The 229,654-nt window shown below is 43.1% G+C and overlaps 4 protein-coding genes and 1 non-coding gene across 5 annotated transcripts; 4 read left to right on the top strand and 1 right to left on the bottom strand.

Moving 5' to 3' along the window:
• Positions 1-14,858: 14,858 nt before the first annotated feature.
• Positions 14,859-23,944, bottom strand: GGPS1 (geranylgeranyl diphosphate synthase 1). Its single transcript, XM_056852366.1, has 3 exons — positions 23,845-23,944; positions 19,871-19,941; positions 14,859-15,644 (listed from the first exon to the last, which is right to left on the bottom strand). Exons 1-3 carry the CDS (start codon positions 23,912-23,914, stop codon positions 14,883-14,885), a joined length of 903 nt encoding a protein of 300 aa, XP_056708344.1. The 5' UTR covers positions 23,915-23,944; the 3' UTR covers positions 14,859-14,882.
• A 6,589-nt stretch (positions 23,945-30,533) lies between these two features.
• Positions 30,534-141,428, top strand: ARID4B (AT-rich interaction domain 4B). Its single transcript, XM_056853331.1, has 23 exons — positions 30,534-30,539; positions 58,768-58,878; positions 61,044-61,109; positions 68,646-68,736; positions 70,090-70,169; positions 72,080-72,171; positions 73,465-73,603; positions 77,965-78,044; positions 80,063-80,136; positions 83,009-83,158; positions 85,265-85,333; positions 85,897-85,991; positions 88,894-88,991; positions 89,383-89,638; positions 92,185-92,348; positions 104,379-104,627; positions 111,582-111,666; positions 113,814-114,006; positions 125,874-127,067; positions 130,474-130,584; positions 131,134-131,349; positions 131,717-131,863; positions 140,265-141,428. Exons 1-23 carry the CDS (start codon positions 30,534-30,536, stop codon positions 140,393-140,395), a joined length of 3,897 nt encoding a protein of 1,298 aa, XP_056709309.1. The 3' UTR covers positions 140,396-141,428.
• Positions 141,429-149,034: 7,606 nt separating this feature from the next.
• RBM34 (RNA binding motif protein 34) lies at positions 149,035-166,417 on the top strand. The gene is made up of 11 exons (XM_056853330.1): positions 149,035-149,075; positions 151,875-152,046; positions 156,602-156,738; positions 158,043-158,247; positions 160,027-160,086; positions 161,024-161,067; positions 162,553-162,636; positions 162,832-162,895; positions 162,987-163,029; positions 163,397-163,515; positions 166,133-166,417. Exons 1-11 carry the CDS (start codon positions 149,035-149,037, stop codon positions 166,415-166,417), a joined length of 1,254 nt encoding a protein of 417 aa, XP_056709308.1.
• A 5,727-nt stretch (positions 166,418-172,144) lies between these two features.
• TOMM20 (translocase of outer mitochondrial membrane 20) lies at positions 172,145-188,222 on the top strand. The gene is made up of 5 exons (XM_056852365.1): positions 172,145-172,283; positions 176,795-176,841; positions 178,207-178,288; positions 182,162-182,304; positions 187,822-188,222. Exons 1-5 carry the CDS (start codon positions 172,160-172,162, stop codon positions 187,864-187,866), a joined length of 441 nt encoding a protein of 146 aa, XP_056708343.1. The 5' UTR covers positions 172,145-172,159; the 3' UTR covers positions 187,867-188,222.
• Positions 174,497-174,636, top strand: LOC130481282 (small nucleolar RNA SNORA14). The gene has a single exon (XR_008933467.1). It is a non-coding gene; the product is annotated as a small nucleolar RNA SNORA14 (small nucleolar RNA).
• Positions 188,223-229,654: the final 41,432 nt, after the last annotated feature.

Here is a 229,654-nt window from a genome sequence, read left to right as displayed (position 1 = left end):
AGAGGGAAAGATCGTCAGTTTTTGAGTGATGGATGAGCCAGGAAACAGGATGTACTGGGAATCCAAAATGCCATTTTGGCCAAAACCGTCCAAGAGACAAGATGGATGGGTTGTAATTTTCAGCTCAGACATCCTTAAAAAATCCTTAACAGAACTTGAGATGACTGGTCAGTAGTGGCTTGGTGGGAAGTATTTAGCCAACCCCACAAAAGACTGTGTGGGTCCACAAAGACACCACAAACTGGAGATGAAGGATTAAAATTGTCAAGTTGGTTTGGCAACATGCACCAAGAGAAACGAATTGGTGGGGGGGGGGGATAGACAAAAACTGAAGCATGTGCCAAGGCTAGAGAACAGGGAAAGAGGAAATAATGGGTGGGGGCCCTGAGATGCTACAGGTCCCCTGCTTGTCAATATGTAGTTCTTATTCCCACAATGTACAAACAATATGAGTTCCCAATTTGAGGTCTGAGAACAAATGATATACCAAGGATATCAATTTTTCACTGTCCCAAACCAGTTGGGGGAACACACTCCTAGTTTTCAGATGTTCCCTGTTTGGAGAACATATTAGATCTCTCTGGTTAAAACATTTGGGGAATAGGCACCAATGGCTAAAGTGTAATTATGAAAAGTTAGACATTGCTAAGGAAACAGATGTCAAAGAACAGCTGACAGCTCACAAGCTGACTACATTGCATAATGACGACCACTTAAAATAGCTGTCAGAAGGATGTAGGTAACAGCAGAAACGGCACAGCAATCTTGCAACTGCCTATATAGCAGCATGGCCTACCCAGATTTTGTACTGGTTAGGTTTTCTGCATATTGTAGTTCAATTATTCGTTGTCATTACCATTTTGGTGTCCATTCTATTATTTGGGCTAGGAGGACTGTTGACCAACAAGGCCTGTTTTTACCTTCCTAAATGAGCAGCTTCCAGTTTCAGGAGATGTTACAGTTTATTCTGGTAGAACAGATTAAGTCATGCTTGAACGAACATATAAAATAATTGTATTATTAATAAATATCCTATATCTGAAAAGTATTCATAGTTGCTAAAGCCACAGATAACCACTTCATGCTTTACACATTATATTTCAGTATTATATAAAATCTGCAATACTTACAGGAATTTAGAATTTTTTTCAAATAAGATGCAGTTTATGCATTGCCTAATAAATATAAAGTTTGGTGTGATACCCACCCCCCAACACATAATTTTTATTCCACCCTTTCCCAAGAAGTTCAGAGTGACGTGCGTTGCTCTTCCTCCCTCATTTCACCCTCATAACCCCCCCCCAGTAGCAGATCTACATTTTTGGGGCCCCGAAGCTTGAACTGTTATGGGGGCCCCTTCGGAACCAGCAACAATAGGGCAACACCCAACAAGGCCCTGGCCCCAGCCTGATGGAATGTTCTTCCAAGTAACATCAGGGCCCTATGGGACCTTCAGAAGTTCTGCACGGCCTGTAAAACAGAGCTATTCCACCAGGCCTACAATTGAGGACAACCACAGGTTGTCATCGTTACTGGCCTCCCTCTCCTCTCCCTCGGGGCTTCTAATATGAGGATTTGGCTGCTTGGCCAGGCCTCCAATGGCCCTGTAATTATATGAATACCATCTTGTTAATTGTATTGAATGGTTTTATGAATTTTATTGATTACTTATGAATTTTAGATATATATGATTTTATTATGATTGTTGTTACCTGCTGTCAGGTAAGAGAGAGGAATGGGGATCTTCAGTAGCTGCCACCACTCTGGTGTGAGCCTAACTCAAGAAGGCCCAGAGCACCCTGCCTGCTTCTTCTCCCAACAGGGTATACTTTCTAGGTGACCAAATGAGGCATGAGGAGCCAGGGCAGAGTAATAAACAGTTTATTAAAAAGGTCTAATAATAATGATAACTCAAGCCACAATAGGATGACAAAACCAGTAAAGGCAGGCAATCAAACAAATTAAAACCCCAACACATCTACCTTTACTAGGCCTCAGGCTAACTCACCCCTTCCTGGATGAGGGATCCCTCCGTCTGCAGCAGCCTGTCCCCAGCCCTGCTCCCTTTTCAGGCAAGGCATTTTATTCCTTCTCCCCAGGCAGCACTCCCTTACCCCTGATTGGCCCTAGCCTTCCCTCCAAATCCTCTTCCACCAATCACAAGGCCCAGAGGGTACCTGGGAGTTGTAGGCCTGGTAACTACTTTAATATAGGCCTCCCTAGGGCCTGTAGGCTGCACTTGAGGCCTAGGATCATGACACCCACCCTGAGCCCGGCTTTGACCAGGAATGAGGGTGGGCTACAAATTTAACTAATTAATAATAATAATAATAATAATAATAGGGAGGGGTCATCAGAGGGATAAAGAGGTGAAAATCTGATCTTTTGGTGTTAAAATGCACAAGCGAGACGAATGCAGCCTGAATTGAGAATTCAGATGTCTTTTTATGGTTCTGATTGGCTCTAGCCTAAGGGCTGAGCTATAGAACTATTAAGCCGTGCACCAACGAAGGATTTGAGGATCCAGCTGCCAAAAATGTAGGCTATGAATAGATTCTGGTGAGCTCAGTGAGCCCTTACAGCTGGGGGTTCGAGCACTGCAAGCCCCCAATAAAATTTTGAAATTTGACCAATTACAGGGACATTTTGAGGCCATGTGAAATGGGTATTAGATAGGCTGACCATATTTCCTTGAGACAAAAACGGGACATTGGGATGGCAAAAAGGGGACAGGGGTTATGTAATATTCTGTAATCATGAAAAAGCAAGATGATAAAAAAAAAGTTTTATTACCCAAACTTATTGAGCTTCTTCAGTGACAGAACCCATACAAAAATTTAGGTGGACGTAGAGGAGGACTGGCTAAAATTGTTGTGCCTGAGTAATCATACCTGCACTCACATTCAGATATACACGCAAGCTACACGTGTCAGCTGCTTACGAGCAAAACCACAGAAGCCTCCTTTTCCTTTAGCACCAAGCAGGTACGCACACACACATTCCAAAGGCTAGAAACTTTCCCCTCGCATAAGGAAACGCTCCAACAGCCTCCCTCCCACCTATTCCTCCTTTTTGATACTTTCGCTTCACCCTGCAAGGGAACACGCTGAACTGCTCAATAAGATAGGCTCCATTCATTAATGCAGCGAGGCTTGGGCACGCGCTGTAGCAACTAATGACGTTGCATTGACAAGCTAAAATCGGATGTTAAGAAAATGTTCTCATTGTTGTATTGGAATGTCAAACGCCTATAAAACCTCTTGCATTTGCCCTGCCTCGGGGTGACCGGATTGCAGAGCTGTTTGTCTGTATCCTGGCTCACCCAGTTATGACTTCTTGGCCAATGAAGCAAGCTGCAATCAAACCAACCTCCTGCCCTCATTGCTCATTGGACTCTACGGGAATGGGGGGAGCACATCATTGGCGCCCCGGAACAGGGACCACAAGCTTGAGAGCTGTGTTCTAAAATCAAATTGAGAAATTTAAAAATAATACTGTTATTTTATACTACATACAACATTTCACTATATTTTAGTTGTTTTAGCTAATCACTATATTTCTCAAACCAAGAGCTTAAATGAAAATATTTTTTATGCTCCTGGAGCCATGTTTTCTCAATATGTCCTACCTATACAGCAATAGGAACACGAGTACATGGATGCCATATTCAGAAAAATAATGTGCAATAGGAAAATATAGGAAATATCCACTCTAGTAAATAAAAGTATTGTAATAATTTTATATAATTTTACAGCAACATGATAAATATTAATGCACTGCTGATATCATACTGTCCTTGTACAAATCTATGGTGAGACCACACTTGGAATCCTGTGTACAGTTCTGGTCACCACACCTAAGAAAAGATATTGCAGAGCTTGAGAAAGTGCAGAAAAGAGCAGCTGAAATGATCAGGGGACTAGAGCAACTGCCCTATGAGGAGAAGTTAAACGCTTAGGGCTGTTTGGCTTGGAAAGAAGGCAGTTAAGGGGGAGACAGGATAGAGGTCTACAAAATTGTCCATGGTACAGGGAGAGTGGACAGGGAGAAGCTTTTCTCCCTCTCTCATAATACTAGGATGTGGGGTCATCTGCTGAAGCTGGAGGGTGAGAGATTCAAAACTGATAAAAGGAAGTATTTCTTCACACAATGCACAGTTAAATTGTGGAACTCCCTGCCCCAGGATGTGGCGATGGCTGCCAACTTGGAAGGCTTTAAGAGGGGAGTGGACATGTTCCTGGAGGAGAGGGGTATTCATGGCTATTAGTTAAAATGGATACTGGTCATGATGCATACCTATTCTCTCCAGGATCAGATGAGCATGCCTATTATATTAGATGCATTGGAATACAGGCAAGAGAATGCTGCTGCATCACTTGTTTGTGGGTTTCCTAGAGGCACCCAGTTGGCCACTGTGTGAACAGACTGCTGGACTTGATGGGCCTTGGTCTGATCCAGCATAGCTTTTCTAATGTTCTTATGTCCAATAAGGAATTTGAAGCAGAACATGGAACATGATCAACTGTATTCTGAATGTTCAAGTAATAGTAGAATTAGGCACCTTAACATGGAAAACCACAACTAAAACTGCTGGTGTAGCTGAGGAATTTTGTGTCCCATGTATTCCACCCCTGGGGCTGCCAATCCAGTCCCAGAACACTTGTGCTAGTCCCAGGGGCTGTCATTCCACTCGGGGGGGGGGGAGGGCTGGCATTCCAGTCCCAGAACACTTGTGCTAGTCCCAGGGGCTGTCATTCCACTCGGGGGGGGGGGGAGGGCTGGCATTCCAGTCCCAGAACACTTGTGCTAGTCCCGGGGGGCTGTCATTCTATCTTGGGAGATGTCATTCCAGTCCAAGAACACTTCTGTTTGTCCCAGGGGCTGTCATTCCACCCCCTGGGGCTGTCAATCCAGTTCCACAACACTTCTGCTCATCCCAGGGGCTGTCATTCCACACTGGGGGCTGTCATTCTGGTCCCAGAATGCTTGTGCTAGTCCCATGGGCTGTCATTCCAGTCCCAGAGTAGTGTATCCAGGTTTAAGGACCTTACTGGAAAATCCATTCCACATTTTCTTTGCAACTCTTTTTGTGCTGTAATGTATTTCAATGGTGCTCATGAAAGCCAATTGGTAGTCCAGGCTCCCATTATCTTCAATGGGCTGTGCAGCATCTCCCATTGTTTCTAATTGGCTAGCCTGTCATTCGTTTTAGTTCGTCCTCTGAGGGTCCCAGGGGCTGTCACCCCCACCTCAGAACACTTCTGGGGATCCCTGGGGCTTTCAATCCCCTTGGGAGGCTGTCATCCCCACCCTAGAACACTTCTTGGGGTCCCAGGGGCTGTCATCCCCACCCCAGACCACTTCTTGGGGTCCCAGGGGCTGTCATCCCCACCCCAGACCACTTCTTGGGGTCCCAGGGGCTGTCATCCCCCCTTCAGAAGACTTCTCGGGGTCCCAGGGGCTGTCACCCCCCTCGGGGGGCTGTCATCCCCTTTTCAGAACACTTCTGGGGATCCCTGGGGCTTTCAATCCCCATGGGAGCCTGTCATCCCCACCCTAGAACACTTCTGGGGGTCCCAGGGGCTGTCATCCCCACCCCAGACCACTTCTTGGGGTCCCAGGGGCTGTCATCCCCCCTTCAAAAGACTTCTCGGGGTCCCAGGGGCTGTCACCCCCCTCGGGGGGCTGTCATCCCCTTTTCAGAACACTTCTGAGGGTCCCAGGGGCTGTCATCCCCCTCGGGGGGCTGTCATCCCCCTTTCAGAACACTTTTGATCATCCCAGGGGCTGTCATCCCCCCTTCAGAACACTTCTTGGGGTCCCAGGGGCTGTCATCGCCCTTTCAGAACACTTCTGAGAGTTCCAGAGGCTGTCATCCCCCCTTCAGAACACTTCTTGGGGTCCCAGGGGCTGTCATCCCTCTTGGGTGGCTGTCATCCCTCTTTCAGATCACTTCTCAGGGTCCCAGGGGCTGTCATCCCCCCTTCGGAACACTTCTTGGGGTCCAAGGGGCTGTCATCCCCCCTTCAGAACACTTCTTGGGGTCCCAGGGGCTGTCATCGCCCTTTCAGAACACTTCTGAGGGTCCCAGAGGCTGTCATCCCCCCTTCAGAATACTTCTTGGGGTCCCAGGGGCTGTCATCCCCCTTGGGTGGCTGTCATCCCTCTTTCAGATCACTTCTGAGGGTCCCAGGGGCTGTCATCCCCACTTCAGAACACTTCTTGGGGTCCAAGGGGCTGTCATCCCCCCCTTCAGAACACTTCTTGGGGTCCCGGGGGCTATCATCTCCCTTTCAAATCACTTCTGAGGGTCCCAGGGGCTGTCATCCCCCCTTCAGAACACTTCTTGGGGTCCAAGGGGCTGTCATCCCCCCTTCAGAACACTTCTTGGGGTCCCAGGGGTTGTCATCCCCCCTTTAGAACTTCTTGGGATCACAGGGGCTGTCATCCCCCCTTCAGAACACTTCTGGGGGTCCCAGGGGCTGTCATCCCCCTCAGGGGACTGTCATCCCCCTTTCAGAATACTTCTTGGGGTCCCAGGGGCTGTCATCTCCCCTTCAGAACACTTCTTGGGGTCCCAGGGGCTTTCATCCCCCCTTTAGAGCACTTCTTGGGGTCCCAGGGGCTGTCATCTCCCCTTCAGAACACTTCTGGGGGTCCCAGGGGCTTTCAATCCCCTTGGGGGGCTGTCATCCACACTTCAGAATGGTTTAAAAACCTTACTGGGAAATCCATTCCACATTTTCTTGGCAACTCTTTTCGTGCTGTAATGTATTTCAATGGAGTCAATGCAAGTCAACCAACATTTCCCGCTCCCATTATCTTCAATGGGCTGGGCAGCCTCTCCCCTTGCTTCCAATGGGCTGTCTTGTCATTCGTTTTAGTACATCCCTCCCCAACAAAAGATGATACGTGGCCCTCTTGTCCACAGGGAGTACCCATGCAGAAACTTCATCATAGGAGGATGCTTGGCTCCAAACCTCTAACATTTTGTGGGACCTCCCAATGTTTTATGACTGGCCTGGCCCCCATGTCGTCCATTCTATGATTGGTCTCACCTCCCCCAGGGCAGCCATTTACTGCAGCAACCACTACCAGTTCTCAGAGTGCCCACAACTTGAAAAAAGGTTGAGGAACCGCTATCCTAAGCTAGCCTGATCTCGTCAGATCTCAGAAGCTCAGCAGGGTCAGCCCTGGTTAGTATTTGGATGGGAGACCACCAAGGAATACCAGGGTTGCTGTGCAGAGGAAGGCACTGGCAAACCACCTCTGTTAGTCTCTTGCCATGAAAACCCCAAAAAGGGGTCGCCGTAAGTCGGCTGCGACTTGAAGGCATACACACACACACATCCTAAGCAGCTCTTTGGATCCCGCAAAGGCCTGTACATACATGTGCTTGAATTTTTATTCAGATGCAACAGGTAAAGTTGAGCAGCACCTTTGTTGTCCTATGTCTTAACTATACATTACATGAAAGTAGAAATTGAACAGTTAATCCAAAAATTCTGGGAAAAAATACATAAGAACTTAGAAGCTATCATCGGTCAATCTATAACATATGATCCCAAACTATTCCTCTTGAGTAAAATACCAGACAAATACAGCAACGATCAACAGGTCATACTAAAATACCTAATCACAGCGGCGAGAACAGTTCTAGCGTCGGTGTGGAAAACGGATAAAACACCAAAAATCGAAACTTGGATAGATAAAACCTACGAATATGTAACAATGGCACATTTAACAGAAACTCTACAAAAAGATATTCAAAGGCCAAACAAAGATAAATGGAACGGCTTTTATGAATACATTAAAACTAAAAAATAACAAAAAAAATTAGGAGATAGGTGAAAGTTAAGTTGATGATCAAATGTATCATGTTTTTGTTTCTTCTTTATGAATGTGATATTGAGCTTTACAAGGGGGAGGACTATGCATTTTGTTTTTTACTAATACTTTTTTTTTACTTCTGTTAATGCAAAATATTGTTTAATCGAAGGGTTTTTCCCCCCTTTTCCTTTTTCTTGTATCCCCACTTAATATTGAAAACCAATAAAAATATTTATTAAAAAAAAAAAGAACAGTTATTTATTACATTTCTAGCCTGTACTTTCTGGCTGAAACCAGGCTCAGGGTGGGGGGATCCTTCACCTGGTGAACTTCTGCCTAGAAAAGACGCTTGCCAGTCAAACGGTAGCAGTTTTAAGGGGAGATAATTGGCTAGATGGCTACACAGCGCTAGAAGAGTGCACAGTCGCAATGGGATAGGACACTCCTGGGCTCCAAAAGGCACGTGCAAAAACAAGCAGCAAGGAAACGGAACCTAGAGTCTGCTGCTGCATCGCCACCATCGCGACCGAAATGGACAGCAGAACAGAAGACTCCCCAAAGGCCCGCCAGTTCGAGAGCCCAGGAAGCAGGGTGTCAGACTATTCAACACTGCGCACAAGCGAGTTAAGGCGGTCGCCGCCGTATAAAAACAAACCTATTAAAAAAGGATTGCCTTCCATCTTACGTTTAACCAAGATTTTTACACGCCCGCCCCGCAGAAACAAGCCACTTACTCTTTTCTCCCCCTGACCGTAAAGGACAATATAAGAAACCAGCAACGACGCCGTTCAAAACGAGGAACGTGACAGCGTCATATCCCTCCTCGGCCAGGGAGAGGCGCTAGAGCAGCACACCCGGCAACAGGGCGGGGCTCTACTATGATTATTCCCGCCCCCCAGTCCTTGGACCCTCCCCATCCCCGTCTGTCCGCACAGCCCCACAGGAGCTCTATGGGTGCTCCCCCACCCCAGCAGCGATTACCTCCGTTCTGTGCAGAAGGCTCCTGTAGCATTAAAAATGACGTCACCGTCTATTGTTCTTGGGGCATCCGCGCATGCGCGGAAAGGGGCGCCTCCACCGGCTCTCCCTTCCTACAGAGGCCTCTTGGAGCCCCGCCCCCTTTCCTCCATGGGCCAGTTCCAGCCGGCCTCGTCTCGAGCCCGGATGCGCTCCGCCTTCCTCTCGCGCCGGAAGCGCGGCAGTTGTTGTCATCATAATAGCTCTATAGAAACGAGACACTGAGGGCCGCAGAGGCTCATGGGTAGCGTGTTTGCGGAGGTTGGAGGGGAGAGGATGGAGCAGCACACGCCCCCAAGCTTCCGGTGTTGTTTAGGCTGGACGTCGCCGTCTGAGGAGGGCGGCTGCAGATTCAGCAAAGCAGCTGGTCATCTAATTAGACGCATTTTTCCTGCATTTTTTTGGAAACTGAAAACGCTACAGGCTACCTCGCATTTTAACTATGGTTGGCCAATGTATATTAGGATTTCCTAATTAATTGCATAATTTTCCTTCATTTATTGTGAGGCAGCAGACCTGTAAAGAGTTAAAAATTGAAAATTATTTTTATTAAACTCTAAAATCAGAGGGCCTCTGGAGAAATATATTTAGAAGTTAGAAACAGACAGAAAAGAATTAAAAAAGATAGCTATACAATATTGCTTGTTGGTTCTTGTAGGTTATCCGGGCTGTGTGACCGTGGTCTTGGTATTTTCTTTCCTGACGTTTCGCCAGCAGCTGTGGCAGGCATCTTCAGAGGAGTAACACTGAAGGACAGTGTCTCACTGAAGGACACTGTCCTTCAGTGTTACTCCTCTGAAGATGCCTGCCACAGCTGCTGGCGAAACGTCAGGAAAGAAAATACCAAGACCACGGTCACACAGCCCGGATAACCTACAAGAACCAATGAACTCTGACCGTGAAAGCCTTCGACAATATTGCTTGTCTTTCCAAGGTTGGCCAGGGTTGTGAAGCAGACAATATGTCTGAAAACCGTTAGGGAGGGAAAGATTAATTGTAACTAAATAGAAATACCAGGTGCACTAACAATAGCATAAAACAAGTATTATCTAAGCCAATGGAATTATTCTTATGTTTCTGTAAACCAATGATTTTCCTTATTTTTGTAACCAATGAAAGTTATTCTGATTTCCATGGATCATCCCCTAGACCTCTGAGCCCAATGAAAAGCTACAATGTAATATGCATAGTTAAAATATTATAATGAGCTAATTAAAAGGTTATAAAAGTTTAAACCTACTTCTGTCCGGGGCACCGGGCTCCATTTTGAAAAGCTTTTAAGGGCTAGAGTCTGGAAAACAGCTGTTTGAAATAAAAGAAACCTGACTTCAAAAAACTGGCTTTGAGTCTTTGTGTTTGAAATTCAACTTCCTAAATTCTTCTATAACAATTGCGTTGTTCGCTTCACATAATAAAGCAAATAACCCAAACGACTATAGCATTGGTTCTTGTAGGTTATCCGGGCTGTGTGACCGTGGTCTTGGTATTTTCTTTCCTGACGTTTCGCCAGCAGCTGTGGCAGGCATCTTCAGAGGAGTAACACAGCCTGGATAACCTACAAGAACCAATGAACTCTGACCGTGAAAGCCTTCGGCAAGACTATAGCATTGTGTAGAATTTTTTTTAATGTTCCCATTTCTTCCATTATTTGATACTGCCCAGATTATTGATCTGTAACTATGTATTAAGCACAGTCAAAAGCAAACTAACTTTGAATGTCTCATGCCTTGAAAACCTTACGGGGTCACCCTAAAACAGATGCAACTTCACAGCCAACACCCCCCCCCAACTCCCTCATCCCCCAAAAACAAGCTTTTGGACTACTTGTAGGTTTTCATAAACATGTTTCTACTTTCAGAACTTCCTCAAAAGGTGTTTAGTAGATGGGCACGACAGTGTAGAGCGGGGTGGGGAACCTTTTTTCCGCCTAGGGCCGTGAGGATATTTATAACATCATTCGCGGGCCGTCCAAAATGATCAACTTAAAAAGTAGCCTGCTACATTTGGGCCAAGTGTCTTCCACGTCGAGCTAGATCTGCCAGGACTCATGAAGGGCCAGACCGAATAGTTTCGCGGGCCTTACGCGGCCCCCGGGCCTGACGCTCCCCACCCCTGGTGTAGAGTAAGAGGAGCACCCCCAGAACCCTCTCCCTACTGGAGTGGACAGGGAGAAGTTTTTCTCCCTCTCCCATAATACTAGAACACGGGGTCATCTGCTAAAGCTGGAGGGTGAGAGATCCAAACCAGATAAAAGTATTTTTTCACACAACACATAGTTAAATTGTGGAACTCCCTGCCCCAGGATGTGGTGATGGCTGCCAGCTTGGACGGCTTTAAGAGGGGAGTGGACATATTCATGGAGGAAAGGGGTATTCATGGCTATTAGTTAGAATGGATACTAGTCATGCTGCATACCTATTCTCTAGTTTCAGAGGAGCATGCCTATTATTTTGGGTGAGGTGGAGCATGGGCAGGGTGGTGCTGCTGCAGTCGTCTTGTTTGTGGCTTCCTAGAGGCACCTGGTTGGCCATTGTGTGAACAGACTGCTGGACTTGATGGGCCTTGGTCTGTCAGATCCAGCAAGGCCTTTCTTATGTTCTCCTCCAAAACAATAAATTCTTTAGCACTGTTCCAACCCCCTCCTTCAAGGCTAACAGGGTTACTTTGACACCTAATAATTTGGAGTTTGCCACAGGATGCCCTGACCCAGATGGCCTAGGCTAGCTAGATCTCATAAAATCTCAAGCTAAGCAGGGCCAGCCCTGGTTAGTACTTGGATGGGAGACCACCAAGGATACCTCCCGATTGCTATTCAGCGGCAGCTACATTCCCTTACCCTGAAAACTCTATGGGGTCACCACACATTAGCTGTGACTGGATGGCACTCTCCACATTATAGGATCAGCACACAAAAACGGAAAGGTCAACAAATTTAGCAACAGCAATCGGTACCGTATACACCCAGAAAAGTATTCTGACTACTGCAATAATCCATTCTATTCGTCAGAAATAAAATTTTGATCCAGATCACTTAAATAAATCAACATGAGTAAAGGGCTGAGTATTATTGCATTTCATTTTGTTCTCCCATTTCTGCAGAGACTGCTTATGACAGATGCAACATTTATTTCCCCCTCCCCAAATACAAGATGCTTGTACATTTTTTGCATCACAAAAGCTTATGGTGAAATAAATGTTGTTCATCTGAAGGGGATACTTGATTCCTAGGTAACCAATTGTAATTCATTCCTGTGGGCATCTGTGCAGACACTGGATCACAAACTGAAATTATGAATTTAAAAAGTGCTTATTTGCACATGAACCCACTAGGACCCCCACCCCTTTTGGTAAAAGCACCTGATTTTTACCTTGCAAATCATATCACCAGTGTTATACTGGTGTCTGGACCCATATGTCTGTTTTTGTAAATCCAGCTAATAAATACTGGGTGATGCATAGAAATAAAATGAACAGGTCCATATCTTCAAGCTCACAAACTAAAACACACGTCTAGCCAGTAATTTCTGGTGGCCAGGCTGCTCCAATGGTTCTACTGGTTCCTGGGAAGCAGGTCGAGGGGGTGGGAGAGTTTGCTTCTGATTTCCACCTACTATTCAATATGCCTGAAAGTATTTGTCAAAATTATATAAAACCCAAACTGAGATGATTTAAGGTTAAAAAAAAGAGCATTTTATCCCCAAGCTTAAAGCCACTCTTCCGCTATCAAAACCATCCTGAATGACTCAGCCTATGCTTACCTTACTCATCCCCAATACTTTTGTGTCCTATAATCCTTAAATAAAACAACACAGTGAAGTGTTCTGGAATTCATCTAGCCTGAAAGATGATGTTCTGGATTCCTTACTTAAAGTAAGACTCAGGAATATTGAACTTCAGTATTGTTTCATTTCAGTAAGATCACCATTAGCTTGAAACGCATTTCAATAAACCACCTTAAGACTTACACAGCGTTCTAACTTGCCTTTCATCCTGGACTTGGATCCAAAAATCATACTGCATAAGGGGGGGTACACATCACTGGCTTCCCCCCTTCACCAATCCCCCATGCACCCTAAAAAAATCACCGTGGAGGGGTTGATTAAAAGCTCTTTTCAGCAAGTTACAGATAGGGAGAAAAACAGCAAACCCCCACCCCCTCCATGGAATCGTTGCATCAAAGCCAAGGCATTTAGACCTTTACAGTTTATGCCCTGGACCGGTTTACCTGCTTCCCACCACAATCTTGATAAACGTTACAGTTTTAAAGCACACATTACCGTATATACTCGGGTATAAGCCGACCCGAGTATAAGCCGACCCCCCCAAACTTGAGGCCAGAAAAGGGAATTTCTTATTGACCCGCGTATAAGCCGAGGGTCAATAAGAAATTCCCTTTTCTGGTAAAGCTGCGCTCTAAAATGGCGGCCGCCATTTTAGAGCACAGGGAAGATCTTGCCCCTGCCCCAGGTCGCCCTCCCACCGGCCTCCCGGGACCTCCCAACCCACCCCAACCCACCCCGACCCCAGTGCCATTCAAGGGGGGGAGGGGGAAGAGCCCCTGAACCCCCTACTCACCAGGAGAGTCGGCGGCGGCAGCAGTGGCGCAGCCTTCCCGGCCCTGCAGGAGGCCGCTGCCAGCCGGAAGAACCCTCGCGGGGGCGGGGCGGCCTTGCCGGCCCTGCAGAGGCCCCTGCCGGCCAGAGGAACACTCGCGGGGGCGGGGCGGCCTTGCCGGCCCTGCAGAAGGCCCCTGCCGGCCGGAGGAACCCTCGCGGGGGCGGCGGGGGCGGCGGCGCAGCCTTGCCGGCCCTGCAGAGGCCCGTCGGCCGCTGCCGGCCAGAGGAACCCTCGCGGGGGCGGGGCGGCCTTGCCGGCCCTGCAGAAGGCCCCTGCCGGCCGGAGGAACCCTCGCGGGGCCGGCGGGGGCAACGGCGCAGCCTTGCCGGCCCTGCAGAGGCCCCTGCCGGCCAGTGGAACCCTTGCGGGCCGGAGCGGGGCGGCCTTGCCGGCCCTGCAGAAGGCCCCTGCCAGCCAGAGGAACCCTCGCGGGGCCGGGGCGGCCTTGCTGGCCCTGCAGAAGGCCCCTGCCGGCCGCTGCCGGCCAGAGGAACCCTCGCGGGGCCGGCGGCAGGGGCGGGGCGGCCTTGCTGGCCCTGCAGAAGGCCCCTGCCGGCCGCTGCCGGCCAGAGGAACCCTCACGGGGCCGGCGGCGGGGGCGGGCCGCCTTGCCGGCCCTGCAGAAGGCCCCTGCCGGCCGGAGGAACCCTCGCAGGGCCGGGCGGCGGTGGCAGCGGTGAGAATGGCAAGTTCCCCCCTCCCTCCTCTCCCTCCCCTCCCCTACCGTATTGACCCGCGTATAAGCCGAGTTCGGCTTTTTCAGCCCTTTTTTTGGGCTGAAAAACTCGGCTTATACGCGAGTATATACGGTAATCCAATGCCTAAAGCTAAGGGGAAAAGAAATGAGAACATTCAAGACTCCGTATCTGGACAACCCAGAACTAGATAAATGCAAATTTAATAAAACGTTGAAGGTGAAACTTCCATGTCCTCTTGTATTCAGAAACTGATTACATGTCTTGATCAGAATGAAAATAAATCCCCAATAAAAAGAAATTAGGAATGAAGTTCTAGAGCAGTGGTTCCCAAACTTTTCAGCCCACCGCCCCCTTGGTTCTACAAACTCAACCCCAGCACCTCCTACCCTATCTAACAACACAGTTGGGGGCCCACCTCTAAGGCCTCCCTGCTGCCCCCAACCTCTTAGTGCCCCCTAGGTAATCCCCCCGCCTCCTAAGGGGTGGTACTGCCCACTTTGGAAACCACTGTTCTAGAGTAAGACTTGATAGCTATATTTACATCTTCAGTTCTATACAGTATTACATGAGCAGCTGAAATTAAGTCAAAGACAATCCAAGATATACCCAAACCCCCATTATCCCATAAAATGTTTGAGATACATTCCTATGCATCAATGGCAGAAATTATAAAACAAAATTTAGTTTTTTTGAGTCCAGCAACATGCTTGACAACTGGTGTCAGTTTTCATTCTCCTTGAACATTTTGCTTAAATGTTCAACTAACGCTACAAGCTCAGGGTTTCCCCCAAGAGATTCAATCTGTCTATAAGCTTCAGACTCAAGTTCTTTCAAGGTTTTCCGTGTATATTCAAAGGAACCCACGTTCTCGAGATAATGTACACAGTATTTTTTTACATCTACGTTTTCAGTCCTCTGTCGCAGAATATTCTGAACCTGAGTGCTTTCTGGCCTGGACCATATGGCATGGATAGTTGGGAATGAGAATTTCCCTTCTGTTAAGTCTTCACAAAAGCTTTTATTCTCACTATATTCTTTGGAGTGCAGGTTTGCGTAGTCATCCCTAATTTGAAAGAAGAGCCCAAGAGTGTTAAGAAGTGGTTTTAAATCTTTTTTGTAGTCAGAGAACAACTGCATGAGTCCCACAGCTAGTCCAAAAAGGCCGCCCGTCTTCTGCAGAACCATGGCTTTATATTCTGCTTCTGTTGGACAGGTGTAAGTATCTCTCCAGTAAATATCCAGGCCTTGGCCTTTATGGAGTTCCAACAGCTGGCGAGTAAATACTGTTACAGCATCTACATGATCAAGTGTTAAAACCTTCTCCAAGCCAAGGAAATACACAAAGTTCGCACAATTTATTACAGATGGTATTCCATAGATACTGTGAGCCACTGGAAAACCTCGTCGCAGCTTTGAATTATCTTCTATGTCATCTATAAGTAAGCTGGCATTGTGCAACATTTCCGTCACTTCAATGATAACCTAAAGGGAGAGGGGAAAAAAGTAAGTCCAATATTTCACTTTTACACAGACTGTTCACACTTGACAAAGAGATTTTTTATTTTGCTCTTTAAATTAAAAAATAGGTAAAGTGAGAATAAGCCCTTTAGTTAGATCTGATTTCCTGGATATCTGTTCCCTGCTTCAACCTATATCAGGCCCAGGCTGCTTACCACTCAATCCTTCTTGCATTTCCTTTGATACTCATGTAAATATTAATCCTTGGGTCTATAAACATTGTCTTGGCCTAGTAGCTAGCCTCTACCTGTGCAGAAAGATTTATCATATGTGCCACAGCAGGGGTCCTAATGTGGTACCAACCAATACCTTTCCTGGCACCCACCATCAAGTGTTTTTAGAAAGTGGATGGGGCTAGGTTTTGCCTAGCAGGGCTTCTAATATGTTGTAAAGGTAGTCCCCTGTGCAAGCACCGGGTCATTCCTGACCCATGGGGTGACGTCACATCCTGACGGTTACTAGGCAGACTTTGTTTACAGGGTGGTTTCCAGTGCCTTCCCCAGTCATCTTCCCTTTACCCTCAGCAAGCTGGGTAATCATTTTACCGACCTCGTAAGGAAGAAAAGCTGAATCAACCTTGAGCTGGCTACCTGAAACCAACTTCCGTTGGGATCAAACTCAGGTCGTAAGCAGAGCTTGGACTGCAGAACTGCAGCTTACCACTGTGCCATGGGGCTCTTAATATGTTGTACAAATTCAAAAAAACATGTGTTGGCATCAGCTGGCACCACAGCATGAAGATCTTTACTGCATGACTGAAAGTAAGTTGTGTATATGTAGGAAAATATTTTTAAACAATGATCATTTAAAAAGGCATCCTGTTAAGCAGAACTTCTACTCGAAATGTTGAAGAATTACTGTTAGAATTATGCATAACCTCAATCCCTGCCATTTTGCAGTTGGCTGTGACTCCTATGACAGCCATTTTGTAGTTGTGCCCACCACCCTTGTCTCGGAATTCCAAAGGAGCCTGAACACTCAAAAACGTTGGGGATCTCCGTGCCACAACACCACCCCTATGCGGTGCCCCTCGGCACCCGCTGATGCGTTTGCTGGCATCCACTCACTTCTTCACTGTCATTAATACATAACAGTATTGAAGAAACAAATGTTTTCAGTTAAATTTACCTTGATATCCACATTGTTGCTACTCCTATTGTGACTAAATTAGACTGCCTCTGTTTAAATAAGACACTTTTGTTCACTACAAAATTAATGTTTTCTATTTTCAACATTTAGTTTTTCCCACCTGTTGCACAGCAAAAACTAAAACATGTGCTAAGACATTGTTATAAAATGCTGATGTATTTACAATTTTGCTTGTAGAAAAATCAGGCATTTATACTTATACATCTCATAAATATGCAAAGTAGTGCACTTTTATAGGCTATGATGCATTTAAAGTGGTAAAACAAGTTTAAGCTTGTTAAGTACAGCATACATCTCAATTTTCCAAACATTTGTAACCCCTCCCTTTTCTTCTATGGCTTCAACATTTCTGAAAATTTTACACCTCTTAGGTATCTGTGCCAAGAAACTGATATCCTTAATGCAGTTTCTTGATTCTTTTAAACATTGGTCCAGGCTGTGGCCTAGCTAAAAGGGGAGTTTCCTGATTGAAACTCAGCAAGTTACTGACTTCTAGAAACTTAGATAAGAGAGCCAGGTGCAAGGAGTGCATCACTGCCCATAATAGCTCCCAAGGACACCAGGGATGAGAAAACGCATTCCCTCTAATTAGCAGACTGAGACCATAGTGGGGGGAAAGCCTTTGTAGATGGGTCCGGTCATGTTGACAAATTCCTCTGACCCCTTGATCACATGGCTAGCAATAAGCTTCCATGATTAACTGACAATCAACCATACATTTGATTGGCTAACCAAGATCCGGCCAACACAGGTCTCTGGGCATACAGTTCAGACCCTTCATTCTAGTTTTGTTCCCGGTTCCCTGCTCCCTATTCTGGGTTCTTGCTTTGAATCTATCTTGTGGATGAGTCCTGATGCCTGGAAACCTGAACTTAACCTCAACTAGATTGGACTTTGACTGCGTAAAGAACTCAGCCTTTGTGGTAACATCTTGTATTAGAACTGATGCTTTTAACTTTGTAGTTAGTCCTTTGAATTAGTCTTTATTTTCTGCCCTCACTGTTCACTGTTCATTTATTTATATTCCTTGCACAATCACTTTAATTATACTTTGCTGTGTCTTTGAATTCTAGAGGCTTCATTCTGAATCCGGTACTTTGTCCTCGCCTTGCAAGGGTGACTTTCATGGTTTTAGTCCCAGGAAAGCCAGAAGACTGTCCCTTGGTTTCTGGCTCTTGGGTAGGCAAAAGAGACTGGTGGCAGTAAACTAGTATTCACCCTTCAGGGTTTTGTAATTTGTTTTGCTAACTGCCCACCCCAGGACAGTTCTTGGACAAGGCACTCTTGACAATGCGTGTTGCTGGCTTGCTCTTGACCTAAGGTTGCACTTGAACCTTGTTGCACTTGAACCTGGCAAATGGATTTATAGACACCTGCAGTAAATGTTTCCTTGTCTAGAAAGCATGCAGAAGCCCTCACATTGCTCTCCAAATAATTTCAAAAGTTGTACAGCACCATTTGAAAACTTGAAATATTCCATTGTTTCGGAAACCAGTTTGAAACAGAAGTATTCTGTACTCTGCCATACACCTGCACTGTTGTAACATACTCCTGTATTTACATATGTATGGCGTCCAAGACCAAACAGAAGTATAAGGAAATGAAGTATAGGAAGAACCAAATGGAGCTACTTGTAACATAACAGATGGCCACGGGAGGGGGGGGAGGAGGAGAAGCATTCCAGGGAAGGGACACAGTGAGTGGTAGTACTGAACCCAGAAGAGTGTATGTGTGACGTCAAGTTGCACCCGACTTATGGCAACACGACAGGGTTTTCAAGGCAAGGAGGTTTCGATAAATGGTGGTGATTTGAGCATGTTATGACATCTGGGAAGTGCTGGCAAAGAAGAATCTTATTGTTGTGCTCAGCTTCCCAGATTAATCAAAGCCATCTCACTCAATGAAATGTGATATGCTTCTGCACTGGTAGGCAATACTCAGGTAAGCACAGACCATAATAGCTTGGGGCTGGCTACAAGGGTGTCATACCACTTACTCTAACACAGAAAGAACATGCTCCTCTATTGCAAATGGTATAGTACAATTTAATGGAGTTCCTGCTTTCTACTTATCCCATCTTAAGTCTCCTCAAGTCTGCAAAACTTTTATGCTCGCCAGGTTCAACATTCTGCCTTCAGCAATCCTTTATGGCAGATTTTTGAGAACCCAAGAGATATTGTCCATGTAGGGCTGGCATTCGGGGTTTTATCTCATGTCTTCCTATATTCCAGCTTTTATACTGAGTTGAGGAATTCCTTTCCTTTTATCCCTTAGAAGCTCCTTGATCAATTGATCTTGAGCAGCATATATCTTAGTGTTGGAGGGATATAAGGACTGAAACAAATCTTGCCACTGACAATGTAGCCTTGGGGTCCCTATCGCTTATTAAAAAAAGGCATTATGTCAGTCACAGAGGCATTGGATTTGTATATTAAAAGGGGGGAAATATAGTGCGATCGAAGTTCCTCATAAAAGCGGCATTCCAAAAGGGCATGGGCTAATGAGTCAACAGAGCCAGAAGAGCAAGGGCAGATCCTGTCAAGAGTATGGTATATTCAGAATTCTGCCCTGCATTACCATAGAAGGGTTAGCATTCAATCTGGCCAAGCAAAAAGCTCTACAGAGATGTTTGAGGAATTCCATAAGTAGTCCCCTCCTTCACAAATATCAGGGTTATCCAGATGTGTGGCTGGTCTTGCTCTTCGGTAATATAAGGATTCCAGTCAGATACAATCAAGTTGCTAGGTGTCTCCTAGTCTCTATGATAATGCATGGGTTGCTTATGAATGATCATGAATAATTTTATCTTTATTCTGTTTAAGTTTATGATAATTTATTAGTGCGTCTTCTGATGTGCATATTTGTGTTAACCTATGTAATATTTCAGACTGTTTAATGTCTGTACCAAATGTTTAATAAAGGTTCTGTACTGAGCAGTACCAATAAAGAAAAAGTTGAAGAGTCAATATTCATGTAAAACATTTATAAAGGAATATAAATGCTATTAAACAGACACATAGTAAGTGAAGATTATGAGTTACCTGAAGTTTATCTTCAGGAACATTCAACCAGTGATTAAACGCTTGAGAGAGTTTGGTTCTGACTTGTTTACCTGTAATTAAAACAATTACATCAAAGTTTAATGTACCTTTGGAATTTCAAATTTTTAACTGATGGTAATATTTCACTAAGGTCAGCAGGTTAGAAATAAGCTCCAAAAACAAGAGTTTGCAGAAGCAGACCATCCTCCCCGGGCTGCACTCCATACCTCCTCTTGAAGCTGCTATCAAAGGTGGGGAGACCCTGCTGAGCAATATGAAGCAGCACAGGGCACTACAGTAAGGCAGGTAAAACTGAGTGAAATTTCCCTTTTTCTTGCACAACCTAACACCAAGGAAGGAGTAGGGAATTTGGCAGAATTTTGCTGTCCTCCTGTGCCGCTTGGCATACACGAACGCATGAAGTTGTCTTATACTGAATCAGACCCTTGGTCCATCAAAGTCAGTATTGTCTACTCAGACTAGCAGCAACTATCCAGGGTCTCAGGTAGAGGTCTTTTACATCACCTACTTGCCTAGTCCCTTTAACTGGAGATGCTGGGGATTGAACCTGGGACCTTCTGCATGCCAAGCAGATGCTCTACCACTGAGCCACAACCCCTCCCAGGCTTAGGGGGTTCCCCAATCCTCAGTAAAGATCAGCTTCCATGAACTCGAACTTTCAACAGGGGATCTGAGGATCCATTCCAGTGTCTTTTTAATAACTTGTTCAAATGTATGGAAGACCAAGTCATGTAGATTAACAACTGAAATTTCCAACGTATAGAAGTGCTTCCACAGTATGGGATGGAGTAGCCAATACATGCTATCTGGCATGTATTTTGTGGTAAGTCTCCTCAGACACTTCAGTACTTCTGAAGAGATGTTTACCAGGCCTCTAAGACAGGAAGTATTAGACTGAGACACACACCCTGAAATTTGCTGCACCCAACCCCATTTTGTTCCTGAAAGCTGAAGGATCTTCCAGCACACTAACAGAACAAGGAGCTGCAGTGTCTATAGGAGAAATGCAGAGGCACTTATATGGGTTTCCTGAGAGCCTAGTTCTCGGAAATTTACAAGAATATTGATAGAGAAACTTATATGATGTTTATTGACCTAGAAAAGCCTTTGACTGCCTTGGCGAGAATAAAATGTTCTCTACTGCAAAAGACATGGACAGAAAAATACTGCATGTAAAATCCAGGAAGAATTACATTAAGAGCCAAAATTGGTTTTAAGAGTCTGTCAAGGACAGTTGCTGCTCCCTGTAGTTTTTAACGTTCACAAAGGATACAATCAATAAAACAGTAGACTTGGAGAATTAAAGTTACTGGGAAGGAAACAAACTCATTATTTTTGCTGATAATACAATGTTAATACCAAATATGGAAAGAGAACAGAACATACAGGAGTGGATCCTCTGCCAACAGAAAGGGCAACTTTTACCAGTTCACTCCTCCCACTACAGACCATGCCATTTTGCCTCCATACAATTACAGGGAAAAATAGCAGCCCCCAAGGACATGACAGCTGACTTCCAAGAGTGCTGTTCCACTCATGCTAGATAGGATCCACCCCATTAAAACAATGTATTTGCTTTTAGCAAGTAAAATAAATATTAGTGACAAGAAAGCCCCTTTAAAAAGTATAGAAAGGAAGCTAACTGGGCAAGTTTAAGAAGCTGGAATGAATGGAAATAGGATAGATCTAGGTAAAGGTCCCCTGTGCAAGCACTGGGTCACTCCAGACCCATGGGGTGACGTCACATCCCAACGTTTACTAGGCAGACTTTATTTACGGGGTGGTTTGCCAGTGCCTTCCCCAGTCATCTTCCCTTTACCCCCAGCAAGCTGGGTACTCATTTTATCGACTTCGGAAGGATGGAAGGCTGAGTCAATCTTGAGCTGGCTACCTGAAACCAACTTCCATTGGGATCGAACTCAGGTCGTGAGCAGAGCTTGGACTGCAGTACTTCAGCTTTACCACTCTATGCCACGGGGCTCCTAGAAGATCTAGAGCACGAGTTAAACAGCAGACTAGGTATGGAAAGAACAGACTTTATACGAAACATCTGCTGACAATAATTCATTTATCTCCCAAAAATGTATAGGGATCTGCAGAGCGCATTTTTATATGATCATGAAGCATGATCAGTAAAATGGCAAAAAGTGGAAGTGTTTTAACATGGTGCTGCAGAGGAATCAGCAGAAGGATAGAATACAAAGATATTTTGAACAGGCTTGAGGAATGACAGGGAGTGATGCAAGGAGGCAGCAGTCAGATATGACAGAATACATTCTGAAGCAGAGGACCATTCTTGAAACAGCAAAATATTAGAGGAAGACCTCGATAGTTACATAAAGCAAATGAAAACAAAGGTCAGCATTGGAAAAGCTTGGACAAGGTTGACAACTTGCTATTTTCCCCCAGACGGTAGGGTTTTTTTGTGCACAGAAGCCCAACTCATGTGACAGAAGCAGAGTCTTTCACTCTATAGCAAGGTGAACAGCAGCAAGTTGGAGGCTATCATCTTTATACTGGCCCAAAAGGGGCTCCTCCAGACTACCAAAAAAGCTTTGCTAGAAATAATGAGACAACCACCCATGAGATGGGACTGCAGTGAGCATACAATTGAGCAACAATGTCACCCTTGCACCAGCAGAAAAACTGGTAACGTCCAGCCTTCTATCCTAACAGCAGGGCTTTTCCCTGGAAGCATAGAGCCACTTGCCAGACAGGGACATTTGCTGTTGATTACTGAAGGTACACATGTGAGCCTAATGTCATATCAGCAGATTTACTGCTGGCAACCAGGCAGAGTAACAGCAAAGAGACCCCAGCTAGAAAAATACTGCAGATAAACTGTTTCCCTTTCTCCTTTAGGATAAATGAAGGTAATGAGGTTGGTTTTGCTAACACTTTCCCCCTACCCTTGGAGCCATATTCAATTATTTTATTTATATCCTGCTCCTCTCCCCAGCAGGGACCCAGAACAGCTTACAGTACTAAAAAGAGAGAGAATTAGAGGAAGTTTGTGGGTAAAGATCTGGCCTTCCTCTGTCTATCTGTGCCAGATCTTCCAGTTCGAGGCTATAACCCTTACACAAAGAGCTCTTTGGCCGACACCCAGGCATTAGATACCTATGTGCAGTGGAGAGAACACTCAGCCATATCTTATTCAGCTGCTGTTAGCCAGCAGGCACTCCTCCCATTTCTTTCCCTGCCAGTACACTCTAGTGCTTATGGCAGTTAGCCTAAGATCCTAGTCCTGCAGCCATCACTCTACAGCGTACATCACAGGGTAGTTATGGCAGTAGCTGGAACTGAGACAACTGTCTTCTGGTGAGTGTTGAATTACATGAGGTTTCATTAAACTGAAACTTAGTTTGAGAGAATAATGCTTTCGGACCGGTGTGGAAGTTGAAACTCTCCTAAATATTCTGATGACTATGGCAATTATATAAAGGACTCCAGAACATCACAAGTTTCCATGTTCAGCAGCTTCATAGCATGAATGAGCTTTACTACTACGTGTCTGCTAGAAGCCACTGCTTCACTCAACTAGAAGAGGAATGCTTCTGTTTATTGTGTAAGATATCTATTTTAGTAATCCTAAGTACTTCCATGACAATCCAAGTCAAGGCTCATCCTTTTTCAGTAACATGGTTGACAAAGGCACACATCAGTGCACAATAGGGTCTTAAATTGTCTTGACATGCACAGAGAAAAACTGCAGGGTAGGAGCACAAAGTGCAAATCCAGACCAAAGTTTGTCAAACAAATTAACTGAAACAGACAGCAAGCGAGCAAAAGCATGCAACGGCAAAGTAGCAATGGGAAGAAATAAAACAATAGCTTTTGGAGACGAATGAAACCTAGCCTTAGATTTAAAAGAAATCCTGTTAAATTGCAATCAGATTAGAAGGACTGTATGGCAATCAGACGCTGACTGAATTCAACAAATTGAGAATTACCTGGTAGTTGAAGTAGGTAATTATATGGCTCCAACAGAATTCTTTTGGATGTTTCTTCTAGTTGTTCCATTTTAAAGGTTTTTACTTTGAAGGGTGGTCCAGTCTGTTTAGAAAAAAACTTCTAGTATTGTAGTTTACATGTTACTTATAATATGTACAGTTCTCACAATGGATTATATGGGATAGGGTGCAGAAAAACAAAGCAGGGGAACTGTTACAGTCTGCAGGCCAATATGGAGAAAATGTTAACTTAGTGCAAAGCCTAAGTTGATTGAAGGAAACTATCTTTGCATCTTTCCAAGAACAAAGTTAAAAGTAAAAAGACTGCACGACATGTAGACTACCAGATTATCTGTAAAGCGCCAATATGAAAACTCTGAACACAGCCTTATTTATTGCACACCTCCAATGAAAGCTGTATGAATCTTTGAAAGTATAGTACTGTTCAAATTTTATCTACTGTGTCAGAATTCGCATTCTCAAGCATCCCACACTATTTTTGGATTTACAAAATTCATGTTTTCCAGCATAATCCAGGCCTGTGAGCTTTTTCCTCTACTTGTTCTCACCTCTTTTTGCTGCCCTGCACATAAAGCTGCTTCACACTGAAACAATTAATCTCATCCAAGATAAATACAGAAACTGCAATAGTAATATGGTCTCACACCAACTCAGCAAGCACTGCGTGTGCCAGGATACCATTTGCCAGTCAATAGAATACCTAATTGCTTCCCAATAGTTTCATAGATATTATATGTATGTAGAGAAGAGAAGCACAGGAGAGTGTAAAAGTTTAGCTGCAGTGAAGTGAAACAAAGCCTCATTTAGAACTGAGCTGATCAGCACTAACTATTCAGTTTGAAGTCTACAAGTGCCTGGTGACACAGTGCACTTAAATTGGTTTAGGCCTGTGTTGGCGAACCTATGGCACGGGTGCCACTTCCGGCACGCGTAGCCCTCTCTGCCGGCACGCATGGTTCCTCCAAGCCGCTGGCCATTCCGGCTCTGCCCTGCCCCGGATGGGGGAAAATGTGCATCTGGAGAGTGGCAAATCCAAGGCAAAACTTCCCATACTTGAGTGGCCTCTTTCTTTCTCCGTCTCCCTCCGTCCTTTTCTTTCCCTATTTTTCTTTCTCTCCCTCGCTCCATTTCTTTCTCCCTTTCTCTTTTTCTTTCTTTCTCTCCCTCCCTTTCTTCCCTTTCCCCCTCCCTTCCCTTTCTTCCTTCTTTCCTTCCTTCCTTCTTTCCCTCCAGAGGCTTCTCCGGCGCCCTCTGGGTCGGTGCGGGCGGAGGGGCGTGCAGTCCTTTTCCACCTTTGAAGTGCCCACAAGCCATCCTCCAAACACCTTTCCATTTGTCTTGATATGTAGAGAGAAAACACTAAGGAACTAGTTCCCAATCTCCAGATACTAGCTGGAGATCTCCTGCTATTACAAGTGATCTCCAACCAATAGAGATCAGTTCCCCTGGAAAAAATTGCCACTTTGGCAATTGGACTCTATGGCACTGAAGTCCTTCCCCAAACCCCGCCCTTCTCAGGCGCCACCCCAAAAACCTCCCACTCATGACAAAGAGGAACTTGGCAACCGTAGCCTCTCCCTCTGGGCCCCCTCTGGGGGTGGTATTCAGGTTAAATTGCCGCATTGGCACTCGGCGATAAATAAGTGGGTTTTGGGTTGCAGTTTGGGCACTCGGTCTCTGAAAGGTTCGCCATCACTGGTTTAGGCTCATTCAAATCGACTTTAAACTGTGAATGGTTTGTATTCAAACATCACACTTCTGCAAAACTAAACCTGTGATTTTATATTTTGTGTCCAAGTATTCAACAACAACAACGAAACGAACACATGCCTGATAATATACAAGAAAAACACATGCTGCAGTGACAAAACACAAACTGCCCCAGATACTTCTGTTTTACAGATGTTACTAAATCTGAGCTGAACAAGAATCTCCCTCCCAAACACAGTACAGTATGCTGATATTCGCAGAACTGTATGCAAAAGGGTGTGTTTATTAAAGAAAGAAAGGTAGAACAATAAAGACCAACTAATGATGCATTTTTCTTTTATTATCAAGTCACTGACTTATGGCGACGCTGTAGGATTTTTAAGGAAAGACATTCAGGGTTGGTTTACCACTGCCTGCCTCCTGGTATTCCAGCCGAATAGTAGCTAGGGGTGATCCTGCTTAGCTTCTGAGATCTGATGAGATCAGGCTAGCCTGGGGCTATCCAGGTCAGAGATCCATAACACTTCAAATTCTATGCTCAATTCTGAGAATTACATATGCCACCTTAACTATATGGCCAGTAAGCTTTATTTGCGAATTTTAAGGGAGATCATAACCGTCACAGGTAAATAATTAGCTAGGTTTAAGATAGCCAACAATAATCCAAGCCAGTTGGGTGTTTATCATGCTGATTTCTCACTTTAACACATCTTTCAGATAGAAATGCTTCACAGTTGTTACCTCACTTAATTACCACCCATGTAAAAGAAAACAGGTATCCACAAGTACAACATTTTGGTGAGAGCACACTAATCTTATTACTTCACATTTATGTTGAATGTACAATTAACTTGAACCAAAAGTAGTTGCTAAAGAGATAAAACCCAGAACATCCTAATAAATCAGCAGTTACTGCTTTAGCTGTTCAAAAGATCAGGGTATGAACAGCTGAAAGAAGAAGTTGGAACATTTTTAGAACTCAAGGTTTCACTTCCCCCCTTCTACATGGAAACGACTTGTTTGGGAACCTGTAATGGTTCTGCCATTTTCAGACTATTTTTTCCACACTGTGGCAACATAGATTAGTCTGCTGCACAGTGTACTAAATGCCTTATAAATACTTGCGGTACAATTAATGTTTAAGTACACTGCACTAGAATGTGGTTGAGAGGTTCTTATCCCCTGGTTCAAAGCATCCTTTTCAGAGAGACCACAATTACTGTTTTTAATACTGGATTTTTAAGTTAATTTACACTGATACCTAAGTTAGGCTGTTTTAGGAGCTCAACAAATATTAAGCTCACTGACTTTTTGTAAACGATTCACATAGTCACTGGAGACACTGGGCCTCCCGACTGTATAGTTCGATGCATTACTACCAGCACGAAAAAGAAACATAAGGCGAAAACACATGGGAAGGGTTTGCCTTGGATTTGCCGCTTTCTAAATGCACATTTCCCCCAGCCAAATTCTCAAATCTCAAAAATAAGCCCCTATGCAGAGTTTTGAGAACTTAGATGGGGAAAATGTGCATCTAGAGAGCGGCAGATTCAAGGCAAAACCTCCCGTGCATTTTCGCCCATATTGTAATACGCACCCTCCTGCACTTCCTTCTCAAACGCAATAGCCTTATTTGAAATCTTGCACCTTCTGAACTTGACCAAAGTAGAAATATTGCCGTCTCTCAACACAACACTAGAAAACTCCATGATAACATAACACACACACGCACACCCCAAAGCTACACCTCTCGTACTAAAACTCTGCCATAAGCAAGCACCAGAAATGTTTCATGATACGTTCTAGAACTGTAGGACGCCTCTGAAACACAAAGGTAATAAAAGTTACCACCAAGAAAGCAGCAGCAGCAGCAGCCGCCTCCCTGGTTCCACGCGCGCGCGGGGGTGGAAAAGCCACCCCTTTTTAATTGGCAGGCAAAAAGGCAGCACTAAGCTGATAGGAAGAAAATAGATTCCTTTGAAATGTGGTGTTGGAGCAGAGCGTTACGGATTCCGTGGACTGCCAAAAAAACAAATCAGTGGGTTATAGATCAAATCAAGCCTGAACTGACCCTAGAAGCTAAAATGGCTAAACTGAGGCTGTCGTATTTTGGTCACGTCATGAGACGGCAAGAGTCACTGGAAAAGACAGTCATGCTAGGAAAAGTGGAGGGCAGCAGGACAAGAGGAAGACCCAACAAGAGATGGATGGACTCAATAAAGGAAGCCACAGCCTTCAGTTTGCAAGATCCGAGCAAGGCTGTCAAAGACAGGACATTTTGGAGGGCTTTCATTCACGTGTGTGTGAAGTGCGGTCAAGTCGAAAGTCCTCCAAAAATGTCCTATCTTTGACAGCCCTGCTCAGATCCTTTCATTCATAGGGTCGCCAGGAGTCGGAAGCGACTTGACGGCACTTCACACACACGCAACGCACGTTCACACGAGGTACCGACCTGCATTAAAACGGTTCCCAATACCTGGAAAGGGCAGCCACATTCACACACGCGGGCGCCAACGGAGAGCCGCAAGACCCCTCCCCTTCCTTACTGCTGCAGACAGCTCTGCTGGGTTAAGAAGAAGGGGGGGGGGAAACCAAGCAGGCTCTCGAGTCAACAGCAGCCGCTTCTGCTTTCGGAACAGACCGGCAGACGCCAGAAGCAACTATTGTTTGCCCTCAAGCGAAGCAGCCGTCCCTTCTTTATAGAGGTCGTCGGGGGGGGGGGAGGAGGAAGGTGGAGCCTCGTGTTCGCGTGCTCGAGGAGCGTTAGGGGCGGTAACTGGGGGAGGAGACATGAAACCCCACACCCCCTTTCGGGCCCGTTACGGCAGACGGGCGGGGCAGGAAGCCCCCCCCCATTTTCAAAAACAGACGCCTCGACAGCGGCGACTGCCCACCTACCGTCGCCTCCACCGCTTCTTTTGACTGGCCCGGGCCAAGCTCGGCTCCGCCACTCTTTTTGGCCCGTGTCAACCCAACCCCAGCAGGCACAAAGCCCCACCCCCTTCCGCCTCAACCGCCACCTTCGCCTGATGGGGGGAAAATGCGCCACCGGGGCCTTTCGGCGCAGGCGCGAGCTCCGCCCATGCCCGTTTAATAAGCTCTATTTGGCTCTCTTTCCCTCGCTCCCCCCCCGCCCCTATTTTCTCATTCTCCTCGCTCTCTCCTCAGTGCATCCCGGGATCTGTAGTTCCGATCGGAAACAAAGTCCCTTTCCAGCCCGCGGCCGAAGGGCGGGCGGGAAACCTCGCTACCCAGAAGGCCCCGCGACGCCGAGTCTGTGTTTCCATAGAACTGCCGTGAGAATTACATCAGCGTTTCTGAAAGGGAGACTAACGGCGTTAAAAAGCGGGCGGCCCCCTCCCCGTCGCGCGCTCGGGACCAATGGGGGGCGAGCAAGGCGGAGAGGGGGCGGGGCTCGCGCTGTCAGTCACGTTTCGGATCTGAGCGAGGGGGAGGGCGAGCGAACGGCTCGGAGCTGCTGCTGTCGCCGTCGCCGCCGGGGTCCGGACGGGAGGGATCGGCCCCGGCCATTGCAGGGCGGGAGCCGCCGCCGCCGCCTGTCCTTTCAGCCTGGCCGGAGATTGTTGGGCCTATCCGAGATTTCGGCTAGGGGGGGGATCGAGCCCTGCGTTGGGAGGCGGCTCCATCCGCCCCCCCCCTCCGCCCGCAGTTAGAGGGGACCCTCGAGCGGGCGGGCCGCAGCCGCGGAACAAAGGTAACGCAGCCCCGAGGAAGAGCTCCGTGGCCGCCGTGTTTTTCGGGGGGGGGGGGAGGGCCGGGGCTGTGTTTTTTTTCTTTGCAGGGGCAGAGAGAGCGGCCGGGTTTCGTTGTTTTTGTTGTTTTCCTCCTTGTTGAGGCTGCGGCGGGACTCGCGGATGGGCCCCCCCCCGCAGTCCCCTCCCGATCCCCCTCCCGGAGCCTTCGTGTCTCGGGGGAGAGGCGGAAAAGGGGGGGGTCCTAAGGGGAGGGAAGGCTCCCCTCGGTCTCCCCCCCTCCCCGCCCCCCCCCCATCCCCTGCCTTTTCGGTCGCTGGCCAGCTCTGGGCGAGGAGCTGTTGCTGAAACTCCTGCCGCGGAGTCACCTCTTGATTTTTTTTTGGGTGGGGGGGGAGAGAGAGAGAGGTTGCTGAGGAGATCTCCTCACCCGGGATGCAGAAAGGGGGGGGGGACGGCGACGAGGAGAAAGAGAGCTGGCTCGCCCAACCGCCGCCCCCCCCATCTTACGCTCCTTGCCCTAGGGCCTAGTACAATGGAGGGAGAAGCCTCCCCTCCCGCAGGGAAGCGTGTGTGTGTCGTTGTCCGTATGGATGAGGGAAGCGCCTCGGCCCTGGCTGGGGCGGGGGGGCCGTTCCCAGTTATCACCCCCCCTCAACCTGCCCCTCTTTCTCCCCTCCCCCCAACCCCCACTTACTTCAGGGACCGGAGCCGCCGCCGCCGCCCCCCCCCCCCCAAGGAAGGCTCGGTCGCTCTGAGGCGGTACCCGGAGAAGGGGTTGTTGTTGTGTTTTGGGGGTTGTTTTTTTGTTGTGTTTTGGGGGTTTTTTGTGGGTTTTTTTTTTGCAACGGGGGGTGGCAAGAAGCGGTTGTTGTTGTGGCAAGTTTCTCCTCTGACAGAAATGGCGTCAAAGGCGGCAGCGGCGGCAGCAGCAGCGGCGGCGGGGGAGGGGGGGGGAGAAAGCCGCGGCGTGCGAGCCTCGGAGAAGGAAGCGGCTGCCGTCGCCGGAGGGGCGAGGAGGGCAGGAAGGGGGCCCCGCGCGTGGTGGGGTTTGAAGGACATCTGGGGTGGGGGGGGGAAGGGGAGCTCTCCCTCCCCACACAAACATGCAGAGCGCGCCCCGGCGGAAAGGGGGTGGCGGCGGCTCTCAGTGCTTTGTTTTAAATTTCAGGTCCAGCCTCGGCGGCTCAACCTCGGCTCGGGTTTTTTTTGTCCGTCCTCCTGCTGCGAGCCTGAGAGTTCGTCATGAAGGTAAAGAACCGCTCGGCGGCGGAATATGGGGGCGGCGGAATGAGGTTGGGGTGGGGGGGGGAGAAAGAGTTCGGGCTGCCCCAGCTCCACTCCCCCGGGGCGAGGCGGGCGAGCTTTCGTCCAGATTTACACGGCGGGCTGTTGTGCTGAAAGGCTGCTTCGTTGTCTTGGCTTTTTGTAGCAGAAAAGGGCCAGAGTCCAGTAGCGCCTTCAAGACTAACAAAAATATTTTCTGGCGGGGTGTGGGCTTTCGGGAGCCACAGCTCACTTCTTCAGAAGTAGAAAAGGGCGAGAGTCCAGTAGCACCTTAAAGGCTAACAAAAATATTTTCTGGCGGGGTATGAGCTTTCGGGAGCCACAGCTCACTTCTTCAGAAGTAGAAAAGAGCAAGAGTCCAGCAGCACCTTAAAGACTAACAAAAATATTTTCTGGCGGGGTATGAGCTTTCGGGAGCCACAGCTCACTTCTTCAGAAGTAGAAAAGAGCAAGAGTCCAGCAGCACCTTAAAGACTAACAAAAATATTTTCTGGCGGGGTATGGGCTTTCGGGAGCCACAGCTCACTTCTTCAGAAGTAGAAAAGAGCGAGAGTCCAGCAGCACCTTAAAGACTAACAAAAATATTTTCTGGCAGGGTATGAGCTGTGGCTCACGAAAGCTCATACCCTGCCAGAAAATATTTTTTGTTAGTCTTTAAGGTGCTACTGGACTCTTGCTCTTTTCTACTACTGCAGACAGACTAACACGGCTACCCACTGTGAATTGGCTTTTTGTGTGTGTGCGTGCGTGTTGCAAACTCGTAGGTCCGCTGTGCTGGAGGGCGCGTGGTGAATTCGCTTGCTCTGGACTTCTCCTCCTGCAAAAAAAACACCCTTCCAAAAGGGAAAGGACATGGCTGCCTGGCCCAGCCTTAGTAGTTTGGCAGGGGAATCAGGGGGGGCATTTTTGCTCTCCCTTGGAAAGTAGGAAGCCGGAGTGGAAAAGCTCCCTTAAAGCAGTTGAGCTTTTCTCGTTTGAGGTTAAATGGTCGGTTTGGTTTACTTTCCCTTCCTCTGAGTCCTGTTGAGTTAATAATCCTGAGTTTCTAGGAGTGTCTTCAGTATGGGGAAAGAATGCCTGCAGTAAAATACTACTGCAAGTCGCAGAAAGATTTTTTCCCCCCAAATACTTTTCGCTGTTGCACGGAATTCGTATGACATCTTCCTCTTATTTGAAAAGCACTGACAGCTGGTAGTCTGTGTCATATGCAAATATTATCCAAAAAATGTTCATGTTACTTACACATGTGCTGAACTGACCATTAGGAATACTCTGTTCCTGATTTTAAAGCTTGTGATGTCAGTAGAGGATGTTATTATCGAAACGTCCAGACTGACCCCTTAATAAGATTCTGGCACAGTTATAAATCTGACTCCTTGGCTTGAAAAAAAAATCTGCTGGTGGCACTTCTTGAACAACTGAAAAAGGAATATTGTTGAATACTCGAATGGTATGCACTGTCTACCATCTTTGTTATTAAATATTGTAAGCAACTTCCTCTGTCAAGTGAGGTCTTTCTTGAAGGATGTAGATATCTGCAATTATGCATCAGCTGTGCCGGAAACACTAGCAATAATACCAAATCAAATATTTCATACCATTTAATTGGTAGTTTTCAGTAAATATGTTTCATCGTGAGTCTTTTCTCTTGATGAAATAATCACTTGCTGTGAAAGAATACCTAGTGGGTTCTTAAATAATGTATCAAAATGTGTACCTTATATTAAGGTTGTTTTGTGAGGGCAGGTGAAAGCAGTATTCTTAAGACTTTCAGTACAGAAAATAATCATTTAAAATATACAAAGTTCTTGTATATATGCAGATATAGGGGAGTTAGGCTGAAATAGTTGTGACCAGGTACTGTGATTACAGCAGGAATCTGAGGGTGTAGCCATGCAGTTCTTCAAAAGATGTCATAAATCAGAGGAAACATTCTGATACAGCCTTGCTGTGTAACAACTCTCAACCTATGTTTGCATTTTGTGTAGAAAAATCTTTGAATGAAACTGCTATTTTTTTAAAAAAATCTTAGGATATGTGTTTGTAGTAAAGTTATGGTGAGTGTACTAAACAGTTTAACGTTTCAGTACCATAGCAAGCTAGTTTTGATTTAGGTTCTTCTGAAGTGACTTTTCAATTAAAATGTGCAAGATCATTGAATACAGAATGTTACAGAACTCTGATTATGAGAACCTGATACTTGGAAAGTATTTACTTTTCTGGATTGTAAGAGTGGTGACATACTTAGAGCTGGCACTGGCTTTTGCTCTCTTTTGAATGCACGGCCTTGGGCAAAAGGGCACAAACCTTTTGCCACCCCAAAGAAATTTATATCTGACAAAATATATCCTCACTGATGTAAGGCTTATGAGTACAGGAGGAAAAAATAAGTAGCGTGGCTAGTCAGGAGCCCATCTTATAGTGTTGTTCTGGGACTTATCGAGATGTTTCTTTTTTTTTTTTTCTATACAGAGGAAGAAATTACTTTCCAGACCCACTATGTGCCCTCTTGCCATTTTTACTTCTGTCATTATTTAACTGGGTTTCTTTTATTTGTAGACATCTAATCCATTGTTTAAAACTTTGCTTTTAAACTTCCAAAAAAATAACACAGCTGTTTCCTTGATATCTTTTCCTTAAAGAGTGTGATACAGTATTTTCATACTGACATTGTAAGGATAATTCACAGTGGGTAGCCGTGTTCGTCTGTTTGCAGTAGTCAAAAAGGGCAAGAGTCCAGTAGCACCTTAAAGACTAACAAAAATATTTTCTGGTAGGGTATGAGCTTTCGTGAGCCAAAGCTCACTTCTTCAGATACTCATACCCTACCAGAAAATATTTTTGTTAGTCTTTAAGGTGCTACTGGACTCTTGCCCTTTTTGACTATTGTAAGGATAAGACTGACATTGTAAGGGTAAGACTATCTGTCAAAAATAGTAAGATGGTGTTTTTTTTTACCTTGTTAATTTAATGTATTGCTAGAGTGAACATGATATGTAAAGTGATGTGGAAGGTAGTGCTTAAATAGAGGAGAATAAGCAATAAAAAATTTAACTGGGTGAGTGGATTCTATGGACTCATGTATGTTGGGATGAAATTAATTCTAGAACAATACACTGAGCTCTGACTGTTTCCTCAAGCAAAAGGAGGCAGAGTTGATGTTTAAGGCTGTGTCTAGAAACTCCGCTTTTGCTCTCAACTTTCCTTTTGTCTTTTTCCTTCACTTTGTAGCACAGTTTGTTTGTTCTCCCATGAATAGTATTGTAAAAACAAAGATTTGGTTTGCTGATTGTGGTTTAGTGAGTTGCTTTTATTAATAAGGTTAATTGATATCCCGCAGGAGTTTCTATCTGATTTCAATTAATTATTTTGTATGAATGAATATATAGTATAGACTCTAATAAAATATAGCACCGTGTTGAATCTTGAAACAATGGATGTTTAAGTAGGTGTTAAATGTGTCTTGTCTCTTTCTCCTTTAATCTCATGCTCCTCATAACCAGAGATCGATTAGCACAGTATGCCAAGAGACAGCATGAACTACTGCAGTAATTTATGTATGGGGATTCTTAAATAGTTCCTTTGGCCTTTACAGATTGCTAGTTCGCAAGGTTTTAGGAGCATTTCAAAAGAGTCCCATTTCTTGCTGAGGAACAAGCGTAATGCACTTCTCTGATACCGAAGACACTGATTCAGATTTCTCTTCCAGTACAGAAAGAGGCATTTGCTTGTCATTGCCCTTTTAATCAAATTATTATTAGTTTGGGGTATGCAGCTCTGTTGCATAAAACCAACAGAGTATAAGTGGTTTAATGTGTACCTACTTCCTTCATAACTGTCTGCTAACAGTCATATGCACAATGATTAGGAAAAAAATAGGGAAGGACTCCAAATTGACATGCACTTTGCTGCTGACTTGTAATACAGTCTACTCAAAGTATGTGTTTAAAAAATTAAAAGAAGTATTGACTCCTTGATTGTTTCATAAATTATGTTGGGAAATACATTTTTTAAAATCTTCTGAGTATAATGTTTTAATTTTTTTATTTTATGGGTAAAGCTTAGCTGTCACCCAGTCTGAGTGGATTGATTACTCTTTTGATTGGATTGTGTTACAAAGACAGGTCAATTTAAAACATCTCTCCTCTTCTTGCCTTTCGGTTGTTTGCAGCCATTAATATAAATTAATCAGCCTTATGGATTTACACTTCATACATCTGGTGAAGTGAGGTCTGATTTCCGAAAGTGTATGCTGGAATAAATTTTGTTCTCTAAAGTACCACTGGATTCCTGCTTTATTTTGCTGCTTCAGACTAACATGGTTACCCATCTTGAATTAACAATTCTTCAAATTCCTTTAGCATATTTTAAAGTGGACACTCAGGACAAATATGGATTATTTCATATGCAATGAGTTTCCTATATGAGTTTCCATTGCATGTTCACTGTGAGTATTCTGTCATGTGACCAACACAAATGTCTCTGTTTAGCCGTAGGAACACTCCATAGAAAGTCCCAAATAGCAGAGGATTCCAGAATTGTGTGCCATTTGGGAACAGAGATGCATGTCATACAGAAATGAGATCAGTACTGGGAATTTGGTGCGTGAAATGTCTTTAAGCCTCCTTTGGATCAGGGTATATGATAACAGAAGTTATAAAACAAGCCACAACAGTTCTATAGAAGTATTGTTTTATTTTATTGCTGCATAATGATTATGTAAGCATGAAGAAGTTGAAAAAGGGCCAATGGCAGGTTAGAAAGGGTGCAAAAACAAGTGTTTATTTTTTTAAAATATTTTCATAACCCAACAATCAAGCATCCCATAAGTATTTACTTTCTTCCCCCTTTAACTTGTTTTTAGTTGCTTCCACACTCCTGAACACATTCCCCTTCTAGCCAGCTGTGCAGAAGAAATACAGGGTTGGAAAAGTGCAGGGTTACAAAGATCTTAACTAGCTTATGGCACACTGTCTGCAAGAACAATTGAGCTTTCAACTAATGTGTGCTGCAGCCAGAAAGCTAAAGCCACTAAAATAATGTTCAATTTAGGTCATTTGTATTGAAACACCATGAAGAACCTGATAAACTTTTAAAGTGTTCTATTACTAAAGACAACTACAAAACAATTACAGTGGCTCACCACATAAGCAAGTCATATGAGTGCATCAGTAATGGGGGACGTTATTAAGAAAATGGGCAGAAATGTCAAAGCAAGTGTGCTTTCAAAATAACTGTGATCGTATACCCTCTTTCAAAATCATTGTTATCATATACCGTCATCAAAAGGACGATAAACACAAAGGCTGGTGGTGGAGCAGTCATGAAAAGCTGCAGGCTGTTAAAGAGATGAGAGAAACAGTCTACACATTTTGGCTGCCCTGTGGTAGCCATCCACAGTTTGTGGTCTTCATAACTCTCAACTCCAAGAAGGATGAGGGTCTTGTATGAGATCGTACTGATAAGGATTATCCCCTTCCCTACATCCAAGCTCAGGAGGATATTTAATGGTCATCCATAGAATGGGGTACTTCAGATACAGTCAGAACACCTCCAAAGCACAGCACATCTGCAGGAAGAAGGCATTCTCCTCCTTTCAAGCTCCATGAGACTCATGATCGCCAAAAAGGGGGAAAGTATGCTTGAGAAAATGAGAAAAATTGTGGATCCCTAAATCAGAGGTTCTCCATGGGTTAACTAGCAACATACAGGGTTCATTTGCATGAGCTACAGCATATAAAATTTAAATAGTTGCGCCACCCCGATTTAAATGTTTCAAAAATTAGCCAGATTTTTTCCATAAGACAGTTGACTGCCTATCTGTCAGTGCATTAAGAATACTCCTTTCCTCCAGGAAGAGTTTGCAGAGGGAAGTCGCTGTGGTTGCTTTCCCCTCCCCTGGGCCTTTTGCGTAAAGTAATAGCAGCTAGGTGGTGCCTGCACTTTCTGCAAAAATCTAAGCATGAAGCCATGCCTCTTCCATATCCAAATTCTGTGCACACACCACAAGGCTCAGAAAAGAGAAGCATAGGTTGAAGCCACAATAATGTCTTGGCTAGTATGCTGAACCAAAATCTGTAAACCCTTGACAGTGTAGTCCAAATAAGCTAGGCTCTTGGCCTGGCGTGTATCCACGCTGTCTTCTCCTCGAGTTTGACTGCTTTGAAGGTAGTGTGTAGTACCTGGAGTGTGTAGTCCACTCCAGCTTCACATTTCCCCCCAGAAACTCTTTGTATCAGTTTCCTACAGTCTAATCAGATATCTAATCTCTTTATTTGGAGGAAGGCAGGAACAGCTCACTTTCATATCAGCACTCAGGACTGGTGAAATACTTCTGTTGTCACACTTGTTGCCTTAGAACACTAAACCAAGAACTATTTATTTATTTATTTATTTATTTATTTATTAAAACACTTCTATCCCACCTTTCTTCTTGGTTCAAGGTGGCTTGCAATAATAGTTCAAACATCCCCAGATAAAAACAAAGATAAAATAGCAAGCCCCAAATCCCTCTCCCCCTTAAAAGATACCTGCGATTTAAAGCCCTAACAAACAGGCAAGCATTGCAGCGTATCTTGAAGATCTCTAGGGAGGGGGCCTCCTTACCTCTTCAGGAAGTCCATTCCACAGCACTGGAGGCACGAGGGGAAAGGCCACCTTTCAGAGCATCAGAACCAAGACAGATGATTCTGGAGGCTTGAACAGTGAAATATAGAGCTGGGTGTTATCTAGAGTGTTAGACTAGGACCTGGGATGACTGCGTTTGAATCCCTCACAGGACCATGGAAGTCTGCCAGGTGACCTTGGGCCCATCACAATCTCTCAGGCTAATCTACCCTCACGAGGTGGTGGTTTTGAGGATTAAGTGGAGGGGGAGATGATGCTAAAAGCCGCTTTGAGACTGATCAGGTGGAAAAGCGGGGTACAAATAAAAATAAAGAGCATGGGTGAAAGAATAAAAGCCTGTGGCACCCCACAAGATAAATTCCACCCAGATGATTCTGCACCTTTCTTCTCTTCTATATTTTCAATTAAATGTTTTCTGCTTGCTCACGTCTGTGCAAGGTTATCTACCTCTCAGTGCCTGATACTGTTTTCTAACATACAGTCAGAGTTGCTGTTCCTGTAGTTAGGACTCATGTACAACACTGATTAAACAGAATATAAAGAAATCATGCATGTCTTGGAATCATGCAAATATCCTAATTTTTTTCTTTGTGAATGGCTAGTAGCAGAAACAGATATTAGAAAAGTGATCTGTTCATATCCCATTTCTGTTAGTGGGTGTCTTCAGTTAATGAAGAGATAAAGGGATGCCACCACGGTCTGTTTGGAAGTTGGTTCTTAACAAGTTCGTAATTAATAAAAAAAGTAGCAATACAGTTTAGCTATCAGATACATTATTAGATTATTAAATATAAATTTGGAAGTCTAGCTTGTTACTAGGAATAGTTACAAAGCCTTTCCATAATACTTCGTTGGTTTGTAACTCACTGGGGGCATTAAAAGAATGGAATGATTGTGAGACTCTGACTGCTACATGTCCACTTTTCCAAGGAGAGGATATCCTAGAGAGCCAGCGAGGTGTAGTGGTTAAGAGTTGTGGGTTGGAGCGGTGGACTTTGATCTGGAGAACCAGGTTTGATTCTCCACTCCTCCATAATGAGCGGCGAACACTAATCTAGGGAACCGCGTTGGTTTCCCTACTCCTACATATGAAGCCAGTTGGGTGATCTTGAGCTAGTCACAGCTCTCTCAGCCCCACCTACCTCACAGGGTGTCTGTTGTGGGGAGGGGAAGGTAAGGTTATTTTAAGCTGGTTTCATTCTTCCTTAAGTGGTAGAGAGAGTCGGTATATAAAAACCAACTCTTCTTCTTCTAGATAGAGGGGGATGTAGGAGCCAGTGAACATGCTAGGAAAGCATTAGGTCCTGGGTAGTTGGAAAGGAAGTGAGAAATTGTTTCAGACTGTTGAACAAAATCAAGTTTCTGTGCCTGAGAGGTATGAAGACCTAGTTAGTTGTAGAAGATAGATCTAATTACATGAATGTTTACTCACTATTTTAGCTTATACCTGTACTTTTCCTGTATTGCAAGACTCAGACTCAAGCCCATCATGGTAAATTGTCATGTGATATCTCGATAACTGACAGGAAGAGAGACATTTCTTAGGTAGAGCAAGAAACATGTATAAGAAATAAGGGGTTTGATCCCGCACTTCCATTTTTCTGACACCAGTATGTTGCTCCACTATGCAGTACTTTCTAATAGTGTAAAATGGTCTTATCTTACCATCGCCAGTGGAGAAGAAATATAGGATCTAACCCATTATAATCAGGGATTAATGACATATTTTATAGCAAAAGTTGTTTGACATTGGGTTATTTCCCCTCCCTCTGCTTCAAATCAGTAGAAATAGCTAAAGTGACTTCCTTTTGTTACATCTATGGATTATACTTAGATTTTACACATCTGTACAAGTGTATAAATTAAGTACAGAAATACATAATTGGAAATGTTTCTCGGGGGGGATAAATAACAGCTTACTCATACAAATATATTGAAAGCCCGAAGGTAGTAAAACACTGATATTTGACAGCGTTTTTAATTGATCCTTGTTTTAATGGTTTTTACCTATTTCTGTAGTTTTTCCTCTAATAATGAAACATGTTCTGCCTTAACAGCAGTGAAGAGCAAACTGTAGAAGAGTTTGTATAAAACTTCACACAGATTTTTTCAAATGTAACAATGGGGTAGATTTTATATATAAAGTAATTTCTTACTATTCTTTGACATTACCATTATGTATCTACCTAATACTTTAACCCTTGTCTCTTAAAAGAAGATAATTTTGTACTATTCAATTCATTGAATAGGAGTATTGAAGGGTTTTTAGTCAAATTAGTGCATTGCTTCTTATGGGTTCTGAAAGAAATATTATTCTCAATGAACCTTTATAAATGTAGATTCAGGAGATCAGTCACCAGTCATCTTTTGAGATTATATAAATAAATTGTTCTAGTAGTAGCCAGTTATGCTTGTCATTGCTTTGATGGAAGAAATACATTGCATACACTTTATAGGTTTTGTATATTTATATTTAAATGCATCTTAATGACATTGCATGCAGTAGTTTGACAATAACTATGCACAGGGTATGCTGCTTATACTGTGTGCGAGGTTCCCTGTTCAAGACTATTTGAGATGAGTGCTGGGAATGGCACCTCTGAAACTGCAGGAGGGGAGTGGTGGTTGGGAGAAGATATACTTTGCATACAGAAGGCCCCAAACCAGTTTTTGGCATCTCCAGTTAAAGGGTTTCAGAAAGCAATTCTAGGAAAAATCTCTTCTTGTGACATTGGAAAGCTGCTGCCAGTTGGAATATACAGTACAGCACTGGATAGGCCAGTGGTCTACCTCCCCATAAATTTCACATATTCATGTTCCTGGTGGCAGTTTATGTCCATAGACATAAGGTAGAATACATATAGGGACTCTTTGAGATCATACTTAGTGTGCAGCTGGTATATTGAGTGTTGACAACAGGCTTTGCTGCATATTTGTTCATCATTTGTTGCTTATTGTGAAGTTCCCTTCTTGCCCTGTTACATACATAGAGTTCCATAAGTCTTGGAGCAGAAGATGGCGTTTTTTGATGCATGAGCTGTTCTCTTGTTGCAGCTTCTCTATGTGTGGTTTGTGATTAGCTCTTGACTGGGTGCAATCCTATTTTATAACCTATGGTACTAATTTGGGAGGAATGGATTTTTTTTTTTTTTACTGAACTGCTTATTGGGCATAGAGATGTGTTTATAATCATTACTCATATTTTTGAAGTGCAACGTTGCATCAACATAGGGAATGTGTAAAATAACCACTCCCTTGCACCTTCTCAACCTCTTTGAGTTATTTTCAAGTTCTTGCATTGTACAGTTGAGTTGGCCTTGCACATTGTATTTCTGTGTAGAAATAACCTCTGCATATTTTTTGTATTGTGCCAGCATGGTATTTACAGGTGTTAAACCAGTGTAGGATTCTTGCTCAAATGGAAAAAAAAATCTCCCCCAGCTTCTGTCAAGTAGGGGGAATGTCAAGGAGAATCCAGTGACGCTTTGCCTCGAAACATACTCTGGCCTATTAATGTTCTAGTATATATGTCAGATAGGTCATCCCATACTTCTGCCAGCTCTAGTGGTTGCATTCAGATTCAAGACACACAGTCCCAGCCTTTAACCTAAATAATAGGATTGTTTTCTAGAATGGTTTCCTGTAAACAGAAAATGGGAGTTACTTCTGTGTGATGCAATGTATCAAAATTCTCTTCACTTAGCTACATTGATCTTGCCTGTAAAGGTAGTTGTGATATAGAGAGAATGGTTCTCTCTTGTATTTAGTAGAGATATAGCAATTAGTTCTTTAGTTGATATACCAATCTTTAACTTTTCTATTTTGTAGAATTCTGTGTTCAGAATTGTATTTCTTTAAATACTTGGCAGGCCACCTCTTTGTCCTCCTTTTAAGAAATAATTGGAAACAATCTTGCCTTTTCTTCTTGATGGCATTCTATTTTGATTTTTTTTATACTTTTTAATTTATATAGGCCTTTTGGTAAACTTTTTGGCTCCTTTTGGTCTCGCCTAGAAAATGCATATACCCCAATAAACTTATTCCTTGGTTTTATGTTGATATCTAGAATGGTGCTGCTGCAGTCGTCTTGTTTGTGGCTTCCTAGAGGCACCTGGTTGGCCACTGTGTGAGCAGACTGCTGGACTTGATGGGCCTTGGTCTGATCCAGCAGGGCCTTTCTTATGTTCTTAGGTAGCAAGAAAGAAGAGTTTAAATACATGTTATATACAAATTTTGAGCTTTGAAGGGGTAAAAGAGAGAGGGTGCTTAGCCCCACTGTTTGAGTGCTCCATATCACACCCCTTCAAGTGACTTTCTATCCCCTGGGATTCAACAAGCAGGTCAGTGTAAAAATGAATGTTTGGGCCTGGCACTTAAAGGACAGTAAGGGAGGCGCATCAGCCAAACATCAAGGAGCAGGTCATTCCAAAGGAGATGAACCACCACTGAAAAAGCCCTGTCTCATCTCTGCAGGTTGAGGCACAGAATGGAAAGCTTCAGAAGTAGATCTTAACTAGCAGGCTGGACATAAAACTGGAGGCAGGCCTTAAAGTATGCATCAGTGTTTTAATTTGAAAAAAACAAACCAAAAATGTTCATCAGTCTCATAAAGCTCTTAAAATAGTATAAGAATACTTGTGGAAAGAATGAGGACGTGTAATGTGTAACAGTGAGAAAAAAATACAAAATCAAGGAAGTAAAAGCTTAGATTGTAATAGGCAAAAGGATATAATCATTACAAGCTCCTACCTATCTGTGGACTTGTCTGCAACATTCAATGGAAAGATTTAAGGTATCAGATATGTTCACAGGTAGAACATTAAAAACAACAGGTAGGGTTAAAAACCAGAGCCAAGAAGCAATGATTTGTAACCTAAAACACTGACAAACAAAAACCATTAATCCACCTACTCCCACTAAACAAGATTCATCACATCACAGAGCCAGGGGGAGATCATAGCCTACAACCCCAGGTAATCATTCTGCCCAAGGGTGTTGTGGAGCAAGGCCCATCAACAGCCATCCTTAACTAACAAACCCCTATCTGGGAGCTGTATGGTTCAACTAGAAAGGTAACCTTCCAAACACATCAGGTAACATCTGGAGGAAAAACTCCATGTGGACCATAAAATACTTGACTGTCTTGAAGAGGCAGTCTGGGCCTCGGGACATCTCCCTACCAGCAAAGACATCCTACAGGGGTAGGACACATCTGGTTTAGTCCCCAAGTACTCATGACAAGCAAACTTCCACGTCTGATGAACTGGTTGACCAAAATCCATTAGATCATCTCTTAAATCCATCCATGGAAGATGCTGGTGCACACGTCAAGACACTGGTGCCGGCTGGATGGGACACAGTGAACTCATCACTTTCATCAAGGCATCTCTCACCAGTGATAGAACCTGCTAGCCCTTTGTTGGCATAAGTCCTTGCCAATTGCCTTCTGTTAGGGGGAGATAGTGAAATTGAACTTAGCCAGCAGAATAAGATTTTCCTGCCATTGCCCATATGTTACTTTTTCCTTTTCACCAGGTTTTGAAATGTCCACTCTATGTTCTAGTTTGGCATCAAATTAAATAGTATTACTTAAAATGCCTGGGATTATATTCGAGATGTACAAGACCAATATGTTTACATGCAAGTAACAAATGACAGATTTCAATATTAATTTATGTTTGGATAGGTTTGCCATACAAGAACTGAGAAATATTGGTAGGTATAAAAAGCCTGGGCCTGGATGGCCCAGGCTAGCTCAGATCTCAGAAGCTAAGCAGGGCCGGCCCTAGTTAGTACTTGGATGGGAGACCACCAAGGAATACCGGGGTTGTTATGCAGAGGAAGGTAACGGCAAACTGTCTCTGAATGTCTCTTGCCTTGAAAACCCTACTGGGTTGCCGTAAGTTGGCTGCGACTTGATGGTACTTTTTTTTTTTTTTTTTTTTTTGAGAGCCAGTGTGGTGTAGTGGTTAAGGCGTTGGACTAGCATCTGGGAAACCTGGGTTTGAATCCCTACTCTGCCATGGAAACTTGCTGGGTGACCTTGGGCCAGTAACACGCTCTCAGTCTCGACCATGGCAAGTATTTGAATGGGACACCTCCAAGGAATATCAGGGTCATGACGCGGAGGCAGGCAATGGCAAACCACCTCTGGACATCTCTTACCTCGAAAACCCTACAAGGTCACCCTAAATCAGCAATGACTTGACAGCAAACACACACACACACACACACACACACACAAAGCCTGAAAAATATAATATGTAATGTTGTTGTTTGTTATTATTATACCTGTTAATTTTGAATGCCTACAGATCAGAGAGACACTGTCTAATTTCCTGGCTCAGGGAAATCATGCAAGACAGTTAACCAAACATAAAACCCTTGCAGAAGACTTAAGTAACATTAACTGTTATTAAACACTTTGCACAATGAAGGCAGAGGCAACTCTACTATACTCAGAGGTGAAAGAAAGGTTCAGTTGAGGAAATTCATGTGAGAGAGCAGTCCAAAATGTGCAGGTTATCCTAGCAAGGTATCCACTCATGTTATTTGCCTGCTTTAGTTTTTTTATTAGTTATCCTTTATACATTAGTTCCATTCATTGTACTAATCAGAGATGAAAATAAATTTAAACTTCCAATAACGTTAATTTTCAAAAAAATAATGTAATTTTTCCACTCTCCTACAGATTGCTGAGGGTGTATCAGATGTAGAGTATGGTACTTCCATTTGTTTTTGATATATTTAAGCATGCATTAGTAGCTGTACTTTTCTTTCAAAATGACTACGAGTTACAGAACATTCTGTTTGAATGCGCGTTTGTAGAGTACAAATGGATTACACCACAATTGAAGAATAGGAAAATAATTATTATAATGTGCTAGATAGAACACTGTTGTTCTCTGTTGAAAAACCTAGCAGCTCAAACAGCCAAAAGAAGAAAATAAAAAACTTATGTGTACCTCATCTTGTCCTACAAGAAAATTACACTGCAACTGTGCAGTTTAGCAGTCACTATGAAGTGCAGTTAGGGTTGCCTGCTTCGGGTTAGGAAATACCTGGAGATTCTGGAGGTGGAGCCTGAGGAGGGTGTGGTTTGTGGAGGAGGAGGAACTTCTGTTGGGGTATAATGCCATAGAGTCCACCTTCCAAAGTGGCCATTTTCTCCAGGTGAACTGATCTCAGTCGCCTGGAGATCAATTGTAATCCCAGGAGATCTCTAGCCACCACCTGGAAGTTGGCAGCCTTAAGTGCAGTGCAACTAGTCAGAGTGTTTAAGTAGCCTCAGTGCTCTTCTACTCAATTATTGTACCTCCACCCCTCCAATCCTGGTTAAGGAAGCAGCCTTCCTTCCATCTTGCTGTGAGTGTTACATGACAGATCTGTTTGTTGGGTAACGGTTTCCTATTTTGTGTGTAAATTTAACAATTACATGTTTTCTGATCATAACACACTTTGTTCCATGTTGGTACTCAGCCATTTTCCTGTTTTTCTTGCTCCCCTACTAATTTCAGCTGTATGTACTGCTGGTAGCTTGACTTAAGGCTTTTATTGGTTTCTTGCCCTTTGTGCATTTCAACAATAATACATTGATATAATAACCATGAAGAGTGTTAATCTAGCAGTTGGAGTAATATTGTCTCAATCAGGTTACAGTATGGAACATTTTCCACTCCTATTATTTGGCATGTTATTTGGTGGTAGAAGTAAGTTTTAAGGAATGCTCTTTGGATTGGTTTAAATTGTTCCTTAGGGACTGGATTGTAGCTGAAGACTGTGGGGAAACTGGTCTCACAAGCCTTCATTTCTGCCGCATGGGAGTGAGGAATTTATTCTGCCTTTTTGTGTTGTCTGCCCAGCCTGGCCCCTCTTCCTCCATGCTCGGTATATCATTCTCTGTAACTATTCTGCCACCAGCTAGTCAATTACCAGGACACTTTCCTCCTGAGGACTAGCACTCAGGAGCTTTCTGCTAAATTGCCTCTGAAAATATTGTTGTAAATATTTAGAAATCCTCAGTTACCACATTCCAGTGTGTTGGGGCTTTCCCACTGCAGTCTCAGCCACATGTACTCAACGTAGAGTTCAGGTTAACATGGAGACTGCTTGGGGTAGATTGCTGTCAAAATAGCAAAATGAGCAACCCACGCCTTCTCTGGAGTGAGTTCCTCTTCCCTTTCCTTATTTATTCTAACTGTGATTTAGGGTTGCACTTATACTGGTTCTCTATGATCACCTTAAAATCCCCCCCCCCCAGTTACTGTAGTTCTTTAATGGTAGTAAATCAAAGCACAATTTTAGGCTTCTTGGACTTTCATGTCCTTATCCTGCCTCTGTTGCTTCTGCTTTTGATTAAAGAACATTAATTGGTTGTACTATGCAGATACTGCAAATAATAGCTGCGTAAGAGAAATGCAGAACAGTCCTATGATCTCACTATAGTGCACTAGGTTCAGTGCTGATTTAAGAAAGATGAGATTTTATACTCAGCAGTAAAGTCGACACCAGGACAGTAGCTGTGGAAACAAAAGATAACATAATACCAATAGACTCTCCCACAGAATCCCTGGCAGTTCCACAAAATCTGCTGATTACAGCCTTGTGCATTGATGATGTCCTCATGTTACCCATGCACAGAAAACACCACTCAACAAATGGCCATGGCCAAACAACCCATGACATCACCTAGCTCAATGAAACAATCCTTCCACATACTACATATGACCAGGTACTCAGAATTTAGCCACGGTGCCTCCCATTTCGTATGTTTCTCTGACATTACGGTTGGAAACCTTCATGGAAAACCCAGTGACATCCCAAGAGAAGGGTTTGAGCCCCACTGTGGGAACATGGATGCCTCCATCCAGATGAAGTTCATGATACCGTATTTCATTTTCTTCTGCATGCCTATTAGGTGTTAGGTTATGCAACATATGCTTATGAAAGTGCTCTGTTAACACAACTTAAAAAAATTCTGATTCAAATTTGTATTAAGTAATTTAAAACATTTAAATAGCATTGGCAAAACGTAAAGTTAGCAAAAGAAGTCAAATACACCATGCACAAGCCTAGACCATGTAGAGACACTGGGGATTGATTGTCCATGCTTTATATCCCACATTTATACCATCTAAAAAGATTGATTTGTAGTGCAAAAGCCCTGACAATTACTGATATACAGACATAGGTGGGGCAGCAAATTCTCCATGGAGAACTCTAGCATCCACATCACTGCTATTACTCAAGTTCTAGCTTTCTGTGTGTCTAATTTTCTAAACATGGGTGCAGATAGTGATGTGCCAACATACTATGCACCTCGGTATATTGTATTTACTTGTTGAAAATATCAATTCTAGCGCTGCTCCAGGTACCTTATATAAACATTTAAATACCATTACAAAAATAAAGCAAGCTAAATTTACAGACAAATACAGTTCAAGAATCCGCATTAAATAGATTGCGTGATTATTAAATCCCACCAAATTAAAACAATGTTAATGGTGCTTGAAAGATATTAAAAGTGGTGCCAAATGAATGGGTAATCATCTGGGGAGCATGGCACATCTTTTACAGGCATAATTTTGCACTCTGCATATCTGTGGCACCAATCCCCTGAGTAAGCATAGGGTTTTGACCGAGCCCTGCTTTTCCCTCACTATATCTCGTACTCTTCCCAATTTCCCCTTGCACTGGTTGAATCCATTGCTGCCTTGATTGCAAGTGGCTTGCTAAACTGGTACCGGTAGCTTTTTTTTCTGCTAGCAGAGTGTTGTGTACCACCAGCACAAAGAGCAATCCTATCCTGGGGAGCAGGTATAACTTGAGGATAGAATTTTTTGGTAAACAGCTTTATTAGTGTTTAAGATTTTTTTGTTGCTGCTTATTGTTAAATTTTAAAATTGGGGGGACAAATGGGGGACTCATAGGAACTTGTGGGGGTATCTTATTTCCCCCTGTATTCCTGCTATTTCCTCTTTCCCTTTCTTGAGTCTCTTCCCTTTTCCTGCTTTTTTCTGTCTTTCCCACCCACCAGCCAATCTGCGTTTACCTCATTGTCTTCAGCTTTCCTTCCTCCCTCCCTCTGGCAGCTGAAAAACCTCTGGCTAAGTTGCACTGTGCCAGTCACCAGGCCTAGACATGGTTGCACTGTGGGGTACTCACAAGGATTTTCAGGGGACACTTAATTTCCCCCTATATCCCCCTCCCCACATTATTTCCTCTTTTCCCTCCTCCTGGCAGACCCGTTTCCTTTCCCTGCTTCCTTCTCTCCTCACTCACCTGCCAATCTGTCCCCCATCTTCAGCTATATTTATTATTTATTTACTTCATTTATACTCCACCTTTCTCTACAATGGGGACACATCAGATTACATCATTATCAGTTTTAACTTCATAACAAACCTGTGAGGTAAGTTAGGCTCAGATTGTGTGACTGCTTCACGGTCACCCAGTGAGTTTCCACAGCAGAGCAGGGATTTGATTTGACCCTGAGTCTCCCAGATCCTAGTTTGAAGCTCTAACCACTACACCACACTGGCTTTCAGGGAGTGGCAGCTGTTGAACAGTAGCAAGCAGCCAGTCCTCGGTAAATCATGCAAGGTATGTGGCAGCAAGTCACTGGTGGCTGCTGCTGGGCCAGGCCCCAATGAGTTCTCCCTCAAAGCAGCCTTAGAAATGATCCTGCCCTTTCACCTGCATTGGTGGAAGCCAGGGCTTGAATGCAGACAATACTTTTGTCGTTGCCTAGCAATGGCCACAGAGGGCATTTGTAAAGCTACAGGCACTGCTTCTATTATTTGGGGGGTTTAACACCCCCCCAGTGTTTTTATAGTTGTTGCTAATGTTTTTTAGATTTCAGGTTTTTCTGCAAACCTGGGGCTTTTCTTAGGTTTGTATAAAGCTCTGTCTTGTCTGTCCATGGCTCTGATCTCTAATAATGTTGAGAAACAGATATATTGATGTTAAAATGTTAATTTTGCAAATAATAGTTTACTGCCGCCTAAGAGAATAAATAGCTTTATCTACTAATTATTAATCATCTTCAGCTTTTTCTCATATGTTAATCACTTGTCAAACTGTTCTTCTGCACCTTACACTGTAATTCTAAACACAGTTACACACATAAGACAGTAGATTTCATTGGTCTTGGAAGGAGATTGGTTAGGATTGTACAGGTTGAGTATCCCTTATCCAGACTGCTTGGGACCAGAAGTGGTCCGTATTTCAGATCTTTCCGTATTTTGGAATATTTTAGAATTTTTGCATATACATAGTAACATATCTTGGGGATGGGACCCAAGTCTAAACATGAAATTCATTTATGTATTATGTATACTTTATACACATAGCCTGAATGTAATTTTAAACAGTATTTTTAATAATTTTGTGTACATTCCACCCTCAGTGGCACTGCAGAGGGCCTGTGAGTAATGCCTGCAAGCCGGCTCAAAAGGTCTGGTTTTCGGATCAGTACGGATATTGGATGTCCAGATAAGGGATACTCAACCTGTATTGTTAAAGCTTTTAAAAAGACAAACCTTAACTAAAAATGTAAATTTGTAAGAAGTGGATTGTGCTGTTTCTTCGCACTCTGGTTATTTACCGGTAATAAATGCTATGGGATAGTTTGTCATATTAGACAACCTCCAAACACTCACTGAGAATTTTCTCAAACAGGGGTTTTTTTTAATTTGGAAAAGAGAAAATAAATTGTTACTTAAAATTGTTTAGACAACTGTGCTCTAGAACACACATATACAACATGAGGATCTACTACAACAATTTTTTTAACAGATTTTGCTATGTAAGCGTTAGGGGTTGGATCCAAAGCACCACAGACATGAGGAACACAGCTTACCCACTTTCCCCCTCAGTGTCCTCTGAAGCACTGACCCTGAGGGCCAACACAGGATTAGAACTGAATGCAGTGTGCAGGAGGGGCCTGTGGTGGAAGAGGGGTGGGGCTGGAAAAAATCGCTCATTTTTCATTGCCCACAGAGTGTTCTTTCACTGGCAGAAAATAATTCTTTTATTTTACTTTGAGGTTTGCTTAACTAGCATTTATGTTAAAAAGTTTTATTAATGCTACACTATGTTTTATTCCCCATCGGTAAGTAATGACCCAGTGCTTGCACAGGGGACTACATAGTTTTAAGTCTGAAAATCTTACTAAAACCACATTAGTAAAAACATTGGGTTGGAACAGAACCACATTGTCTTTTAGTTCAAAAATATACCATACTCTACAATATTGTAATGTCAAGGTATGCTTGCAAAGTCGCTTATGAGTTTTTACATAAGAACATAAGAAATGCCATGCTGGATCATGACCATGCTGGATCAGACCAAGGCCCATCAAGTCCAGCAGTCTGTTCACATAACTGGCCAACCAGGTGCCTCTAGGAAACTCACAAACAAGATGACTGCAGCAGCATACTGCCTGTTTTTCAAAGCATCTAGTATAATAGGCATGCTCCTCTGATCCTGGAGATAAAAACTTTTCCTTGTCCACTTTCTCCATACCATGCATAGTTTTATAGACCTCTATCATATCTCCCCTTAACCACCACCTTTCTAACCTAAACAGCCCTAAGCGTTTTAACCGCTCCTCATAGGGCAATTATTCAAGTATAAAGTATATTCATTATAGTGAATGAAAAAATGAAATAAAATTATAAGTATAAAGATTAGTATAGATTCTAAACATTGCCAAAAATTATCAGCCGAAATTATCATCTAAATTCATTAACTTAAAATGCAGTTTGTTGCTATTGTAAAATTCCTTTGCAAGCTGGAAAAATAAACTCATTGGAGAAAGCCTGTAAAATCTGTGACAGGATTGACATATGTGGCCAATTTATTTATTTTAGATAGTTATATCTTGCAGTCTTTCAACAAGGAACTGGTTCCTGAGGTGGCTTACAAATAAAGATGCCCAGTGACAGTATCTTAAAGTATGAAAATCTAGGATAAACAGAAAATAGTTTTTTTAAAATAGCATCTATACAGAATCTTTCATATAGTATACAAAGGGACCCCTGCTTACATATTAAAAAATCAGTGGGTATTTAAAAAAAATGCATTTGTATACCGTTCTTCTTCCGAGGAGCTCAGAGTGGCATATATGGCTCCAATTCTCTCCATTGTGTTCTCACAAACATCTTGTGATATATGTTACAATGAAAGAGAAGGTCACCCACTGAGTTTCATGGCATGGCAGACTGGGAATTTGATTCCAGGTCTCCCCAAGTATAGTCAAACACTACTGTATCCACACTGAGTCTGGGGAGTCCAATACATAAATCACTAAAATGTGTGGGGAAATAATTGAGTCTTCACCTGGCACCAAAAGGTTAAACTTTCCAAAGGTTTGGTGCCAAGCAAGCCCATAAGGAGAGGGCTTTCCAAAGATGGGGTGCCAATTTTTTAAAAGGCTGTGCTTTTCTTTACTGCCTGAATCACTTCTGAAAGGTACTAGGTAATCTTCTTACTGCTTAATACGTTTGTAGAGGGTTCTCCCTCCCTCACATGCATCCAGTATTCGAGTGAAATGGCAACCATTTCAGATTTTATGTATTTTATTTCCTCTGAGGAATTTGAATTTTTATATCTAAGTCACAAACATGTGGTCTTTAATGAAGAGTTATCCCTCAGGTCAGATGCTTACGGGTTGTGTTAACTATGTGAAGGCAAGAAACAAAAATGTACATTCTCTCATCCAATGGAGAACCCGTGGTGTCTGCTTCCCCTGCCTTCCCAGCCACATCAGAGGATAGGATCCCAACCGGCTAATCTCTTGTACAGCACCATCAAAATGTGTATGTCTGTCTGTGTACACAGCCTATCAAGTGAACGTAGCTCACACATCATGACACACGTGAGAAGTCTGGCTGTTTCAGTCTGAACCCGTGTTTTTAAATTCCGCCCACGAGTTTGTGTGCTCTTTGTTCTAAAAAACCTTTGAAAGGGAGGAACTGATAGAGGGTACATACTCGGAGCCTAGTTCTCCTGCCCAGCAGAAACCAGCTACTCAAACAGGGCTTCTCTGTTCTAGCAGAGGGGCTGCAGCAGCTAACCCCGGAGTTGCCTCCTTGAAGTCCGATGCCCTAGTTCCAGTTAGGAGATCAATGTGCAGAAGCAGGCTTCCTCATATGTAAGTCAGATGCACATTTATAAGGAGTAAAGACAGAATTGTGAGGATAGACAGCATCTGCACTGTGGGGAGCATTTAGCTGTGCATCCATATTATGCCTGACTCCTAATCCAACAAGTGCTGAGTGCAGAGAAGGCTGCTTTTGCATGTGGATGGTCTTTGTTGGATCAAGTGAGAAATGGTGGTTGGGTAAAAGTATGAAAAAGTGTCCTTTTCATTCTATTCCTTTCCTTCCTCGATTTTTAAAGCTCTGTTTGATTAGAACCTACTTAATTTTTGATAAAGTAGTGAAGTAGCTTTTAAGTTTCCCAGAACTTTTAATCAGGTTGGGTGCCCTTTACAAAAGCACAACTGGGAGGGAGTAGGGAAAATATTTCATGTTATAATGGGAAATCTCCAAAGGCTGCAGTTTGTAAATATTTCAAAATGGAGTACTGAAGGTGTTACAAACTTAGTTCTCAGGGATCTGTATTGGAACCAGTGATTTTCAACTTGTTCATAAATGATGTGGAGTTAGGGATGAATAGTTAGGTAGCCAAGTTTGCAGATGACACCAAATTATTTAGGGTGGTTAAGATAAAAAAGGATTGCAAAGAGCTCCAAAAGGATCTCTTCAAACTGGGGGGAGGGGGCATTAGAATGACTAATGAGATTCAATTTGAGCAAGTGTAAAGTGATACATATTGGGGCAAAAAATCCCAAATCCGCGTATACATTGATGGGATCTGAACTGGCATCAACAGACCAAGAAAGGGCTCTTGGGGTGGTAGTGAATAACTCAATGAAATTGTCGACCCAGTGTGCAGCTGCTGAGAAAAAGGCAGATTCCATGCTGGTCATAATTTGAACAGGAATAGAGAATAAAAGTGCTGCTGTCATACTGCCTTACACAAGTCTATGGTGAGACCATGCTTGGAGTATTGTGTACAGGTCATTGCACCTGAAAAAGGATATTTTAGAGCTTGAAAAGGTACAGAAAAGAGCAACCAAAATGATCAGGGAGCTAGCACAGATGCTCTATGAGGAGCGGTTAAAACTCTTGGGGCTATTTATCCTAGAAAAAAGGCACGTAAGGGGAGACATGAGGCTTATAAAATTACCCATGGCGTGGAAGTATTTCTTCACACAGCATATAGTTAATCTGTGGAACTCACTGCCAAAGGATGGGATCATGGCTGCGAACTTGGAAGTCTTTAAAAGGAGAGTGGACAAATTCATGGAGGACTTGGCTATCAGTGGCTACTGATCATGATGGATGTCTACTTCCTCCAGTACCAGAGTTAGTATGCCTCCCTTAAATCAGTTGCTGAGGAGCACAGGTAGGATGATGCTGTTGCTGGGCTTCTTAGAGGTAGCTGTTGGGCCACTGTGTGTACAGAAAGTTGGGCTAGATGGGCCTTTGGTCTGATCTAGCATGACTCTTCTTATGTCTTTATGATGACAGTATATTGTTTATTTGCTTCCCAGGTTATGTATGTAATTTGTTTAAGTAAAGATGTTTTCTTAGAAATTTACGAGCTTACCCTTCCAAAAAATGTTTATATATTAATATTGTATATAAAATAGAATCTGTTCAAAACTATTCAAAGACTGGCAGGACTTTAGAAAACGATATAGTTCTGTTTTGTCTGTTAGCATTTGTTTTTCTCCTAAGCCACATATCTGTGTCTTTTTGTGGAATTTAATTTGCAGAAATAGTTCCTGGCATTTCGAAATGAGAATGATTCCTCCACACAAGCTGGGCTCACCAAAAATCCTAATGATAGTATTTCCCATTGTTTAAAATCATGTTTTTAAAAAACAATTCTTTACAATCATTAAAGTAATTAGAAAAACATAACTGTGGGTTGGATCCAAAACTTCTGTTCTGTTAACACCAGGGACTTCCTCCAACATAAAAAGAGTCTTCCACTGTTAGAAGCAATCTTAAAGGTCTTTGAAGTGATTTTTTAAAGATACAGTGTTGGAGCTGTGTTGCTCCAAGAAATAAAAGTAGCTGTGCTAATGGCTTTGTTGAAATGATGTAGAGCTCTCCCCACCCACTGCACTTTGCATCCGAAGTAAAGACAACGTGGCAGAGTTTTCCAGGGTAGAAAAGGTTCAGTGAATTACCTTGAAACCATATTGAAGGCCTAACACAGCTGCTTTGTTAAACCATTGCTACGGTAGCCCCATGATGCTCTGTTAACTTGGGAAAGAGCACTTCAACAATTGACTGTAGTGTAACTCCTAAGGGTGGAGGGTGAGACAGGTGCTATTACTTGTAAGCTTTGGGATAATTGCTACTGGCTCCCTGTGTGCAAGTTAACACAGTCATTTCCTAGGGCTGCTTCAAATATAATAATCTCTTTTGCTGTATGAACACATGTTTATAATAGTTTTCCAGCACATATATAGGCACTGAAATAAGGCATATGTGCAAGATTCTCATGTTACTGCCTTGTATTCAAGCTTATAACAGGTTTCTACCCCTCCCAACACAGCCCACTAAGCCCTTTGATGTTCTGCTTCTTGGGAGCTCAGGGGACACGGCGTGGGGGAGGGGGCAAAGCAGGGTGCTACCATGGGAGGAAGAATTGTCATAAAACACCCACCATCACCCTTGATAGAAGGGCACTTCTGTCACTGAAAACCAACTGTGAGATAGAAACCCTTACTTTCATTTATTCTCCATGGGATTTTCTACATGGAAGTGCTGCCTGTATAGGAAACTTTTCATATTTTAAATGTCCCTTTTTGTGTATAAATACCACATGCATACAAATGTGAATGCACCTAGATGAACAAGTAAATTATGTGGAAGGGCGTTTCCAAAAGCCACAGAGGATTTCTGCATTCTGATATTTTGTTCTGCATGCAGAGAACGAACACAGATTGATCTCCACACTCAAGCATGTTGCAATATCAGAAGCTCAGATCCATCTGAGCTTCTGCTTCTTCCTTCAACTCGGCTGCCATTTATGAAAAGGCAAGTCTGCAGCTTTGTTTTGTCAGTTTCCTTAAGAGGACAAAGTTATACTAACTACAATCCCTGTGTAATGTAGCTGTTAGATCAGTCTCTAAACACCCATTGACAATTGAAAGGTTTGATTTTGGCTCTTAGTGAGTTTAACTATGGCCAAGTGCAGATTGCCAGTTACATTACAGCAGCCCAGCTGATATGAATGGATAGTAGATTGGAGCCTTAAAGAAACAACCTACCCCAAACATTAACCATTGTTACAACATCAATTGTGTAATTTTATAACTCCCAAGGCCCACCAAGGTTAGCTTTTACCAAGACAAAAGTTTAAGTACTTCAGAAAAAAAAGTTAGTCTTCCCTTAGGTGTCTACTGTGCTCAGAACCACTATTATGTAGAAGCCTGCAATGTATTTAACATAGATATGTTTTAGTTTCATTTGAAAACTGGTTCTCAGGTGGTGAAGAGTCAAAGTTGATGGTTAAAGAAAGAATAAACTCTTTAGAAATGAACTATGCAGCTGAGCCACCCAATTTTCCACTTTCTTGGTACTAGCTGCAGCTGATCTCCCCTTCTAGTGTTTTGTCCTCTTGCACCAGCCCAGCACAGCCATTAGAACTTCTGGTCCAAAACCAGGTCAGTCAGCAACTGTAGTGCAACACTGTGACAGCTAAGTACATAGCATTCTCCATCTTCTGGTCTTCAAGTGTCATTAGCCTTTTAAATCCAGAGGATAGCTATAGGGGCGTTGATTCCCCAGGCCAGGATTCTTTTCCTTACTAAGGTATTCAAGCCCCAGCCTCAAGAACAACAGTCTAATACCAGGGGAGTTTTGAGTTGATTTTAATGATTGCTAGGTCCCATTAGCTGATTGGGACACCTCTGCAACTTTTAGTTATTATTTATCTGTATGCATCAATTTAGCGTTTTATTATGTATATCTATTATTAATCCAGCATTTTATTAACCTCGTATTTCCTTTTATTACGTATCTGTGGTATCCTGGACATGTTTGTGATGGCCCATGGCTAAATGCAAATAAAGCTATTACTTACTTAATACCAGGGGAGCTGGTCTGATTTTCATTTTTATCCAGTGAAACAGTTTTAACAGAGAACTCCAGGTCTTATCAACCTCATTAAGACCATTTGCCCCACATGCCCACTGCTGCCTTTGCTTGCTTCAGCAAAGGTTCCCCATATATGCACAGGTCCTTGCCCCAGAGTTCTCTAGCTGCTGTCTCCAGCCACTCCACCCTTACAGCAGGTTAAAGCCTTGAGGCTTCTAAGCCTCCAGTGTCATTCGTAACTGGACCTTCTTCTGGTCAGGAATGTCTTCTCCCTTGGCCCAGAGAAGACCTGGTCATCTCTAGATGTGGAATTCCTAGGCCTTGCTGGCTTCTGTTTCCATTTTTGCTTCTATCTGCTTCAGCCTTTTATCCACCTCCTCCCAGCCATGCCTTTTTTCTTGCTCTCAGAACTTACTACCAAGGAAGTCCTTTATTTTGAGGAGGCTTTTACCCCTATGGAGGCCAGTGCAGGCAGCCCTTCCTCCTCCTGCCTCTTGGTACCATGAGGGGTCTGCTATGTCCCTCCCTCTGTTAAGTAGTTGTGTGAAATGCATAAGCACAGCTTCTTTCAGACTAAGGATAAGGATACAAAGGTAATATAGAAGTTACTGTATTACCTTTGTATCCTTATCCTTAGTCTGAAGGAAGCTGTGCTTATGCATTCCATTCACACTTTTAAATTATTTGAAAGGTCTGTATTTTTATTATACTTTTTATTTTCCTACCGTAAAATGGTGTAAAAACTGTTTTCCCCAAGCAAGCTCCCCCCCCAGGGGGGGGGCTTGTAATCAGACTAGTTAATTTCCTTACTTGAAATCTGAGATTTTTTTAAAGGTGGGGAAATCTGTGTATTGGACAGGGTAAATGTTCAGTATTTGTAGAATACTTCGTGTTCAAAAGCTTGCTCAATTTCATCAGTAGCTGTTAGACCAAGTCAAGATACCAGCTTGCTTGTTTTTTCACCTTCTAAATAAGGGTTTCTTGATTACATGCGGAGCAAATCTGGTCATTCAGGAGTTGCATAGGGAAGTACAGTAATGGAAGAACTTATAGCTATTGCAGTATTTCTGTGCTATTGATAAAATAAAGGAACCTGATCCTATGTAAAAAATGGCAAATGTGCTCTTAATTTTAGAAGATTTTTTCTATTTCACATTTTATATACCACATTGTAAAGCCATTCTCCTACTTTGTTGACAAGTTGCTACATTAAACATATAACAAAAGATAAAAGTTCCTTGTGACAAGAGATTAGCTGTCTGAAAAATGGATAACTCTCCTGTTAGCTCAGCCATCTATTACCTATTCCTGGATTGTTGTTGTTGGGAAAGAAAAACTCAATGGATCATCCAGTGCAGGGGTCAGCAAACTCATTAGTCAAAAGAGCCAAATATCAACAATACAACGATTGAGATTTCTTTTGAGAGCCAAATTTCTTAAACTGTATAGGTAGGTACACTGTTTATTAATAAACTTTAATTAAAGTTTTAAGTCTTAATCAAACTATAGGTACACTGAATAAAACTTGATATCATACTTAATAGTGATCTTATTTATTGATAAAAATTAAATTGTAAGTCTATGCCATTTCCCCCTCCTCGTCTGGAGTCCTCGTCTGGAGGCCTGGTCTACCGCCATAAAAGCCTATTGGTAGACCTGGCCTCCGGCTGAGTCCCATTGGGAGGCCAGGTCTACCCATTGGCTTTCTTGGCAGTAGACTGGCCTCCGGAGGCCCATAGAAGCCAATTGGTAGACCTGGCCTCTGAAGGGGGACTTTTTCCCCTCCTCGGAGTCCAGGTCTACCGCCAAGAAAGCCAGTGGGTAGACATGGCCTCCCAATGGGACTCAGCCGGAGGCCAGGTCTACCAAAGGAAGCCTGCCCCGCCCAACAGCTGATAGGCGGGGGGGCAGGAACCGCCAAGCCGCCCGCCCAGCAATTGCGCGGCTAGAGGGAAGGGGAGGCTTTAGCCTCCCAACCATTAAGGGAAAGGGGGACCTGTCCATTCTCCATGGCGGGGTGGGGGGAGAGACAGCGCTCCCGCTCGCCTGCTCTCTCTCGCTTGCTTTCTCTCTCTCAGGCGCTCCGGCTCCGCAGCCCGGCTGCCAGCGCGAGAACCAAGTTCGGAGAGCCGCACTCAACGGGCCAAAGAGCCGTGTGCGGCTCGGGAGCCGCAGTTTGCAGACCCCTGATCTAGTGCAAAGCTACCCGGGGAGATCCCATACCTGTGGCAACCCCAACAGATACTTGGTCAACCTCTTTCAGTACAATTTCTCACACCCTTGAATTTGGGCTGCCTTCTTACTCTATCTCCAGGATCTTCTAACTCAATGAACATCCTTGGCAAGTGAACATAAACTGTCCTCTCTCTTTGAACTAAAAAGGGTCTCTTGAATTTAGAATTCTCAGCCGCCGGGGCCGACTTAAACATGATTCTAACGAGGCAAAATAGCTTCCCCGCAGGCACAGGATATTGTTCAATGCTGCAGCCCATGCAAAGTAGCTATTTATGTTTAGTTGGTCCAGCAGCACAATCTCTGCAAAGGGCTACAGAACTCTGGTGTGCAAAGCAAGCCTCTGTTATCTACTTTGCGCAAGTCCCAGAACAGTTTAAACAAGACATTAAGGCTGTACAAAATAACACAGGGAAGCTCTTTTGTCTTGCCAGTGTTGCATTTAACTCACACTGAAGACCTGGAACATGGCTATGTTTTATATGATAAGTGTAACATGTAACTCATCTGTAAAGCTGAGCAAATCAGCATCTGGCCAATGAGACTATCTGGGACCACCATCTATTGTGCTTTGGATTCCTTGAATAAGGTGATGGATACAGGAAGAGAAGGGCAGAGAATGTGTCAGATTACATGAATAAACAAACTGGATAACCTGAAGAGGCTAAATATTTATAGCTCTTTTTTCTCAGGAGTCCTTATTTGATATAGATTTATTTTAATTGTTGCATGATTTTAATACAAAAAAGAGAAACAGAGCTTAAACCGAAAACAAATAGAGTATGAATTCTTCTTTCACTTACGGTAAGTTCCTAGATAAGATCTCATTGCCTCTGTACTTTCTTAAATCTGATGGATTATACTGCAAAGAGAGAGATAACTATCACTATACAAGAATTTTGTATTGATTATCCCTGTTCATGGATAGTTTTCAGCTTGTTTGATTGTTCAGTATTATAATAGCTGCAAAGCTTATAAGATATCTTGGGCATGGCAATAGTGTATGTTTTTTGAAGTGAGTATTGGATGATGGCTTATTTTTATAAGTGTAATATTACCATTTATAATAAGTTTTTTTCCCTGCTCCTGTGCATATGTAAAGCATCTAGGAAGGCATTTTAAAGCCTATTACGTTCTTTCTCTTTTAGGCCATTGATGAGCCTCCTTACTTGACAGTGGGCACTGATGTGAGTGCTAAATATCGAGGGGCCTTCTGTGAGGCCAAAATTAAAACTGCAAAAAGACTAGTCAAAGTCAAGGTATGTGTGCACATTTTTTTTAATTGTACATGTAGGTCACTGTAATATGTGAGTCTTACATTGGTGCATTTGAAAGGTGTTGAAGCGGGAAATTTTTTCTAGGGGCAGTTCTCTCTACTGTATTTCAGACAAACTTGCCGGGAGGTGGTACTCTAAGGGAGGGAGCTGCCAAAGTAAACAGCACCAGCATTGCATTAGGATTGCTTTTTGTTTTCTTGTAGAATCTCTAAGATGAAAAGTGGTGTAATTATCTGATATCCCTACTAAATTTCATGGTTCATTGTATAATGAAGATTCTCCATGTTAAAAGATTTGGGGAAGCCATTTGCTAAAATTGTAGGTGTCTGCTGTTCCATGTGACAGGAGCCTCTTAATGCATCTTTCTGTAATGTCCTAGTTGTGCCACAGACTTTCAGACCAACAGTACTTTGTGTGACTAACACATATTCTGGCACAAACCCTATTTGTTTGAATGGGGTTTGCCTAACAGATTTTCTGACAACTATTTCCATTGAACCTAATCCCAAGTATTATTATGCAGTTTGTTTGAAACCATTTGTGCTTACTGTTGAGTAACTATCTTCAGAACTGCAGCAGTGATGTGGGGCAGAACAATGTTCTAATGCTATATTCCCCCCCCCCCTGTTTATATATAATTGTCAGGGCTGTTGTGCTGCAAATCAATAATGTTAGATAGGCTAAATGTAAGATATGAAGCACAGACAAAAACTCCAGTGCTTATACATGGTGTATTTGCCTTCTTTTGCTAACATCATTTAAGTTATTTATTTAAATTTGAATTGGATCCCCACCCCCAGAAAACCCACATCACTGGACTTCATTCAGATTTACCAAGGCTAAAAGCATGAAATATTTCATATGATTAGTTCATTAATCACAATTTCAAAATCTATAATTCTTAAAACACACAGACACATACAAATCATCAGTTAGGAGGTTATAAATTAGAATTTTTATAAGTAAAATTAAGGCAACAATATTTGCTTGAGATGATAATTTCCCCCCAATTTACACTGGCATATCACTGCTTAGCTGGGAAGTGTTTCCCTGTAATGAGTTGGCTTTATCTGCTATGCAGCTGCTTCCCATGTGAGTACTAACTACACAGGGCAGAAGCCACTGGTGAATGAAAAAAAAAAGTTTGATTATGGACCTTTTCCAGGTGTTTGCCGCTGTCCAGTTGGGTGGCATCCATAAGTTCTCTCAGAGGTCACACAAGAATTCTTGGAAGGCTGGAAGGGAGCCTGTTGGGCATTAACTGTGTGAGATGCTGGAAAAAGATGCTCAAGATAAGCAACTAGATAACTAGTAATTTTTGTTGCCCATGTGTTAGAAATCACAAGTAATACAGTTTACATTATGTGACATTTCCCTCAAAATATCGTCTGTATTGAGATACAGTATAATTTGTTTAAAATAATTTGTCCAAACCAGTCAGTTTTTATAAAATCTATTTAATTGGTTGCAAAACCTCAGCGTTTTAGTTAGAGAGCAATCCTAGGTGAGTTTACTCAGAATCTACAGTAGCTTAACTGTATTCAGTAGAGCTTATTCTCATGTTAGTAGGTGTTCTTGGGATATCACTGTTATGTAAAACATTCAAAGTCCAGTTTTGATTGTCCCTCACCAGACAATCAAATTCCAGGAAATTTGCTTTCCCACAAAGGAATGGTATATCATCATAATTAAAAGATTCTGTATGTAACTGTAATTTACTGTTAAAATTAATGCATTGGATCATTCATCAGCATGTGATAGTGGTAACAGTTGGTCCATGAAGATTTCTAATCTGCTTTGGGAGCACTGAAGTTTCCATATATTAATCTCAAACATTTTAAAGATATAAATAGGGAAAGGGAACCTTTGTCCTTAGTATTCCATTATTTATTCAGATTTAAATATATTTCTATTGCTTTTAAGGAAAGACCAATTTGAGCTACCTGACTTTTAAAAATAGATGATATATCTGTTTTAGGCTAGTACAAGTGAGTACCTTAGAATAATTTGCAGGTCCTAACAGATTGACATAGGGGAGACATGCTGTATATAGTTCTTTGACTTTTACTGGTATAATTGCTGAACTCCAAGAGCAAAAGTAAGAGAATATAACTTAACATTGACGCTGCACTTTTCTTCAATTCTAGGTAACATTTAGGCATGATTCATCAACTGTGGAAGTTCAGGATGATCATATAAAAGGCCCCTTAAAGGTAATATTTTCCTGTTGCTGTTTTTTTTATTGTGGGTGGCTTTTGTTTTTGTTTGGGGGTTTCTTTTGCTTTTCAAGTTTTAAGGTTGCTTTATGATTAATGTGTTGCTGTAGTGGTTGCAGTCAAGTGGTTGTAGTGGTTTCCTTCTTTTGTAGTCTTCTGTACTTTTTTAATGTTTACCTGTAAGCTGCCTTGTGTTAATAGAAAGCAGGGTTGAAATCCTGCAAATGTAAGAGCAATCAGGTGTGAAAATAGGTGCTTCCTGACACATAGTGAAAGTTAGATAAAATTGTTGAACAATCCTACTTAGAGTTGCCAACTCTGGGTTGGGAAAATCCTGGAGATTTGGGGGTGGAGTCTGGGGAGGGCAGGGACTTCAGCGGGATATAATGCCACAGCATCCTCTATCCAAAGGTACATTTTCTCTGGGGGAACTGATCTCTGTGGTCTGGAGATGTGATTCTGAGAGGTCTCCAGGCCACACCTGGAGGATGGCATCCCTACTACTACCCAGCATAAAAGTTATTATTTAATTAGATAGAACATACATTGCAAAGTGTTAAAGCTGGGTTGAGCTTTCTGATCTATAGAATTTAAGAATTGTTTTTGGCATGGGATATGTGATAACTAGAGTATATTCTAGAAATTTGTGGATTTGGATCTGAAAGGCCACATGAGATGTTCCAGTCAATCACAGGGATTTGCTAACTTCTGTTTCTCTCATGGACCCTCAGGAATGGCATGTCGTGCAGTGTGGGGCCCTTAATATCCCAACCACTGTTTTGAACATTCTAGTGCTTGTGGTGATGCACCAAAAAGCCTAAGGCTTTGTTCTAATGAGCAGCTGGGGTTCACCGAAGGAATTCGTGCCATCCTATTTGAATTTTTATTCCTTCATTGACTAGTTGAATCCCACTCTCTACGATATAACGCTTTTCAAACTGAAGGGGATTTCAAAAGAAGTTTATGAAGCTTTGTAGTATGGAAAGTGCTGCTGTGAAAGGACAAACAGCCCTTTTGGGGATCTGTGGAACTAATTTGTTAGATCTTTGGGTCCTCGTTTAAAACCACTTTCCTGTATATATCTCCCAAGTATTTTTTCCTTTTTAAATAGTATGTAGACATGTGGGTCCCTGAATTGGAGGAAATAGGATTTAATTGTTTTCTCTCCCCAATTTTTCACATCAGAAAAACAGGGCTGAGAAGTGGGGAGAGGCTTAAAACTCTCATCCCCTCATGTCATGAACTTGATCTGAATTGGCATCCCACACACCTGCTATTTAAGAAGAAAGCAAGTGTGGGAGTTCTGTACAGTCTGTTTTAGCCCTGAGCCCCATTAATATCTGTTAGACTTTCTTCTAAATAAACACATTCTGGATCAGGTGCTTGTGTGATGTATCATAGACTGCAAACAGATTCTGTTTCTCCCCCCCCTCCCCCAGAGGAGTGCTTTGAAATAATTCCTTTTAAAGAATAAGAAAATTGTTATATCCAGATGAAAATTGGTTTGAATTTTAGAGTGGGTTTTTTTAACGGGATACCTTGATTTCTGGCAATCCCTCTTCACAGATACTTCTGTTCTTCATTTGTTTAACACAGCATATGCTTCTTAGGTGCAGGCTTCTGTAATGATTGCAAAGGGGTAGCAACGTTAATCACTGTAGCAAGATAAAATGAAAGTCCAGTGGCACCTTATAGATTAACTAAACCAATAAAAGGTTAGGTGTGAATCCACTCTTAAACCTAGCAACCTAATATGTCCCATTCTCTGAAGTATTAGCATTTTCTGTGGGGGTATCTGGCTATATGGACTCCATCCTCAGGTCTTATGTCATCAGTAGCCCTAGTTTTTTTACAAGATGCAATTGACTTCCTGAGGAAACTACAGTCCATTGACTGACTCCTAGAAAATACTATCTTAGCTACCATGAATGTTATCTTTATATACCAACATCCCCACAAAGATGGACTACAAGTCATCAGGAACATTATCCCAGATGATACCACAGCAAACCTGGCTATTGAACTTTGTTTGTCTTCACCCACTACTACTTTGAATTTGATAACAGTTTTTATCAGATTCATGGCACAGCTGTGGGCACCCACATGGCACCACAATATGGGAACAATCATTCCAATGCTTCCTCAGCTCCTGTCCATTAACCTCTGTCTTGGACCTAAGATTTATTGATGATATTTTCATTGTCTGGACACATGGTAAGGAAGCTCTCAAGAGATTCTATCAGAACATCAACAGTTTTCACGCCAGCATTAACCTAACCATGGACCAGTCCACACAAGTACATTTCCTGGATAACATTGCGAAACTATGCAGTGGACACATAAACACCATTTTATATGGAAAACTGCCAAACACACTGCATGCTTTCAGCTACCAACTGGAACGGATAAAGCAATCCATGCTCTACAGTGAAGCACTGCATTACAATTGCAATTGTTCTGACTTATCAGACAGGGACTCCTAGAATTGACAAAAGCCATTTTTTGGATTACAGTACTCACCCAGTAAAGTAAAGGAGAAACTCAACAAAGCCAGACTGGTACTCAGAGCCGGCCTGGTACAAGGCAGACCCAAAGAAGGCAACAACTGAACACCACTGGTTGTCAGGCTACAGCTCCCAACTTAAACCACTTCAGTGCAGCATCAATGATTCTCTCCTGTACAAGGATGTTTATCTGGCCTTGCATGTCAGGCCTTTGCTTACAGGCAGCCCCCTTAATTAAAAATGGCTTCTCACCAACAGCCATGGGCCACCCAACAGAGACACAAACCCAAGAGCCAAACCCTACAACAGACTTAGATGTCAACTTTGTCCCCAAATACACTTGGACAATATTGTTATGGGGTGTAATAACAGCAGCTACACCATCCTGAGCCTTTTAGCTTGCACATCATCCAATTTAATATATGCCATCTTGTGTCAACAATGCCCTTCCACTGTCTATATTGGACAGATGTGTTGGTCTCTGCATGAGAGAATCAATGAGCCAGTATGGTGTAGTGATTAAGGGTGGCAGACTCTAAGCTGGAGAACTGGGTTTGATTCTCCGCTCCTCCACATGAGCGATGGACTCTAATCTGGATAACTAGATTTGATTCCCCACGAAGCCTGCTGGGTCACCTTGAGCTAGTCACAGTTTTCTCTGAACACTCTCATCCCCCACCTACCTCACAAAGTACCTGTTGTGGTAGGGAGGTGATTGTAAACCACTCTGAGATTCCTTATAGTAGATAAAAGTGGGATATTAAAAAATCCAACTCTTCTTCAACTTGAACATAAGAAACCACAAATGCATAAACTATTGGAAGAAAATTTTAATCTCTCTGGACATACTGTTACAGACCTGAAAAGTTCATTACAATTATACACCTTTCACACATGCAGCCGTCTGATGAGTTTTTCACTTTTTTTGCTTGATAGTAGTGAAATAATTAACTTTTTAAAGGATTTATCCTTGTTTGATGTAAATCTTTTTGAAATCTATGCTTGTCAACAAATGTTCCCTGCTGCATTGCAGGATGATTATTATTTCTGTGGGTATTGTAACATTAGTCTCTTTGTGTGTATGTGTCTTGTCCTGCTCAACAGATTTGAATAAAGCAGGTGTGTGTGTGCCCGCATGCATGCATTTGCATATGTGCATTGTTGTCACTGTGTATTGTTATCTTGGGTGCTATTCAAGTGGAAATCCTATTAGTTTTGTTACTGTTCTGTTACTGGTGAGAAGACATGATATAGAATTTAATGCAAGCATCTCTATGCATGTTTCATAGATGCTGCTAAAATTGTTGATACACCTAAGTAACAACAATAACAACATATTTACATGTATGCAACATAAAAAAGCACAAAGAAGTAGTAAATGCTCTGTGAACTAAAACACATCTAAAATACAGTTTAGTTCCAACAGTAAAAGAAACTTTTCCTAAAAGCCTACTTGACCTCAGACAGAGACCATCTAGTTTAGCAACTGGCAACTTCTTTTCCAACTTATTTTCCAACTTAAGGTGTTTTTTGTGTGTGCCATCACCATTTGTATAACACTTTCCATTTTGGGCAGTGATGCAAAACATCTGTGCGCCTTACATTTGCCAAGTGATAAATTCACTGTGTATTACAAAAAAGAAAATTATGGGCATAAATTGCCTCTATACTAAGCAGGTGTGACTGCTTGAATTTATTTGTAATGGGGTGTATCCTACTAGCTGTTCCCTTGTGCTGATGAATAAAGTTTATCAGTGGCCTAGCTAATAACTGAAAATGAATACTGCAAAAATCTATTAAGCATCTCATAGAAGACTATAGTCCTTTATGCATGGGTACTTGGACTCACGTTCGCCCCTGAACTGACTTGGTTGTTCCTTGGAGTTATGCATGAGTTTTCTGTCCCTCTGAGATGAACTTGTGGCCAGCCCTCGCATATCCCAGGTCTTCCCTTTGCTGTTAAATCCCGATTGTTCTATCTCTCCTGAGATCAGCCTGGGTCAAATTGTCCTCCTTACCATGTAAACGCCAAAGTGTGGGACAGGGGAGCGGAGGTGACTTTTTTAAGAGTAAGCACTACAGTCAATTACAAAGCATGGTTTCAAGGAGTGGGGACTCAAATGCTTCCTGATTTTTCATCTCCCAGCTATTCTTTCTGAGTAGATTTGTCACCAAAAATGGGTTTTAAAACAATGCTTGGATTTCCCTCACGCCTCATTTAGTTCCTTTAAAAGAGCTCCTTTTTGTGAAATGCTTTTTAACATGGCACTTGGGTTTCCGTGCGGGGGTGGGGGGAAGAGGGAACTGGATTTTTTTTTTTTTACAGTAAGCGCTACAGCCAATTACTAAGCAGCGTTTTCAAGAGGCTGGGACGCTTCCAGACTTGAGCATGGTGATTGTGCTGATGCATAGCATTTTTAGCATTTGCAACAGAAAATGTGGGGCTCGCCCCAGGTAAAACTCCCATGCATAAACGACCCATGAATGGTAACTAATATCTCCTCCTTACCATTAAAATTTAAAGCAAGTATAGTCTCTGTTTATAAAGAACAAAGCTCTTCTTTTGTTCTCTGCAGTATTAATAATTCTGTGAACTGTGCAGAGCGCATGAGTGCAGAAAGCTGAAGGGGAACATGAAGGTTAATGGAACTAAATGTGTGATTTTTAAAAAGAATTCTTAAAACACAAGAGGCAAAACAAATGTCTTCCTTTGTGGGGAAAATCCAAGTTTTACAGTGGTTAGAGATTTCTCCTTCTTTAATCTTCTTTGAGATAACAGAAGAGTTCAAATGGCGGTGCACTAGTCCAGACATTTGGGACACAAAAGTAAAAAAGTTCACCTGGCTTTTGTTTTAGATCTCTGTTCTGTAGAACAACTTTGGTCATTAGCTCTTGTTCACCATCTGCTGGCAGCCGGGTGTGATACTAGGCAGACCAAAATTTCCTTAATGGCTTTTAGGGATGTCTGGGCTAAAAGTGGGAAACCTGACTTCTTAAAATCATGTGGGCATGCTGACTCCTATAAAAATATTATTTCTATTGAGAAATTTGGTTTTGTAATTATGTAAAAAAATGTAACTGTGTGGCGGTATTTGTGAATTACTAACTTTCAGGCTAAAGTGAGTATGTTCACCTTTCAAATATTCATAATTTTATAGACACGTGCCTTGTAAACTACGTATTATACAGTTTCACTGTGTATAAGGGCAGGTACACTACACACAAGTGTATGGTGGTTTATATGCATATTGAAAAAAAGTACATAGGAGGAGGGGAGTCCAGGTACAAATTTGTTCACTCATTTAAAGCTACAGCTAATCCTAAGAACATAAGAACATAGTCACAGGTGTTTTCTTTGGGAGGAGTTAATGGCATATGCCAGGTTCCATCAACAGCAGTCCTGCTCCTCTGTGTATTGCACATAGCAGGATTTGTGCCATGCAGATGTTCTTACTCTTTTCTTAATAATAATAATAGGAGTTGGTTTTTATATGTCAATTTTCTCTACCACTTAAGGAAGAATCAAACCACTTATAATCCCTGCCCCTCCCCACAACAGATACCCTGTGAGGTAGGTGGGGCTAAGAGAGCTGTGACTAGCCCAAGGTCACCCTGCTGGTTTCATGTGTAGGAACGGGGAAACCAACCCAGTTCACCAGATTAGAGTCTGCTACTCACGTGGAGGAGTGGGGAATCAAACCTGGTTCTCCAGATTAGAGTCCACTGCTCCAAACCACTGCTCTTAACCACTACATCACGCTGGCTCTCTGAACAGTTTCAAGAGAATTAATTATAAAATTTGTATCAGAATTATAGAACTTCAACCTATAAGAACCAGAATTTAAAGAGTCACAGTGTTCTTTTCAGTTCCCACCCATCCTACCCTACTTATTTTTTTAAAAGCAATAATTAAAATCAAGATACCTTTGCACTCACGAGCTGCATTTGATGTAGAATGAGGTTTGGGGGAAAAAGCAGAATTTGCTTCCCATATTCATTTTTCACAGGTAGTTAGCAAATGGGCTTCTTTGGATAGTCATGATAAACATTATTTTACAACTGGATTTTAAAGAAGATACACCGCAAAATCTGAGTGTACGCTTATGTGCAGTGTACCTTCTGTTATATACAGTGTTTTCCCTGAGTGAAACATTTACATTTGTAACATCAGTTAATATTGTTAGTCTAAAAAGACACATTCTCAGCAGAAATAGATACATCATACTAGTGTATGTCAGATTTTACTTTTTGTAAGATGAATGTTATCAATCCAGCATCTTGTGAAAAATGGATGGGGGCTAGTGGACTAGAGTTAAAAATGCCAAAACAACTTTTAGCGTACTTTGCATTAAAAACCCAAAATTTAGTTTGAAAATTATGGATTTGTCTCTAGAAAGTACAAACGATGCTTGTAGAAGTAGATCTTTTCCCACCTTCCCTTTTCCCTCAGGATCTACCCTAAGTCTCCCAGAAAGCCAGCGCGGAGGGGTTGAGTGAGCCCTTGTGGAAAATGCCACAAGACACAGGAGGCTGCAGTAAGGAGAGGGGAATGGGTGAGATCACCCTCACTGCTTTCCTTCTGCTGGCAGAAGTGCAGTGGAGCAGGCTTTCCAGTGGTACAAGGAGAGGGGGCAATTTTACCAGGTCTCTCCCCCCCCCACTGCAGCCTCATGTGCCTGTGTCAGCCCTTAAGGAGCTGCGAGGGAATGGCGAAGGCAGGGAAAGAGCTGTCACCAGAAGCACCTTCCGCTCATGGTTCACCGTACCTCACCCTGTACATTTTAAAAGTCAGCGTTTCTCAATGAAGTTACAGCTAGTGGTCCAACGTTTTCTGCCGAATGCCTTTTGATGTTTTTTTGTTCCAGATCTTTCCCACCCCCCCACCCCCCCAGAAACTCTACTCAGCTAGTTAAATTGGTTTTTGAGAATAGAAATTGAACGATGCATTTAACCGGATGCGAAATGTAGTGTACAATGTTTTTAATTTAATGTTTCCTTGAAAATTCTCTGAGTGGCTTTTATGTTTTAGGTGGGAACTGTGGTGGAGGCGAAGAATCCAGATGGGATTTACCAGGAGGCTGTCATCAACAAATTAACTGATGCTAGTTGGTATACTGTAGGTAAGGAAAACTGACTGCATGATTCACCATTCTAAAAATTAGAGGCCAGAAAAAAATCACACTGCGCAGTTCTAGATATTCTGCATTTTCATACTTCTTTAGAAGCTGTTTTTAAAGTGTTCTGTGTGTTGTGGGCACGTCTTGGTAGTCAATGTGGGAATGTATTTATTTATATTTACTTAATTTATACCCCACCTTTCCCTCCAGTGGGGACTCAGAGCAGCTTACCTTGTTCTCTCCTTCATTTTATCCTCACAACCCTGTGAGGTAGGCTAGGCTGAGTGTGTGTGACCGGCCCAACATCACCCAGCAAGCTTCAATGGCAGAGTGGAGATTTGAACCTGGGTCTCCCAGATCCTAGTCTGACACTCAAACCGCCATACCACACTGACTCTCTCTTCTTCTTGAGTCACTTCTTGAAAGGGAGATACAGAAACCTCACTGTATAGATTGTGTTCACCTTACAGCCCTTGGGATCAGGGTTCAGATTTCTATAATGTTTATTCCACAGGTAATTTTCAGAGTAGCTACAACATTCTTGTATTGTGCATCACGTCTCAGTAGCTGCTGCCATGAATATTTTCCTTAGTTGAAACTTTCCCTTAATAAACTTATTAGTTAATATTAAGCTAGCAATCTAATTTCAGGTAATGTATGTTTTGTTAAAAGAATGCCATCCATTTGGCTTCAAAAACAGGTTTAATGCTTTAGTTTTGGTACACTTATAGTCCAGTTGAAGTCTGTGACTAGCATATATCTAGGCAATTTTTGCATCTGTTATTGCAGCTTTGAAATCTACAAAAAAGAAATGCGATACAGGAACTAACCTGAACATTTTATTGATCTGTTGGGGATAAAAAGTAACTTATAAAATCCCACTGTACTGACATCATTTAGCAAGTCAATCTTCAGTGTGGCGTGAATCCTGTTAAATCTTATTGGCTCAGTTTCAGTGGACACAATAATTGGTTTTAGTAGGCAAATGGGCAGAAGTGAAACACGTATGTCAGTGGGTTTGATTCTGTGAATCCATCCCATTAGTGGGGGACCTGTCCTCTGGGGAAACTAGATTAGAGGACTAGTTGTACTAGAGAACTCTGTGTTAGCATAATAGATTCATAGGATCCAGCGTGTTGTCTTTTAAGCTTATGTATTGTTATGAACATGTTTCCAAAAGATTTTAGATACAATCCTATAAGCAGTTCCATGTGGTTCTGATTTGTTGTAATGATTGTGGTTAGCGTAAATTTGGTTCTGTGCAGAACTGAACCTCCAATAACTGTTAAAGTAATTTGTATCATCAAAGTTAAACTTGCCTTATTAACTTGTGTTTCCTTTCACTTTTGGTAACAGTATTTGATGATGGAGATGAGAAGACTCTTAGACGCTCTTCACTTTGCCTGAAAGGAGAGAGACACTTTGCTGAAAGTGAAGTAAGAGCCATTAATTAATTACAAGTATCTTTTGCAAATCCACAGATTTTTCAAATCTGAATTTTTCTGTAGTCGTGCTGTAGCAACTTGGCATGCCCCCTCAGGTTTATCTAGTTATTATAGGAAGACATTTACATATGGCTAGTTAAATGCTAGTCAGCTGAAAACAATGGAGTATAACATGAATTGTTAGGAAATTCATTATTCTGGTTGAGGAGACCTTAGACTTGCTGTTGAAGTCATTTGATTATATAACCATGGCTTGAGCAACGTAACTTTTACTTCAGGGTAACTTTTTGCAAAATGGGACGCTGGACATCCAATAAGAGAATATTATCTATTTATAAAATATATTATTTAACAAAAGTTGTATTGTTTTTTTCAGCGATGATAACCTGTATGTTAACAAGTATGCAACAATTCATATGTAAATTAGACCAAATATGGTGGTGGAAAGTGCCTTCAAGTCACAGCTGACTTGTGGCGACCCCATAGGATTTTCAGAGCAAGAGATGTTCAGAGGTGGTTTGCCGTTGCCTGCCTCCATGTGGGCTGAGAGAGTTCTGAGAGAACTGTGACTGGCCCAAGGTCACCCAGCAGGCTCCATGTGGAATCGTACCCTGTTCTCCAGATTAGAATCCATCACTCTTGACCACTACTCCATGCTGGCTCTCTAGACCAAACATAAAGTAGCTAATTACAGTTGAATATTATAAGTAGTAGTGCAAGGTAATGACAGCAATAAACAATTGTTTAATTTGCTGTGACCATATTCACTGCAATATCAAGTGAGAAATGAATTTTTGCTTTATTCAAGTGTATGTTGATGGTGGAAAAATTCATGTGCTAAGAGAGATGTAAAATTTCTGGGAATGTTGAACCCATAGGGAAAAAATAGTTTTTTTCCTTGCGTGTATGTATGTGTGTAAAAATGGAAATTTTGAGAAAAATTCAAATATATGCAATACGTACTTTTCTGTCAAACCTAAGCTTGCTTTATTGGTTGAACAACATAAAATGCATCATTTATAGCTTTCCATATAAAAGTGTACTATTTAGCATATTTATGGAATTTAAAAAGTACGTATAAATACAAGTACCTTCATTTTCTATAATTACAATTGCAAATGCCCAATACTTGAGAAAGAATTGCAAATTGCTGTAAGCTGTGCTATCATTCATTTTCACGTAGCTTTAATTTTTGCCATCTGAGATGAAGGAAAAATATAAAAGCTGAAGGCAGAAAACAAAATCTGTAATAAATAAAAAAAGTGTTAATTTGGACAGAAATTATCATAGAATCTTGATAGGTAAGACTACCAGAGTGTTTGGATATTAAGCTAAAGTTTAGAACACTGGAAACACTGAACTCTTTTATATTGTGTTGTTATTAGACACATTATAGCATATTAATTGCTGTTAAAATCATTTACATTAAAAAAAAATATAAGAGGGTTTCCCCTCCAGTACTCCCCAAATTTCCCAGGTTTTCACTGAAAAAATTAAAAGCAATCAGACTTTTCCGTGCTTGTACATTTGGATTGAGTGAAATGCTTTATATGACAAAGCTTTTCATGCAAGAAAAGAGAAAATATTACATAGGAGGGGTTCTTTTCAGTGTGCCTCCACATTTCCCAGCTTTTCTATTAGAAAAATTGAAAGAGGCCTCAAACATCTCATGCTATACATTTGGAGTGTGAAAAACCTTGCCTGAAGAAGCACTTTGCTCATTCTAAAAGAGAAAATATTTCAAATATGTTTCCTTTCATTGCTTTCCCACATCTTTAAAAAATTTCCATCAGAAAAAATGAAAAAAAGACTTGGGGGAAACAGGGGGAAAACATTTTATCCTGCTTTTTCTGCGCCATTATATCTCAATGTGCTAATAATTGTAATGCTTTTACCAATAGACACTAGATCAACTCCCACTTACCAACCCTGAACATTTTGGGACTCCTGTCATAGGAAAGAAAACAAACAGAGGAAGGAGGTCTAATCACATGTAAGTGGTGTTATTAATTGTTCTCTGGTTTATTAGTATCTTGTTATCAGCAAATTAATTTGCATTGGCTAAAAAATAAAATAGATTGAAACTTAAGTAGAAAGTGCCGCTGTGAAGTTCATACATTGAAGGGGAGTAATTTGGACGCAGACATAGTGGGGGGAAGGATTGGGTAGGGACACTACTGGCCTCTCGTTTCCCATCTCAAGGCCTGGTCTGTTGGAGCAGACTGGAAAGCCCACAAGGACAGCATGTCCCCCAGCAACCTGTATTCAGAATCTGGAGATTCCATTTAGCTATTGTGGCAGACACCATACATTGAGTGCAGAAGTACTTGTCATCAACCTTGAACCTATTGCCAGTGGTTTTCATTAGGTGATCTCGATATCTAGTCTCATAAGAAAGGATTGCAGTTATGGCCTTGAACTCCTAATGCCAGTGCAGATTTTCCTTGTGTTTAGCAATAGAGCAGAGAGATTCTGATTTGCTTGGCTTGCACCTTAAGAAGGGTGTTTGTGTTTGCAGCATGTATTGCTGGGGGTGGAATTGGGCTGCCTTGCTTTAAATAGGGGCCATGACTCAGTGATAGAGCATCTGTTTGGCAAGTAGAAAGTCCCAGATTCAATCCCTGGCATCTTCAGTTGAAATGACCAGGTAGTAGGTGATGGGAAAGACGTCTGCCTGGGATCCTGGAGGGCCGCTGCCAGTCTGAATAGACAATACTGACTTTGAATGACTAGTGGTCTAGTACAGTATAAGGCAGGTTCATATGTTCATGTAGGTGTTCCCTTTCCTGCCTCATGGCCAGGCTTGCCCTCATGATATTTCCATGTCTACTTCATGTGACACTCTCCTAGATCAGCTGACCATTTGGCTGAATCATCAGATGCTTAAATAGGATAGTTGTGTGTGTGTAAAATGCCGTCAAGTCACAGCCGACTTATGGCGACCCCTTTTGGGGTTTTCATGGCAAGAGACTAACAGAGGTGGTTTGCCAGTGCCTTCCTCTGCACAGCAATCCTGGTGCTTCTGAGATCTGACGAGATCAGGCTAGCCTGGGCCATCCCAGTAGAGGGCAATAGTTGCCCACATATTATTTCTTAGAAAGGGCGTTATAATTTTTATAGTATATTGAGAATGTGTTTGTGTTAGATTTCTATGTTTTTAGAAAACAGATTAGTCTTGAAGCCTTTAGCTCTTCAGATTATTGTCCATGTTTCTGATTATTTTTAGATTCTTGTAATTTATTTCTGGATTATAAATTATATGGTTAATTTACATTTTCCCTTGTAGCCCAGAAGAAGAATCTTCATCATCCTCAAGTGAAGATGATGAAGACGACAGGAAACAAACTGATGAACTGTTAGGAAAAGTTGTATGTGTAGACTGTGTTAATGTGGATAAAAAGAAAAACCTCTGGTTTCCAGCTTTGGTAAGTGTTTCTGTATTATATTGTTTAATAGCTTTCTTTAAAAAAAATATGGCTCTAGAACTTACAGATCGCACTTCACATCATGTGTTGATCTACTTCTTGTAGAACTTGAAACTGTCACTCTAAGCCAGGGGCCTCCAGCATGTTGCTGTGGGCACCTGTCATGGGCCCTGCCTTGGGAGCTGAGGACTCGGAGGACTCTGAAGCTGAAGTGGAGGAACAGGTTGCCTCTGGGCCTTCAGTACCTCCATTGCAGTCAGTAGCACAGGAGCCTGAAACAACTCAGCAGGAACCACAGCTAAGCAGAGAGATGGAACAAGGGCAGACAGACGCTACTCTTCCCCCAACCCCTGCAGCGGAAGCTGAGAATGGCAGCCCTCCAAGCTCACCTGAACATGCTAGGCATATCAGGACTCGGCAGCGTGTGATTTTGCAGGGTAAAAGGAGAAGTGCTCGCTTGGAGAGGCTAAGCAGACAGAGAACTGGTGCTGAGTCGTTTCAGGATGAAGCCTAGCTTGGAAGTGCACTGACTGATAAAGGCAGTGCAGGCATGCTTTCACTTTGCGGAAGCAACCGTGCAGTTTTTCTGTGTTCCTGCTACCGCTCATGATTGATCTTTCCGGCCGTGGACTCCTGCCTGCTTTGACGACACCTCTGACTTCTGACTTTGGTAGATAGCATAATCTTTGTTGCCTGCTCCGAAAGGGGCTAGATACCTCCCGCACGTCTGAGGACTGCGGACACCGCCCAGCCCTTGGCCTACACCGGCACAGCACCATTGCACCTGCCAGTATCTTTCCTGGCACCCTCGGAATGTTTTTAGAAAATAATGGGGCCAGGCTTTCCTTTCCTTTTTTTCTTTTTTTGATGTTTATGGTATAATGAAGACAGTTATTTTATGTAAAGTACTTTTACCTGTGCAAAAAGTGGAGTGACACTCTAAAAACATAGCGGGACTTGATTCTGACTAAATACAATTGAGCTGCAGGGATAAAATGTTTAATGCACCTAACTGGACCTTCTGTTGAAGACTTTAGAACTTCCCAGTTTTAATGTATTTTTATAATTCAGGTGGAATTTGATAATAACATCACAACATCAAATTTTGTTCATTTTTCAAAAATTGTTTATGCTACTATCAATCTGGCCAGAATCTCTCTTACTGTGCACATCACATATGCAGTGAGCTGTCATCTGCCCTTCAGCACCAACTGTCATTGTTAAAAATAATAGTACAGATTAAAAATGACTGGGCTCATGAGAGAAGAGCTCATGTAAAGGGAACAGACAGGAGAAGAAGAATGTTTTTCCTTTTCCTTTTACATAAATGCATTAGATATCTGCTAAATAAAGAAAGATACTTCCAGATGATGGTTTCTTAACTAGCTCAATATGTGTGTATGCAAGAAAATATTTTAAACAATATATTAATTTAAAAAGGCATTCCATTAAACAGTTCTTCTGCCTAAAATATTGAAGAGCTGCTATCAGAATTATGCATAACCTCACTCCCTGACATTTTGTGGTTGGCTCCACCTCCCATAACAGCCATTTTGTGGTTGGCTCCGCCTCCAGCGGCAGCCACTTTGTGGTTGGCCCCACTTCTTGTGGCAGCCATATTGTGGTTGCACCCACTACCCTGTGTCAATTCCAAAGGTGCCCACAGTCTAAAAAAGGTTGGGTACCCTGCACTAAGCACATATCAAAATACTATCCACAACTTGTCTGTGCATCTTGTGTAGCACAGTGACTGAAAGAATGGGCTGTGAACCAGGTGGTTGAGCCATAAACCCACACGCTGCTCTCTGTCTTAGTCCCCCATCTGTAATATGAGGACAATAACATTAACCGAGCTGCTGTAAGAATTACAGCAAGGGAATGTATGTGACTATTTAAAGCATTTTACAAACAGTGGGGTGGATCCATCCACTCTGCTCAGCAACATTTGAAGGCTTCTTAAGGAGCCTTCCTCTAAACTGGTGGAAAGCTCCTTACATTGGAGGAATGCTTCAAACTTTGCTGAGCAGAGTGGATGGATATACCCTGCTAAGTATTTATTTATCACTTGTATTTATTGTATATGACAATTTTGTAAAAACATTAGTTCATTTGGTCACCAGTTCCAAGTTTAAGCCACCAGAGGCAACCAAATTATAGCTAGTCTCTTTTTAAAAAATTTATCAGATGAGTTGACATGGAGAATGGTTCTATTATTAGCAAAACTCTCCATAGATTGTTGTGTCTGCACTAAAAAGTGTAACTTTTTAAAAATGGCTGTGCTTCATTATTAGAGTTCCATAGTAAAGCTTTACAAACTACTATTTTATTTAAAAAATAAATGATTATTTGGTTGTGTTCTAGAAATAGGCCACATGGCTCAGACTTAATAGATGATTCCATAATTTAACAGAATGACATAATAAGGTCACATGCTTGGAAGGTGAAGATAGGCAAAGCAAGGCCTGGGAACTGAGGCACTAATTTTAAATAAGGAAGGTCAACAAATAATAAAGTGCTGTGGTAGATTATATTTTGCTGAAACAGCTCAGTAAATTAAATTTACTGAGAACAGATATGATCAGGAGTCAGCAAATGATGGCCTGTTTTAACAGCCCACCAGTAGTCAACACCGACCTTGTTCTCCACTGACTCTTCACTCTCAATTATAGAAAAATGTGGGTCAGTGATTTAATTGATGTTGGACTTGGGAGAAGTGAAGACATTGAGAGAGACTTACATTGCTTCTTCCTTCTCTCACTTTACGAGTAGGCATTGAAGAGGGAAGTTGTGTGAAGCCCTTGCACTACTTCTTCCCTTCTCTGAAGCCTAGTATGCAGTAAAAGGGGGATAGAAACTGGGGGACCTTCTCCCACCATTTGAGATAGGCTATGCTAGAAATTTCTGCCCCTGCCCCTTGCGTTGAGTGGGATGGTACCTTCCTCCACCAATGGAGAAAAGCTCTTCCATCTCTTGATTCCTCTTTGCATTGTAAAAGATCCAGTGGAAGGGTCTTTTTTGCTTGCACATTTATTTTAATTTTTTTTATAAAACTGTATTTATTTTATTTATAGCCCACCTTTCTCACTGAGACTCAAGGCAGAATACCCAGTGTGAGTCAGTGCAATCAACAGAATGAGACATCTGATAAGCAATATAATAGGACTAGGATCACAGCAATATGAAGTGCAGAAAATGGTATTACATAAGTATAATAACAATGCAATGAAAGGAGGCTAATACATACAACAAGCAGATAATACATACGATACAGTGGTATAGTTCACAGTCCCATTCCCTTTATAAAAGCACCGTCTTGGGCCATTTTGTTATAGTGTAGCCCTCCTGAACAATTAGGTTTTAAATGGTTTGCAGAATGACAGAAGCATGGAAGCCTTCCTAATCACCTCAGGGAGGCCATTCCAAAAGTGAAGAACACAAGAGAGAATGCATGTGTATGGGAATTTTAATGCCCATTTGTAGGATGGTACCCTCAGAACGTCCTGCTCAAATGAGCAAAGCTGTTAGTTGGGTATAGCAGGAGAGGTGGAGGGGGTCCAAGGCCATGAAGGCTTTGTATGTGATAGCCAGTAACCTCAATTGAACCTGGTAACTGATGGGCAGCCAGTGAAGTGACTCCAGAGTTGGCGTAATATGCATGTTCCAAGTACCGGTACCTCCAAATAATAACCAATCCGCAGAATTCTGTACCAACTGGAGTTTCAGAGTTGACTTCAAGGGCAGACCCGCGTAGAGTGCATTGCAGTAGCCTAGTTTTTATGTTACCGTACCATTGATTCAGGTGGCCAGATCAGCTGAGTCAAGGTGGGGGGACCATCTTCCAGACTAAATGAAGTTGGAAGAAAGTATTTTTTTCCAGCTGCATTAACTTGCTTCTCTAGCAACAAGGCTGGATTACAGTATAATCCCAATACTCTTAACTGAGTCAACTGGACCCCACTGAAAGTGGGAAGCAGAATATCCTTTAAGACTTCTTCCCAACTAGCCTTACCTCCATCTTGCCAGGGTTCAGTTTCAATTCCCCCCACACACAGTGTTCAGACAGTGGCTCAGGACCACCAGGAAATTTTCATAGAGAGATCAGCCTCTCTCCTCTCTTTGGGAGGGATGTTGTCTAGCAAGTATGGCTCAGTAAAACACCCTCTTCCCTCCAGTTCCTTTGCAGTTTTCAGAGAACTCAGAGGAATGGAGTGCATCTTTGCGCTGGGCATCCAAGGCAGAGGTAGTGGTGCCTGACCACACTTGTGAATTCCCAGATATGAACAATTGCCTTCTTATGGGAAATATTTTATATACATCCTTGTATCCCTTCTAAGATATTTCAAATATTTCATTTTTTGCAGGTGGTTTGTCCTGACTGTAGTGATGACATTGCAGTGAAAAAGGATAACATTCTTGTCCGTTCTTTCAAGGATGGCAAATTGTAAGTAGAAAGACGCAAAGAAAAATAAATAAAAAATATAACAATGGTAGCATGTCTACAGATAAGACTCTTTAAAAGCTTTCCAGATATTTAAAAATATGTCAGTGTGCAATTGCTGTCTTTATGCCATATATTCAATTTTGATAAAGTTGTAGGGTCTATAATCCATTGGATCACTGAAGGTGTGCATTTATCTTTCCAATGGGTTTTTAATGTAGTTATTACTATTATAAAATGTAGTAAAAATTTGAAAGTGAACTTAAGAATTGGTAAGCAAAAATTCCTAACATTATAATTACTGGAAATACAAATCTCTAGTATCATTCAGTGGATTGGTTCAGATGTAACAGGAAACCATGAATTACAATAACCAAAGTTAATTTTTCATTCAAACTTATATTGCCACACTATCTATAGTTAGAATATGAACTGATTTATTAACCACAGTTAGTCTTTACTACGGTTTCACATTATGTACAAACACGGTATTCTGGTTTAATCCTGGTTTGTTTTAATGCCAGTGCTTTGTGCCTGCCTTGCCTAGAGTCACCTGGTAAGAGCAGGTTTAAAATGAAATGGCTGTTATCATTATAGGTGGCTGTCCATAGTAGCCAGACTCTACCCACTCTCTCAACCCCACCTCCAGCTCTGCTATCTCTCCAAGACACAGCAACATGGCATTATCCTTCCATACATCTTTAAGGGGGGGGGAGTTTCGTTATTAGAGCTCTACCTGTACTCTAGCAATAAAGTAGCTAACACAAGAATAGTCCACTTACGTGGCATACATGGAGGCAGTGGCCTTGGGGAGGGGGTGGATGAAAGGAAGGCCACCGGCCTGCCCCAGTGTTTCTGTACTTCTCTCTCTTATATAAAGTCTATACAAGCTGGCATTCACAGCTGTTGTGTTGCGTGGTTGTCGCTTTCTCTGTTTCAGAAAAGTGCATTTAACACAGTTTATCTCTGTGTTTGTTGTGTTAAGTAGAAATAGATGATGGGAGTGTTCACACTTCAAGGGGCTACTATGGAATTGGGGACCTTGGTTTGTGGTGGGCAGTAAATGTGTTTGTGTGGAAATGGCAACATAGTGAGGCACATGAGTAAGAGGGGATGGGTGGCAGCATGCAGTGTCTGCTGCAAGCATCTTGTATGCCTTGGAGCAGAGATGAGATGCTTCTGATTGAGTCTGGTTGAGTCTGGTTTCATGTGGAGGTTGCACTGAAATCACAGCATGTGTTTATTTTCCTAGGCTTTTGGTGAGGAAAGAGTTAATGTGAAAGCTTTACTGCCTTTTTGGTGGGGGTGGCAGAAGCCTCCTTATGTAGCATTGATGGTGGCCAATAATAAGCAGGTTGGTGATGCAGCAAGGCTTTGCCTTCAGTTGGGCCCTGTGGTGCAGGCTGGGATAATAGCTGGGTTTCTGGCAGGAAAGTGGGCGAATGAATGACAGCGTGCCAATGTGTGATAGACAGAAGGCTGCCCTGCCCCTGAAAGGTAACAGCCAATCAACTTTCAGCACCTGAGCCTATAGGAGTGCTGGTCTACCTCTACCATCCAATCACCTGTGAGAGAGCTGATTGATGGGGGTGAGAGAGTGCAGCAGCTAGCAGTCTCAGGTCTGCCTCAAGAAAAGAGCAAAGTGTGTGTAGCTCTGCCTGAAATAGAGAGCGGTCCAGAGTAGGGTTAGCGGTACCTCCAAGAGAATATAGAGTACCCAGTTTTCTTCCTTGTCCCCGGTGATGAGTTTGTGTATTACTGTAAGACAGGAGTACACAGCATTATTTAATAGGCTCCAAAATGGTATAACCAGTGTCAGCAAAACTGACATTGGTCATAATTCTGTGGACTGTTGTATCTTCAAAATATTATATTTAATTCTGTTTCTTTTGTTGTTGATTAAGAATAATAGATTAAATTACTTCATTGAAATTAACCCACAATCAGAGCACAAAGTTTTAAAAAATATTCATGTTTGTCATGTTGCTTTCTTAAAACTTGCTTTGTCACTGTTCTTTTAGTTCTTCGGTACCAAGAAAAGACGTCCGGGAAATTAGTGACACTTCACCAAAGCCAGATGCTACATTAAAGCAAGGTTAGAATACCTTTAAAATAAGAAAAGAAAACCTCTTCTAATTATTGTAATCAGTGAAGAGTATTGGTCTGTACTATATTCTGTTTCAAGGTTTTCTTCTGGTAGAATATATGTGGCTATTGTTTTTCATTTAAATTTTTTTAACACACCTTAGTATTTAAATATTATGATTTTAATATTGAGAGCTGCCTTCAGGACTTTACAAAAGGAAATAACAAATTATACCATTATTTAACCAAAGAAATACTATAAATAATAACATATATAAATAATCATTTGGGGTCAAGGCCCAGTGTAAGAGCATCTGCTTTGCATGCAGAAGGTGTCAGGCTCAATCTCTATTTCTAAAAAAGGACCAGATGTGAAAGATCTCTGAATGAGACCCTGAATAGCCACTGCCATCAGAGTAGACAATAATTACTTCAATAGACCAGTGGTCTCACTCTGGATAGGGCATCCTTATGTTGTTTAACAAAAATGGCAGCTGGCGGCTTCAAAGGTCAGGGTGCAAAAAGATCAACCCGCAAGAGTCAGGCTCCGTGTGTGCTCAACTTTTCCCTTTCTTGGAAGTCAGATCCTCTTGATGGAGAGGGTGGTTCTCACAGCTTTGAAAGAGGCTATGGTGAGGCTATCCCCCCTCATGTGATCCTATCAAGTAAGACAAGTTAATTTGTCCCCTATCCAGTACTCCATACTTGGGAGAAGTGCTTGAGCATGGAATAGCACCATGGCTTCAGAAATTCTTGGTTGTCATTCAGTATATGGCTCTGCTTCAGTATGGTTTCTGGCCTAGTCATGGGACAGAGACCGCTTTGGTTGCTCTCAACAATCTGCATCGGGATATGGACATAGAAATTACATTCCTGTTGGTTCTCCAGGATCTCATTGTCTTTAAATACCACCAACTCTGGCGTCCTTTCAGACTGGCTGAGTTTGGGACTAGGAGGGGCTATTTTGTAATGGCTGAAGTTCTTCTTGGAGGGTAGGTCCCAGGGAAAGATGATGGGAAGCTACTGCTGCATCCTGTGGGCTTTGGCATGTGCATGCCGCAAGGTTCCATCTTCTTCCCCCCATGCCATTTAACATTTAAATGGAACAGCTGGGTAGAATTGCCTGGAAATTTGGGCTGCTGTGCCATCCATGTCCAAATGAGACCCAGCTCTGTTTCTCTTTGCCATCAAATCCTGGAGGTACAGTGGAACTCCTGAACCAATACTTAAGATATATAACACAGCAAAACAATCTAGGCAAGACAGAAGTACTGATGGCTGATCTGGGAGAGGGTGTATTATTTATGTTGAATGAGGTTACACTCCTCCTTAAACCCAAGTTATTAATTTAGTGATCTCTTGGATGCAGCTATCTCCTGGATGGTGAGTTGATGGCCAGGTTTTACCACGTTTTCCTGGTATTAATTTTATTTACTTCATTTGTCCCTTCTCCCCGATGGGAACCCAAAGCAGCTTATACCATTCTCTTCTGCTCCATTTTATCCTTACAGCAACCCTGTGAAGTGGGTTCAGTGAGGATTTGAACCTGGGTCTCCTGACACTATAATCGCTACACAACACTGGCTCTCAATGCCAGCAGTTATCCTTTTGTAAAGTTCTGGCCCAGTTACGCCTTGGAATAGTGTAATGCAGTGTACGGGGGTGGGGGCGGGCTTTTGAAGTGTGTTCCAGAACTACAACGGATCCAAAATGCAGTATCAGGGTACTGACGGGATTAGATGTATATAAATCACATAACTCGAATTGTATACCATCCGCACTGCTTCCTAGCAAGTTTCTGGGCTAATTTAAAGTTCTGTTTTTGACTTTTAAGGATCTAAACTGTCTGGGGTCAAAATATCTTCCACAGAAACCTAGGTGGACACTCAGTCATCTTTAGGGACTTTTTTTGTTGTATTTCCCTAGCATTTGAAGTGGGGTGGGTGGCAACATGACAGGCCTCTTCCATAGTGTCACCAACGTCAGGAAACTTTTCTGAGGGAGGGTGTCCACGTCTCCTTGTCATTGCTGCTTCGTGTGTGTTTTGCACTAGGCTAAGGCAGGAGGGATTTTTGAAGGCTGACTTTCAACTGAAGCTTAATCCACAAGGGTAGTTTTTATTTGCTATCTCTTTTGCTTTTGTCATGTGCCGTTCTATATTGTTGTGTTTTCAATTCTGTCATAAGCTGCCTAATAGATTAATAATTATTAAACTGGAGGGTTAGATCCAAAGGTGCTATTCTGCTAGTGGAACAGCACTTCCATTGGTGGAGAAGGCGAGGGTGACATCCGCAGTCCCCTCCTCCAAATGCAGATCACCACTTTGCTCTCCACACTGTTCCTGAGGATCACTTGGCCCCCTCCCCAGCGGAATTTAAGGGAGCTCAGTGGGCTTAAACAGGAAGGGGGAGGGGGCAGTCCCACTGGCAGTGCTTTCGATCCAACCCAGAGCCCTACTGCTTTTTTTGTGTATTTGTGAAACTTTAATATTAACATTATTATTGTGAAATGTAATGAGAGGTGCTCCTGGAAGCTTAAACTGTACTGGAAGAGGAATTTCTAAATTGTTCCTTCCAGTTACTACTCCTTGGTTTTCAAGTTATGCTATATATAACTACAAACATGGGATTCCTAGAGCAGAGATTGGTGAACATGCTAACAGTGATCTGTTGGCTGAAGCCTAAATGGGCTTTAGCACTCAGAGTCAAGGAAATCCTACATTCACATAGATCTAGGATCTCCCTGTACACGTTAACGTCTCCCCACATGGGAAGAGAAACTCATGACTTGCACAGTTGACCTGAGGTAAAATTGATGAGAGCGATTGATGGATTAGTTGGGCAAGCTTGACATTGTTCTAATAAATACAATATCATTTGCAGCTTTTGATCAGGCCTTAGAGTTCCGTAAAAACAGAACTGTTCCCATTAACTGGAAGACTGAGTTGAAAGAAGAAACCTCCAGTAGTGAAGCAGAAGAAGAAGAGGAAGATGAAAAAGAAAAAGAAGATAATAGCAGTGAGGAAGAGGCAAGTATAGCAGTGTAATTTTATGGGTTCATATTAGCACAGTTCCTGTTAGGAGTATATTGACTACTGAATTACACTGGTGACTTGATATCAAAACTTTTATTACATTATGTTGTGTTAGAGGAAGCCAGTTTCCCCACATCCCCCCACTGCAATCTTATGTCATCGTTGTCATCCCCCCCCCCCGAAATTGTGCTTCTCTTGGTCAGTGGATCCAAAGGAACAGTGTGAGAAGCAGATTGGGAGTCTACAGCCAGAGGGAGCAGTCAGCAAAAGTCTTCTTCCTCTCCTCTGCAGACAGAAAAATTGTACAGTCAGAAGAGCTGTGCTGATGGAACAGCACTTTAGGATCAAAGCCTTGTTTAGGATAGGTCTTGCTTGCAGATAGTTTATATTTGTGAACGCTGCTTAGTACATGCAATTAATTTATGTAAGCAAGAAACCACTGCCACTTGGAATGTTGGAACTATGCGTGGTAGGGGCAACTACATGCAGCCATTAGTGAGTAATGTCCTGTCTCTCTCATTTGTGGTTTATAAAACAGAAATATATCCCTGATGCCATAGTCTTTGGAGCTGGGGTATTGATCTAGCAGTGGATTTATAACAGAGGAAGGAGAAGTCACGAAGCACCTTCCTACATCATAGCAACCCTGATCTGAAATGGTCCATTGTGCATTCAGTTCTGATGTACATACAGGCTTTGCAGACTGAAATTACTAGTGACAATCCCCTCTCCTGGCTAAAAATATCACCATGACATTAGATAGTGCATTCCCAAATCCTTTTTCTAGTGAACTTCATGAAGTGCAAAGTTTGGCACCTCCTGTTCCTTCTCTGAATTTACACTTCAAAAAAATTAGATTCTACAAAGGTTGCATCTCCAAAGTAGGGAAGTCTGGTTTTGGACAGCAAAATGCGATTCCTGTTTATTAGACCACTGTATGTGATTAAAAATTGTTAATATTTATATATAAATTATCTACCCCAGATCATAAGCAAAGATCTTTGAACATTTTATAATTTAAAAAATTGGGAAGGTTAGCTTAAACTTGCAGATGGCAAATTGTGCCAAAATATTATTTATCACATTCATCGGAAAGGACCCAGCAGGAAAGCTTGCAAAAGGAGCTGGCAGAGCAGATCTTTCTCTGCCTTCATTTAGCAGCCTGCTGTTTGTCCTGAAATCCTCTGAGGCTTGGGAGAGCCTTGCAGACCAACAGCCCATTCCTGGGGGGTGGGGGGGTGGATCTGCGGCAGCTGGGGGCGGTGCAGCCACGCTATCTCCTCAGAGGCTTCCCATCTGCCATCGAGAAAAAAAGGCTTTTTTAAAAGTAAAAAATGAAAAAAGGGGGGAAATGCCCCATAGCAAACAGTGAGGCTGCACCACTGAAAAAGGTGGCGCAACTCCGCCACTGCTCAAAGAGGTGTTTCCAGGGCGAAAGGGGCTAGGAAGCTGATTAACGTCAGCTCCGCCCCTTGGAATGCCCCCCCCCAACGCCAGCGTGGCCTGCTGTTTCTGGGATTTAGGTCCCGGCTATGGCAGCGGAGGCCTGCGACGCACTGGGGTGCCCAGGCACCAGCGGGTGTGCCACCTGGGACAGCGTAAGTGCCTGTTATCCTGGGCACTTATGCCGGCGCGAGGTGACACTGGCTTCTATGAAACTTTGCCTCCCCCCACCCCCCCAGGAATGCTCTCAAAATGCACCACAGTTCCAGGTGCTGCAGCAACAAGGGAACCAGGGAAAATCACTTCCTCGTCGCTTTTTTGCTGGCGACTTGTGCTGGAGGAGGCAGCAGCAATTTTACCTGAATCCCTTGTGTCACTAGAGTGCTCAGTACAGTATTTTGTTTGCAAAGCAGTATAACCTCTCAGAGAGGATTTACAGGGTAAACAGGAGGCTACTTAACAACGGAAAAGCTGGGAAAGATCTGTTCTGCCACCATCTCTTTCCACAAGCTTTTCTTCCATATCCAGCCCTATGACTATTATTGAACTTTCTTTTAAAATATAAATTTAATGCCCTATAATAAGCTTCTAAGATAAAAGTTTAATGTATAATAGGATGTTATACATATTCTTCCCTTTCTGTGCTATTTAAATTAGGAAGAAATAGAACCCTTTCCTGAAGAAAGAGAGAACTTTCTACAGCAGTTATATAGGTTCATGGAAGACAGAGGTGAGCACTTAATTTTTAAAAATATGTATAAATCGTTATTTTATTTTACAAAAATATAGATTTTTGAATAATATGGAAGTTTGATTAAATCTATCAAATACATGGCTGTTAACTAGGAAAATAAGCTTAAGGCTGCGATCCTGGGCTTTCATATCTGAGAATAAGGCCGTTCGAATATAGCTGAATTTACTTAGGAACAGGATTGGGCTGCATGTATATGCAGTCCAGCCCAGTTCTGATTTGTGTGGTGTTTTTTTTTAATATTACTGCCTTCCCTACTGAGCACGAAAAGGGCAGTGGCTGGATGGAAAGTGGCAGAGATAACAAGGGCTAGTATCCCAATGGCTGTAGCTCTACCTCCGGAACTAATTATCAACAAAGGAACCAGATCACTCTCATCATTCGCCAACGCTCAGTGGGGAAGGTGGTAGTCCTCCAGGAAAAATAAATCTGCTGTATGAAGTGCTGCCATTTAAAAATGCAAATTGATTTATATGCATTGATTTCTGAGTTGATCTTGTTTCAAACTGCAAAGCCACACTTCAAAATACTTTGTTTTACAGGGACTCCTATTAATAAACGACCTGTACTCGGATACAGAAACTTGAACCTGTTCAAATTATTCAGACTTGTACATAAGCTTGGGGGATTTGATAATGTAAGTACTATATGCTATAGAAGAAAATTTAATACTGACGAATTCTACATTTACAGATTTGTAGAAGAACTCCATGCATAATTTTTTCAAGCACAGTAGGGGTGAATCATGATCTCTTGCAATATTCGGACTAAATGGGTTTCATAGTTGCATTATTTAGTGTGATGCGACTTGGAAATAATGCTCTGCAGAATGGAAGAGCCTTACAGGAAATGATGTCATTGGTATGGCTAAAATTAGCCCAAACTAATACTAACATATAAAGCACAAGTTTTCAGGAAGTAGTAGAGTTTTATACTGTCATAGACTGATGGAATTTAGACTTATGGAAACCCTAAAACTTGGCAGGACATATTCTGTAACACTGATGGCAGCAGTAAAAGCATGCATCTTGCCACCATGGCATCCATTAGAGTTGTTTTTGGTGTTTTAAATTGAGGCTCCTCTGAACACGTACAGAGTTCATTGCAGTAACAAGATGTTGGAGGAGTCCTTAACTCCTACCCAACCTCCTGTGGACCCCAGTTTCCACTGAAGACTGGAGACAAGGGAAAATCCCAAATGTCCTGATATTTATGGTCAGTGGAATTAAAAGTAAGCCAGTTTCCTCTCTAAGAGTAACGAGCTGATTTAGCCAATACCAGGCAAAGCTCCATCTCTGATGTCAGAGGCTATTGTTACAAATCAGAAGCATATAAAATATAGTCCCACCACTCTCAGACTCCTAGTAATGGCTCTGAACTTCCATGACAAATAGGCGGCCTGGCCCAAACTGGATTGTCCTTTGCCCTGAAAGGATTAAGTCTGGCAAGATGGTCCAGTGTGGAATGGAAATGAATGGGTTAATCTAGTGTAAACCCCAGGTGTCCAAGAAGAAATTACCCATGTTTCTATGAGGGAGGGAGTAGTCCGCATGACTTAAGAAAATAGTAGAGAGAAAACGTCTTGATTGAACAGCTACCAGCCAGTCTCAAGTCTCTTGAGTTTTTACAGGGTCCTAGAACAGCTGGGGGCATCTCATCTTTAGAGGTTCTTGGATTATACTGATATCTAGATACTTACAACCTGTGTTTGGAACGGAAGCTCCCTTGGTTCTTCTGGGCTTCTCTGTGCCTTTTGTTACCATTGATCTTAGTATGCTGCTGATCCACATAACTAGGATGGGATTGAAGGCACAGTGTTATGGCCTTTCTCAGAGGATAGATTCCAAAAGATAGTCTGGGAGGCTATTGCTCTGTCTCATGGCCTTTGCCCTGGTGAAATGTTGTCTTCTGCTTTATTTAACATATTCACAAAACCACTGAATGAGGCCATTTAGAGACTTTGGTTATGGTGTTATTAGCAGATTATACCCAGTTTCTCTCTCTTTACATCAAATTCCTGGGAGGCAGTTGAGATCCTGAACTAGTACTTAATCTCACTAAGGATGAATAAATTTCTGCTTAGTTTGGATATGATGGAAGCACTATTGATGCTTGGGGATCTGGGGAATAAGGAATCCAACCTATGTTAGATGCATTTCCTCTGAAGACTTGGGTGTGCATCTTGGAGGGGGACAGCTCATGCATCTGTTAATGCTCCTGGATATTCCACAACAGCTATGAGTGCCTTTTACCAATGGGAAATAATTAGGTACAGTAACTTTTGCCCTAGGGACAGCCAGATTAGGTTACTGTAATGCTATCTACATGTGGCCACCTTTGAAAAGTGTTGAACGACTATAGTTGGTTCAAAATGTAACCACCTGTTTATTACCCGGAATGGCTGTAGGAAACATAAAATTACAGTTTTTACCTCATCTTCACTGGCTTTCAGTTGGTTTCCAGATCCAATTCAAAGTGCTGGTGTGGATTCTTCACCCAAGATACATCAAGGACCACTTGCTCCCATATGAAACCTGCCCTTTAAAAACAGAGGAGGGAAAAAAAGAAAGCTTTCTCACCCTTCCTGTTTAATATCGTAGTATGAACATATGATACTGTCACTGACTGAGACCATTGGTGCACATAGCTCAGTACTTAGAAAACAAGAGCTGTCCAGCGTCCCAGGCAGGGAATGCTCTTTTGCAATACCTGCTACCTCAGATTCTTTTACTGGAGATGCTAGGCACTTTTTGCATGCAAAGAATATCCTTCTACCACTGAGCCTATGTTGCAGGGCAAGGAATATATAAGAGGGAACTAATCACTCATATGTTATCATTGCTTTATTTGAGTTTAATCGATTCTATATAATTAGACCAACAAAGTCATTAACAGCTAATTGAAATGAAAGAAAGTAGGAGCTATGTATCTTGATTGGAATAACTGGCTGGGGAATAAGCAGAGCTTGTATAGATAGGATCCACTATATTCAGTTTTGACTGCAGTGGCTTGCTTCTTTGTAAGCACCAACAAATTGACTTTTAAGACTGAGAACTTGTAAATTACTGAAATTCACATATAATTAGGGTAAACTCCATGTGGTGGCAGTGAATTTGTGTGTGGCCAAGACTCAGCTGTTATTTACTCAGATTTACTCAGATCATTGGACATGTTGTATGGCGCCTGTCACATTTATACACACATGCTCCATTGCATAAAGGCCTTTTAATACACAGCCCTTACCTCCCTATTTTGCCAGGTATGGATCACACTTTGTTTGGCCTACATACACCTGATTTACATGGAATAAATGTTGCAAATATACAGCCAAAATATATAATTGAGCTTACCATAGGAACAGGTGGAACAAATAGAAGTGATTTGGCACTTATTCAGCATACACGGGGATAGGGCTTGAAACTACTTGAAAACAGTGGTAGTTCTTATGAAGCAAAGCACTTGTTTGTATTCATTATGGAAGAATCATTAATTTAACCATGATCTTTTTATGGAGACAGTAATATTCCCTCTGTTTATAGATCGAAAGTGGAGCAGTCTGGAAGCAGGTGTATCAGGATCTTGGGATCCCTGTCTTGAACTCAGCTGCTGGATACAATGTTAAATGTGCTTACAAAAAGTAAGTACATCTATTTATGACATTCTGGTAAATGACGTATAAAGTTAGTTAGGTAACTGTAATTTTATTTAAAGAGATTACTGTTACTTGTGGTGGTATTCTCCATTTTTATGACATCATGTTTGAAAATTTAATAAATTTCACTCTAGAAATGTTGCTGACAAGCCTCAATACAGTTGACTTTGGGATGTTTTCTTTATACAATGTTAACCTTTTGGGCAGTTACTGAAAAAAAGAAAAGAAATATTCAGCAAGCACCAAGTTGTTGTTCTTAAAAAAACAAATCCATCTTAAACATATGTTGTCCAGCAGATGTACTTATGTGCCAAAGATGTATTTGTTTGGTAAAACTAATACTAACTGACCTTTCTGTGTTGCTTCCTTCTTTTAGATATCTTTATGGCTTTGAAGATTATTGCACATCAGCAAATATTGAATTTAAAATGGCATTGCCAGAGAAAGTAGCAAGCAAGTCTTGTAAAGATTATGAAAAAGATGTGAAAAAGCATGAAGAGACTGAACAAAAAGTAAAAGAAATAAAGGTGGATATTGAAGAAAGAGATAATGAAACAGCAATTATGAAGCAACAAGTCAAATCAACCGAGAATGATTATGAAAGAAAAGATAATGATAACTCTTCCTCTTTGGTAAGAGTTGTTATGTTCTGTTTTGGTGTTTGATAGAATATATCCTTGCATTCTGTTAAATTCAGCATAAAAGCAGAAATCACCTAGGGAGGGTTTTTTTGGTATGTGAGATAAACAAACAGGCAGATATTAATGGCAGCTGAGCCTGTTGTAGTACACTGATGCCTTCAGAGAATATACTAGAGCAAATGCTTCTGTGGGTTATGCTGAATTCTAAATAAAGCCCTATATTGCATCTGTCCAGGTTCAGGCAGGGACCTGGGGCAACAGGCAGCAAGCGTCCAAGGCACAGTTCAGGGTCAGCACAGAAGTAGTTAGAAGTCCAAGCACCCAAACAGAACGGTGAATCCAGAAAGCTCAAGCCAGGTTGAGACCAAGGTCAGGGGTAAATCCAGGAAACAAAGTCCAAGTCCAGTCCAAGGGCAAACACAGAGCAGCTGCAGGTACACAAGGGTTGCGGGCAAGTTGCTTCCACACTGGTTCACCCTTCTCTGGCTGCCCTGGAGGGGAGGCTGGTGGCTGCAGTGTTTCTGTTTCAGCCTCGGCACCTGGGCTGTGAGACTGAGGGCATGGCGCTCTGACTTCAGCCTGAGACTCTCCTCCTGTACCAGGCAGAGTCTCTTCCTTGTCTAGTGGGTCTTCCTGCGGCCTCCAAGGGCTGGGGCTGGCTTCCTCCATCTCTCCCTCATCCAAGGAGGTGTTGGCAGGTGGACTCATCATTTGGGCATGAAATAAAGTCTGGAGTCTGTACAGTCCAGGTAGAGATTCAAATCTTTTATCTATACCATGCATGCATAATGGCTGCATTCAGGCTTACAATAAATTGCAATTTATTGTAGAGTGCTAAGCAAACCATGTTTAGTCTACCAGATGAACATAACAGATCACCGTTTGTGTGTAAATCCCACTTGTCTGCTGCATGGCTTTTTTCATCTTCAGGCAGAATCCCTGAGCGAATAAGAAAATCCTAGCAGAACCAAAGGCAATAAATCTGACCTCAAATATATCCAGATATATTCAGGAATATTTGGGTATATTCGGAGTCAGCAATTTAAACTTTAAAGCTTGCCTAGGCAGCTCGGTTTTTTCCCTTTTTGCATGTTTCCCAGGCAACAGGAGGGGGCGAGAAGGAGGCAGATATCACAGGCAAGTGGGATAGCACATTAGGGAGAGCTGATGTTAGTGTGTGTGTTTGTGCATGACTGTGTCAGTTTCTTATAGTTCTGCCTGGATTGCTATTGGTTTTGTTGGGCTTGCACTGCCACATTAGCCCTGGGTTCTGCTGGGCTTCTGTGGATTTATATTGGTTCTGTTGGGCTTGCAAAAGCCCCCCCCCCCCCCGGTTTATGTTTGTTCTGCTGTGATTCTCTGGTTGGACATTGTTTCTGTTGGGCTTGCCACATTGGCTTGCAATTCTCTGCTGGGATTCCCTGGTTCTGCATTGGCTCTTTGAGCTTGTTGGTTCTGTCTGCTTTCAGAGGCTTTTAGCCAGTTGTTGCTTTGCTTGTTCTTGAGTGTTTGGTTACTTTTTGCCAGGGAGAAAGGTTGGAGTCTCCTCCATAGGAAACAATGGAGTTGGCTGGACACACCTTGTCAGGGGTACATAGAATTGTACCTTTTGGTCTAATTCACCTGATATTTGGGGGTTAAAGGACAGGCACCAGCAACTCCGCTGTAATTCCAGTTCCATTATCATAAAAACCAGCTCCTTCAGCCTTCTGGAAAGATTCCTCATAGGGAATAATGAAGCCAAATAACATCGGAATCCTCCCCAAAAACAGATTTGAATTTTCAGACTGATATTTGGAACCTGGATAACTGGGAATACTAATATTTTTGGGCTCCCTGATACCCGGATCTGAAAAATATTGATTTTTTTCAAGGTGAACACCTCTAGAGTGAAGAATAAAAACAGCACCATAAGGTAGCCAAATACAGTCGGAGCAGCAAGATTTCCTGTTGGTCTGTTCTTCCCTCTTAGTATGCAGAAGACTAATATGGGCAGCACTACTGAATAAACTAGGATTTCTGCATTCAGGCAACACAATAAAACACAGTTGATTCAGCATCCTGCATGTAGCCATCACTCTAAACTGGAATGTAATGAAACCATATTTATAATATTGAATATATTTTATTTTCCCCCAAAATTCCCATACTTTCTGCCATGGTTTCAAAATGTTTAGCAATTTTATTTCCCTGTTCCTGCAACAGATTGCAGTCATTTTTTCACAAGCAGATAAAGTGGCAGGGGGGGGCATCTTCTTCCTTGCGAGTAGATGCATTTGTGGGTAGGTTCACCAGTTTTCCACTTGAAATGGCAAGCCGGGGTGCCTGCCTGCAAGAAAGTTCCTTTCCATTTCTAGCTCATTTCTACTGGGGAGGGGGTGTTCTTGACAATGTATACATTCACTTCTCAGTAACAGACACAGAAGCAATGCCCTATTTAGGGACACCATCTAGAATGTGGTATGAATTTCAGCAGCTCCTGGTTAGGAACAATAGGTTTTTTTAATGAGTTATAGCAGTGCTTTTCTTTCTCTTAGGAAAACAAAAACTGTTTTCAGGAATCTCACTCTGACCATGAAAATGAATTAAGAATAATTAAAAGAGAAGATGAAGCTAACATGGAATGTAAAGAGGACGAGAAGAATAAAGACTTGGAAAATCAAAACACCAGTCTAGAAGATGAAGAGAAAGAGAAATCAAAGTAAGAATATTTTCTTTTCAATTAAACTGTGTGAAGGAACTGAATCAGGTTTCAGATCTGAGTTGGATCATTAAAAGATTGGATAAAAAGTAAATGTCTTCATGCCAAGTAGGTTCTTAGCCTGACATTTCCAGGCAAGACCTTGTCCATGTTACTCTCTTGGGTACAGTTGTCCTGCTTGTTCAGTCCACTTACAGCTTTGTCCTAAAGCTTGCTGAGCTAGAAATAATAGTGTAAAGGAGGTATTCATTTACAACCTCCAGGAGTGTAGGGAACTGATGGATCCAGTTAGTTTTGGAGAGCTGATTTCAAGAGCAGAGTTGAGAAATGGGTATTCAGTGCACTTTTTGGTGACCAAAATTAAGGGGCTGGCTGATGATACAGGAGATAAGTAGAGAGAAAAGGGGCATGGCAAACTAGACGCAATGAGCTTGAAGTCTTAGAGGACTGAAAAAATGACAAAGAAGGTTTTATTTGGAGTGGATTTCGGAGTATGTGTAATAGGGCATGTAGTTACGAACAGATTCTTGAACTTGAGGGAGCTAGGATATAAGGGGAGTAGAAGTGAAAGCTGGAAGAAGAGTTTATGGTAGGTTAAAAGAAAAGGAATGGAAAAACCTGTGGGCAGGTTGAAGTGTTGTCAAAGCGCAAAAGGCTTGGAGAAGACCATTTTGGATCTAGAAATTCAGCTGTGCAAAACAATCCTTTATGATTTCATTCACTTGAAAGGTGGCAACATCAGCAGAATTGGTATTGCTACATTGTTGAAACATCTGATCACTGGTTGTGTTGATCCTACTGACATTCCCTTGATTTTGTTACCAAGCTTTGACAACAGCTTTGAGTAACCACATGAAATTGTTGTATTGCTTTTGTACCTCTGAAATGAACAGGTGTATATGGAAGGCTGCATGAGTGTAGTTGGCTTTGATCAGGGGACCTATCTGAATAGTTGGCATGCATGGGATGTGGGGAGGAGGTGCTTTCAGGCAGAAATGTTATTTGATTAATTGGTTTTTATGAATAGATCTTTTAATGTATGTTGGCATTGGCCAATGGTACACTCAAGTCTGGCTATCAAATAGAAATGATTATTTCTGATATTGACGCTTGTGGGCTTCCTTATTGTGGATTTGTCTACTAGTCTTTGTTGTTATTGCTTTTTTTGAGAAGGGAGATGCTGGAGCTAAATGTATAACTTTGTCAGTTCCAAGTGGGCAGTCACCAGTGGGACTAGCAAATTATCACTCTTCTCAGTTTAATCCTCTGGTTGTGCCTCCCTTGGATTTGCCTGTTTGCCTATAGTGAGAATTCAGTGCAGGACATGTTTTCTTATGTCTTTGGGGGATTTGAGGTTGGGTAGCCTTGAGGAATGAGGTGAAACTATGTAAAAGAAGGAAATGCTCTCCTTTGTTTATATGCTGCAGATTTAGGTGAGAATATGTTCTATACTATATTGTTCCATTAAAATGTAGCACTCAATATGTTGTTCCTTTCTGCATTCAGTTGGAAGTTCCTCTTTAGTGTTAATAATCTGCTACTTCAGGTATCAACAACCCATGGCCTGAGGCCTGACACACTTTTGTATAGAATATTCTATTACATTAAAATTCTAGGAGCCCCAGCTAATATTTTTAAGTATGTTTCTAGCCCTTGTTGTTTTAGAGAATGTTCACATTGCATGTTTAAATTTTAAATTTGATTTTCATTGAAAAGTTGGTATTTTATTGGTATATAGAAGTTATGTGATTAAAGCTTTGGTTGCCACACTCTTGATTTGGGGCCTGGGAACAGCAGTGTGCCTCTAGAATGCTGCTGTATGCCGTTTTAATGTGACAGAATCATTTGGAGATTTATATGTTCAGATTTGCTACACTGAAGAGTAACTTCTATTTTACCTCTAGGGTTGCCAACCACCAGGTGAGGCCTGGAGTTATCCCAGAATTATAACTGATCTCTGGACTACACAGATCAGTTCCCCTATAACAAATGGCAGCTTTGGAGGGCAGAGTCTAGGGCATCGCATCCCTCGCCATGCTCTGCCCCCAAATATCCAGTTATTTCCTAACCAGGAATTGGCAACCCCATTGACATCTAAAGCAGGGTATGGGTCGTAGCCATGCAATTCCTTTTTTAAATACTTGGAAAGCATCTGTAATTTGTTTCTGGAGATGCAACCTTGTGCAGTTACACCTTTTTTGCCTGGAGCAACACACTCACCATTTCATTGCTTTAATTCCATGGCTAAGATAGTTCTAGTACTGAACATTGTCATGGTATTCTCTCAGGCCTGTTTAGTCTTCTCTGTTATAAAAGTATTCAAACCAAATTATTAAAGGTAACCTTCAGCTTGCTAAACCCTTTTCACACTGTGACAGCTTATGGTATGTTGGGGGATAGTGGTTCATTGAACATCTCCATCTTGATCTCTAAAATAGTCATACAAGTTGAGGTCAGGTCAGTCATCAGCATTTATGGGTACATCTTCTAAACTCACAGGCATGTCACAGGATAGAACACCTCAATTTTTCATGCCCAGGTAACCCCTGGTCAGGCTCAAGATCTTGCACTTTCTTCTGACCTGCCAGACCTTGGGAGGATCTTGGTTTTTCTAGCCCTTTGAGTTACCCTAATTTGCAGGGCTCCTTTGAGGTCTTGGAGTCTTCCTTCTCTGCTCCCTGGTTCTCTTCCTCTTCCCTTTCTTCCTCTTTGTCTTTCAGCTCCTTCCACCTTTCTCGCTTCCCCCCCCCATCCTACTCTCTCTTCCCTAGTCTTGTGCGTGCCATATTGTGGGGCAGTGTCAAAAGGGCAGGGAGGTTTGCAGCACCATCTCCAAGGGGAGGCATATCTTACCTAGTGGAAACCAGTCTGGACCTCTCCTCATGGTGTAGCCACCCCAATCTCCATCTGAAGCTGTGTGGCCCACGTCTTCATTGTTTGCTGTGATCTCCATCTCAGTCTTGGTGGTCTAAGCCTAAACCATGGCCACAAAGAAAACATATAACTATCTGATTTATACCATGTTATAATGAAACAAGGGAAATAAAATAAAGGGTATCTGGGGTCTGCAATGGACTCCTCTGCTAAAAGTATAGATAGGGTTGCCAACTCCAGGTTGGGAATTACCTGCAGATTTTAGGGATGGAGCCTGAGGAGGGCGGGGTTTGGAGGGGGGACTTCAATGCCATATAGTCCAATGGCCAAAGCGGCCATTTTCTCCAGGTGAACTGATCTCTATCACCTGGAGATCAGTTGTAATAGCAGGAGATCTCCAGCCACCACCTGGAGGTTGGCAACCCTAAGTATAGATTCCAGATATCTCCCCAATACCTTGGAGAGGTTCAGGGTTGGGTGAGGGACTTCTTTGGTATCAGGTGGATGAATCCTCAGTTGCACAGGAAGATTCCAAGTCAAATTTGTATTATTATTTGATAAAAGCCAACTTCACATGTTTTTATATGCTGTCTAGCTAATACGGAGCTATGTGTTTGGAAAAATCATGTGAAGTTGGCAAGTGGAACTGCTGCTGTTTGGTTTTAGTTGTAACAAAGGACATTGAACTGAATGGGATGCTTTTAAACGAGTGATTCTACTACTTTTGTTAAAAAACTATAAAGCATAAATATTTATGTTAATGTATTACAGGTTAAAAATAGCATATATATTGTATATCCAGAACTTTCTTGCCACTTTTATTCCATTCAGTAACATATATTTTCTAGCATTCCGAAACGCTTAACTCATTATCCTTAGTTTCTTCCAGTAATAAAATAACACCGGTGGGAGTGGGTGCTGAAAAAGTCTCCTCTTCCTATGTTCTTTGTTTGTGATTTTAGTGAATAAAGCAGTGAGTTTAATAATGCGTAGTGTGGAATAGTTACATTGATGCTTTGTAATCTAAAACGTTTTGCAACATGTGCCTCATTTTCAAAGAGAATAGGCTTCTAAATGAATTACAATATGGCGGACCTTCCTATTGTGATTCGTGGAGTTTGTAATGCTTAGATATAGATTCAGAACTAAAAGCTGAAGCTGGTATTGGAACAAGTCGATGAAAAAAAATTGAAAGCTTTTAAATAGGAATATTTATTTATTTATAATAATAATAATAAGCAGTGACCCTAATCCTTTTCTAAGTCCTTCCTTTTGGAGATTAGTTATGGTATGCTTCCAGCAAAGGATATTATTTCAATGGCAATAGTTAATTGTTAGATAATAAGAACTGCTGCCATTGCTGTCTCTGTTCATCACCACCAAATGTGGGTATTCTGGGCAGTACAACTGCAGAATTAGTTTTTTTAGTCACCCCATAATTCTGTACATACAGTGTGGCCAAGTAACTATGCCTTCTAATTCCAAACACTTTATGAGCTGATGTGTCCATCTTCATTTCATGGGCTGAATTTTGAAGTATAGTCATCATGCATTACTTGATGTTACTTTTATGATATATGCATCCATAATACCGGCTACCTGCAAACTGCAATTGGATCCAATGGTTCCTTTCCCCTAAATGCAGAATCTTCTGTTGGAGGAAGGACTCTGACTTCAACAGGAATTTTCTGACTTAAAAGAAGGAAACCATTGGATTAGAGATGTGAATGCCTGGGGGGGAATTGGAAACATTTGTCAATAACCTGATTTTTTCCGAGGCCTTTTAATCATTTTTTTGGGACGGAAAAATTTGAAAAATGGACTCCTATGAAATATTTTCTCCTTTTTTAATTAGTAAAATTATTTTAAAGAGAAAGTGGGCATGTTGTAGATCAGGGGTGGGGAACCTTTTTCCTGCCAAGGGCCATTCGCACATTTATAACATCTTTCGGGGGCCATACCAGATGTAGTCTCCCGGTGGGGGGGGGGAGAGGCTAGGGTTGCTAGGTCTCCAGCCACCACCTGGAGGTTGGCAACCCCAGGAGAGGCCACACAGAGAAGGCCTGCAGGGCTCCCCCGCTCCCCCCTCCCAGGTGGGAGGGCAGCCAGCGGTGAGCCCCAGAAAACGAGGCACCAGGGGGGCGCAGCCCACAGTCGATTGGCAAGGGAGGAAGGAAAACAGAGAAAGAGGAAAAGGGAGGGAGGAAGAGAGAGAAAGGGAGAAAGAAATGGAGAGAGGGGGAGAAAGAAAGAAAAGGACGGAGGGAAAGAAAAAAAGGACGGAGGGAGACAAAGAAAGAGACAGAAAAAGAGGGAGAGAAAGGAGAAAGAGTGACAGAAAAAGAGGAAGAAAAGAGAGAAAAGCCTCCCCCCACCCACACACACCCACGCATGCCGGCCTGCGCGACCGGGCCCCAGCCTCCCCACCTCCCCTGCCCACACACACACCCGGCGGCGCACAGAGCCCCAAGCAACCGGGCCCCAGTCTCCATGCCCTCCCCCCCCAGAGTCCATTAAAAAAAAAAAGCCCAATCGGCTCCTGCATGCATGCTCTGCCACCGGGAGCCGCCGGCCTCTCCCCCCCCCCCGCTGCTCAACAGTCGACAGGCAGCGAGAGGGGCTTACAATGTGCCGCAGCGTTCCTGCATGCCGCAACTGTAGGGGGCAGCCTTGGGGGAAGCGTCCCTCCCCCTCCCCTCTCGCCGACCAACAACCGACAGTCGGTGAGAGGAGGTCCAAAGGGCGCTACAAGGGCGCTGTAAGCCATGGCCCCAGGAACACCTTCGGGGAGGGCCGCCCTGTGCCCCGCCCCCGCAGCAGGGTTCCCGGAGCTCCCGAGGGCCACAAAAAATGTCCTCGGGGGCCGCATATGGCCCCCGGGCCTGAGGTTCCCCACCCCTGTTGTAGATACATGCAGCTCTTAAATCCAAGATGCTTTTCTGCACCTAGCAAGCATGGAGCTGGAGGAAGGAGGGCCCAGGGCAGAAGGAAGGGAGGGGGTGTGCCATGTGCTCTGGAGCCAGGCGCTGGGGCAGAGACAAATGCGCCGGGTGGGGTGTGTGGTGGCTGCCCCTGCAGAAACAAAAAGAGGGAGAGCAGCAGCTGGGCGGCGCACACACCAGCCAGGCCGCGGTCAGGCAGCTGCGCCTGTGCCACAGTGCGGCGACCTCCTTCTGTTCATGCCCACACTCCCTTTACGTTGAGGGCAACTGCCCGCGCCAGACCTCCCCCCCCCCCCAAGATCCAGCCCTGGCACCTAGAAGGATACTGAATCTTCATGAGGGATGCACGCATGGCTTTCATTGCTTCTCAGCAGTTATGTGCCTTCTGTTGTCATTTTGACCTGATGTAGTTGACCTTTTTACCTGTCCCTCAAACCACTGTGATACATTTACCCAAAGACTGAGTAAAAAGTAGCTTATTGCCCTACCTTGCTGGAGGGAGAAAAAAGATCAGAATGAGGTGGGGCAGACACTGCATGGCGTAAAAGTTTCATTGAGAACTGAGCTCTCTCTAACCAGATAGCAAAATTAAGATACATGTGCTAAGATAGCATAGGGTGCATCAGCTGTCATTTTTCTCTCAACTACTGAGTGTATTTGCAATTTTGCTTGTACAAAACCAAGGCATTTATAACTTTTAAAATCCATAAATATGTCAAATGTTGCATTTTTATAAGCTAAGTAAAAGATGCATTTTATGCTGTGGGCAGCTCAGTTCCAAAAAAGGGGGGTAGATCCACGGTGGGGGGGGAAGGGTATTTAAAAAATTTAAAAGGAAAAATGGGGGAAAATTCTAATTGGAAACAGTGAGGCTGTGCCACCAAAAAAGGTGGTGCAGCCCCTCCGCCGATCAAGGGGGTGTTTCTGGGCCGAATGGGGTTAGGAAACTGCCCAAAGGCAGCTCCGCCCCGGGAATGCCTCCCTCACAAGGGTGCAACCATTCTCTTCCCGGGATTTAGTTCCCGGACCGGCTGCGCTGATGGTGGGGGCCAGCAGAGCAGCATTGCTCCCAGACGCCGCAGTGTTTGCCCCTGTAATAAAGTGGCATCTACGCTGGCACGGGGTCATGCCGGCTCCTATGGAGATCCCCCCCCCCCAGGATTGCAACCTAAAGCAGTAAAATTAGTTTAGGTTTGATAGGGCAGTAAGCATTGCATGTATTTCAATTTTTCCAAAACCTCCATTTTTTTCTGGGAGGAGGAACCAGAAAAAAAAGTTCTGTGGCTTCAGAATTTCCAGAAATTTTACATCTCTACATTGGATCCATGTCATGGTTTGCAAATTGGAAATTAAACTTGGTAATGTACATTTGCTCTTTCTTCCCACTTGGCACAGATCAGTTCCCCTCTTCCCTCATTCATCTTACTCAGGTCTTAGTATTGTATTTGTACCAGCACTTTTATCTGACTCCTGATTTAAAAAATATGATTTTCAAGAAATCTGAGTTTTCTGCACTGGTAATGCAAAATTTTGCATTCCTAATTGTCTGAAGTTTTTAAAGATTAATACATGTCCACAGCAAGGCCTTGCATTCTCTGGGCATTTAAAAACTCCTGCAAAGAAATTTTTGGGAGAGCTTGCCCATTTACTTTCCTGGCTGCTCATCCTTCCAGTTCTAGCAACTATTCTGCTTGCTGCCATAGCACAACACTGCCCACTGTTGCCAGTACAGTCCCTTTCTTTTTGCACAAACTCATTATGGTGCAGTGTTGTCTATTCTGTTGAAACATATTGCTGAACCATGTGTTACCCAAACTGGACCCAGAGAAGGGGAAATTATCTTTATAACGGTTGCAGAAACAAATAACGCGAGACCTTGTAGCCTCTGTATACCGGTGTGGATCTTGGTAGGGGTACCCCAAAATAAAATTGTTAAGAAAGAGGGGGGGGAAGAGAAGGATTATAAGAACAAATAACTTTGTTGTGTACAAAATAAAATAAAAAGATAAAAATGTAAAGAACCTACACTAAGCACCTGAGAACTGATTCCCCTAAGCAATCACACATATGTGCGCATTCACACACACACACCAACAAGAGGGCACATTTATAAAAGGGAGAAGGGAGGAAATTGGGAAGTTTTAGAGAAGGGTCATACAACCTTAAATGCCAGGCTTGACATTTGGAGAGGTCCAGGGGCAGACGCAGCTGAGGTCCAAGAAACCGAGCGAGGAGCCATTAAATCAAGGAGGAAAAGCCTGCAGAGTGACCAGCAGAAATCTGGAGATCTGAGGAGCCATTTGCTGAGTCTGGGGGTCCTTCTTTTATTGACAGAAGGACCCCAGAGTAGGTGGGAGTTTGACCATTCTGATTTTGGATTGTGTCAGGATAAAAAGTTCAAATCTCACTGGCTGGTTTCAAGTTAACTGCTGTCAAACCAAACAAGGAGAACTCCACTTGCACAGAGAAACTTTCCCTCCCACTGCAGCCTCTGAAAAGCCATTCCTGAGGGCCAGTGGATGCTTGGAAGATGCACTGATTGTTGCACAAGGTTCTGTAGGTGGAGGGTAGTATCCATGGAAATCAGGGATAGCTCTTTCAGAAGACGAAGGTCTTTGGATCAAATCTTATGTTGCTAATAAGAGGGCTGAAAAAGTTAACCTTTCCATTGGACTGCTTTCTTGAGGGCAGTTGCTAGCTGTGTCAGATGTCTACAGAATTGTATGGCTGGTTATGATTCATTTCAGTATATCAGTGGTGCATAAATATATTAATTTCAAACCTGGAAATGTATTCTGCTTAATGGTAATACATATTAATATCTAAAAAACCCCAGAGTGAGAGTTAGTGCATTGTCAGCGTTAATGTAACAAATAAAGATCTGTCTACATAGAACTTAGAACCAAGGACATCTGATGTTTTTCCTCTGTGAAATATTCTACATCAAATAGTATTTCTCTTGCTCGCTTTAGCTAATATTTCAATTGTACTTTTAAGCAAGATTTACTTCATGATCTTCAAGTAGGTATCTAAATATTTAATGTAGTGGCCTTCTTTTATTGCTGACTGCTTTCTTCCATTGTCTCTATTAAAATTTTGAAGTTCCTCTTTTTTGGGGACATGAACTACTTGAGATAGTGTACATACGAAACCTGCTTACATCCTCATCTTACCATACCAGTTTAGTGCTCTAGAATGCAAAACACATCAATAATGCTATGGTCATTCAGTTTCTTTTGCAACACTAGCCCAAATCATCTTATTGTCACAGCTTTATGGAAAATATTTGAGATCTCATAGGTTATTGCCTGCTACAACTACCTTTGGTATTTGGCTTATCAACTTTAGAATCCAGAATACAAGAATAGCATTTGCCTTTTGTGTTGACACGAGTCAAGTAAAGTTTTTCCAAGACATACTGATTTACCCTGACGGCTACATATTTCCTAAGGAATTCTGCTTCATGATGTTCACTACTTTGCTTCCTGTCTGTATAACAAGATCTTCATAGTAAAAGATCTACAAAAAAATTGGAAAACATGCAAGCGTGTATTCTTGACAGTTCTGCTTTTCCCTAACATGAACATCCTTGACTTTAGTTGCATCTTTGTATCTTCCATCTGTGGATTGCAAATCACTCTTTACCACTTTTAAATATATATAAAATCCTGATATTTACTTCCAGAAGATTTACAGCCTGTTCTCAGGATATGAGGATTATACTGTATGCTTTTCAGTCAGAATTTTTTGCACTCTCATAATTTCCCCAGACTTCTCTTTACAACCATGAGGGTTAGAAACTCATTGTTTTAAAAAGAGCGGGAGAACTGAAGAAAAATCCATGGGAAACATAAATGGCTGTTTCTGTAATTTTAAACAATGAAGATTTCATACCAGCATGATATACCATTGATATAATTTTGACATCGTAAAAAAAAGTTTAATAGGATTTAATCAGTGTGTTCCCTTATATTTAATAAGATAGTTTTGTAGGAATGGATCACTGACTATATAAACTTGTTAAAATGGGGATAACGGTAATGCAATCGAGAAGCTGTTCATGAAACCTTTTTAGATAAGGGCAGTTTACACAACTCAAAGACAGTGGCTGCAGTACAACTAACTACACAGCTAAAATTTATCATCCAACTGAGCTTTAGTTCTTGCTTTTTTATAATTAGTTTAAATACTTATACCTTACCTTTCCTGTCATTTTCAAGTAGTAGGCCCCTCTGTATTCTGCCCCCCCCTCCAAAATAACCAGTTTGGAAATTTTAGTGTGCCCTACACATTCATTTATTTATTCATTTTTAATTTTTATACTCCACCCTTGATCCTCAGCCAAAGCCGGGCTCAGGGTGGCTATGGGAGTTTAAAACAAAAAAACCTTGGTGAACCCAAATTCCCATCAGTACTACTGAATGGAGCTTTCTGAACTGTAATCAAAGGCCATAATAGACACTATAGTAAGTAATCTCAGTGTCATCTTCAGTGCAGTTGAAAGTTACAGAATGTGACATGTTAAAGATTAGTTCATTGGAAAGTGGAATTATTATTATTATTATTATCCTCATCAATCAAATTGTAACTGGATATTGTGTGTGTGTAAAGTGCCATCAAGTCGCAGCTGACTTATGGCGACCCCTTTTGGGTTTTCATGGCAAGAGACTAACAGAGGTGGTTTGCCAGTGCCTTCCTCTGCACAGCAACCCTGATATTCCTTGGTGGTCTCCCATCCAAATACTAACCAGGGCTTACCCTGCTTAGCTTCTGAGATCTGACGAGATCAGGCTAGCCTGGGCCATCCAGGTCAGAGCCATAACTGGATTACATTTTGTTATATGAGAAATGGGCTTTTGTTTATACTAAATATTTTAACGTATGATGTTATATAGTTAGTAGAGCACCTTGCTCTGTATAGTTGTTACCCTGTTCAAAAATATTTGTTCTAGTTTTAAGATTTTCTCTACAAGGTGCTCAATTATTAAGCATAAATGTTTTTAATATTCATAAAGTACATTCCCAAATCCAGTTTATGATTAGAGGGTAATTGTTAGAGTTGGAAAGCAAAGAAAGGACACACATAATGCAAAAGAAAACTGTGTAAGTAGCTCAAGTCTTGCGGTCTGTTCTTGGCACAACAGTACCCTACCACTTAAGAGACAAACTACCTTCTGTACTGAATTTGCCTTTTTAACAGCAGAAGCAGCTGAGACAAACTGCTAGCAAAGCTTCTTTTCTGCATGTTCTCTGTTTTGTATCCAGACCTAAACATTCAAAAACAGCCGCTAATTTTGGGTGCCTGCCTTGTATTAGATTTAGTAGGAGATGTGACAAACCTCCTGCCCAGTGCTTTGGAGAGAGACAGCCAAAATGAAATCTGTTTTAGAAAAGTCTTAATATATGATGAAAATATTGAATTGAGGTTTTTAATTTAAAGACTTTTGCTGCATCACAAATATTTCCACATGTCATCCAGGATCCAAAAAAACTGCTTTGAACATGAACGAGGGCCTGGGACTTTTGTCTTAGAACACAATACTCTCCCCATACATAGACTGTTTTTAAAACACCTTTTGAAAATAAGTGGTTTAACGAGGAATGGGGCACTACAGTTTTTGAAAAACAAGCACCAAGACACCTCGAGAATGCTGAATTAGGTGCACAGTTCTTTGGATCCCAACCTTAGTCAGAAAAGAGTGTCTGTAAAGCAGTCTGTTTTCAGTCAAGCCACTGTAATTGAATCACAATTAAGTTCCTGAAGAATAATTTATGATGCACGCAGCAAAAAAAAAAAAAGCAAGTATATGTATCTATAGTTATTGATGGACCCAAGATGGGGAAAATAGTCAGATCTAGTAGCATCTGGCTATAGTCAGAACCAGTAGCATCTTGGTCTATGAGGGCATCTTTAGTCTTCATAGATGCAATAAACATTTCTCATTAAACCAAGTCATCTTTTAAAATCTTCTGTGAATTTTAAAGCATCTTTCTGTCACTGATCCTGGTGCTTGATATTCTTGTCAGTTGACAATACTAATTAAAAAAAATCTCATCTTTAAAGGATTTCATATATATATATACATATATATATGGAGCCTGCTGTTCTTCACCCTCTGTGCATCCACAGTATTAATCAGTATACGCCAATTGGCACTGAGCATTTTTTTTCAAGTATTTTTATCATTAACTGACATTTTTTAAACCTTTCAAGCCATGGCCCCATTAAGGAGGAAGATGAAGAGGAAGAAGAAGAAGTAGAAGAGGAGGAGGAAGAAGAGGAAGATGACCACAATGACAACAATGAGGAAGAAGAGTTTGAATGTTATCCACCAGGCATGAAAGTCCAAGTGCGGTATGGACGAGGGAAAAATCTAAAAATGTACGAAGCTAGTATTAAAGATTCTGATATTGAAGGTGGAGAAGTCCTTTACTTGGTGCACTACTGCGGATGGAATGTGAGGTAACTGAGATTTAGCTAGTGATTACTTCCTTAAAATATTTCTAAAACACACTAGTGTATTTCCACTTCTAAAATACACACTAAATATTGATTTTTTTTCAATATTGCTGCTCTATGAAGATTAACTATACTGTATAAAATAATTTATTTTATAGGATATGACTACAGCTACTAGTAGCATACAGGTCAGGAAAAATAATCTTATCCAGACTTCTGATACAGATTTATAAAAATACTTTTAAGCAGTAAATAGCATGGTATAGTCCCCTTCTCCCCCATTAAGTCTTCTCAATCATGTGGTGTTGAGTACAACATAGCTAAATCTCTACACTTTTCTCATAGTCCAATATGGAAAACATGCATGTAGTTTACCAAGAAATTAAAGTGAAGGTGAGATTTCATTTGGAAAAATTGAAGTTCTTTCTGGATGATTGCATGCAAGAATCCATATTTTATTTTCAGCATTAAATTGGGTGACCAGTCTCTCTGAGCATCCTAGTCTTCATGTGCACACTAATGGGCAGTAAACAATGGTTTTTCACTTGGCTGGACCTGGCTTCTTGTTGCCACGTACTTCTGAAGAAGATTCATCTTGGCTTAGTGATGATGTTATTTTTATATCTGAGCATCTTCTTATCGTTATGGCTTGTTGCCATAATTTAGTGCTTTTGGCAAGTGACAAGTTTAATATTTTGCCAAAATGTTCTTGAAGTCTCTTGATGCCTTAATGTTCTACTCTGTGGAGTTTCCATGTTGCTGTATCCTCAGGCTCTCTTTTGAAAGCTTGATTTATGAATATGTTCTTTGCAAAGGTTTTTTTGTGACAAGCCCAACATGTTCTCACTAATATTGATATAGACTCTTTATCATCTTTCCTCTGCCATTTGGATTTGCATTACTTTTCTATCATCTTTATCTAAGAAGGTTGAAGAGAGGCCATGTTAGTCACCCTTGTGCTGGCAAAGGTAGCCAGCATGAGTCACACCTTCTCTGTTTTTATAGTGGAACTATGTGCAATGAAGTCATCCTTAATCAGACAAATCAGAGGCTGATACTGAAGATTCTCTGTTAAGGTTTTAACTGCCTCTTTTTTTAACTTTGCCTAACCAGCCTACAGTTTAATACAGAGTAGTTATTCAGGAAATTATGGTATGAGTTGTAAAAATAATAAACTCTTACGTTTTATGTATAGGTACAGTGATGAAAATACTATATGTGAATTCCGTAGTGCTTCTGAAAACTTGCAAAAGGCATTCCTATCCTTTGATTTTATCCTATTTTGTAACCTTTGTTAAGGCTGTATATTCTAGACTACTACTTCTGCTCAAGGGACAAGACCTTTTATTACAGTAAAGTCTTTATTTCTTCTTAGACTGGGAAGAAGTTGAAAACTAAGGTTGTTTTTGCAGACTTCATTTACTGCTGTATGAAATAAGAGTTCCAGATTTTATCTGTCGGGTTTTCAATGGAATTTTTAGGCTAGTTAAATTTTGAGCTGATATTGGTAAAGGCTGAAATAGAAGATTTGTAAGGACTTTGTGACTGGCACGGCTCAGGTGGTTCTTTTGAACCTTTATTGTATTCCTGGATACAACACTTGCGTCTGAGGCTGTGAAAATATTTCACTATAGTTTCTTCAAAATTCTCTTAGCTTACATAATTGCTGATCAGATAAGGAAATGTACATGGGCTTCTGTTACAAACATTTAGCTGATCCTAAGAGTTTTTTCTCAGTAGTAGATGTATGCCATTAGTTCAAGGGCAGTCTGATTCTAGATTAATTTCCCCTACAAACCTGGGCACTGTCATGAGTAATAAAAATTATAGATAGCTTGGTCTTCTCAGCTCAGCTTCCAAGGACAGGGTATTTCTCACCTTTGATTGTATGCATACAATGCTTGTGGTGTGCGTATAGCATGATGTAACATGGTATACCACTTAAGTGTATTTAGAGGAGAAGTTGCTGGTGTATTGCTGAAAAGGGCATTTTGGGAAGCTTTCCAACTGTGTTTGCTGCCTCCTGTAAATATACCTCCAAGGTTTCATGGTAAAAGCAGACAGAATTAACATGCTGAAAATATCTCTCAGCTGATAGTGAACGAAGTCTGCTTTGACATCAGATAAAAGTATTTGTGTAATAGTTATGAGCTGATGGTGGTTAAAAGCATCATAATTGTAGACTAATTTGCCATTGAGTCTATTTTTTTTAACCCTTGGGCAGAAGCTTATTTTATACAATCAAGGTTTGCATTGTACTGATGCTTTTCGCAAAGGGTCTAAGTTAATTCTAATCCCATTCAAAGCCATATCAGCCTTTTATTAGCAGAGCTACATTTCGACAAACTTTTGACTAAAGGGTGGAGACTCTAGTACATATTCCATAAAATCATGGTCCAGGACAGTCAGAATGTAGTCATTTTTAAGAGGGGCTGGCAACAGCAGGAAATGTCTGCCTGCCTGTCTATTGAACTTTTATCCCACCCTTTCTCCAAAGAGCTCAGGGCTGCATACCTGGTTCAGTCCTCCTCTGCTTTATCCTCACAAGTGCTGTGAGTTCGGTTAAGCTGAGGAAAAAATGACTGGTCCCAGGTCACCCAGTGAGCTTCATGCCTGAGTACAGTAGTATGTGTATTGTTAGTGACTGTAGTAGCTGGGAGGGAAATAATTCTTGCCTGTAAATTCAGCGTACGAGGCTTCAGACTATAAAACAATGGTTTCTGTTCCCCCCTATATGTGTTGTATGTACATATAGGGAGAAGTCAGGATGCATAGAGGAATGTGGGTGCGTGTGGTAGCTCTGTCCCTTTGCTTCAGTGTGCAAGCCCTACCTTTGTGAGTTTGCTGAAGCATGGGCACCACATCCGACATGTCTGAGCTTAGGCACTGTGTCCACCTTGAGACATACAGGAGAGGTTGGGGGGAGGGGAAGCTCATTTAGGAAGGGAAAAGGGTTGAGCCGACATGCTCTTTTCACCTCTACTTGAATTGGCTTGTATCAGTATATGTTGTGTGTACCTAGCTAGATCATCGTGACTTTAGATTAGAAAATTCTTTATGGTGAGGATATTTGCTCCGCTTCTGCCTGATGCAACACAGGTTCTTGAATCTAATCATTGTGAACAAATAAGTGCTCACAGAAGGCACTGGTGGAGGCAGATGTCTCCTGCCTTCCCCAGCTATCCCAAAGATCTCCAAAAAGCTGGTTCTGGAGGTTGTGGGGTTGCATGTGCAAAAACAACAACATCCCCACATTGCCTTAGGGACAACATTGGGGAAAGGGTGTCAGTCATATAAGCCCTACCTCACTGCTACATCAGCAGAGACTAGGGTTGCCAACTGCCAGGTAGTAGCAGGAGATCTCCTGCTAATTCAACTGATCTCCAGCCGATAGAGATCAGATCACCTGGAGAAAAATGGCCGCTTTGGCAATTAAACTCTATGGCATTGAAGTCCCTCCCCTCCCCAAACCCCGCCCTCCTCAGGCGCCGCCCCAAAAATCTCCCGCCGGTGGCGAAGAGGGACCTGGCAACCCTAGCAGAGACTTCCACAACTGAAACCATTGCTGGTAGAAGAGGAAGATCAGGGCAGTTGCACCCATTTTTTCCACCTCACTACAGTTCCCCCAGATCTCATGGCATTTTGTCCATCCAGGTACTGCCATCTCCAGGATTAGTGGGTTTTTGTTGTTGTTTTGTTTTGTTTTGTTGGAGGTTTCAGAATTTTGTTGGAGGAAGAGGGAGGACAGGAAAGATCCATGTCACTTTGTTTCACTGCTCTGGTGTTAATAATGTTTCCTGTTTTTCGTGTGTTTTGAATGCCCAAAGCTACTCTTATTCTGATTTGCGAGTGGGTCAAATGGGACTGACAGCTGGAGGATACACAGTTTGTGCATGCAAATAATGGATTAGATCCAAAGTTTACTTTCCATTAGCAGAAGGTCCTGAAATCAATAGAACAGGATTTTTCTGCCTACCCCTGCTGCTGCCGCCCCCTGAGCTTCCCAAAATGGCCTCCCATCACCTAGAAATAGCATTTTGGGCTGCAGCAGCAGGGAGAAGAAAACCAATTTCATTCTGCTGATGAAGGTGCCTTCCTTTCAAGGAAACTGTAGCCTGAATCCAGACTAAATTTTCTGTGAGCAGAATGGAACTTTCCTGCCTCTAACTCCCCTCCCCCCCGCCCACCGCAGTGTACTGATCTCCACAAAATGCTGCTTCTGGGGGAGAAGGGGACCTTGGGAATGATATCGGGATCTGCAGCAGGAAGGGGGAATTGGTGGAAATTGCCAATTTAGTCTGGATCCCACCCAACATGTTTATATTTTCCCTCAGGCGTAATATTGAAAGCACACGTGAAAGGTATCTCATCAAAGCCATTTACCACCCTATTTTTTTAAAAGTCCAAACCAAAAGTAAACTAAAGAGAGATCATACTGATGAACCTGTGTACCTTTATTTTTATTCCTTTATTCTGTTCTTTATGCTCGTGGACCAACAGGTCATGTGTACCTGTGTACAATGCGTATGTTTAATGGTTGAACTTTATAAATTTAGAATGGAGTTTCATGTATATACCGATGACAGCTTGTGTCCTCTCCTGCATGTAGGCCACTGGCCCTAACATCTGGATTCTTGCATAGTGTCTATTTGTGGTAGTATTTAAAAGCTGGTAAACAGGGTTTAGACAAAATTGGATGGCTGGAGGAGGGTAATAGTTTAGCTTCTCCCAGTTATTCAGATTCACAGCCTTCATATCTTCATTGAATTAAAGTTTGGCAATAGCCATTTATAGAAGAGTTGCTACTGGATGCATCTAATTTCTGGTGAGACCTAGGACAGAAGGATCTCCAAACCTAGCTGCACTGGCCAAGTGACTCATGGAGTCAGAAACTATAGCGGGATTAAGATTATTGCTTTCATTGGCCACCCTTCAGTCTCTCCAAAGGCTGAGAGGAGCAGCAATGGCAGTCATGGGGATTTTAAATGGACAAACCCAGGAGACTGTCAAATTGATCTGCTTAGAAATGGAATAGGCATTGGAGACAAGAGACAGGACAAGAAGGCAGCCTTCACCGTCAGTCCTCCTTGCCTTAAGGAGCCAAGGAGGAGGCTTGCCCTTGTGTAATGTGTGAAATAGTCTTTATTCTGGTTGTGTTCCAAGTCCTGCACACTTCACATAGATTGCAGTGAATCTCTTCAATGTAGTCACCATAAGGAATGCTTGCACAGCGAACTTCACAGTACTTGACTGAACAGTGTCCAACGTTGAATATCAAACCCATAATTTATTTGTGCTTATGAGATTGCTCTTGTATAAGAAGAAGAAGAGTTGGTTTTTATACCCCACTTTTCTCTACCATTAGGAGTCTCAAAACGGGTTACAGCCGCCTTCCCCCCCACCCCCATAGCAGGCACCTTGTGAGGTAGGTGGGGCTGAGAGAGTTCCGAGAGAACTGTGACTAGCTCTAGGTCACCCAGCAGGCTTCATGTGGAGAAATGGGGAAACCAACCCGTTTCTCCAGATGAGAGTCCGCTGCTTTTAATCCCTGCATCACTCTGGCTCTCAAGTATACTTTAACAAGTGTCGAGTAGAAATTAATGCATTTATCTCATAAAAGTTAAAAAATGTTATTTTTTTAAAAGAAGGAATGAAATATGCTCTGAATACACCAGCATGAGGTGCTTTTATAGTAAATGATCTATAGCATAGTTTTATAGGAAATGATCTCCTGAAATGTGTTTCATAAGGGTTTTCTTTTTTAATAAATTCTTTTGGACATATTGATCAGTTTACCATGAATAGAGTAATGTTTGTAAAAAAGGTCTTTCCTGTTTTCTCCTTCCTTCTACACTTACGCTCTCTCTCACATGTGTGTGTGCGCGCGCACACACACACACACACACCAGCTTCTGAGGTGTATGGTGTGCAGTACAGGGGCCTGCAGTTCCTACTGGCAGAAATCTCCTCTGTCACTTTTGCACAATCTGCACAACAGCTCATACAGTTGGAGGGCCCAGTTACACTTTATGCTAGACCATTCCCAAAAGTCCCCCAGGAAAAGATGGGCGAGGGGGCACACAAGGGAAATCAGCAGGAACAGGAAATTGGCAAACTGTTCACAGTTCTTTGCATCCACACTATGAATAATAATGTGAACATTCTTGTCTGTACTTCAGCATAAGGCCTGTCAATTGACCAGTTTACAGTAATAAATGATACTATGTAACTGATAATACTGTGTTTACTGTGATAATATTGTGTTAGGGGAGGGGCTGTGACTTTTCTTATGTTCTTAAGACCTCTGCCTGAGACCCTGGAGAGCTGCTGCCGGTCAGAGTAGACAGTACTGACTTTGATGGACCAAGGGTCTGATTCAGGATAAGGCAGCTTCATGTGTTCATGTGTTTTTATTCTTACTCTTAAGGACTGTTTAGATATGAAAATTTGTACAATTGGTTCTTATACTGTTTTTTCATGGCTTTCCACTAATATTAAGTGACTTTCCTACTGAAGCAGATATGGGGAGAGAGCAAATTCATAACAAAGTTATAGAATGAAAAGAACCTGATTAAAGCTCCTCTCATTCTGTGACTTGTTTAAAAAGTATATATGAATACTAAGTTGCAAGAATGCAAAAGAGATTTAGTGTAGCATAGCGACCAAGGGAGTAAGCTAAACATTAGCAAGTCTTGACGTCCCTAGGGGGCCTTAGGCAGCCCCTCTTTTTCTGCCTTAACTCCTTTGCAATATGGGGATAATAAACACTGACCTCCTGGAATGAGTTTTTGCTCCAGTAAGACCACGTATACAAAATGCTTTGGGTGCTTTATAAATGCTAAGTGTCATTCTTGTGATCCTGAATATTGAAAGAATGCTCATCTGTAGTAGTCTTCCTAAAGTCTGTGCATTGAATATTACCCATAATGTAACCATGTGTGTTTTATTTCTTCATAGGTATGACGAATGGATAAAAGCAGAAAAGATAGTGAGACCAGCTGACAAAAATGTTCCAAAAATAAAACATCGAAAGAAAATAAAGGTAGATCACTATGAACTATTACTAAATTTTATTCTTGTGCAAAGAGGGAGAAGAGAACCCAATACTTCTTTGTGTTAGCAGCTCTTGTTCTTGCTGGGAGATCCAGTAAAATAAGGACATAGAGTTAATATTGACATACTATCTATACACAATGTATCTCTAAGAGTTAAAATTTAAGTTCTATCCGCTGCCTATGAAGTTCAAAGCTATATCAGTTCTATATCAGACCTTCATTAATGTGTGGAATCTTCTGGCTTGTTGAATGCAGAAGTAGGCACAGTAATAGTTTCTATTGGCCCAGTTTTGTTTGTGAACTATTACTAATACTAACCAGTATTATCCATGAAGTAGAACAAGGAAGGCAAATTAAGAATGCGAACAATTAGAGTATATTTAGGCTTACACTGTGACCAAACTCTGTGTCAGGTACATAAAGAAACTCTTCTGCTCCCTATAAGCATTGCCACATTTTGAAGTGATTCTGAATAAGACCTAGAATTTGCCCATCTGTAGTCTAATAGATTAGGTTTTCAGTGAACTCAGCATTCTGTGGTGCAGAATGCTAAGGTATACACAGGATTCTCTTATGGGAGAGAAAGGGTCCTGTATACTACCAGGTAGTTCTGAAGATGTAAAGACACTTACATTTCTTTAAGAAGGAGAAAATTTCCCCCTCCTGCTGCAGCAAACTGAGGTGTCCATAATTTTTTTTCCTGGGGCAAAGTAAGGGTCTGCATTGGGAAGGGAAATTGGTGGGAATTGCCACCACTTTTTAAAGAAAACTAAAGCGACTTTCAGTGCAATCTCAAACCAATTTATATCCTTCTGCGCCCTTTGTGCCTCTTCTCAGAGCTGCACTGCTCAGGTCTTAGGAACGTGTGATTCAATACAGATCAGTGAAAGGACTCTGCATGATGACAAAATTGTAAATATTCTTTTACAGGCATTGTGTAGTGGTTTGGAGCGGTGGACTCTAATCTGGAGAATCGGGTTTGATTCCCCACTCCTCCACATGAGCGGCCGAGGCTAATCTGGTGAACTGGGTTTGTTTCCCCACTCTCGCACACGAGGCCAGCTGGGTGACCTTGGGCAAGTCACAGCTCTGTTAGAGCTAGGGGTTGGAGGGAGGAATTTAGGAGCAGGCAACAGCCAGGAAGGGGTGGGTGAATGCCCTGCCCATAGCTCCAGAACGGCCAGAACAGGTGACAGAATGTGACAGGACTGGGATTGGACCATGGGAAAAGGGGGTGGGGCAGGCATCATAAGAGAAGCTCCAGGGACACATCAGGGAGGAAAGGTATGGACAGGACTTCCTGCTGGAAGGAAGATGGTGTTCCAAGGAAGGGAAGAGGGTGGAAGTACTGCAACCTCCCTCCTGTTCCAAGGCCTGGAGGAGCTTCCCCTGGCATGGGGCCAGTGAGGGAGGAGCCTCACAGTATTCATTTTGCAGAAATGCAGTGTCTAGTAAAGGCAACATTTTATTAGTGGGATTCTAGGAAGAAAAGCTTGGGAACTCCTCCATCAGCCTTCCAAGAACTCTCCCCATATGCCTTTCTTTCCCTCTGTGCTAATGCAGAAGGATAGTATAATTTCTGTGGTGAAGGGTCTAGTTGCTAATGTGATATAAAAATATTCCCTATTTGATTAATATTTTAAGTGTCATATGTTGAAAGAAATACCTTTGAGCAGTTCATAAATTCAATCCTTGATAAAGGGCATTTTGTTTTATGTGAAAATAGCAGGGTGGGTTTTATGCAGTGCAGGCGGAAGGCGCTGGCAGAAATCGATTTTTTCCCACCTCCCGCTGCTCCCAGCAGTTGCCTGTGACCCTCAGAAAGGTGGTGTCAAAGATTATGGGGGCAGCACGAATAAAGACTTTGCGGCACAGGCCACTGCACTGAGGAAAGGAATGCCAGTGAAATGGCCCACTCTTCCTCTTCCATCAGCAGAGCCTCTTTATCTAACAGGCAAGAGTGGCGATTTTGCCACCTCAGTGCAATCCCCTATATTGCATGAGTTTGGATGGGGAAATGCTGAGGCAGGAAGAATCCATCTCTCTGTCACTGCACCGCAAACTCCTACAGGAGACAAATTATATGGATTAATTAACAGAATGCAAACAGTGTCTTATCCCTTCTTTAAACTAGAATAAAGGCGACAAAGAGAAAGATGAGAAATATTCTCCTAAAACGTTTAAACTGCGCCGCTCATCAAAGCCACCTTTTCATGCCAGTATATCACCTGAGATGGTATCCAAACCAGACAGCACTGAAGCCAAAACCTCTGAATCAACTCCAAATAAATCTTTAGAGATTGCTTCCATCTTTAACGGACTGCAAGGTAATGTTAACAGCGTTTCTAATTTATTGTCTGAATGTGTTTTTTCCTTCAAGACTTACGAGAAAAAAGGTCTTTATATTACATGAGCGTGTAAGAAGCTGCTTATCTGGTAGCCTGTATACATCAGCAGCTAGCACAAGTGGGGGCAGGAAGGTCAGCATTTTTGTTGGGTTTTGTTTTGTTTGTTTTCTGTGGGCACGTTTGTGCAGCTTATAGAATAAAGCAACACAACATTGAATGGAGAGTTGCAGAAAAATGAGCATTTATTTTATAAAACTTAGAAAGTTGTTTATAGTGTCTCTATATTTTTGTATATGGGGAAAGGCGGTTTCTGTTTCTTGTTCAGTGCAATGAAATAATCTTTTGTGTAAGGAGTACCTGCAGTACGGTTAGATTTCTTTTTTGGATCAAATGCCTTGTCTCCATGTTCTCTTGCTCGATCCCTTACATTTCATGGGTGGAACTCAAAGGGCAAATTGAGCAAAAGCTTTCTATTTTGCTTCTGTGGTCCAGGTATTACTAATATGCATGCTTATACCACCCTCTCATTTTAAATTTATGTTGAACCCCATCCTCTTCAAAGTTGATCTGTTTCTTTTGGAAGCAACTTCTGGGTTCTAGTCTTTGGTCAGAATCTGAAGAACTGCTTTCTGTGTACGCAAGGGCTTCTGCATACCCAGAAGAATTTCTGACTTTTTGAACTGTTGAATGCCATAAAATTTCCCTTGTTTCCAAAACCATTTCCCGTGTGGTGTCAGGGGATGCTGTTCAGAAAGTCTAAAGGACCCTTGTGCACATGGAACTAACTAGGAGTATTTTTTTTAATCCTGGTTATTGTCCACAACAATATATCAGTTTGTTATTCCTCACAACAGAAGCACTCTTCTGTGCTACTTATGAGGCCTCCCAGGTGTAGATTGTCCATTTAAGGCCACTGGGGAAAGTTCTGGGGGGCCAATAAGCCTGAGGGGCCACCCAGGATCACCTGGCCCCAAGTGAGGGGGAGCCCTCACCCTGTGTGGGGTGGGCATAGGCCACTGCCACAAGCCAGTAGCCCTCACTCTGGGTGGGGCAGGGAAGGAGGCACCTGGCTTAGCCAAAGCCCACACAAGGAAGGAAACACCCAGCCGAGTTCCAGGCAGTGCTGTCTGAGCAGACTCTTTGGTCCTCCCTTGAGTGGGGGGCCTTTTCTGTGGCCGTTTTTTCCTCCCAGTCTGCCCTTGGGCTCTCCTTCTCCATCTTTTCTTTCTTAGTAGCTCTACATTCGGCATTTGTACAGTGTTGTCCTCTGAATGTACATTTCTGCTTTATAGCCCTTCCTCCACTAAACACTTCCAGAATCATTCTCATTACCCTTTGTCTCTATGCATTTTCCTTTCGAGTCTGTCTCATTGTTTGTCTTGCAAGTTATCTACAAGTTATCCTAGAATAATGTTTACTTGTGTGATGTTCATGTAATAATTTTTCATGTTCATGTGGTATTTTTCAAAAGTTGACTTAACATTAACAAAAAGTGACAAGTTGTATTTTTGATACAGAAATGGAAGGGTGATTTGGGAGGTTGCAGAGACTTAAAAGTAACAGAATCCATTTGAATTAGTTTTAAAAACAAAGCTAGAAATATGCCTATTTCATACATGTGGACTGAAGATGAACTGTCAAGACACAAATGCAACCAGCTTAAATAATAATTATATTGATGGAGATTGCATATGTCAGGATATATGTAATTTTTATAATTGTGTGCAGTGACATGCCATGACCTAACTCTTCTTTACACCTATGGATGCTAACCCATTAATTCATTTTCAGTCTTCGGTGAAGCCCCACATGTGGGACTGTGCCTGCGCGCAGGCCTGCCACCGAAACTTTTCATAGCCTCAGGCCTAGACTGGGGATGCCCCTCCCCTTGGAGCAGGCAGGCCCGGCTTCCTGCCGACCTACAGCATGCTTCCTGGGCGGGGCATCCCCTTCCTCCTCAGTTCCTTCTTTGCCGCCGCCGAGAACAGACGTCTCTAACAAACCTCAGTGCGTTTCACTTTCATTTCTGATAGAATCGTGAGTCTTCTTCTCCTTACTCCAGGCTGCCGCTCAGGGCTTCCTGACCAGCCTCTCTCCCCTGTACGGGAGTTTTTTCCTCTGGAAATCTCGGTCCCCTTGGTCAAGTAGCGAGGGCCTGGAAATCTCGGTCCTCTTGGTCAAGTGCTGAGGGCCGTTATGGCCTCCAAGGCCCTCTTTAAGCGATGGCTGCCGCCCGGGGCTGCCCAGCCAGCCAATGGACTTCCGCTTCTGCGGTCTGGGAATGTGTCTGGGCGAACACCCACAGCGCGGCTGCTTGTAAAGTATGCCAATAATTCATTGCTGGAGCTCGCAATGTCCGTGCTACACACCTGAAGGCCGAATCATGGAGAAGAGCCCTACTAGCTCCTACTTGCCCGCTGGATCCGAGATGCCCCAGCGGCCCCCCTCGGTCCAGTCGGTCCCACCGGCTCCGACTCATGGATCCAAAGAGCCATGGATCCTAAGAGCCATGGATCCGATCACCATGGATCCTGTCACCATGGATCCGAAGAGCCATGGATCCGGTCACCATGGATCCAAAGAACCATGGTTCGTCTTCGATCTTCTGTGCAGTCCCACATTGGGACTGTGCATGCGCAGGCCAGCCATCGGAATGATTTCTTATAGCTTCTATATGATAGATAGGGGGCGCTGTTTCCTCCATGCATGCGCCAGCTTTCCCGCCCAAGCGGTGCGACGTTGGAGGGCGACGCCCCCTTTCCCTCAGTTCTTTTTCTGCCGCCTTCGGAAAAGGTTCTTCTCGGCTTTGCTCTCCGTGAGTTTAAAAAAAAAGAAAAGTGGATTATTGTTCGGCCGCAGCAGCGGTTATGGCGCAGCCAGTTCGCACAGCGCCCTTCAAAAAGTGCACGCAATGCGGGAGCAAGATCTCCAAGACTGATGATCATACCCTCTGCGTGATCTGCTTGGGGGAGGCCCACAAGGTTGGCTCCTGTAAGATATGCTTACAATTTACCCCGACTGCCCGCTCGAACAGGGCTGCGCGTCTCCAATCGGCGCTTTATCAAAAAAACTTATCTTGTTCCGATTTGCTGACCTTGTCAAAATCAGTCGCGCGGGAACAAGCCCTCCGTTCTGACCCTATTGGTTCCGGGCGGTCGAAACCGGCATCGGATTCGAAGAGGAAACGCCCTGCATCTCCGGTAGTTAAGGAGAAGAGGGCTACCTCGGAACCGACGCATAAGAAGGTGAAAGCGAAAACGAAGCACCTCGAGGCCCCTGGTGGCAAGAAAACGAAAATAAGCACTTGGTTCCGAAACCCTCAGATCCGAAGGGATCGGATCCGATGGTGAGTGAAAGGTTGTGTACCCCACCTCCTCCACGCACCCCGTCTCCGATCATCGGTTTCGAGTCGGAATCGGAGCTAGGTCTCCCAGATCTTTCGCTGAGTGATTACATCGAGCCGCCCACTGCCGCGGAGACCTCGGTTCCAACGCAATTGGATCCAGCGATGCCTGGGCCTTCGGTTCCGGCGCAACAATACCTAATGCCACAGCAATGGTGGGGACCACATTGGCCACCTCAACCTGCACAGATGCAATGGCCTATTTACCCAGGCTACCCTTGGTATTCTCCTCCACAGCAACCACCTGCAGGGTCAACCCTGCCTCCTCAGCCTGTTAACCAGCCTCCTTCTCGATCTCTTAGAGAACCCTAATTTTTAACTCATGAGACTGACACTGAGTCTGAAGTTGGGGACTGAAGCTGCCTCAGAGGTGTCCCCAGATGATGCTGTGGGTACTTCTGCCTCTTCTTCCCCTTCTGATGATTACAGATCGTTTGCAGAACAGATGTCTAGGATGGCTAAGTCTTTGGACATTTCTAGCCAACCAACTAATCCAAAGCCTAAAGAAAAAATACTATCGGCTCTGTATTCCGATTCACCATCGACTATTGCCTTCCCTGTCCTATCTGACTTTATGGATATGGCAAAGAAGCTGTGGGAAAAGCCTTCATCTATCCCCTGCACTGCGAGAAAGGTGGAGAATCTGTATAGAGTTCATCCTACCAATTGTGAATTTCTTTTCTCGCACCCAGCTCCATCATCGCTGATTGCTTCTGAGGTCCACTCTAAACAACGGCAGGGTGGTCATTCTGCACCTGTGGACAAAGATAGTCTTAAAATTGATTCTCTTAGTAGAAAGTTTTACTCTGCGGATGCCTTAGGCTTTCGCATTGCAAACTATCAGGCTGTTATGGCTGCATATCAGCTTTTCTTATGGAAGAGGATGGCTGACTTTGTGGAGTTGTTGCCTGAGGAAGAAAAGTCACTTGCCAGAGTGGTCATGTCAGAAGGTTCTAAATTGGCTAAACATCAAATGAATGCGGGTCGCCATGCTGCTGACTGTTCGGCCAGGGGAATGGCGGCTGCTATTTCCCTACAATGTTTTTCTTGGCTAAGATTTACAAATCTGGTGCTAGATACCAAACAAAAAATTGAGGACTTGCCATTTGATGGACAGATGCTTTTTGCTGCCTCCACTGATGAGACGCTGGAGCTCCTGAGAAAGCAAAAGCAAACAGCTAGGTACATGGGCGTCACGGCCCCCCCTTCAGTACCTTACTATAGGAATCGTTTTCCTTACGAGGATCGATACCAGCAACCCCGATTCCAGAAGCAAGGCCCCACTGCATCTTATGGGCAGCAGCAGCAACGCCCCTATCAAACCTTTCAATCCTCCAATAGGCGGAGGCCCTATAAAAACCAGTCCACGCAACATCGCTGTCAATCTCCTCAGAAACAGGGCACTAAGCCAGCCTTCTGACTGAGGGACACGGGCCTGGGGGGGAATGTTATATTTGGTGATCGCTTAGTTCCTTTTTTACAAGCTTGGCAAGAGATCACTACTGATACGTGGGTTCTCTCAATTATCCAGTATGGTTATCGGTTAGAGTTCCTACATACCCCTCCTACTGATCCTTCTCTGTTCAGTTTCCCCCCTCCAATACCAAGTTTGTCATGTTCCCTATCTGAGCTAGTTGCTAAAGGTGCAGTGGAGAGGCTTTCTCCAAGTTCACTGATCCCTGGTTTTTATTCAAGGTTATTTGCTATTCCTAAGAAAGATGGAGGTCTTAAGACCATCTTGGATCTTCGCTAATTGAACAAGTTTCTGTATGTTCAAAAGTTTTGAATGGTTACACTGCAGAATGCGTTGAATTTATTAAAACCTGGTTGGTGGTACGTGGTGCTTGATCTTAAGGATGCTTATTTTCATCTATCTATTTCCCAGGAGCATCGGAGATTCCTTCGCTTTGAGGCGGGGGGCATCCTTTATCAGTACTGGGTTCTCCCTTTCGGGTTAGTTACACCCCCTAGAGTCTTTACTAAGTGTTTAGCTGTAGTAGCATCTTACCTACGAACTCAAGGGTGTACGGTGTTCCCGTATCTTGGTGACTGGTTGTTAACCGCTCCCTCTCCAGAGGAATTGTTGAGACATAGAGACCTCACCCTGGCATTGCTGCAGAAGTTGGGTTTTTTGATTAATTTTCAAAAATCAGTGTTGACTCCCTCACCTTCAGTTCAATTCATGGGGATGTCTTTAAATACCACTCTCGGAAAAACCTTTTTACCTGCTGACCGCATGTCTCACATTAAGCAACTAGCAGCTGCAGCCCAAGCTATGTGTTTCCGGTCTGCTAGATTCATTCAGGTCCTATTGGGTCAGATGTCCTCCACTACAGCGGTGGTCCCTTTTGCTAGGCTTAATATGAGACCTTTACAAAATTGGTTTGTTAGAGCGTACAACCCAATAACGGAACACCACTCCAAGAAGTTATCCATACCTAGGTCAGTCTTAAGGTCGCTTTCTCGGTGGAAATCTGACACTAACCTGTCTATGGGGGTACCTTTTGGCATGTTTTCCCACTCTGTGGTAGTGACTACAGATGCCTCCAATATGGGTTGGATGGCACACTGTGAAGGTTATTCTACACAGGGACTGCGGTCTGTGTCTGAATGTTCGTTTCATATTAATTTGTTGGAGCTACGAGCAATTCGTTATGCTCTCATTTCATTTACAGATGTGCTACGCAGCAAGAGTGTTCTGATACAAACACAATACAACTGTGATGCACTACTTAAACAAGCAGGGAGGGACCGTTTCGGTTTCTCTCTGCCGGGAGTCGGCCAGAATTTGGAAATGGGCGATCTGCAACAAGGTGTCTCTGCATGCCATTCACATATCCGGGGTGAAGAACACTCTAGCCGACTCGTTGAGCAGGGTTTTTCTACCAAGACACGAGTGGTTACTCAAATGGGAGTATCTCCTTCTGGTATTTCAGGCTTGGGGTTTTCCTGTGATGGACTTGTTCGCTACATCAACCAATGCAAAGGCCCCCTTCTTTTGCTCCAGAGCAGGTCACGATCCCGACTCTGTAGGGGATGCATTCCTAATCCCGTGGGGCAAGGGCCTGCACTATGCTTTCCCGCCACTACCGTTAATGGCACAGGTCCTCAACAAGATCCTCCTGTCTTGGACTCACTGTATTTTGGTTGCCCCCTTTTGGCCAAGACAGGTGTGGTTTTCCCTCCTTCTGAGGATGGCTGGCAACAGGATTATTCGTTTTCCTGTGGCCCCGGATCTATTGAGGGTGGGCAAGGTATTCCATCAGGAACTGCAGGAACCATCAGGAACCTCTCCGGATACCTTCATACATCATTATGCGGTGGATGCTGCATCTAGACAGGATACAGAAGTTGGGAGAGCGGTCTTACATTTGTTGTTTGACTAAGAGCTCTGTACCCACCACCATGGTGAGTAGCTACTTAATCTCCCAATGTGGGACTGCACAGAAGACCGAAGACGAAAACAGATTTGCACTTACCAGTAACTTCTGTTTGTCGAGTTGTCTTCTGTGCAGGCACACATCCCTCCCTCCTGCCCCGCTACAAGCTCTTTATTGTCTTTGTGTTTTTCAGAAGTTTATAGTGGCTGGCAGACTAAAGAACTGAGGGAAAGGGGGCGTCGCCCTCCAACGTCGCGCCGCTTGGGTGGGAAAGCTGGCGCATGCGTGGAGGAAACGGCGCCCCCTATCTATCATATAGAAGCTATGAGAAGTCATTCCGATGGCTGACCTGTGCATGCACAGTCCCAATGTGTGCCTGCACAGAAGACAACTCGACGAACAGAAGTTACTGGTAAGTGCAACTCTGTTATCCGAGAGCCATGGATCCAAGGAACCATGGATCCAAAGAACCATGGATCCGAGAGCCATGGACCCGAGAGCCATGGACCCAAAGAGCCATGGATCTGATAACCATGGATCCAAAGAACCATGGATCTGATCACCATGGATCCAAAGAGCTGAGGATCCAAAGAGCCCTGGATCCGATCACCATGGATCCAAAGAGCCCTGGATCCGAGAGCCATGGATCCAAGGAACCATGGATCCGAGAGCCATGGATCCAAAGAACCATGGATCTGAGAGCCATGGATCCAAAGAGCCATGGACCCAAAGAGCCATGGATCCGATAACCATGGATCCAAAAAGCCATGGATCCAGCTCACCAACCTAGCCTTCCTCCATTCGAGGCCTCGGCCTCTGTAGCAAGCTCAGAGGGAGTGTCAGAACCTTCTCCGGAGGAGCACGTGAGAGACACTGAAGCCATCTCACCTTCTGAAGACTTCGTCTCCAGAGCGAGCAGATGCTGCGCTTGGCAGAAGCCCTCGAGATTAATATCACAACCTCTGATAATAGGCCCAAGGACAGAATCCTTAGTTGCCTCTACCCAGACGCTCCTGGAATAGTGGCAAGCTAGTGTGGAAAGGATAATAAATAAATAAATAACCAGCCTCCACCCCTGTTTCTGCAAAGAAAATAGAGGATCCTTACAAGCAGGACTCTGTGGAATCCCTGACCATTCATCGCAACAGGAGAGATGCGAGCCCGCCAGGGGCAGGGGCATCACTCTACACTTGCTGACACGGAGAACAGGAGGCTTGACTGCCTGGGCAGAAAATCTCATACCTCATCTGCCCTGAGTTTCAGGATCGCCAACTACCAGACAGTCATGGGGGGCTACCAGCTGTTCCTCTGGGAAAAAGCCGCTCCCCATCTGGAACCCCTCCCTGAGGAGGCCAAGTCAGCAGTTAACCTAATACAGGCCGAGGAGGACCTCCCATTAGAGGGAGACACTGTATTCACTCCTTCCACCACAGAATTTCTGATAAACATAAAGAAGGACAACCAGACAGCCAGATCCCTGGGGGTCCTACCATACAACAACCCTTCCCGTGAGTGTTATCAACCATGACACCAGGGCTTTGCTCCTCCCTTCTTAAAGGGCAAAGGCAACAACGCTTTCAGCAGCTGTGTCCTCAACAGAGGCAATACCAACAGCCATGTCACCAGGGCCAGTCGGGAAAACGTAGGCCAATCAACAGGCAAAGACCTGCCACCAACCCTCTTCTGAAAGACAGCAGCAGTTCAGTTTCAGTCTCAGTTTTCACTCACCTTTAGTGGCATGATGATCAGCAACAACCCACTCAAAGTTTCTGACTGTGTCTGCAGGCCATCCAAGAAAGCTTTCAATTTCTTGACAGACTGGCCAAAATTTGTGATCGTTGGAGATCCATCTACATGGACAGCTGGATCCTGAGAGTTGTCATGGAGGGGTACCATTTAGAGGTAAATTTTCCCCCAGTTGTTCACATCATACGTCTACAAGAGACAACCCCTTTCCCGTGTTTGGCCCACAACTGCAGAAGCTTCTGTAGCAGGGCGATGTTCAAAGGGTCTCTCAAGATCACAAGATCTCAAGGTTGGAAGAGACCACAAAGGCCATCCAGTCCAACCCCTGGTATGCAGGATCCCTCAAAGTGCCCTCGACCGATGGCCATCCAGCCTCTGCTTAAAGGGGACTCCAAGGAAGGGGACTCCACCACCCTCTGTATAGGATGTAGTATGTTCCCTTACCTTGACGATTGGCTTCTCACGGCAGACACCCCAATCGCCCTTTCCAGACAGAGTTGGTGTTAACAACCTGCATTAACCTAGATCTTGTGGTAAACTGGATAAAATCCAAGTTGGTCCCCACCCAAAGAATCCAGTCTGTAGGAGCTGTCTCAGACTCTACTCTTAACAGCATATCTGGCAGGAGTGTTCCAGAGGTGCAGACACCAGCTGGTGGTATGGATTCAGAGACTGTTGGGTTTGAGGGCCTCTACCCCGGCCGTCACTCCCCAGGCCAGACTCCACATGAGAGTCCTGCAGAACTGGTTTTTACATACTTTCAATCAGTTCTGTCACTCACAATCCCATAGGTCGTCTATCCCTAGGACAGTTCTCAGGTCCCTGGATTGGTGGTTATCAGAGTCCAACCTTCTAACCAGTTCCCTCCATACAGGGTCTCTGGGAAGGATCGCAGGGAAACATGCATATCAATGTGCTTGACCTGCGTGCAATCTGTTACTCACCTCCTTCATAGATATTCTCAGGGGCTCGGGAACATTGGTGCAATCGGACTATACTCCTGCGGGCTATTATGCCAACAAGCAGGGGGGTACAGGTTCGTTCCCCTGTGCAGAGAAGCCCAGAGAGTATGACAAGTGACCTTGGAAAACGACATTTCAGTAAGAGCCATCCATATAGCAGGCATTCACAACATCTGGGCAGACAGTCTCAGCTGAGAGTTCCTCACGAGCCATGAGTGGGAGCTCCAGGGCAAGCTCCTGTTTTCCCATTGTTCAGTTATGGGGCTTCCCACAAGTCGATCTTTTCGCCTACCGCAACAGCAGGAAGGCGGACAGGTTCTGTTGCCTAGCGGGTCACGACCCAGAGTCACTATGGGACGCCTTCCAGATACAATGGTCAGGCACCCTCTTCTATGCCTTCCCACCCTTCGCCCTCCTGTCAAGGGTCATAGGGAAAATCAAGACGAAATCACACATCTTGTATCCTGATGGTCCCCTTCTGGCCCCGCCAGATGTGGTTATCAGAGCTGCTCCACCTAGCGAACCACAACTTCAGGGAACTTTCCAGGGCCCCAGATCTGTTCCGCTGGGACACTCTCATGCATCACGATATAAATCGCCTACACCGAACAGCATGAAGGATAAAACCCAGGGCATAGGCTTGTCCCAACCAGTCAGAGTGATTCTCTTACAAATCAGAATACCGTCTGCTAGATACTTGTATGATTTGAAATGGGAAAGGTTGAGCACTGGGTTAGCTCTAACAATTCCTCAGTGTTTAGCTGCCCATTACCACTGATTCTGGTTTACCTTCCAGACTTAACCAGACAGGGTCTGGCAGTCTCATCTGTCAAGGTACACCTGGCTGCTATCTCAGCCTGCCATGACAAGGTTGAGGGGTACACAGTCTCCATATACCCACTAGCTAAACGTTTCATCAACACTTTCCTCCAGCACTGGAGATTGCTCCCCAGTGGTCCCTTTCATTGGTGCTAGCAGGACCAATGCTCTCCCCCTTTGAACCCTTAGCTACCTCTCCAGTCAATCTACTGTCAGCTAAGGTAGCCTTCTTGATAGCAGTGGCATCCACTAGGAGAGTGGGAGGACTAGCTGCCCTCAGGATTGATAAGCCTTCTTAAAGATCTTTGACGAACGGGTGGTCTTACATCCCAGCCCACTATTTAAACCCAAGGTGATTTTCAGTTTTCACCTAACTCGAGAGTTTGTGGTGCCTGTCTTCTTCCCAAACCCGTCTTTGGAAGCAGAGAAAGTGTTACACACCTTAGATGTGAGAAGGCAATCTTATACTATATAGACAGGACAAAGTACTTTAGACATTCCAAGAGCCTGTTCATTTGTCACCAAGCCCCAAGAACGGGGAAAGCAGCTTAGGCCCAGTCCGTTGCATGATGCGTGGCCTCTGCTATCAGGTCTGCTTTCAAATCAGCAGATACTCCATGTCCTTTAGGCGTTAGGGACCACTCTATCAGGGCCCAGGGATCGTCAGCAGTTTTTTTTATAGCAAGGTCCCTCTGACCGACATCTGCAAGGCTGCGACTTGGGCGAGCGAGGAGGTGCTTGTGAGACACTACACCATTGACCTGCTAGCAAGTAGAGATGCAGAAGTTGGCAAAGTGGCCCTTCAAACTCTATTCCAATAGACCGACACCCACCTCCTGGTGTATATAGCTCGCTAAAATCCCACATGTGGGGCTGCACCGAAGACTGAAAATGAAAACAGAGTTTCACTTACTGTAACTGCTGTTCATTGAGGTCTTCGGTGCAGACACACATCCCTCCCATCCTACCCCCTGTCTGCCATAAATAAATAAATAAATAAAAGAAAACTACACCTACATGGGTTGGCGGCGGGCATGAAACTGAGGAGGGAGGGGATGCCCCGCCCAGGAAGCATGCTGTAGGTCGGCAGGAAGCCGGGCCTGCCTGCTCCAAGGGGAGGGGCATCCCCAGTCTAGGCCTGAGGCTATGAAAAGTTTCCGGTGGCAGGCCTGCGCGCAGGCGCAGTCCCACATGTGTGTCTGCACCGAAGACCTCAATGAACAGCAGTAACAGGTAAGTGCAACTCTGTTTTCCTTTTCAGCCTAGATTTCTGACATTAACATTTTTGTAATCTGAATAATGACAGATGAGAGAAATCATTAGTCCTTTGAACACAATAAATGTAAACATTAGACTAAAATTCCTTGGAGTAATTATATACTGATTATCTATTTATAATCTATTTTTAGCTTTAGAAAATACAGGAGGTACGAATGCATTAAACCTTCAGTGCATTAAACCTTATGTTATGGAAGTGTGATCAGAATAATGGCATTTGATGTTTATTTTCTTATCTTTTTGTGTATGTTATAACAGCTTCTGAAAGCTCTGATGAAAGTGAGCAGGATGATGACCAAAGTGTTCCAAGTGTACATAATAACGGTAAGGAGGAACCTCAAGATGAGGATGAGAGCAAAGAAAATAATGAACTCTGTCCAAAAGAGCAGAACAGCTCATCCTTTCCAGAAGAGACGAAGACCCTTGCAAATGCCACAGCATCTAAACCAATATCCAAATCTCCAGAAAAATTGCTGAAAGAACTGGCAGAGCAATCCGATGATACTGATTATGATGGGGAAAACGAAACCACCAAGAAGAGGAAAGAGGTAAAAAAAGAAGCAGTGGATAAAACAAAGCCACAAATAAAACGTGGTAAACGGAGGATCTGTGTCACAGAGGAATGTTTAAAAACTGGGTCACCTAATAGTAAGGACGACAAGTCAAATGGCAAAGACATGCTTAGTTTGGAGAACAGTAGCAACAGCTCCTCAGATGAAGATGAGGGGAAAAAATTAAAAATCACTCCAACGAAGAAGTACAATGGGTTAGAGGAGAAGAGAAAATCCTTACGGACAAATGCTTTTTATTCAGGTTTCTCTGAGGTGGCAGAAAAGAGAGTAAAACTCCTAACTAACTCTGACGAACGGTTGCAGCATACTAGAGCTAAAGACAGGAAAGATGTGTGGTCAAGTATTCAGGGGCAATGGCCTAAAAAAACTCTCAAGGAACTTTTTTCAGACTCCGACACTGAGGCAGCAGCTTCCCCACCACATGCTTCTCCAGAGGATGCCGTACCAGAGGAACATCTGCAAACACTGGTAGAAGAGGAGACCGCTCTGTCCAGCTCTAAAGTTGAAAGGCCTTTGCCACTCAGCACAGATACCAAATCGGTTGAGGAGAAAACAATTGAAATGAACGACAAGAAAGTTGAATTCCCAAGTAGTGGCAGTAACTCAGTGCTAAACACCCCTCCGACCACACCTGAATCTCCACCATCTGTAACTGCAGCCGAGTCAAGCAGACATCAGTCCAGTGTATCTGTCTCTGATGCCTTGCCACCGAATCAAGAAGAGGTACGAAGTATCAAGAGCGAAACGGATAGCACAATCGAGGTGGACAGTGTTGTTGGAGAACTGCAGGATCTTCAGTCAGAAGGAAATATATCTCCTACAGGCTTTGATGCCAGCGTTAGCTCCAGCAGCAGCAATCAACCAGAACACACTGAAAAAGGTATAAAAGTGCTGTTTAGTATATATTCCTGCTCTAAATTGTACTGGCTTGGATTTTGCAGGCTTTCCATGGAAGGCATGTCTTTTCTTATCTTCCCCCTATGACCTCTTGAAAGCTGGTGCTGTGGATTTGAGAGCCTCATAGACAACATGCCATGCAGCACAGTGGGGCTACAGTAAGGGGAAAGTGGCTGAAACTGGCTCCCTCCCTCTTGTGCAAGCAGAAAGTTGATAGGACCCAACCCTTAGTTATTAATATATTGTGTTCAGATCCCTCAATTGATGACTTAAAGTCTATGGAAGTTGGCAAGTTCAGAATATCAAATACAATGTCAAAGTCCTGACCAATATGATTGACAGTTGAATGAATGACTCTGTTTAAAAATAAGTTAGAATGAGAGATTTTTGGAGCTTGAAGCCCGATGCCCTTATCTGCCAGCATAAGTCATTTCTGCCAAAGAGGAGGGGGACAATTTGCACCAGCTCACTACTTCAGAGAGAACAACTCTTCCTGAAGATCTGCTGTCCCTCCAGGAGTAGCATTGCAGGGAGGTAGTGGGCACCAAACAGAAGGAAAAATTGGTAAAAAAAATCCCCCCTGCACACACATTCAGTCATAGAACTGATTCACATCGGTGTAAAATTACCTTTGGTTTTAACCCAGTATTTTTACTTAAACTCCAATTTAAGGGCTAAAATGTTTTCCTCTCATGAAAGTTATAAGCAGGATTCCAAAAATACATCAATAACTGTGCTCTAATAACTTGTAGTTGCTCATAGGACCGAAAGATCACACAAAATTGTTTCAGATAATTTTAACTACAGTAAATGGTAAGGATACCCTTTGTCACTAGATAAGAGAGCAAGTCACTGAAGATGGAATCAGGCAGCCCATTTATTCACTTGTCACTGTCAGCCAGTTTTGGCTTGTGCGACAGTTTACTTCCATTGCTGCTCAGCTCTGTTCATACTATCTTTTGAACAAAATAACAATTGTACATAACTTTGTGAAAGCACGTAACTTAAAGTCCTTGGAAACTAAGAAAAAAATCCCTCAAACATAACATCAGCAGTAAATTGAAAATATCTGGGGTCATCAAAAAAGTACAGCCCTGATTGAGTCCTGTAATGACTTTAATAAAATGCTTTAATGTTGACCTATACTAGTTTTACCCCTAGTACAGTTTTCTTCTTATTACAGCAATATCAAATATTTCAGATAACTTCTAAAGGACTTCGTAAATTGAAAGTTATCAGTAATATGAACAGTTTGATGCTTGGTACATTAAACATTTATTTTTTAAATGTTATAATAATACAAGCAGGGGACTTGCTGGGGGAACTTTATCTCCCCACAGTTGATCATCCTCCCCAACTTATCAACAGTTTCCTCCTTCCCTCCCCAACACAGCCCCCATACCTTCTCTTTTCCCTGTTTTCCCCCCTTCCATTGCCCTTTCTCAACCCATTTGCTGCTTGCCCATTTCCTCTTGCAAAATTTCTGTTTTTCCTGCTTTCTTGATGCTCCCAAACTCATTTGCCCTCTCTTGCTCCATTTGGTTTCCTTCCTCCCACAAACCTTCCATTTTCCTTCTTGTCATGTCTGCCTGCCCACTCATCCTTTCCCAATTCACCTCCAGTGCTGAAGTGGGAATGCAGCAGCCATTTTGGATGACCTGAGTTGCCTAGGCAATCCAAAATGGCTGCCAAGACTTCATGAGGAAATTCTATGAGATCTCAGCATTCTAAAACTCATTTTTTTATTTTCTCCCCCACCACCCTTATTATTTTACAATTTAAGATTTTTCTGCAAGCCTGGGGGTTCCCCCAATTTTATAGGATGACCTGCCTCCTGTACAAGGCCCTAATCTGTGTGTTTAATAATCTGCATCTAGGGCTGGGTCCAGAATTAGACATTATGATATCCCTTGTTTTTCTCTTTGTTTTAATGAATCACCTAATCAATTCCTTGTTTCATTTACAATGCTGTCCTAAGCAGAACCTCATCCTTCTAAGCCCATTAAAGTTAGTGGGTTTAGGATGATGCAGTTCTGCTAAGGAAGACACAGTTAGAGTATCTAAAATGAGGTTGTATCTGTGTTTTTTAATCCAAAAAAGGGATATCAGTACACAATAGCTCACTTCCTGTTTTTGCCTCAATAATATCCACTTGCCAGATGCTTTTTAAATAGAGCAGTAGTTTGTTTTTTCTAGTAGTGATTAATGTGGCAAAAGCAGCAAGTAAAGCTCTTCTTTAGGTCATGGCCTGTTTATTTTAGAGCATTTGCATTGAACCAAGGAGCAGATAGTGGAAACAATCCATTATCTACTCAGGTCTGTTCAGAAGTAAGTTCTATTTCAATCGATGGGGCTTACTCACAGGAAATGTTCTTAGAATTGCAGCCAGTGTCACTGAAGTAGGGTTGCCAGCTCCGGGTTGGGAAATACCTGGAGATCTTGGGGGTGGAGCTTGAGGAGGGCAGGATGTGGGGAGGGGAGGGACTTCAGTGGGGTATAATGCCATAGAGTCCACCTTCCAAATCAGCCATTTTCTCCAGGCAAATTGATCTCTGTCACCTGGAGATCAGTTGTAATAGCAGGAGATCTCCAGCTACCATTTGGAGGTTTAGAATTCAAGGTGCAAGCACCAGCAAAAGTAAACTAAAATAAGGTAACTACAATCCAAAATTGCTCTTAAAATGTATATTAAAGGTAATTACTAACAGGCACAATTTTGGTTGAGCAAACAGGAAATTTACAAAAGGTTCAAAGTGAATTCAAAATAACAGCATACAAGCTTTACACAAAGATAAGTCTTACTTTGCCATCCATGTATACAAGGAAGGCACGGCACACTCCTTCATATATTGAATGAACTTAGCACGGAAGGACTAAGAGCTTGAAAAAGTTTCATATGAAATGGAATTATACCGGATTTCCATTACACCACGTCTTGTCTGTGTTGCTTGAATTTTGCAATCTACATGCATGGACTTGAAATTATGATATGCATTGAGCACTTTTGTCTATATTTATCTTTGTGTAAAGCTTGTATGCTGTTATATTGAATTCACTTTGAACCTTTTGTAAATTTCCTGTTTGCTCAACCAAGGTTGTGCCTGTTAGTAATTACCTTTAATATACATTTTAAGAGCAATTTTGTATTGTAGTTACCTTATTTTAGGTTTACTTTTGCTGGTGCTTGCACCTTGAATTCTAAACTCCCGAGTAGTACTTGCAGCCGAATTTTGATGACTACCATTTGGAGGTTGGCAACCCTACACTGAAGCATTTAAAATAATTTTGTGCCATGCAGTTGCCACATCATATTGAGGGGGGTCAATGCTATGTAAAATGCATAGAGTATAATATCATCTTCCTAAGTGTTCACTGCTTTTTTAATATAGCTTGTACAGGCCAGAAAAGGCTTAAAGATGTCCAGGGAGGTGGGTCCTCAAAAAAGCAGAAAAGAAGTCACAAAACTCCAGTCATGAACAACAAAAAGAAGAGCAAAAGTGGTAAGTGTAGCAACTAGGTGCAGAGCAAAACTTGGTTAATAAAACATGTTAGAATTATATCCATGAAACTTAAAATTACATAGAAGTTCCAGTTGTATGGAGTGGTACATTAAATTTCTTGGGGCACCAATTTGGGCCTTGTTCTGTAAAGCTAAAACCTTAATATTTAGGTTCTTTGCAAGTGAACATTTTACAATATTGTTGAAGTGAAGAATATGATTATATTGGTATGTAACCTCTGCATAGATACTACCATGTCCCTCCCCATGGTTTTGAATAGTTGCCCAGTCTACAGCAGATTATGTGCTTGTTTTCCCTCCGCCCTTCCCAGTCCGTCACATTCCTACTTACCTATGCAGAAGCTATGTAAGATTTCCATTTGTTTAGTTCAAGTTGTCATTCTGTTTTTATTGGATGGTTGCCAGATAAATATTACATTTAATCTTGAAGAGAAAATGCTGCTTATAAAATGAAACAAACACCTGAAGGATTCTGAGGGTTTTAGGAATCAGCTAAAACTATACAGAGTATTTCTGTGTGTTTCTTCAGCAAACAGCAGCGATAGTGAAGAACTTTCTGCTGGGGAAAGTATTGCCAAATCTCAGCCAACAAAATCAGTTTCTTCAGGAATGAAGTCTCAGCAATCCAAATCTCCAGCAAGAACACAGCCTTCTGCAAAATGTGGGAAAAATGGGGAGAAGGAGTCAGACCTTAAAGAGCAGAATAATCGTTTGCCAAAACTTTACAAATGGAGTTTCCAAATGTGTAAGTGTAGATTCCCTGTAGCTTGTTTTACTCTCTTATGTATGTGCCTGTTGCAGCTTCAAGGACAAAGTAACGATCTTGCTAGGGGAAGGGCTGCAAGCCTTAAGAAACAAACTAAATGCTCCTGGCTCATCTAGTCTTGCAGCAGGTGACTCTTGTATTTTTGAAAATATTCTTAATCCTTTGATATTTCAATTAGAAATCCTGTATTTACATAAATTTGACTTCACTGATATTAAATGCTATGCTTCTATATCTGTTTTTGCTTCCCCTATAATCTGGCGGTCCCTTCATTTTTATATTACTCTTCAAAATGAAGAAGGATTAACATTTTAGCTTAGAGTAACATGTGTTATTTTAAATGCAGCTGACTTGGAAAACATGACCAGTGCTGAGCGTATAACAATCCTTCAAGAAAAGTTACAAGAAATCAGGAAACATTACTTGTCTTTAAAATCTGAAGTAGCTTCCATTGACCGAAGAAGAAAGCGGTTGAAGAAAAAAGAGCGGGAAAGTGAGTAGTTATGCCTAAACTTTATTTTGAAGTTGAACAGTATCAGTACGATTAAAATTGGACTCTTGGGCGTCTGTTAAAACATTGGGTCTTGTGAATCTTGGGTTAATCTCATGTACTCCTTTCTGAATCTTAATTATTTGGAATTAAGATTAATCTTCTTCCTTCCAAGAAAATGGACTTAGTATCACTGACTCACACTTTGGTCATAAAATGTTTTTGCATAGGAATAACTTGTTGGACTTAACTGTAGAACTACACTTTCTCGCTCAGAGGGAGAAGGGCATCTTCATTATGGGTGTTTCCTTTTCCTCTTATCTCGGGAGGCAGGAACCAAATATTTAAATTTTTCTGACCTCTGAGGGTAAACGCCCCCTTGTGATCAGTTCTATTTCCTGCCTTGAACGGGAGAGCAGCCTTCTAGCAGCTCTCTGCTACAGAAATAATAGAGAAACCTTAACCTTACTTATTAGACCTAAAAATATTCTTATTTTAACAAACCTAAACTTAACCTAACTAATCTACTACTCAATTCTATTTACTGTCTTAATTTTCTGCCTATTCTCCTCAGAAGGGTCTTTTCCCGCCAAAAAAAAAATAAAAAAAAAAAAATGGCGGATCGGCATCAGGACAGCTATATAGCGCCTGCCAATTTAGACCCTAGCCTGCTAGTGGCCTTACCACTACAATTAGATGAACCCTCGGACAGTCACTCTGGTGACCTGAGGACCAAAACTCAAAAGGGAAAGGCAAAAGCGGCAAGAATGGCGCAGGCAAGTACAAACGGCTTGGCTCGACCGCTAACAAGCGCGCCAAATGCCTGCTGCAAAACGCACGCTGCTCTGCCGCGCCTGAAAGACGCGACTGCCAGATCGCAACAGAAAGCGGCCGGGAGAAAACAGCGGCAGTAGCCGCTCCTCCCACGCAGCACGAACGGGGGAAATGAAGGAGGCTGGCGGCTCGCCTTTTTGCCTCGCCCGCCAAGCTCCGTCCTTAGGCGGCTCGCCTATTGTTATTCAAGGACGGGAAGCAGCGGGAAGCAGCCAGGAGAACACAGCGGCTATAGCCACTTCTCTCACACTGCACAAACGGGGAAAATGAAGGAGGCTGGCGGCTCGCCTTTTTGCCTCGCAATGCTCCGTCCTCAGGCGGCTCGCCTATTATTATTCAAGGACGGGAAGCATCAACGGAGACATCGACTGCCGGTAAGGTGACTTCGCCCCCCCCCCCTCATAGATGCAGCCTGTTTTACTCCTGTAAGAGCAGAGCTCTCCGCCCTGATTAAAAACGCCTTCTCAGATGGCTTAAGGGCAGTACAACCTCCTTATCCTGCCCCATCCATACAGGGATCGTAGGGATCACACCCTCTAGCACCACAAACAGTAGTCTGATTGCTAAAAGGGCAGAATATCAGCCAAAGCAGGGGAACGGCTGTGGCTCAGTGGCAGAGCGTTGGCTTGGCATGCAGAGGGCCAATTCTGGTAGTAGGTGATGTGGAAGACCTCTGCCTGAGATCCTGGTGAACCAATCACCAGTCCAAGTAGTACCAAGAGAGTACGTGCTGGCCAGCCTAAGCAGCGCTGAAAGCTAATTCACGGTCCCAAAATTGCCAATTGGTACCCAGACTGTCTATAGTATTTAACGCAGAAGATTTCCTTCTGCATTGGCATAAAACCCTAGCTACTCTTGATCTCTCAGAGGACTCAGTGGGAGAAAAGACTCCAGATAGGTTTGTGCCAGCGCTAACTCTGTTGAAAGCAGAGCGGGAGAAACCAATGGCACCCATACAATGCTCCACAGCCTCTAGGAAGCCTTTATATTTGGTTTATTGGTGCTTCTAAAATTCTAAAAGTGCCTTCAGTAGAATCACCTGTCACTGCCTTCACTCCTTCAACCTTGTTACATGGCCTTGCCATGATTAGGGACCCTACAGATAGGAAGGCAGAGTTAGCAGGCATAAATGCTCAGAGGCCTTGGCACTCACTATCAAGCGCTTCTATCACATCTGCCCTAGTATACAGAGCGGCAATAATTTGGACTAGGAAGTTATATCAACTTTTTCCACAGGAAGAAAGAAACGCCTTTACAGGAGTACCCATGTTTTTTGAGAGTGGTATTCTTTCTAACTGATTCGAACTTCGATACCATGCCATATGCAGCTAGGACACTAGCCGCAGCATCAGATGCCAGAAGGGCATCCATGTTTTTTTTTTTTTTTTGAGAGTGGTATCCTTCCAGCTGATTCTACCTTAGATACCATGTCATCCATGTTTTCGAGAGTGGTATTCTTTCTAGCTGATTCCTCTTAGATAACATGTCATATGCAGCTAGAACACTAGCCACAGCCTCAGCTGCCAGAAAGGCTCTCTGGGTACGCCCCTGGCAAGCGGAGTATATAGATCAAAATTGGTTATTATGGGCTTCCTGTATCAGGGAAAGACCTTGCTTGGAGACAATTTGGTCCCCATATCAGTGGAGACCAAAGACAAGTTTCTACGCAAGGAATCCAAGGGATCACTCCCTCTATGTCCTTTCGTGCATACCACATACTTCAAAGATACAGACCTGATCAACCTAGAAACCACCGGAACCAGAATCGCAGCTCCTTTAGTAAAGGAGGACGATTCAATAAATCTCCAAAATCCTCCACCTTCCAGGGCAATAAAGGGGATAAACCCGACCGCCCAACCAAACAGTGACGCCAGCCACCAGTCAGTGGAAGGCAGGCTCAGCCTATTACACCGTCAGTGGTCACCTCCCAACCAGGCCTCTGGGTCACAAATATTATCTCACAAGGCTATCAGATAGAGTTTTTCTTACACTCCTTCACATCGACTAGTAATATCTCCAACATTCCCCCCCCCCAAAAAAAAAAAAAAAAAATCCATAGAACTTCAGAGGCCTCTTAGACATCAAGGCGATGGAGCCAGTCTCACCATTAGAGCATACATTGGGAGTCTATTCAGTATTCTTTACTGTTCCCAACAAAGGCGGCGGATGGAAAGCCATCCTAGACCTCACGTTTCTGAACAGATTATCCCATTAAAGCGCTTCAGGATGGAGACACTAAAGTCAGTCACACAGGTCCTCAGGGAAAAGCATTTTCTTACATTCTAATACACCCGGCACATTGTTGTTTCCTTCGGTTCCCGTACAAGGGACACCTCTTCCAATTCAGGGCCTTACGATTCGGGTTATCATCGCCCCTCCTCGAGTATTCACCAAAGTTCTGGACACACCAGTCACATCTCTGCGCAAGGAGGGCGTGAGAATGCACCCTTCTCAGACGACATTCTGATTTGCGCAAGCTCAAACTAGCAGAGCATAGATCATTCAGAGAGAGTTCTGAAGAGGTTAACAGAACACGGGTCATAATCAACTTCAGAAAGACCCACTTAGTTCCATCCCAACGATAGAGAGGGATGGGGGATGGACATAGACTGACAAACTCCTTATACCTTCCAGTGGACAAAAATCCACAACATTTCATCTCTAGCAAAGAAAGCGATTAATTCCCGGTTGCCTTCTCTAATGTCCCTGACCAAACTGAAGGGTCACATGTCTGCATGCATTCCCGCAGTTCAAGGGGCACGCTTACGAGCAAGACCTCTTCAATGGTTCTTAAGGCCGTACCAAAGAGACATACCAAGGAAGAAGTGATAGAAATCTCATCCTGACCGAGGAAGTCAGATCAAGACTAGTATGATGGTTTCAGTCTCAGAATTTGACGAAAGGAAGTTGGTATCTCCGTCCAACACCAATTCAAATCTTCACGGACGCGTGTCTATCAGGTTGGGAAGCCACACTCAAGGGACAATGGCTCAAGCAACATGGACCATCAAGAACAGAATCTTCACATCAGTGCCCTAGAAATCAGGACGATCCTCAGAAGCGACTACATTTTTCCTTGGGCCGAGTCCAACCTCTCATCAAAATCAGCGGAACATATTCAGGGCACAGTCAACATACAAGCAGACTGGCTCAGCAGACAGGACATCAGCGAGGCAGAATGGTCTCTACATCCAGAGGTCTTTCAACTTATTACTCAGAGATTCGGCACGCCACAGATTCATCTGTTTGCATCCAGCATCATCCACCAGCTGCCAAGGTACTATTCCATGTACCGTCAACAGGGGGTGGAACAAATGGACCTCTTAATGTCACCAGGGCCACACGACCTACTGTACGGGTTTCCCCCCTCCCTCCAAGGGTATTGAGAAAGGTACGACTTCAAAAAGCATCAGTCAGATTCATAGCTCCATATTGGCTGCGACGACCGTGGTTCCCATCTATAATTCAGATGTCCATACAGAATCATTGGAGACTTCCAGACAGACAAGATCTCCCTCTACAAGGCCCAATATCCCATCCCAATCCAGGGTGGTACAAACTGACCGCATGGGCACTGAAAGGAGATGACTTATAGCCCTAGGTTATAGCCCGGTGGCCGTCACTACCATATTGACAACAAGGAAGCCATCAGGAGGGACAGAGCTTAGGGCTAGCTACCTGCACTCTACAAAGGCAACTGGCATCTATAGCTACCATAGTACCCAAGGTATCTGGATACCGCTTAACCAAACACCATCACATAAAAGCCTTTTTAAGGGGCGTCAGTTATTTAGCTCCTCCTGTTAGCAACAGGTTCACAACTAGAGCCTGCACACAGCTTTGACAGCACTCACACAACTACCATTCGAACCAATCACTGAGATAGGACAAAATGTAGCTGCAAGTTTCACAGGGAGCAGGACATAGTGCTTACATCTTCTGCACTAACCCCAAGAATCCTAAGGAGAAGGCCTGGCACTAGCTAGACCTAAGAAGGGCACTACCTGTTTACATTTATCTTACTAAAATTATTAGGAACTCTGACTCCTTATTCGTTCATATCTCACCACCTGACAAGGGCAAGCATATGTCCAAGGCATCCATTAGTAGGACCATCACCTTATACATAACACAGGCTTATAGAATAAGTAACCTACCTGCTCCTGCGGGCGTTACTGCCCACTTGGGAAGAAGTGCGGCTACTTCAGCAGCCTTCGACTGCCGTGCTTTATGGAAGAGATATGTAAGGCCGCAACTTGGTCCTCGGTGTCCACATTTGTGAGACACTACAAATTAGATTTATACTTGTCAGCAGATGCCGCCTTAGGCAGACGAGTACTGCAAAGTATACTTCAGGACGTCTAACCCTCCCAAGGGCGGGGGACAGCTCTTGTATGTCCCATAATGAAGATGCCCTTCTCCCTCTGAGCGAGAAAGAGCCTTGGCTACTTACCGTGAAGGCTTCTTCTGCTCAGAGGGACGAAGGGCATCTTGCCCGCCCAGACGTCAGTAAAATATAAATAAAACAAATAAAATAAAATTACAGGTAATCATGGTTACATCTAACTTCCAGTTGACATTCAATTCAAGTTAAACGCTGTTTGTTGGTTCATGACTTATAGTTATCCTAAAGGTTCATCGTTAATGTTTATTAGGAACTTATTTCTTGTATAGAATTATAACTAACATGTTTCTTCAGTCTATCTTAAATATATAAGGCTCGGAAAGTCTTTAACTGATCACAAGGGGGCGTTTACCCTCAGAGGTCAGAAAAATTTAAATATTTGGTTCCTGCCTCCCGAGATAAGAGGAAAAGGAAACACCCATAATGAAGATGCCCTTCGTCCCTCTGAGCAGAAGAAGCCTTCACGGTAAGTAGCCAAGGCTCTGTAGTTTCTAAAGTAATACCTTTAGATGCTCAGAGCATCTATGAAGGAGCATACATTGAAAGTAAGACTTGGATAAAAACGACTACATCTGTTGGACTTAGTTTCCAAACATTTTTTTCTTAGAATTAGGCATGTTGGTTACCCTTTAAATACTGATACATTCATTTCCCCTTTGTGACATGATATTTGTTTTTCTCATACTCACTAGCTGCCAGTATATATAATACTTGTGCAATGTGAAAAATTCAGGAAGGACATTTCCTCCTTACAAAGCTCAGTGTCAAATTAGTTATGATACCAATAGTGGTTGCAGGAGATCCACATACGAAGCCACTTTATACTGAATAAGATCCATGTTCTTCAAGGTCTTTATTATTTACTCTGACTGGCAGAAGCTGTCCAGGGCCTCGGGGTCTTTCACATCAGCTACTGCCTGATCTTTTTCACTAGAGATGCCAGGGATTGACCTGGAACTATCTGCAGGCAAAGCAGCTCTTCCGCTGAGCCACAGTCCCTCCCCATGTTCAGGTAGGGGAGTGGGAGTTAGCCTGTTCTCCTGCATCATTTTCATCATATCGAAAGGATAAAGTGACACACATCCACACACAGCCATAATCTAAACTGCCCCTCCTGCAGTTATTGTTGCTGTTTTAAAAAGCAGTAGCGTATCTGTTCTCAAATCTCCCATTGTTGCATCTAGTTTGATCCACACACTTGTCCCTTCTCTGGAGACAGTATACTAAAAGAAAAGGGCAAGAGTTGTTCTGCATGCTGAGTGGAAGAAAGAACCCAACAGGCCCATAAAAAAGATAGATGCAACCACTTGGTCAAAGTAGTGATGGTACAGGTGTTGCTAAAACAAATATATCTAGTACATATCTAGACAATAATAACAAGTTTCAAGTAACTCTGTTCCTGGAAGACAGATGCCCCCCCCCCAAACACTGTAAATTTTATAGTAATACTTGGGCCATCATACATGGAGAAAGACTTGGATATCATGGAAAACGTTACTTCATCCCTAGCGATAGCACATGCCACCATAGTCTGGTTTGCTTCACAGACCCCCATCAGAGGACGAAAATTGCTACTTCTCAGTGTCTCAGTAGTGTGCTACACTGCAGCCCATCCAATGTGATCCCGGTCCCAAAAGACAACTCTGAATCTCTCGTATGCTGTATGGTTAGAAACGGGGCAGGGTGGCCTTGCCTTCACTCTTACATCTCATTGTACATCAAGCAGTGTTACTGGACTTGGGCTCGAAGCCAAACAGAGAAAGTCCTGTGTGGCTGTTCTTCACACACCCTGAAATACTTTCCCCAAAGGCATATAGGGATCAGTGGGTTTGTAATGTGTCTCCCAGACGTTGTGGCTGTATGGGTTGATTTAACTGTTACTTTAATTATTTTTATTCTTTGTTTTTTTTAATGTATAGGGTTTGTTGTTAACCTACTCTGAACTCAGCAAAGAACAGGATATAAATTTTAAGTAAATAAATGCTTTGTTAAAAAGAGCAAGTTTGCACAAATAGATCTCCACCACCTTCTCTTTTCTCTAGGATTCCAATTAGCCTCCCTCACCCAAGCTACTGCTTAGAGTTGGGGACCTTCCAGAACAGAAGTAAAAGGGGGAAATGGCACAAATATTTTTTCTTCCTGTCGCCAATTCAGTGAGCTCTCTGAATTCAGGGCCTGCTTGCATAAGAGGGAAGAGAACAAATCTTGCTAAGCCTTGCTGCAACCTCCATACTTTTCTGGAAGGTGCCCAGGACCTCAATAGTGGCTTTTCTGGTGGGGAAGCTGGAGAGAGGCCCTAAAAATCAGTTCTGTGAACTCATCCCATTCAAAGAAGCCCTGTCTCCATTCGTGTTGAGTAAGGCAACACTCAGTATCCTTATAATTGCTTTTATAGATTACTATACATGAAGAGACAGTACTTTGAAGCTGATTGCAAAATACTAATTTTGAAGGTGGGAACCCGCAAGAATTGCCCGTGTCCTTCTCGTCCCCGCTGAGTTGGCTGAGCAAAGCCTCCTCAGCCCTGTCGGAGGGCGAGTTGGAACTGCCTTCCCCCTCGGTGGCTGCCAGGTTTCCCGTCCATCCGAGCTCAAGGCAACCAGGAACAATCCACCACGGCCTCCACTCACTGCTGCCTTTATACCCCTGGGCCTCCTTAGCCCCTCCCAGGCTCCTTCCCTGGGAAGCTATGTAGGGACCTGCTGTAGGGAGTCCTTTCTCAGCTCCTCCCTTCCATGTGCCTCCCCCATAAGGGCCTTCTGGCCCGTTGTAGCCCTGCTCTTGCACGGCTGCCTGTCAACCGTTTGGTGGTGCAGGGTGGCATGGAGCAACTCTGGTTGGCATGGCCTTGCTCCCGCGCCCTTTCTGAGTGCCGCTTTGCAAAGCAGTGTTGTTGGCAGTGTCCTTGGATGATGCCTGGCTTTGAGTCTGGTGGCAGTGCTGCCTCCCGCGGTGACCTCTCGGCTCAACCCCTCCCCAACGAGCTTCAGGGAAGGTGTCAGGAAGGAGAGGTAGTCCCTGGTCAGCCCGGGTATGTTGAAAGTGGCCAGAAAGACCCGGGGTGTCACGCTGAAGCGGCAACCTGGGACACAGATAAATGCATGTCCCAGATTTTATTTCATTTCAGTAGCAACTTTGAGTAATTGTGGCTCTTTTATCTTACAGGTGCTGCTACCATATCGTCATCCTCTTCCTCACCTTCCTCCAGTTCCATTACAGCAGCCGTTATGTTAAGTTTAGCAGATCCACCCATGTCCAGTTCATCACAAAACGGAATGTCAGTCGAGTGCAGGTGACAGCAAGACTTGCCCAAGCACTTTGCACTTAATGGCTGCTGAGAGCCACTTTTTATACTGCACAGTGGCACAAACTTCAGACAAGCACTATTTTGTATTTAAAAAAATTTCTTGACAAGCTAACTTTGCACTTAAGTGCACTTTTTAAGAAGAAAAAAAGTACAACAAACTGCTTTTCCTCAAGCAATAATTGTTTCCAACTTGTCTGGGAATTGTATGTTGAGTGAGTTGGAGGCCTTCCATTGTGGCAAAGGGGGGCTGTTCCCTGCCTGTAGAATAAAAACACAGAAAGCATACAGTTGTTGGATAGGCCTAATTGGTGTATTAAAAATGACTTACTGTTCACATAGTCCCTGGTATTTTGTTGAATCTGGAGCATTTGATATTTTTCCATTATTTAGGAAAAATGAACCTATTTTCATTTTTACAACTAATTGTTTTTTAACCAAGTTACCTTACCGTGGCTATAGCTGTACGAGTCAAGCACACGCAATTTAATTCCAAACCTGCCGTTAATAGGATTTTTTTCATCAGACCTGATAACCAAATATAAGGATTCTGTTTAAAAAGCTGACTAATGTTTACAGGTTTGAATTAGGCTAATAGGTTACTGTGGGTTTTAAATAACCCACACATTGGAATGAAACTACTGTACTTTGCCATTTTTCTATGAATCAGTATTTTTTTTAATTTTGATAAAAATGCATTGTGAAAAGTGAAGAAAATGGCTAACAAACTGTATTAAAATCTTAATGTAAAAAGATTGTATCTAGCCAGTTTAAAGTGTATATTTATTCATAATGAATTATAACACTTATATTTTTGTGTTTTTCTTGTAAGTTTCTTTTCTGTTAAAGCAAAAAATGTTTCATTTGTAATGCTTATTTTATTATGAGCTACAACCGAGAGGTCTTCAAGGAGTAAACTGCATTAATATAATTCATGGTTGCTGAGAACATTGCCACAAAGGGATAGTTGTTTATAATATAAATAGCTAACTGAGTGGTAGATATGACTAGGTTTTTTTGTTTTTTGTTTTTTTAAATGCCTTGTACAAAATCCAAAATCAAATCAACTGTTTCCACTTCTATTGATTTTATGTTGTATGAATCCCAAGTCCTCTCTTGTTTGGCACTTGTATTTAATTACACACCTTTGTAAGACATTTGTATATGGCGAAAGTGTTCATTCAAGATATTTAATACCTGGCACTGTTAATACACAGTACTTTATTGTACAGATTGTTTTACTGTTTTAATTGTAGTTCTGTGTACTTCTTTTGGCTGGGGCTTATGGAGGCAGGCATGTTTTTATTTTCTTTTTTCTGGCAATACAACATGTAAGAATTTCAAACCTTCTGTTGGTAGATGCTAGAGTGTCAGAACCTTTACATTTGACTTTTCTAAGAAAAGCATTTTCAGTCTTAGTGGTGTGTGCTTAAGGTAACTGATTTTATTGAAAATGGTTTCAAGCTATTCAGATATGTACAGGACTGTAAAAAAACATTGTTGACAAACATTGAAGGAAAGGCATATAGAGAGAAGCTATAAAATATATATTAGGTTCTGCAGACAATGGAATTATGTAATATATTGTACAAATGTAAGCAAAGGCCTCTGAAATAAAATGCCATAGTTTGTGAATACTGGATTTCGTTTCTAACACTGTAATTAAGATATTTAGAAAGTGCCAGCTATAGATCCAGCATAGCTAATGTAAATGTTATAACAGCAATTGTTACATTTGGACAAATTGCCATATAAATATACTTTCTGAACCACATTCAAGTCAATTTATTCTAGGCATACTTAAGTCTCATTGGCGTCAAAAAGAATGTTCCACTTGGCTTACTAGTCAACCTCTGGTTTATTTAAAAACCAACAACAACCAAAGACCACTAGGTGAACAACAGTTACAGGTAAGTGGGAAAGACTCTTGCTGTTTGTCATCTTCTCCAAACTGAAGTGAGAACTTGAGGGAGGAGATTCATGCCGCTCGGTGTCCTTGCAAGACAGCTAGGGACGCAACTGGTGTGGGTGGGCTTCTTGATGCCAGGGTAACTGACACGCGTTTACCCATTTCGATTGAGCTAGCCGCTTAACATGTTTTAACACTTTAAAAGAAAGTATTAACTGATGCCTAATATTTTACTGGTTGAATCATTGAAATGATTCAAATCAATGAAAACTGAATTTCATTCCAGCACAGGGACATGAGTTGGAGCTGCTCACGTGCTGCCTAAGTGGGCCTTCCCGTGTATGGATTTTTTCCTTACTTTGAAATGCTAATGCGAATACATTTACATTTTATTATCAAAGTTGCTTTGGATCAGTATCAATAGAGAAAAAAGTCATGCAGACCAATGAAGAGGCAGGACAAGAACAGCTTTGAGCATACATTTTATATATCAAAGTTGCTTTGGATCAGTACATCTTGGCTAGTTTCTTCCAAATTGGAGGTATCTGGTGCTTCAGCCATTTGGTTGCTCATGGATCCAGTTGTCTGGTGCTGCATGTCTGTTCCTCATGAGAGCCATTGGGCTTATATCCAGGCCATAAAATAGCAAACGTATCATAAATCTGAGCAGAAAGGCCAGCAGAAAGATAATCAGCACCCAGAAACGTTTAGTTTGCCACTCAGGTGAGCGCACCGGTCTTCTTTCCATGATTGATCTAGAACCCTAATGCGTATACTGTGTTCCCGTCAAGAATCTGCCCTTTCCTTTGATCAAAAAGAGTTGGGCAGAATGGGCCGGAATCTTTCTTACCTCATTGGCTGATATTCCTGAGCTGTTGCCTGTGGGGATGCTGCTCAGAAAGGATGCTTATTGCAGACTTCCTTCATGGCCACTCCTCAGAATGCTCCACAACAGGAACTCAGAAAGCTACATTTGTTTAGTAGCTAACCTTTCCAGTGCAAGTATGCAGGATGGAACAGGACTTTGTGCATGCCAACGTTGCTGCTTTTCATGATAAAATATCCCTTTGCATACTATAAACACGTACAGTGATTGCATAAAAGATACACCTACTGCACCATTATAATTTGTATGATCCTTTTGGGGCTGAGCATAGAAATTAAGATATGCTGTTGAGTTTTAATACATTTTACTTTCTGTCAGTTTAATGAAACACAAGGGCAATTTTCTTTTCAATAATAATTTTCCCAAGAACTGTGTGACTAGAGTACATAAAGCTTTAAAATGTTTGTTAAAAGTGTAAAGGCCATTAAAGAGGTTCATTTCATCATTTACTTCCTTAACAGGAGGGTTGGTACTCCTTGCATTGAAATGGTATAGCAGGAGAATGTTCAATCTCTAAAGAGAAAAATTCACACAATTAAAAGGTATTATACAAACAGTAGAGGGGTGCTTATAACAGCTATCCAATCTCACAAAGTACATACAATGTTCATAATGGCTCTAGTAGCAGGGAGGGAAAGGAAAATGTTGTTTTTCTTGCAGCAAGATACTATTGTTCATTATTGCTGGGAATATGCAGCCCCTCTACAACAGAAGCACTATCGTCAGAAATGATACCTAGGACATGTAACAACATATTCTGCTTCGAAGAAATATGCTTAGATTCTGCACAGAAATTTAGTTATTGGCTGCATATTAAATTAGCATGGTGTAATAGTTAAGAGCGGTGGACTCTAATCTGGAGAACCGGGTTTGATTCCCCACTCCTCCACATGAGCGGCAGACGCTAATCTGATGAGCCGGGTTGGTTTCCCCACTCCTACACATGAAGCCAGCTGGGTGACCTTGGGCTAGTCACCCGCCTTTGAGCTCTCTCAGCCCCGCCTACCTCATAGGGTGTCTGTTGTGGGGAAGGGAAGGGAAGGTGATTGTAAGCCAGTTTGATTCTTCCTTAAGTGGTAGAGAAAGTCAGCATATAAAAACCAACTCTTCTTCTAAAAGAAAGACAACTGAGATAGGTGACACCTTGCGATGCAATATGGGAGTGGTTTGACCAACATTAAGAGGCTTTCCAAAAGATTATTACAACTGCCCCTATTTTGAAGTACTATTACCCCGGAGAACCACACTGAAGTTGCAATGTGATGCATCAAAGACAGGTCTAGGCACTTCCATGTTACAAGGAGGAGGTCAGCTAGTTGCATTTGCAAGCAGAGCCCTGTCAGAAACAGAAAAGGGCTACACCTAAAATGAAAAATATTTGCCATTCTTTTTGGAATGGAGAAATTTCATCAGTTTATTTGTGGGATACAGACTGACCGTATGGAAATATATGGGGAACCAAAACTCTACAGCACATGATGATGCATCTGCAGAAGTATGATCTACACAGGTTAACTGCTGCCCAGGCAGAGACCCAGTGCTGGGAGATACCCTAATAATAGCATAGTTACCAGAAGCAGTCAAAGAGGGCTCAGTAGAAACTGTTAATATGGTACAGTATCTGCCCATTCCAGAGGAAAGGAAGGCTAAGGGAAATTCAACGGCAAATAGAAGATGACAACATACTCCAGAGACTAAAACATGATATTGCAAGGCTGGCCAAAAACAAAAGACAATTTTCCAAAAGGGATAACACCTTTCTTCCAGATACAAGATGAGCTTTGTGTACAGAACAGCATCTTCTTCAGAAGAGAAAGCGCAGTAATACTGGAAGCTCTTGGGAACTGAAGGGTTCTGTGCTGGGCCAGGGAAGCCGTTTATTTGCCACGAATGAATGAGCAATGAAATAAACGTGATGTGTTTATGTCTTGGGAAGACCGTCAACCTCAAGAAACGTTAATACAGCATGACATTCCATAGAGACCTTGGGTAAAAGTGGGAGTAGATTTGTTCAGCTGGGCAGATGAGTATCTGATTATTGAAGATTACTTTTCAAATTTGTGGAAAGTGGCCTGTTTACCAGATATTTCAGCCAAAACAGTTACATGCAAGATAAAAGCACACTGTGTGTGCTATGGGATACCAAATACAGTCTTGCTCCAACAGTGCAGCCTAATTTGTAGGGAAGGAATTCTAGAAGGTCAGTAAGGAGTGGGATTTTGATCACATTACATCACCACCTGGATATTCTCAAAGTAATGGCAAAGCTGAGTCAGCAGTAAAAACCATGAGGAAACTTAAGAGAAGCAAAAGCTGCAGGGTCCCTCCTAGATCATAGAAACACTCCATCTCAAGGCTTAAACTCAAGTCCAGCAAACAGCTAATGAGCAAAAGAACCAAGACCCTTTTACCCTCAAGAAGGTTACTACAGCCAAAGTTTACAGAGATATGCTTTGGTGAACTGAGGAGACAGGGTTGCCAGCCTCTAGGTGGTAGCTGGAGATCTCCCGCTATTACAACTGATCTCCAGGCGATATAAATCAGTTCCCCCTGAGAAAATGGCCACTTTGGCAATAGGACTCTATGGCATTGAAATCCCTCCCCTTGCCAAATCCTGCCCTCCTCAGACTGCACCCCCCAAAATTTCCAGGTATTTCCCAACCCAGATCTGGCAACCCTAGAGACAGCACCAACCTCTAGGTGGTGGCTGGAGATCTCCGCTATTACAACTGATCTCCAGGTGATATAAATCAGTTCCCCTGGAGAAAATGGCCACTTTGGCAATAGGACTCTATGGCATTGAAATCCCTCCCCTCGCCAAATCCCACCCTCCTCAGACTCCACCCCCAAAAATCTCCAGGTATTTCCCAACCCAGAGCTGGCAACCCTAGAGACAGCACCAACCAAGACAGGCCTTGTATTAAAGTTAGCCAGAGATCTTGCTGACCTACAACCAGGAAACAGTGCAAATTCAACCATTAACAAAGCAAAATGGAATCTGGCACAAAGCAGCAGTAATTCAGCCAGGAAACCAACAATCATACCAGGGGCAACTGGATAGTGGCCGAGTACCAAGAAGGGACCAAATACACCTAAGGAAAACAAAAGAAGCAGTTGGTGAGGGCACAGACTATGGTAACAGGCACACCAACAACCACTCGAGAGATCAGCAAGAGAGAATAGGAAGGGACTCTCAGTCACATGAGGACCAAGAGGGAGGACAGTGCAGCTGAGAGGCACAGAGAACAAGAGACTGCACCTAAGACATGCTTTGAGACAGAGGGGGAGAGGATAACAGGAAGACTGTTGATGGCGATCACACCAGAACTTAAATACACTCAACGTGCGTGTGTTATTAAGAGACTAGCACACCTCAGAGATTATGTATAATGACCTTAACATTTTGTTGTTTTAAAAGGGATGTGGCAATAATAATAAAAAAAACTGATTGTGTTGTAGTTCCTGGGAGGAGCCAGGAATTAGACAAACTAACACCCATTTTTTATTTCTCCTCAATTGGGGCCTGAGCAAGAGGAGAAAGGGCCAAGACTGAGAGAGCTCTGTAAATTAGTTATCACCATAAAGTTTAAAGTTCAAAGGCTGAGAATGTTTTAATATAAAGATAGAAATAATGCGCTTAGAAAAAGTAGCTATACATAATGGATGATGAGAGTTCAGAGGTTCCAGCATCTGTCTCATGTGGTGCAGATAAGCAAAATGTGTAATTAAGTAGGATAAACAACAACTAATTTTAGAAGTTGGCTGAAGCATGAGAAAACTGACATCAATAAAGGGACACAGCATAATACAACATGTTAAGGAGAGCCAATTAGAGATTCTAAAAAGTAGGTCCTCAAACCACAAAAATCACACAAGGTTGGAAGAGACCACAAGGGCCATCCAGTCCAACCCCCTGCCATGGCAGGATCCCACAATCAAAGCACTCCCGACAGTCCTGTTGTGCTATTAGAAGTTACAGAGAATAAGGAAACCCAGGTCTCTGTTTAAACAAGCATGAAAGGTCGTATTGAATTTCTTGATGAGTTCTCATTTAGCACTTTCACGTTATATATTATCTTTGAAGGGTTGTTTTTGTTTTTGGGTAGAACAGTGTCTTTCAGATCTGCAACAATATGTCCAGGAAGATTAAAATATTCACCCACCGGTTTCTGAATGTTTTGGATTCTTACATCAGATTAATATTAATTGATTATCTCTCATAGGAACTGACACATTTGTCCAACATGGACAGTCGAAGGGCACTGTTGGCACATGAAGGCATGTATTAAATTGGATGACTCGTAAATAGAGGAGCCCAAGATGGTAAAGGAGGTGTTATTGGTTCCTGTAAACAGGTATTAGGTCTAGCAAGCTTGAGCCATCGGAAACTAGCCAGCCACTTTATTTGCTGCAAATTGATGAAAAAGGTAAAGGTCCCCTGTGCAAGAACTGAGTCATTCCTGAACCATGGGGTGACGTCACATCCCGACGTTTCCTACATAGATTTTGTTTACGGGGTGGTTTGCCAGTGCCTTCCCCAGTCATCTCCCCTTTACCCCCAGCAACCTGGGTCCTTGAACACATGAAGCTGCCTTATACTGAATCAGACCCTTGGTCCATCAAAGTCAGTATTGTCTACCCAGACCAGCAACGGCTCTCCAGGGTCTCAGGCAGGGGTCTTTCACATCACCTACTTGCCTAGTCCCTTTAACTGGAGATGCCCGGGATTGAACCTGGGGCCTTCTGCATGCCAAACAGATGCTCTACCACTGAGCCACAGCCCCTCCCCAGCAGAGCACACAGCCTGCTAATGCTATCATAAACCAACCCGTCCTGCTACTCCCATGACGGAAGCCATGGTCTTCTTTCAACAGATTCAAGATTGCTGCAAAGATGCTGGCAACCGTGGCCCCTCCCAACCCCATAATGTCTTGCTTATAAGGTGGCAGACTGATCTGGGAAGAGCAAAATGCCTTTGCCATATCAATGGGGTTGCCAACCTCCAGGGAGCACCTGGCGTTCCGGCTATTACCGCTAATCTCCAGACAACCAAGATCAGTTCCCATGAAAAAAATGGCTGCTTTGGAGGGTGGAACCTATGGAATTAAACCTCATTCCTCACCAGGCTCCAGACACCCCCCAATTCTCCAGATATTTCCCAGCCCAGAGCTGGCAACTCTACATATCAAGGACTTGCTATGCATAGATAGAAAGAGTCAGTGACAAAATCAGCAGTCCTCATTTTACCGACCTCAGAAGGATGGAAGGCTGAGTCAACCTTGAGCCGGCTACCTAATTCACAGTGGGTCGCCGTGTTAGTCTGTCTGCAGTAGTGGAAAAGGGCCAGAGTCCAGTAGCACCTTAAAGACTAACAAAATTTTTTTTCTGGTAGCTCAGCTGTGGCTCACGAAAGCTCATACCCTACCAGAAAACATTTTTGTTCGTCTTTAAGGCGCTACTGGCCTCTTGCCCTTTTCGGCTACCTAAAACCAACTTCCGTCGGGATCGAACTCAGGTCGTGAGCAGAGATTGGACTGCAGTACCGCGGCTTACCACTCTGCGCCACGGGGTTGATAACGGCAAAAAAAAACCGTCACAGGAATCTCACTCTTCCCCCCCCCCCGTGCGTGCGTGCGTGCGTCACTTTCCTCTGAACCGGGCTAACGTGTCCTCCTCAACTCGGCAGAGGGCGCTCGCGTTCGTCTTCCATAACGGGCATTGAAAGGGATTGCGGAGAGTCGGAAGTAGAAGGGGGGGGGCATTTTGACCGGAAGTGTGCGCTTGATGCGGAAGCGGGTTGGCGACGAGGGACCGCGGGAGCGTTTCCCTCTCGAAGATGAAGCCGTCTAGAGTGAAGAAGCTCCGCCCGGAGAAAAAGTAAGGGACGCAGCTGGTCTTTCACACACACACACACACCCGATCGCCGTCCCGGCCTCTGAACCCGGCTGCTAATGCTTGAGGGTCTGCAATGGTTCCTGGGTTCGGTCCCCTCTTCCCTCCAACGCCTGCTGGGCAAGGCCCGAGGCGTTACGTCTGGTACTGCGCGCCTGGTTGCGTGGGATTCAGGGGCTGCCCTCCAAAAAACCGGGCCCTTTGCTTTGGAAAGCCTTTCGGCTCACTCCAGATGTGGAGTCTTGTGCGTTTGGTGAGAAACATGATGTCTGTCTGCACCTGTGCCAGTTTCTTCACGAGGTTGATGGGTTTCCATTCTGTACGGCTAAATGTGGTGCCTTCCATGAAGATCATTCACAGTGGGTAGAAAAGGGCAAGAGTCCAGTAGCACCTTAAAGACAAACAAAATAATTTCTGGTAGGGTATGAGCTTTCGTGAGCCGCAGGCTCACGAAAGCTCATACCCTACCAGAAAATATTTTGGTTAGTCTTTAAGGTGCTACTGGACTCTTGCCCTTTTCTACTACTGCAGACAGACTTATCCATGTTAGTCTCTGTGCAGTAGTAGAAAAGGGCAAGAGTCCAGTAGCACCTTAAAGACTAACAAGAATTTTTTCTGGTAGGGTATGAGCTTTCTGAAGAGGTATCTGAAGAAGTGAGCTGTGGCTCACGAAAGCTCATACCCTACCAGAAAATATTTTGGTTAGTCTTTAAGGTGCTACTGGACTCTTGCCCTTTTCTACTACTGTAGACAGACTAACACGGCTACCCACTGTGAATGATCTTCACAGTGGGTAGCCGTGTTAGTCTGTCTGCAGTAGTAGAAAAGGGCAGGAGTCCAGTAGCACCGTAAAGACTAACGAGAATTTTTTCTGGTAGGGTATGAGCTTTCGGAAGAGGTATCTGAAGAAGTGAGCTGTGGCTCACGAAAGCTCATACCCTACCAGAAAATATTCTTGTTAGTCTTGAAGGTGCTACTGGACTCTTGCCCTTTTCTACTACTGCAGACAGACTAACACGGCTACCCACTGTGAATTATACAGATGTGGGAGTATGTTTATTGTGCAGCGGGAAAGACACTCTGTGTCTGTTATTTGTTTATTGTTTAGTGCATTAGCGTCCCACGCCCTTTCTCCAAGGAGCTCAGGGTAGCGTGCACGGATCTGCACTCCTCTTTTATTTTCTCAGCAACCTTTTGTCAGGTAAGCTAGGCTGGGGCACAGTGGACTGGCCCAAGGTCACCTAGTAAGTTTCGTGACAAGGTTGTCTGAACAAAGCCTTACCACAAAGCGTGTACCCGAAAACCTCCTACATGGAAGAGTCTAGAGAGGCTGCTTTTCATATTGCTGTTTGTGCTGTCACTTGCAAAGTATTTGTTATGCCATGCGCTTAGAGTTCCAGAAGTTGATACATTCATAAACTTATCTGTGCTTATAATACAAAGTGTGCTTATTTGCAGGCTGGTTTCCCCACCCCCCTTGAGACATTATCTGTGTAGGAAGAACATATATATGTGAGTCTGCCCTCGGATGCTCTGGTGTTTCAAGGGTTTGAATACCAATCCACCAAGTACATATACTTCAGATAACTGGCTCCCTGAAATAGAACCTAAGATTTTCTGTATTTCAGAGTTCCTTTTCTTCAGCACATATGCCTTGTTAGCAGGGTGAATTTGATTTAAATCAAATTGACTTAAATCACAATTTAAATTGTTAGTCAGTAAGACTAGAATTATACCATGGCTTTCTACATGATATAAATCTACATTTTTACTGCTTGCCCCTCCCTCCTCACACTTAGCTCTTTGTGCAAGTCTATCCCACTCCAGTCAATCTTCTATTTATTGAACTTGGCACTTAAGAGGTAAGGGGTTGAGTCTGTGTACATAGATTTGCAAAGGAGCAATGGGATTAAGGTCTTTTTCTCAATTTGTATGTTTATTTTATAACATTTTTGTTGAGAAGAAGAAGCATGTTATCTGTGCAGACACAAATTCACAGTTTGGAGAACTGCAAAACCAAGCATCTGTGATAATATCTTCTAGATAGAAAAATTGCCTAAAATAATCTTAACAGAAAACTCTGGAAGAGCATGACATTGTGAATGGATTAATGTAATTCATTTACCCAAAAAATATAAACATTGCATCTGTATACAGCCTCATGCTACATAATCAAAAACTAATCCTTATTTCTTGATTAATAACCTTTGGACCATAATGTATCTTTGATAGAAAACTATCTTTAGATAGATTTTCCTCAGAAAGCATTTTATTAAAAAAATCAATTTAAATAAAAAAATTTTTTTAAAAATTGCTATTTATCTACCTTGCTTGTTAGGCACTGGCCTCTTTCAGAGGTGGTGAATTTCAGTTATTCTAAATAAAGTGGACAAGTTGGTAATGAATATAACAAAGGCCCAAGTTGAAGACTGGCTAACACTAAAGTGGTTTTAAGATTTTATTGGCCATGACCACACACAGAGGCAGTAATTTTGTAACTTTAACAGAAATGGAACCTTGAAACTGATTGAGTCTATGTTCTTATGTTTCCTTTTTTCTCATGTGACATGCTGGAAAATATGTCTCTTAATGCCGTCTTAAAAATAAGTATGTTATCTTAAAAATAAGCATTTCAGAATGTCTTGATGTCATCTTAAGAAGCAATTCAGAGTCATTTTCAAAAGTTGCATTAAGTCAGCATTCTAAAACATTTAGCATAAAATGTATTTGTGTATGTTTGCTGGTGGTACCAAGTGGCACCTAATGACTGACTTTCTTTAATAGAAAAGTTTGTGAGGGAGATGCTATTGCTGTACCAAATGAAGACTATATCGTAGGGCAAGTGGCCAGCAGTCTGTGTCAGAAAAGCCCTGCAGTATGCAGCACAGATACCTTGGTACGACTTTTCAGTGCTCCAGGGTCGGAAAAGCAACCAGTGTATGTTGCTGTACCAAGAGTAAGTAGAATTCTTTTCTTATATCAGTAGTTCCCAAAATAAGAGTTCAGCATCATGCACTGAGCTATTGGAATGTCATGATCAAATTGCTGGGTTCCCTGTCGTGGGTGTGGGAATAATGAAGCCAAAGGGTTTCATGTCTTGGCCAACATATATAGACCCTCAATGAAGTTCTGTTGGAGAATCCTTTTAGAGAGATTCAGTGAGATGGTGGAGATCTGTGAACAGATCTCCCTTATTTGTTTATTTTTAACTGGCAAGTAGAAATGTGGTGGAGGATTTGGATTAACAAAGGGATGTCATCTCCTTCCATCACCACTCCACGTTTTCACAATATTAGTTCCTCCATCAAAACCCCTTATGGTTGCCTGCACGTTTCTTCTAGTAGAGTAAATAGCAGGGGAGGGGGAGGGGTTTGATCTAATTTGACAGTTTAAAAAAATGAGCAGTTCTTTTAAACTACTCTTAAATTTTAGTGATGCCCTCCCCAATGAGATCTAACAGCCTCTCTCAATTGTTATGTTTGGGGGGTTATTATAAATTTCTTTTTCTTCCAAGCCTGTTGTGGCCAAGTGGCTCGTTTGATCTTGGTGAGTTGTTGCTACCTTTAACTATACAGTTCTTAACGTTATCTTGTTTTATTTTATTCAATTTCTACCCTGCCCTTTCCCGGCATTGTATTTTGATTGAGTTTTTAATGTGTTGTGCTAGTATTGGCTGTTTGTGGGCACTGGTATATTCTTCTGGTAAACTGCATTGAGGCCGAAACAGTATAATATAAACAAACTGTGTATGGTCATGTACTGAATGAATGGATTAATGTTCCATCAAGTCACAACCAGATCATGGTGACTGCATCTACAGGATGTTCAAGGCAAGAGATGAGCTGAGGTGCTTTGCCGTTGCCTTCCTCAATGTAGCATCCCTAGACTTCCTTGGTGGTCTCCCATCCAAATACTAACTGTGGCTGACCCTTCATAGTTTCACAGCTCTGATGAGCTTGAGCTAAATTAGGCTATTCAGGCTGCTGCATACTCTGTACAAATAAGTGGCCTGCCTGAGGTGGTCAGAAAGGTTCCTATTCTGCAGAATGCATACCACAGAATTCTTCAGGCGGGCATTTCTGTAAAGGAAATAGGGTTGTAATAAATGGAACTAGTCAGCATGGGACTTTCATAAAGGTGACCCGGGTGTAGTAAATTAAATTGCTCAGGAGGGTGTTTTCATATAAGGAATAGGTTTGTAGTTTATCCACTGTGTGCTGTATGGATTAGCGTTGTAATTTATTGCGCTGAACTTGAACTTGAAAAACCTTTAATGGCATAAGTAATATTACAATTGTTACAGAAGGTACATAAAATATGCAGTCATTAAGATAAAAACATAGGCCAGTAAATTCCAATAATAGAAATTACAAACTTTGGGCTTTTTGAACTTTCATCACATCCACTAGAACAGGGGTGGGGAACCTTTTTCATGCCAAGGGCCATTTGCACATTTATAACATCATTTGAGCCATACCAGGTGTAGATCTCCCGGTGGGGGTGTGGAGAGGCTAGGGTTGCCAGGTCTCCAGCCACCACCTGGAGGTTGGCAACCCCAGAGAAGGCAGAGAAGGCCTGGAGGGCGCCCCGGTCCTCCCCCCCTCCCAGGTGGGAGGGCAGCCAGCGGTGGGCCCGAGCAAACGAGGCGCCAGGGGGGCGCAGCCTGCAGTCGATCGTCAACGGAGGAAGAAAGGAAAACAGAGAAAGAGGAAAAGGGAGAGAGGGAGAAAGAAATGCAAAGAGGGGGAGAAAGAAAAGGACGGAGGGAGACAGACAAAGAGACAGAAAGAGAGGGAGAGAGAAAAGCCTTCCCCCCCCCACACACACACACACACCCGCCGGCCACCGCGACCTGGCCCCAGGCTCCATGCCCTCCCCCCCCCAGAGTCCACAAAAGGCCCCCCGAAGCCCGATCGGCTCCTCCGTGCATGCTCTGCCTCCGGTAGCTACGGGCCTCTTTCCCCCCCTCCCTCTCACTGCTCAACATCCGACAGGCAGCAAGAGGGTCTTACAGTGTGCCCCGGCGTTCCTGCACGCTGCGGCTATAGGGGGCAGCCTTGGGGAAAGAGTCCCTCCCCCTCCTCTCGCCGACCAACAGCCGTCAGTTGGCAAGAGGGGGTCCAAAGGGTGCCACAGCGCCCCTGCAAGCCGTGGCCCCAGGAACACCCTCAGGGAGGGCTGCCCTATGCTGTGCCTCTGCGGCATGGCCCCAGAGCTCCCGAGGGCCACAAAAAATGTCCTTGGGGGCCGCATACGGCCCCCGGGCCTGAGGTTCCCCATCCCTGCACTAGAAAATTGGCAACATCTACAGTAACCTCTGGATCGGAATCATTTTATCAATTTATTGCACTTCTTGCTCTATGCATTACCCTACAACTAAGATACACCATAATAGGGTAAGATATACTGTAAACAGTGCAGCAACTTGATAACAAAGATCCAGAAACAATGCAGTACAAACAGGGTAACGCATACAACAAGCAATGCAGATGAGTGCAGCTATCACAGAGGAGGATATTGGATATGTGGATCCTGGGCCATAAAGGGTTTGTAGGCAATAACCAGTACCTTGAATTGAACCTGGGAATCTTCTATTTGTGAGGCGTGTTCTGTACCACTTAGCCAATTGGTTGTCGATTATAGAAGTGGTAGAACCCTTAATGTTGAAAAGTTGGCCATCCCAATCTAGATAATGCGTCAATTGGCCCTAATATATCTCCTCTCTGGTATTGTGCATGTAATGGGTGCAGCTTCTAGAAAGGCAGATTTCCTTATGAAGTCAAATTGCTATAGATGGTTAAGTTGTATAGATCATACTATCATTCTGTAGAGCGGTTTAAATTTTGTTTGGCTATGTAAATGTTAAAAAAATGTAGTGGTCAGTTTTCAGAATAGGTCTGTGGAATTTGTAATCCAGCAAACCAAACAGCTCACCAATAATTTATCGAGCAATAGCACGCAGCAGTGAGGGGGGTTTATTGAGTCTTTGATATCTGTGTTTTGCTCAGTTGGTCACAAGTTGTATAGCGTTGTTTTAAAATGAATAGAAATGTGGTGATACTGCTGGACAAACATTCTGTTTTAATTACTTAAAATAACTTTGTAGAAGCTAACTTTGTTATTACTCGAAAGGTGGTAGAGATCTATATTCATGTTGGTTGTGTAATTTTACCATCTCCTGCAGAGTTCAGTGAAATACTGTTTACGTTCCTTAATCCGTTTATGAATTTCCTATAAGGTGTACCTTCTACTGTGTCAATGTCACTGTTGCAATTCAGTAATACCTTTCATTGGCATGACACATTTAAGTAAGACCAGAGTTTGACTGTTGTTTGTTTGTTCATTGCTGTATTTGTTTAGGTATTGCTTACAGACAGGTGATTTTATTACCATAAGAAATGGAATAGTACACATTTTTCACTGTTTTTCAAAATGGTTGATCTATGAGTAAAGTTTATGTCCCTTTGTGGTACAAGTCAAGGGCTACACAGCTAATGCAAAAACGAGGTTTTCAAAAACGTCAGCTGTATCTCTGATAAGTCTTTAGTGCCATAATTTTTTTTACTGATGGCTGCCTCGTTGAAAGCTTGCAGAATAAAAAGGTGCTGTTGCAATGTACTTTTGAGCTGTAATCGGTGATGCTTAGATTTCTTGTGGCAGAGAAGCATTGACACAGAACTTGTCCACCCAACATTGTAGACAGAACCTTCAACAACACTATGCTAATAATCATTGCATGATTCCACCCTCCCCTTTACACCTTCCAACTCGTGAAAGCAAAATTCTGTCCAGAAGTGTTACAGTATGATTCAGACATAATTACACTAATGAGGCTGGTGTATTTTCAGACTCTGACCAGACCTGTCCTTCTTTCTTCTTCTTCTTATGCCATCTAAATCTAGATAAAATAGTATCGCTGACAACAGAACTACCTGAGCATCCAGCAATAAATTTGGATTTAACTGACCTCCTTACTGCACAAATGATCTTTAATAGATGTTACCACTGTGGTCTGGGGCTGTTTCACTTGGAGGCATCTCCCACAGCTCAGTGGCAACCTAAGAATTGGGCCACCATTTTGTATAATGGGAACTGTAGAAGAAGAGTAGAAAGTCTGTGTTGAAACTTATCCTTGTTTAATCCTATTAACTTTTTTGTATTACAAAAAGTACTTTACAGCATAACTAAAACAAAGTTTTGTGCTTGAAGCTGTTCTTTAGTACTGATCTGCAGTTCCAAGTTCATAACCTATTGTAAAAATGATAAGCTTTTTCTCAAAGGTACATGATAATTACGCTGGTACCACAGATTCTTTTTGCCTAATAGGACCATGTGTGGGAAGTCTGACAATAGAAGTTTTTTTAAAATATATATTTTTATTCAAGTATTTAAACAAAAGGGGACTTTGGTGGAAGGTTAAGCATGAGTTGTCCTATTTTTCTGATTATTTTATTGTAACCTGATAGTCTTGTCTACTCTAACCTGTTAAACCCAGTTTTCTTTTCTAAAAGGAAACTAAGAAGCGCAAGCATACAGAAGAAGAAATTGCCACAGAAATGCAGAACTCTATTGAAAGAGCGCCTTTGAAAAACATGAAGAAAGCTAAAAAGAAAGTACTATCTCCAGCAGAGGCAAGATTAGCTAGCAGGTAACTGAAACATTTTATACTCAGAAGGTCAAGTCTCATCATTTTAAAGCCAGGGAGGGGAAAAAAGTATTTTGTCTTAAAGATTAGAGCTAGACTGGCATGTGTTCATGGCAGAATATATTACTCATATTTTCAGAAGATTACTTCACTGATTTTATTAGTTGGTTGTGTCATCTTCACTAAGCCTTAAAGTCAGAGTAAGCTAGAAGCTTAACAACTAACAATGTTTTATGGCATGTAAGGGCACTTTTCTGTATGTTTGGCTTCCTTTATGGTTATTGTCAGTGGTGACCTTGGGCCAGTCATTCTTTTGTGGTTCGACATACCTCGTAGTGTTGTGACAGTAAAAATGTGGAAAGCCATGTATATCATCCTCAGCTCCTTGGAGGAAGGCCAGGATAAAAATCTAATAGAATAAATTAACAAATGGTGGATGTGTACTTATCTCTTAGCTCCAGTTAACACAGTGCATTGATGAGGGGTTGATGTATAAGCCAATGGTATAAGCTCTGATGTGGGTAATCTTCTCTTTAAAAAAGCCTGGCCAGTAGCAACTTCTTCTCAGTAAAATAAAATTTTATTTATTTAAGTCATTTATACCCCTCCTCTCTCAACAATGAGGCCCCAAAGTGGCTTATATCATTTTCCCCTCCTCCCTTTTATCCTCACAATAACCCTGTGAAGTAGGTTAGGCTGAGAGAGTGTGACTGGACCAAGTTCACCCAGCAAGTTTCCATGCGGGGGCACAAGTGGGGATTCAAACCTGGATCTCGCAGATACTAGTCCAACACTCTTAACCACTACAGCACACCGAAATCTGTCCCTTTATGGGCAAATATGAAACGCCAATGGTCCACAAATGTGCTCACTGCGGCAAGGCCTCCTCCTCCGTTTAGAAACAAGGAAGGGAAAGATGGTGCCTGAGAAGTGCTAAACGCTGAGGCTGGAGGAAGGCAGTAGATAGACGAGCGCTTCATTCCTGTCCAGCCCAACCCAATTAACAGGATCTTGAAAGGTTTCAAACCAGTGTATAAGGATCTGGTTTCATGTGATCACTCCTTAAGTGTGAAATGTGTGAACTGGTTCTTAATGTGTTTATGCATCCTTTTGCAAAGATATTCCGGCTGTGCATTAGCATGAGGGTCACACATTGCTTTCTTTTAATGTAACTGTCACCTCTAGTTTCTCCAACAATTGATCTTTTATTACTTCTGTGTCTGGGTAGATTAAAAAAACAGATTTTTTCCAGGAGTATAGCGAATGGATGTTAACAGCTTGGCTTCAATTTTTCACTGCTTGTCAAGGGAGTATGCGTTGGATAAAACAGATGAAGATGAGATGGAAAAAGAGAGACAAATCAAACAAAAGTTGGCTGCTAAGCATCTCTCAGCTTCAGATGCTGATGCTGGAATAAAACAAAAGAAAATGCAAATCAACGTGGCTAAGGAAATGCTAAAGAATAAGAGGACCATCTTTGTGGGGAATTTACCTGTTGGTTGTACAGCACAGGTAAGTGAGTAATGCTGGGGAGCAAAAATCAGACATCACTTCTGATATTTAAGGAAATAGACAGTGATCCCTGAAGCACACAAATGATGAAATGAGTTCCATTAATATAATTGGGGCTTGTTTGAAGGAAATGTGCTTAAAAGCTGTGACCTTTCCTGGTCAAAAACGATCTGGCCATTTTGGTGCATGCCCTAGTTACATCTAGATTAGATTAGTGCAGTGCTCTCTACACAGGGCTGTTCTTGAAAATTGTTCAGAAACTTCAACTGGTGCAGAATGTTGCAGCCAGGCTGCTGAATGGAGTAGATTGTAGGCGCCATATTCTACAGTGGCTCCCAGTTTGTTTCCCAACACAATTCTAGGTGCTACTGTTGACCTTTAAACCTTATATGGCTTGGGACCTGCAAACCAGAAGGATTGTCTGTTCCCTTATGAATGTACTCGACCACTACAGTCATCTTCAGAGACCCTACTTTAGGTGCCCCTTCCTTCTGAGATTAGATGGATGGCAACTTGGGAAAGGGCCTTCTGGGTTGTGGCACCACAACCCTGGAATTCTCTCCCCAGAGAGATTCACCTGTCCTCTTCTGTTGCCACCTTCTGCCAGTGAGTGAAGACTTCTTTGCTTCATCTGGTGTTCCCTCAGTGATCCCTCCCTCCCTGTGTTATAATTGTTGGGTTTTTTGCTTTATATGTGTATTTTAGCTTTGGCTTTAATTATTTTTATGATATATTTTGATTTTATTTTAATATATAATGTTTTTAATATATAATGTTTAATATATAAAAGTTGTTTGGTTTTAATATATAATCTTATTATATATATATTTGCTCTGTTAGCTGCCATGGGGGTCCTGATGAGGGTAGAAAGGTGGGGTGTAACTTATGTAGGTATAACCTTAGGCAGATGATGAGAGGGAAGGCACTGGGGGTCACTGGGGGTGTGGGGGGGAGGTAGTTGTGAATGTCCTGCATTGTGCAGGGGGGTTGGACTAGATGACCCTGGTGGTCCTTTCCAACTCTATAATTCTATGATTCTATTCTATGTGAATAAATATTAAACTTAAGATCAGGGGACAAGTATTCTTGCTTGAGCCACAAGAAAAGGCAGGATATAAATATTTTAATAAATAAAATTATGGTGAACAGTACTTAAATATGAATTTTATACTGCTAATCAGCTTAAACAGCACAGATTTTTCATTCAGTGATGGAGAAGACATGTTCTCCAGTTGCTTTTTTTATTTTTCCTATATTTCAGCCTCTATGCCCTATTGCTGGACCTCTAGAGGAACTGGTTGGCCACTGTGTGAGACAGGATGCTGGACTAGATGGACCACTGGTTTGATCCAGCAAGGCTTTTCTTATGTTTTCACTAGCCTATCATGTCTTGGATCAATCAGAGCATTTCCATGGATGGAAGGGTTTTCATCTCTGGAGTGCAACTTTCTTGTGTCTCTCCTGCAGCAGCCTACTCTCCCCCTCCCCATGCTGCTCCTAGGAAACGGTACACTCTCAAGTACAGCATTTGGGGTATATTCTGGGCTGGAGAGGGGAAGTTATAAAGTTCTATCCACACTCTCTGGATAGAAATCCTTCTGTCTGCATAAATGTTCTAGTGGATCCAACCCATGGAAGTTACTGGGCATTCTTGTATTTGGTTATAATAAGAATAGAAAAAAAACAGATTGTACCCTGAAGATGACCTCATTCTGTGAGGGGGTTAAATTGCTGTTCTTATTTGTTTTGACCAAGTGAATCAAATGTGCTTGAGTTTAGATGCTGAAGGTGTTTTTCAAAGAATATGGACAAATTGAATCAGTTCGCTTCCGCTGTTTGGTAAGCATACAGTATAACTGTCATTGTGATTTTATATGGCTGCGTGAGTGTTCACACACAGAGAGCCTGCCGTCTTTAGGCCAGGGTTCCCTAGCGTGGCACCTGCAGGCACTTCCCTAGGCATGCATCATGTGCTTCAGGAAAGTAGGCAGGACCATTGGGAATGCAGAACCAGTGGACAGGCTGCCTTCATACAGATACAGGCTGCCTTCATGTGGATGCTCCCCACTTCGGACTGGAGAGCGATCTATGATCCTTGTAAGCAGGAACATTTGGACCCCCTGTGAGGTGGTGGGGTGTAGGGAGCAGTGCAACACCCTTTCCTTCTCTTGGATGTCTTCTCTCTGTGTGTGTTATCCTCCTTCTCTACGTTTGTGTGTGTGTGTGTGTGTGAGAGAGAGAGAGCTTGGCTCCACCTCCTGTGGCAGCCATTTTGTAGCGACGGATGCCACCCTACCTCAGAATTCCAAGAGTGCCCACAGGCTCAGATGTTAGGGAACCCAGCTCTAGGCAGTGATAGAAGGGATAGCTGCTTTGAACAGTCTAAGGGATTGGTTTCATGAATACCTTAGTTTTCTCATGTTTTCAAATAATTATTTTGCTCAGTACATTGCATATTAGCATATAACTGGAACCATCACTGATGCAGTGATCCCATTTGTAATAGTGTTCTACTCCATCCACATCTAAAACGTACACCAGAATATGTGTATTTTAAAATATTTATATTCCGTTTTTCTGAAAAAACAGTAAACAGAAACAAGTATTCTTAAGGCCAATAAACAACTGGGACTGCTGTTGAGAGAGCCCAGGTTTGGGCGGAAGCCGTCTTCACCTTCCCTGCTGCAATGAGCATAGTGTTCTCAGATGTTCATAATGTGACATCCTGAAGCTGAAGAATGCCTATCAATTAATGCTCTTATGTTTTTCTTTTAAGATTCCAGCAGAGGACACGTTATCCAAAAAATTGGCAGCCATAAAGTAGGTCTTACAAACTTCTGTTTCATTTTTCAGTATTTTCAAAATAACAGGTTTATAATATGCAGTCTCTCCAAAAAGCTTGTGACCAGTTAAAGGAATGCTTATGGTAAAGATCAAGTGGCCTCTCATTTATTCCAGACCTTGATTTACAAGTTACTCTGCAGTTTACAATTTTGTAGGACAGTGTAACTTATACAACACTAAGTAGTTCATAGAATCATAGTTGGAAGGGACCACCAGGGTCATCTAGTCCAACCCCCTGCACAATGCAAGAAATTCACAACTACCTCCCCCACCCCCGTGACTCCTACTCCATGCCCAGAAGATGGCCAAGATGCCCTCCCTCTCATGATCTGCCTAAGGACATAGAATCAGCATTGCTGACAGATGGCCATCCAGCCTCGGCTTAAAAACCTCAAGGGAAGGAGCGCTTACCACCTCCCGAGGAAGCCTGTTCCACTGAGGAACCGCTCTGTTAGGAAGTTCTTCCTAATGTCTAGACGGAAACTCTTTTGATTTAATTTCATGCCGTTGGTTCTGGTCCGACCTTCTGGGGCAACAGAAAACAACTCTGCACCATCCTCTGTATGACAGCCCTTCAAGTACTTGAAGATGGTTATCATATCGCCTCCCAGTCTTCTCCTCTTCAGGCTATTTGTTGATTTGTGAAAAATCTCTTGAAGCACCACAAATGGGTTCTGGCTCCCTGCCTTGAAAAGGTTGAAAGTACTTTCTGTCCCATTCTCACTTTGTGATTTCATGTGGCAAATAGAGGCTCCTTTTGGATTCTTTACCAAGGACAGGGTTCTCACCTCTTTGTGCTGGGACTGGTTGAGGGTTTTGATGCAGAAACAGCTGGACACACTGATCCTATATGGTCTGAACTCAGCTGGATTAGAAGAGCTTAGGATTGAACAGTTTGAAAACAAAAATAGAGTTTTTGCTATACATTCCAGGAAGCATTTTAAAAATTAGATTTTTATCCTACCTGTCCCCAAAGAAGTTTAGGGTGGTATTCATGGCCCTTGGGATATGCTGTGGCTCTGCCAGAGCATCTCCTTTACATTGATGCAGTTCCAGGTTCAGACCCTGGCACTTCCAGTTAGAAGGATCCACGTGAAAGACCTCTACTCGGGACCCTGGAGAGTTGCTGCCAGTCAAAGTAAATACTGATCTTGATTGACCAGAAGTCTGATTACAACACAGTTTCATGTAACTGTGTCATACCACAACAGTCCTGTGTGGTAGGTTAGGCTGAAAGTTAGTGACTGCTGTGTGAGCTACAGAAAAGTATGGATTTGAACCTAGGTTCCCTTTTCCTAGTCTTAACAATTAGACAACATAAGTCCCATTGAATTGATAGGACATGGCCAGATAAGCATGTTGAAGATGATAATGAGAGTTCTGTAGCCTTTTGTGTCTTGCTTAAAAAAATTGTAAATGTAACACTTTTCAGTTAAAAACAAATTAATGTGTTTTTTTCAGGCAAAAGGTGCATCCTAATAGGAAGTATGTGAATGCTTATGTTGTCTTCAAAGAAGAATGTGCAGCTGTTAATGCCTTAAGACGGTAATCTTTTTTAAATTAGCTGTCTTTTCATAAAACCTAGAACAACAGAATACATATGACAATCGTATTATATATATCTTAACAACTGAAAGCACATAAATCTTAAAAAGTCTACTGAAATATTTCAGTGCGTGACCTGTACATGATACCAATTAATTATTTTTGATCATGTTTTTCCTTTTGTGGCTTCAATAGTAATGGAACAGAATTTGCTAATGGATTCCACATCAGAGTTGACCTTGCTTCACAATCCACTTCTGTGAGTAGTTTAAATGTTGTGGGGAAATGTTTTTTGGGGAGCTGCTGCTTTAGGCTTCTGACACCATTCTTCTTGTTTACTTGCTTTGTAGCATGATAATAAGAGGTCTATATTTGTGGGAAATCTCCCTTATGGTAAGTAAAAAGTGGATATTCAACACTGTCTCTAGACTAATCTATCATAAAAGTTGCTATTCCATTTGTGGTTTGCAGATGAGTAGATTCAGTTTCTGCAATGTTGATAGTTGTGTACTTTTAATAAGCTGAACAGCCACATTTGTCAAGAAATACTAGCGTTGCTACAAACCGTTAGATAATAGTAATTACATATTGTGATAATTTACCAAGAAATATATACCCTTGCAAAAAGTGAAGTACTCATTGCAAGTAAATGGAAATTTCTTACATTTAAGGGGCAAATGAACATTTTTAGGATTTTGATCATACGCATAAAAGAACTACATTTTAGTACCTGCACCCTTTTTCAACTGTTTGCTTACAGACATTGATGATGATACTATGAGAGACCATTTCTCTGAGTGTGGAACTGTGATGGGTGTGCGCATTGTGAGAGACCGAAACACTGGCATTGGCAAAGGATTTGGCTATGTTCTGTTTGAGGTACGTTGACGTCTGTTGCATAACTGTGATAAAAGATTCAATATCCAGTATTTAACATACAAAATCTAGAGATGTATTTGCTTTTCACTTCATGTAGTACAGTCATAACAGACAGAGCCTTATAGGTGCACAAAAAGCCCTGTTTGTTTTGTCCCAATATACTGAGTATCAAAGGCGGTTTTGCAAGAATAACTGAACGTCCTCCATAGAAGAAATTGAACAGAAATAGTAACACGCTATACTAAAATAACTTAGAAAACAGTACCCTTTTGGCTGTTTTAGAAATTATTTTAGTATGCAGAGTTTGTACGTATGTTAGGTATTCCCTGCGGCAGATCTTTCTCCATCTTCCTTGTCTCACAGCAGTCCTCTGCAGCCCCTGAAATTGTATTGCCAGCTTCCCTTTCTTGTGCCAAAGAAAATCTTGGCAGAAGAAATAAAGCAAGAGCTCTGTTAGTGCAAGAGCAAAGTCTGGGCAATTCCACCCAATTTTCGTCTCTGCTTACTGCTTACTGCTTACTGAAGCTCCCTGCGCCTGGTAGCTTTTCTTCTATGTGGGGGGTGGGGGGGGTCCCACAATTTCCACCAATACCTTTTGATAAGTCAGAGAGGCTGCTGTGGAAAGGGGAAGATGGGGGGGGGGGAATAACCACTGTGAACACCTTCTGCCCCCGCAACTGTTAGGTGTATGTTCCCATGTGATTCCTTTTAAGAAACATTTGTTTGCCTATGTGTCCTTGACACACAATGCATTGGACCATAATAAACAGCAGATTTTTGCACATCTTTTGAGACTGTTAGTTGCCTGATTGGTGCCTCTTCCTCATTGTTGGGTTGTATCAGGTAGCACAAGACCTGATTTTATTCAAATTCAAAGTTCATTTGAAATGGGTTTGGAGGGCTGGAGACCTGAGTGGAACATTCATTCATGTATAGACTTTATCTTTTTTTACTACAAGGTACTATTAAAGTATATTTAACTCTCATACATCAAACTAGATTTATGCTAGTGTCGTAAGCCTTTGTGCCAGCCTGTCTGTCTCCAGCACCAATATACTGGTCACACTTGTGACACCGGGCTGATATGTTGGTAGCCAAGTCTTGTTGTAACTTGTTGGTTCAGTAAGTATTTGGCAGTTAACCACACATAAGAGATGATATGTCAGAGTTTCCTACAAAATAGGTAGCACACTGCTGTGAGCCCTTAAATGTTGTAGACTGATTGTGGGGTCTGCCTAAAATGGCTGTCACTGCCCTCCTATTTGTTCTAGCGCAAGGTAGCTGCTGTTTAGTCAATAGCTACCATATTAAACAGTTAGAGTGATGCAGCCATTTAAAGATGAATAGAAACTGCACCCGTCTCTTCCACCGACATTGACATCTCATTCAGATCATCTCTAACTCCTTGCAGTAGCATGCAGGATTCAAAAGGCTTAGCTCATTCCTCAAGTAGGCAGTCTTCCTTAACACAGTTTCTCAGCTTTCTTCTCTGTAGCCGTGAACCTGAGGCCTACTAAGTAGTATTGCCCCTATAAAAATGGAATTAAGTACCCAGAGGTCAAGAAAAAAACCAACATCCAAGACCAACGGTTACAGAGTGTAAAGGTTATATCAATACAAAATATGTGTGTATTTATTACAGGCTAAAATCTATAACATAAGGCCCTGGAATAACCTAAAAAGGTAAAGGTCCCCTGTGCAAGCACCTGGTCATTCCTGACCCATGGGGTGACGTCACATCCCGACGTTTACTAGGCAGACTGTTTACGGGGTGGTTTTCTAGTGCCTTCCCCAGTCATCTTCCCTTTACCCCCAGCAAGCTCGGTCCTCATTTTACCGACCTCAGAAGGATGGAAGGCTGAGTCAACCTTGAGATGGCTACCTGAAACCAGCTTCCGTTGGGATCGAACTAAGGTCGTGAGCAGAGCTTTTGACTGCAGTACTGCAGCTTACCACTCTGCTTTTCAGCCAGATGGCCTTCTTCAGTGGTCAAAACAATCACAGTTCCAGACTAAAAATGTACATGACTTTCTAAAAATCTTTATGACTGTAGGTATGTTGTGTTCCCCTCAGGTCTCCAGCTCTTCAGTGTGACCACTGAAGAAGGCCATTTGGCCAAAACCTGTTTGGTCAAAGTCTAGTTCTATGATTGTATGTCTATTTGTGTTGTATATTTACATGAACATGTTGGTTTGGTGGGCTATTGCAAGGCCTTATATGTTATTGATTTTAGCCTGTAATAAATTATTTATACCCCACTGAAGTCCCTCCCCAAACCCTGCCCTCCTCCGCCTCCAAAATCTGCAGGTATTTCCCAGCCCGGAGCTGGCAACCCTAGAGCCGTCCCATCAGTGGCCTTAGAAGCATGTAACTCTGCTTAAGATTGTACTGTAAAGCTAGTTTCACCTTTGGGTATTTGTCTCGTATAGAAACAGTACATTATGGGTTAAGGTTGCTATAATATTTTTGGATAAAACACAAGTTAGATATTGGTTGCAGAATATTGCAATGTCAAGTGGTGCAATTTGAGAAACAAAAATGGCTAAAATGGAAATTGAGCATTCTTTTGTATATTATGTCCTTTATATTTAATCTTTTAAAATCTTTTTCCTTAAAGGGTACAGATGCTGTACACCTTGCTCTGAAGCTAAACAACTCTGAGCTAAAAGGAAGAAAACTCAGAGTGAAGCGCTGTATGGAAAGAGAAAAAGCGCAACAGAAAAGCTCAGAAAAGAATGTAAAGAATTTGGTCAGCTTTAAAAATAAAAAAGCTGCCTCAATGAACAATGCAAAACGGTATTCCAGTGATACCTTCGTTGGTGAAAAAGCAGATCCAGTGAAAAAGAGCAAAAAACCAAGATCAACTAACACTGCAAAGAAAAAATTTAAAAAGCACAAATGAAATCGTGCACAAAGTGCGCATTTTAAATAAATTTATTTCATAGGCATTCTGTGTTGGAATTCTTAAAAATTGTGTCAGTTGTAATTTATAGGCTCGGATAGATTGATGCATGTGACTACAGTATAAACTACAGTATAATTTAATTTAATTTAACTACAGTATAAATTGTAGTTAAATTAAGAGAGCTGAACTAACCCACAAAAATGTTACTAGCCCATTTTCCCCACATAAGTTAGTCATTTTTTTTTTTAGGAGCACAAATAAATCTTAATTCCTGTACATTAGCCCATCTTGGATCTCTGTAGGAGATCAGCTAACCACAAGTAATCTGCTTTTTATAAGGCTTGTTCCTGCTAATTAAAAATATTCTTTCATCTTTCCCATTTCTGGCAGGAATGAATGTATTTCCAGATATACAGTAGAGCACTATAAATTGAAACCACTGTGGCCTGTATCTAACCACACGTTCCAAAGACTTAAATGTACTTCAGTTTCTCAAAAGGTGATGGCAATTTCTGCCCTGTCCCACTGCGGACTACCCCCTTTACCCTGTACGCTGTTTCTGAGAAGCCACCGACTCCCAGGAACAAAAGTTGGGGAGGGGGGGTTCAGTGGGCTGCAGCAGAAGGGAGGAATTGGTGGAAATCACTGGACTCGTCTACTGCCTTAATTTTGTGTTTTCTGCTTTGCGCACATGTAACTGCTCCTATTATGTACATTCCTGTTACCAAGACCCACTTCCCAGATGTGTGCTGTCTGGTCTGACTCCATCTTGGCCAAATTTGCTTTGGCAACCATTTTAGGGGTTAGCAATGCCAAACTTTGGAGAAGGTAAGGCCAAGGCTCCCTTCAGGCTGTGTTAATGAGTGGCCGAAACTTGGGGTGGGAGACTGATTCTCTGATGGGACATTATTTATTTATTGATATTATTTATAGCCCCCCTTTCTCAATGGGGCTCAAGGGGCATTACACAGATTGAGTCAATACAATTAACAGGATGGGATCTTTAATAATGAAATAGGATTTGGGTTGTAGAACCAACCAGAAAAAAACACAAAATTGAAGCAAAGCAAATTGCTAACATGACATATTAAATGATGCAAAATTACATAGTAGGATCCAACTTCACAGCAAACTATACACTGTAGTATAGACCACAGTCCCTAATAATTTATCCAAGCAACTTTGTGAATAATTTTGTACTTTGCTATCCTATTATCTACAAAGAAAGGCCCTCTTGAATACTTCAGTTTTGCATAAATTGAGGAAAGCCAGGAAAGTGGGAACCTTCCTGAGTTGCTCAGGTAGGCCATTCCTCAAGGTGGGGGCCATAACAAAGAAGGCATATGTATAGGCAGTTGTTGATCTGCCCATTTGCGGGTTGTCACCTGCAGAAGGCCCTGCTCAGATGAGAGAAGATGATGTGGTGGAGCATAGGAAGAGAGACGGCCTCGCAGATATGAGGGTCCAAGCACATGAAGGGCTTTGTATATGATAGCCAATACTTTAAATTGAGCCCGTTAACAGATGGGCAGCCAGTGGAGCAACTACAGAATAGGAGTAATGCACGTGCACCATCTAAGCTCCCGATAACAGCCCTGCTGCAGCATTCTGCACCAACTGGAGACCAATATACAGTGCATCACAGTTGTCTAGTCTCAGTGTCACCATGGCATGGATCCAAGGTAAGAGGCCATTTTTTCAATCTAGGCTGAGTTGGAAGAATCCTTTTTTTTGCAACTGCATTAACTTGCATGCCTACCCATTGCCTCGGGCTTGCAAAGCCAGGCACCCATCTAGATCTATCAATGTAATTTCATCAGCAAAGGCAAGTCTTCCTGAGTGTATGTGTTAAGTGCCAATGGTCTCGTTCAGCTTTTAAAAGCATACATTATGTGTATCTTTTTAAAAAGATATACATAAAGACAAAAATATAACAAATGTGGTGGATCTACACACAAGGTTGGTATTGTTTACTCTGAGTGGCAACAGCCACTCAGTCTAGGGCCGTGTTGGCGAACCTATGGCACGGGTGCCACTTCCGGCACGCGTAGCCCTTTCTGCCGGCACGCACGGTTCCTCCAAGCCGCTGGTCTTTCCGGCTCTGCCCCACCCCGGATGGGGGAGGCTGTAGCCCAGGGGTGGAGAACCTCCGACATGATTGGCGGTGGCCCCCGGACTCTCCCACAGAAGCTGCCGCCATTGCCGCCGCTGGAGCGTGCGCGGCCAGCCAGGCGGGTGGGAGAGCGGGGAACAGAAGCCAAGCGCTCACACTCGGCATGGCCGGCGGCTTCTCCGGCACCCTCTGGGCCTGTGCGGGTGGAGGGGCATGGCTGGTCGGTGGGTGCGAAGGAGGCGCCCTCTGCCCCACCCTGCTCGCCTCTCACAAGCCTGCTGCCGCGCCCCACCGAGTGGCAAATCCAAGGCAAAACCTCCCATGCATAAATGGCCTCTTTCTTTTTCTGTCTCCCTCTGTCCTTTTCTTTCTCTCCCTTGCTCCATTTCTTTCTCCCTTTCTGTCTCTTTTTCTTTCTTTCTCTCCCTCCCTTCCTTCCCTTTCCCCCTCCCTTCCCTTCTTTCCTTCCTTCCTTCTTTCCCTCCAGCGGCTTCTCCGGCACCCTCTGGGTCTGTGCGGGCAGAGGGGCGTGCAGTCCTATTCCACCTTTGAAGTGCCCACAAGCTATCCTCCAAACACCTTTCCATTTGTCTTGATATGTAGAGAGAAAACTGCCAATCTCCAGGTACTAGCTGGAGATCTGCTATTACAGGTGATCTCCAACCAATAGAGATCAGTTCCCCTGGAAAAAATTGCCACTTTGGCAATTGGACTCTATGGCACTGAAGTCCTTCCCCAAACCCCGCCCTCCTCAGGCGCCACCCCAAAAACCTCCCACTCATGGCGAAGAGGAACTTGGCAACCCTAGCCTCTCCCTCTGGGCCCCCTCTGGGGGTGGTATTCAGGTTAAATTGCCTCATTGGCACTCGGCGATAAATAAGTGGGTTTTTGGTTGCAGTTTGGGCACTCGGTCTCTAAAAGGTTCGCCATCACTGGTCTAGGGAAAGGATTGGAAAGGATTCCAATAGTGAGATGTGGATCTTTGTCGCTCAACTATTTTTAAGATGGTATTTACTATGCAATTGCTATATTCTTGCCTGGCATACATAGTAAGATAAGTAACTTTATTTCTTGTGATCATAGATCAGTGAAGATTGATACACAGTCATCAGCCCATCTATACAGAATAAAATTTCAATGCCACATAATAGGCTTATTTCAATAGTACAGGCATAACTAATAAAAAACCCTTAACCAGCTGCTTTCTTGTTAAACACAACGAGGTGCAAAATTTGGCCACCTTAAAGGTGGTCTTGTTAGAACAACACAAGAAGAGGAGGGTAATAAAAATTTTGATAAGAATGGAGTTATGTGCCTATACAGTAACACATGGTGAACTGTTTCGGCCATGCCCATTTGGCAGGGACAAACATGTTGCAAGTAACACATCTTAAACAGGAACAGATGGAAATCTTGCATAGCCACATCAGTCTACCAAAGAAAAATCCAAAGCAATGGTACCTTAATACCTTATTTATGCACATATTTTTGAAGAAGTCTCCCAAAGTGGCCAATAACTGAAAGTACAGTGCTACTGGAAGCTACTGTACATAAATGGCTTATTAAGTGTGGAAAAGATTGCATTCTCAGTTGAATGTATCCAAATACTGCCATCTCAGTTGAATGTATCCAAATACTGCCATCTCATCTCCTGACTAGGAAGAGAGGGTATTGGACAGAGGTTTGGAATGAGATTCATTTACGGTACAAAATCCTTTACAATGAGCTGCATAGATGCGTCATATTAATCCATGCTACAAGGTAAATTTGCAGAACGTGGTAGTCTCAGAAAAGCCATGGTTTTCCAAGAGTGAACTTTTTAAAAGAGCTCTAAACTTCCTGTGCTGGTTTATAGGGTTGCCAGCTCTGGGCTGGAAAATACCTAGAAATTTTGGGTGTGGAGCCTGTGGAAGTCGGGGCAGGACCTTAGTGGGGTATAATGACGGAAGCCACCCTCCAAAGCAGCCATTTTCTCCTGGGGAATTTCTGGAGAAAAGTTCTAATTCCAGATGTCCAGGTCCCACCTGGAGGCTGGCAACCCTAGGCTACTTCCTCAAGACAGTATATCTTAAGCTGCTCAGTTTGTATTTATGGACCCGTTATAGTGGCCTGTTCTTGATGAAGCTGAGGCCATAACTCTGGCTCCTCCTATTCTGATTTTGACGCCACTTTCACGTATTTACAATTTGTTCAAACACCAGCCTGGGGAAGAGTCTTAACAGACTTCTTCGCGACTTTCAGCTGGTCCTGATTAAGGTGCGTTCTGCTATTATTTGACATTTACGCATGGGAAGTTTTGCCTTGGATTTGCCGCTCTCTAGATGTACATTTCCCAATCCGAAATCTCAAAACTCTGCATTGGGGCTTATTTTTTGAGTCCTGATAATTTGGATGGGGAAAACATGCCTCTAGACTAGAGAGTGCCCTGACCTGGATGGCCCAGGCTAGCCTGATCTCGTCAGATCTCGGAAGCCAAGCAGGGTCGGCCCTGGTTAGTATTTGGATGGGAGACCACCAAGGAATACCAGGTGGGTTGCTGTGCAGAGGAAGGCACTGGCAAACCACCTCTGTTAGTCTCTTGCCTTGAAAAGGGGTCGCCCTAAGTCGGCTGCGACTTGACGGCACTTTACACACAGAGACACACACAGACAGACTACAGAGTGGCAAATTCAAGGTAAAGCATCCCATGCATAAATGGCCATTATTTCCAGTGCTGACGTAACTCCTTCTGCATTCGTGAAGGGAGGAGGCGAAGGGTGATATATTTTTTTTATTGTATATATATTTTTTATTTTTTCATTAATAAGGAGATATACAGAGGGAAAAATAGGGAAAGGGAAGATAATATTATTTACATATCATTTTGTTGGTATCTGACATTCTTTATCCCTCTTTATGAAACCGTCTTCCTTATTTTCTTAACATAATAGTAATTTGATTTGACTAGATCTTTTATCTGGTGCTTTTAATATATTCATAAAAGGATTTCCATCTCTCATGATTCAGTTCTCGTGTATTATCTTTCATATATTCCATCAATTGTGCCATAGTAATATATTCTAGGGACTTACCTAACCATGTTTGAAGTTTTGGGATCTTATTTGTTTTCCAAAGTGATGCCAGGACTACTCTCGCCGCTGTTACAAGGTATTTTAATACGAGCTGTTGGTCCTCATTCATGGTATCTGGTGATTTATTCAGAAGAAAGAGTTTGGGATCATATTTTACGCTCTGTCCTACAATGCCTTTGAGGTTCTTATGATTCCCCCCCCCCCCCAATTTTTCTGCATGACTTTACATGTCCACCAACAGTGGAAAAAGGTGCCTCTGATTTTATGACATTTCCAACAGAGGGTGATATTGACGCATGCGCGATGAAGATAAAGCGAGGCAACGGGCTGGCACGGCGACGCATGCGCATTATTGTCGCACGCTGTTCCGGTTTGATTTCTCCTCCCCCCCATTAGGCGCTCGCTTCGGGCCAAAGAAAACCACAGTTCTCTTCGTTGTCGCGGGCGGATGACGTCACAAGCGGCGCCCGCTCCGAGGCGCCTGTGAAGCGCGAGGCGGGCCGGAGAGCGGCGGTTGGCCCCCCCCTCCGCGCGCGCGGGCGGACTGGAGGCAGGATGATGGTGGGCAAGACGAGCGCCCTCGCCGCGGGCCTCTGCGGGGCCCTTTTCATCGGCTACTGCATCTACTTCGACCGCAAGAGGAGGAGCGACCCCGATTTCAAGAACCGTCTGCGGGAACGTGAGTCGCTCGGTGGCTCTCCTCGTGGTCGAGCTTCGGGCCTCCCCTTCTGGCTCGACCCGCGCCGCTCTGGGACCCGTAGCGGGATTTCCCCTCCCCCCACCCCCAGCACGTGGCGGCCGCCCTCGCCTTCCCCGCGGCTACTGGGGTGGGGATTGAGGGTCGTAGCGCAGGGAAGCCCCCGCCTGTGCTTCCCCGCTCCTTCGTAAGCCTTTACGAGACCCAAGTGAGGCGCCTGCTCCATAGGATCCTACAAACGGGCTGTGTCCTTCCCCCCCGCCCCAGGAATGATAATTAGGTCAAGCCTAAAGCTGTGCATTTTCTGTGTTTCTTTTATGTCGTTCAGTATGGGTATGCTCTCCCAAAGTAGCTTGTGACACCGTTCTGCTGCTAGCCTATTTTATTCTCTCCGCAGCAAACCTGCGGAGTAGGTTAGGATGAGACTGGTCCAAGGTCACCCACACAGTGACCTTCCATGGCGGCGTTGAGATTGGAACCCAGGTCATAGCCCAACTTTTTTCTTTAAATTTTTTTTTATATATAGATATGTGTGTGTGTGTGTGTGTGTGTGTGTATATATATATATATACATACATACATATATATATATTTGTTTTTATAGCATAACTCAACAAAAACAAATCAAACAATTACAACAATAAAAAGAAAAATAACAAAAAGATACAAAAGAGTATCAATTATACAATCTACTTAATATGATCTACTTAATAAGATTATAGATTTCAAAATACTCTTTTGACCCGCCACCCACCCCAAAAAAGTGACCCATCGCCAGACTTCCGGAGAAGTGTCTAAACAGTTTAAAAATTACTCTGTTAACAATAATATAAAAAAAGTAAAAACTAATTTCTATAATTCACTAACTAAATTAGTAATATCCATTTTTGCCAGTTTATCCCATAGTCTAGCTTTCTAAACACTCAGTTGTCTGTCTGTTTCAGAGTTAACCTGTTCCCCCCTCCTTTCATCTGTCATCAAGGATCCCCTTTCTCATCTTAGATGTCCAGCAAACCCCAGTTTCTTTTGGTTATCTTTTGGTTAATGGGTGTGTGAGTGAGGGTCACTTGGCTTGCAGAGTGTTTATTACTGCACGAATCGAACCTGTGTCTGTCGCCTACTTTTTACATGTGGTGGTAAAAACTGCATGTGGAAGTTTGAGACTTTATATTATATGAACTTGAGATGCATGTATGAAAATATATGACGCTCTTAAAGTGTAAGGATATAAAAAATGTCCACCCCCAACTTCCAGGGGCTTAATGGAAGAGAGGCTACATTACCCTGTTTACCTCAGCTGCATACAGACACTAGGAATAAACTAGAGTTTGTGACAAGAATAAACCTGATTAGTCCGCCTTGCACGGACCTGTCTCTCCTCTTGAGGGGCCTGATTTGAAGAATTCTTGCTTACAGAAGTCTTCGTTCTAATGCACAAGCACAAACTTGGTTTATCTCCTCTCGCCTCCTCTTACACGCGCAATGTTTGTTCCAGTATCTGAATCTGAGCAACAGACTGAAATTTGCTTCTTTCCCAGCACTCAGAACAGACTAACATTAAACTGTGGTTTAGAACCTCAATTCCTGTGTTTGTGCTTGTCACAAACTTAGTGATTTTTGAATAGAGGTTTAGTTTATGCTTATGGAATACGAATCTGTGTCAGAGTTCAGCCTTTGCAAAGAGTGGCCTGATAGGTCTTCTACTGTGGCCAGTAGAGTGGTTCCTCAGTGGAACAGGCCTCCTTGGCAGGTGGGGGGCTCTCCTTTGGAGGTTTTTAAGCAGAGGCTAAATGGCCATCTTTCAGCAATGCTGATTCTGTGACCTTAGGCAGGTCATGAGAGGGAGGACAGGAAGGGTTGCGTCAGTGCCTGGCTCACATGGCCCTTTCTTGCATGCCACTTTGAGGTCAGGAAGCAATTTTCCTCCAGGCCAGATTGGCCAGGGATCCTGGAGAGGTTTTTTTGCCATCTTCTGGGCATGGAGCAGGGGTCACTGTGGGTATGGGGGAGGTAGTTGTGAATTTCCTGCATTGTAAAGGGGTTAGGATAGATGACCCTGGAGGTACCTTCCAACTTTATGATTCTGTGATTCTATATGTGTAGTACTAGTAGCAGCAGAAATAGTGTGTGGTTTGCAGTTTGAAGTTTATAAAATTAGAGGGGCAGGAAGTGTAGCTGCTTACTCACTTCACCTAACGCATTCTCAAACCCCCCTGGTATTGTTGCCGTTACAACTTCCAGGATAAGGACGAATGCAAAAGAAAAATGTAGAACTATCCAAAATGCAGAACATTCTTTTATTGCTCTGCATTATTTCACATCTGCAACAGGAACATAAATGCACTTTCATATAATCTGTTTTTAAGAGGAAATTTCTGTGAGCATATATTTGTAATTATTTGTAAGCCAGTCCTAAGATCTGAGGTAGTAGCCTTTTACTGGTAAAGATTTTCAGAGACTTACCTGAGCAGTATAAACAACAAAATTGTCAGTATTCTAAACCTTTCATTAGTAATAATTTGTAAATTGCTTCTTGTCCAGATGTAAGACAAATTCACAGATAGTTTATCTTCCACCTTTATTTTATGATTCCCACTGCTATACCTGGATGCATCTGACCCAGATGTAGGAGCCAAAATTCCAAAATTTGCTAACCATTGTATCAGCCTGATACTTAGAATGCAGTGATAAAAGGTCTCAAGAACCCAAAATGATTTATGCTGATTGTTTTCTTTTTGAAATGAAATACTCTCTGACATTTCACAGATAAAACCCGGGGCATATTCCTCTGATTTCTTAAAGACCACTCCTGTGCCCCCTACATTATTACATTTCGCTGAAAGCTCTACTGTACCGACAGTATAATATATTAATTTGCTCTGCAGTAGATTGCTGTACTCTGACTTAAAAGCCAAGTGTGAGGTTATTCTCTTGTTTAAAGGTATTCTAGTTCAAAATATACCAACTACAGTTAAGCACCAGGGCATGCATGTATACTGAGATAGTATTTATGTGTCTGCATTTATATGCATAAAGTCCAAACACTAAAGTGCAAATTTAACTTCTGTAGACTCTAGAGAAGAGTTAAACTTTGAAGAATAGCATCTTTAAAGATGTTAACGCAAAGATAGGAATAGCTAGTTAAAGAGTGTGACTTGTAAAAAAAAGATTTTAGGCAAGGAAATAAAAGGGAAGAAAATCTGCCTTTAATTACATTGCTTTCTTTTGACTTAGTGGAAAGGACTCCAAGCACAAGCAGCCTCATGCTGCTGGGAAGAAACGGTGTGTGGTAAAGTGACATAGGGAGAGGCAGGCTTGGGCTTCCTGGCTTCACCCCGAAGGACTGTCTCCATATGTCCCTATGCACCAGCTATGGCCATCAGGCAGCCATCTGTTGGGTACCTCACCACTTAGGGTGGCCCATCTGGCTTTGACCAGAGCCAGGGCCCTTTCCATCAGGCCTCTGTGGAATTGGCTCCCTGAAGAGGTGAGGGGCCCCCTTCTTGGAGATCTTCAGGAGGCGCTATAAGACCAGCCTGTTTGCCAGGGCTTTTGGGGGAGGTCGAATGGCAGGCATCTTTTGAGAGTGTGTGGGTGAAGATTTGGGGTTTGTTATTTTATTTATGGTTTTAACTGATAACATTTTAACTATCATTGCAAGCTGCCGTGAACCAGAAGGAAAGGCTGGATATAAATGTTTTAATAAATAAATGATGTTTCATTGCTGTTCAGGAGGGCTCTGATTGGTGTCGAGGTGGGTTGGTCACAGCAGCAGCTATTGCCTGTAGTTGGAACAAATCATCTCCTTTCTCAATTTTGCCTCCAGGTAACTCCAACCTGGACACTGTGCACCAAGACTGGGGCAATATCCATTCTGCCCTCCAAACTCCCACCTGACCCTGTACTACTATGAAAGTGTCAGCCCTTCACTGCTCTCCAGTTCCTATTTGGAGGTTTGCCAGCCATGCCCGTACTCCTGTGGATCAAAGGAGGAAGCAGTGGTGCAGCAGCTGGCATAATTGGGAAGAACAGTAGCACTTCTAGAGGCGCCATTGCTGTTTGAGTTTTGCCCCTGTTTGGTGGCCTCTTGCAGCTACGGCTTGGGGCTAGTGATCGTGTTTATTGACTTGGGTGGGTGGGAACTTCTTCAGCACCATCTGTAGATGGTAACTCAATTGTTACGAGGGCCGGATATGACATAAATGCCACTTGGTCAGGCCGGACCATGCCTCACCAGCCCAGATCAAGAGTGGAGGCTGGTTTGTGGGCCAGATAAGAGCTCTCAAGGGGCCAGATCCGGTTCACGGGCCTTATGTTTGACAATCCTGATCTATAGCACATTTCGCTGTGTATACCCTGTGGTTTTCTCCCCCCCCCCATCAACTTTGGATGCAAATAGAATTATGATTTTAAAATCAGTGTGTCCTTATCAAGTGCAGATATGTGGATTATTATAAAATACATATTGAAAGTATATGGTGTGTTACCCACAGGAAGGAAGAAGCAGAAGCTTGCCAAAGAAAGAGCAGGACTTTCAAAGGTATTACTATCCTGTCATACTTAGTTTAATTTTTACAGTGCTGTATAATAAATGGAGTGCGGAATTCTCTTCAGAATGGAGTTTGGTTGAATGTACTGTATTTTCTGGCGTATAAGACTACTTTTTAACCCAGGAAAATCTTCTCAAAAGTCGGGGGTCGTCTTATACGCCGGATGCTGAATTCCGAGCCAGACTGGAGAATCTGCCTGGGGAGCCGCCTCCGCTCTGTCCATGTCCACCAGAGGAGGGAGGGGAGGCGAGCCCGGCGAGGGCACTCACTGCCCGGCTCGGAGTCGGAGCCAGGCGCGCCGGGGTGCACGGAGGGAAGTGCTCGGCTGCACTCCAGCGGCAGCGCAAGGCAGGCAGGCGGCTGGCTGGCTGGCCAGGGCTGGGGTGGCCACTCTCTTCTCCCGGCACAGGGTGTTTTGGCTGCTGCCTAGCACACCCAACATGTCCCCTTTCCTCCCCGGCCTCCGCTTCAGCTTCTGTCTTTATGGGTTTCCCTCCCCTCCAAACCCTCCTTTAGCCCCGCCTTCCACGGGCCGTTGGCTCAGTCCTCCCCTCGCCCTTCTCGAGGGCCCTTACTCTCGCCCCCGTCCCCCTCTTCTTCTCCGCTCCCTTCTCCCCTCGCCGACTCCCCCCAAGAGCCACGTCCCGCCGCTTTGGGCTCCCACCCTCCCACCGGAGCCCGGGGCTGAGCCTTGGCTACAGCTGGCGTCTCTGGCTGTGGGGCTCCCACTGCCCGGGGAGTCTCCCTCCCCGCCTCGCCTCCAGGATTTGCTCCGGCCGGGCTGGGTTGGCACACACTCTTCCACTGTTCCTCCCGCCAGCCCAGCCTCCCGGCGCGCTGCCAGCTCATCCGGCCGCCCACGCCCCCTCTTTCTCCCGCCCCGGTAAGTGGTGTTGTTTCCCCGGGGGTTGAGCCGCCCCAGGAGGACCGGGGGTGGCCGCGGGGTTGGGGCGCAGTCCTGAGGGCCGGCCCCAGGCCGCGGACTCTGGTTGGGCCGCTCCAGGAGGTCTGGGGGCGGCCGCAGGTTGGGGCGCAGTCCCGAGGGCCGGCCCTAGGCCGCGGACTCGGGACAATCCCAAACTCTATATTTTAACTGTAAAAATGGGGGGTCATCTTATACGCCGGAAAATACGGTACTATGTTTGCAGCTTTTCCAGTTAGTACTTTGAGTTATTTCCATAGTGGGTTTTGTGGGGAGGGGAGATAGTCTTGCCAGCTGTAGTTCATTTCTCTGGCAATTTTGAGTACTTATAAGCTGATCAAAATGATCTGGAACCTTTCGACTCTTACCATAAAATATTTTTTTCTAATTAACATTTTTTTCCTTGTCTTATAAATGTCTTTTTTTTTTACAGTTACCTGATCTAAAAGATGCTGAAGCAGTTCAGAAGTTTTTCCTTGAAGAGATACAACTCGGAGAGGAATTACTAGCACAAGGTTGTTGCAAATCTCCCTAAAATATGGGAATAATAAAATGTGCTGAAATATAAACCATATTAATTCTTGAAGTGATTGCCTTGGGAACTGCCATTTTAATGAAGTTTTAAAAAAATCTACTTTAAATCAGCTTCCAAGTTTCTACAAGCAGTATTTAGAACAATTCATAGCACTGTGGGGCGAGGAAGCAATTTTCCTCCAGATTGGCCAGGGATCCTGGAAGGGTCCCCCCCCCCAATCTTTTGGGCATAGAGTAGGGGTCACTGGGGGTGTGAGGGGAAGGTAGTTGTGAATTTCCTGCATTGTTCAGGGGGTTGGACTAGATGACCCTGGTGGTTCCTTCCAACTCTTATGATTCTATGTATCCAGCCACTCTGCTCATCAAAGTGGAAGAGCCACTTAAGTTGGAGAAAGGATTCAGACTTCACTGAGAAGCATGTAAGGATACACGTGTCTACTCTTTCTGGACTATTAAAATCTTACAGCTTGTAAATTGTTCCTGTTGGAGCAAACAACGTGTGAGAACTATGTGGTAATGATGCCATTTTACTGAATAAAGTTGCTTTATTGGCATATGTCTTTTAAAGGAACAGGATTTGCTGTTCCAATTTCAACTATAGTAATGTATTAAAATATGTATACCCCTTCTTACCCCTGTTAAATGGTGACTCAAAGTAAATGACAAGTGCAGGTGGTAAACAAACCGGACAAACACATTAAAACATAAATACAAAGAGCAGAAATACATAAAATGGCCCTAAAATCTCTGTCGCATGAACCTATGTGCACAAGCCTATATTTAATTCAGTTCAGATGCCCCCAAACACTTCTTTGAATTGCTAAAACTGTTCCAGGCTAGGAATACTGGCATTCTCCGGGAGGCTGTTCCAAAGACCAGGTGCTGTGCCCAAGAAGAAATGTTCTTGTGTCAAGGCAGATCTGACTTAGCTTGGGCACACAAGTGAAAGCCCTGGGAAGATCTAAGTTGGTACATGGGATCATGCTGGGAGAGGCAGTCCTTCACATACGTGAGACCCAGGCTCCCTAGGGCTTTAAAGGTAAAAACCTTCATCTTGAATTTGACCTGGAAACAGATAGGCACCGAAAACCATAGGACAGCTAAGGTAGTATAATCATTACTCCAAGTATGTAAATGAATGGCTACACACTGTACCAATCTGCTTTTAGATCTACAAGGAAAACTTTCTGTAGAACACATTGTAACAGCATACTCCTGAAGTTATGGAGGTATGGCTCAACATGATAAAATCTACTTAGGAAGGCCCTTTCTGCACAAATTGTAACTGGGGGGAAATGCACTTATCACAGCTGTGTTAGCCTGATCCTTCAACAAATCAGAATCTCAGCTCTTTCCTAAAATTATCAGCTTCAGCACTGCCCAGCATGGGATAGAAAAGGCATTGCCTTCCAGAAACCTTCATCTTGATGGCCAATATCATCTCTCTCTTGCCTGGGTTTGGCTTTAGCCTGTTACCCTCAGTTGCTTGGCCACTGGCCTAGGCCAGATACTGCAACTTCTGATAGCTTGTTAAAAAAATACAGACAACCCCAAAGCTCTGGACTATCTAATTTAAAAAAATCTAATGTATAAATTAAACATTGAGCTAATTAACCCCATAGGATTTCACAGGATTGATCCCACGCCACCGAGTTGTCTACAGAGGCTTTTTGAGCCCAGATAAGACACTGGAATCACATTAACTTGGTAGCTTTCAAACACATGCTTGTCTCAAGGCAGCTTAATAGAAGTGGGTGATCAACTATGTAAAAGGCAGCAGACAAACTGAGCAAGACCAGAAAAGGTGCATTTTCCTTATCTTGCTGTAAGCAAAGATTGTCCACCACTACTCATACAGCCTCTGTCAAATCAAGGGCAAATGTGTCATCCAAGAAACCCTGGAGTTGTGCTGCCACTGCTCTTTAAATCACTTTGCCTAGAAATGGTAAAGTTTGATAGGTGCTTATATATAATAAGGCTCTACTTACGTCCCGAGCAATTATGAAATATTTTCTAACTTCTGGTAGACAGTACCTTCCAGCCGCCATTACAATTTTTGACAGCAAGGTTGCCTCCCGGTTGTTATATGGCATTCCTGTGTGGATAGAGGCATGCCACGAAGCTCTAGATCATATATTGTTATCCTTTCTTTGAAAGATTACTGGGACACCACTATATGTTGTGGGAATTGTTTTGAGGCTAGATTTGGGTTTACATTCACTTGAGGCCTGAGCATGGAGGACCACCTTTAGGCGTTGGCTGAAAATATTGTTCGCCAATGATAGATACTTATCCCTCTGAAAAGATGATCCTCACTTAAGCCCTGGGAGGGAGTTAATTGAACCAAGACTCTCACTATTAGGATATCAGCCTACGGATCTAATAGCTTTAGGGCTGACTTCTGCCAATACTGTAATGCTCAAACATCTTTTTGAATTAGATCTATCTAGCTCAGGTATGCGAGCTTGAAGTGGGTGTTCCCCTTTTTACTTGGGTCTTTTGTACCTTGAAGGCCCTCCTGCTAATATATACTTTTAATCTGTGTCACACTACAGAAGAGCTTTCATGCTGTCTTGGCTAAATGCAATTCCATCTCAGTTGTTAAAAGATTGTTATAGTAATAGGCCTTACTCTGATAGGACGTGCTTTTGCACATCAGGGCAGGTAGACACAATGGAGCATGGTCTTTTAGAATGTAGCCTATTCACACACATAAGACATTTATTTCTCCCTGCTTGCAAAGAGTTGCTGATGCACCTATAGGCGACAAATTGAAATTTTTGCTTGCTGGGTCAGATCCTAATATAACCTTATCAGTTGCAAAATTATTCTCTAGGGTAACGATATGAATGACTAATTTTATCTCAGGGGATTTTATTGTGATTTAGCTCATGGTCTGTAGGCCAATAGAGCTGTATCATTAAAGATATGTGCTTATAATTAGTCATTTTTCTCTGGGTTTTTTTTTTAAAGGTTGAATAACCTCTTTCCGAGGCTTTGGGAAATCCCCTGCTCAAAACGAAAAGCTAATATTAGCCAGAGAATTCACCTTATCCCCACATGACTTTGGCTGTTACCGCACTAGGTATTCCCAGCGATGTATTAAGAGTTTGAAAATGTTATAAAAAACATCGCTTTAAAAGGGTTTTTGGATGCCATGGCTAAAAAATGGTTGGAAGACATCTTCACAGCTAAAGGGGCCAAACAAAGTGCGAACACTATTTTTTATAACAGTTTCAAACTCTTAATACATCGCTGGGAATACATAGAAAGTGCGAACAGTATTTTTTATAACATTTTCAAACTCTTAATACATCCCTGGGAATACCTAACGGGGTAACAGCCAAAGTTAACAAAGTGGAGCAACGACCCAGGCTACAGGTGGATAACTTCACAGTTTCTAGGAACTTTCACTGCCAGTTTTGTAGTAAACCAGAGAACTGGACCTTTCCCTGAGAGTGAGAGAGGATGCCAGGGAACAATTCTACCAATAGCTTTAGAAGCTTGATATTCCCACCCCCAACAAGTGCTTTTGTAGAATCACCCTTGAGGGTTTTAAAATCCCCCAGAGCAGTCTGGAAATTAAGTGGATCCATAAGTCTCTGTGGGCGGGTCATCCTATTGGCCCTTTGTCTCTGTGGGAATGAATTGTTATGAACACCTGGACCTTAATTAACTGAACCTGGGTAACAGGTGAAGCTGAAATTTCCAGGCCAGTGGCCTTCCTTTTGTACAGTCTCTCTTTATCTTTATCTAATCTAAAATGTACAAAGAGACACTGCTGGGATAATTTTGATGGGGGGTTGTAATATGCAATTTAAAGCCAATGTAATAATGTTTAATTTTTTGTACAGGTGAATATGAAAAAGGTGTTGACCACTTGACAAATGCCATTGCTGTGTGTGGACAACCACAACAGTTATTACAAGTTCTACAGCAGACTCTTCCACCACCAGTTTTCCAGATGCTTCTCACTAAACTCCCAACAATTAGCCAGGTATGAAAAGTAACTTTTACCGTATGTTTTTTTTTTTTTCCAATCTAAAGTAGATTTAGTTAACTATTGGGATTATTTATAGCCCGGTCCTATGTATAGTCAAAAACTCCAGTTTGTTTAACAGGGTTCTAGACCTAGGGATTGATTTTAATGTGTGGTAGCATTTAATGAGTACTTCCTTAATTTGATATGTTGATGGACACTTTCATTGTTAAAATGAGGAAAGTATGTTAGCTGGAATGAGGGAAGTGGTGGCTTTCTTATAGTGCTGTGTTGACACTTTTCAAGGTTGAGAAGGTTTTCCAAGCAGTTAGGTTCTAGCAGAAATGTAGTTCTATCTTTGGGTTCAAGAGAGTTTGTCTGTGGCAACATTTGAGGTCATCAAACTGTTTCGGGTGTTAAACTGTCAGCAAGATCACTGCAGTGTGCTCTCAAGGAGAGTATGAGCCTTACTTACCCTGTTGTAGGGTGTTATAAAATAGTAATGAAATTGTTCTACCAATATAATTATCTGGCATCTTTCAATGGAGAAGAAAAATGATTCTGTTAAGAACATAAGAAGTGCCCTGGTGCATAAGACAGACCAGTGGTCCATTTTTTTTAATATATATTTTTTTACAAGATTTATATACCCAGTGAGCTTCCACATCAGAGCTTGGATTTGAACCTGAGTGTCCCAGATTGGAAATACAGTTGAACCAAAGGAGAGTTCAGAGCGTTTCACATAACTTTACAGATGTTTTGCCTATCCTCTGTATACAATATTCAACACTTTTCCCACAACAAATGCTGCTCCCAATAATGCACTTCACTGAAGAAAACCATTTCTTTTGTCATTTGACATTCTTGACCACAAAAGCCTACTTCTTGGATGGGCATGTTGCGAGAGACAACTAGTAATTAGTATTCACTCAAGTTCTTATCATTAGCCTGCCTTGAGATACCTAAGACTTACTATGCCCACTTACTTGTGAATATCCCATTTAAGTCCATGTAATTTCTTAGTACCCACATGCACAGGATCACTCTTTTAGAAATGAAGAATAATAGGATTACAGAAATGTCCAGAACAACTGGGGAAAGTTGAAGGGCAGAATTTGGAGACTTTGAGATCAGTTTTAATATGCATCTCTTCGGAAGCTCAATTATCCATCATGCTGGCTTCTTTCAGTTCTAGACCTTATTGAAATAGGTATGAGGGTTACCACACTTCTTTTCACACACAATTCTGACTTGTCAGATAACTTGTACTTAACACAACCTTTTTTCTCCACTTTGTGTATTACAGGAAACATTAGATTTTCAAGTAATCTAAAGCAGAATTTTAATAACGTATACTTGAAATCCCTTAATCTCTCAAATAAATTGAAAAACTGTGAAAGATTCATAGGCCCAGAGTAGCAAAATATCCATTTCTGTTACTTCAGTTATTCCATCACTGATGGTAAAGCCCCTTTCCAGTAATGCAAATGAGCCATCTTTTTTGCAAAAGCAGATTCAGTAACAAGGGGTTGCTCAGAGCCTGAACAGTCTCATCTAAGTAACACATGTGGAGATCAATCTTTAATCTAAAGGTAAAGGTAGTCCCCCTGTGCAAGCACCGGGTCATTACTGACCCATGGGGTGACGTCACATCCTGACGTTTACTAGGCAGATTGTGCTTACAGGGTGGTTTGCCAGTGCCTTCCCCAGTCATCTTCCCTTTACCCCCAGCAAGCTGAGTACTCATTTTACCGACCTCGGAAGGATGGAAGGCTGAGTCAACCTTGAGCCGGCTACCTGAAACCGACTTTCGTCGGGATCGAACTCAGATCATGAGCAGACCTTTCGACTGCAGTACTGCAGCTTACCACTTTGTGCCGCGGGGCTCAGATCTTTAATCTAGCACCAATCATTTGAGAAATAATGTCTATCAGTCTCCTCCAGTACTACTGAATATGTTGACATCTCTACCAAATATGGTAAAATCTGTGTGATAAACTTAGCATTTCCGGTACTTAAAGTTATCGTGGAGCTTGTTTAAACTTGCAGGCAGCAGATGGCAAAGATGTTTGCTTGTATACAGCAAGAACCACAAGTAGAGCTGAGCTTTGGAGGAATTTCTTGCTTCCTCCTCCTTCCTGAAATGCTTTCTCCAGGGGACCCCCAGGAACAGCACTAGGGATGGTGTGGGAATCTGTAATGGGATAGGGTGTCGGCAGAAACCCCCCACTCTGCCAGCACAGGAGTCCTGGTGAATAGCAGTTATTGGATATAAATGATAGATACACAAAATGGCTTTACTAAGGTCATTTATGCATGGTCGCTTTACCCTCCTTTATTCCCTGTTTCAGCCAGGATCAAATTTTTCAGTATGCATGTTACCTCATTCCTTGGAAGCTCAACGCTGTTTCAACACAAAATGAACCCGGCTTTTCCCATTCCTCTTCTGGCCCGAATTAAACCGTTCATCCTGGCTCATTCTGGAGTCACAGAGCATGCATACTCTGTTCTCGGGTTGAGCTTCACCCCACCCTTTCCCAAACCCCTCTTCAAGGCAGCATGCAGATAGCCAAACAGGGGAAGAACAGAAGATTGGCTTCTCTCACAGCCAATCATAAAGCAGTGTGTAAAGAGGCAGGGATTCAAGTGCTTCCTGGGAGCACTTTCTGAGCAAAAGAAAGGCTTTTTAAAAACTTGAATTTCTCCCCCCCCCCTTCTTTCAGGTTGCTCCGTTTTTTGTTTTTAGTTCTTAAAATGCTTTTTTATGCTCTAGTTGGGTCTGTGGGGAAGGAGATCTTCTCTCAGGGTGAGTATTGCGAAGTCAGCCAATTACAGAGCAGCATTTAAAGGGGTGGGACTTGATTTGAACTTGGGAGACTGCTTTTCTGTATTCATGCCTCCATTAGCGCACAGTTTCATCCTTGATCATTCCAGCCAATGCATAGAGTTTCCCCCAACCTGGGTTACTGTGATCCTGGCTGAAACAGGGAATAAAGGAGGTTAAAGCAACCATGCATAAATGACCTATGTTTTAGATGTTGCTCCATTTCGAATTCATCAAGGAAAATCCTGAATCTCTACCCTATTACCATTTAAAGATCACTTCACATAAATAACTCTGAACATTATTTTATACACTTGAAAGCAGGCCATTCCCTATAGTATTTTCTTTAGTTGTATCTCAGCCTCTGTGTAAAACCAATAAACGTAACACAAAATGTCTCACCGGAAAGTACTGAACCATAGTGATTCCTAGCCTCATGTTTCACCTTGATCCCCTGGACCTTAATTAATTACTAGTCTGTCTCAAATTTACCACTCTTGATCAAGGTGATGGAAGATCTGGCTATCCAGCTTCAGGGGCTGCTTCTTGAAACTGAAACTGGCAAAGATTCTAGATTTTCTAGATAGCATTAGGGCATTTAATTAACCTTTTCCTATGAAATAGATGGGGAGTTTGTGACCCCTTTGATTTTCCTCAGCTGTCTTAGGTCTTTTAATATCTTTTAATATCTCTCGCCTTCCATACCTTCTTAAATGCATGACCACAATTTTGCTTATTTATTTCCTAAATATTGAATTAGTTTTGGCTAGTTAAAACTAAATTGAGCATTAATTTTGTAAAGTGGGGAGGGGGGGGAGATTGTATTCTAAATAAGCATCTTCTGTCCCATATAACCTGCCACCAAACCCCCCCAAGAAACCCCTCTTTATAGGCTAACAATTTTGGTAAATCACTCCCTATATGTTGATTGGTATAATGTTTTGCTTTTGCAAATTGAGATGCCTGCAGTTTATTAGCTTCTTTTTTCAGATTCACGGGTTCACAGGGCTACGCCTCCCTTTTTTGCAGGCGTTAACTCCGCACCTGCAAAAAGGGGCGTTTCCGAGCTGTAAGGGCTTCTCGCCCTTGGGAATGTCCCCTTTGACGCCGCGCTGGCCCTTGCGCTGGGAAAACGCTGCCGGCGCGGATGTTCTAGCATCCACGGCTTGTGCTGCTCCCTGGAGCCAGCGTTACTGGACCTGTACCAGCGTTAGTGCCAGTTTAGCTGGTGCAAGTGGCACTAATGCTGGCGCAAGGGTCAAGCTGTCTCCTATTCCCCCCCCATTAGGATTGTGCAGTTAATGTCTTTAAAATTCAGTTATGTGGCAGCTGTATATATCTTGTATCCAATTGATTTAGTTTGCTTATCTTCTAACCTTGTGATTTCTTTTAACAATATACATCTTCCCTCCGTCTCATTTTTATATGAAGCAAAACCTAGTGGTAGACCCTTCGGTTATGGCTTTAAAGGTCCCTCACCATTGTCAAAACTCTAGGAAGAATATAATTAGGGGGAACTCCTATATATCCCTTCTTATTTTTCCTTAGTTTGTGTTTTTTGATAGCCATATAGTAGTCTCTTTCCTCAGCCCTTAGTCCTTGCCTAAGTGTGTAATACTGGAATACTGTCCACAGACACAACTCAACCAACATTTTCAGACACTGTTTTGTTCCAAATAATGGAAGGGGGGGGCACACTTGTGACCAATTCTATAATGGTTATTATTAAAGTAGACATATTTGAATGTTGCCTGTAACTTCTGGCTCTGCACTGTTACGATGCCAAATATCTTTCAGTTAGCCATTCTAAAGGTAAAGGTCCCCTGTGCAAGCACCGGGTCATTCTTGACCCATGGGGTGATGTCACATCCCGACATTTTCTAGGCAGACTTTGTTTACGGGGTGGTTTGCCAGTGCCTTCCCCAGTCATCTTGCCTTACCCCCCACAAGCTGGGTACTCATTCGACTGACCTTGGAAGGATGGAAGGCTGAGTCAACCTTGAGCCGGCTACCTGAAACCAACGGGATCGAATTCAGGTCGCGTGCGCAAGCAAAGCTTTGGACTGCATTACTGCAGCTTACCACTCTGCGCATACAAACTGCTCATGAAAAGTATGAATTGTAAAAGTTATTTTAAGGCAGCCTGAGGAGCAGCTGTTATGAACAATTGTAGGCAAAAGCCTTGTAAGAGGAGTGAGGTGCCTGGGATGAAGTCCCTGCCTGTAAATTTTTGAACATCACTAATGACAAAGGCTAGAATAAATAAGTCACTGTTGCAGTTGTCAGAATCTGGGAAATTCCCCAGAGTTCATGTGTGCCCCAAACCGCCAGCCCGGTTTCAGCAAAAGGGCAGAATTGTTGGTTGTGTCTTCACGTCTGGTTTAACATAAAAGTAACGCACATTATTTCGACCTCGTTGGTTCTAATTCTGTTAATTTCAAACCATTTGATTGCCGTAGAGTAAACATTAATAGCAACTATATATCTGGGTCCCAGGTAAGTAATATTTAGCCAATGTTAGCTCAGTCAAGTCTTACACAACTTGATTAGGTAGTTTCCTGGGTCTTTTTCACTCATTAACTGCCTGCCGTTTTTGAAGTAGTGATGATTTTTTTTGGGGGGGGGGTCTAAATCTTGTAACAATTATAACTCCTTTCAGTAATACCATTCACAATGCTATTCTACAGTTGTGTCAATATTTTCTTTTGCAGAGAATTGTAAGTGCACAATGCTTGGCTGAAGATGACGTGGAATGAGAAATCACAGCAGGAAAAATAAGATTTCCTTAGCGCAAAAAATGAGCATCATGGGGGGCGGGGAAATAAAGAAACAAACATAGTCATAATGGACTGTATATCACATTTAAATCTACCAAGGTTAATTTTAACTTTGAGTAGGTTGGTTTGGCTGGACTTTATTTATTATCTAGTGCAAAGTGTATTTTGATAAGTTCATTTTATAAATACACCATGTTGAGTTATAAAAGACCACTGTCATTTATTACTAAGGCAGTTGTAACATTGTACATATAAAAGATGTAAAACTACGACACAAAATTCCCCATGATCGTTTTTGAAGAACATAAAGCTAAGGCAATAAAGATTTATCTGTGCTTGTCTCTCTGTGTGCGTGTGTGTGTGCATGTATGCTGATTTGACTATTGAAGTGGGCACGTCAAGCCTGTCTCAGCGTGTCTTGGATGTTTTCCAGAAATTAAAAGCAGCAAGTCATTAGTGTACTCAAATGTGGAACAATATAACAGTAGAACTATTATAGGTTACACAGATTAAATTGGGAGACCACTTTTACTCTCTTTTTTTAAAAACTAACTAGTGGGTTGAACCAAAGGAAAGCACATTTATTACATTAACTGTGTGTTTGGTGCTCAACTGACCTCCTTTTCCCCTCTGCATCTCATGGCTGCTGTTTCTTCCTCTGCACTACAACAGGTTACTCAGCTTCTCTCTCTTTCTCTATATTGTCAAAGGCCTCTGTACTTCTTATTACCTCTCTTTTCTCCATCCTGGCCCCAAAGGCCTCTCTGCCCCCTACATCACGGATACCCTTTTCTTATCTTTGCACTCAATAGCATTTACTGTCTCCTCTCTGTGTTACATCAGTTTTCTGTACCTCACCAGTCCTCTCTTTGTCCTGTCCACAAGTCTTCATCCTCCTCTCTCACTACCTTTGAAAACATGAAGCTGCCTTATACCGAATCTGACCCTTGGTCCATCAAAGTCAGTATTGTCTACTCAGACAGGCAGCTGCTCTCCAGGGTCTCAGGCAGAGGTCTTTCACACCACCTACCTGCCTGGTCCCTTTAACTGGAGATGCTGGAGATTGAACCTGGGACCTTCTGCATGCCAAGCAGATGCTCTACCACTCAGCCACGGCCCCTCCCCTTTCTTTTTCTTTTGTCTGTCCCTCTTACCCCATCCTAGCCTTCAAACGTTCCTGTGTACATTTCAGACGAGGCTGTGCTCTTTTAGAAAACTTCATGTTTACTAGCTTTCCTTAAAGGAACTCAGTCTGAAATGAGTGGATATTACAGTGAATCTTTTGGGTAAAGGTTCACACTCTGAGGTATACGAGCAAAAACACCTCAGGATTTTTCTCTGAAGAAGACTTTTTAAAAAAAAAACTGTGTAATGAGATCTGAACTAGGATAACTGTATAAATAATATTAGCATGTTTATGATAACATAATGTGCTTACCCAGATGTGTTATGAGATGACTCAAAATGTCCTCCATTCATCAAAATACTAAGCAGGCAATCACTTATATTTATAAAATCTGCACAAGAACCTGAGCTGAAATCTTTCCATGAGAATGCAGAGTGGTGACTGATATTAGGGACCTTTTTGTTCTTCATCTTTTGAAAAGGCTCCCACCCGTCACAGAGGTAGTTAATTCAACAAATAAACGTTTGTCTTCATGCACAGTAACTCAGATTACAGAAATTTAGCGTATTGAAACTGATGGCAATGGCTGCCAGCCACCATGAAGCTGTGAAGGGGCACCATATGATAATTTAGAAATAATTCACAATAACCTGCTTTGCCAAATACCAATCATAGTTTTGTTCCCTACATGCTAAAATATGTTCCAATATAAACAAAACAGGAGTATCTGTACATCAAAGATTTTTTTGTGAGTATTCAGCATTTTCAAAATGATAAAGCCAAAGGTTTGCAGCTGTTCAACAGGATGAATAGTGAGGTCAGCTTACCAGGGAGTAACTGAGAAGTGGCCTTGGATGAAAGTTGAGTTCGACACTTAGTCATACTGAAGTTGAGGCAGCAGCGACATGTCCAAGAAAAATAAGCAGGTACTACAAGCAGTTGGAGATAAGCAGGTACTACAAGCAGTTCCCTTCAAAGTAGACCAGGACCTGGTAGCTTGCTTTCATCAGACAGTATCCAATGATGGATTTCCTAGTAACACTGTGGGAGAGAGAATCTCTGGTTTACCTCTCTCCTGTGGATGTGCGCATGTGAGAGAGGGAGGGCATCTAGCTCATCCTTTGTAGTTATCTCTCCTTCCCTCCTGTTCCATCCCATCCTCCTCAACTTAGGATTGTCTGTCCATCAGGACTTTTCTATTTTAAGTAGCCTTGAGTTGTGCTAGTAGTCTTGGAGTGCATGTTTGGGAGTCCTCCAGAAAGTTCCCCTCACCCCTAAGGATCAGTCTGGATTGCTACAAGAGCTTTATTTTTCACTAAACCTCTATTTAAGCAAGATGCACCAATAGTTAGGAAGTACCTTACAGAAAAGGGGAGATTTAGCAGGATCCACTGAAGAAACGAACTTAAAGACACAGCTAGCTATAGTTAACTTACACTCTGTTGAACAACCCCAGGTCCTTCTGGTCTGAGGATGGATGGGCAAACCCCAGCCCTCTGCTAGGTGAACTTCCCGAGGCCCCTCTCACAAGTGTTCCAGAACTAGACAAAGGGGTGCACGGTTGCGTACCCCTTTTACCCGATTGCTGACTGGGAGTTTCCCCATTAGAACCAATGACAACTTCCCTGTTCAGGCCAGCCTGGTCTCATCAGGTCTCGCCAGCTAAGCAGGGTCAGCCCTGGTTAGTATTTGGATGGGAGACTACAAAGGAAAACCGGGGTCGCTACGCAGAGGCAGGCAATGGGGGATGAGATAGTGGAGGGAACACAGGAGAAGGAGTTGAGTTCTGCCTCGGAGACAGCAGTGACAGCTGAGGTCTATCTCAGGGAAAGAAGCAGACAGAGTGAAGGCTAGCTCTGCATGGTGGTGCGGCAGAGCGGTTTAGCTCTATTTCTAGGAAAGAAGAGTGCTGGATTGTTAGGCCTGTCTCTGGTGATGAGCAGACCTTGTACAATTTAATCTGGCTCTGGAGAAAAGACAGGCTGGCGTGGGTTGAATCCTGTGTGTGAGAGAGGATCCAACCTAGTGGCTACTCAATAAAAATCTGTTTGTGCCTGAAAGCATAGAAAAGTAACTCCTCTCTGAAGTCATCACTAGTTTACATTTTTGTGCCTCAGCCAGGTGTCTACTTTGTCTACCTGGAGACCTATGCCACTAGTTTGTTCCTTTAAAACCAACCTGTAAATAAATACATCTTTTTAGTTGTTTATATATTAATCCAGCTTCAGTGATCTCAATCATCTCCTTGTGCACCATAAAACTTTCAGCAGCGAACCCAAAGCCTATACACTTGCTTCCTGTAGAACACCTGGAAACAGAGAAAGTTTATAGTTCAAAACAAACCTAGATCCCACAAATCTTAGAAGGCTGTGTGTGTCCCCTCAGTAGAACAAAAAAGGCTTGTCACAACTTCTCTTCAGATGGTTTCCATAAGCTGCTTTTCCTTCTGTGAGATCCAGACACATGTTTGCAAAGTTAAATAAGACCTGCAAGGGGAAAAGTACCTAGGAGAAATGATTCAGAGCCAGGAAACAGAAAGTAGGGAAAGGAGATTAAGCATCCATCTTCTCCCTTGCAGATTCCCTCTTCCTTTCTACGGTTTCTTTCTTTGCATTAGCTGTAGTTTATGGTAACTAGATTTCCTTATAAACAAGGTTTAAACATCCACTTCAAGCTTTGGTTATGAGGACATTCCTTTTTAGCATTACCTTGCTTAGCTCTGGCGTACTACAATGAAAGCAAATTAAAGAAAGGGAAGGAATATGCAATTCCATGGCACACTCCCAATGTCATTGTGTTTAGGAAACTGAAAACATTCTATGTGCATTGGGCCTAACAATTTTCTAGTCCAGCCTCCCGGATCTTCAAATAAAGTTATTTTGTCTTGCCTAGTGAACAATAAGAAAATATATCTTGATTTGGGAGGAAAGGCAGCATAGAAACATTTTTACATAAATTTACAGTACCTTTCATCTTATCACGGTGTAGAAGATGTGTAAATTATCTTCCAAATGCTTGAAAATGTTAGTTGCAAACACACAAAGTATCTGACCTCTGTGTGTGTGTGTGTTAAGTGCCGTCAAGTCGCTTCCGACTCATGGCGATCCTATGAATCAATGTCCTCCGAAGTGTCCTATCCTTAACAGCCTTGCTCAGATCTTGCAAATTGAGGGCCGTGGCTTTCTTTATAGACCTCTACATAGCAATAATTTTTATATGTCCCTTGGCCTATTTTATGTTAACTGAATAAAATAATTGTCACCTAAGCCATGTCCCCAAAATGGCATGATATCTAGTGTGCATATACATGCATTCACCTGTATGTGTAAAGTGTAGTTCCATCAAGTTGCAGCCCGCTTATGGCTACCCTGTAGGGTTTTCAAGTCGAGATGAGCAGAGGTGGTTTGCCATTGCCTGCCTCTGTGTAGCAATCCTAGCCTTCCTCAATGGTCTTCCATCTAAGTACTAACCAGGGCTGACCATGCTTAGCTTCCAAGGACTGTCAAGATTGGGCTAGCCTGGGCTATCCAGGTCAGGGCACATTCACATGTAAGTGCATGTATTATAGGAACTCCCTCATACCCTTGGGGAAGGGCTGTAGCTCAGTGGTAGAACATCTGCTTGGCATGCAGAAGGCCCCAGGTTCAATCTCCGGCATCTCCGGTTAAAGGGACTAGGCAAGTAGGTGATGTGAAAGACCTCTGACTGAGACCCTGGACAGCTGCGGCAGGTCTGAGTAGACAATACTGACTTTGATCGACCAATAGTTTGATTCAGTAGAAGGCAGCTTCATGTGGTTCTTGTAGGTTATCCGGGCTGTGTAACCGTGGTCTTGGTATTTTCTTTCCTGACGTTTCGCCAGCCGCTGTGGCAGGCATCTTCAGAGAAGTAACACTGAAGGACAGTGTCTCTCAGTGTCAAGTGTGTAGGAAGAGTAATATATAGTCAGAAAGGGGTTGGGTTGAGCTGAATCATTGTCCTGCAAAAAGTATCCAAGGTAATGTGCTAATCATTGTCCTGTAAGTATCAAGATAATGTGCTAATGAGGGTGTGGTATGTTAATATGGAACCATTGTATCCTGAAGTGATCTGTTAATGTGTGAAATCCAAAGCTAATCTGTATGGTTATTGTTGACTGTAGTCTTTGTTAGTCTGGAGGTTTTCAGGACAGGAAGCCAAGCCTTATTCATTCTTAAACTCTCTTCTTTTCTGTTAAAGTTGTGCTGATGTTTATGAATTTCAATGGCTTCTCTGTGCAATCTGACAAAATAGTTGGTAGAATTGTCCAGACTTTCAGTGTCTTGGAATAAGATCCTGTGTCCTGTTTGTGTCAGTCCATGTTCAGCCACTGCTGATTTCTCAGGTTGGCCAAATCTGCAGTATCTTTCATGTTCTTTTATCCTTGTTTGTATGCTGCGTTTTGTTGTCCCGATGTAAACTTATCCACAGCTGCAAGGTATACGATTTTCTTGGTATAAGAAAATACCAAGACCATGGTTACACAGCCCGGATAACCTACAAGAACCAATGAACTCTGACTGTGAAAGCCTTCGACAATATTTTGCAGCTTCATGTGTTCATGTGTACCACCATTCTGTTGATGTCTGGAATTCCAATATATTCTTGACTGCAAATGAAAATCTGCCCTTCTCCAGATGAAGTCTGGTTCTAATATAGAAAAATGGAAGTCCTTATGCCCTTGTTTTCTGTAAAACTATAGCATGACATTGGTTGCTGTTATGGAGAAATGTCTACTTTGCAATCTTATCTGATAAGAGCTGTGTGTTCCAAACAGTTTTCTCTGGGTTTGGGAATTACCCTAACAATTTTGCTAGCTAAACAAGTGAGATGGTGATACTCTAGTGCATCTTACACAGAATGCATACATTGGATACAGTACCAATTATACTTAATGAATTTCTGATTTTGTTGGTCCTAAATTATTCATAAGAACATAAGAAGAGCCATGCTGGAAGAGACCCGGGATCTATCTAATCCAGCATCCTGTCTCTCAATGGCGAAAGAAAGAAAGAAAGAAAGAAAGAAAGAAAGAAAGAAAGAAAGAAAGAAAGAAAGAAAGAAAGAAAGAAAGAAAGAAAGAAAAAGATCCTTGCAACAAGGAAAAAAGAAACATGAAGTCATTACTTCTAATAAGCAAAACGCAAGAATATAAACAAATATACAGGTAATCACATAATTATGTCTAACAGAATAATACTTGTGCCACACATATATATATCAGTACAGTAACATCTTCATCTTTAAAAATGGTATTAAAACAAAGGAAATAAAAACGGGTCTAATTACAAACTACATCGACATCAGAATATACAAGCTTAAACTACGGTAATTGTTTTTACTGCCATCTTCTGGGCATGCAGTAGGGGTCACTGGGGGTGGGGGGAGGTAGTTGGGAATTTCCTGCATTGTGCAGGGGATTAGACAAGATGACTCTGGTGGTCCCTTCCAACTCTATGATTCTGTGATTCTAACTGCACATTCTACACAAAAAAATATCCATGTTTCAAACTTTTTGGTTTTTGGGCCATGTAACAGAGAGGTTAGTTTACTCAGACAACTACACTCTCTAAGCTTCTCCAGCCACTTCTCCTTCTTCATAGTTATGTTTTTCTTCCAAGGTTAGGCAAGTGTTAACCTTGCCAATGTAACTGCATTAAGCAGAAATTCATGGACTTCTTTTGGAAGGAAATCCATGCAACTCAACAAGAAAAACTTAGGGGTCAATGATAACTTTCCTTGTACCTTGAGAGATCACCGCAGCAGTCATATTCCAGTATTCCACCGTTCTGCTGCATTCCCACCAAGAATGTATACAATATGCATTAGCAGCTCCACATATTCAACACTCCTTTAGTCCACTGATATTTTTTTTGCCAATTTAGAGGGTGACGGGCCACTGGTATAGCATTTGTATTACATTTTCTTTTGGCAGAGATGTTTACAGGGAATGCTAACCCACTTCTTTACACAAATGCCCAAACCCCTGGTTTTACTGGGGCTTTTAGATCTTTTTGTCCAGAGCTTTGCAAATGTTTTCTGCTGTTTACTATCAACCTCCAATAGATAACTATAAATCTTAGAGGGTATATGCCTTTTGCCGGCTAGTGCTGATTTTTCAAAACCCGTCAGTTGGGTTCTCATTTCTTCTTTACTTAGCAGTGTCTTCATTTGTGTATTTTAGCTTGGTTTAAAATGTTTTAATGATGTGTTTTTGTTTGGGTTTGACAGATTTTGAAGACATGTTTTTATGATGTACATTTTTAATATGTTAGCTGCCTGGTGGCCCTGATGAGGGCAGAAAGGTGGAGTAAACATGTTGTAAATAAATAAATAAGAGCACAAGGAGAACCCTGCTGGATCCGGCCAGCCCGATCATTAGACAAACCTAGGCATCAGGTGCCAGATTTTGATGGGCACCACAAAGGCGAGAGGAGCCTCCTCTTCTCTGCCTTTTGGCTAAGAACAATATAGAATCTGTTCTTATGAGTTTAATAACATCTTCATCTTCTGACTCAATAATGGTCAAATCAGCTTAATAAGGCTATTTATTTGTGTGTATAGTATTAGAAAGAAAGTAGATTCCTTTGAAATGAAGTGTTGGAGAGTGTTACGGATTCCGTGGACTGCCAAAACAAACAAATCAGTGGGTTCTAGATCAAATCAAGCCTGAGCTGACCCTAGAAGCCAAAATGACTAAACTGAGGCTATCGTATTTTGGTCACATTATGAGAAGACAAGAGTCACTGGAAAAAAACGTCATGCTAGGAACAGTTGAGGGCAGCAGGAAAAGAGGAAGACCCAACAAGAGATGGATGGACTCAATAAAGGAAGCCACAGCCCTCAATTTGCTCTGTTGTTTTGTGCTGGCCAATGGCCATAACAATAAAATGTAATGCCCTCAATTTGCAAGATATGAGCAAGGCTGTCAAAGATAGGACATTTTGGAGGACTTTGATTCATATGGTTGCCATGAGTTGGAAGCGACTTGACGGCACTTACCACACACACATAGTGGTTCAGTGTCACACTGGGATCTGGGAGACCAGGGTTCAAATCCCCACTGGTACCATGGAAGCTCACTGGGTGACCTTAGGCCAGTCACATTCTCTCTGCCTAACCTACCGTATTTTTCGCTCCATTAGACACACCGGACCATAAGACGCCCCCCCCCCCAGCTGGCCGTCGGGGCGGGGAACGCTGCCTCGCGTCGTTCTGGTGCGCCCAGCCGCTTTGTGCGCCCCCCCGCCTCCCAGCTGGCCGTCGGGGCGGGGAATGCCAGCTTGCGTCGTTCTGGCGCGCCCAGCCGCTCTGTGCGCCCCCCCGCCTCTTAGCTGGCCGTCGGGGCGGGGAATGCCGGCTCATGTCGTTCTGGCAGGCGGGGCGCACAGAGCTGGGCGCGCCAGAACGATGCGAGCCGGCGTTCCCCGCCCCGATGGCCAGCTGGGAGGTGGGGGGCGCATAGAGTGGGCCCGCCCGCCTCCCAGCTGGCTGTCAGGGCGGGGAACGCCGACTTGCGTCGTTCTGGTGCGGCCAGCCGGCTCTGTGCGCCCCGCCCGCCTTCCTTCCAAGCTAGAATGTGCGTCTTATGGACTGGGCTAGGGTCCATAAGACGCACATTCACTCCATAAGATGCACCGACATTTCCCCTCACTTTTGAGGAGGAAAAAAGTGCGTCCTATGGAGCGAAAAATACGGTACCTATCTCACAGGGTTGTTGTGGGGATAAAATGGAGGAGAGAGCGATATAAGCCACTTTTGGTCCCGACTGGGGAGAAAGGCAAGGTACAAATGAATTAAACGATAAATAATTTGTCACCCACCTTTCTCACTGAGACTCAAGGCAGTTTACAAAACTATAGACAGTGCGAAAAAGACCAGTATAACACAATAAATAATGCAATAAAACTAGATTATCCAATTCGAAAGCAATTTGAAAGCAATGAAATAAAGACATAATAAATCCAACGGACAATAATGGGGGGCAAGGAAAAAAACCCGCTTAAATGTTTTTACAGACCATTAGAATAATATATCTGTTCCCTTTATAAAAATGCCTTTGTGAACAGTTTTAGTTGGGGTGTGTGTGTTTAAGTCTCACTGCCATCCATCTAGGGTTGCCAACTGCCAGGTAGTAGCAGGAGATCTCCTGCTAATTCAACTGATCTCCAGCCGATAGAGATCAGATCACCTGGAGAAAAAAGGCCACTTTGGCAATTGAACTCTATGGCATTGAAGTCCCTCCCCTCCCCAAACCCCGCCCTCTTCAGGCTCTCCCCCCAAAATCTCCAACCGGTTGAGAAGAGGGACCTGACAACCCTACATCCATCATCCTTCCTACGTTTGCTCCAATTTTATGTTGATAGTGTGTGGGTGACTTGCTGGTACAGAATAGTGTAGCTTAGGTATAAAAATGAGCTAGATACTCCGGAATTAGCGCTTCTCACATGCATAAAGCACATTGTATAAAAATGGGAAAGAAAATGAACTTGAGGGCATTATTTGTAATGATCATTCGCTAAGTTGACTAAGCACTTCAGGCAATCGGGCTTTATAACCCAAAGCCCACACATTGACTAGATTTGCTATATTACTTCTCAGCCACATTGTCCAAATCTTACAGGACTGATTACATTACTATATCAATAAAGAAGTGGCAGCACGACAGCTACTGAGTCAGTTTGTTCTCTATGAAATTAATTTCCAATACTTAGGGTCAATAGTATGACTAATTACCCTTCTGGAGGCTTTGTCATTCATGTATTGATGCTCCAGTCTGCATTACTGTTAGTTTTTTCATTTTATTAATTTTTTTGGCTTTTAAATCAATTAGCCAGTCAATGAAAATAAATCTTAAACTAGCTCAATAGAGGTGGATGAGGAAAGTTTATGGTGAGAATTATCTTAATCATATTACCTGAAGTGTGAGAGAAACACACAGGGGCTCCAATACTGGTTGAATCTGAGCCTCTGGGATATACATATGAAGGCTTTTGTGCAGGTAATAATAAACGCATGGAAGTCAGAAACGGACCTGGCAGGTGTGATCTTGTATCTCTTCCTCCTTCCCCCTCCCACACCTAGAGTGCTCGAAAGTCCCTCCCCTCCCCAAACCCCGCCCTCCTAAGGCTCTGCCCCAAAAACCTCCCGCCAGGGGTGAAGAGGGACCTGGCAACCCTATTAAAGATGCAGAGGCTCAGATCTTTGAGCAAAGAACATGGAGAGCGATGTTCCCCCACAGCCCCCTGTGAACTCTCCACAAAAGGCACTGCAAGGAGTCAAGGGACTCCTGTAGTCAAAATGCCACACCGCATGGGGAAGCAGTGAGGTGGGCTAATGAAAGGGCTTCTTCCCTCTTGAACAAGTGGAAGATAATTAGTAGGCCAAGCTTTCTGCTTGTATCACAGGGGCAATTTCATCCAGTTCTCCCCATGCCAGGTAACATTTTCTCCAGGATGGTCCCTTGACCCTCAGATGTTAAAAAACATTACTAATTTACATACTAATACTTCGGCATGTTGGGGAAGTTTCCTAAGTTTACAAAAACCTTGACCCCCATCTGCTGTGTTGAGGATCATCGGCCCCTGACATTGGCTATTAGAAAGAGCAAGAAGGGCACTGACAAGGAATCAGGGGAATCGGGACGGGGGAGGAAACTACTGGTTAATTTTCTGCCGTCCAGGATTCTGTATGTTCTCAGGAGCCTGAGCAGTCTGATTTTTCGCTCCCCCTCCCTTCCCTTTAACTGATCACTCCTGTACTAGCTTCTAAATCCTTGGATAATTGTACAGTGGTGTCTATTTTCTCCTCAACCTCCAGGTAGTAGCAGGAGACCTCCTGCTATTTCAACTGATCTTCAGCCGATAGAGATTAGTTCACTTGGAGAAAATGGCTGCTTGGGCAATTGGACTCTATGGCATTGAAGTCCCTCCATTCCCCAAACCCCGCCCTCCTCAGGCTCCACCCCAAAAGCCTCCCACCGGTGGCGAAGAGGGACCCGGCAACCCTATCGGAGCAATTTTTTTTAACCCCTTTTCATTATTGTACAATCATTTTTATTTTAATAATTTTATAATCATTTTCCCATTTAATTGTTTTGTTAATTATATTTTCTGCAGACGTGGGGACCCCGCTAGTATTAGCTGGGAGGGCCTAATGAGAGGTGACATTTGCCATGTGCATGCTTACAGATGCAGGCATGTTTTATGTCCGTGTGGCAGTGAGAGGAAGACACAGGCTGAGAGGGTGAAGTTGCAGCCACTGTTGCCTTTGAGCACGTCCTGTTCAGCTGTTGCCACTGTTGTCCTCCCCTCATCCCTTCTGCCATTTCTATGGGGCAGTCTTAGGGAAGAAAAAGCCCACATACTTCTCATCCCTCCTTGCCCAGTGTGTGAGTATTTTTATTTAGCATATTTCTTTGCTGCGTTTCGTGGACATATTTCCTGCGTGCACAGCGATTTATCCAAGAGGATAAAATAGGGTTGCCAGGTCCCTCTTCGCTACCGGGGGGAGATTTTTGGGGTGGTGCTTGAGGGCGGGGTTTGGGGAGGGGAGGGGAGGGACTTTGATGCCATAGAGTCCAATTGCCAAAGCGGCCATTTTCTCCAGGGGAACTGATCTCTATCGGCTGGAGATCAGTTGTAATAGCAGGAGATCTCCAGCCAGTACCTGGAGGTTGGCAACCCTACACACCATTCAGTTGGATGAGAAAGGACAGACATTTTTTTACAAATGCCTAACTACCAAACAGCACAGGAAAATAAACTGCCATCTAGACAACACTTTCCAACCTCTTGGGGATCTCCCAGAATTACAGCTCATCTCTAGGCTACAGAGATCAGTTCTGCTAGAGAAAATGTCTGCTTTGGAGGGTGGACTCTATGGCATTTTTGGTTGCCAGGTCCCTCTTCGCTATTGGCAGGAGATTTTTGGGGCGGAGCTTGAGGAGGGTGGGGTTTGGGAGGGGAGGGACTTCAATGCCATAAGAGTCCAATAGCCAAAGCGGCCATTTTCTCCAGGTGAACTGTTCTCTATTGGCTGGAGATCAGTTGTAATAGCAGGAGATTTTCTGCTATTACCTGGAAGTTGGCAACCCTAATGGCGTTACACCCTGCTGAGGTCGTTCACCACCCCCAAATCCACCCTCCCCTGGCTCCACCCCTAAATCTCCAGGAATTTCTCAACACAGAGTTGGCAACCCTAAAATTCTAGACTAATTCTTAAAACATTGTATCCCTGGGGTTGCCAACCCTGGGATGAGAAATTCCTGGAGATTTTGGAGGTGGAGCCTGGGGAGCGTGGGGTTTGGGGAAGGAAGGGAGCTCAGCAGGGTATAATGCCATAGAGTTGGGGTTGCCAACCTCCAGGTAATAGCTGGAGATCTCCTGCTATTACAACTGATCTCCAGCCAATAGAGATCAGTTCACCTGAAGAAAATGGCTGCTTTGGCAATTGGACTCTATGGCATTGAAGTCTTTCCCCTCCCCAAACCCCGCCTTCCCAAAATCTCCCACCTGTGGTCAAGAGGGACCGGGCAACCCTACATAGAGTCCATCCTCCAAAGCATCCATTGTCTACCGGGGAAACTGATCTCTGTCGTCTGGAGGTCAGTAGTAATTCCAGGAGTTCTCCAGGTCCTACCTGGAGGTTGGCAACCCTATCTGTTTTAAAAACTATAGTTTGTCCTAAGAAAAACACTTCCAAATTTAAATTCTTGTTGGTACTCAGTATGATTTCCCCCTCTTTGTTTGTTCTCTTTCTATTTTTGAGTTGCAATTAGATTAAGAAATGCCTGGGTTTTCTGGAATAGGACATTGGTTCTGTATCAAGGCAAGGGCTGAGATTACTCGCAGCACCAGTGGCCTTCAGACAGCCAATTAGCCTTGCTTTCTAAACCGTATTCCACTAGATGGCAATGTGGTACTCTTGCAGTTACTGCGAGGAGTTTCCCTCTTTCCTGTAAAACCCAATTTTTAGTGTGTGTACTTCCCTCCCACAAAAGGGTAATTTTACCCATTCCTCTATCAAAAGAGGGGTGGGGGTGTCAGAGACAGTGATTGTATTTCTGTACCCCTTCCCAGTTTTAGGGCTTATGGTCGGAAACAGAGGCTCAAAGTTCCTCATTACTCCCTCTCTAAAAACAGGGAAATTCAACCCCCTTAGGAGCAATTACTTCTGAAAACAGCTTTTCTTAAACAATTGCCAGGAAATATTGTCTTGACAGATATTTCTGATGCAATGCTGGTTTTCTCAGTATTGTTATTTGAAAAGATTCAAAAGCAGTAGGGTTCAAATCCATATGCTGCAGTCATCAGTTCATGTCCTGCCTTACCTTTAAAAAAAAAATGTTTCCTTTTAGGGTTGTTTTTATTTAAGAGCAGTAATACTTTCAAGAATTTCTGTTCAGAAATAAAGCAACCCTTGTTCATAACTGCACTGACCTAAATGGCCCAGGCTAGCCCGATCTCATTAGATCTTGGAAGTTAAGCAAAGGTTGGACCTGGTCAGTATTTGGATGGGAGACCACCCAGGAATACTAGGGTTGCTACACAGAGACAACTAATGGCAAACCACCTCTGAACATCTCTTGCCTTGAAAACCCTATGGGATCGCCATAAATCGGCTGTGACTTGATGGCAAAAACCAAACAAAACTCTGTCCTTGGAAACAGCAGCATAAATCCCCATACTAAAATGCTGCCTCCCACCCTTTTCTCCAATACTTCCACTTCCGTTCCTAACACCCCCCAGGAAATATAAGTTGGAGACAGAATTTGTTCTTGCTAGGGTTGCCAACCTCCAGGTAGTTCTGGAATCAAAGTTAGAGCACAAGCAAAAAAAGCCAACAAGGAGGCTATTCAAATGCAATTTTGCTATTTAGAAAAATATATATTACGAGGAAAGCCTCACATACACAACCGCAGTTGAGAAAAACAAAGGAATTTACAAATTGGTCATTTATAGACCCAATAAGATAGCGCACTAGGCGTTACAAAATTGTAAACACAGGTGTAAACGCTCAAATGATATCAAGTCCATACATTTAAAGTGTCTCAAAAAGCAACGAAATCAAGACTCTGTGCAATAGGCTTCCGGTATGATTCCTATTTCATGTAGAACTTTTTCAAGCTTCAAGTCCTTCCATGCCACAATTTCTGTAAAAAATATAAAACTACATAGCACACTATTCATCGTGAAATGCTAACAATAAGTGCAAAATTCATAATAAGCATTTCATACCATTCAAAAGATGAAGGAGTATACCTTCCTTGTATGCATGGACGGCTAGATAAGACATCTGTTATTAGAAATTTTACACGCCATTTTAAAAGTGGCTGAAACAAGCAAACTCATGGTTACCGTAATCCCTCTACAATCAATTACCTCATATATGTTAAATAAAGCACCCTTAAATTTTACAAGAAACTGGATAAATCTATGTGTGTGTTAAGTCCATCTGGAATTAATGATTTAAACATAAATATAAAATGGGATTCTTGCTGAGACATAATACGATCAATATTACTAATTGAAAAAGATTTCCCTTGATATTGCCATACAACGAAAAACTGCATCTTGAAGTCCTGGTGTTTCTTTTCTAGGTAATGGGCTGTCAAAGGTGCCTCTAAAATCCGATTACGTATGCGGGATCTATGTTCTTGAATACTAAGTTTAATTGCTCTTTTCGTTTTACCCATGTAGGGAAGCCCACATGGGCACCTGATGACATAAATCATGTATTTGCTGTTACAATTACTACAATTCCTCAATATGAATTTAAAACCTGTCCCTCCCTTCCCCAAACCCCGCCCTCTTCAGGCTCCGCCCCAAAAACCTCCCGCCGGTTGTGAAGAGGGACCTGGCAACCCTAGTTCTTGCACAGTTTAAATTAGCTAATTTTTGAACCAATCACGAAAGCACATCGCCTATTGTTGGGTGCAACTGCCATTTGGTTGTTACTCTATTCAGGACTCAGGCAAGATGTTTTAAATTTGATTTGCATTTAAATCTATTGCAAAGCTCAGAGAATGCTTGCCGTGGTTTGCAGAAGAGGGTCATAGATGTTCATGGTATGCAGAGCAAAGAGGAAAGTCGCCGCTTGCTGCATTTGATGGCAGCCATCCAAATTCAGCATCAAAGTCATTGATTCATAGAATAGTAAAATACTAGGGTAACATGTGGCCTAAATACAGTGAAAAGATAAGCAGTGATCACTGCTCCTGCTTTATGAGGCACACCAAATTTAGCACAGAGTGTGGAATTTGGTGCAGTATTCTTGGCTTCCTTCCCGCCCCCTTCCCTCGGTTTTCTTACAGCAAGTTCGTACACCTGCTGGTTGCAGAAATACATTTGAAAACACACTGTATCTGATGTAAGTGGTGGAGCTATTAAGCAAGCAATGTACACTTTATTAATTTGCATAATTAAGGTTGCTAACATCCCTGTTGGGAAATCTTTCCTAGCATAGATTCCAAGTGATGGGAAGATCTTCAGCGGCTTAATTTCCCCCCCCTGTGTTGCAGGCCCTGGAGCAAGGCTTGTAACAAAAAGTTGGTAACTGTTTGCATAATGGATTATATAGTTTTCTTATGAAGGAACAGTTCCTACTATGACATGGTGTCACACTCAGAGAGAGAGAGAGAGAGATCTCTGCCAGGGCATGGTGGCTTCCCCCCCTCTTTTTGAGTGTGTGTGTGTTGGTGTGCGCATGAGTAAATTTATGGAGGTTTAAGAAATCAGCCGTGCTCTTTGGGAGAGGGTGTGAACTAAAGCACATTCTGGAAGGCAGGCAGCAGTGTAATCCTTTCATTCAACCCCGTCTGCAGCTGCTTTTTATAAACTTGGCATAAATAAGAGCTTCATGAGGCCAGGCCTGTGTTTCTGGAAAATATTTCACACACACACACACACACACACACACACACACACACACACACACTCACACGACAAAGAGCCCAGAAATTGTGCACAGCATAGAACAGCCTTGCTTGTGGTTATTTTCCATTGCTTCCTCCGTTCATTTTTCTATTGCCAAGTGTAGAAGCCCATAAGTCATAGTTGTTAAACTTTCACAGTTAAATGTAACCAAAGAACAAAGTAATCTGATATGCTAGAGCCAAGAAATTGTTGTTTTAGAAGCTAAGACTTGGGAAAAGTTATGTGTTGCTGGCAAGCTTGCAGGCTGGTGTGAGCTGTGATCTTAGGTCAAATCAGAAATTTGGGGCTTAGCTGTCACAGGTAAGCAGTCCCATTGAACTGGGTAGGAATTTCTCCAGTTCTAGCAGCTAAGCCAATGCTGGAATATTACATATTAAACGTTGCTGTTTTAGGGCACTGCAGTGTCATACATATTGAGTCAGAGCCAAGAAATGACCCAACTGTGGACCTTTGAAAAGTAAGAAGAGTCTTTTGACTCCTGGAAGAAAAGTTGCCAAGAGAGGAAGTGAGTAAACCAAAGGATGTGAGCATTGAATGGCCTCCCTTAAACACATTTTAAAAAATTGAATCAATATGGAAACGTTTTACTGCCAGGAACAATATTTTTTCTGTCAGTTTTCCAGATTTGATAGAATCATTTGACCTACCCTACCATTTTTCATAGTTTGAAACTAAGGCATCATCTTTTAGAAGAGGTCCCTAACTTGCAAGTCTTCCAGAGCAGCCGTTACAGATCTTCAGCAACATAGTATGATTTAGCATCTGCTGTTAGTACCCCCCAGGCTTTCTTTTGTTACTAAGATATTTATTTTCTACAAGTTCCCATGGTGTTGGTTATCTGAACATAGTTTCAAAGGACCGCTGGAAATATGGCTACTTAAGGCCAAACCAAATGAAACACTAAAAGAGTTCCTTGTCTGAGCTCCCAACTTAAAAATAAAAGCAGTTATCAGGCATGTGAGGGCCTGATTTGGACCATGGCACAAAGGAAGGGGAAACCATCACCCCCTGCACCATTTTCCTGGTCTAAAACGGCCCTGAAGAATTGTTATTTGCCTGACTGGGGAAAAATGCTATGTTTGCCAGAATGACACAAATAGCAGCTCTCTGGGGCCATTTTTTATTGGAAAAGCTTAAATCCCTCATGCAGGGTTGCCAGGTCCCTCTTCGCCACCGGCGGGAGGTTTTTGGGGCAGAGCCTGAGGAGGGCGGGGTTTGGGGAAGGGAGGGACTTCAATGCCATACAGTCCAGTTGCCAAAGCAGCCATCTTCTCCAGGTGAACTGATCTCTAGTGGCTGGAGATCAGTTGTAATAGCAGGAGATGTCCAGCTAGTACCTGGAGGTTGGCAACCCTACCCTCACATCATCCCATGGTCTGAATCCAGATCAGGGCCTTGCATGCCTGGTGATTGAATTAAGCAAAAACAACTCTGTGAGCTCCAGACATGGAACTCACCAGTTTTTCACCAGGGTTGGCCCTTAAAAACTCATCGTATGGCAAATCCTTGGAGAACCAGCAGTTGTGAAAGTGAGCATGAATGCTCAAGTACAGGACCCTGAGAAAATATTATGGTGTCTGGGGAAAATATTCCCAGTCATCACTGGGCACAGAGCATGAGAAATGCATTATGCCAAAACACAAAACTCATGTTTATTGCTGAGAGGGATTCATGTATAATCTTGGCCAGGTAGTGAAGAGAGCATTTCCATGGTCCTGTAGCCACTTAGAAATCCAAGGAAGACCATGTGTGTATACATATGCGAGTGAGGGCCACAATCACATCACAATAGGGTGTTTGAAATCTGTTCTCTCGTTGTTTGGGACCAGTGAACGCTGAGCTGGCTCAGGGACTTAGCAAATGAAATTGTTGGCTTTCAACCACAGGATCTACTATGTACTGACCTGGCAGAGGATGGATATCAGCCTGTTCCCAGTTCTCTGTATTTTGGATACAGAAGGGAGATCTAGAGGGAAGGGCTCGATCAGCACAGCTGCTGCTGCTTAGCCCCCTCCCCTGTTCATTCTACCAGAACATATTTTTTGTGGTGAACTGTACCTAGAATAACTTCTTTAAATCTTGACAGTTATGACTTGGTTCTGTCTGGTATGTCACAGAACAGCTTACAGTGAAAGAACAACAGAAAGGGTAGGAATCTTGGCTTTGGGGATGGTTTGACAGCCACTAGCTTTCCATAAAAAGTGCAGAAGTTGCGGTTCTCACTTTACCCCCTGAAAAACTGGGAATGAATACAATGAAATCAATGGGTGGTGTTCAGTTTATAACGGATATGTTAAAAGTATCCAGCACCATGTCATTACTAGAGATGTGGATGCCTTTTTCTGCCAGAATGAAATCTCATTTCAAAATTAGTCTAGTCTTCCTTGATGGGGAGGAAGCAAACAAAGCCAGTGAATATTGGCTGTGTGTTATAGTTTTGGAAAGCCAATTTCCCAAGGCAGTTTTCAGCATCTTTCCTGGTGTCAGTTCCTGAGCTGTGACATCATGGAAGGAGGAGGGGGTGACTATTGCAGCCAGGTTTGGGTCGGGTCCCTTACTCAATATAAGCAACCAACCAGCCAGAGAGCCTGAAGGAATGGCTAAGGAAGGATTTGCTTCACAACCCTTTTATATGGGTGTTTTCATGATGGAAGTTTTCCAAGTGATTTAATGTGAAGGCAGAATGACGTCTTCCATTTCCTACTCCCTTGCAAACATAAGTACACTTCTTTTCATTCACCAAACATGGTTGTTTATCTCAGTCTCTTCTTCATGCTTTGGGTATCAATATTATAATTAATAGTGATAGATGTTAATTTGAGCTATCTGTTCTTTACATTTGTAGTGTGTTGGGGAAGATATAGAGCAGGGGTGGGGAACCGTTTTTCCGCCAAAGGCCATTTGGATATTTATAACATCATTCACAGGCCATACAAAATTATCAACTTAAAAATTAGCCGACCAAGCCCCAAGCAGGCAGCTGCCCCAGATGACCCCCCATACAGGCAAGCAGGCAGGCATCCAACCGGTGGTGCACTCGCTCACCTGGTGGCACAGGATGGTCTGTTGCACCAGCCGGGTATAGCCATCCAGCCAGACGCTGGATATACCCCATTGGATTCAATGAGACTTACTCCCAAATTAGTGCACATAAAAAATGCAGCTTTAATAGTAATTATGACGGATTTTTCAACACATCTTTTGTACAAACCAGAATCCTCCTCTTGTTTGGGTTCTTAAAAACTGGCATCGAGAAGGGAGAGATTTTCATACTGACATGTCATTTTAGACTCCCTGACATGGGAAATCTGTGCCAGAAGATCATTAGATAGTGGAGGAGGGAGGGGCAGAGAGAATTGCTTGGCTCAGCAGTGAATTTTCCCACTGTCATGCCATATACCCTCAGGAAACATCCTCTGCATCTACAATAACAGCTCCCTCCCCTTTCTTTCGGATTAATATAAAAAAATCATACAGCATAATTAGCAACAGGTATATGTGCTGTACACAACAATCCCAGTTAGCTATGGGGATTGTTGTTAACATGCAAACTGCTTTGAACTTATTATGTGACATCCGATGTCTCATCATTTTCTACAGCTTCACTTCCCCCCCCCCCACCTTTGAACAAAACAAACATCTTGTCCTGCTTGAGGCTGAGATCCAGGAGTCAAGTTACTACAGCTGGAGCCGGGCATCATGGATGTTGTTCCAGCAAAGGCTGAAGGTGAAACGAGGCCTTAAATCCTCTTTCAAGGAAGATACAGGCCCCCTCCCCTCCAGGAGCAGGCTGCCAGTCATTAATAGTGCCGAGTCCAGTTACAGCAGCTAATATACTGCGATGGGGCTGAGAAGAAGAAGAAGAAGAAGAAGAAGAAGAGGAGGAGGAGGAGGAGGAGGAGGTTTTTATATGCCGACTTTCTCTACCACTTAAGTCAAAAAGGGCAAGAGTCCAGTAGCACCTTAAAGACTAACAAAAATATTTTCTGGTAGGGTATGAGCTTTCGTGAGCCACAGCTCACTTCTTCAGATACAGCTAGAATGTGAATCCATCGGTCTTTAAGTAGAGGAACAGTATGTAAATGTGAATAGCAGGCTTGATGGGATTAGGTGTGATATGCACATGCACATGAGCGGCAGAGGCTAATCTGGTGAACTGGATTTGTTTCCCCGCTCCTACACACATGAAGCCAGCTGGGTGACCTTGGGCTAGTCACAATTATCTCAGCCCCACCTATCTCACAAAGTGTCTGTTGTGGGGAGGGGAAGGGAAGGTGATTGTAAGCTGGAATGAGTCTCAAGTGGTAGAGAAAGTCAGCATATAAAAACCAACTCTTCTTCTTCTTCTTCTTCTTCTTACTGTGTACTGATTCTATTTCTGATCCAAGGTTATGCCATCTTTTTCCTGTCCTGCCCTCCAAACTCCTTGCCACTCACTGCATAAGCAACTGGCACAGCCTGTGACCCCAGGGAACACACCTTTTGGAATCACTACTGCTAAAGGTAAAAGAGTGGGGGGAGGGATCATGAAGGAGAGACTTCTTCACCAGATGTTTAAGCAATGGAGCAGTTCCCAATAAGATTTGTTACTGAATCGTCACTGAGTGGGAGCCACCTTAGGTGTCAAACAGATGACCATCCGAGGGGGTAAGATTGGGTACAATCTAAGGTTGCCAACCTCCAGGTGATAATACAAAATCAACACCTCTGTGTATACAAGCAGTTACTCAAAAGCTGACACAGATAAATTCAAAAATCAAGGTTGCAAAAGACACACATTATATTATACACAACCACAATAACAGCAACACTCAGTGCTCATACATTGATACGTTCTTGAATCCGGGCAGGAACCTGTGAAAGACGGTTGTGGAAAGACTTGTTTGTATGCAATAAGCCACATGGAACATAGGTCCACAAAGGGGAACTGAAGAAAGTTTGAAACGGTCAGTCTTCCTCTTCGATCCTCGTCTTCCTCTTCAACCTTGGATCTTCCCGTTGCTGGAGAAGAATACTTACCCACATCTGTTGGGAAAACAAATATTTATTAGCTTAAGGGACTGACCATTGTGATTTACAAGAAAGTATCAATGTATGAGCACTGAGTGTTGCTGTTGTTGGTGTTATTGTGGTTGTGTATAATGTAATGCGTGCCTTTTGCAACCTTGATTCTTGAATTTATCTGTGTCAGCTTTCGAATAACCTCCAGGTGGTGGCTGGAGATCTCCCGCTATTACAACTGCTCTCCAGGTGACAGCGATCAGTTCTGGAGAAAATGGTCCCTTTGGCAATTGGACTCTATGGCATTGAAGTCCCTCCCCTCTCTAAACCCCACCCTCCTCAGGCTCCACCCCCCAAATCTCCAGGCAATCATATAGTAAACAGAAAAATATGACTTTCCCCCCAGCATCCATACAAGCAGTCATTACTCTTTGTCAGGCAGCCATGGAACACTGTAGCATAAGGAAAATGCACACCCTCAAATCCTCATTCTGCCTGGTAGTTGTTAAACTAAAGGGAAGCAAATGGGTTGCTGCTTACTGCCTTTCAGCTGCAGGCAAAGGGGAGAAGGAAAATGAGGTTCCTCTGCCTTTCTCCAGTACCAGAAGAAGAACATGGAATCTTTCAGCCTTTGCACACAACCCTGGTTAAGCTAGCTGGCCAGGGGCAGCGGGAGGGGGGGGGGAGAGTTACCCCTAGCAAGCTTGCCTTCTTAAATATTTGTGCAGTTCTCCAATTTTGTTATAAAAAAACTCAAACCAATCGATCTTCAAAACAAAACAGAAAAGCTGCTCTGGGAAGAGGAGGAAACATGATGTCCCAAGCCCCCAGCAAAGCAGCATGGTGCCTAGCAGCCTGGTTCTGTGTTTAATGCTGCAGAGAAGTTCCTAAGTCTGACGAAAATGGAATAGATCAGATGCCGGTCCACTGAAGCTTCGGTGCTCTGGTTCTATGTGTCTGTATACAGCCTAAATTTTCTGGCTGGAATGTTTTGCCTGCACTCCCTAACCCAGATAATGATTTTGATCTGCACTCAGGACAGCTTGATAGCCTATCTTAAATTGAGCTGTGGGGATGCTATGGAGAAGAGGGACAGAAGGGATGCTATTAGGGTTGCCAGGTCCCTCTTTGCCACCGGTGGGAGGTTTTTGGGGCAGAGCCTGAGGAGGGCAGGGTTTGGGGAGGGGAGGGACTTCAATGCTATAGAGTCCAATTGCCAAAGCGGCCATTTTCTCCAGGGGAACTGATCTCTATTGGCTGGAGATCAGTTGTAATAGCAGGAGATCTCCAGCTAGTACCTGGAGGTTGGCAACCCTAGATGCTATGGAGAATAGCATAGGGATGCTATGGAGAAGAGGGACAGAAGCAGAGGATGTGTATGTATTAAAATGGGATTGGCCTTAACTATACATGGCAGGGTTTTCATGTCCCGATGAAGAAGATTTCTTTTTTTTTTTTAAGTTGTGGGAAACACTTACGGTATACTATGTAAAATATTTTTGGTTCCTTCAACTGTCTTTTACAGACAACATCATTCAGAAAGGAGGTTAAATTATGTGACAGGCAGACAGCTATAATCCTTCCTTTGGGGTTATTCAGAGATGTTTGTATTCGTTGCTCAGTCCAAACCTGTACCACTGGCTTCTTTTGCAATGTAGCTGAAGGGCAAAAGAAAGCATTTTCTGAGTTCCAAGGTGCAGCAATGTTGATCAGAGTCCAAATTTAGACCAGGAAGCTTACATGCAGCGGGGGAAATCCCTTGGCTCCTGCATTACATGTTTTGGGCAATTTTTCTCCACCTGTCTGGATTCTTTGATTAACAGGTACTGAGTTGATCAAGTTATAGAAATGCCCAAGTGTTTACAACATGTTGTTTGGATGGTGTTGAGTTACATCATGACTAGATAGCTCAGAGGTGCTCTCTTAAAAATGGTGCTCTATTAAGACCGCCCCAGCCCACCTTCGAAGAAGTAAGGGGCGGGGCGAATTTTGGCTGCGGTCACAAGAATGAGAGCCCTGTTGGCCTTCTTTGGGGCCTTGCGGATCGGCGAATTGCTGGTGCGGTCAAAAGGGGACCAATCGGGCAGAGCATTGCAAATGCAAGATGTTACCATCATGGCCACGGGATTGGCAGGTTGCAGTCATCTAAGACAGATCAGAGGGGGAGAGGGGAGGTATTTCAGCTGTACCCATGTGCAGCAGTTGCCATTGGCCCCGTGCAGGCCTTGCAGGGCTATGTTACGTTGCAGGGCCAGGGGGTTGGGCCTTTATTCCAACACTCCGATGGCAGGCCGCTTACCAGGTACCAGTTCTGGGCGGTGGTGAAGAAAGTGTTAGCTAGTCTGGGACCCCCCCCCCTCACCTTTTTGGCACGCACTCATTTCATATTGGGGCAGCCTCTACAGCAGCCACCTTAGGACAGGGTGACGAGATGGTAAAGTCGGTTGGCAGGTGGCGTTCCTCAGCCTTTAGGTCTTATGTCAGGCCCATGATATTGGAGGCACAGCTGCAAGGAATGGGGATGGGGCAGGGATCCTCCGCAGCAACACACTGACATTTTGTTTTTTCAGGTGGGTTTCACCGGAGGAGGCAGGTTCTCATCTGTGGCCACAGCATTGTCTTTTGGGCTAGCCGCAGGGCAGCCACTGGAGGCCTTGGCTCGCAGTTGGGTATAAGCGAGATGATGCTGATTACATGGCTGGGCAGAAGGGGCATACGGTGGGAACAGTTGTTGCCAACCCTCCACGACCACCTGATGGCGTCTCCCCCACCTCATGTAATCGTCGTCCACTTGGGCGAGAATGACATAGGAAAACGGGCTGGGAAGTCCATTGTTTGGCAAGGCCTGACAGATTTTGAACACCTGAGGACACTGGTGCCAGGCGTACGGTTGGTTTGGTCGGACATGCTCCAGTGGTGGGTCTGGAAGGGTGCTTTGAACCCAGGGTGTTTGGAAAGGGCACGGGCGAAAGTGAATGGCGAAATACGGCATGGGGTAGTTTCCATGGGTGATTTGCATATTGCTCATCCGGAAATCAAGCATTGCTTTCCACACCTGTACAGGCTTGATGATGTCCACCTTTCAGATGTCGGCTATGACATCTTCTTGGGGGTTCTGCAGCATGGCCTCATGGCGGCCTTTAAGGGCAAGTGGGGCCATGGGGCGGACCAAGCATTAAGCTGATCTGCCCCCTGTGGCGGGAGCAGTGCGGGAAAAGGTGGTTTCATGATTATGGTACAACTCCGGTGAGTACCCTGAGGCATCGCTTGGGAAGATGAAGGAGTAACCCTCAAACCAGGACGGGGGCCTCGGTGCCTGGCAGGGACCTGGGACAGGAACTCCTTGAGGGGTGCCGCTATCCTTTACCTATAGACCTCACGGCTAGGGTGGATTGGACGCGGCACACCTCCCTCGAGCACTAAAAAGGCTTGGCAAGGAAGAGCAGGAGCCGTACCACACATGACGGCTCAGAGCTCAGAGCCAGGGTGGGTTTCGCCCTAAGAACGGGGATGCAAAAAACAAGGGGAGGCCTGACTCTTCAGCAACCCCACAATGGCCCGCACTGCAGTCAGTTATTGGGGATGTTTTGGTTGTGTGCGCTGCAGATCCCTCTTGAACAATAAAAATAAAGTTGGCCCTTTTGATTATCCCAGCTCTGGTGTCAGCTCTCGTTATTATGCATCCGTGGACAAAAGCAGCAGCAACATCCTGACCTGTTCCAATTTGTCATTGTAAGCAAGATCAGCAGAGTCAAAGAGGGTTTTTTAAAAGATGAAAACTATTGGAGACAAGAATTAAGATTACATGCATTAATTCCCTAAAGATGATCTGGGTTGCCCTAACTGAACTCCAATTCCAACTCCAGCTCCGACTGTTGTGTGCAATAAATTGGTGGTCTTGGACAAAGTGAACTTATCCCAGGACCTTGGTCCCTGAATTAATGGGCTGGATCCAGACTAAATGGGCTATGTCCACCTAGTCCTGCTGCAGTCAGGGGCGGTCTTAGCCAATGTGCGACATGGGCAGCTGCTCTGGGCCCCATGCTAGGAGGGGCCCCGACCAACCACAGCTCCATTCACCTGAAGAAGTAGAGAAATTAAGACTTCTGCTGCTACTCATGCCCACACCATCTGAGGCTTGGCCAGCAGGCCTGTGGCAATGGCTCTTGCCCACCTCACAGTGAAATGAGTTAACCTTGGGAAAAAAATCTGAACTTTTACTCTCATTGTTTCAAGACAGTAATTTGTTAAAAATAGGAATAGCTTTCATAGAAGATGGAGGGTAAGTAAAGAAGGTTAGCCTCCATTACTATCTTCTTACTGAAGAGTCTGTGATAATCTTTGTATAGATCTAGTACATTTTTATTTTAACCTTCTTCCAAGGATCCCAAAACAATGTACCATATTTTTTGCTCCATAAGATGCACTTTTTTCCTCCTCAAAAGTGATGGGAAATGTCTGTGCGCCTTATGGAGCGAATGTGCGCACAGAGCCGGCTGGGTGCGTTGGAATGACGCGAGCTGGCTCTGTGCGCCCCGTTCCAGTGCGCCCAGCCGGCTCTGTGTGCCCCACCCGCCTCCCAGCTGGCCATCGGGGTGGGGAAAGCTGGCTCACGTCATTCCAGCACACCCAGCCGGCTCTGTGTGCCCCGCCCGCCTCCCAGCTGGGAGGCGGGCGGGGCGCACAGAGCCGTCTTGTGTTGTTCCAGCGCGAGCCGGCTTTCCCCGCCTCGACGGCCAGCTGGCCGGCTCGTCGTTCCAGCGCAACGCGCACGCGCCCAGCCAGCTCTGTGCAGCCCCGCCCGCCTCCCAGCTGGCTGTCGGGGCAGGATATGCCAGCTCGCGCCGTCCCGACGCACATGCGCCCAGCTGGCATTCACTCCATAAGACAAGTTTTTAGAGGAGGAAAACAAGATTTTAAAAACTAGGTGCGTCTTATGGAACGGTGCGTCCTATGGAGTGAAAAATACGGTAAATGGTTCTCCTTTACTCATTTTATCCTCATCACAACATTGTGAGATAGGTTGGGGGGGAGGGGAGCGGGTCCAAAATTACCCAGTAAGCTACATGGTGGAATGGGGGTTTGAACTCTGGTCTCCCAAATTCTAGCCCAGCAGTAATCGTTATACGACACTCAGCCCTCATGCTGATAATCTTCCACGGAACTCTCTTATTCTTATTCCAGGTTCTGTGGTTAAGAGACCGTGAGGAAGATGCCTTCTACTGATGCTGTACCTTGACTACAGATATACCACTTTTAGCCCCAAAGCAAATCAACACACCTATGCTCAGTAAATTACATTAAAATAATATATTTGACGTTTCCCCAAATCAGTAAGTGAACCATGATCAAGGTTCTGGAAATTGTGCAAGACTGAGCCTGATCTTGGGTCAATGCAAAAACAGAGACAGTACAAAACATAAGAAGAATAAGAGTTTGTGAAATCCAAAGTATCTTAAATCCAAGTCCACTACAAAGGCATGATCTTTAGATAATGTACATTTTCCTTGGTTTAATTCAAAAGCAGGTGACTCATTTGACTGACGTTCTGGAAGGATGTTGAAGAAAACTTGCTCATCTCAGACGGCTACTGCTGCTGCTTCCTGAGTTTCTCCTTCTCCTGAAGCCATTCTAGCAATTGGCTTGTGCCAACATGTATCCATCCAGCATGCTGTTTTAACAAATCTTTTGACTCACCACCAGATCCCATCTCCCATTTTATTAAAATGTACAAGGCGTCTTTCAGAGAGGAGGGGAGCCTGTGGTAGAGAACGGAGAAACCGTGCTTCGTTTAGACATCCTGCACTTGGGAATTGTACTTGGCTATATTCCGTCATTTGCTCTCTGCAGGCCCAAGGTACGCTGTGGCTTTCAGAATTCAGCTCAGTGTGGCATCAATTACTTCAATCTTCCAGGAAGGACAGTCACATTCTCTCTGTTTGTCCTCCCCACTTCTCCTGCTATGAGAATACAGCAAGTCATTTTAAATGCAATGCCTTACCGGAAGACAATCCTTTACCAATTCCATCTACTCTAGTAGAACAAACCAACCTCTAAAGCAGGGGTGGGGAATGTCAGGCCCAGGGGCCGCTTAAGCCCTGCGAAATCATTTGGTCTGGCCCTTCGTGGGTCCCGGCAGATCTCTAGCTCAGAAGGATCTAAGACTGGTGACCCGCCCCCTCCCGCAGACAGGAATAGCCTCTATTCAAGGTAGATGTGAGTTTGTTTTGCCGAGAAAAGCAACATTTTCCCCCCTTGCAGAAGAGTTGTTAGCTTTGGAGCTGCTAGGACCGCCCAAGAAACTAATTTTTAAGTTGATAATTTTGTATGGCCTGCAAATGATGTTCTGAATATCCAAATGGCCCTTGGCGGAAAAAAGATTCTCCGCCCCTGCTCTAAAGTATCTAGCTTAGCTAGCTATCAGAATATTGAATGTACATATCTTGAAACTATACTGGAATGCAGAGCTGAAGGGAGGAAAACTGGTCGATTCTGTTCAAAATTATTCGTAGCTGTGTACAGCAGTGATGGTGTGAAGGCACAGTTTTATTAATCACTTCTTTCATGTCTTTACTTCTGCAACTGGTGTCCTTATAGTATCTATGCACAGAATGATTGGAAATTCACAAACCCCTTGACAATTTAATATTTTATTAAAATATATATATTTATAACCTGCATTTCCCTATGACTCAAGGTGGCTACGAACTCAAATTTAAAGCATACACAAACCCCTCCCCAAACAACCCCCCTTTACCCCCTAAAAATCCCTGCCAGCATAAATCCCATTAAAAGCCCTAACAAATAAAACAACCTTGCAGTGCCTCCCAAACACCTTTAGAGACAACACCCCCTCACCTCCTCAGTAAGGAAAAAGCACAGGCTCTGGCTGTAGCCAGGTGGGCCACCCTAAGTGGGGGAACAGATACCATGGTTGGCGCACAGGGATATATGGGAAGAGACTGTTCTTTAGATATGTGAATCCTAGGCCATGAATAGGGTTGCCAGGTCTCCCTTTGCAACTGGTGGGAGGTTTTTGGGGTGGAGCCTGAGGAGGGCGGGGTTTAGGGAGGGGAGGGACTTCAATGCCATAGGTCCAATTGCTAAAGTGGCCATTTTCTCCAGGTGAACTGATCTCTGTCGCCTGGGGATCAGTTGTAATAGCAGGAGATCTCCAGTTAGTACCTGGAGATTGGCAACCCTAGCCATGAAGGGCTTTAAAGATCCTAATCAGAACCTTGACTTCAGCTCAGAAACAAACTGACAGCCATGGTGGTTGTTTTATGATAGCAAGATATGTTCCCAGGGGCTAGCCCCCGTCAGTAATCAGGCTGCTGCATTCTGAACCAACTGCAGTATCCAAGTTGTCTTCCAGGGCAGCCCAACGTGGAGGGTATTACCAGTCATCCAACCATGAGGTTACAAAAGCATGGCTCAACATGGCCAGATTGGCTAAGAAAGGAGAGAGTTGGCAGGCCAGATGCAGGTGATAGAAGGCACTTCTGGCCACTATACCAACCTGCTTTTTAAACGAGACTGGGCCCACGAGCAACCCCAGACTCTTAATCTGCTCCGCAAAAGCCACCTCCATCTGTTTGCATTCTCCCGTCATCCACCCACAGCAACAATGGCATGCAAGTTTTTAATGGGGAAACGACGGGAACCAAAGTTCCCCCATCAACTGAGGATGATGGAAACTCTGGTTAAGGAGAGTTTGATGGAGCAGCATCACCACCACCACCAATGTGAGGAAACTCTTTACATAATGAGAAATAGCTGGTCGAAATTCTTATAGTAGCAGCCGTAGCAAAGGGTGCACTAATTAAAAGGGGAGGGATGAGTGACATTTCCCAAGATGCCAGTTTCAGAAGAAGGAATTAATTACATATGGATTACATATTACACAATTATCACTGAATGAGAACAGGGAATAGCATTAACAACACCAACAAAAATGCTTGTAGTTGTCTAAAAGCACCAATCAGTTCATAACTACTTGTAAGGCAGATACCCTTGTAGCACTTTCCTTTAATTACAATACTGTTTTAGCATTTATACCTATCAGGTTACACGTGCTTTGGTTTTCTGGCAAAATCTTGGCAATGTTTCCCTGTAGGCTAACAATAGAGCACCTGGTCAGGTGCTGCGGTCAAAGATTGGTAGAACATCTAGGAGGGACAAATGGAATCTGCAATACTGTACAACAAATGAAAAATGTCTGACCAAGTCACAAACACCAGCAGATGGGACGATCTGCCCACAGAGCAGGGAATGTACAGCATCTCTCATCGAAAGGCACCTATGTGCCAGAGCAGGTGTGTGGCAGATTCTTATCTGTCATCCTCATTTCTGTATAATTAGTCATGTACTTTGTTTATGTAAACCACAGCTAGTGCCATCCCTGCCAACAGCAACAGAATCTGGGTTGTAAAGAGTGGTACAGATTCAGGCCCATCTGTGATGTGCATAGGGCTTTCTGTTTAACGCTGCAGGACAACTCACAAGAAAGCAGTATTATTCTGGACACTGATGAAGTTAATATTCAGTATACTCAAGAGACAAAAGTAATAAATCAAGAAGACAAAAGTAATGACTACCGGAGAATTACACAACTTTAAGGTTGACAATGAGGAAATTGAAATTGTTGAAGACTTTCTATTCCTTGGCTCCATCATCAACCAAAAGGGAGACTGCAGCCAAGAAATCAGAAGATTGAGACTGGGAAGGGCAGCCATGAAGGAGCTAGAGAAGATTCTGAAGTGTAAGGATGTGTCACTGGCCACTGGTCACAAGTTTAAGTTAGTTCATGTCATCGTATTCCCTATTGCTATGTATGGTGTGAAAGCTGGACATGGAAGAAAGCTGATAGGAAGAAAGTCGATTCCTCTGAAATGTGGTGGTGGAGGAGAGTGTTGCGGATACCCTGGACTGCCAAAAAAACAAATCAGTGGGTTATAGATCAAATCAGGCCTGAACTGACCCTAGAAGCTAAAATGACTAAACTGAGGCTATCATATTTTGGTCACATTATGAGAAGACAAGAGTCACTGGAAAAGACAGTAATGCTAGGAAAAGCTGAGAGCAGCAGGAAAAGAGGAAGACCCAACAAGAGATGGATTGACTCAATAAAGGAAGCCACAGCCCTCAATTTGCAAGATCTGAACAAGGCTGTCAAAGATAGGACATTTTGGAGGACATTGATTCATAGGGTCGCTATGAGTTGGAAGTGACTTTATGGCACTTAACACACACATACTCAAAAGATAAGGTGGAGTTTCAGTCCAATCATAAACCAGTTGTGTTAACTTATGGAATTTGAATGTTGTTGTCTAAATTGATTAAATATACGTTCCTTCCTCCGGTTTTACTGAACATCACTCATACGGGCCATGCAAAGAGTGATGTCTGAACGATATGTAGGTTGCTTATAAATAAAATGTATATTCAGGATAGAATAGAGAGACAGCACTTAGATTTTTAGGTCTGAAGTTACATTACAGAGTCTCAGGTGAGTCTATCAATGTAGTCCACACTTCCAGTGGAACAGCATCCTTAGGCATGGAACAACAACTTGACACTTGGGCTGGAAGTTATCACTAGCAAAAAACCAAAAACACCATCGCCGACATTCTGTTTCTAGTTGTCGAATCAGGCCATTAAAACATCTCTTCTGCTTATACTGACCATTGAGGAATCGTAGTTATAAATACTAGGTTGGAAACACACGAGAAGCCATTGTTCCTGTAAAGGTAGGCAGAGATTCTCACACCTCCACAGGACGCTTGTTGCCTTACTTACAAAGAATGTTGCAGTAGCCCGTGGGAGGGCAAGTTAAGGATGGTGATGTATAGTAGGCCAGCCCTAGCAAGTTGTTATTCGAAACAACTTGCTGTGCTCATGTGAGTTAAGGGATTTCACTTCAGTCATGTGTTGCTTCATGTGTGTGTGGCTGTAGTGATTAGACAGATTGTAGTGTCAATGTGAGGTTGTACTTAAGCAAGCAGATTTCCAAGCAGATTCCACTCACTCAAGACCTCAGGCAGCTCACAATGTTAGTACAAAAAGAAACCGCAGCATCGACAATATAAATGAAACAGAAAGCAGCTAAAATGGCACAGCTTAAAACTGCAGGACAATATACGCTCGAAGATTTATAATTATCTATTGGAGGATGATAGCAAACGGCAGAAAACATTCGCAAAGCTCTGGACAAAAAGATCTAAAAGCCCCAGTAAAACCAGGGGTTTGCGCATTTGTGTAAAGAAGTGGTTTAGCATTCCCTGTAAACATCTCTGCCAAAAGAAATGTAATAAAAATGCTATACCAGTGGCCCCTGTCACCCTCTAAATTGGCAAAAAAAAATATATCAGGGGGATAAAGGGGAGTGCTGGATAAGTGGAGCTACTAATGCATATTGCATACATTTATGGTGGGAATGCAGCAGAGTGGTAGAATACAGGAATATGAATGCTACAGTGATCTCTCAAGGTACAAGGAAAGAGTTACCATCATCCCCTAAGGTTTTCTTGTTGAGTTGCATGGACTTCCTTCCAAAAGCAGTCCATGAATTTCTGCTTAATCCAGTAACATTGGCAAGGTTAACACTTGCCCAAAATTGGGAAAAAAATAATCCTGAAGAAGGAAGAGTGGCTGGAAAAACTGACAAGAGTACATTCGTCTGGGTAAATTAACCTGTCTATTACGTGGGCAAAAGTCCAAAAAGTTTGAAAAAATGGATTTATTTTTGTCTAGAATGTGCAGTTAGTTTATTCTTGTATATTTTGAGGTTGATGTATTTAGTAATTTGTGTTTTAGACCCTTGTTTTTATTTGGTTTGTTTTAATAAAGTATTAAAAATACACATACAAAAACAAAACAACAATTAAAACATAGGGCAGGAGGGATCACTTAGGGAACGCCAGAAGCTAGTTGAAAGCTATCTGTGTAGAGAATGAAGGAAGTTCCTGAACAACAACTTGGCAAATATCCCTTGGGCTAATCCAGGGGTTGAGAGTGTTCTCAGCACTGCTTGATGCGCTCATGAGATCTGGGACATAGGAAATTTAACGCACCCATTTGGGGGCAGATCATGAACACTATGCAAATTACATTTCCCCTGAAGCTACCTTGTATAATGTGTTAGGAAAGGTGATTGTAAGTCATTTTGAGACTCCTTAAAAAGGTAAAGAAAACCAGGGTATAAAAACCAACTCCTCCTCCTCCTCCTCCTCTTCTTCTTCTTCTACTACTACTACTATTTTCCCATAAATATATGTATTTGGAAAAATGGCCAAAACCAGTATATAAAAACCAACTCCTCCTTCTCCTCCTCCTCCTCCTCCTCCTCCTCCTCCTCCTCCTCCTCTTCCTCTTCTTCTTCTTCTTCTTCTTCTTCTACTACTACTACTACTACTACTACTACTACTACTATTTCCCCATAAATATTTGTATTTGGAAAAATGGCCAAATTTCCAAATGCAGGAACTGCTATCTGTTCTTGTACATTTCTTTCTGCAAATCTTGCATCCTTATCTGCCTTTGTCTGTACAAGTGCTGCATTTTTTGTTAAACTGGGTCCCTACCTCGTGTTTCAAATTGCTGGCCCTATCTGGCTGTAACAGCTACCATTTGTAAAGACTGGAGGCAGTGGTTGAGACATGCAGATCTTTATCAGGAAACTGCCGTAACACTTTTTAAAAATGCAATTTAAAAGGAAAGCTAAAAATTTAAGTCCCCACCCTTCATTTAGAGAGTGCCCAACATTCCTACCGAAATACTGCTTACTTTTTTTTTACCTCTTTATATCACGGTTATGAATTATCCTTTTGTTCAGCTAATGCACAATGATGTAATCACAGGAGGAAGTTCAAGTGATGTGTCAGAGATTTAGAGCCTGGTCTCATGAGGTCTATGTAACCTAGCAGAGGAAGAAATGTGGGCTGGGGGGGATTCCCAATCATATATTCCGCCGCCAATGATTTCTTGCAGGCTTTGCTGTATCTAATAGTAAGGTGGCCGACTGGTCCCTGTGGCAGTCACAAAAGCAACAAAACCAGACCTTCCTATCCCAAGACAAGGAAGGGATTCTACATAGGGGATTCTCCAGGTATGCAGAAAAACATGCCTTTGTACAGTAATCAAAAGAAAAAGCTACAATACCCCTAAAATGTCCAAATGAGAACTGAGTATGTCCGAGGAGACATAGAATGTGAGAGTAGTTGAGAAATAGCCACTGAGAATAGCCCCTGGGAAGCTGAGGTAGAGATTAGGATGTATGTTCAGGGGCAGGTTTCCAAGTCATTTGACCCACTGCATCCCCAGGTTTCCTTGGTCTCGAGCTGGTTCTCATAGCAACCATGACTTTGTAAAGAGCTCCTAACCCACATGTTATCTGCTGGGGCGATACACATTATTATAAGAGGGTTGGGAAACAGACAGGTGGACATTTCTGTCTACTCAGAGGATTCCCCGAGTATGCAGAAAAGTACTACTTTGTACATTTAAAAAGAAGCATCTCCCACCTCTCCCAGTGGCCAGATGGAGCCACACCATAGATCTATACGGGAATATTACAATACAGGCCATTTTATTTTCAACCCCTGTCCTAATAATCCATAGCACAGAATTTGACTTTTTCACTTCTCTCACACAGCATGTCAAAATTTTTCATAACCCCAAGATCTCTTTCCTGGTCACTTATCCAGTTCGGATCCCATGAGTGCAAATGTAAGGTCACAATTTTTTCGCCCCGTATAAATCTCTTTTCACTTACACTGGGCCTCATTTGCTGTGATGTTGCCCACTCATCCATGGAGCTATTCAGGAAGTAGGGTTGCTAGGTCTCCACTAGCCACTGGTGGGGGTTTTGTGGCTAGGGTTGCCAACTCCAGGTCGGCAACCTCCTGGAGAACTGGAGATGGAGGCTGGGGAGGACCTCAGTAGGGTACAACGTCATAGAGTCCACCCCCCAGAGCATCCATTTTCTCCAGGGGAACTGATCTCCGTAGTCTGGAGATCAGCTATCATTCCAGAGGATGCCCAGGTCCCACCTGGAGGCTGGCATCCCTATCAGGAAGCATTGAACTGAGCATTGGTTTAAGGTAGGGTTGCCAGGTCCTTCTTCTCCTCTGACGGGAGTCTTTTGCGAGAAAGAGTGTGTGCGTGCGCAGTTGCCAACACACACGCGCCACTTCCAGTTTAGAACCGGAAGTGCCGCCTTGCAAGGGGCCTTATACCTCTCAGTTTGAGTGGTAAAGCAGCCCAAACTAAGAGGTAAAGGCCCCTTACGAGGCGGAACCTCCGGTTCTAAACCGGTATGCACGCACATGGTATGCACGCACATGTGCACATTTGCCTGCCAACCCTCGGGTGGTCGGCGGGCAGAGGGGTAAATTGCCGGGGGTTTGCCCACCACCAGGGGGCACCTGGCAACCCTAGTTTAAGGGGGGGGGCAGGATAGAACTGTTCCTGCTCCTAAAAGTTTATGAAATGCTGGAGGGTGTGAGATGTGCCTCTCCCATGCAGCATTTTGTGTGTGTGTGTGTGGGGGGGGGGACGGGACGAGGAGAATGAAAATACTTCTTTCTTGCATTGAACCATTCAGGTTTGGGGTTAGATGCAGCTTCCTGTTTGCCTAGTCTGAACCTCAGCAGTCAGCAATGTCATTAAAATGCTAGACTGCTGAGATTCATGGTTAGGTGAACAGGAAGCTGTTCATCTGATCTCAGAGCTCAGCAATCTCATGCTATTGTGGGGAATTTCCAATTGTTTGTCCCCTATGATTCTTTGCAAGCTTCTGACTTGTAGTTGGCAATGGGTTATTGTTAAGTACCTTGTTTTAGGCCTGGCTATCACAGTGCTACATGGAATAGGGATTCTGTCATTGCTTTTAACATTACTGTCCTACGCTGCCTCTTCAAGGAGCTCTTGGGGAAATGGCTGAATCTAGTCATCTGAGGGAAGCAGCAGGAGTACTTCAGGATTTTCCTTTCAAATTTCTGTTTCAGGGAAAGGCTAAGGCCAAGGAGAATAGCACTGAGGAGACAGATAAATCTGGACCAAGTGATTTTTTCCATGTGCTGCTATATGAATGCAGAACTGATATTTATTAGCAGTATGTTGTACAAGGCAATTATGGGTTGGACTATGTAGAGAGTAGGTGCAAAGCTTCATTGTGAACAACAGTCACATCTTAGTTGTCATTCTGTTCTAGTTAATTGTCAAACAATGACTGAATTCCCTCCCTAAGAGTGTTTTGGGGAGTTAGATGCTAATGTAATCACAACTATAAGAAGAGGAGGACATTTCCATAGAGCTTTCCAAAGAGTCTAGTCACAGCCTGTGTCTATCTCTTTGACCTCATATCCCTTAAAATCCAGTGGTATTGACAATTTTTTGCCCTCAGAGAAATAACTCAAAAGTTGGGGTAGCTCAGTGGCTAAGAGAATAAGAGCCAAAAAAACCCATTACAAAAGATATGAGTTGGGTCATGGGTGCCTGTCACAACATGTTCACACAGGGCCTAACTTTTTTAAACCTCTCTGTTGCGCTGTGTGGCTCCAAACACTGCAAGGGGGAAGAAGACGACACTTCAGGCTGTCCTCTGCCATTTTTGCCAGTAGAAATGGCCATCGAGGGGGCTGCTTGCCACTTTCTCAGACTCCACATGACCTGATGGACACGTGGCACTCAAGGAAGTGGCAAACAGTGACTCCTGCATAGCAGTTTCCCCTGGAAAAAATGGCATGGGAAGTTAGCTGGAAGCCCATCCTTCCCCCTTGTTGTGTTTGGAGCTGTGCAGAGGGACAGAGGGGCTTTTAAAGGGTAGTCCTTGTGTGAATATGTGACTGAGAGTCAGGTCAGGGACGCATGGCCTGAGTCATGTCACCTGTAACATGTATTTATGCCCCAAGAGACCAGGATACTCCTGGTTCAAACCTCACATCTGTCTATTACATCAGCTCTTCCTGGGAACTCGGGGCATCATGGGAATAAGTGAGGCTGAGAGTGTGTGACTTTGCCCAAGGTCACGCTGCAAGCTTCCCTGGCTGACTAAGGAGGTGAACTCAGATCTCCACTGCCCTCCCACGCTCTAATGACTACACTGCGCTGCCTCTCATATCTGTTCATTTTGGGAGCTGCTTTCTCATAGCCTAAGCTCTCTGAGTGGTAATGCTGACCTATTTTCCAAGGTGGCTGTAAGCGTGATGATAGATGTGAACTTATTTGAACATTGCAAAGGTACTGCTTCAGGGCTACTTTAGGAACCGATTGTGATCTGAAAGAAATAGAGTAGCTGGCAACTCTCTACACAAGGCACATTCCCGCTATCTATCATTTTATTATAATCCACACCTCTGTGGAGGAAACATTCAAGATATATGCATAAACAAAGCACAGATCACCCCTGAAAAGGTTATGCCAGGGATCATGAGATCCGCATGAGCAAAAATCCATGAAAGATGGGGCTGCAGAAAGGAGGGGAATCCACCCCTCCAGTCTCTTGCACCAATGGAACAGCTGGTAGAATGTAGCTCCCTCTTTGGATTACTTGTGGGTTTCTTGCAAGGATGTCCCTTCACTCTCAGGGAGCTTAATTTTCAGGGGGCTCAGGTCTGGCTTCAGCAAGTAGGGGGAGACAGCAAGGGTCCCGTTGGTGAACGCCACTCTCCTCTTTGTTCTCTGGATCCAAGCCATCGTGTTAATATTTTCCAGGAACGGCCTCCTTTGTGCCGTTGGGAAGCTGCACAATAGAGAAAGCAATTATTAAAGCCTCTTGCAGAAATATCTCAAGCAAGCCATTAATTTGCTACTGCTATCGTTCCAGACAAAATGGCCTCGTTTTCATCAGCGCTCGGGTTTGTTTTCTCATACCTCCCATGACTCATCAGAGAGAGAGAGAGAGAGAGAGAGAGAGAGAGAGAGAGAGAGAGAGAGAGAGTTTCTCAATCAGCCTCAGAAGCAGCCCATGAGCTACTTGCCTTGCACTCCACGGAGCAGTGCTGCCATGACAACAGGAGCAGGATGAGTTAGCAAGCGCGATGAGCCACAGTTGGGCTAAGTAGGTTAGTGCAAAAATGAAGGCAAAGGATTCAATTTTATCGTCTCCTATATAGGACACTGCCAGCAGTCCTGTACTCTGCCTGGAGTACAAGAAAAATGATTACTTTTAACTGTGTACTGTTCAGCCAGAAGCCACCACAATATGATGCTGTGTCTGGAGTTATAAGCTATATCATTCTTAGTTGAGGGATGAGGAACTTATAAAAAGAAGAATGCAAGGGAAGAGCCCTGTCGGAGTGGACCCATCTAGTCCAGCATCCTGTTGGCCAACCAGGTGGCCCATAAAGCAGGGCCTGCAGTCCAAATTCTCCTCCTGTTGAACACATGAAGCTGCCTTATACTGAATCAGACCCTTGGTCTATCAAAGTCAGTATTGTCTACTCAGACCAGCAGCGGCTCTCTAGGGTCTCAGGCAGAGGTCTTTCACTTCACCTGCTTGCCTAGTCCCTTTAACTGGAGATGCCGGGAATTGAACCCGGGGCCTTCTGCATGCCAAGCAGATGCTCTGCCACTGAGCCACGGCCCCTGTTGTTGTCTCTCCACCCACAACTGACAGCCAGTGTGGTGTAGCAGTTAGAGCGTTGGACTAGGATTTGGGAGACCCAGGTTTACATCCCCACTCTGCTAGAGAAACTTGCTGGGTGACCTTGGGCCAGTCCCCACACTCTCAGCCTAACCTACCTCACAAGGTTGTAGTAAGGATAAAATGGAAGAGAAGATAGTGTCATGACTCATACGTCACTTTGGAGAAAAGTGGGCGATAAATAAGTAAATAAGAAATAAATACGCAACTGGTATTCAGAGGTATACCACTGCAAGGGCAGCGGACTGGTTAGATTAGTACACCCTCAGAAGCTAATGGATCCTATGAAATTCCAAGAGGCATTGGGGGATTTGGAGAGCCCAATGAATGATAGAAAAGAATAGAAAAATAGTCTCATGGCGCAGTATTTCAGTCCAAGCTCTGCTCACTACCTGAGTTCGATCCCAACGGAAGTTGGTTTCAGGTAGCCGGCTCAAGGTAGACTCAGCCTTCCATCCTTCCGAGGTCGGTAAAATGAGTACCCAGCTTGCTGGGGGTAAAGGGAAGACGACTGGGGAAGGCACTGGCAAACCACCCCGTAAACAAAGTCTGCCTAGAAAACGTCGGGATGTGATGTCACCCCATGGGTCAGGAATGACCCTGTGCTTGCACAGGGGACCTGTACCTGTAATGAATGATAGGCTTGCCAATCTCCAGGTACTAGTTGGAGATCTGCTGTTACAACTGATCTCCAGTTCACCTGGAGAAAATGGCCGCTTTGGCAATGGTGCTGTATGGCATTGAAGCCCCTCCCCAAACCCCACCCTCCTCAAGCTCCACCTTAAAAACCTCCTGCCAATGGTGAAGACGGACCTGGCAACCCTAATGAATGACTCTGTAAAAAGTCTGGTGGGAAGCCAGAATGACAGGCACCGTGAGATGATAGGGTCTTCTACCACCTTCAAATAGAATTCTAGCCTTCTTGTTTTCAGGGGAGTCGGCTGTATTAAAGGAGTGGGTAGATGTTTAGAGCAGTGATGGTGGAAAGCTAGGGCCATATCTTAAAAGAACACATCATCGATCCCATTGGAATGCCTGTAAGATGGTGAAGAAATCTTAATTTTAGGCTTCCATTGCATTGGCTGAAATGTATCCAGTACAATTATTTGAATTAATTAGGTAATGGACAACTCCCAGGACTGAGGTCTTAAAGATTAGTGATTTGGTATTTAGCTGTGATGTTTTTGCACAGTTCCTTGCCAAGCAATAAAATCTCTCAGAACCATTCTGACTTAGATGCTGCCTTAATCAGTTCACAGGCACTTGAAGTCTCTTTACTTAAATGAAACTACTCATTCGATCCAATGGTCTTGAGTGGTATCACACTAATAAAGTTAAAAACAATCCAAATAACCCAACTCCAGACTTGGACTCATTTTTTTATTCATATTATTATATCTTGCTATAGCGTCGGGAGGGAAAATTGCAATAGCCAATGTGGCGTTGTGTTCAATGCCTGCTAGAAGCACTCTCTGTTTCTCACCAATAGGTATATTTGCCCTCTCTCGAAGAAGCGGCAAAATCCATAATTCTCTTATATCCGAGTGAAACACACATTCCAAAAGACAATGCTCCAATGTATCAACTCACCCTGACTGACACAAACATAATCTGTTTGAATAAGGAAACGTCTGATAGCCACCATTCATTACCTGAGAAGGTATTGCATTTAATCTGGCTAACATAAAAAGGTAAAGGTAGTCTCCTGTGCAAGCACCGGGTCATTACTGACCCATGGGGTGACATCACATCCTGACTTTTACTAGGCAGACTATGTTAATAGGGTGGTTTGCCATTGCCTTCCCCAGTCATCTACGCTTTACCCCCAGCAAGTTGGGTACTCATTTTACCAACCTTGGAAGGATAGAAGCAGAGTCAATCTTGAGCCGACCTGAAACTGACTTCTGTTGCGATCGAACTCAGGTCATGAGCAGATTGCAGTACTGCAGCTTACCACTCTGCGCCATGGGGCTCCTTCTGGCTAACATAAACACTCTTCTATATCATGGAGCAGTTAAATATTTTAAATATTCAGGAAAGGTCCTTGGATATGATAAACCTAAATAAAGGAGGGGGGAGAGAAAACTCTCCATGCTCTGTCATGGATGCTCAGGCAATCCAGTTCATACAAACGGCTCAAAATCAACAATTGAGCAGTTTCCATCCCCAATGTCCTCAGGTCCTCGATCTGAATTCCCCAGAAGGGGAGCTTAGATTCAGTCGGTCGTATCCAAGGACTTACATAAGAGTCCTCCCTCAATGAAGGAAGATAACCAGTCTTATCAAAGACCACCTTCAACCCCATGCAAAATGCAGCAGCCCAGGCTCATTCTTCCCAGGAGAGAACTTCAGTTCTAACTGCAGTGAAGTTAGGGTTGCCAGGTCCCTCTTAGCCACCAGCGGAGGTTTTTGGGGCGGAGCCTGAGGAGGGCAGGGTTTGGGGAGGGGCTTCAATGCCATAGAGTAACCAATTGCCAAAGCGGCCATTTTCTCCAGGTGAACAGATCTCTACCGGCTGGAGATCTGTTATAATAGCAGATCTCCAGCTAGTACCTGGAGGTTGGCAACCCTAAGTGACATTCCTGCTACACAACCTGGAATCCCAGAGATTTTACGTAGGAATTTTATTAAGATATAATCTAGTGATTCCTGGCAAACCTCTATTCATACTGGAGCTCTGTATAGCATGTGCATTACTACTTTAGAGATGAATACCATAAGTGCTGCGGGAAGATATTGCCCGCCTCTACTAAAAATAATTGAATTACAGCCTTAGTGTATATCCAAGCTTTCCCCTGCACATTTTCAAGCTGGACCTTCCATAAGAGATTTGACTGGAAATAAACACCCAAATAACAAAATTGATTTACTTGCTCCAAAACATGTACTCCAATTTGGGGGACATGACTTAGAAAAAAATCAGAATTTTTGACTGATTATAATTAACAGTAAGTCCCTCTTGTCTGCAATAATCAGCAAAGGCTTTTACTATTAAATGTCACAGCCCCACAGGTGTTCTGGCACACAAAACAGTGTCATCAACATACAGGAGAACAGACATTGGGGAGTGTTATAACATAGGAGCATGTGAATTAACTTTATTTAAAGAGGTCACCATATCAAAAAAAATATAAATTAAACAATATAGGTGCCAATAAGCATTCTTATCTAACCCCTTTACGTATCAGGGAAGGCCTTGAAAGGTGACTCTCCTCGGTACATCTCACCTGGGCTGAAGTAGATTCATATAAATGATAAATCAGCCAAAGTAATTTAGGGTCTATAGCTAGCTTTTCCAATTTTCCCCACAGTCATCTATTTGGGATTGAATCAAATGCCGCCTGAAGATTCATAAAGGTAACATATAAACAACCACTTGGGTAAGAAATGTATTTCCTTGCTAGATGATAAAGAACTACACAGTGATCTATTGTTGAACTCCTGGCCATAAAACCTGCCTGGTCTGCACCAATTAACCCTTTCTCGAAACCCATTCTTTATGTTTTTGTTGAAGCCATGAAGCATATAATTTCCCAGTCGCAGAGAGAAGACTAATTGGTCTGTAAGTAGACAAGTCCTTTCTATTTCCCTTTCTATAGATTGGAACAATTATAACCTTTCTCCAGATATCAGGAATGTTACCTGTTTGGTTAACTATTGTGAAAACTGGGCTAACAAACCACTCCAAATATGGAAAAGTTCAACAGGATTCATATCAGGACCAGGGGCTTTTTCCAAATTCATTTCCCTAACCAGAGGCCTCACTTCTTCACTGGTAACTGGAGGCCAAGAGGGTAGGTTATTTCTAGGCTTGCCAAGTCACCCCTTGCCATCGGCGGGCGCAGTAATGTCCCTTCTGGGGTAAACCCGGAAGTGATGGGGACGCTCTAGCACATCCCTAAAAAACTCTATGGAAACCATCAAGTTTTGGATGAATATGCTAGAGCATCCCTGTCACTTCCAGGTTTGACTGGGATGCTCTAGCACATTCCTCCAAAAAGCTCTATGGGTTCCATAGAGTTTTTTTGAGGGATGTGCTAG

Source organism: Euleptes europaea, chromosome 7 (genome assembly GCF_029931775.1).
Source record: "Euleptes europaea isolate rEulEur1 chromosome 7, rEulEur1.hap1, whole genome shotgun sequence".
Lineage (NCBI taxonomy): Eukaryota > Metazoa > Chordata > Lepidosauria > Squamata > Sphaerodactylidae > Euleptes > Euleptes europaea.
Note: the sequence above shows the minus strand (reverse complement) of the source record. Positions and strands in the feature narration are given on the sequence as shown.

What these genes read in the sequence shown, in the direction of transcription:
- ARID4B (XM_056853331.1), top strand. An exon ending in ACCAGAACACACTGAAAAAG is followed by an intron (nt 127,068 to 130,473) that starts GTATAAAAGTGC and finishes TTTTTAATATAG; the next exon opens with CTTGTACAGGCCAGAAAAGG. An exon ending in CAAATGGAGTTTCCAAATGT is followed by an intron (nt 131,350 to 131,716) that starts GTAAGTGTAGAT and finishes TTTTAAATGCAG; the next exon opens with CTGACTTGGAAAACATGACC.
- GGPS1 (XM_056852366.1), bottom strand. Translation starts at nt 23,914, where the DNA reads ATGGAACAACTAGAAGAAACATCCAAAAGAATTCTGTTGGAGCCATAT. An exon ending in TTACCTACTTCAACTACCAG is followed by an intron (nt 19,942 to 23,844) that starts GTAATTCTCAAT and finishes TTTTAATTACAG; the next exon opens with GTAAACAAGTCAGAACCAAA. An exon ending in TTCCTGAAGATAAACTTCAG is followed by an intron (nt 15,645 to 19,870) that starts GTAACTCATAAT and finishes CTCTCCCTTTAG; the next exon opens with GTTATCATTGAAGTGACGGA.
- RBM34 (XM_056853330.1), top strand. Translation starts at nt 149,035, where the DNA reads ATGAAGCCGTCTAGAGTGAAGAAGCTCCGCCCGGAGAAAAA. An exon ending in TGTATGTTGCTGTACCAAGA is followed by an intron (nt 152,047 to 156,601) that starts GTAAGTAGAATT and finishes CTTTTCTAAAAG; the next exon opens with GAAACTAAGAAGCGCAAGCA. An exon ending in TGTGGGAAATCTCCCTTATG is followed by an intron (nt 163,030 to 163,396) that starts GTAAGTAAAAAG and finishes GTTTGCTTACAG; the next exon opens with ACATTGATGATGATACTATG.
- TOMM20 (XM_056852365.1), top strand. Translation starts at nt 172,160, where the DNA reads ATGATGGTGGGCAAGACGAGCGCCCTCGCCGCGGGCCTCTGCGGGGCC. An exon ending in AAAGAGCAGGACTTTCAAAG is followed by an intron (nt 176,842 to 178,206) that starts GTATTACTATCC and finishes TTTTTTTTACAG; the next exon opens with TTACCTGATCTAAAAGATGC. An exon ending in AACTCCCAACAATTAGCCAG is followed by an intron (nt 182,305 to 187,821) that starts GTATGAAAAGTA and finishes TTTCTTTTGCAG; the next exon opens with AGAATTGTAAGTGCACAATG.